Genomic DNA, 220,000 nt, shown 5'->3' on the forward strand with positions numbered 1-220,000 from the left:
CTTCATGGGATTTCATCCGCCATTCATTTTTCCATAAACCTTGCTTAAAATGCTTATAAAAATTGTTTTACTTGCTCAAACCAAGCGATTTGACTATACTTAGAATCAGGGGAGACAATGCAACATTTCACTATTTTTTTTTTTTTTTTTTTTTTTTTTTTTTTTTTCGAATTTTGAATTTCAATAATAAAAGTCGACCTTGATAATAACAACGATTATTCGAAAATTCGAAATTCGATGCCCATCCCTAATATATATACAGTATATATATACAGTATATATATACTGTATATGCGCACATTTTCCCCACCTCATTTCAGAGAACATCAAGTCTCTCCTGTAGTGGAATTAACACATCATTATACCTGCTGTTATCACGATGCCCCACTGGCAAATGCAGACATGAATACAATGTTCTTCAAAATGTACACATTCACTAAATAAGAAAACTACTTCAACTTAGGTAACTGAGGTAGGGATGTCGAAGGTTAACCGTTAACCGGTTAACCGCCGACAACGTCATTGGTCGGTTAAGCATGTCGGTCAAACGGTTAATTTGCATATTAAATTGGCATACAACGTGTTGCCAATATGGTGTTTTTTTCCCCTCCTTCGCGATATTAGCAACAATGTTAACGTAGCCTAAGTAGTTACTGTAGCAGCATTATATAGGAATTAAAAGCTCCTGCCACTGCCAGAACAACATTCATTTAGAGAAAGGCTTTTCCAAATGGAAAAGCAGTGTGCACTGTCCGCCTCTCCCCCCGCGTGCGAGATGTGCTCTGTGATAAACTCAGCTCCACACACATGCTCCACACCCCCGCCTCCCCTCTGCTTTGACCAGACGGGAGAAGACGCCCTGCCCTGTGCAGACTACAGCGAGCCAGTCAGTCATGCTCCTTCTGTGTTCCAGCTGCTGTCATGAGACCATGAGGTTACTTTCAATGACGCGTTTCAAAACAAGCTACGTCTTCCACATCGATTCACTGAGGAATCCACACTTTTACCGTAAATTGAGTTCTCTCCGGGTCTGTCTGTCTCTCAGGTGTAATAATCCCACAACGATTACAGCAAGAGTGAGAATGCTCTTCTAAACACATCGGCTATTAATATATAATTATTTCTCTGCATCTCATATTAGATCGGTAAAAAGTTTGGACAGTCTGCCTCATTTGTTCATCCTCCCGAGTCCCGCAATGCTGACAGCTGTCAGCGTGCGGACTTGCTGCACTCGTCATGTCGTGCAGCCGGACACAGAGCGCATAATAGCCACCTACAGCCCTCGTCGCAGATAAAGAGAGAGAGGGAGAAGCGTGGAGAGGGAAGCAAACTATTTTTTTGCAGATCTCAAAAGCAGGTAAACCACTGTTGAATTAGTGAGAATGTCAGAAGGAGGAGAGAGCAATAAGCGCTTTGTCAGTGCGCCCTGCAGCGTGAAGGCTTGGGGCGGTGTCGTGATGTGCTATTCAAAGTGGAAATTCGTTCAATTAGCGACACGTTTCGTTCTGAGCTTTTAAAATTAGTTTCTGCTGGTTTTATTAGACTATTTACGACACATGCAGTAAGATAATTCATTTCAGAATTGTGAGCGTGAGTATGGGTTTTTTCCCTCCGTATTTCCCCCTTCTGCAAATGCGTGCAGCTCCTATCATAGCCTATCTGACGAATGTTTTTGTTTAGATGGCTGGAGGATTCAACTTGTTTTCTCGTTTTGTTAATGTGTTTTTTTCTGCTTGTAGATGTAAAAATAAACGCTTTCTACTGAAAAAAAATCAAGCATTTGGTAGGCCTAATGGTTTAATGGGGCACAGACAGTAAAATAGCGCATTTTAATCTTCTCGGTAGAGTTGTCGGCTAATGAGTGTCGGTTGTCGGTCAAGGAAAATTATGATTTTCGACATCCCTAAACTGAGGTTCTGTAAAACATGAGTTTTTTTTATTTCTGTAACATGTAGTCAAGCATCGAGCATTTAGGCATAAATACAGCATACTTTTATCAGCAGGAGCCAATATTTAATTTTACTTTATCCTCATTACTGATGACATGCCGATATTTTGCATGTCAAAAGGTCCTTACACATCGGGAGCGTTTTTTCCGTGCGATTAACTCGCAAGTCAATAATATTTTCCGAACCTATATCAGTCAATGCAACCGTGCATACCAATGGCGAAGTTTCGCCGAGCGTTATTGCGGTGTTTATTTTTTCGAACGACGGTCGATTTGTCAGAAATTTGCTTCCAACGTGTACACATCTGTGGCTGTGATTGACAGGTGGGTCAAAACTCGCATCGCAATTTCGTGCCGTATATTCGCATCGCTCTTGATGTGTAAGGACCCTAACACACGCGCACACACACACACACACACACACACACACGCACACACACACACACACAGTGTCCAGTTTGTAATGGGGTTGCCTGTCTTTGGCAGGAGCAGGCCTGAAGGGAAGGTGTTGGAGACGGTGGGAGTGTTTGAGGCTGTGAAACAGCATGGTAAATATGAAACCGGACAGGTAAGACGGACATGAACACACACTAACACAGTAACACACATTAACACAACACACACTGTTCCTCCACAGGAGGGCGCTAGCGGCTACGGCTCTTTCTCCTCATGAGGAAGTTGTTTAGATCAGTTTGATCCTCATTGATTCTGAATGGGGCTACAACACACTTTTGTTTTTCATACGACTGTATGAATGTTTGCTGCTTGAAGCTGGAAACATGCTCCAACATCAGCCTCCACCTGCAGCTAGACTCATATGATGAGCGCTCGCAGGGGAGTCCCAAGCAAAATTAGTCAATAGTGTGATTTCACTATGATTTCAATGACAAGTAGTTCGCCAAAGGAGAGAATGTAGTGCAGCTAATAGCTTTCACTCTCTCCTGTTATCCCCCCATCTACATCAAGTTTCCCTTAGACAATTGTTCAGGCCTGGAGGGATTTCGAAATGTACCCCGACCGCAACGGTGGGGCCCTCGCTTGCCACGCTAAACTTTTAGCTAACCTGTTCGCATCTATGTTCGCAATGGCATCCCAAGTATCATCATACTATTATGGGATGCGATGCGAACAGTTGTATTATGGGATGTGCGTTTCCCAGGCAACGACACACGTTGACACATTTTGGAACGGCGCCGTACGCTGGCACGATGCTCCTAAAAGCAAAATGCTTATTGTTTTGAATGATTGTTGTTGTTGTTGTATTGTAATAATATGCCATAAAGGTTTATTGAAATTTGGGGGGGAGCAGGGAAAAAAAAAAAGTTTGTTGCAATTGTTTTTCTGGCTTGGCGGGGGCACCTTTGGCCTGGCGGGCTGCCAGGCCTCTAGAATGGTAGGGGAAACACTAGGGGTGGGGGAAAAAATCGATACACCACAGTATCGCGATATTTTGCCTGACGATATCGTATCGATATTTGGACGCCAAATATCGATATTGCAAAAAAAAAAAAAAAAAAAAAAAAAAAATTTTTTTTTTTTTGCAGGCCATGCCAGGCCACCGGGCTACTATAAACTTTAGTTCCAAGGCCAGCAGTAAACAAACGGTAGCATATTTTCATTTTGTTTTAACAGTAACAGTTTTGTCATAACAGTCATTTACAAATTCCCCAGTTACTGAATGGGCTGCACAAAATGTTTTGTGTAAGTGAAGTGAAGTTGCAAAAACTACATAAGTACAGTAGTCCACACACACATCCAGTTAAGGTGGACTGTAAGTAGACTGTAACAAACAGTTCAGTTTGTCAGGTGCATGCAACTATGACATGACTTTATGAAAGTTGTTGGTCTGTCTACTTGACAATGTTGCTGCAATAAAATGGTTGAAGTCAGATGTACAGACTGAAAAATTGTTCTTATATAAACCACATGTTGACAAAGTTTTCCTTAGGGGACATCATTTGCAGTTGAAAAAGTAAGAAATCGCAATATATCGAAATATCGCAATATTCAATATATCGCAATATCGATATATCGCAATATCGAAAATATCGCAGTATCGCAATACTATCGTATCGTGACTCAAGTATCGTTTCAGTATCGTATCGTGGGCATCTGGTGATTCCCACCCCTAGGAAACACTGTACATTATATTATACTTGCACTGTTCAGTTCACGTCAGCTGCGCCAAGTCACATTTTCAGAGAGCTGCACACCACCTGCGCCGGCGCAGGACAGGCTCACCTGCGCAGGACAGGCTCACCTGCAGCTGCGCCGGCAGGCTCACCTGCACCGGCGCAGGACAGGCTCACCTGCAGCTGCGCCGGCAGACTCACCTGCACCTGCAGGCTCACCTGCTCCGGCGCAGGACAGGCTCACCTGAGGCTCACCTGCGCCGGCAGGCACGCTAGCTGCGGAGTAGCCCTCGGTGCATACAGCACAGGCTTTCACATTGTAGCATGTTTTCCACCTTAGTCTGTTTCACCCTGTTTATTGTTATTCTAGAACACTTCAAACATTAAAGCACTTTTGATCCTATGTTAAGTTATTATAATCCTATACATATAGACTAGAGCCTATTAGGGCTGTCACTTTTCATTCAAAATTCGAATGCAACTTCGAATGTGGGGGAGGGGTTCGTGTTCGATATGTAAATTGACTGTTCGATTTTTTTTTATTTTTTTTAATTATTATTATTATTATTATTATTATTATTATTATTAGGGGTCCAAGCACGAAGTGCGTGGATCCCTATTGTATCTGTTCCGTTTATTATTATTATTATTATTATTATTCCGCCCTAAAACAGCATGCACGTCAAAAACTGTAAGGGCTTCAGTAGCCAGACCTTGCACATAGGTTGGAAATGTGCCCCACTACTCAGAGACAAAAAATTAGCCATATTGGCCAGATGGTGGCGCTATAACAGACGCTTTTGTGTATTGACCCATAACTGCTGAACCGTGAGGCGTAGAATCAAAATTCCACATCTGCTGGATTCCCTGGATCAATACGCATCTATCCATATAGACCACGCCCATTTAAGTCTGCTAGATGTTCCGCCATATTGGACTTTCTCAAAAAAAAAAAAAACGAACTCGTCCTAGGCCATTTGCCCGAATAAGCCCAAACTTTTTGTGTGTCATCTCTGGACTTCCCTGATCTAAAATTGTATAAAGAATTTGGATACGTGCAACCGTCTTGAAATGATAAATGTTTAAACTTTTGATAAACAAACTCGTCCTAGGCCATTTGCCCGAATGAGCCCAAACTTTTTCTGTGTCATCTCTGGACTTCCCTGATCTAAAGATTTACAAAGAATTTGGATACGTGAAACCGTCTTGAAATGATAAATGTTTAAACTTTGACACTATGTCATCACCGATGACAGTCTTGTGACATCACTGATGATGTCATCTATGATGTCATCTATGATGTCATCTATGATGTCATCCTTCCTCTACATAACATTGCGCACACACACACACACACACACACACACACACACATGCACACACACACACACACACACACACACACACACACACACACACACATGCACACACATATACACCTATACACACACACACACACGCCACACACACACACACACACACATACACACACACACACACACACACACACATATACACATACACACACACACACACACACACACACATATACTCACACATATACACACACATATATACACACTTACACACATATACACTAACACTACTATTACTACTGCTACTACTGCTTGAACCCGGTCAGGTCACCAAATCTCAACCAAACTTTGTGCACTTGTGCACATACCAACTCTGACTAAATGTGCAATTCAGTGTCTATATTATCTGACATACACCCCCCAAGTCACCGGAAGCTTGGACCCCGCATCGCCGCTTGCGGCTATATTTATTATTATTATTATTATTATTATTATTATTATTATTTTTTATGAACCAAAATTAACCAACTGCTGCTTGCTGGTAATGTTAATCCCATGTCAGGAACGCTGATCCCAGCGCACAATATACAAGGAAGCAGTCTGCAAGTAACGTTAGTTCAGCTTGATAGCTGACAGCTAGCAAGCTAACAACACAGGTAGGCTACGCTATTAAAAGCAGTAAGCACAACTAGGGATGTCGACGGTTAACCGTTAACCGGTTAACCGCCGACAACGTCATTGGTCGGTTAAGCGTGTCGGTCAAACGGTTAATTTGCATATTAAATTGGCATACAACGTGTTGCCAATATGGTGTTTTTTTTCCCTCCTTCGCGGTAAGCAACAATGTTAACTAGCCTAAGTAGTTGCTGTAGCAGCATTATATAGGAATTAAAATCTCCTGCCACTGCCAGAACAACATTCATTTAGAGAAAGGCTTTTCCAATGCAAAAGCAGTGTGCACTGTCCGCCTCTCCCCCCGCGTGCGAGATGTGCTCTGTGATAAACTCAGCTCCACACATGCGCCACACCCCCGCCCCCCCTCTGCTTTGACCAGACGGGAGAAGACGCCCTGCCCTGTGCAGACTACAGCGAGCCAGTCAGTCATGCTCCTTCTGTGTTCCAGCCGCTGTCATGAGACCATGAGGTTACTTTCAATGACGCGTTTCAAAACAAGTTGCGTCTTCCACATCGATTCACTGAGGAATCCACACTTTTACCGTAAATTGAGTTCTCTCCGGGTCTGTCTGTCTCTCAGGTGTAATAATCCCACAACGATTACAGCAAGAGTGAGAATGCTCTTCTAAACACATCGGCTATTAATATATAATTATTTCTCTGCATCTCATATTAGATTGGTAAAAAGTTTGGACAGCCTGCCTCATTTGTTCATCCTCCCGAGTCCCGCAATGCTGACAGCTGTCAGCGTGCGGACTTGCTGCACTCGTCATGTCGTGCAGCCGGACACAGAGCGCATAATAGCCACCTACAGCCCTCGTCGCAGATAAAGAGAGAGAGGGAGAAGCGTGGAGAGAGAAGCAAACTATTTTTTTGCAGATCTCAAAAGCAGGTAAACCACTGTTGAATTAGTGAGAATGTCAGAAGGAGAGAGCAATAAGCGCTTCGTCAGTGCGCCCTGCAGCGTGAAGGCTTGGGGCGGTGTCTTGATGTGCTATTCAAAGTGGAAATTCGTTCAATTAGCGACACGTTTCGTTCTGAGCTTTTAAAATTAGTTTCTGCTGGTTTTATTAGACTATTTACGACACATGCAGTAAGATAATTCATTTAAGAATTGTGAGCGTGAGTATGGGTTTTTTCCCTCCGTATTTCCCCCTTCTGCAAATGCGTGCAGCTCCTATCATAGCATATCCGAGGAATGTTTTTGTTTAGATGGCTGGAGGATTTAACTTGTCTTCTCGTTTTGTTAATGTGTTTTTTTCTGCTTGTAGATGTAAAAATAAACGCTTTCTACTGAAAAAAAATCAAGCATTTGGTAGGCCTAAGGTTTAATGGGGCACAGACAGTAAAATAGTGCATTTTAATCTTCTCGGTTAACCGACAGTTGTCGGCTAATGAGTGTCGGTTGTCGGTCAAGAAAAATTATGAATTTCGACATCCCTAAGCACAACACTCACCAGAAATATTAAGTGTCTAGCCGATCTGCTCCCACAATTGAGCCGTTCTGTCTCTGTTGCGATAGTTTTTCCATATGATTAGTTACCAGAAAAGGAGCAGCCGACACCAGCGTCTTTCTGAAAAGTTAAAATATTTTCAGCTGGGAGCGCTGGGAGCCGGGCGCACAAAAACGCCGAAAATATACGCTGGACGCAGCGCACTTTCTCTAGACGTCCGTGTGCGCTCGCATACGCTCTCCCCCCATTGGAAACAATTGAAAATAGACGCTGGAGCTGATGAAAAGACGCTAGGTGGACACAGGCCCTTAGTCTCTTCTGAGAAAGATTGTCTCCAGGGTCTGAAAAGTTGTCTCGAGTTGGATGCAGCCAAGTTTGTGAGGCAGTGTTGTGAGCGTCCAAGCTAACACGTCGGGCTGATGCCCGGTGGCCTGGACTGAAAAAAAAAAAAAAAAAAATTATTAACCAAAAAACTTCGAATATATTCGAACAAATTTTCGGGCAATTAAAGTTCGTTCGAACTTTATTTTGGGAAAAAGTGACAGCCCTAGAGCCTATGTTGTGTCTTATCTGACAGGAAAAATCCTTGTAGGATTATATATGTTTCTCTTTGTTTTGCTGTCCTCAGCTGTTCCTCCACAGTGTGTTTGGCTACAGAGGCATCGTCTTGTTCCCCTGGCATGCCCGACTCTACGACAGAGATATCACCCCTCCCATCTCCGACAGGTAAACCCCCCTCTCTTACAGACTGCACCAAGCAGGGCCTGCTCAGCTTGGTTCCTGGGTTAGATTTGTATAACAGATCCTGGCGTCTCTCTTGCTTCCTTCTCCCAGCAAACCAGAGCCCCCAGGAGCCCACGGCTCCAAGGAGGTGAAGGGGAAGACCCACACCTACTACCAGGTCCTGATCGACACCAGGGACTGCCCTCACATAGTGAGTCACCATGCTCTCAGCTAGATCCTGTAATACTCATGATCAAAACACAGAGAGATTTGTGGAAAGGAGTCATTAGAGGTAAATATGGTTTGACCAATGTTTTTTTAATGGCAATACCCCAAATATTTTTTGAAATTTGACCGTTTTCATGGCAAAAAACCCCAGTGACTATTCAGTTTTCCCCCCAGTATAATAGACCATATGAAGGGCAGTTTAGAGTCCAGCGATTTATCATTGCCCGACGGGCATCGCTGAACATGACGACCTTTCCAGAATCGCTTGACGCTGATTTTGGATGCTGACGCTCGTAAAAAGTATAAACACCCAGGCGATAGGAGAACGCATCGCAGATGCGCAGAGCAGGATGCGTTATATTTTCACATGGATTAATGCTGGACGGACAGACAGAGAAGCTAGCCAGTCAAGGTATAACGTTACCGTTTTGATTGCAACATTACAAAACTGTTTATCTGCTTGTTAACATGCTGTATGATTATCCATGCTAACGATGTGTTAGCTGTTACTTACTCTCTGTGTTGAGAATGTCCTCTTTCCAGGCATTTGCCTTTTTAACAGCATCTTTATAATCTGCCCGGTGTCATTGTGTTTATTAAGTTTTCCACAAATATGTGATCTTTGTTTATTTAATTTTATTGTTTGTATGTTTTTATGTTGTTTTGTTTATTGTTTATTTAATTTTGTTTATATTATTATTATCATTGTTAATTCAACTAGCTAGCTAACTAGTGGCTTCAGAAATTGCGTTAGGAGAGAAAAAAAGTGTGGTTGTCATGACAACGGAGCCAACGAGGGGGTCAAAGTTGAATCCAGATGAGGTCTTGACGATGGTCGCAACTTCATCACAACGATGGCATATCGCCCGTCGCTGGAAGTATAAACACTTGTCGTTATCACCGACGATGGAATGTGATCATGGTCGGTCGCAACGACCATAAATGGCTGGACTCTAAACTGCCCTTAACACGTTCAGTGCCAGCGACGCCATATGGCGTCATTAGAAATTTACCGTACAGTGCCAGCGACGCCAAATGGCGTCATAACTCCAAATTGTTTTTTTTGACGGGGGGGTGTCGATCTAAGCTTCTTACGTCGCCTCTAACAATATTGTAGCTATTGGAGGTCGATAACCTATTTTACAAACCCATTAGGTGGCGACAGCACTCTCCTGATCAGAGAAAAAGGAGCCAAACACACAGAAATAGTCACTGGGGAAAATGAGGAAATCGCATCGCATCCGTCCGTATGCATCGACGTGCCTCCATAAACGGGCACAACGCCAGCTGTGCCCCCAGCAGCAGCATCCGCTGTCACAACTGAGCACCTCCATGTACGCTGCAACAGCACATTCACATAATCAGCCTTATTATTCCGAACTGGAAGCATGCCAGCCCGTGACAAACACACGCGGAACCAAAAAGCTGAATGTCGCGCACCATTCACTGTGTGTGCGCAGCAAACTCAGCAGAGACTGAGAGCCACCAGACACATAAGACACACCCAGGAGGCGTGTGCAGTTGAGGGGGGGGGGGGGGGGGAGCACGCAGAGCAGCCTACATCCATGAGAGCAGCATACACTTCACCCAGACAGACCCAGACATCAGAAAATTAGCTTCAGAGTCAGTGATGTGCTTGAAATGTTTAATTTCACAAAAGGCTCATTATCTCAGCTCGTAGAAAAAAAGGGATGTTTTTGCTTCAATCAAGCTATCTTCTCCGGCTCATAACTAAAGAACGGAAAATGGGATCAATAAACTTTTTTTTGCAGGTGATAGAAGAGAGTCTCATCGTTATTTGTGCGTGTTCAGTGTTTACATAGTAATTATTAAAAAAATTATATGACTGTTTTAAAATGCATTGCGGCCTATGTGGCACAGCAAGCAACCTTTTGCCCAAGGGCCTTGGCACTGAAAGTGTTAATAGATATGAATGTAGCTACCGTGACATCACCCATTGGTTTTTGGACTCCCATTTTGAAGCCTTGGGGTTAGCATTTTCACCGGCGCCATCTTGGTTATTTGGAGCCAGAAGAGATGTAAATTTGAGAAGAGCTGCAGCGCGGGTTAGTATTGGTCTGTGATCGGCGAGCTGAGTGATCAGTGGACAGGCGACCTGTCAATCACACCCCAAAACATCGTCTGCCGTATCATCTATTTGACACCAAATGGGATCCTAATTTAGGAAATGAACTTCATGCTGTATTGAAGAAGACTTTGACACCATTAACTCATTAGGAAAGTGTTTACTGAGGCCATAAATCAAGTGAGAAGTAGGGTCATTTTCCCATTGACTTCCATTAGGGCTGGGCAATATAGCAAAAAAGTATATCGATATAAAATATTTCATATCAGTCGATATCGATAATTATTGATAATTTGTAATAACCCGTTTTTATTAATAAAAAAACATCAGAAGAGTGGTTTGCATTTAACCACTTTATTTTGAACCATCTTATTTTCAAGGCACACAGCTGGCTGAACCCAAGGCCAAGACCAACAGGCTGAGAAACTCAACTCTGCATACTGCAGTTCCACTATATAATGAGACTCTTTAGTTGGCCGCACAGATAACACAGCATGGCTACCATGACTGCTACCTGTCCTTGCTGCCCTGAAATATTCTTAACCCTGTAATTGTTTTGTATGTAGCCTATCTTTTTATATTTAGTAATTGTCTTGTTGTTTGAATTGTAGTTCTGCAGCTTTTCAGTGGGGCCCTGGCTTCACTGCAAGCATGAATTAATAAAATAAAATCAGTAACAGGTAATAATTAGGGGTGTCACGATACACTCACGATACGATACACGATATTGGGTTCACGATAACGATACGATACGATATTTTTTTGCGATCGATTTGTAAGTTGAGGGGGCATCCTCCACGCTAATTTCAGTAATTTTCATCCTCTGTGTCTGTAACGTCCCTCGTCTGTTCAAACAAAGCAATCAAAAGGAGAGGGAGCATGCAATCAGATGCAGATCAGTGCCACCATGTTCAGCTTCTTTTTCTCACAATATGAGATTTCATCTCAACGATACATATTGTCACGTTTTGATATTGCGATATATTGTGGGACGATATATTGTGACATCCCTAGTAATAATTGTAATGCTAACACTGTCATATATACCGACTGAGTGCAAGCAGTAATTTACAGACATGGTGACGTTTTATTTTGATGACATAGCCTAGCGTTGCCAGCATTCTCAAACAAAAAACGTTTGGTAATGTTTCAGGGTTGTTTAACGTTAGACGATTCAGTGAATGATCTCCCCCGCATTCCACAAAGTAATGTTGGAGATGTCCGCATTTGTGAAATTGGTGTAACAGTAACGTTAGTCTACACAGTAACGTTAATGTCCTGGTTGCACAAGACTGCGGGCTTAACACGGTTAGGGCTGGCAGCCTGGCACGGATCAGAAAACCCACGGTTCGGATCGTGTGATGGATTTTGAGCCACGGATCACGGATTTTTCGGATGAGCAAAAAATAAATAAAAAATCTCATCATTTTTCTCTCAAAATTAGATTTTCGATTTCGATTCGATTTTTTAATACTATTGTACTTCTCTAACCATTTTTTTGCCCTGCACAGCTCAAAAAATATTTTTTTCTTATGTGACACAATTTATGCTTTACTCTGAAGGCAGAGCAACCCAACTTCCTGTTTTAGCGTGGCGCTGCTATGCCTAACTTCCTGGCTGTTGCTTGCTAACCTGCAGTCACTTGACACGGGTATGTGGGTAACTGCATACTAGGGATGGGCATTTCTAGCAAAAACACTATTCAAAATTCGCTGGCCAAAGTTGACTTTTAATCGAAATTCGAAAAAAAAAAAAAAATGTTGAAAAAAAATAAATAAAATTATGTGAGTGAAATGTTGCATTCTCTCCCCTGATTCTAAGTATAGTCGAATTGCTTGGTTTGAGCAAGTAAAACAATTTTTATAAGCATTTTAAGCAAGGTTTATGGAAAAATGAATGGCGGATGAAATCCCATGAAGAGGGAGAGGTTGCTTATAAAAATTGTTTTACTTGCTCAAACCAAGCGATTCGACTATTCTTAGAATCAGGGGAGACAATGCAACATTTCACTCACAATTCTTTTTTTTTTTTCTTTTTTTTTTTTTTCAAAAAACGAATTTCGAATTTCAATAATAAAAGTCGACCTTGATAATAACAACGATTATTCGAAAATTCAAAATTCGATGCCCATCCCTACTGCATACTAGGAGCCAATATCGGTGAGTCTGGAAACATAACGTTGCAGCTACTTAACGTTAAGCTACTCGGTGGCCCCACGTGTTATGTGTCCTAAAGGCAACATTTCACCGTCCGGTGATAATGTGTTTGTGAAAAGTGTGCGCGTGTGTGTGTGTGTGTCTTTAGTAGCCAGGAGCCACAGCCTTCAGAGAGACTTTACAGAAGGCAGAAGGGACGAGGAGAAGGGAGAGAGATAGCCGCCGTACCATACTTACCATAGTTAAAGTGAAAATCAATTTGACGATTTTCATGTTTTTAACATCGTCCTAACTAATTAACTCGAATTACGATTCAAAATCGATTTATTTATTTATGGCGTTCTCATGCCACAATGCCGACATACCGTAGCGGTTCTGTCCACCACTCTTGTTTTCCGTCGTCATATTTGACAGGGAAGCCAAAATGTTCCCATACAGCTGATGTAAATGATGCGGGAGGCTTTTCCAATTCAGCTGCTTGTCGGCTCGTACTTGGGCTCACCATGATGATGCCTGTCTGTGTCTGGCTGCGCTGCAGGCGTTCTCATACACTTAGCGTTAAACGTTAAATGCAACGTTTAAATGCAACGGTTCGGAACCGCGTTCCGTGCCAGCCCTACACGCTGTCAATTTACGTTAACATGAATTGAAACTCACTCACATTGAATTCTTTGTAACATTTATGGCCCAATCCCACCGCAGCTAGTAGCGCGGTCCCGCTCCGCTCGACTCGACTTTTGGTCTCATCCCACCGGTATAAACCGGCCCAGCTCGGTTTGATTTGGGGCTGAGCTGGGCTACTTTTAGTACCTGCCTCGTCGGGGTTCTATTCTGCCAACCCGGGTCCATACCGTGACGTGTAGGCGACTGATTGGTCAGGCAGAATCGTGTTTACTCTCTATATCCTACTGTCAATGCAGCGCTGCATACCAGTTTACCTTCTTTTCTCTTCTATTATGCTTTTCTATCAGTCTTTTGTTTTGCTGCCTTCGCCTCTGGTGAAATAAAATCGGCGCGGTGGTTTCAATTGTCCAAAAGTCCGCTGCTCTGAAGCGCTTGTGTAGTTAGTGCTGCGTCGGCGCCTGGTGAAGCCGCGGTTTTGCCTGGTGAGAGGCCGCGGGGGTAGAGGCTTCACTCTAGCGCAACCCCCGTCCCTCGCGCCCGTCCCTCGTGCAGCGCTTGTGAGTTTTGACTAACAACAAAGTGATATCCATTCTCCTGGTCGATTGTCACTTTTGCCCATGTACACTGTAACACCCGCCCAACATGCTGTGATGCTATGAGCTGGCTGCTCAGGCCAGGATCAAGGACTGTGATCATGCCAGCACTGCTCTCTCTCTCTCTCTCTCTCTCACACACACACACACACACACACACACACACACACACACACACTGTAGGTAATTTAGAGGCACCAGTATTTCATAAACAGTTTAAAAGTTCTGTGTATGGATTTAATTGTAACGTTATGTTATAGCCTATTTCAGAACATGGGTGGAGGGCAGATATGCGGTCGCTGTGACGACCAGGTGTGGGCGGGGGCAGATGAAGGGCGGTCGAAGCAGAACGTCCATCGGGTTGAAGCAAGTAGAGCCGAGTGGTGACGGGCTGTGCAGGGCTGTAAAATGTGGTGGAATTGAGCCATTAGAGACAACGGGGTTCTGCTTTCTGTGTCCCTTTTATTGACAATTTCCTCAACATCTTCTCCCCTGTTTATGAGCTGGGGCGGGTGCACGCTCGGGGTTTGTCTGTATATGATTGGCTGTTTCCGTGTCACTTGTAGCACACTGTATTAACAAAGGACATGATAGGCTGTTTATGAGCCACAGAGGAGAAGCGTTTTTTTTTCATGCAGTCTATCGAACAGCTCTATCGAGCCATTTTTTGATTGTATTGATCACGTGTCTATCGCGATGGATATTGCTATCGTTTTATCGCCCAGCCCTAACTTCCATACAATCGGACTTCTTTCTGCAGCCAGTGGAGTCGCCCCTGCAGGCCATTCGAAAGAATGCAGGTATAATATAATATAAGGCACCTCCGCATTGGCTTCACCAACAGAGCTCTGAGCTGAGCTACCCCCTTGGGTTTCCCCCCCAAATGTTTTTGTCAGGTAGTCACTGATGCCTACACCTATATGTTACTTACATGGGGTGTCTACAGATCCTGAAAATGTCATAAATCATCAACCAATCTAAACTCAAGTCCCTAAAGTTTACAGTAAAATTCAGAAATCTTAAAAATGGCTGCGTTTCTTTGTGTTTTTCAGCTGAGAAATCAGCCCAGTCACACAGACCTATATTCTGATTGAAGGATTTCAATTGCAAAATAGTTCATATTTAATTCTCTCTGCTATTAAAAGCTCTTAAAAAGCCTTAAATTGGAGTTTCAGAGTTAAAAAGCCTTAAATTGGGAGTTTCAGAGTTTTTGAGTTGACTTTCCTCATATCGTATTTGGTTGCTATCTTGATTATTCACTACAGTGGGTGGCATAGGCGAGGTCAAATTTGGCTCCTGATACAAAGCCACCAGCTGTGGTTAGGGTTATAGGGCTAACCCTAACCCTAAGCCACCAGCTGTGGTTGGTCAGTGGAGTAGAGTTTGAGTCAGCAGCTGTGTGACTGTTGGTTTGTGTTGTGCTTGACAGTCCCAGAGGTCCCAGACAGAGGCAGTGACGTTTCTGGCCAACCATGATGACAGCAGAGCCTTGTATGCCATCCCAGGTATGCATCCATCCATATACATAGTGCATGTGTGTTATAGAGCACTGCAGGGATGACGTGTTTTTGTAGGCTTAACCAGAAATTGCCGCCATGTTGGTTCGTCGGGGGAAAAGTCTATGGGGTTTTAGAATGCCCTTTTGAAGCATTTTCTAAAAATCACGTAAAACCCCCCCACACATTTACGTTCCAAAAGTCATAAAAGTGATTCACGTTTGTGAAGATTATCCTGCTGAACCCAAATTCACACTCCCATAAACTTTTGTTAACCACAGACCTTATTTGATGCATTTAAGTGAAATCTCCATTCTAAAACCCCATTCACTTTTCCCCTGACAAACCCAAGCACTACTCCCGGACTCATTCCTGTGGTGCTCGATTACTAGATTTGTCCACATGATTATGTTTGAGTTGCTAAAACATGGGTTAAATGCATGGGTAAAACATGGGTTAAATGCATGTAACCCTAAAACATGGGTTAAATGCATGGGTAAAACATGGGTTAAATGCTAAAACATGGGTCAAATGCATGGTAAGTGTGAAAAAGGAGATCAGGAGCAGCCAAAGGCTTTAACCGGCAGTTAAAATGTCTAAACTGTGTCGGAAAGTCAGCCAGCTTAAGTCAGATCCTGTAAAGTTGACATTATTGTTGTGGATCACTTTCACTTCATTTCAATAGCACAGAGTTGAGTGGCATCTCCATCAGCTGTGCACCAGCCTGAGATACAGGGTTCCCACGGGTCATTGAAATCCTTGAAAGTTTGTGAATTTGAAAAATAAAAATCAAGGCATTAAAAGTTTTTGAAAATAGACATGGGCCATTGAAAGTGCTTGAATTTAGGCTTTTTCCTGCATAGAGAACTACGAGGAGGCCACCTCTGTTAAATTTCACTCCTGCCTTCAGCTCTTGGCAAGTGAAAATATTTTAGATTTGAGTTAGAGTGCAGTCAGTGGGTTTCTGTCATTTGCAATTTGAAGTAAAACGGCACATTTGAGAAGTGTTCACACATTCATGCCTCTCCTTAATTGTATGTGAACTTCTGTTAGTTTTAATTTGAAAGATTATGCGTTGTAAAGTCAGTAATTAACCTTGGTCCATATCTCAAGCTATGCCGTGTTGGGTCCTTGAATTTGGGGAATTGGGCCTTGAAAGTCCTTGAAAATTCCTTGAATTTGATGTTGAAGGTGGTGTGGGAACCCTGTAGATACTGTGATACTGTGCGCTTGTTCCACTTGTCAACCCCACATGAAAGGATCTCTCTCTGCTCTGGTTTAGGTCTGGACTATGTGACAGGATCTCTCTCTGTTTGCTCTGGTTTAGGTCTGGACTATGTGACAGGATCTCTCTCTCTGTTTGCTCTGGTTTAGGTCTGGACTATGTGACAGGATCTCTCTCTCTGTTTGCTCTGGTTTAGGTCTGGACTATGTGACAGGATCTCTCTCTGTTTGCTCTGGTTTAGGTCTGGACTATGTGACAGGATCTATCTCTCTGTTTGCTCTGGTTTAGGTCTGGACTATGTGACAGGATCTCTCTCTCTATCTGTTTGCTCTGGTTTAGGTCTGGACTATGACAGGATCTCTCTCTATCTGTTTGCTCTGGTTTAGGTCTGGACTATGTGACAGGATCTCTCTCTCTATCTGTTTGCTCTGGTTTAGGTCTGGACTATGTGACAGGATCTCTCTCTCTATATCTGTTTGCTCTGGTTTAGGTCTGCACTATGTGACAGGATCTCTCTTTCTGTTTGCTCTGGTTTAGGTCTGGACTATGTGACAGGATCTCTCTCTCTGTTTGCTCTGGTTTAGGTCTGGACTATGTGACAGGATCTATCTCTGTTTGCTCTGGTTTAGGTCTGGACTATGTGACAGGATCTCTCTCTGTTTGCTCTGGTTTAGGTCTGGACTATGTGAGCCATGAAGACATCCTGCCCTATAACTCCACAGAGCAGGTCCCCATCCAGCACGAGCTGTTTGAGCGCTTCCTCATGTTCAACCCTGCCAAAAGTAAATCCCTGCTTCACCTTCCAAAACTGTCCTCCACACCATAGATAGATAGATAGTAGGGCTGTGCCGAATGCCGATTCACTTATCTCCCAATTCGATACTTGGGTGCCGATTCGATATATATTGCGATTCTTAAGTATTGCGATTCTACGATTATTGCGATTCGATATTACGATTTATTTACACTAGATTAGAACATGGGAAAAGTTGAATCATACACTTCTAGGGACTGTATATTATATCATGATTAGGGCTGGGCGATATAGTTAAAAAGTATATTGATATAACATCTTTCATATCAGTCTATATCGATAATTATTGATAATTTTAATGACCTGTTTTTATCTATTTATGTTGATGGTTTTTATGAATAAAAAACATTAGAAGAAAAAGGTTGCATTTAGCCACTTTATTTTGAACTAGGGATGGGCATCGAATTTCGAATTTTCGAATAATCGTTGTTATTATCAAGGTCGACTTTTATTATTGAAAGTCGAAATTCGGGAAAAAAAAATGTTTTTTTTTTTTTGTGAGTGAAATGTTGCATTGTCTCCCCTGATTCTAAGTATAGTCAAATCGCTTGGTTTGAGCAAATAAAACAATTTTTATAAGCATTTTAAGCAAGGTTTATGGAAAAATGAATGGCGGATGAAATCCCATGAAGAGGGACCCCTTTGGCACTCAGACCTGAGCCTACTAATATTTAATGAACCACTCATGATTGTCAAAACTGTTTTTTATTTTCGAAAATGTCAATGTCATGTAACATGTTCTTTACTTCAGTGGTGGAATGCTTGTTTGAGCTAAAAATCCACAGCAGAAGCGTTTTCTATTAATTAATAAAGCCTTAGACTTAGAATCAGGGGAGACAATGCAACATTTCACTCACACTTTTTTTTTTTGACTTTTTTTTTTGTTTTCGAATTTCGTTTAAAAGTCGACTGGCCAGCGAATTTCGAATAGTGTTTTTGCTAGAAATGCCCATCCCTATTTTGAACCACCTTATTTTCAAGGCACACAGGTAGGTCTAATTTGTCACACACACACATGCATGCTCTGAGTGCAACTGCAAGCATTATTTACAGACATGGTGACGTTTTACTTTGATGACAGCCTAGCGTTGCCAGCCTTCTAAAAAAACTTTTGGTAACGTGTATTTCAGGGTTGTAGGCTTAACGTTAGGTGAATCAGAGGTGTGGAAAAGCCTGGGTTTTGCTTTGACTTGCAAATATGCCATAGGCTGTAGGGCTGGAGGGCGACCGCGCTGGGGACCGCGCGCCGTTTGTTGGGCGATAAAAAGCCTTGCCTCGCTGAAAATGCGGTAGGCTACATTTCGCCATATCAGTTTTATAAACCCATCAAGACCCAGCCCAAGCAGAAGACATAAAGTCATAAGCTGTGTGCTCAATAGATGACACAATGAGTTATTCCTGTCCCAAAGTACAAGTCAAACCTTTCTAACAGTTCAACTTTGTCTCTGCTCACAGAAGTGAATTGAGCTGCGGGTGCCCCCCGCATTCCATAAAGTACGTTGCAGACGTCCAAATTTGTGAAATTGGTCTCTTAACTTTAACGTTAATTTCCCGGGCGCTTATTAATACAACACATGTTAACACATTACGTTAACACGAATCGAAACTCGCCCACATCGAGTTCTTTGTAACGCCAGGTGAGATCAAACGAGTGGCGTCAGCGGAGGACCAAAATGCGAGACTTGATCATTTGCCAGAAATGGGTCTCGCGCTACTTTTGTTTGCTAAAATAAAGCTGATAATGTACAATTTGATTAAAGGGGGGGGAAACCCTTTCAGAGTACAACACAAACTGTCTATTTTCCTGCAACTACTCGACAGTGCTGCTTATCCAGGAGATGTCGGGGCTCTCTGCTCTGGATCAAGGGATATGATTAGCTGTGTGTGAGTGGGGGCGGGTCATGGGGCGGGTGCACTCTGAGTTTGTCTGTTAAATGATTGGCTGTTTCCGTGTCACTTGTACTAACAAGGTACATGATTGGCTGTATGAGCCACGGAGCAGAGGGAAACGCTGGATGAAAGTGGTAACATTTCATACATAAACAGAAAAAAATGTGATTATCGATTCTGGAATAAAAGATTGATTCAAAAAATCGTGACATTAAAAATCGCGATACTTAACACCTTAAGTGCCATAGCCGAAATAATTCGTCTTACATAATCCAACGCTTAAGTGCCAGAGCCGAAATAACTCGTCTTACATGTTTTTTTGACGGTGGGACATCAATCAACCCCTTTTACATCTTCGAGATAACTATTGGAGCAAGACAATGTGTGTAATCTATTTTACCGACCACTAAGTGGCGACAGAGACAGATAGAAGCCACAGCCACGGACCCGTGGACCAAAAGCAGCCTCCTCCCGCGGAAATGGCTTGGCGATTTTACAGTCAGAAGCCCGGAGACACACACAAAGAACGGACAGAGATCCCCTCCGCCCCGGAGCCGCGGAGCAACGCGCGAACACACACACACACACACACACACACACACACACACACACACACACACACACACACACCGCGGGAGCAAGCCATTCAAGGAAATGGCGAGGCGATTTGACAGTAATCCATTTCAGACTCGTCTTGCCCGAGAGCGGCCGCACGCAGACAGGCAGGCAGGCAGCAGCAGCAACGCGCTTCTGACACGCCCGCTGTTAGAGCCAGGAGGAAGGAGGAGAAGACACACGGAGGGAGGAGTTTGAATGAGAGGGGTGTTTCCTGTTGTTATGGAGGAAATTACTGTTCAAAACTATTGTTTAGAATGTCTGACGGTCTTACTGATGCCAAAAATGAATGGTTAAAGTGACTGTTTCACAAAAAGCCATTTATCTCTGAATAAATTTCCAGACGCTGAAACCATGCTGTACTCAACGGCTAATATCTACATAACTACTAACTCTGCAAACTAACTCTTTTAGACAGAGAAAGCACACATTCTATTAGTTATTTTTAGATGATTGGTGTTCATGAATTCTTAACAGAAAAGAATCCTCGGCTGTTCTAAAATGAGCCAGAATCGTCAAAAACACCCCTGGCACAACTTACCTACAGGAATGAAAACATGGCTGGCATTCAATGTGTTAAGTGAATTAATTTTTTCTCCCACCCCTAATAGATAGATAGATACTGTAGATAGATACATAGATTCTGTAGATAGATAGATACTGTAGATAGATGGATAGATCGATAGATAGATGGATAGATACTGTAGATAGATAGATATATACTGTAGGTAGATAGAGGATAGATACTGTAGATAGATACATAGATACGTGTAGATAGATAGATAGATACTGTAGATAGATACATAGATACGTGTAGATAGATAGATAGATACTGTAGATAGATGGATAGATACAGTAGATACTGTAGATAGATGGATAGATAGATACTGTAGATAGATACTGTAGATAGATGGATAGATACTGTAGATAACTAGATACTGTAGATGGATAGATAGATAGATAGATACCATAGATAGATAGATAGATACCATAGATAGATAGATACTGTAGATAGATAGATAGATACTGTAGATAGATGGATAGATCGATAGATGGATAGATACTGTAGATAGATGGATAGATACTGTAGATAGATGGATAGATAGATAGATACTGTAGATAGATGGATAGATACTGTAGATAGATAGATACTGTAGATAGATGGATAGATAGATGGATAGATACGATAGATAGATACTGTAGATAGATACTGTAGATCAGGGATGTCAGAGATCCGGCCCGCGGGCCGGATCCGGCCCGCGGGCAGGTTTCATCCGGCCCGCGAGATGTTTTGGAATAATTTTTTTTTTTTTTTTTTTTTTTTTTTTTTTATTATTATTATTATTAAATTCGCACCCCATTATCATGAACTACGTGTGGCTAATAAGCAAGCTAAGAGTTCATTCATAAGTTAATTAACCTGCACTACAAGGAAGTATGTCAGTAGGTCATCAGGTGTAAACAAAGCCGCCATGATGCCACGCTGGAATTGAATCGCGCATTCAGCTACCTACCAAAAAACAAAAGAATCAACAAGATCAGGCGCGGACTGCATAATCCGGCACGTCGGGCAAATGCCCGGTGGCCTGGCCTGGCCTGGCCTGCAAAAAAAAAAAATTGTGCCCGCAGTCAGGCTTTAAACGACCCAAATTGGGCTTCAAACGGCCCAAATCTGGCTTCAAACGGCCCAAATTGAGCTTTAAACGGCCCAAATTTCGGCCCAAGTATCGGCCTGGCCTGCTTGGTATCTAATGCCCGGCCTCAATTATGATCCCAGTCCGCCCCTGAACAAGATGCTGTCGAAAAAGAGAAAGGTTGACACGGAATGCAGGCAGTTTCAAGAGAAATGGAAAGAGCAGTATTTCTTTTGTGAAGTAAATGGGTAAATGAGTCGAATTGATTTTAGTAAAAAAAAAATCCGGCCCCCATGAGGTCTCAGTTGAACAAATCCGGCCCTCTACCTAATATGAGTCTGACACCCCTGCTGTAGATAGATGGATAGATAGATGGATAGATACTGTAGATAGATAGATAGATAGATAGGTACCGTACTTTATTAATCCTGAAGGAAATTCAGGCATCCAGTAGCTAACACACAGTTAAGCAACACAGTAAAACAAATTAAAATACACATAGTAAAATTGTATAAATAGATAGTTCCATGACGCAGGGAAATTATTTTGCAATACCAGTAAATAAAAGTTACTTCAATGCATAGAGAGGTCATGATTCTTGTTGTGTGTGTCTAAGTGATTGAATATTGATATTCTTGGAAATTTGATATTAAACTTCCAAAATATGTATGATTTCATGTCACTTGTCTTTCGGCAGCTAACAAATGTTGCTGAAAGACAGTGAACTGCATAGTCCGGATTTGGCCACGGGTGTCAAGAAATCTCCATAGTGACGCTAAATGATGATGAAGTTTTGTCCTACTGTGGCCACCGTAGCTCCTCCGTTCACGGCCAGAGACACCCTGAAGGCATGGCAGGAGAAGAACCACCCCTGGCTGGAGCTGTCAGACGTCCACAGGGAGACCACCGAGAACATCAGAGTCACAGTCATCCCCTTCTACATGGGCATGAGGGTAAAGGAACAGCTCCACCATGAGATGCAGAAGATTATGTCGGAAATAGATACAGCCACTGTTGCTTCTCTAGTCTATTCAAATACTAATGACAAATTCTCTTCCTTGATCTCAGGAGGCCCAGAACTCTCATGTTTACTGGGTGAGTAGTTGGTTGTTAATACAGTATGTAGGACCATAAAACCAAACCGTAAACTGTCCATAAATACAATCATAACTTTGTCTACTCGGCCAGACCCTTTGACCCTGTTTAGACCTGATATTAACATGTGTCTTGGGTGATCCGATCTCAAGTGGACACACCTTCAAGTACCGTAAATTCCGGACTATAAGCCGCTGCTTTTTCCCCGTTTTTTGGCCCCTGCGGCTTATATAACGGTGCGGCTTATCTATGGATTTTTTCAGCAAAAAATAAAATAAAAAACGGAATTCTCTCTTCTTTAGCACTCTTTCTAACTATAAATCCACTTCTGTTTTAATTTCCTCTCTTGCCCTTTTTTCACCACACCGCGGACACTGTGTGCACTGTAAAAAAAAACACAGGTGGTGTTGTGTTATGTTGTTTTGTTGAAATGTTAATAAATGGGAGCTTCCTCAAACAGCCATCTCTTTCCCGACAATCCCCTCTGTGCACGAACCCTTACATATGGTAATTAAACATTAAAACACAATAAAAAAAAAACATTAAAACACCTGCGGCTTATAGTCCGGTGCGGCTTATATATGTAACAAACAGGCAATTTTGCTGCTGCGGCTTATACTCCGGTGCGGCTTATAGTCCGGAATTTACGGTACGTCAGTTTACACCTGGCATTAGAATGTCTCCACATGCGTCTCAGTGACCACTTGTGGTCAGATCTCACTCCTCACTCTATATGTAAAGCCACCGTAAATGTGCCACTTCCCATGTTTAAAATACGTTCTATAGTGTTTCCTATACTATTTACTGTACTTAGTAGCGCCGAAAATGCACAGATGCACAGCAAGTGGTTTGAGTGATGGGATCACAATGCGTCTTGGTGGTCGTTTACACTGTCCTCTTGTGATCACCCAAGACACATTTTAAAACCAAGTGTAAACAGCCTCTTTGACAGGTGAACAGCCTGTTTACATCTGGTGGTGTGTGTCCTCTGCCTGTCTTACATCTGGTGGTGTGTCTTCTCTGTCTTACATCTGGTGGTGTGTGTCCTCTGCCTGTCTTACATCTGGTGGTGTGTGTCCTCTGCCTGTCTTACATCTGGTGGTGTGTCTTCTCTGTCTTACATCTGGTGGTGTGTGTCCTCTGCCTGTCTTACATCTGGTGGTGTGTGTCCTCTGCCTGTCTTACATCTGGTGGTGTGTCTTCTCTGTCTTACATCTGGTGGTGTGTGTCCTCTGCCTGTCTTACATCTGGTGGTGTGTGTCCTCTGCCTGTCTTACATCTGGTGGTGTGTGTCCTCTGCCTGTCTTACATCTGGTGGTGTGTGTCCTCTGCCTGTCTTACATCTGGTGGTGTGTGTCCTCTGCCTGTCTTATATCTGGTGGTGTGTCTTCTCTGTCTTACATCTGGTGGTGTGTGTCCTCTGCCTGCAGTGGCGCTACTGTATCCGTCTGGAGAACATGGGCAGCGAGGTGGTTCAGCTGAGAGAGAGGCACTGGAGGATCTTCAGCCTTTCAGGAACCCTGGAGACGGTCCGAGGACGAGGTGTCGTCGGCAGGGTCAGTACAACACACTTTTAATTCTTTATTATGCCTCCGCCGGCGATAGCTAGGCCGGAGACATTATGGATTCGGGTACATACGTCCGATGTTTGTTAACGCAATATCTGAGGAATGCCTTGATGGAATTTCATCCAATTTTCCTCAACGTCCACTTGGACTCAAGCATCAACTAATTAGATTTTGGTGGACAAAGGTTAAGGTCACTGTGACCTCACGAACGCCATTTTCAAGCTTGTTAAAGCGATATCTTAAGAACGCCTTCACGGAATTTCTTCCAGTTTGCCTCAAACGTCCACTTGGACTGATGAACTGATTAGATTCTGGTGGTCAAAGTTCAAGGTTACTGTGACATCACGACCGCTCGTTTCATGCTCGTTAACGTGAGATCTCAGGAATGCCTTGACGGAATTTCATCTTATTTGCCTCAAACATCCACTTGGACTCAAGGATGAACTGATTACATTTTTGTGGTGAAAGATCAAGGTCACTGTGACCTCACGAACGCCATTTTCAAAACAACCGTCTGTCCCCAAAAAGCAGAGAAAAAGCACTTTTGTAAATGAAAAGTCATGTTCACGGATCCTGAACCAAATCACGTCAATGGCGAGGAAAGTGTTAAGCCCCAGACTAGGGCATTCACGACTAGTGAATTTTACTAGTCGACTAGTCGTCCCTAAAGGTAGTCGACTAGTCATTTAATTTTTTTTAATTTTTTTTTGTATCTTTAAGAAAGAACATGAGGTATTTACACGACATACATGGACTATCATATCCCATATCCCCCACAAAGAACATCAAAACACAACAAAACAAAACAAGAAAACTGCATAAGATACACAATAATCCAAGAACAAACAAGACTATTGGACAAACAACCAAACAAAAACAATGCATTCAGCTCCTATCCTGATAAGCCTAATGACACTGGGGTAAAAAGTTCTTAAAGTCAAACTCTGTATGTGGTTGCCATATTTTGGGGATATCTAAGAATCTGCCTTTGCTCTTGTAGTAAATGTTATCCAACGTATGGTAGCTTGAGAGTTCATTCCACCAGTGAACTACAGCTGGGGGATTGGATGCTTTCCAATTTAAAGCTATGCATTTCCTAGCTGCCAACAGGGCAAGATCTATGTAATTACTTTGAATGCATTGTTTTTGTTTGGTTGTTTGTCCAATAGTCTTGTTTGTTCTTGGATTATTGTGTATCTTATGCAGTTTTCTTGTTTTGTTTTGTTGTGTTTTGATGTTCTTTGTGGGGGATATGGGATATGATAGTCCATGTATGTCGTGTACATACCTCATGTTCTTTCTTAAAGATAAAAAAATAAAACGACTACGGTAGTCGACTACTAAGCACAGTGTCGACTAGTGGTTTTACTAGTCGACTAGTCTGTGAATGCCCTACCCCAGACACACCAACCCGACGTCAAAGAACTAGCGGCAACAAAGGCCGGCTGTTGCATCACCTCACGTCGCCTGTGTCGGGGGCGGGGCCAACAGGTTGCACTTGAACACACCGCAAAGACTACAACCGACGGTCAACTAGCACGTAGTAGAAAACGCACAAAATGAGTGAAATCATACAGCGACAGACTCAAGGGGCTTTGTGTCGTTTTGAAAATATCTGTGTATTGGAATGATCAGATGAGATGAAGTTGAAAAATGAGAATGTTTTGTGTGTGCCCTCACTTCTCGTGCACTGATTCGCTTTGCTGACCACCAGCCAATCAGAGTGATTTCTCTCACCAGCCAATCAGAGTGATTTCTCTCACCAGCCAATCAGAGTGACTTCTCTCACCGACGGTGATACAAGACCGACTAGACTAGAGCCAATGGTGCGGGACACTGCAAAGGCGAGGGCCACAGACCCTCACCGGTGGCCCGACACTGACCGTGTGTCTGTGGCGTTAAATGAAGAGATTGAGTTGGCCAGTCTAACGTCTATAGGGAGTCATGCCTCCTGCAGATCGGCTAAACGTCTATAGGGAGTCATGCCTCCTGCAGATCGGCTAAACGTGAGTCAAGTGCAAAACATGCTACAACGTCAAAGCCCTCAGAGGGCTACGCCGCGACTAGTCTCTTAGAACAGACGAGTTGGCTTCCGCAATTTTCAAATGCTTCCGCCATACCGTCTGTACTTCGTGGGGGAGAATCATGCACCAACCGGAATGGGAAGTAGAAAGGCGGGTTTTCCGCTCATTAGTCCAATCAGAATCGCAGAAAGGCGGGTCTTCCGCTCATTACTCCAATCAAAATCCAATATGCCGCATTTTTCGTGGACACACGTGTCGTGATTGGTCGGATTCCGTCAAACTTCTTCCCTGTCTGAAGGTTTTTTTCCCAACTTCCTTGTGCATGTTCTGGGGGTGTAACGTACAGACTGTGTATAGCTGCATTCGCCGGATGTAGATGAGACAGTCTGTTTTAAGAGACTACGCCGTGGCTGGCGAGCCTCCATATCTGACGGGAACTGTGCAAATATAATGTACTGTAGATGATGGAGATAACAGGAGAGAATGAAAGCTATGACCAAGTACAGTATATGCACTAGATTCTCTCCTTGGGCTAACTTCTAGTCATCCTAGTGAAATCACACAATTGACTCATTTTGCTGGGGAGTCCCCTGCGACCCCTTCGTCAAGCTGACGTTCAAGAATACAGGTGTAGCTGCCGTCAGCAACGCTCCAAAGTGGAGGCTGAGGTTGGAGCATGTTTCCAGCTTGAGTGAATGAATGACAGTAATGTGTGACTGAGTGACTTTCTGCATCATAACTCAAAGCTGTACACACTGTTTTTCCCTCTGTTGTGTGTTATCACAGGAGCCTGTGTTGTCTAAAGAACAGCCAGCCTTTCAGTACAGTAGCCATGTGTCCCTACAAGCCCCAAGTGGTCATATGTGGTAAGTTTGTTCATTCTTAAATGTGCTACACATTCCACTGCTGCTACATGTTTGACTGCTGTTATTTTGCACACCCGCATAATGCTCTCAGCCGTTAAAGTTCTCCGTCGCTACGATGGATTTCCGTCTATTGGAGCCAGATATGAAATGTGAAAAATACCAAAATTAAAGCCCCTTTGTATATTTTCAAGGTGTGAAAGCTTTTATTTTGAAAAATTCTGACCGGATGTCCAAATGATTCTCCTGGGCTGTGTTCAAGCCATTTTACTATGGTTTCCAGGTTGAACGTCATGTTTCCTTGCCCGTTTCAATGCACCACCATGTCCGCTGATAAATGTTTTGCTACGTTCTGCTATGTTGTCGGCCCGCTGAACACGTCAACGCGACCCTGCAAAGCCACTCCTAATATGTAAACAAAACACTGTTGCAGATCTGTCTCTCAGACAGCATTAATTTCTAACGTTAAATTATCGCTAATGACAGCATTGGACTGAAGAAGTTTATTATTGTGAGAATTTGAGTTAATTTATTACTGCAAAGGTGGAGGAACTTCGAAAACATGGTGATGCAGAGTTTGTCTTTTATCGGACAGGTAAAACTTGCTAACACACACACGCTCAAACGTTAGCTGCAGTAACGTTAATGTTATTATTTTCTGTGTATTTTCTCCCCTGACAGCACTTTTGACGCTTTTTCCACGACCACATGTCACTAATTGTCATTTCCACCATAAAGATGCATCTCAGCAGAATAACGTTATTTGATGGAGAGAAAAAGTCTAGTGGAGTTTCACTAGCGGCGACGCTAACGTTACTGAATGACTCAATGTTACTAGGCTGTAGGCACAGGTCTGTAACACAACCGTTGTCTGTAATGCAAGGAAGCTTAATATCATCTAGTTACCTAACTAGATGATTGTTTAATTAGGTATCTCATTTTAATATAGGTGATTAAAAAATAACTTGTTTCAGACGTCCTCATTCTTGAAGGTAGCATCGCACGCGACAGGTCGCACTGGTGCTGTTTCCATTGAATAGACAGACCTTTTCTGACCAAGCTTGATGAAGTTGTTTCCCAAAGCATTGGCAATAAATTAGTATAAAACTGCATGGCTGATGGCTGTTTTCTCTAACTATAATCCAAACAGGTCGAGGCTTCACAGGCAAATGTTTTATTGTTTTTACACTTTTAATTTGAAGGCGAAAAAGGGAAATGGTACATGTGAAATGATAAAATTGACAGACCAGTGTCAATTCAATCTACTCAAACCATTTCCAGTTTCGGCCTTCAAATTAAAAGCGTGAAACCAAGCTAACTTGGAACTTTGCATTTCAAGTTCAAGTTCAAGTTCAAGTTCTTTATTAGTGTCCCGGAAGGGCAAATTGGTTTACAGCAGGCAGTAGTGCAGTCAAACAAAACAACAACACAACAACAGACATGTGACTGACAACATAGCATGGGACAACCTAACTTGAGCAAGTCTGGTGCAAACGATAAAAGAAAAAAGTTGAATAGAAAAAAATTGAACAAAATTATCAGTAAAGTCAGTGGGACAAACACTGACATTAAAGTGCAACCAACTCTGGTGGATGGATAATAAGACATCATCACAGAGACAAGAAGTAAACAATAAAAGTGCCATCTTAAATTAAAATCATAAAATCATAGAATAATAAAATCATAAAAGTGCCATCATAAAAGTGCCAGTGCAAGTGTCAGTATCAGGAACTGAAACATCACGTAACGATTTCTACCTACCTCTGGCAACATTGACTGCTCGGATCGAGGCAGGGACGAAGGAATGTTTGTACCTATTTTTTGTAGTCCTAAGGGCACGAAAACGAAGGCCAGAAGGCAGTAGTATACTCTGTACTGAGTGGGTGGGCACTGTCGGAACAGATGGTCAGGGCTTTCTTGAGGAGCTGTCGATTATAAAAGAGATCGAGGCTTTCCAGTTGGATGCCAATAATTTTGGAAGCAGTTTTCACAATTCTCCAAAGAGCGTTCTTATCTTTGATAGCGAGGTTACCGTACCAACAGATAGAGGAGAAGGAAATGACAGATGAATGTAGGCACTATAATACAGTTTCATCAGGTTTTTGTCGACATTGAACCTGGCTAGTTTCCTAAGACAGTAAAGGCGTTGCTGGCCCTTCCTGCACAGCATGTCAGTGTTTACATCAAATTTAAATTTATTGTCAATAATCGTGCCCAGATACTTGTAACTGGATACGATCTCCACTGGTTGGCCATGGACGACACTGTTCTGGGTAGAACAGGGGCTACGTCTTTGACAAACAAATTGGTAACGTTAGTTAAGCAATGACAGTTTGTCATTTAATAAAGCACAGTTAAAACAAACTCCACTTACACTTGAAGGTCTGCCATGCTGCTATCCTCCTGGCTGTACAGTGTAAGTCCTGCTTTTGGGCACGCGGAGCGGGTTTTCTAAACTAACATTAACGTTAACTAGCAACCTAACTAGCCGGCTGCTATCTACAACAGAGTCAGGTAAGATGCTTCCTACTAATGTTCAAAAGTGACTTTCCTGACACTGTACAAACATCTGACTGGTGGAAGAGAACCTCCTTGGGACACATTTGCCAATGTGTTGTAGTTCCTGTGGCTAGTAGTACTGTTAGCTATTTTTGGGGCCGGTTGTGCATGCACAGCCAGGACCCCTACATTCGACTCTGTCGCCGATTTGCATATTTAATTGAGCACCGATTCAGGTTCTAAATGTCTTTCCACACTCCCAGCATGCATTTCGGCATAAGCAGAGGCACAGAAGCAGAGAAGACGCCATAAGCTCCGGAAAGTTTTTTACAATTTAAAGTTTTATTTCATCACTAAATTAATTTCTGATGACTTTTGATGCCTACAAGCAGGGTAGTAGGTTTCAATAAGTGCCACTTTACGAACATTTATGGCGAAAAATGGCAAAAAGTTCCAGAGCACAATTGGCTGCATCTACATCAGCTGTGTTGCTGCGCGCATAGCGTACTGACGGTCATCTGTCTATCTGTCTGCACGCGCGCACACACACACACACAGCGCCGCAGCAGGCAGAGGAGAGGTTTCTACACACCGCCGACGAGACTAATCTCTGCTCTGCCACTTCGAGTGCACAGCGCTTCTGTCTCCCTCCCACCGTGTGCTGTGTTCGCTCTCTCTCTCTCTCTCTCTCTCTCTCTCTCTCTCTCTCTCTCTCGTCCAGAGAGAGAGAGAGAGCTCTGTGTCACTTCCTGAAAGTCTTCGCTCTTAAATGTTTATATACTTGGCCAATACCTATCTATCATACAAACAAAGCAAGCTGCCAAACGGTAATGTCTTCATTTAATTAATGTAGAACGCAAAACATCGTTGTTTTCATGTGTGTAAGCTATGGATGCATGTTGTGTGATTGGAAACTGTGTGCACTGTGTACAGTTTGCATAGACTGAAGGTGCGTACTTGTGCGTACATAATGTATGTTTTCTAAAGGTGTACTAACTCACTGTAAAACATGGAATGTACAATTTGTCAGAAATAGATTAAAAAAGAATTAGGCCTAATTATTAAAATCTAAAGTAACCGTAGTTATTGTAGAACCTAAATGGTTTCATAATTGGGAAAATAGGTCCAGATAAATAATTCTGTTTTGGATTGCGGTGCGTGGGACCCTTACATCATGTCACAGCTTGCTTTTCAGTTTGAGTGTGGAAGAGGCTGTCTGACAGAAAGAAAAAGCAAAAATAATAATTGGGGAAAAAATAAAATGGAATTTAGAAATAAATCTAAAGGATCTCATTGCTGTGTTTTGTCTGTGTATAAATAGTTGGTGGTACAGGACATCGCCATGCAGTGCAGAAATGGAAATTTTACCATGCACCGGCCCTATGCCAGGTTTCGACCTGGCCTTGTTGTTATACTGATCCCTTAACCTATACTTGTTTGACTTGATAAGAAAACATCTACCGTAAATTCCGGACTATAAGCCGCACCGGTGTATAAGCCGCACCTGCAAAGTTGACTGTTTTTTACATATATAAGCCGCACCGGACTATAAGCCGCGGGTGTTTTAATGTTTTTTTTTTTGTTTTTTTTGTTTTTTTTGTTTTAATGTTTAATTACCATATGTAAGGGTTCATGCACAGAGGGGATTGTCGGGAAAGAGATGGCTGTTTGAGGAAGCTCCCATTTATTAACATTTCAACAAAACAACATAACACAACACCACCTGTGTTTCTTTTTTACAGTGCACACAGTGTCATACAGTGTCATACAGTGTGGTGAAAAGAGGGCGAGAGGAAATTAAAACAGAAGTGGATTTATAGTTAGAAAGAGTGCTAAAAAAGAGAGATTTTTTTTTTTTTTTTTTTTGGGGGGGGGGGGGGAAATCCATAGATAAGCCGCACCGTTATATAAGCCGCAGGGGCCAAAAAAGGCCAAAAAACGGGGAAAAAAGGTGCGGCTTATAGTCCAGAATTTACGGTATATTAATTGTGATTTATTATACCCAGTAATTGTCATATGTCTCTGTTGGCATACCTACCGTGGAAACTTATAACATACTGATTCAGCCCAGAACACCACTCATGCATCATTATTGGATGTTTGGGAACTTGAGAGTGAAATGTATGTAGGGCAATGGGTGGCTGTAGCTCAGGAGGTAGAGCGGGTCGTCCACTAATCGCTTTGGATAAAAGAGGTCGGTGGTTCGATTCCCGGCTCCTCCAGTCTGCATGTCGAAGTGTCCTTGGGCAAGATACTTGTGGGGCGGCTTTAGCTCAGGAGGTAGAGCGGGTCGGCCAATGACGCAAGGGTTGGCGGTTCGATCCCCGCTCCCTCCCAGCTGCTGTCGTTGTGTCCTTGGGCAAGACACGTAACCCTCCTTGCTCCCGATGGTGTGTAGGCACCCTGCGTGGCAGCCTGCCGCCATCGGTGTATGAATGGGTGAATGTAGACTATCTACTGATTGTAAAGCGCTTTGGATAAAAGCGCTATATAAATGCAGGCCATTTACCATACTGAACCCCAAATTGATCCCATTGGTGTGCCAGCACCCTGCGTGGTAACCTGCCGCCATCGGTGTATGAATGGGTGAATGTACCTACTGACTGTAAAGCGCTTTGGATAAAAGCGCTATATAAATGCAGGCCATTTACCAAATGAGTGCGATATGTACACAATGTACACACTGTCCACCGTTTTTTACATGAAAACCTATGTGAAACGACGGCACGGCAGAAACAAAGCGGACACTCTAAAAAGCCCGAAATAGCTAAAATAGGCCTAGAAAAAATGTTAGTCAAAATATTTTTTTTTGCTTTAAGCCTGTGCTCTGTCATATATCTTCATATTTTTGATTTGAACATTTGGAATTGTCGGTTGCATTATGTTCAAATATATTATATAATATACACTATGTTGTTACATACATAGTGTATATTTAAGCAATATAGCATGAGAGCCAGTGTGTTGTGGCAAATATATCCCGCTGATCAGCTGTTATCCCACGAGGCCGCAGCAGCAGGATATATGCCACAACACACGCTGCTCGAGTGCTATATTGCTTTTATAAAACGGTTTCCAAGTATGATAATATAATAATAATAGTAATACTATAAGTCTGACTGCCATGGCATTCTGGTAGAGTCAGTTGAAACACTACTGTAAGGCGGGACCGCAAGAACGTGCGGGTGATTTGATTGGATCGTTCTGGAGACTGAAGTTGACATTGGCCAATCCTGGCGCTTGCTGAGAAGCTGAGAGCTTTCTGGAAAGCCCGACACGCAGCTCGAGCGCAGCGCTGCATTCTCAGCGCTTGCTGAGAAGCTGAGAGCTTTCTGCAAAGCCCGACACCAACTAACGTTACGGGGTTAAATGCGGGGTTAACAGACTTTTTTTTTGCAAAGAAGACATTAGCCCGCGTCTATTCTTGTACAAAACATAATTTTCTGCGAAGTATTAGTAAAGTTATAAGCGAAGATCGATTCACAAGGATCTGACAGCTGTCTCCGCCATTTGTTTTTTCTACATTGTCATTTGAGGTAACCAAAGCCTTTTAGTAAGAGAGTTGCCATGGCAACTCAATAACCCATGGCCATGGGTTATTGGAGTGGTTTACTGGATTTATACAGTACAATGGCTGTGAACCAATCAGATTGCTTGATTTGAGAGAGCCGTTTTATAAGATATAATATACACTATGTTGTTACATACATAGTACATTTTTAATTGACCTGTTATCTGTGTTCAGGGGGACGTTTCGCATCGAGAGGACGGATGGCTCCCACTTCGACGTTCGCATTCCTCCCTTCTCCCTGGAGAGCAACAAAGATGACAAAGCTCCCCCTGCAGGCTACACCTTCTAACTGCGAGTCGTCGCCTCCCCCCCGTGAAGCACTGGACATGCTGTCACTCTTGGCCGTGCATGGGTTGTCTAGAACTGTCCTTCCCCAAGACAAGAATAGCATTGGACATGTGCCTGGCTTGTCTAAGAATTGTCCCCCCCCCCCCCCCCCCCCCATTACAGATGGATTTAGTATATAGCGTACAAAACCGCTCTGCAGCACTATGCGTCTTTATTCCAGAACAGGAAGCAGTGGTGGGATTTCATGTTGCCAGGCTGAATTTGCCTCAAGCAGGTTGAGTCGAACTGGCAACAAGGTCCGTTTGTATTGGGAGAATTTCCTGCTGGTCTGATCCACACCGAGCTCTGGGCATCCAGCCGTTCACACACACCACAGCAAGTGCTCAGCTTGGCACTGTGGCCTCAGTAGGTTACTTCAGCTTGGCTCTGTGGCCTCAGTAGGTTACTTCAGCTTGGCTCTGTGGCCTCAGTAGGTTACTTCAGCTTGACTCTGTGGCCTCAGTAGGTTACTTCAGCTTGACTCTGTGGCCTCAGTAGGTTACTTCAGCTTGACTCTGTGGCCTCAGTAGGTTACTTCAGCTTGACTCTGTGGCCTCAGTAGGTTACTTCAGCTTGGCTCTGTGGCCTCAGTAGGTTACTTCAGCTTGGCTCTGTGGCCTCAGTAGGTTACTTCAGCTTGACTCTGTGGCCTCAGTAGGTTACTTCAGCTTGGCACTGTGGCCTCAGTAGGTTACTTCAGCTTGGCTCTGTGGCCTCAGTAGGTTACTTTAGCTTGGCACTGTGGCCTCAGTAGGTTACTTTAGCTTGGCACTGAGGCCTCAGTAGGTTACTTCAGCTTGGCACTGTGGCCTCAGTAGGTTACTTTAGCTTGACTCTGTGGCCTCAGTAGGTTACTTCAGCTTGACTCTGTGGCCTCAGTAGGTTACTTCAGCTTGACTCTGTGGCCTCAGTAGGTTACTTCAGCTTGACTCTGTGGCCTCAGTAGGTTACTTCAGCTTGGCACTGTGGCCTCAGTAGGTTACTTCAGCTTGAAGTCAATGAGCCAAGCATCCTTTAACCTATGGTGAAAAAAGTTTTACCTGGGCACTTCACGCAGACTACCCAAAGCAAGACACTGGAAAGTTATATATATGAGGAAAATCATGATGACAACCATCAAAGGTAATATGAGGATATGAATATATAATACATATAGCAGTGTTTCCCCAAAAGGCAAGCGGCCTTGGCGAATTAATTATCAAAGGGGGAACACTACACAATTCAACACATTCACATAATTATTTACAAATATTTACATGTTCTAGATATTAGCTTCCACAAAAACCAGAAAGAGAAAAGGGACGAGAGATAAATCAGTGGAAGCAAGAAAGGCTTGCTTGGTCATTCACTCCCCCAGAAGATGCTGCATTGAGGGTGAAGATCCAAAAGGCTTCCCTGCGCAGCTGTCGCCACCCCTAGGGGGCGTGGCTTCACCTTTTCAATTCCAATAAATTTGAGGGAGGAAAGCGAACAGTTCCACAGGTTTGTTCTATGTACACTGTCCCTCACTGTTCAGCTCCCTTTTGAATCCTTGTTCATCTCATTGAGATTTCTGAAAGCATAACTGGTCATTTTCATCTTGGACCCTGGACCATGATCTTCATACCATTCAAGTCAGACCAAAATCTAGCTACTCATGTTTTGCTTGCCAGGTCGCTGCTTTCCAGTCCAGTTTTAATGTGTCAACAAACACACCAAAAACCAACTCTAAAGCCACCAAACCATAAAGGGCCCAAAGCAAGTGTTTTTTGTCTGTTTATTGTCTTCCTGGGGTCCAACACATAATACATTGTAGAGACTTTTCAGTAAAAAGATGTACATGAAAATGATCTAGTCATCATACCTACTGTATGTATCTCCTGCAGGTTTGATGCTACCTTGGCCAGTGATTTAGCACTTTCTCATTTCCTCTTCGTTGGCCAGTCGTGTCTGCACGTCTGCAGCACCGCTGTGTAAAGTCACATAGTGAAGGCTCTATATTTATTGTTATAAGACATGGATCAACTGAAAATGAAATGTAGATGCATGTTTCTTTACAGAGTATCAACATGTTGAAGTCATGAAAAAGAATGGGGGGGGGGGGGGGGGGTGTCCTTTGAATGTTTGGTTTTGATTTTTGGACTGTTAGGACTGTATTGGAGAGCCACACCCTGGCAAGCAAGATGTCTGTATCTCTGTAGTGAAGCAATTGGGTAAATTCTGGCAGGATCGAAGATTGGTTTGGGTTAAGGTAAGATGTGGGACAAGAGAGTCCTGAGCAAAATGGAGTTATGTTTTAGCTCAGTGTCTTGAAAGAAAAGGTTGAAGTCAACATAAGCACTGCCCTGTCAACACAGATTAGTTGTCAAACCTTTATGGGAAGCCTGTGAGAGGGAAAAGCACATTGCATTGTGGGAGGGGTGTGCGGACAGCTGATGGCATTGGCGGAGCAAAAGAGATGCTTTGTTGTGTCTGTTGGATAATTTGTCCAATGCACACCAAGTCAATAAATAAAATGATACCTTCATCTCCAGTGTTACCAGTGAAAACCAGAATGAAGTCTTCTATGGTCTTGGGAAAGGCTGACTGTTCAGTTTCTCAACGGCTCAGAGACATTTAAATTTGTTGTCTTGAGCATAATTTCTCTTGTGAAGTGAGGAAAGAAGCAATTTTTTTTGTTTTGATAAATAAAGCAACTGCGATGGTTGATATTCTACTGTAAATAGTGATGTAACTAAAGGCAAAACAAATATACCTTTTGAAAAATAATTCTTTGCATTTCACCTTTAATTGTCTATTTTATGCATGTACTGCCGTGGAGTGTCAGTACAAAGTATATCAGGGATGTTTGGTTAACCGGAATGAGGAGAACACATGATCACATGACACACGATCCTAACCCTAATCCTGATCACATGACACATGATCCTAACCCTAGAACACATGTACAAATCTGCCTCAGGTATTTATGCCTCACAATCAAGCAATCCTATAATCAAATTGGCGGGCGTTGTCTGTGAGTCATGATTTGACTTTGTTATGGCCGAGACCAGTGCTCATACTGACATCTTCACGCACACAAAACAGAGGTCCTTGAAGGGAGTCGTGGAGGGGGGTCCAGAGGTCCTTCGGGGTTCTCGGCATCCAGGAAATGGCCGGTCCGGAGGCCCAGCAAACTAACCTAATAATCTAGTATTATGAAAAGCCCTGGTAGCATTTAATGCATTTATGTCATAATGCACTCTTCAGACTTTTCCCAGTTACTGTTGGTGGGGAGGGTTAGGGCTAGGGTGGGGATGCTGCCTCATTGGCACGCCAGTTCTCGCCAACAGTTTGCTCCCAAAGTTCAGCACATAACACTCCAGTAAAGAAACATACAGATGTCTGACTGCACAGGTGAGAGTTGGGAAATGTTGTGAGATGAAATCTCTGTTGAATGTAACTTCTATCTCATTCTCATCCTGTTACAGCCCTTGTTAGAAACATGAGCTAACTTCTTCTATCTCATTCTCATCCTGTTACAGCCCTTGTTAGAAACATGAGCTCTAGTGCTCCTCTCAGGTCAAGTTAATGGGACTGATGTTTTGTCAGTTATTATCCCAACATATTTACTACTCGGTCGGATTAGCAGCTCACCATATAGTATGATACCACAGCCTCCTATATGATCACATAATGTCCTTTAATGTTTGTATCTGTTCATGATTGATAGAGCATCTGTTGTTTCAGTGGGTGAAGACAGTGGAACCTATAATCGCGGTGCCGCGTCTATGTGCCGACAGGCCGCAATGCCGATAGCCCACAAGCAGAACCAGCTGAGCGAGGCGGCGTGCAGCGTGTCGGTGGACCGGCTGGAGCTAAGCTCTCCCAGCCCCCATGCCTAAACCTAACCTCTCCCAGACCCAACACCTAAACCTAACCTCCCCCAGACCCTAAACCTAACCTCTCCCAGACCCAACGCCTAAACCTAACCTCCCCCAGACCCTAACCCTAAACCTAACCTCTCCCACCCCCAATGCCTAAACCTAAGGTCGGCATTGCGGGTGGACACCATGATCCATGGGAATGTTCCTCAAAGACCCCTGCAGGTCACTCGACCCCACTTTGAGAACCACTTCTTATTTTTAGGAATTTGTTGTCATTTGTCACATGTCCTCATGATGATATTTTGAGTGATCTCCACATAGTCACCACCAGATGTCAGTACAATGCCACCTCTGTTCATTTTCAGGCCACATAGGCCTTATGGGATCATATAGGCCTACTGCGTTGCCTACTGGAAACTTTGTTAGGCTATAGACGGTTTTCACCAGCTGCAACCCCACAGCACTTCCTTTTTCTCAGCTTCTTCTTCTGTGTTTTATGGCGGTTGGCATCCTTAAATGTTGCATTACCACCACCTGAATTGTATCAGCTTCACAGTGCAAACTATTGACAGTGTCCACTTTCTCAGCTATTCAGAGGAAAACACTGACATAGCCTACTTCTATTTTTTCTATGTAAACGTTTAAATGTAAAGATGGGCCTATGTGTGCAATAACGTACTGATAGTCAGCTTACTCTGTAACATGTAGCTTTTATTAGCCTCTCAGGCTAGCTCCGCTTTTTTTTTGCCTTGCGATTTTGGCATCCTGACTTTTGTTTTGCTCCTGGCATTTTGCTATCACCGGTCTTGTTTTGTATCACCTGTCTGTGTTGTGTGTTACACGACCTAGGTCCCTCTAGCAGCTGGTCCCTCTAGCTGCTGCTGCCCCAAGCAAAATGGCGCACCCCAAGCATGCCTTGTTGTTCTTCTTCTTTTGGCTTTCCGGCAGACTAGATGCCTTGCAGCACATTGCTGCCTCTCACTGCACTGGTCGGATGGGGGATTACATCAGAATGGCACTATTTTCCACAGGAGCACTCCTGCCCAAGCATGCCTTGTTACTGCTGCTGTGTTTTGTGTATTTGTTCGACTCCTTGCAAAAAATAAATTAGTTGCTGCATTTTCAGGATGGGAGATATATTTTAGTGTTAACATTTTTTTTTTTTTGCCTGGCTCCAGCACCCCCCCTAGTGGCCCCTTGAAGCTTACCCCTTTACCCCCCCTTATGGGCAGACCTGTCCACTACACCAGTGGTTCCCAACCTTTTTTGTCTTATGTAGCCTACCCCTTGAGCTGTTTTTCCATGACAATAGTACCCCTCACTCATGCGTGTTGATGATTACATACAAGTAAATCTATACAAAATATATGTTTCACTGAACTGCTGGTGTTTGGGCTTTTTAGTTGTTTTTTTGCCATTATCAGTAGCAGAACAGTGTAGCAGTTGACACTTAAAAGCAGAACTAGTTGCGGCACAGTTGCGGCACTAGTTGCGGCACATTTTAACAATGGGCTTATGAAATGACTTGGAATATATATATATTTATGTATCATTTTGTAGGTAAATTGTATTCCCCAATCATTCCAAGTACCCCCTGCAAGCTGCTCAACCAGGGGTACACGTACCCCTGGTTGGGAATCACTGCACTACACAACACTGTATTTACGTAGGCTACGTTACATATTTGCGGGAATGAGAGGGATCTCACACTTGTACTGATGTCCAGCATGACTGGTGACGAGGGAAACATGAGTTTGTTTACTGCGTCGCGCCATGCACCGGGTCCGCCTGGTGCGCGGGGTTCTGGAGGGGGGTCTCAGCCGGGGGTGTGGGACCCGGGCAGGGTGAGGGGCAGGGCGGGTGGTGGCAGCCTGGTGGTGGGAGTGGCTGCCCTGGGTGTCTGCCCAGCAGAGGGGCACTTGGCCTGGGTGGTGACAGCCTGGAGGTTGGGGTGGCTGGCCTGGGTGTCTGTGCCCAGCGGGGTGGTGCCGCTGGCAGCGCTCTCCTCCTCTCCTCTCCCCCTCTCTTCCTCTCCTCTCCTCCTCTCCCCCTCCCCCTTCTCCTCTCCTCTCCCCTCCCCCTCTCCTCTCCCCCTCTCCTCTCCTCTCTCCTCTCCTCTCCCCTTCTCCTCTCCCCCTCTCTCCTCTCCCCTCCCCTCCTCTCCTCCCCTCTCCCCTTCTCCTCCCCTCCCCTCTCCCCTTCTCCCCTCCCCCTCTCCTCCCCCTCTCCCCTCTTCTCCTCTCCTCTTCTCTCCCCCTCTCTCCCCCTCTCGCCTTTTATACACGTCCCAAACAGCACAGGACAACGTGATTGGCTGGCTCAGATTTGAACAGATCTGAGCCAGCCAATCGCGTTATCCTGTGATGACTAATGTCCTGTGCCCCATGACTGGATGGACCATATATGGACTTCCTCCCCCCGACTTCCTCCCCCGGACTAGCTGCTGACTGTTACTGCACTATCCGTCAGATCCCTTTGCAATACCAACCCAGTGTACATAAAGGTACATGGACGTTACTCTGCAGAAAGTACAGTAACAAAATCACGAATTGCTCTGTTTTTGGAGCTCTGCATGTCTGTGTTTGTCTAGTTAACGCGTTAACGTTAGCTAATGGCTAACATTCGCTAGTTAGCCAACCAACCAGCAGCTAACATTAGCTAGCTAGCTAGCTTACCGGAAGCAATATTTTTTCCGGATGATGGCGAAGGCATAACCCACCCCTGGCCCTCTCTGCCTCTGATTAGTGGCAGCGTTATAAACCATAGATATGACTATATTAAAAACATAAACACACTGGCGTCTTTCATGCAGGCTAGCAAGCGTAACTGCTGTCTGAATGAGTCTGACCCACTGAGTCTGACGGTCTGACCACAGACTGTAGAAAGAGATGTAATGCAGGATAGCCAAGCGAATGTGTTTGGATGGAAGTTTGACGCTAGGCCAATCAGAGGCAGAGAGGGGCGGGTTATGCCTTCGAATAGCCTTCGCCATCATCCGAAAAAAAAATATTGCCTCCGGCGTAACAACGCTTCCTACCCAGCGTGTGCACGTCTTTCTGACAGGGGTGGTTGTTATGGCAACTATCAACAACAACAACAACAACAACAACAACTACTACTAACTACTACAAGACATAAAGACCGAAATAGGCTACCTTGTTAATGTGTCTGTCGGAGACACGGCCTAACGTGAACATTTAATATGAGCCGAATATCAGCCTGCGCTCAGTTATGTATACAGGAAGTAAACCGGATATTCAGGTGGGTTGTGACGGTTGTTTTTGTTGTCAAGTTAAAACCATCTATATATAGGGGGGGGGGGGATAAATGGCCTAAAAATAAAAAAGATGGAAAATGATTACGCCCACTTCAGGGATGGTGCATTGGGTCATTTGGGAGATATTTTGTATTGGGAGTTGGTACCCATCATGAAATAAACCCCCCACCCCACCCAAAAAACTAAATCGTACATGTTTTTTTCCCCCTTTTCCCCCCTTTTATCATTAAAAATAAAATAAAATCTTAAGAGAACACTTTGGTTCACCTGTCAGATGTTGCAAAGTTCTAATGTCACTAAGTATATTTACATAATGCATTGTGGCTCCTGGTTGACTGCAAGCAAACCGTTGAAATCCCCAAGCAGCAGTCATATTCAACACACCATCTGACAAGCAGTCAAACAGAGTTGTCGCAGGTATGTTTTTTCCTTTTTAACAAAATTATTATATTATATCATATTATAATTATATTATTATATGATATTATATTACATGATAATTTAGCTTGGTTTGTGCCAGCAGGGCAGATCTTTTGTGGCACCCACACTACACTGGGCTTCAGCAGTGCCATGAATAAAGTGATGCGGTTGGTGGAGGCTGATATGAAGATGGAGCAAGTGCTACAGAGTTTCATGGTGGATCTGCATGTAGACAGCAAGAATGCTAGTGTGGCTGGACAGGCACTGGACATGTGCCTCAAGTTGGTGGCTCCTGAGTATGCCCACAAACCCTGGAACCGCTAGAATTCCTCCTCTTCCTTGAGCAAAGGCAGGTATCCAGTGTGCTGTTTTCCTACAAAGACAGCAGGTTTGGGTGTCTCTCCAGGGCAGCAGCAGTCCTAATACACCACTTTGGCCATCTGACAGAGTTCCTGAGCCAGAACCCTCACATAAACAACCGCCTGGCCTGCCTCGTCAGAGAAGTGATGGAGCTTCCCTACCTCAAGGTGGTCCTCGTGGTGTTTTCCTGCCTGGGTGTGCACTTGGTGGAGCCCTTCTATGCCAGAACCATAGAGAAAGATGCTACCCATACTCAGCTCAGGGAGTTCTACAGGGGACTGCATACAGGCTTGGGCGAGCCAATCAGCGACAACTACACTACATTCACAACACCTGAGTATCCTGTAGTGTCTGACAAGCTTTTCCATAGCGTAAAGAAGACCTACACGGAGGAAGTCCTGAACTCAGTGTCAGACGTGGCTGCCGAACACTTGGATGAAGTGAAGTGTTAGATCTCATGCAGCCCCACCTGCAGACTGTCCTGGCCAGGCAGAGGAGGGGGGATTGATGAGGAGACCTTCCCAATGGACTACCCTGTCAGTGAACAGGCTAGTAACATTGATGACACCCCTGTGCACAACATTGGGATGGAGAGACAATGTGGCAAGGTGGACTACAGACTGAAGAAGCTAGGCACACTGAACGCAGTCAGTAGGTCAATCATTTTACAGAAGACCCAGGAGCTTAGGGATGGACAGATTCCGTCCTTCAGAGGTTTCAAGGCAGCAGCCCAAGCAAAAAGAGAGGTTGAACTCAACTGGAGTAAACTTATGAAGGCGAAATTCGAGAGTGGGGCAGACCAGAAACAGGAGATGGCTCAAAGACAGGAGAGGAAGAGACTAGACATGCTGGACACACTGAAATCTAGAGGTGGCCCCTTCACTGACAGTGGGGAAGTTGAGAAGTTCCTTGTGGATGAAAATCTGAACAGTAACGCAAAGCTGCAGAGGATGAAGCTTGAGGTTCAGTTTGCCAGAGAAAGTACCACGCTTCTGCCTAAAGTCGATCCTATCTTCAGAATCCAGGTGACACTGCCCAGTGGGAAGAGGAGGATGAAAACGGCACAGGAGTTTGGAGATGCTCTCATGGCGTACCTAGGCAAAAGGAGTGACCGAACCACACTGGAATATGCAAAATTCCAAGAAAGTCTTGAAAGGCTAAGAAAAATGTGAGGTGCTACTTAAGACTGACAAGTTCAAGTTCTTTCCATGTCAATGTGACTGAATAAAAATGATTTAACTGTTTTGTATTTGGAATAAAAATAAAATCAAGTTTTCCAAATGAGTTTAGTCTTTTAGTATTAGCAGACTGTAAGAATGGTGAATGCATACAGAGGGCGGAACAGCCCAAAAAACGCTCTTTTTGTGTTCTTTTTTAATTTTAAAGAGGGATGGGGGATTATTTTCAAGATACAGAGTTACTTTGAGGTGTAGCAGTTCTTCTATTAATAGTGTTTATTAATTCTCAAATGGGTTTGAAAGCATTCATTCAACAGTACATAGTCAAACAGTAAGAATAGCTTATGCATACCAGGCGGAATGTGCAGAAAATGCCACTTTTTGGGTTATTTTTTTCATTTTCAAGGGGTGGGGGGTTATTTTCAAGATACAGAGTTACTTTTGGTGTCAAAGTTCTTGTATTGATAGTGTTAATCAAGTCCCAAATGGGTGTGTTGAAATTTTGAACTTGATGATTATCCCCCCCCCCTATCCCACAAATTCCAATATAATTTTGATTATAAGAAATATAGGCTATTTTTGGAGTGAGTCTTGCATTGCACCTCCATTCTAATTTTATAATAATAATACATAAGTTTTATAGGCCTATTTTCTGGGGAACTCAAAGACGCTTTACAATAGGCTACATAGAAACAGTAGCCTAGCCTACATAATACAGTAAACAAACTAAATAGCAAGAACAAATACAGATACATAACAAATACAAATAGATTGCAGAGATGGAATGGTGGTTAGAGGTAAAAGTCAGATATTGTAGGCTGTTTTGAAGAGGTGGGAATGTTCTACTTATCCAGCCGTTATCCAGTGTAATTCAACCCAATTAAAGGGAAATATCAAGCCCCCCATGTGCAGAATTCCATTAAAGAAAATGGTCAGTGTACTGTTTTGTAGCTTGTCGGCAGAGGTCGCTACTGTACCTGGCCAGCCCAGCAGACAGCAGCTACTAACATGACATACCAACTTGAATGACTTCTTACGATATTCTCCAACCCGGCCTGCATCCAATCCACAAAACGGCACTTCTTATTTCAATAGCCTACAGTTTCAACTGTTAGAATTGCTTTAAAATCGTCTTATAATACTTCCGCCAAAATATACTGTGGAGGCCCTCCACTGGAGGGCGGTAACGAGCAGCGTGAAGCTGACTTTTTTATTGGAATAAAGTGCTGCTTCGTGAATTATCTATACGCCGAATTTCCTGGAAGACTCCGTGGATTTGTAACAGGTCTCGCCTTCCGGCAGGTCTCGCCAATAAGCAAGGAAACATTAAATGGCGAGAATTGTGAATGGAGTTCGGCGTGACGTTCTCTCCGTACAAGCCGAGCGTCACGTATCGGGGCTGGGCATCGACAACAACAACAAACAAGTTCATTGTGTGTGTGTGTGTGTGTGTGTGTGTGTGTGTGTGTGTGTGTGTGTGTGTGTGTGTGTGTGTGTGTGTGTGTGTGTGTGTGTGTGCGTGTGCGTGTGCGTGTGCGTGTGCGTGCGTGCGTGCGTGCGTGCGTGCGTGCGCGTGCGTGCGTGCGTGTGTGTGTGTCCTACTGCTTCCCCAGAAATCTCTCCCCCCACCCCCAGTGTGACGACGAGGGAGGGAAGACTCGCATGCACCCGCTGCGCGCCGCCGATCAGTTAATCAGAGACTAGTGTGCAATACGACATCACTTCGAATGGTCCCAACAGGCAGGGGAGAGGGGTACGTCCTCTCTGAAAACACCTAAAGACTATTATTGTACTTGGATGCGGCTATTTCCTCCTCCAGCACGGCTCCCACTGGATGGAGGACCAACCTTGCGGAAGGAAGGACGCATGCAGGCCAGGTAACGCGTGACTTACAGCGGCCGAGGAAGGACAGTAGCTACAGGGCAGACCCACACACAGACACAGACAGTCAGCGGTGATAGACGTAAACATTGCCATGCCCTGCTGCCTAGTCATATATCAGCACCACCCCGCTCTGCAGCACCGGGATTAACGCTGCAGAGGGCTTGGTTTGAGGAGGGGACTGTTTGGAAGTTGTATCCGGGATGAGAGGCTGCTGACGGGCACAGCCTGGAGCATCCCCGCCTCCCTCCGTGCTGTGCGGCCATGCTGCAGGCAGCATCCTCCGACCTGTTCCCGACCTGAGCTGCACCTGGAGGAGGGGGGGGGGGGGGGGTTGCGGGGGTTCAACTGAGCAAGTTCCTTTACCACCAGAGAACAACAAAAAGTATTGTGGTGGTGGGAGACCCTCTTGCTCGTGAGTGTTTGTATTATTGTACTCTGTTGGAGCATTCACTCTGTGTAATAATGACATTAGAATGAACAGTGAGTCAACCACTTTATTGCTCAGCATGTGCTCCACACCTGGGCCCGAACCTGACCAGGCTTCAGAAAGATGTGATCAACTGCAGCCTTTTTTAAATTAACTAGGCCAGTGATTCTCCAACCTTTTCACATCAATGACTGCTTTTTTAGTCCACATTAGGGCGATGGACTGGCCCCCAATTGAAGAGATTTTGTCTCTCAAACCCAAATATGAGAATATTTTTATTGTTTGATATTATTTTCTCTAGAATTCAATTCTAGAATAGAGAGATAACAGTGAAACTATGATCAAAATAGGAGCTAATGCTTCTGCATTGTCTAATTCTGTGAACGTCTTGTAAACAAAATAGGCCTGAAGTTTGACAATTGATCAATTTGGTGGGCACCCCCTGGAACACCCTCAAGCACCCCTGGTGGTCCCCCGGACCCCACTTTGAAAACCACCGAACTAGCCCTCCTTAACGCTGAACCATGGGTGCCAAGCAGACCAAAGGGCAGGACCCCGGGGGGGGCAGCCCTCAGCACAGCTGGAAGCGGACACCCACGCGGGAGCGGGGCGGGGACATCTTGGCCTCACTCATGCTGAAGTCGGGGGAGCGGCCGGGCCGCGGCGGGGCGCCCCCTCCGCCCTACCAGCGCCGCATCGCCATGATCCAGGACATGATGCTGATGGCCAAGCAGGGCAAGCAGGACGAGGCCACCGACATGCTCAGGACCCTCCGACAGGTAGCTGCTGTGTGTGTGTGTGTGTGTGTGTGTGTGTTAGGGTTGTGCAATGTCACCCAAATAGCCATCGTGATGGTTCCACAGTGAAACATCACGATGGACGATGGACTACTACAGCACAGAGCCAGGCGACTCAAACAGTAGGCTGTAAATACTGCGACGCCGTTCTCAAAATTCAACTCCAGGGGCAATTTACAATTCCCAGACGAGCATCGCTGAACGTCACGTTACGTTCCATTATCGCTGGATGGATGCTGATTGTGGACGCTGTCACTCATAAAAGTTATAGCTAAATATTAATACTAGGCGATTGGAGCAGGCATCGTGCGTGCAGAGACAATAACACAGAAGCCTTGCTTTATGGTGGAAAAGAAGCGTGGTGGACAGAGAGGGATTTCATCAAGTTCATTGAACCAGGCGATCACGTCCCCCTTTGTTGAAATGACTGTATAGACCAAATCACCGTGACGTCACCATGTAAACAAATTTACTTCCGGGTACCACTTGGGGAAGGCGGCAGGTTTAAATGTGCGTGTTGTCAAATAAATGCTGTCAAACCCTCTCGTTGTTTTCGGCGGACTACTTTCAATTTAAATGGTTAAACGGTTGGTAAACATGCTTGTCCGACGTATCTAGCCTTTCTTCTGTGTTTGTTTTATGTAGTGTTAGCTAGCTAATAACGTTTGTTTGTCTGTCAAACTCGCTGTTTTTTTGCAGACTCGTTAACGTTACAGACAGAGCTACTGACGCCACGTTAATTTAATTTAGCTTCAAGTATACTCTGGTCTGGTCCAACAGGTAAATTAGCTAGTCTGGTCTCCACTAACGTTAGTCAAAGTGTTGTTATGAATGATATTAAACAACAACACAACACGGACGAACCATTTTTGTATTCTTTGTCTGTTTTTGTCTTCAACACGTCAGTTTGTACCGTCCACCGCCATTATAATGTGTGGACCCAGGGGTAACCGGAAGTAAATGTAAACATCCCCACTGATTTGGTCTATTAACGGCAGGCGGCTGTTCAAAGGAGGTGAGCCTTATTGTTTTTAGGCTAATTATAGTTTTATTATTATTTTCATTTGTGATTCATGCCATGAATGTCACATAAATAATATGCAGCTATTGTATGACTGTGAGGTTAAATAGAACTTGAACTGAGAGAAAGACGAGACGTGATGATTTTGGTAAAAAATGGTAAATGGACTGCATTTATATAGCGCTTTTATCCAAAGTGCCTACATTCACCCACTCACACACCGAGGGCGGCCAGCTGCCACGCAGGGTGCTCATCGGGAGCAATTTGGGGTTCAGTGTCTTGCCCAAGGACACTTCGACATGCAGACTGGAGGAGCCAGGGATCGAACCACCAACCTTCCGATTAGTGGACGACCTGCTCTACCTCCTGAGCCACAGCTGCCCCACAGGGGGGTGGGGGGTGGGGCGTTGGGGGAGAGAAACAATGTTAACAATTAACCGATTAACTGATTGTTAAGGTGCGCAACTACGCAACGGTTAAGGAAAATGCATGAAATCCCCATCCCTAACCAGCAATATTGAAATGCACCAAACAAATAACGTTAACGTTACAGATCCTGACCAACAACATGTGTGTGTGTTGAATTTAACTAGCTGGCAGAAAACGGGCAGAATTACTGGTGGCTAACGTTAGTATTCGGGCAGAATTACTGGTGGCTAATGTTAGTATTGGTGTGGGCTCAGTTTTGAACCTAACATTACGTTGAGGAGAGATAGAAACACAGCAGCAGCAGTAGTATGTAGTATACTGTACCTAGTTAGTTAGTTTAGTTTATTTCGATCAGAAAGAAAATATTCACAGAATAAAAAACAGAAAACAAAAGAGGATACATAAGGCTGACCGAAAGGGTTTAGGGCTGAAGCTAACTAGCTTGTTAAATGCCCTTACCCTTATACCTTTACGTCATATGTAAACAGTACATATGCATACACATACACATGGATACATACATGCATTAATTTACACACACATATAGCACATGCTCCTACTTATACATACATGCCCATACACACATAGGCTACCTACCACCTATACATATAATTACACATACACAGCTAATACCAAACATACTACAAGAAATACAAGTGTCCCATAAGTCCTAATTATGTATCATCACGTCTATACTTCTCCAGAATAATGTTTCTATACTTTTTTTGAATTGCGCAAGATTTTTACTTTCTTTGATCTCGTCAGATAATTTATTCCACAGCTTCACACCACAGACAGATACGTCTGTCTGTATGTATCTACTAGTATGTAGTACAGTATGTAATGGAGCAACTTCATGGAAACAGGTGGGTTGAATTCACAGTTGAAGACTTATAACAGGTCTTTACACCTTCAGGCAAAACTGAAGCAATTTCATTTGGTTCCAAATTCAAAATGAGAAGCTCCCCCGTTCTTAACGTCACAGCTCAGGGGTCAGTTATAATGTCCAAACCTACTGTTAAATACCTGGGCTGTAAACTAGATAGTGTCTAAACCTACTGTTAAATACCCAGGGCTGTAAACTAGATAGTGTCGCTGAGGCCATGGCAGGCAGTCCATGTCTTAGAAAATGTTCACAAAAAATGAAGTTCTTAGCCAGGAAAACAAGGTTTCTGGATGTCCCCACATTGAGTAGTCTGGCTGTGGCTCTGCTCCAAAGTAACGTTGACTATGCCTGTACAAGCTGACACAGCAGTATTTCCAAACACCTAAGCAACAGACTTCAAACTGCTCAGAACAAACTCATCAGAGTTGTGTTGAAACTTGCTCCACACACTCACCTTGATGTTCAACATTTTAAATCTATTGGCTGGCTCACGGTGGAGAACAGAGTGGCCATGCTGAAGCTTAGTCTGCTACATGGCATCTACTGGGACACAGCACCCAACTACTTCAGAGGCTACTTCACGTGAGTCTGTGACTCTCATAACCACAGGACCAGGGCCAGCGACCACAATGTCAACACGCTTAGATTTAGGACATTAATGGTGAAAAGCATGTTGTTGTGCTATGGAACAGCATAACTAACCCTAACCCTAACCCTATGGAACAGCCTACCAGCATCAATCAAAACAATCAGCTCAAAAATGCAATTTAAGGGCACAGCCAGAAAATGGCTGATGGCCAACCAGAGTAGGCCAGAGTAAAGTAAGGGCCTTTTGACATTGTAGTTTCTTGTGTCATCGCCGGTGTACATATTCTGTATTTGTAGTGTTTTATAATTTTATACCTTATTATGCTGCATTTGATGTTTTGTGTTGCTGTATTGTCTTGTCTAGAGTTGCGCGATCTTGACCTCAGTCAGATCGTCCAATCGCCACCCTTTCACATCGCCAATGCACGATGTCATCGCAACCATGGTCGGACAGTGTGCGTGTCAGGCGACGCTGATGGCAACTTGCAGAGAGATGTGTGGTGCAGCAGTGAGTGTGTGTTGTTAGGACTATTTGTCAGTGAATGGAGGCTGCTGCTGTATATTTGGACATGTTTCTTGTGTGTGTGTGTGTGTGTGTGTGTGTGTGTGTGTGTGTGTGTGTGAGCCAGCTGAGCCTCGTTAGTAAGTCTGATTGCAACACTGTTTACATCTCAGTCCGTCTCTTTTCTTTTTTCACTCTCGTTCTCCACTGCCACAGGAGTAACGTTGGCAGGTTGAAATTGAATGAGTGACAGGTCGTAGCACCGATGAGACAGCAGTTCGAAAAATGGGCTGCGCCTCCCATGTCGTCTGCAGGGTCATCTGATCACAAAGTCGTTACTGATTGGAGAGGACTGAAGCCATCACTGGCATATGACTGGCCACGTGAACGGTTCCCTCCCATAACCAGCCCTCTGAGCGAAAGTGTCCCAGGCCCAGAGAGGGGCCGCATGCAGCATGCAGTAACGTAGTGTATCAGCGTAAGAACTCTCATGGCTCTGCTGTTGAGACTACATATATATCAACGTTATAGAGTCTGCTGTTGAAGTAGCACAGTGGCCAGTGTAGGCTGTCGAGGTGGATGGAGGGCGTAAACCAGTGATACTCAACTTGCGGCCCGGGGGCCAGATGCAGCCCACGACAGGGTGCAGAGTGGCCCCCCGAGCATTCTCTAATTCACAATGAAAACTAATGTGAAATAAAGTTTGACTGAGCTCCAGCTACATTGTCAAATACCGCCGTCTGCTCGCTACCCAGCCACTTAACCAACTATCCTGAGTGCACAAAATTGTCAGACTAAACTCCGGCTGACACCCCCAAAATCCTACAATCCCCAACAGAAAAATATATATGAATCTGTGTTTATTAAGTGGCCCCTGACCTCCTGTCATTTTACAAAAGTGGCCCTCGGGCAAAGCAAGTTGAGTATCCCTGGAGGGCCGTGCTCAATCCCCAGGGTTTCCAAGTGGGAGGAGCTCCAAACAGTTTCAGGGGAGGTTCAGTGAATGGAAGTGGGAGGAGCTCCAAACAGTTTCGGAGGGCTCCAAACAGTTTCAGGGGAGGTTCAGTGAATGGAAGTGGGAGGAGCTCCAAACAGTTTCGGAGGGCTCCAAACAGTTTCAGGGGAGGTTCAGTGAATGGAAGTGGGGGGGGGGGGGGGGGGACACAATAGGCTCTTTCACACACAGATCGCGGCAAAAAAGCAGTTTAGGAGTCCCGCAAAGCCCGCAGCCTCGCCACAGAAATTGCTTTCACACAGAGCCAAGCACCACGGCCACATTCCCGTGCTGCTTTTTTACTTTCACTCTGCACTTTCTTGCTACATGAGGTGATTTCCCCTGTAATTTTTTTATGAATGAGCTGACCATTCGCACCTTTTCCGGCTTGCTGCGACGACGCTTTCAAATGGAGGCGGGTTGCCAGGTAACCCGGCGCTGTTACTACCTACCGTGGTGGGACAAAAGGCGTAAAACAATTATCCACCAACGCGCGTTCACGACTTTCACATCGGAGGCGCGAATCCTACTTTCCATGCATTTTTCGGCTTTCAAGGCCGGTGTGAAGCCTATTAGTTATCAAAAGGAGATCACATAGAATAGCCTAAATGTGTGAGTTGGTTAAAGAGAGAGTTCAGTAGTTTGGGGGGATTTTACTATTTTCCCCACTTTCCCCAGTCAGAAATAGTGCCTTCAGACACACCTTTTCATGTATTTGGTGTATTCTGAACTCTGCCAAATAATCATATCAGGCTATACTCATATCATATCAGGCTAAACTATAAACTGATAATCATATCAGGCTATCTTGCCTCAATTGTTGATTGTTTATGGGATCAAATAACTAATCATGATCCCATAGGCTTCCAGGAATTGACTCAGGGGGGCGCCTTTTTCCAGCCTTTGTCTAGGGGGAGGCCCACAGTCTCAGACTTTAAAACCCCCTGTCCTAACCAAAACCATAACCCTACCCTTCATTAAGTTGTTTTACTTGCCTAAACATAACCAAAGTTGTTAAAGTTGTTTTATTTGCGTTTAATGTTGGAAAAGCAGTGTGGTTTTCAAATTAACAGTGGCTTTGTTTCTTCTTCTTATTTTTTCAAATATACGTTGAGATTGTAGCTTTGCAGAATCGTAAAATGTCTCGTTTTAGAAACGTAAAAGACGTTTGGTTTAAAATGGAAGTTGAGATTGTAGAAACATACAATGCTGATATTTTATTGTGCCGTTAGGGTTGTCTTGTTTTCCTCCTTGGTCACACTGGCTCTCCATCTGTCCTACAGGCCTTTCCTCCTTGGTCACACTGGCTCTCCCTCTGTCCTACAGGCCTTTCCTCCTTGGTCACACTGGCTCTCCCTCTGTCCTACAGGCCTTTCCTCCTTGGTCACCTTGCCACTGGCTCTCCCTCTGTCCTACAGGCCTTTCCTCCTTGGTCACACTGGCTCTCCCTCTGTCCTACAGGCCTTTCCTCCTTGGTCACCTTGCCACTGGCTCTCCCACTGTCCTTACAGGCCTTTCCTCCTTGGTCAAGATTCAAGATTCAAGATTTTTATTGTCACTCCATGGTACAAGTATCACGTGTGAAATTCTTGTGCTGTGAACTCCGTTTACAACATAGTACAAATATAACAGGGCATTTGAGTGCAAAAACAACAAGAGACACAACAAGCAATAAGGCCAGTATAGTGATAAGACAAGTCAGAGACAGTGGCATATTCACTGCACATAGGTGCACATGTCGTGTGCATACTTTAAACGTGCTTAAGGGAAAAGTCTGGAGCAGCTCGGATCAATTGATGCCTTTTATTTAAGGTGCATAATATCAGACAACGTTTTGACGTACATACGTCTTCATCAGGTCTAACAGAGTAACAGGCAAGGCGAGCATTTAACAGGTAAGAAAAAGGGGCAGAGCTTGCAATTAGCCAATGGCTTTGTCCTGCCTATTATTCAAATAGCCTCAAACAGAGCCTTTGCAATCAGCAATTATACAGTGAGCATAGTGAGGAGGCAAAAATAAAAGCCTGGAGTAAAATTAAAATGTACAGTGCATTATAGGAGGGGAGAAGGGGTTAAGAGGAGGGGGGGGGGGGGCTATAAAAACAGAATACAACAATATCAAAACTATATTGTTGTATTCTGTTTTTATAGCCTCCCCCCCCCTCCTCTTAACCCCTTCCCCCCACCTATAATGCACTGTACATTTTTATCTTATATTAGGCCTGTTTGGGCTCTTTACTAATAAACTGCTGTACCTTGTTTTTATAGCCTATTTCCCCTCCCCTCCTATAATGCACTGTACATTTTAATTTTACTCCAGGCTTTTATTTTTGCCTCCTCACTATGCTCACTGTATAATTGCTGATTGCAAAGGCTCTGTTTGAGGCTATTTGAATAATAGGCAGGACCAGTCCAAGCCATTGGCTAATTGCAAGCTCTGCCCTTTTTTCTTACCTGTTAAATGCTCTCCTTGCCTGTTACTCTGTTAGACCTGATGAAGACGTATGTACGTCGAAACGTTGTCTGATATTATGCACCTTAAATAAAAGGCATCAATTGATCCGAGCTGCTCCAGACTTTTCCCTTAAGTATTTATGCGTCCCTCCTGTGATGCACCGGACCTGCCAGTTCCTACAGCTGAAGCGCAGTTGGATCCTTCATTTTTAACACATTGACTGCCAGACGTTTTTTTTTGCTGTAGGTAGCTTCTGCCAAGCCGTTTTTTGAGGATTATGGCTCATTTTATAAGAGCCGAGGATTCGTTTCAGCTTGGAGTTTGTGAACATACAATATCTCAAAAGTACTAATAGAATGTGTACTTTCTCTGTCTAAAAGAGTTAGTTTGTAGAGTTAGTAGTTATGTAAGCATTAGCAGTTGAATACAGCATGGTTTTAGCGTGAAAAAGAATATTCAGAGATAAACGGCTTTTTGTGAAATTGGATGGAACTGTCACTTTAACCATTCATTTTTGGCTCTCTCTCTCTCTCCCTCCCCCTCTCGCTCTCTCTCTCTCTCTCCCTCCCTCTCGCTCTCCCTCCCTCTCTCTCTCTCTCTCTCTCTCTCTCTCTCTCTCTCTCCCTCCCTCTCGAGTTGCTTCAACTCCGCCCTCCGTGGGCGGACAAGCTTGTCACCAGTCAGTGCTTTGCTGCTCTCCTGTGCCTGCATGTCTGGGCCGCTGTTTGAGGAAGTCGGGATGGACTCGCTCGTTTGGAGTTTTGGTTGAGAGAAGCTTTTGCGATTCTGGTCATATTTATGCTGCGTGTTTCAAAGTGTGTTCCTCCACCTGTAATCTATCACCCGATCATAGTAGATCGGCTGAATCTATTATGTAAATTTGCAATCCCGCATCGCCAGCAATCAGCGCGAAAAGGAGAATGGCTGGGCTGAGAATGGCTTGACAAGTTAAAAAAATGCTTTCCTTTCTCTAGCCAGGAGAGCACTGTTGCCACTTAGTGGGTCGGTGGAATGGGTTGTAAACGTTCGGTGGCTCCAATAATTATATAAGAGATGTAAAAGGCTTAGATGCACAACCCACCGTCAAAAAAAAAAAATCGATGCCAAAAACGTGTAAACACGTTGTTGGCAGGGAACAGCTGGATTCTGAAAACGTGTTCATACGTTGTTGGCAGTGAATGTGTTAAACGTGCTTAAACATTTTAAATTCGGCGTATTTGACATACAGGTGCCAATAGCATATTCCTTATTAAACATACAATTAAACTCGTCGTTTTAAATTCGGCGTATTTGACATACAGGTGCAAATAGCATATTCCTTATTAACACATTCACTGCCAGCCGTTTTTCAATACTGTAGTTAGCTTCTGCCAGAGGTTTTTTTTGAGGATTCTGGCTCATTTTACAAGAGCAGAGGATTCTTTTCTGCTTGGACTTTGTGAACACAAAGTTCACAAAAGTACTAATAGAATGTGTGCTTTCTCTGTCTAAAAGAGTTAGTTTGTAGAGTTAGTAGTTATGTAGATATTAGCCGTTGAGTACAGCATGGTTTCAGAGATTTTCAGAGAGTTTTGAGATAAATGGATTTTTAGAACCACCTCACGTGCCTGTGATTATGGGTGCCCTTGGGCAAGTCTGTATACTGTATTTTGTGTGTGTGTGTGTGTGTGTGTGTCTCCAAACTCCTCCCTCCGTAGGTGTGTCTCTGGTGGCTTTGCAGTGTTTTGTCACAGGCGAGTTTCTGTTGCCTCACAGATCCCCAAAAAAGAGAGGGGAATCGCAGGAGCGGGGAAGAGGAGAGGAGAGGCGAGGGGGGGGGGGGGGGGTTAGACATGGGAGAGAAATTCCTTTGCGATCCCCTTCTTCCAATCTTGAGGCGTACTCCGCTCTCGGTGTGCTGCTGCTGCTGCTGCTGCTCGTCTGTGCTGCTGCTGCTGGCGGCGCGGCCGCTCTTGGGCGAGTCTGGATTACTGTAAAACGGGCTCGTTCGTTTCTTGGGGTGTCGGTTGAGAGCTTTGATGAAGCTTTTGCGATTCTGGTCTTATTTATGCTCAAAGGTACTCGAGTGTGTGTGTGTGCGCGCGCGCGCGCGTGTGTGTGTGTGTGTGTGTGTGTGTGTGTGTGTGTGTGAAATCGAAAGCGTTTTCGCCAAGCCATTTCCTTGAGAATGGCTTCCTCCCGCGGCTGTTTTTGCTCGGCTTTCTCTCTGTCTGGAGAGCACTGTCGCCACTTAGTTGGTCGGTAAAATAGATTATACACATTCAATACCTCCAATATTGGTATAGGAGACGTAAAAGGGTTTGATCGATGTCCCACCGTCAAAAAAAAAAAAAAAAATTTTAAGCCGAGATATCTCGTCATTGGCAGTGAACCGTTGGATTCTGTAAGCCGAGATATCTCGTCAATGGCAGTGAACGTGTTAAACATACAATTAAACATTAGACATACGTAATGGTAGCAGCTACAGTACGGTACAGTACGGCTACTTCACTATTTGTGTATGTTAAGGAGTCTCGTGGCCTGCGGGAAGAAACTGTTCCTCAAGCGATTTGTGTGTGCTTTTGGAACCCTGTATCTTCTCCCTGAGGGTAGCAGGGAGAACAGGCTGTTGTGGGGATGGTTTGTGTCTTTGATGATCTTCAGGGACCTCCTGAGGCACCGCTGTTTATACAGTTCATGCAGTTCTGGCAACTCACATCCTGTTACGCACTGGGCCGCGCGTCTCACTCTCCGTAGCGCCCTGCGGTCCATGGTGGTACAGTTCCCGTACCAGGTGGTGAAGCAGCCAGTCAGCAGGCTTTCAATGGTGCCTCTGTAGAAGTCCGTAAGGATTTCTGGCCTTAGCCCAAATTTCTTCAGGCGCCTGAGTCCGTGTAGTCGCTGTTGGGCCTTTTTGACAACAGTGGCGATGTGGCCGGCCCAAGTCAGGTCCTGGTGGATGTTGACTCCCAGGTACTTGAAGCTGTCCACCCTTTCCACCACTGTGCCGTTGATGGTGATTGGGGGGTGTGTGCCCCCCCCCCCCCCCCCCCCCTCCTGTAGTCTACAATGATCTCCTTGGTCTTGGAGACGTTCAGAGAGAGGTGGTTGTCCTGGCACCATTGTTCCAGGGCCCCCACCTCCTCTCTGTAGGCCGTCTCGTCGCCCCCCGAGATCAGCCCCACGACTGCTGTGTCGTCTGCAAACTTCACGATGGTGTTCGAAGTTTGAGTCGCCACGCAGTCGTGGGTGTAGAGGTCGTACCAGAAGGGACTGGAGACGCACCCCTGGGGTCACCTTGCCACTGGCTCTCCCTCTGTCCTACAGGCCTTTCCTCCTTGGTCACCTTGCCACTGGCTCTCCCTCTGTCCTTAACAGGCCTTTCTGTAGGCTCTTTCACACCGGCCTTGAAAGCCGAAAAATGCACGGAAAATAGGATTAGCGCCTCCGATGTGAAAGTCGTGAACGCGCTTTGGTGGACAATTGTTTTACGCCTTTTGTCCCGCGACGGGAGGTAGTAACAGCGCCGGGTTACCTGGCAACCCGCCTCCACTTGAAAGGTTGTCGCAGCGAGCCGGAAAAGGTGGGAATGGTCAGCTCATTCATAAAAAAATTACAGGGGAAATCACCTCATGTAGCACGAAAGTGCAGGAGTGAAAGTAAAAAAAGTAGCCTATACAATCATGACTGCAGGGACGCCAGGAGGAATGCTCCGTGCGGTTAGGCTTTATGCTCAAACGATGTTGACATTAGTAGGTAGGCTACAATTAACGGATATAATAATAAGCTTCAGAGGGCTATAGCTGTCTGTGGCGAGTTGGTCTGAGGTTATTCCCTCTCGAAATCAGCTCTGTGCATTCCCTTACAAAAACTACTACGTAACGTTAAGTAGTCATGTGCATTTATAGCCTATACTATTCCCCCGACGAACGTTATGCAGACTGCAGCTGTTTGATATGCGGGCGGTCGTGTATCATTCCAATTTTAGTAGGACACCATATCGATCTGCCCGCCCACCATGCGAGTGCACTATCCTCCCTGCTCAGCGGACTAGGAGGGAAGTCTTGTTGAATGAATTCGTTCATCATACAGTAGCCTAGGCTACACTAACCTATGAAAATATACATTTGGGCTAGGAGGAGCAGGAAATCCCTCCGCTCGCCTTTCAATCCGTGAGCAGGGGATTTCACCTGAAAGTACACAGCAGCACGGTAATGTGGCCGTGCTGCTTGGCTCTGTGTGAAAGCAATTTCTGTGGCGAGGCGGCTGGCTTTACGGGACTCCTAAACGGCAATTTTTGCGCGATCTGTGTGTGAAAGAGCCTTGTGTGACGGCAATATTTATCCACCAGTTGATGTCAGCAGTTATGCTGGAATAGAAGACAAACCTGACTGGCTGACTGACTGGCTGACTGACTGACTGACTGACTGACTGGCTGACTGACTGACTGACTGGCTGACTGGCTGACTGACTGGCTGACTGACTGGCTGACTGACTGGCTGACTGGACCTGTTGGCTCTGCTTGGTTCTGCTGTACTGGTACAGTCTCAGAATCAGAATCAGAATCAGAAAGACTTTAAAGTCCCTGGAAACCAAAATCCACAAAAACCTTCTAACTATTAAATTTAGGGTCTTATGTGAGTAATTATGTGCCTCAGAAAGTAGGTGACATTAGTTTCAACAAAAAAAAAAAAAAAAAACTTTTCTACAAGGTCTGGATTTCCATTGAAGAGAGCGGTGCGCGCGGTGCTAAAATGAATGATCTTATGACGTCATAAGATTTTTTGTCCGTTCTTATAAAAACCTTCTTGCCCCCACAGCGCTCGCTCAGTGTCTGTCTGTCTCCCTCCCGCTCTGTAGAAATACGTGTGTGCGTGCACGTGCGTGTGTGCGTGTGTGCATGCGTGTGTGTGCGTGCGTGTGTGCGTGCGTGTGTGTGTGCACGTGCGTGTGTGCGTGTGTGTGTGCGTGCACGTGCGTGTGTGCGTGCACGTGCGTGTGTGCGTGTGCGTGTAAGCCCTGGGCGCCCTTCACTGTGGTGGAGTGAGTCATGGGGGGCTGTAGAAAAGAATATTTTGGTGCTGCTGTTTCACAGTTGCCTTCACGGCACCAGTGTTGAGCCAATTGGCAATTTGCTGTGGTTCTTCTATTGCTGGGCACTTCTTTGGTACCATGCTGTAGGACAGTGGTTCTTAAAGTGGGGTCTGGGGATCCCCAGGGGTCCTTGAGGGGGTTCCAGGGTGTCCCTAGCAAAAAAGGGGAATAATTTATTTTCACTATAATTCCTTCCATAAGTAACATAATGACAAAAGTTTCATATATTTTTTCTAATAAAATATGTAAAAGCACACAAACAAACAAAAATCAGATATCAAATAGGAGTCTGTGGTCTAATTTGTGTCAGTTTAGGTGTCCTTGATCCAGAAAAATTTGAGAACCACTGCTGTAGGAGGACTGGATTCTGTGTTTATAAGACTTATTGTAGTCAGTTCCAGCATTATTCACATACTGAATATTTTGAAATCTCATAGGATGCCATAATAATAATAATAATAATAATAATAATAATAATAATAATAATAATAGGTATTTAAGATAATTACTAAGATTAATAATTAAAAAAATATAAAATAAATAAAATATAAGATTAATAAGATATTTTATTTGAATAGCATTTTTTTTCATTTATTTCTTTTACAAATATTGACTGTTTTTACAGTATGCGAAATAGCAAAAAGTGCAAAGTGGCACTCAATGGTAAGAGGTCATTCATGACTAGGGCTGCAAAAATATATTGCGATTGTACTGACAGATATTGCGATTGTGATATTCGATACGATTCTAGTGGGAATGGTCATTTTTCTATTTAATTTTCACACAAAAAAAGTCATGTGATTTTTACTGGGGTCTAAACCAAACAAGCATGTTCTCTTACGTCTGGAGAATAGGATTTGTGGGTCGGGGCATCTCTGTAGCACCACAATGCTTCATTTAATAATATTATAATAATAATATTAATGTGTTCTGACACATTGTACCTTTATCAAATCATTTCAGGCTCCTGCAATTTGGATATTGCACTTTGCCATTTTGCGATTTCACTTGCGATTCGATTAATTGTGCAGATACTCATGACACAAAATCTGCAGCTCACTCATTATACATCATCTATTTATGTATTTGGTTTACTTTGAGACTTTTATTGGGGAAAAAATAAATCACAAACAAGCTCTCTCTCTCTCTCATTATTCCCCCTCTCCTTGTCTCTCTCTCTCTCTTCTGTGCCCTCCCTCCTGATCTCTCTCCATTTTCCAAGTCCTATCTTCTCCATCTGTAATCAGTCTCGCTGCTGACAGACGCACCATGCCTCCATGCATGCCAGCCCTCTGTAACACTTCAGATAGTGGGAAGAGTATTTTCTCATCAGCGGCGACTTGGAAGCAGAGAGGTCACTAGAGGCTGGAGGATGAGTTGAAGAGGGTGAGGCGCTAACAGGTTGTCACGGTCAAAAGGGCTCATGGAGACAGAATGAGAGGACATATCCATCAGTCACATTTGAGTTGACGTCATATCTCTGAAGGCTTTGTGCTCGGGTAGAGCAGCGCATGATGAACAGATCGCACAATGATGTGGAGCAAGAGAACTGATTATTTATAATTATGGTGATAAAGAGAAGGGAGAGAAAGACGAGAAGAGAGGGCGAGGAGCACTGACAGAGACGTACTGTAGTCAGAATGAAAACGAGGAAAGAGGTGGAGAAAAGTCAGCAGAGAGTGATTACAGGAAGACTGAACATTTCATAGCTAGACTGGATATACCTATATCGGCAATGTGAATTGCCGATATAGGCAACTGAATTATGACTTAATTAGTTGACCGCTATGCTGCATACTTACACCAAGTCAAATTCCTTGTATGTAATCTGATTACTTGCTGTGGCAATAGAAGTTAATCTGAATCTGAATATCTGAAATGACAATTGTGGATAGGAAGAATGTCATTTTTGAATATCTCAAATGTTCTTTTTGACTCAGAAGAATGATGTTATAGATATCCTGAATTAAAATTCTGACTAGTCACAACATTATCACGACTAGTCAAAATGACGTTGTTGAAATCTGTAATATGTCAATTCCGGATAGTCAAACTTAGCTAATAAATGATAAAACAGCTGTTAGACCATAGACATGAGACGATAGGACTTGGAAAAAGGAGAGCGATTCAGGAGAGAGCTAGAGAGTCATGATAGAGAGAGAGAGAGAGAGCTTGTTTTTGAAAAGTAGGAGAGATGTTGTCTGCTGAGAGGGTTCTCCCGCCCGTTGCCCAGAAACCATGGCGATGGCCGGAGATGTGGGACTAAATAGACATTGATGAATCAAGCCAGAGCTCTGTTAGGAGCTAATGTGGAGGCCAGCCTCTTTGTCATCGCCCTTCAATTAACTTCAAACCAACAGCTAGTTTCTCTTCACTCTCTCTGTGTTGTCTAGACCAGTGGTTTTCAACCTTTTTACATCAAGTACCACCTGAGAAATTAGTTGGCTCTCCAAGTACCACCATATGACGACGTTAAAATACAGGCTATTCAGCTGCACAGTTTACGCAGGAGGCACATTTATTCCTAATAACATTATTTATTGTTATACAACAGGTAGTTCCGGCCGAGCAATTTGATTGGACAAGAGGGATCCTACGAGTGCCTATATTTCACGATAATGCACTGGCGCTTCACTGTGTGTAGATCACTCCGCTTCACAGCTGCCCTAATCAACAAAACGCTTCACAGCTGTAGAGTAGACAGTAGTAAAGTAGACAGCCTGCAGTTAATTAGGCTGATTAGGCTACATTTTCAGCAAAGCAGAAAGCTGAGGGGACTATTTTTGTTGGCGGAGGAATAAATACAGAAATCATCTATTTTTTCAGCTTTTTGTCATTTTTTTAATCAGCTTTGTTTAATAGAACTGTTGTATAAAAGCAATATCACACTCGAGGTCGTGCATTGTTGTCTAATATTGGCACTGCTGTGATTATCTACGGCACTCGGCCTGCGGCCTCGTGCCTGCGACCGAATCACAGCAGTGCCAATATTAGCCAACAATGCACTCCCTCTCATGTGATATTGCTTAATTAACTTTTGTCAGCCACAGCCACAATGTACAAAGGGGTAGCACTAGAACTAGCAAACTCTTCCACACAATTCTCATAGTAAATGAGAACATAACCGTATCATTCTCACACAGTAAGTGAGAAAATTGAGAACTTTATTTCAGCAAATGTACTTCAAACACTCTCTCACTCACACACACACACACACACACACACACACACACACACACACACACACACACACACACACACACACACACACACACACACACACAGCAAACAATTGTACTTCAAACATTCAAACACACACATACAGAGCATGTTGATGTCCATTGACAACTCACATAAGCCTAATGTGAAGGTTGTCCTGTCTCTGTGAATTTTGATTGATTGATTGATTCCAGCCTGCTTCTGTATTTGGTTTTGATGGCAGCAAGTGAACAGAAGCCTTTCTTGCACAGATATGTGTTCGCAAAAGGAAGGAGAAAGTGCGCAGCTTTGTCAGACAGGGCAGGGTATTCTCTGTGTTGTTTTATCCAAAAGTCCAACAACTTTCTGAAATCAGGCTTCAGTGTTTCGTCACAAGACAACCAACTCTATTAAACTCTCCTGCTCAGCCCGCACTGTTGCCTGGGCTTTTCTTCCGTCCCACCGCAGCTGAATCCAAACCTAATGTAACTGGAGTTGTATTTGCGCACTGTTTTGCGTCGTTTGTTTGTGGATTCCCCACTTGCGCTGCTGACGGAGCCACTAGCAGCACATGTGACACTCGGTTCAGCGCTGCTAACGCTATTAGCGTTATCACTGGAAGGCATGTGGCTGCAAACCGCTCTTGCGCTTCTGGCTTGTGCTTGTTTCACTGACCTGTCCTCCTCGTTCACTTGTTGAACGTCATTGCTGCGGGACTCCTCCACACGTCTCTTTCCAGTTCGTTTTCAGCCAATTTTGCAACATGCCTGCTTTCTTGTAATCAATAGCTTCATGCTTGTAACGTTAGTGTACAGGTAGTAGTGTCCGTCAGAAACGTCAGATTTTTTATTTATTTTGTTGCTATTAGGGATGTTTTGGGATCAATTGTCGAAAATCGATAATTGATCGTTAACACATTGAGTGCCACAGCGCTTCAGTAAAATTGTCTGCAGCCTGTGCCAGATTCACTTCCATTCAGTTGAAAACAGCTATAGAATTTTTTCTATTATGGCTATATTGACGGGGCTGGACTTTAATGAAACATTGAACACTCCTGCTTCTTCCAAAGAAGAAATTTTGTTTCTAGACAGTTCCATTATGAAATGACAGCCTCAAGGGTTTTCTGTCGTTTTTTTTTACTTTCCAAGATATAGTCACTTTTATGAATACCTTTTGCACTCTAATTTCGAGCACATTCACTGACTCTGGCTGATAATTGATCGTTAATTTTCACCGATTATCGATTATGGAAATTTTTCAAAATGAACATCCCTAGTTGCTATATCTAAAAACAACAATGTGGAAGTTATTCTAAACCCCATTTAAATTCTCAAGCTTATTTTCATTAATAGTAGCCTTTTGATTATTATTATTTAATTATATTTTGATAGTATTACTGTAGGCTACATGTTTTAAAGTTGGGTTTATTTCACATAAAAAAACATTGAGATTCCAGGGATCCCTCCAAGTACCGCCAGCAGGGGGCGCAAGTACCCTCAGTGGTACGCGTACCACAGGTTGAGAATGACTGGTCTAGACAGCATCAAACCTACAGCTAGCCTCTCTTCACTCCCTCTGTGTTGTCTATAGATAGCATCAAACCTACAGCTAGCTTCTCTTCACTCCCTCTGTGTGTAGTAGTGAGGGCGCCAGGAGAGAGAGGCGACCAGCTGTAGAGCTCTGTGAACTTCGTAAAGAGTAATTTCGTTTTGTTTATCATTTCGTTGCTTCTATTCGCTTTGTAAATATCTAGTGTATATATCAGTGTCTTTTATACAGTGTACATAGTAGCGTATGTGCACTTTTTGGCAAAAGAAAGAGCGCAGCAGCGTGGAATACTGTTGGATTACCGCTGGACCACTGTTCTCACTGCGCCCCCCCCCCCCCCCAAATGGACAAGGCCAGCAACATGGAGGACAACGCCAGAGCCAGCAATATCACGGTGCGCAGATACAACAGGGACGCGCTAATAAACATCAGAAATGCGCGAAATCACCCCAACCAAGACTGGTCGGCTCCTGACCTCTCTGAATTTCCTGAACTTAAACGGCAACAGAGAGGAAGGCGAGGGGTCTGCTTGCCCGCCTGAGGAGACGAGTGAATAAACCACCACTGCCCAGCATTCTTCTGGCTAATGTACAGTCACTGGAGAATAAAATGTGTGAACTAAGAGCACGGGCACAATTCCAAACGGACATAGCGAGCTGTAACGTCCTGTGTTTGACTGAAACCTGGCTTTCACCCGAAACAGCGGATCATGCTATCACAATACCTGGGTTCACCATCCACAGAGGAGACCGGGACGCGGAGCGAGGGGCGGCGGCGTTTGTCTGATGGTAAATAAGAACTTGTGTGCGAATATCACTAACATCGGGACGCACTGCACAGCGGACTTGGAATACGTAATGCTTCAATGTGTACCTTATTACAGCCCGAGGGAATTCACATCAGTCACCCTCGCTGCAGTGTACATCCCCCCTCAGGCTAACGCCACAAACGCACTCAGAGAGCTGCACCGCGCGATCAGCGCACAGGAGGTTAAACAGCCAGAAACAGCCCTAATAGTAGCAGGCGACTTCAACAGGGTAAACCTAAGGAAGAGAATGCCCACACTCTACCAGCACATCAATTTTTACACACGGGGAAAATACAAACTGGATCAATGTTACTCAAACATCCGCCATTGTTACAAGGCTACACCCCACCCCCCCTTCGGCAAATCGGACCATGCCTCCATCCTGCTTGTTCCCAGGTATCATCAAAAACTCAAGCAACACCCCCCGGCCTTCCGAACCGCCCACTGCTGATCAGACCAATCAGAGGACATCCTGAGGGACTGCTTTGATCAAGTGGCATGGGAGGAGTTCAAGGCTGCAGGGGACCTGGATGAATATGCAGAAACGGTAGCAGGCTTCATAAAAAAATGCACCGAGGACATAGTCCCAACAAAAATAATCAAAATAATGCCAAATCAGAAACCCTGGATCAACAGTGATGTTCGGGCTGCCCTTCACGCCAGGACCACCGCCTTCAACTCTGGAACACCAGAAGAACACAAGCAGACAAGATATGCCCTCCAAGCCACTATAAAAAAAAGCACGGAGAGAATATGGTAAGCAGCTGGAGTCCAAACTGGACTAACCCCAGACATCTGTGGAGAGGACTCCATGCTGCCACCGACTTCAAGGGGGAGAAACAGCAATCCCCCAACACATCACCCTCCCTGCCGGACGAACTCAACGCGTTCTACACTAGGTTTGACCCCTCTGCCAGGGCGCCCACCCCCCAACCCACCACCCCTCCTCCTCTCCTCCCCCTCACCCCCCATCACCCCACAACCCCTCCTCCTCTCCTCCCCCTCCCCACCAACTCTCCCCCCCACCTCCCCTCCTCCTCTCCTCCCCATCACCCTACAACACCATAGTACCCTCCAGGCTGGTAAGCAAGCTCAAGGATCTGGGACTATACACAGCAATGTGTGACTGGATCCTGGAATTTCAGACAGACCGCCACCAGGTGGTGAGAGTGGGCAACCTCACCTCCTCCCCACTGACCATCAGCATAGGAGCGCCCCAGGGGTGCGTCTCCAGCCCCTCCTGGTACGACCTCTACACCCAAGACTGCTTTCAGATGGTCACTGTTGCTGTTACATTATATTCTTACACACAGTTTATCTGAAGACTATTTGTTATGGGTTCTGTTCCGTCTGTTTTGTTTTTTTCTTTGCTTGTGCACACCCAATTGCTAACGGTACTGAACCGATGTCTGAAAAAGAAACAATTAAAACAAATATATATAGTAAGGTGTGGACTAGGCTTGCCGCGGTATTCGGGGTTACCGGTGTTACCCGGTGGTGAGACATACACCGATTACATAACGTGCCCACCGGTAACACCTTTTGTTTTTATGGAGGAAGAATTGAAAGGAAAACTCCGCAGTTTCAGCGTGCGCCGGTGTAAATTACAAGCGCTCCCTCTGGGCTGCAGTGTGGCTCCGCTGTTCTGGTTAGACCACCAACTAACGTTAGTTAACGCTATGCATCTGCACACAAATGATGCCCTCCTCATACACATGTAGATAAGACCCTTAGCTAAGCCTGCATGTCTGTGACAAACTATAGCTGGCTAAACAGAGCTGTGCTGCAGTGTTGAGATTTTGTTTGGTTTGTAAAGGCAGAAGAAGAGCTGGAGTTATGCTGTAGCTAGTCTCATCATGGAGCAAGCACCTGCGCTCCCCCTGTACTTTGCTAACTTAGCATCAATGCTAGCGGGACTTACCCAGCTATCGTCATTGCCGCGTGATTTCTAACCCCACATAGGATAAGCAATAACCACGCCCTGTGGCGCCGGGATTGGCCAGGAGCATTGAAGCTTGGGACTAAAGCACCTGGGGTTTTTCATCTTTTAAAATAAAGATGTTTAAAAAACTATTGCTTGTTTCATTTTCAGTGCTGTACCTTTTCTCTGGGTAAGAATTGAGCTTGAAATTAACGATATGATACATTATATTATATGAGCTATGAACGTGAACACAACATGTTATATTATTCCATGTTTTTGTAGATTGTGTACATTGTGTAGATTACAATTATTATACTTATTATTATTATTACTATGCTAAGGAAGGTAGGTGACCATAATTCATTTCAATGTCCGCTCTCAATGTGCGCACTCGAAATCACTGTCCGTTCTCAAGAGCTATTCAGTTGGTTCATGAAATCGCTGGGCTGCGTGCCCTCCAGTGCTGCTCCTGGCCAGGGCGTGGTTATTGCTTATCCTATGTGGGGTTAGAAATCACGCGTCATTGCCTGCTTACTGCTGCTTGCTGGTAGTGTTAATCCCATGTCAGAAAAAGTCTCCAGATTTGTCGCTAACGTTAGCCTCTTCTGAAAAGTTGTCTCGAGTTGGATGCAGCCAAGTATTGTGAGGCAGCCAGTGTTGTGACTGTGAGCGTCCAAGCTAACACAGCTGCGGAGAGGAGCTGACTGACTGGACCATGAGAATTATTATTAACTCATTGAGTGCCAGCCACTTTTGGAGAACGGACGCTCCCAGTGCCAGAGTTTCAGAGCGTTTTCAGTGATTTCTCGAGGCCCACAGAATATTGTGTGATATTACTATGTAAACACCGAACACGCAGAAAGAACGATGAGACTCTCTTCTATCATCTGCAAAAAAGTTTATTGATACCATTTTCCGTTCTTTAGTTATGAGCCGGAGAAGATAGGTTGTTTTGAGCAAAAAGACACGTTTCAATTTAGAATCTGAGATATTCAGCCTTTTGAGAAAGGAAGCATTTCAAGCACATCATTGACTCTGAAGCTAATATTTTCTAATGTGACACCTCAAAAATAATTTCCTTCAATAAAAGAGTGAAAACAAAGGAATTTTGTTTGGCCAAATAATATTTTTTAGCTGCAACCAGCAGCGCTGGCCCCTGCGTGCGCAGACCCTACACCTTCTTGCTGGTCTTGATTTACTGCTGGTGGGCATCAGATAGCCTATTCTAGCTCTAGTCTCTGTGCATCAGCCTGCTGCTGCCTGGGTCTGTGTCAATGGTTGTATGCTGTAGTGCCCTGCGTGCCCCACCCCCCTCCTCCTCCTCCTCCGAGTGGAGTCCGAGTGGGAGTGTCTCTCTGGGGCTCTGCTGCGAGTGCGTTTGCTCTGCACTGAAAAGTCCGCTGCACCCCAGTTTTTCACAGCCTGACGCCCGCTCCCAGCTGAGAATAATGTAACTTTTCAGAAAGAGGCTGGTGTCGGCAACTAAATCATATGGAGGGGCTATCGCAGCGGACACGGATGGGGCTCAATTGTGGCAGCAGATGACTGCTGTTCACAGGCACAGCTAACGTTATGCTTCACGCATATCGATGCGATTTCCGTTTCCCCATTACTTCTTCTCTCTTTTTTCCTCGCCTTTCTCTAATCTGGAGAGCACTGTCGCAACCTAATGGGTCCCTAAAATAGCTTTTACACATTCAACAGCCACCATACTTTCACAGGAGATGGATCTGGCTTTGATGCACGTCCCACCGTCAAAAAACGCAATTGACGAACATACTCGTCCTTGGCACTCTACGTTACTAAACCAATTGACGAACATACTCGTCCATGGCACTCAATGAGTTAATTGTTTAATATTCTTTTAATATTTTATATTATATTATATATATTTATACAATGTAACCGGTAACACCGGTGTTGTCACATGTTTATTACCCGGTGTGAAAATTACCACACCGTGGCAACCCTAGTGTGGACCAGTGATGTAATTTGTGCATGAATGACATCACTCACTGGTCCACAGTGGTCCACACCTTTAACTCAAGTCAACTCTCAATAACTGTCAAACTAAATGAATGCCTGCAAAACTGTTGACAGTTTTCGGATATGTGTGTGAGATTATATGCAAAATAAATAGGTATTGTTTTTTCGCCGGAGTGTCCCTTTAAGCAGACAGGTACAATACACCCATGTGTCTGTGTGAGAGGATCACCAGAAGGCCACGGACCGCAGGACGCATCTGTTGATACACAAATCATGACTGCTCTCTTCTCTGATCTGCCGATACAGCGAAGAATACATCTGCTTAATGCAGCCCAGTGTTTCTGTGACTGTCACTGTCATTCAGTTCAAGATGGCGTCATTACCTCCCCGCCTACACACAACAATGCAGTGAGTCATACCTTCTCTCTCTCTCTCTCTCTCTCACTCTCTTCTCAGAATCCGGCTTCCCCTGTTGCCAGTTAACAGGCCATCCACTGTCTGCACAGACAAACACAAACACAAACAAACATCCATCCTCTTACATACAGATTATAATGTGTGTATATTATGTACTCACGACACTCACAACACATGCCCATTACATACAGATACATACAGATTATAATGTGTGTATATTATGTACTCACGACACTCACAACACATGCACGCACACGCACCTTGCCCCTCCCAACATGCTTTCCCCTAATCCTGGGCAAGGCTATGCCGATGATGTACAGTTAGCATCTCGGGAGGAGAGTGTTATTAACACATTGAGTGCCAGCCATTTTTTCAATCCTGTAGGTAAGTTGTGCCAGTTTTTTTTTTGAGGATTCTGGCTCATTTTACAAGAGCCGAGGATTATTTTCTGTTAAGAATTCGTGAACACCAATCATCTAAAAATAACTAATAGAATGTGTGCTTTCTCTGTCTAAAAGAGTTAGTTTGCAGAGTTAGTAGTTATGTAGATATTAGCCGTTGAGTACAGCATGGTTTCAGAGATTTTCAGAGAGTTTGGAGATAAATGGATTTTTAGAACCACCTCACGTGCCTGTGATTATGGGTGCCCTTGTCTCCCACTCTGTGTGCTCTCTCTCTCTCTCTCTCTCTCTCTCTCTCTCCTCTCTCTCTCTCTCTCTCCTCTCTCTCTCTCTCTCTCTCTCTCTCTCTCTAGAGAGAGAGTGTGTGTGTGTCTCCAAACTCCTCCCTCCGTCTGTGCTGCGGAGTGCTCTGCTACTGGGAGTTTGAGCAGCGAGTTTGAGCAGCCTCTCTCCCTGGCAGCGAGTGTGGATAGGTCTCACTGTCTCTTGGGTTTGAGAGCCCCGATGAAGCCCCGTGCGACTCTAGGCTTTATGCTGCTCACCCAGTCCATTTCTGGAACCCCCCACCGCAGCAGCGCGAAAGCGTCCCCGCCTACAGTATGAGAATGAGGCTCGTTCGTTTCTGACTGTAAAATCGCCAAGCCATTTCCGCGGGAGGCGGCTGCTTTTGGTTGACTTTATCTCTGTCGGGAGAGGACCGTCGCCACCTAGCTGGTCGGTAAAATAGATTATACACATTCAATACTTCCAATATAAAATAGATTATACACATTCAATACTTCCAATATCTCCATAGGAGACGCGGGGGGCATTGATCCACGTAGCACCGTCAAAAAAACGCCCAGCTATTTCCTTGAAAATTAGAATGCTTTCTCCAGCACGGAAAGCCACAGCCACGGGTCCCGTGGCTGTGGCTTTCTCTCTGTCTCTGTCTGGAGAGAACTGTCGCCACTTAGTGGTCGGTAAAATAGATTATACACATTCTCTTCCTCCAATAGTGATATAGAAGACGTAAAAGGGGTTGATTGATGTCCCACCGTCAAAAAAAAAAAATGTTTATGTAAGACGAGATAGCTTGTCTATGGCACTTAACCGTTGGATTATGTAAGACGAGATATCTCGGCTATGGCACTCAACGTGTTAAAAACATGCTCTCTAGAACAGACTCATTTCTAGACTGGTCCGGTCTAAAGGTTAAAAACTCTAAATGCGCTGTTCTCTACCAGAGACGAAGTGGGGGAAATCGCTGGTACAAATCTAAATCTGACAAAAGCCCAGAGTTTACCATCAACTCTAATCCTATCCGTGTGTACGATCTGCACCAAACATACACCTACCTGGGTCACAAGTTCAACATAACCGGTGAATGGAAAGAACAAGTTGATATTTTAACCACCGAGTTTATTGATAGGCTGGACCTGATTGATGCTTCACCACTTCCACTGTTGATGAAGCTGGAGGCTATTAGACAGGTTGCTCTGTCTAGAATTCAACATCTCTTCTCCAATGTCCATCTCATGTGCAAAACAATGAGTGAACTGAATGATAAAATAGTTTGCTTGGTGAGGAAGTGGTTTGGATTAAACACTCATACCACCCGTGACATTATTTTCCAGTCTAAACAGGAGGGTGGGTCTGGTGTCCCAAATATGTAAGGGTTAATGCACGACGAGGTGTCCATTATCACTTTTTAAGGGACGACGTGGAGGCGTGAACCGTCCGAGGCGAAGCCGAGGATGGTTGCATCCGCGAAGTCCTTTAAAAAGTGATAATGGACACCTCGAAGTGCATTAACCCGCTTATACCATGGTCACTTGCCAAAGAAACAAAACAAGACCATTCATTTATATTTCCATGCATACATTTCATAACCTTGAATATGAGTTGAGAACCAGCGAGACAAAATAGTCCCCTCGAGATTAGGCTATCATTGGATAAAATGGCTGCTTAGTTTCTACACCTGGCACAGTTCTAGAATCAAGCTAACTAATAATTTGGCCAATTGTAGCCTATGTAACAACATACAAAATAAAACGGCAATGTCTAAGAATGCAACGCCATGTAACTGGGTCGTTTAAACTCGCATTCCAGGGAATTGCGTTTACGTCTGCGGGTCTTATAAGACGTAAATGGCGCCGAACAGGAGTGAAAACTATCTGCTTACAGTATGTTGGAGTCCAGGTATGTTTTGTACAAGGACGTCTCTCAGTGTGTTGCTGTTAACTCCCCATTTCGTTGTTTTGTTTTTGTTGATCTCGTCTTTTTCCTCTGACTTGATTTGTATCAGTGATAGAGGCAGCGCACGCTCTCCCAGAGCGCCTGGCTGCTGGTTGCTGTAAGTTGTAAACAGAGGGTTTGACAGTTGACAGCTGAGAGCCCGGCTTCTGTCAGCTGACCAGAACAAAGGGCGCAGCTCGCCCCCGCTTACGCGCGCGTCACAGAGCCGGCTTCTGTCAGGAGAGGGAATCTCCGAAACGAAAATCAAAATTGTAAATAAGAGTTATTTTTGATAAACTGAGCACACAGGGGTGATTTAAATACTTACTTTGACCGACTCAATTTTTTTCTCAACTTCCAAAAGTGTCATATTAACCCTTAACGGGGGTATAGAGCTCAAACTGCTCTCTTGATAACACTGTTGAAACTATGGCGCATTGATATGAATGGTGAACAGACCATTTGGCTGAACAACTTTATCAACTGTACATTATCACTTTTTAATGGACACCCTGCAGCCAATCAAAATCGAGTATTCACCCAGAGCATGGTATAAGGAGTGGATATACAACGCTACAAGGCTGTCCCACTTGATCAACATGCTAAACAGTGATGATAAAACTGTCAGGGAACTTGCAAGATCTTCCTTGTTTCTAGACATGAAACTGTGTAAGCTCCCCCTAGTGTGTGTGTGTGTGTGTGTGTGTGTGTGTGTGTGTGCGTGTGTGCACGAGAGGGCGAGCCCAGATTCCTGGGTTTCAGAAGGAAGCCCAATTCCAAGATGGACACGCTGGTTTTGGGCTCTGGTCGGACTGGCCTGACCTCAACGACCTCTGTGTAAGAACCCTGAACTGGGTAAAACCTGACTTGGATACTGTATTAGTATCTGAGGATATTATAGCTGACTGACCTCAGTAAGGGCTACTGTTATTGACACTCAACAACATCTAGCACCAGCTAGTACACGAAGGTCCCTCGTAAGTTTACAACAACAGAGACAACAACAACATTGGACTGCTTTAAAATTACAGGGAAAGCTCGCTTGCCTCCCTGGTGCAGATCATAATGTTTCACACTCAATATTTAAGAATCATGCAGTTGATGAGGACAGTAATTTTCACAGTTAAAGCTAGATTACAAGTCTTTCCGACCAGGCTCAATCTCTCTCTCTGGTATCCTAACACTTTTTCTCCTCATTGTCTACACCATGATCATAATCCAGTCATTGAATCCATGTCTCATATTCTGAATGGTTGCTTTGTATATAAGAGAATGTATATTGCAAGACATGACAGAATTGTTGACCTGTTAGTTAAAGACATAAGGTCATATGTTCCATCCTCTGTTGAAATCCATAAACACTCCCGTGTTTCAACTGCCATGTTCAAACTGTGTAATACTGAATATGACATATTTTCAAATGTGACAGCTAATACACCTGATGTTGTTATTGTCAATGAGGACAGTAGAGAGGCCACCATTTTGGAAGTGGGGTGTGCTTTTGATTCCAGTCTGGAAGAAGCTTTTATCACCAAGGTTTTGAAATACCAACTGCTCAAGGATGCCATTTTACAGCTTGGGTATAATTGTAAATTGCTTGTTTTCATTTTTGGAAGCCTTGGTAATGTCCATAGACTGGTTGTAAGTGGCCTGCAGAGGGCAGGACTGCTAGTCTAGTAGGAACGGGGGGTCCCCGCGCACCCGAAAGATATATTTTTCTAACATAGATTTTTGTACTCCTCAAGGTGTCTAATAAACAAATTTTGTTGTTACCCCGTTGAAATAGTGTCCCATGGGTCCGTTTGGTGGCCATCTTTGCGGGCATATTGCGATGTCTGATGAAAATGGATAAGGGTCATAACTTTTGAACTCATAACCTCATAACCTCGTCATACAGAGACAAATGACACCACTTTTCTGTATGATTTCTGCATGAGGAATTGATTGAGAGGGTTGTTTTAATGATTTTAACAGGTTTGGTATAGTAAAACTCAAAAACATTTGAAAAAAGTGTCTAATTTACTCTCAAAATCTTGCAAAAGAAATCTATCTACATATTAGTCCATGGGCCAGAAGGGTTGGGAATAATGCTCATATTGATTTTTGGCAAGGTATACATCTCTAGAGTTAGAAAATATGTGAGAGCATTGCACCAATGGTAGCTAAATGTGTGTTATCACTCGATTTATAACACCATGCAAAACATAATAGTTGTGGGACTTTTAGGGACATTTGAGGCTAAGTTCATGCAAATCAAGTCTAAAAGCACCAGATTTTGCCCAGAATTAGCCCAGGGCATGTTCTAACAATTGAGCCAGAGTGCCGGAGCCGGTGACCCCCGGGGTCACCATGGCGGCCAAATCCAATATGACCACTGCAGTCCGAAATAGATTTTGGCTATAACTTTTGAAAGAGATGAGCTAGAAATACAGACTTGGTGTCTATCTTATATTTTTTGACCATTAGAAAGGTGTTGGAATGCTTATCTTTACTAATGAAGATGTGTGTGGACCCCTAATCTGCATATTTCCAAGATGGCGGCTACCTGAATATGAGTTTTACCATAACTGGTGATGCTTTTAGTAAACTCGGTGTCCATTTTATGGTTTTTGAGTTTTAGAAACACATTGTAATACTCAGATTTATGATGGAATCTATCTATAGAATCTATCTATATAAAAATTTTGGCTTTTTTTTTTCATGTGTGTGCGCGCGCGCGCATGTGTGTGTGTGTATTTGCCATGTTTCCCATGCTGTCAAGCCTCTTAGCTTTCCACCCAGTGAGGAGCATTGCATTAGCACCCAGTGAGAGGACTACAGGACGGAACAGCACCTGGCACCTGAGGCGGTCCCAGGGAAAATATGACGTGTGCTCTGCTGCTGATACTCTCACCCACAAGCAGTTTTTGCCCAAAACGCCCAAATCTCATTTTAAATTAGCATTAGGATTAGACTGTTGTGATGTCATTATTCAGTTTTAACCATCAATAATTGTTCCTTTTCTCATTATTTCATTTCTTAGAGTAAATACTGTATATGTATTTCGAGATTTTTGTCAATTATTTGTGCTGTTATGGTTATAATTAGCCTAGTTACTCACTTCTACACTATCTTAGATTGTGTTACTTATGGATGGCATGGAATTATAGTGAAAATAGATTATCCCCCCTTTTTGCTGGGGACCCCACTTTGAAAACCACTGGCTTAGGCTAGAACTGTTGCGAGAAGGTTTCAGGATTTATCTCTATGCATTAGGCTGTGATTACTATTTCTATTACTATTTACACCTCTCTGCCCACTTCCGTCTCTGTCTCGATAAGTGCTCCTCAAACAAATCTCACGGCAGTTTAAATACAGCAGGCATTAATACGCTACACTAGCAAGACTACAACGTGAGAATAATGTTCTAAACACATCGGCTAGCAAAACATAGCCTATCCCTGGATGTCATGATGAAATTAGAATAAGTTTGGACAGAATTGCACAAATTTCCCCTGCAGCGCTGCCTTTTTTCTCACCCCCTCTGCACGGCAGACTGACAGACAGGTAGGATGATCCAACACAACAGCCTCTATCCCAAGCTTGCCCAGAATGACGTGCCGAACAAAATAGGCTATATTTCCTGCTGCAAAGTCGATCTCTGAGAAGAATACTAGAGGAATAAATGCATTCAAAACATATCATTTTATCCAGAGGAGAGAATTGTAGCCTATTCTGTAGCCTACCTTTCCTCTGCAGTAGCCAGGGAGCAGCACTGTGCTCCAAACCTCGCCGGAGCTTCTCCCCATGTTTAGAAAGTGATTAAGCGGTTTATTGAGTCATGTCTAGCAGGGTAACTGCGGCGGACTGATTCTATGTTATAATCCACAGTTCATGTTTAGAAGAGGCTTATGACGGGCTCAAAACTACGGTATAACAACTTTTTTTAATCGGTCAATTGTGCCCGATTACATATAAATTAGTGGCCTTTTCCCCCAAATAGTGATGGTTGAATCAAATGACGAGCGTCAAGTTTCGCTCCCTGTGCGTTTCAGGCTTTATTGAAATGATTTCAGTGAGTGTATCAGTACATTTTCAACAATTTCAGCACATTTTAACAACGTAATAATACTGATAACTGTGATGGTCACTATAATCGTGATGTGAAATTTTCATACCGTTTTGTCTCCAATCACAATATAGTTTGTGTATGCAAAATCACATTAAATAATCTGATTAATTCATAGTTCATCTCATTGAACTGAATGTTACAGAAATATTTCAAATAATATTCCTACCACCATACATCGTTTTATGAGAGTTTTAAAGTAAAATTTGCTTGTCATCATCAATTTAGAGTTAGACAACAGAAATCTATGTCACGATATTGAAGTATCTATTATCATCATGATATGATTCCACTGAAAGACGATAAATGATAACAATGATTTATCGCCCAGCCCTAATTTAGTACCTATAGTACAGTAAAAGTACATACTGTAGAATAATTGTGTAATCAATAAAGTGAGTACGAGGGCTCTATTTGATCGTGTGTGTGTGTGTGTGTAGGATCTTGGCATGGAGTCGACCTCTCTGGATGATGTGCTGTACCGCTACGCCAGCTTCAGGAACCTGGTGGACCCCATCACACACGACCTGATTATCAGCCTGGCTCGATACGTCCACTGCCCCAAGACGGTAGGACACACACACACACACACACACACACACACACACACATCTCTCTCTCTCTCTCCTCCCTCTCTCTCTCTCTCTCTCTCACACACACATCACACCCATATCATATGTACATCACACCCAGGTGGTGAAATAAGCTGTGCAGGTTTAGTACACTAGGCTACGGACGTAAGCAAATCCGGACTCAATACACCACAAGTACAAGTCACGCTGATTCCAGTGGTGCAAACCACGTTGAAATCTGTTGCTCGGTTGCAGAGGTGGAGACGTCAGCAACTTTAGCAAGCTAATCGGCTAATCTGTGTATGTGTTGTCGAGCTGCCCCCCTCTCCGTGTGTGTGTGTGTGTGTGTGTGTGTGTGTGTGTGTGTGTGTGTGCGTGCATGCGTGACTGACTACATGTGTGCATGTTTCACTGGTTTTGCGCCACTCTCTCTGTCCATTCACTGTCAACCTCACTTGGCCACCGAACCGTGCTCTCTCTCTCTCGCTCGCTCATGGAGCGAGGGGGAGGGGCCTAGGCTACATCCTCTCATGCTACACACAGACGCACACACGTCACAAACAGACAGTTTTCACAGAATTGTGTTGCTAGGGAACCGTTTGAAACCTACCTTATTTCCTGTTAGCTATTGCAGTGTTTCCCCTACCATTCTACAGGCCTGGCGGGCCCGCCAGGCCAACGAGGAGCCCGCCACGCTAGAAGAAATGTGGGGGAAATTACTTGCTGTGCTTGTTTGCTGTTGCTGTTTGCGACTTGCATGCAGCTGGCCAGTGGCCACTTCATGTGTCGCGGACTGACTACATCACGTGTTGTCTCCAAGGAGACGAGACGGGAGACCCATGCCTGGCGCAAAGATGGCGGAGGCACCAGAAACTTTCCAACTAAACTCTTATCTAAAGTATGGGAGCACTTCACATTCTGTAAAAGTAGAACGTGTGTTAGCTGCAAACTATGAAAATCGACCTTCAAGCATGACACGGACGCACCGCGTTAATGAGGACAAACGGTAACGTAACATTAATATGGACAAACGGGGCTCAACGAGAAGGGTAAGCTAAGCTAAGCTGGTTAACGTTACTAGAGAACTGTAAACACGATTAGACACGTGCTTTGAGTTTTGAAGTGAGGAAAAGTTAACGTTATCTAATAACCGTGTCTGCTGCTAGTGATCCGTGTTGACATGTGTGCGTGTGTATGAGAGTGAAGGAGAAAGTTACTGCAGACTAACAAACTGGTTAGCAGCACTTCAAGAAGACAAAACAGTGTTTTACAACAAGCAGGCTTACTGGATATTTCCACATAACGTTATAATCCATACTGCCTTTATGATCAATGTTGCGGTAACGTCACATTACAACATCCAATGTATCCTATCCACCCGATGTGTTATTGCTAGGCAACAGTGTGTCATTAAGAGTACACCATAACAGATACAGAACAGTCTGTTACACCATCATGGTCCATGATGCCATGGTCACATTTTACTCCAAGCCAAGGAAGATATATGGCAGCAGTGATTTGTGACAGTCACCACTTAAGTGAATGTCTGCCTGGTATCTGTCACTCAACATCATTCTGTCTGCCTGGTATCTGTCACTCAACATCATTCTGTCTACCTGGTATCTGTCACTCAACATCATTCTGTCTGCCTGGTATCTGTCACTCAACATCATTCTGTCTACCTGGTATCTGTCACTCAACATCATTCTGTCTGCCTGGTATCTGTCACTCAACATCATTCTGTCTGCCTGGTATCTGTCACTCAACATCATTCTGTCTACCTGGTATCTGTCACTCAACATCATTCTGTCTGCCTGGTATCTGTCACTCAACATCATTCACCATGAGTTTAAATCACTGTAATGTTTTGCAATAAGTTACACAGCTTATTTATTCAATAATAAATGCACTTTATTATTAAGTCATCCTCCTTGTGATCACTTTGTTTTAAAGGAACAGCTCACCCTAAAATCCAAAATGGATATTTTCCCTCTCACCTGTAGTGCTATATCCATCTACATCGTTTTGTGTTAGTTGCCTGAGTTTGGGAGATATCGGCCGCAGAGTTTCTGCCTTCTCTCCAATACAATGGAACTGGATGGCACTCGGCTTGTGGTGCTCAAAGTGCCAAAGAAATACATTTGATGAACTCAACAGCAATGTCTCTTTCCAGAAATCATGACCCGGTTACTCAAGCTAATCCACAGACCTTGTTATGAGCAGTTTCATGTAGGAACTATTTTATTTTGACCAAACTACAGCCGCTAGCTGCTAGCTAGTTCCTATGAGACTGCAAAAGAAAATAGCTCCTACGTGAAACTGCTCACAACAGTCTGTGCATTATTTTGAGTAACGGGGGTCATGATTTCTGGAAAGAGACAATGCTGTTGAGTTTTTCAAATGTGTGTTTTTTTTTTGGTGCAGATGGATAAATAGCACTACAGGTGAGAGGAAAAATATGTATTTTGGATTTTAGGGTGAGCTGTCCCTTTACATGTATGTCTTGAATATACCACAGAGTGAGCAAAAATGTGAATGCACATATACATTTATTGCAGACCGCCCGCCTGCTGCGCCATCTGACCGAAGCCATCCTGCGTGCCGTGCCGCGCCGCATTGGTTTAGGTTTTGTTTCTTTGGGTCCCTCCAGGCCTGAAAAAGATTCTAGAGGAAACACTGCAACAGGAAATAAGCTAGGGACAATTTAGAATGTTTGTTGTCAAGTTAAAGCCATCTATAGAAGTGGCTGCACTGCTTAAAAATATGGACGTAGGCATAGCCACCGTGCGATCACCCACTGGTTTGTGGACTCTCGTTTTGAAGCCTGGGGTTTGGCATTTTGACTGTCACCATCTTGTTTTCAGGGGGCAGACAGAGCTGCAGCATCTGTGTCAGTCTGCGCCTGCTATTGGTCTGTAATCCATGAGCAGTGCAGTCACTGGACAGGCAATCTGTCAATCAGGCCCCAGAGCAGACTCTGCTTTATCTTCTACTTTACTCTAAATGGGACCATAATTTAGGAAATGAACATCTGTATGGTAACCCTAACCCCTAAATGAACATCTGTATGGTAACCCTAACCCCTAATGAACATCTGTATGGTAACCCTAACCCATAAATGAACATCTTTATTGAAGATGCAATTGAGACCATAAACTCATTGGAAAAGTGTTTCCTGAGGTCATAAATCAGGTGAGAATTATGGTGATTTTCCCATTGACTTCTGTACAATCAGACATCTCTTTGATAGAGTGTATAAACATAGAGTGTATAAACATAGAGTGTATAAACAGGTGAGTTATATAAAAATGCATCGCGCACACACACACACACGCCTATCAGATGATCTCCCTCTGACTCATTTTGTCTGAAACGATTAGGTTACGGAAGTGCTCTAAGTGTGTGTGTGCGTGTGTGTGTGCGTGTGTGTGTGTGCGTGTGCGTGTGCGAGTGTGTGCGTGCATGTGTGTTCTCGAGTGGCCGTATGCATTCTGTATGTGGATGTGTCCTTGAGGAATGTGTGTCCTTATGCAGAGTGCAGCTCCTTGTGTCTGGCCACTCATGTACGTCAGAGAGATGGAGAGAGAGTGAGAGTGAGAGAGAGAGAGAGAGAGAGAGTGAGAGAGAGAGAGAGAGAGAGAGAGAGAGTGTGAGAGAGAGACAGAGAGAGTGAGTGAGAGAGAGAGAGAGAGTGTGATAGCATCCATACTGGATGAATAATGAAGGGCGGGGGGATGGAGGGAGAGATAATAATTAAAGGGCCAGTGATCTGTTATTGCAGCATGGAGCGCTCTGAGACTTCACTGTAGAAAAAGATGGACGTTGGCCATCTTACTGAGATCAATCAATTGAGAAGTGAGCTCATTTCCCCATTGACTTCTGTACAATCAGACTTCTCTTTGCAGCCATAGAGTGTATAAACATAGTGTATAAACAGAGTGTATAAACATAGTGTATAAACATAGTGTATAACATAGTGTATAAACATAGTGTATATACAGAGTGTATACACATAGTGTATAAACATAGTGTATAAACATAGTGTATAAACATAGTGTATAAACATAGTATAAGCATAGTGTATACACATAGACTGTATAAACAGAGTGTATAAACAGTGTATAAACACAGTGTATATAAACATAGAGTGTATATAAACATAGAGTGTATTTAAACATAGAGTGTATAAACATAGAGTGTATATATAAACATAGAGTGTATATAAACAGAGTGTATATAAACATAGTGTATAAACATAGAGTGTATACACATAGGGCCCTATTCACAGGCCTTCGGCGCTAAAACGGGCCTTAAACGCCAAAAAACGTGCCTTGCGCCTGCCTCGGGAAGATATCAACATGGCTTTACGCTGCCAAATGCGCTTTAGGCTGAATGGGCGTGGCGCAGTCCCAGAATGGGCGAGAATAGGCGTGTCGGCCTTAAATACCGGCCTAATGATATCTTCCGACCTGGCGTAAATTTAGCGCTTTGCGCTTTTGAAAACCAGGCCTATTCAGTGCGCCGGGGACAGGATAGTGAATGGAGAATAGAATATATAGAAAAAAATAGTTTAGAATACAATAGAATATAAGATTGGAAGATTACAGCATGCAGTGGCAACCCTTCTCAGGCTTTGGGTGAAGCTGCAATGCACAGTTTCATTTATTTAGTTTAGGCTATCATAATCATCCCCATTTATGTGCAGCATCCAGACAGCAGCAGAGTTATATCTGTCTGATCTTTTTCAAATGGGATAGCTGTCTAACTACACATATTTGATGTATAAAAAAATCGTTTTGGAACATTTTGATTAGCAATATTAACGTTGTATTAATATAGCTCAACATTTTATTACCCCCCCGCCCCCCCCCCGAAATTAGCTAGGCTACTAATATGACTAATATTCCGAATTAATATGTATTATTATTTCATTCAGATAATTGACATTATAGGCATGTATATCGTTTAATGTGAGAGAAAGGGAGAGAGAAAGAAAGAGAGAAAGAAACTGGAGAAACTTTTGTGTAGCGCTTCTTCAAACCCCACTCTTCATTACAGCTATTCATTACAGAATTGTCTGTTGTATTTATATTTTCTGTGTGCAAAGCATAGTAGTTAGAATTATTTCCAAATGTTTCCCCCGTCTGTGGCAGCGGAGCTGTCCGAGGTGCTGAACAAGCCGCAGCGCATAGACGGCCACCTGGGGCGGCTCACTCAGGCGGTCCAGGACTGGGCGCGGGGCGTCGGCGGGGTAATTCCCCTCCCCAAACAGTGCGCGATGGTACATTTGAACCTGAATGGATAGATGAATAAACAACTTAAGTAAAGAGTTGTTTTGTAGCTATTCAAAATGGATGGTGGACAGATATATCACCTGATTCGCCAGCACTCATCTGTTTTGGTCTGCCATGATCACACTGCGCCAGCTGCTGCCAATCTGGCTTTTAAAGCCACTCTGATTGATTACTGAAGATTTTATTGAGAATGAACATATTTGTCAGAGCCTGTGGGCAGGGGGTGGGGGGGGGGGGGGGGGGGGCTGGAGCATATATAGGCCAAATAAAATACAAATACTCAATAATAAAATCCAGTAAATAAAATAGAATAAAGTAATCAGATCCAGTAAAAGTGATAGGTGTCATTCAGAGGATGTTGCATCGTGCAGTGGGGGAGAAGAGAGAAAACGATATCATTCTGGCCAAACTTTCATCTAATCTCATGACATCCAGCCGGCTATATTTTTTTCTATCCGATGCGTTTAGAACATTATTTTCACTTTGATCTTGCTATAGTAGCGTATTTACATGCTTGCAGTATTTAAACTGCAGTTAGATTGGTTTGAGAAGCATAATAATATGGAATAATAGCCTATATATGGAGACAGACAGACAGGATGAAGGGAGGGGGGGGGGGGAGCAGAGCGCTTGGCTTGGTCTGGTTTTACTGGACCACTGGAATTGGAGCTTAAAAGGCAAGCTTGTGATTCGTTTATGGCACTTATCCAATGAACTGACGGTGCATAATTTTATGCTTAAAAAGGCGTGGTTGTAATGCTTTAGGCTGCGTGTAGCGCCAACACGAAGATATCAAGTGCGCTGGTCCACGCCCACTGATTTGCGCAGCGCCAGGCGCTCGGCCTAGAAACAACGCCGATGCAACGATAGGGGCCATAGAGTGTATAAACATAGTGTATAAACATACTGTATACTAGGGGTGTCACGATATTTCGTCGCACGATATATCGCGATATCGAAACGTCATGATATGCGTATCGTCAAATATCGTTAATTTTTTTTTTTTTTTTTTTTTTTTTTGCTCCTGAATAATAATAGAACAAATTTAGCAGAATCAACACGCATGAGTGAGGGGGTAGACTACTACTGGCATGGCAAAACAGCTCAAGGGGTACATAACATTACATAAGTTTAGGGACCATTGAGCATGAGTTATTTAAGAAATAGATTGTATACTTTATTTTTCTTTCACCATGCAACAAATATTTAGTTTGTGACAATGTGACACATTCTATTGCAAGAGAAGCATTATCTTCCATGTTGTTTTCTAGTTATTATAATAACTCAGTCAGGCTGCTTTTGTATATAAGAAATTGTTCTTACTTGCTTGCCTGGTTAAATAAAAAAATAAAATAAAATAACAATTTCCAAAAACAGCATTTGTTTTGTATTTTGTGTATTTCAAATGAAAGACTATTTTTCCAGTATTTTCCCAGGGCTCCCTTGAAAAGAGGTTTCGATTTCAACGGGACTCACATAGTTAAATAAATGATAAATAAATACATAAAAATTATTTACTTTTGTTAAAAAAGATATTGTTAAAATATCGTATCATATCGTTATCGTGAACCCAATATCGTGTATCGTATCGTGAAATTAGTGTATTGTGACACCCCTAGTGTATACACATAGAGTGTATACACATAGAGTGTATACACATAGTGTATAAACATAGTGTATAAACAGTGTATAAACATAGTGTATAAACATAGTGTATATAAACATAGTGTATATAAACATAGAGTGTATATAAACATAGTGTATAAACATAGTGTATAGACATAGTGTATATAAACATATAGTGTATAAACAGTGTATAAACATAGAGTGTATAAACAGTGTATAAACATAGAGTGTATATAAACAGAGTGTATAAACATAGACTGTATAAACATAGTGTGTAAACATAGTGTATAAACATAGTGTATAAACATAGAATGTATAAACATAGTGTATAAACATAATGTATAAACATAGTGTATAAACATAGTGTATAAACATAGTGTATAAACAGAGTGTATAAACAGAGTGTATAAACATAGTGTATAAACATAGAGTGTATAAACATAGTGTATAAACAGTGTATTCATCTTATGTAACCATGCCCATTTGACCCGGTTGTGTGGCCGTATCAAAACTTCCGGCTAAAAATAATAATAAAATAAAATAAAAAATGGCTGCGCTGCTCCAATAGCTTATGCTTATTATTGTTGTTGTTGTCATTATTATTCTTTATTTATGTATTTACGTATTGCTTTTTTGCTTTTTTATTCACCTTATGTAGCCACGCCCATTTGACCCGGTTGTGTGGCCGTATCAAAACTTCCCGGCTAAAAAATTAAATAAAATAAAATGGCTGGCTGCTCCAATATCATCTAACTCTGAATTAACTAATAATTTAGCCAATTGTATGTAACATACCAAATAAAAGCAAACGGCAATGTCTAAGAATGCAACGCCATGTAACTGGCTCGTTAAGTCTCGCATTCCAGGGAATTACGTTAACGTCTGCGGGTCTTATTGACGTTAGTGGCTCGCGCTGCCTCGGAGGAGAGACAACTATCTGAAGCTTTCTTTGTTGGAGTCCAGGTATGTTTTACAAGAAAGTGCTCGTCATTGTCGACGATAACGTTATCTGACCTGGCTAACAGTGGATACTCGCTTGCTTGCTGTGTACCGGCTCAAAGTAGTAGGCTACATTCTTTATTTTACCCCTTTACTGTCCGCTCCAAAAACAACTCTCTTATTTTGCGCAGTGACCGCCGGAAGTGTTAAAAGGACCCGGAAGAATTTGGCCCACATAGAGTGTATAAACATAGTGTATAAACATAGAGTGTATAAACATAGTGTATATAAACATAGTGTATATACACATAGAGTGTATATAAACATAGAGTGTATATACACATAGAGTGTATATAAACATAGAGTGTATAAACATAGAGTGTATAAACATAGTGTATCAACATAGACTGTATCAACATAGACTGTATAGACATAGTGTATCAACATAGACCGTATCAACATAGACTGTATAAACATAGACTGTATAAACATAGACTGTATAAACAGACTGTATATAGATAGACTGTATAAACATAGTGTATAAACATAGAGTGTATAAACATAGTGTATAAACATAGACTGTATAAACATAGACTGTATAAACATAGTGTATAAACATAGTGTATAAACATAGTGTATAAACATAGTGTATAAACATACCGGGCCCTATCATCCACCTGGCCTTAAAATAGCATTTAACGCCAGGCACAGCGCTATTAGTTTGTCGTGGTCAGGCGCAGTCCCTATTTTCCCCTCGGCGCTAAACCCGGCCTTAACCATTTAACCACACCTTTCAGGCGTAGAATTATTCACAACTGTGGTCATTGGTGAACTGCAATAAAGCAATGACATTCTTCCTTTCGAAGCTCCGATCCACTCGATCCAGTCCGGGTTGCGGCTGCATGGGGTCATCTCTTCATGCCAATTTGGATATCTCAGCACATCACAGATCATAGCCTGAATAAAACAATTCAGCCTACAGCCAGGCAAATACAGATCTGTTCAGCAGGGCTGATGTGGTCTCCCTGTAGCCTACAATATAGAACGTTAACTATCGGTGACATTCATGATACCATCCAATTCCATGATCTTTATGTTGTCAACACATAACTTTCACAATAGTGAACAAGCACCCCCACTCGGCTCATTCAGGGCAGGTAGTTTTACAACTTGTAGGCTACCTGCTGCTCCTGCACATCACAGCACAGGCTAAATGATGCACATAAATATAGCCTACATTATGTAAAGTCATGGCATAAATGTGTTTTTATTGAAAAAGCACGTGTCAAGTAAGCTAAATCTTGTTGGAGCGGACATCACAGTACAACCGTGTTACGGTTGTCACTCGTCTATACCACGTTGTATTTATGGCATTTTAACATTGGGGTGAATGGCTCCCTTTTGCAGCCAGCCTCAAGTGGCCATTCGAGGAGCTGCAGTATTTGGCACGGCCGCGTCGGCGCCATTTTTCCAAGACGGAGGTTGCCACTTGGTTGTAACACTGTTGCCTCGCTATTGGCTGTTTAAAGGGTCATTCCGCCCCTCACTGTCTGCTACACATCCCTGTATATTGTTATATACTATCAGAGAGGAACACACATATCATGTGACTTCCTTCCAGACATCTAGACAGCAATCGCATCCATTCAACTCTGAACCATATCCAATTTCTGGGATGCAAACCAAAGTAACGTAATTCATGCACGAGATGTGAATGAATATGTGATAGTTCCTATTGGACGAACAGGGTAAAGGCCGTTTCACGCCCGTGCGGATCTTCGTGCGAATAATCGGCACGGACATTTGCAATTTTCTTTTTTAATGAGTTGTAATTGAAGCTTGAACTGGCCGAACATTCGTGCGGCATTTTATTTTTCCGGATGGACATTGACGTCCGTGGATTCCAGCCTGCGTTTGACCAATAAAATCCTTTGTTTACAGCTGATGTCATCCCTCCACTACTCTTGCCAAACCATCAATTTGGTTTCTGAACATCCAATTTTATATGACAAACACCATGACGATCAACACCGAAATCAATGACAATAGATCTTCAGATCGCCCAGCAGCTGGGATCCACTGAAGATGGTAATGTAGCTGTTATGTAACACATTCCTTCTTGCGAACGTTGTAAACCACTGTTGTAAATGGATGGAGCAACGTTAGCCATTTGTATCCAAGTGCCATTTAGCAGTTTAGCATCACATTTTGGGTCCGCTGACCGCTGCTACTGCCTCCATTTTCTCTTCTCATTGTTTTTTCCGCTGATAGAAATTTCACTGCCTCCAGTTGTTTTTCATGGCTCGTCTCGCTGCTGTGTCTGTTGGTCAGACATTAGCCGACTAGTACAGCTGGCTTGCGGTGCTGTCCTACTAGACGGGAGCCCGGGAGTGACACCAATTACTGGTTACACTGAACACTGTTTTTCCGCTGATGGAAAATGAACATGGGACTGTGAATGATTCACACCGGACCTGTGTGTATAGGTTGCAATGCGAAAAATCCGCACGGAATTTCGTGCCGCATTCCGCCTCCGCATTTGCACCGCATCTGTGTGAAACGGCCTTAAGAGTGTGCGTGCACTGCGTGGCGTGTCTGTGGCGTGAAGCAGAATTGGAAACATTTGAACAAGGAAGTTGGCAGGAGATAAGAGTGCCCCCCTGAGGTCAGCTGGCCCAGCACGCACTCTCTCTCTCTGTACTTCTACCTTCTGTGTTGTTGTTTTCATCTCTTGCCTCTTTGCCGCTGGGGAATAAAAGGACAACTTTCACAAATGAACAGACCCCCCCTCTCTACCCAAAGGACTGCAAATCGGTTTAGTTGAATAGTTGAAGAGAGAGGATTATTAGATTTAGGTAATTGTGGCGATGCATGAATAGAAAATATAATCTTTGATTACTGCAACCTTAATCCTTCTCTCTCTCTCTCTCTCTCTCTCTCTCTGTCTCTCTCAGGTGTGCGTGGATTACTTAGGGAGATGAAAAGAGAGGGGGAGACAGTGATTGACAGAGCGAGAGAGAGCAGAATCATCCATGTATTCCCTGTCTTTCGTGGGGGAGCTGGAGTGTAACCCACATCTTTGTTTGATCTGTTCAAAGTGGAAAAACATCAAGTATTCATGGGAAGTCGTCTGTGTTTCTCCCAGAATATTATTCTTGTCAGAGCGGCTGAAAGCTGAACAACGCTTTGCACATCTATTCTTTAAGACAGGTGCATAATAGACAGGTGCATAATAGACAGGTGCATAATAGACAGGTGCATAATAGAGGGACCGATCAAGTGGCAAAAACAAAAATTTCGGTTTCGGTATTGTCAGGGTGGAAGAACCTCTGAAACTGCATTTTAGGGCGGGTTCACACCAGCCTTGTTTAGTCCAGTCTATCGGACCTTTCCCCTTTAGTACGGTCCGTAGGGTCGGTGTGAACGCTCCTACTCGAACTCTGGTGCGGACTAAAAACCGCTCTCTGGTTCGCCTGTGAGAGGTGGTCTCAGTCCGCTCTCAAGCGAACTCTGGAGCGGCCCATTTCTGGTTTGAACCCCACCCGGACTAGTCAGAGGAAGCACGTGGTTTTTTGTGTTGATTTTTTTGGTTATTTCCTGTTTTGGAAGCTACCGCGGAAGAAGAAGCTGCTTGCTAGCTGTAGCAGTTAGCTAGTTTATCTCGTCTCGTTACCAGCGACATCACAAACAGACAAAAAGGACTAGTGGCAGGGTTTGTTTACTTTTGCCCCGACCAATTGTATGGCCAATCCACCTTATTTTTGGCGGCCATGATGCAGCATGGGTGCTGCTTCCTTCTGCTGTCCTCTTCCCCGTTACGTCTAGCTTGACACAACACAGCCCGTCTAATGTACCAGTCTGTAAACGTTGCAGCTGAGCTGATAAATGCCGACTTGTTCAACGAGCAACAGGTTAGCGGATGTGATAGAAAACATTATTAGGCTACATTCCCAAAACTAGTGTTATTTTGTAACGAGCAAACTTTTAACGTCGGAGTTCACAAGGAAATGCGATGCGAGGAGGCATGCGCTGCAGTCATGGGCTGCAGTGCAGCATACCCTGCTAGCCGGGCGTGATTTCCATACTTAATCGCGATTAATTGCAAATTAATCGCACAATTTTTTATCTGTTCTAAATCTACCTTAAACCGATATTGTTCAAGTTTTTAATACTCTTATCAACATGGGAGTAGACGAATATGCTTGCTTTATGCGGATATGTTCATTATTATTGGAACAATGACAAATACTGTCCAGAATATTCTTCAGAATAACCTCAAGGGTGTGCATGCTGAACCATACTGTATAGTGAAGTAGAAGCATATAGGCTACTGTAGTAAGCTGCATAATTATCCTACTGTCATCTGAAGAAAAAAGCACAGGAGCAGCTGTGTGCCAGCTCTCTCCCCCTCTCTCTTTCTCTCTCGGTCTCTCTCTGACTCTGGTCTGATCGCCCTCGCTGTCTGTCTGTCTGTCTCACTCGCTTTCTCTGCCTCTCTCCCCCCTGCGCTCCGTCTGTCTGTCTGTCTCTCTCTCTCTCTCTCTCTCTCTCTCTGCAACGGTCTGATCGCGCTGATGCGCCCTCTCTTTCTCTCACCCAAAATGTGGGACATTTTCTCAATTTTAAGCTGAACTTGCCAACATTATAACATTTTCTTCCTCCTTTTCTGCTCACGGGGGTTTCTTTCTGCTTGCTATCAACGTTACTGCTCAGTGCTTCCTGCTTTCCCAAACTACGGGTTGGACCAAGGCTCAAACTTCAAAGAACGTGCATGCGTTAATTGCGCGTCAAAATTTTTTGTGGCGTTAATAGGAATTTGAGTTAACGTGCAATTAACGCGTTAACGCTGAATGCCCTAATATATATATATATAGGGTTAGGGTATATTATATATATATATATTATATATAATAATAATAATAATAATAATAATAATAATATATATATATATATATATATATATATATTATATATATATTATATATATATATATATATATATATATTATATATATATATGGGAAAGTGCGTCACAGGGTTAGGATTAGGGTTATGTGATTTTTCTGTATGGATATTGATATTGCCTAGTGATGTGTTGGTTTCATAAGGTCATGTCGGAGAGAGTGGAGATGGAGAGATGAGTGGAAAAGACAGACTGACAGATGGACACATGGGAAGACACACACACTCACAGGGTGGAGACCTGGCAGACTTCCTAGTCTCATTGCCGCTAGCCACTATATGCACACATGCAAATGCACACACACACACACACACACACACACACACACACACACACACAGAGCCTCTCCCTCTGTCTCACACATATAGACTCACTCTCTCTCACACACACACACACACACACAGTGACACAGTGGCGTCCATACAAAGCCAGTGTGAAAGGTCTATTCATTGCTGCATGACTCTTTGGTGGCGTGTTAATCTATAAACACCAGCTGAAAGCTTCACTGCTCGGTCACTCCAGCTGCTCTCTCTCTCTCTCTCTCTCTCTCTCTCTCTCTCTCTCTCTCTCTCTCTCTCAATTCAATTCAAATAGCTTTATTGGCATGAATGTAACAGGTACAATATTGCCAAAGCATCAAGTGCAGTAATAAAGATAAAAGGGAAAACATCCAATTCAACAAAAGAAGTGTGTCAAGATATTTATTTCAATCAGGAGAGACTATAGACCAAAGAATGAACAAAATAATATTTAATACAATAAAGTGAATGATGCATTAACAGTAAGTATGATGTGAATAAGGTATTGCTATTAGTCTTTGGCAGTTAGACACCGCAGGGAGATCTTGAGAGAGCTGCATCAGCCCAGAGCAGCATCCAGATATATCCCCCTGTGGAGTCTAGATACTGGGGGTGCTGGTGATCTCCTTCTGAAACTCATCATGATGAGACTCTTTTCCGACTGAAGACTCTGATAGGTCTGCGATGACCGGGAGGAGAGGGGGAGGAGGAGGGTGCGAGACTGACAGCAGCGGTGTTTGAGAGGCTGAATGAGACAGAAAAAAAACATATTTAAGGAGACCGCCTCCAAGCGATTGGCTTACGACAGGGTGAGAAGCAATGTGATAGGCTTACACTAAAGGTGTGTGGCGTGAGAGGTGATGTGAGCAGTGATGTGACACCATGCTATTGGTTAAAAGAGACTAGGCGGCAAACAGCTGATTATTCAATTGAAGCCCGGAAATTGACAGCCTATTTTGAGCGTGTAAGTAGATTGAAGGGTGAAGATATAAGTTGTGGAACTACTAGGGCTGGCACGGATCAGAAAACCCACGGATCGGATCGCGTGACGGATTTTGAGCCACGGATGGATTTTTCGGATCAGCAAAAAAAAAAAATCACAGATTTCTTCTCACAAAATTCGATTTTCGATTCGATTTTTTAATACTATTATACTTCTCTAACCATTTGTTGCCCTGCACAGCTCAAAAATATTTTTTTCTCATAAGTGACACAATTTATGCTTTTACTCTGAATGCAGAACACCCCAACTTCCTGTTTCAGTGTGGCGCTGCCATGCCTAACTTCCTGGCTGTTACTTGCTAACCTGCAGTCACTTGACACGGGTACAGACCGGGTGAGTCTGGAAACATAACGTTGATGCTACGTTAAGCTACTCGGTGGCCCCACGTGTTGTTTTGTTGTTATGTGTCCTAAAGGCAACATTTTACCGTCCGGTGATAATGTGTTGGTGAAAAGTGTGCGTGTGTGTGTGTGTGTGTGTGTGTGTGTTGTGGCTCTCGTTATCTTGTGCAGCCCGCAACACGCTGCTCGCATTCCTGTGCTTTTTCAGAGGTGTTGAAATAAGTTTGTTGTGATGCTGCCACTAGCCACAGCCTTCAGAGAGACTACAGCGGGGAGAAGGGATGAGGAAGCTCACTTGTGCTTGCCATGATGACGCCTGTCTGTGTCTGGCTGCGCTGCAGGCGTTCTCATACACTAACGTTAAACGTTAAATGAAACGAAAGGGGGGGGGGGGGGCGTCCGCGGACCATGGATGTGCCGAACCGCGTTCCGAACCGCGGGGGCTGATCCGTACAGGTCACGGATTATCCGTGATCCGTGCCAGCCCTAGGAACTACTAAGGAACTACTAAGGAAGTGTAAAATGCATATTATAGTCTTCCTGACTGAACTTATCGCTGCTGTCGTTCCAGGACCTCGAATCTCCAAAACAGAAACTTTTCAGGAAGTAAAAAAAACCTGTTTGCTCTTAAACTACTGAACCAAATGTCGTCAAAGTTGGCACATGTCTTAATTATAGTTAGTTTCCCGCTGAATGTGTCATTACTTTATAAATATCTGACCTGGATAAGCTCAAATGATGTTGTTTATATTATCAGTCCGACTTGGAAGCGCTTTCTCATGGCCAGTCAAGCGGGAGGCAGCCGCATCCTCATGCACGAGCCCCCAAGCTCCAGGCCGCGGGCGCGCGCGCAGGAGCAGCAGGATTGCCCCTCGCCTCTCATGGCCGATTTGGGGCTTTCGCATGGGGTGAGAAATAGTCTGACATAACGTAACGTTAACGTTACTTTATTCTCGTCAGAAAGCACTCCGATTTGCATGTTAAAACAAGTTTGCAGCCTAGGAATAACTGGAAAACATTTGATTGATATATTAACGTCAGAGGAAGCCAGGATGAGTCAAAACGATATGAGAAATACACAGCGCGTCTGCCGTGTGTCTTTTCCGGGTTTAGTGTCCTGCGTGGGGGGGTACACACGGAGGTAGGGGGGGGATTTCGAGGTTTGACTGACAGATTGAGGGCGAATGGCGTTACGAGATTTACTCACAAGCTCGTTTTAATGCTTTTCCATTGGTTGCATTTGTTAAAAACCACACAGAGACGTGAAGGGTGACCAATGGCATTGATTCATGACAAAAAGTAAGAAAGTGAAAAAAGTGACATTCGAGGTCCTGGCCCGACACCGACGTTATGTTAGAACTACATTTGTCACATTGAGTGATGTTCAATTAGGGGACATTCACACCAAAAGCGTTTTTTTTCAGTCAGAACGCTATGAAAATCATGTTGAGAGCGCTTCCATTGTGCACAAAACACAGCACACGGAGCGTTTTTTTTCTGCTCCGTTTTGTTTTCTGCTCCGTTTTGTTTTGGCCTGCAGTCGCGTGCAGTACAGATCAGAACACGAGGACGCTAGCCAGCTGCTTTTGTCTGTTTGATGTTGTTCACTGTCAACATGAAAGCCAGATTATTGCCAATGCTGGCAGCAGCAGAGGTTGACCACTGGAGAGACAGTTGACAGCCGGAATGTAGACGGCACCCGGGAGCAGTATGGGTTAGCGCCCCAGCCTGTGTCTTCCGTGAGGAAGAAGCCCAACAAATCCACGGGAGGCCTTTTAGGAGGGCCATTCAAGCCGCAAGTGGAGCCTGCAGTACCACCACGGGCCAAGAAACATCATACCGGAATGAAATGTTGGGAGCGGGGGAGTCTGGTGCAATGCACAGGTCCTGGACCTGGTGAGACGTAGGAGGAGCCCGGACAGGGGGCAACCCACAGAGCCCAGTCCCTCCACATGCCAGAGCCTCCCGGTCCCGGCAGAGTAGTTCCGGAGCAGCGGATTGAGTGGCCCTGTCTTTCCCTAAAGCTGTGTTCACACCGAGATATTTATTTTTCTCTCTGTCGCTCGATTCAACCCTTTGGAATCGCTCTGTCGCTCTGTTTAAATCGCTCGTCAACAGGCACAATAATTGACGGACATCTGGGGGCTATAACGTTACGCAATGTCATGATATTTGTCCACTACTTCACTTCGGGAGGAGAAAAGGTAGGATGAGTGAAAAAGACAAGCAGGGCGCTTTTCCTCAATGTTCAACTTTTTTCAGCTTTAAAACGCCCACAGCGCTCCTCCAAAAACAACAGATGCCACCAGCGCTAAACGCCAGGTGCGTTCATTAAAAGAGGAGCACGTTTAGTGCGTCCTTACAGAGAGAATGAATTGCAGAAAGACGCTGGCAGCTCCAAAAACGCTTTTGGTCTGAATGTCCCCTTATGTGTCCCTCAGTTTGTGATAATACAGAGCAATACACAAATACATGAATATGATTGATAATAACAATATTAAATAATACAATATGAAGACACAGTCAAAATGATCCAATGATCTGATCCCTCTCTCTTTCTGCCCCCTCTCTCTCCGTCTCTCTATCTTTCTGTCCCTCTCTCTTTCTGTATCCCATGGCAACTAACATTACTTCAACAACAACAAAAAGGGGGGGCGACTTATGATTGTACACAGCGTCTGTGCTATCGTTCTTATTCTCCATTTGTTTTGTTGACGGAAGTAACGTTGGTTGCCCTAGTGCAGTGTTTCTCAAACTTTTTCAGACCAAGGACCACTTAAACCAATGAAAAAAACTCAGGGACCACCTAACTCCCAAAACATCCCCAAAAACAATAGGCCTACTACTTCAACTGTAAATTACAAATTACAGGCTAATTAAATGACAAATAGCAGTACAATTAATCACATTTTTGGCTTCCCACAATTATGAAAACAAGATAACCGATATAAAAAATATATATGTAATTTATTTTAGTTAGTCCATTTACTTTTTTTTTTTTTACATTTATTTCTCCTGTTGAGTTCAAATATATCCAAAGTTCAAAGAAAGTTTTTTCAAGTTCAATAAATGCACAATGTTGCCAAAGTCAAATAGGCTATCACAAAAGGAAAAAGTCTGGAGCAACTCGGGCCATAGCTTAAGGTGCAGAGTAAAAAGACAACGTTTCGACGTCAGCGCGTCTTCATCATGTTCCTGGTGAAGACGCACTGACGTCGAAACGTTGTCTTTTTACTCTGCACCTTAAATAAAAGGCATTATATGGCCGAGTTGCTCCAGACTTTTTCCTTTTGTGATTTTGCGTCCCTCCTGTGATGCACCGGAACTGCCTGTCTCTACAGCTGAAGCACGGTGGGATTCTCTCTTTTCAAATAGGCTATCTTTTGCCATCTTCAAGTTGCATTCAGTGATGTTTTTGTGTTCAAATAAGTATCAAATGGCTCTATATTCTGACAGCAATTACTGAAATAGAGTGTTTGGTCAGTAACTTGGAACTCCCAACCACCCGCTGTACTCTGTCTCTCTCCTGTAGCCCTGCAGGCAGAGTGGACGTATCTCCACAAGTCGTAGAGAGTCAGTGGTGATGGCATTGGATTCGCGGTGAAAAAGTACATATAGTCCTTTAGAGGCAACGTGATCTGACCTTGAGTTTCCCAGAAAATGTAAACATTTCTCTGATTGGATAGTGGGAGGTAAAAAAAAAAGCAAAAAAATATAAATCTACTCGCGGACCACTAGGGGGCGCCCGCGGACCACCAGTGGTCAATCCAGTCATCAGTTCTTATCGATTTAAGTTATTTGGTGCAGAATTGTCGAAGTTGTGATTTATAACTGAATCCTGGACATGCAGATTTGGTGTTTGGGCTGTCTTGGGCTACACTCTGAGCATACTGGGGGCAGCAGCTCAGCTTGAGGGAGGCTTTGGAGGGAATTGTAGCCTACATGAAAGCTGGAACATCCCCACCCCCCATTAAGTACTTAAGACAACTCAAAAATATATTGTGAATATATGCCATTGTTCTCTTGTTTTAATAATAATTAAAAAAAGACTCTTAACTCATTGAGTGCCAATGACGACTATCGTCGTCAATTCAAATAGTAACGTAGAGTGCCAATGACGACTAAAGTCGTCAATTGCGTTTTTTGAGGGTAGGACGTGGATCAAAGCCAGATGCATCTCCTGTAAAAATATGGGCGATGTCGAATGTGTATAAGCTATTTTACGGACCCATTAGGTGGCGACAGTGCTCTCCAGATTAGAGAAAGGTGAGGAAAAAACAGAGAAGAAGTCATGGGGAAACGGAAACCGCATCGGTATGCATCGATATGCATGAAGCATAACGTTAGCTGTGCCTGTGAACAGCAGCCAATCTGCTGCCACAATTGAGCCCCTCCGTCTCCGCTGCGATAGCCCCTCCACATGATTAGTGGCCGACACCAGCGTCTTTCTGAAAAGTTACATTATTCTCAGCTGGAAGCGCTGGGAGCCGGCGACAAAAACGGCGGAACGCTGTGAAAAAGCTGGGACTCGCCTGACACTAGGCATGGGTCGATTTCCGGTTTTACCGGTTCGGTTCGGTATACGAGCCCAAACCGGTTTGATCACGTGCAAACCGAAAAAACCTTAATTTTTTTTTTTTTTTTTTGCCAGTCCATTCTGATTGCACTATTGTTCGTATTAGCCTCTTCTCAAGTTGCACTAGTAGGCAAAAGTCTTATTTTGTTTATTATGTTGATGTTTGAAGAAAAGTTAAGCTGAATAGTTATGAGAAATAAAAACAGTGTGTTGTTCAGTTAAAAGGTTCTGCTTATTTGTATTCAGTGTTTGTGCTGGTTGGCAGCATACCAGCTTAGAGGTGCATTATCGCCACCAACTGCAGCCGCTTTTATACGTTTTTTTGGGGAATATCGAACCGGTTTCAAAATGTTCAAACCGACCCATGCCTAGGCCCTATATTGTGTGAATTTGTGAGTTTTGAAGTTTATAAGGCAGCTCAGCTGTAAGCCAATCCATTCTGATTGCACTGCTTGTGTTTTTATTAGCATTTTCTCAAGTTGCACTATAGGCAGAAGTCTTATTTCATTTATTATTTTGATGTTTAGAAGAAAAGTTGAGCTGAATAGTTATGAGAAATAAATACAGGGTGTGTTTGTTAGGTGTCCTGCTTCTTTTTATTCAGTATCATTGCTGGTTGACAATACCAGCTTAGAGGTGTATTATCGCTATCAGGTGGACTGAAGTTGCACTACAGACAGTTATGGGCCACACTCGGGAGCCCTGCTTAAATTTTTTTTTTTTTTTTTTTTTTTTTTAAATTACAAAAAAAATCGGTATACCGGTTCGATCCGGTTTAGATGGCAATATCGAACCGGTTTAAAAATTTTCAAACCGACCCAGCCCTACCTGACACACGCAGCAGAGCCACCAGAGACACTCCCACGGAGGAGGAGTTTGCAGTTGAGGGGGCTGGGGGTGCTGTTTTATTGAAGGAAATTACTGTTCAGATGTTTCAGGTCAGAAAATATTAGCTTCAGAGTCAGTGATTTGCTTGAAATGCTTCATTTCACAAAAGGCTCATTATCTCAGCTTCTAGATGGAAACGTCTGTTTTTGGTGAAATCAACCTATCTTCTCCGGCTGATAACTAAAGAACGGAAAATCATATCAATAAACTTTTTTTTGCTGATGATACAATAGAGTCTCATCGTTCTTTGGGCGTGTACGGTGTTTACATAGTAATATCACACAATATTCTGTGGGCCTCGAGAAATCACTGAAAACGCTCTGAAAGGGCTGGCACTGGGAGCATCCGTTTTCCAAAAGTGGCTGGCACTCAATGAGTTAATGTGTAACTTTTCCTCTGTGGTATCGAAAATGGTATGAGTGACATGAACTCTGAGTGAGTTCATGTCAATTCTGCTAATAAATACATAATACCTGCTTCTTGCCTTTTACAGGTATTTTTTTCTCTTCAGTTACACAGATATCGTAGGTTAAATTTCTTCCAATATATCGATTATCGCAGAATCGCTGTATCGTGATAATATCGTTATCGAGGGCCAAGTATCGTGACCGTATCGTATCGTGACTTACTCCACGATTCCCACCCCTAATCACACACAACTCATGGCTGCATCTGACTCGAGACAACTTTTCAGACGCCCGTGGAGACAATCTTTCTCAAAAGAAACTAACGTTAGCAACACATCTGGAGACTTTTTCTGACATGGGATTAACAATAGCAGCAAGCAGCAGTAAGCAGGCAATGACTGAATGCTGGTAAGTCCTCCCTCCCGCTACATGTAGCATTGATGCTAAGTTAGCATCGACTTTTCATTGTGGAAAAAAAGGCACATTTCCAGAGATGGCCCGCAGTCAGGCCCATAGCCACCATTGAGGATACCGAGGTCATGACCTCGGTATTTTTTCTGACCAAAAAATAACTCGATATTTGTGCGGCAAAGATATTACAACGCCAAAATTACGATGGAGTGACTCCTCTTCTCAATAGATGATCTTTGGTCGACGCGGTGCATAATTTGTGGGACGGCCAGTACTAATGCTTGCTTCGGGTGATTGATGGAGTGAGTGGTCAAGTCCAGGGCCCGAAATTAACTTTTTGACCCACCGGCCAGTGGTGGGTAGATGGAAAGAATCTACCCGCCAAGCATATTTCTTACCGGCCAAAAAAAAAGTAGATAAGGTATTACGTTGAAGAAAACACACTTAAATAAGAGGCCAGAGTAAAATTTGAAGCAAATTATTTTAATATATTGATTGATGATTGATTAATCAATACATGTCAAGTCAATCTTATCAATAGGCCTACATGTGAAGTCAATCTTGAGCTTAAATTGTTGCAAAAAAAAACAACGCAGCTAAAAGTAATAACTGCGACAGTCTGAGTGCAGACAGCGCACAACTTGGGCTACGCACCTTTCTCTCCCACTCCACACCTGGCACCTGCGCTAGCTCTCCTGCACTCGTTCTTGACTCCGCTTCGGCTTTATTGGTGGTAAGCATTTTGATTAATCTCCTCATCATATGAGCTCGGCAACAAGCGTGAGCGATTGATTCATTGATTGATTCGCCCGATGTAGGCTGTCAATTTAGCAGAGGTTAACTCATTCACCGCCAGTTTAGGACTGCCAATATTTAGCACAGGCCAAAGATTTTCATAATTGTTGGTCATCTTTCAAGACCCACAGTAAATTATCTATTAGCACCAGAGTGATTTGCAATACCTCAAAATGAAGATGTACGTCTCTGGGTTCACCAGGAAAAAAAAAGTGAGCTTTTAGCATGTTCTGTACTCTACTTATAGCCATTTATATACACCCTGTTTTCACCCAAAAGGTCTCTCTGAGAAAAGAAATTGCAGAAAATGGCATTTATGTACAGCACACAATATGGCAGAACTCGCTCTCAATTCTTTTATTTTGAACTGTATTGACATCAGACATGTAAATATTATTCATTATGACACAAATGACAAAAAAAAAATTATATATATATATATATGAAGTGCTTTTTTTACATTCAACAATACAGTTTGCTCAGTGTGAGTGAGTGTACAGACAGACACACAGACAGACAGACAGACAGACAGACAGACAGACACACACACACACACACACACACACACACACACACACACACACACACACACACACACACAGAGAGAGAGAGAGAGTTCTGTCCACAGCTGCTGCTAGATCGCACCTCCTTCCCCCTCCTTCCCCATCAGCGTTTTGCCTCCTCTGCTGCTCGTTTTCCTCCTCTCGTTCTGGCTGGGACGAATGCTGCGACACGACACAGGAACGGGTCCGCGGCTTGGCTTTGGGACCAGGCGCTGCTGGAACCGGATCGATCATGTTCGTCACGGGTTTGACTAGGCAATCCAGGTTCGCCCTGCAGCAAGGCAGCAGTGCAGCGCGCCGAGAGGCGTTTCAATGGTGTTTTTTCCTCTGTACAAGGAAGCGCGTTTCTCTGTTTTTCCTCCTTTCCTCCTTCTTTCTCGTTTCAAACAACAGCTGCGGTATGTGTTTGATAACGTGCTGTCGGCTTGACTTTGAGGTTAGGGACCTGTGTCTGTGTCACAGGCTGGGTAAGTGTTTGAACTAAGCGCTGCAGTAATAAAACCAAAAACACGTCAAACACGTCATTGGCGGGGAGGGCTATTTCTGATAACACGTCAAAGACGTCTTTGGCGGTGAATGAGTTAAAAGACGCTTCTTACCTCCGCTAAATAAACGACTGCGTTCCATTCCACTCCAGTCATGTTTGGTAGCCTATACGGCACAGCCAGAATGAAACAGTCTCACAAAGCACTCGTGCCAGCTGCGCACCAAAACACACATAACTATGATATCCTCATATATAGCTACTGTATCATACGAGTGCCGGCAACAAGTGCGAGCGATTGATTGATTCATTTATTGATTCGCCCGACGTTAGGCTGTCAATTTACCTCCGCTAAATTGATGACTGCATTTCATTTCAGAGTCACGTTTGGTAGCCTATACGGGAGAGCTAGAATGAAACAGCCTCAGGAAGCACTCATGTTATACTACCGCACTGAACGCACTAACGTTAGTTCAGTGACTGAACTAACCTTAGTTTCAGACTGCGTCCTTGTATATTGTGCGCTGGGATCAGCGCTTCCCAGCGTTTAACAGTCGGAAAAATACGCTAGGTGGACACAGGCGGCTACACACTGTTTTAATATTACATGACGACTATTTTGCGACCCGCCACGTGGCGGACAGATGCCAAATCCAACTCGCCAAAGCTAAAATATGCCCGCCATTGGCGGGTGGCGGGCTCTAATTTCGTGCCCTGGTCAAGTCATAGATGATCTTCGCTCGGCGTGCTGTGGTATTTTGTGGCGCAGTGCAGCCAGCGTGTGAGGTTTGTAAACAAAGTAGGGAGTAGCTTGCTGCTTAGGGATGCTAGCTGCAGTCCAGCTGATGCCCTCGTTAATGCTACCCCGCAGCACGAGCAGAACAACCCGGCCAATGTCTCGTTGGCCCCACAGTCTGTGGATGATGGGTTTACAGTTGTCTCACGCTGCCGTGGCGTTAACTGTTCACAGCCCGCCGCTGTGCAGCCCGTTTCTCAACAAACCACTCCGGTTGAGATTCGGAATAGATTCACGCTGCTTGCTAACTCTCCTGTTCAGCATGCTGCGTCGTCCGCTCCGCCCGACAATATTAAACCCTCTATTCTATTGATTGGAGACTCTATAATCCGCAATATCAAGCTTAACACACCAGTTGAGATAGTTTGTCTGCCCGGGGCCAGAGTACCCGACATTGAAGCTACTCTTAGGGTGCTAACAAACAGCCATAGACAGACAATTACCCAGGCTACCCATGATAACATCATACTACATGTTGGCACCAACAATGCTAGGTTTAAACAATCGGAGATCACAAAGCACAGCATAACTAGGACCTGTGCTTTTGCTAGCAAGATGAGTCGGCATCCATTAATTGTCTCTGGTCCCCTCCCTGTCACACTTAACTCTGACATTTTTAGCAGGCTGTATTGGCTCAATAACTGGCTGGCCAAACACTGTGCTGATAAGGGCTACCTATTCTTAGATAACTGGCCCTCCTTTAGAGGCATGACTGGCATGCTTAAGGTGGATGGCATCCACCCTACCCCATTGGGCGCCAGCACTCTATCAAAAACCTGGATAGTTGCCTACGGCAAACCCAGACTACTATCCAGGACTGACAGTTTCACCCACAACATGCAGGGCCACAGGCTGCTAGACAGCCTGTTAGTTCTCCTTGTGCGGTTATGGAGTCTGCTAGTTCAATTAACGTAGTTTATCCAATACAGACTGTGCTCCGTTCGCGCCACACTATTACTAGTAACCGACCCATAAACCCTCTGCAAAATCCTAACCCAAACCTTATTGTTATTAATCCGACTGTTACCACCGCCGCTCCGTCTCCGTATTGTACCACGATCTCTCAAATTAACACAGTTTCTCTTCGTCGCTCCGTCCCCTCACGCCGCTCTCATCCACCCCTCAAAACATTAAACACCAACCTAATTGAGATTAAATCTACTCTTGGTGTTGAATGCTCTAAATTAACTAACACTGATGATAAACCTATTCGATTTGGATTCATTAATATCAGATCAATCACCAATAAAGCCCTCCTGGTCAATGACTTAATCATTGAACATAGCATTGACGTTATGGGATTATGCGAAACCTGGCTAAAACCGGACGTTGTTCTTCCACTCATTGAAGCCTCCCCCCCTAACTTTGCCAATTCGCATGTTGCCAGAATGTCAAGAAATGGTGGGGGCGTCGGCCTAATTTATAACTAAAATCTAAGTCTTTTGCAGGATCAAAAGTATAAGCTCTTATCCTGTGAGATACTTAGCATGAGACACTCTAATATAGCTGGCCTCGGAGCCTTCTACCTAGTTATGCTCTACCTGGGCCCTATTCATCTTTTCTTGATGAATTTTCCAATTTTCTCTCTGACCTCGTAACCGCACGGATAATATCCTTATCATTGTCGACTTCAATATTCATGTTAACTGTAAAGCTGACCCACTCTGCAAAGCCTTTCTATCTTTAGTCAACACCTTTGGCTTTGCTCAGCTGGTTCATGAACAAACGCATTCTAACGGCAACACGCTTGATCTCGTCCTCGCTCGTGGGATTAACGTCTCAGATCTGTCAGTCCTGACATACCCTCCAGCACTGTCAGATCATTATCTCATTCAATTTAAAATAGACCTGCCCATCTGGCAGTCAAACCTAGCCAATACCTATACCGCCTGGCGTATCGATAGTTCCACTCCCACTGAACTCGCTGATTTGTTATCGGGGGGCCGCTTTCCTCTCTCCCAGAGCGGATCGACTCCATTAACGAATTCACAAATCAATTTAACTCAATCCTACTCGCCTCGCTTGATTCTATCGCACCTCTACGTACTTAAATCCGTCACCCTAAAAAACCCTCGCTTTCGTATACTGACGATACACGCGCACAAAAACTAACATGCAGAAAACTAGAACGTAAATGGCACTCATCCAAGCTTGAAGTCTATCGACTAGCTTGGAGTGATAGCCTATTAAAATATAAATGTATGCTCGCCGCTGCTAGAGCCTCCTACCTATCAGATCTTATTAACACTAATAAAAATAATCCTAAATTTCTATTTGACACGGTTGCAAATTTTACTCGCAAACCCTCCCCCAATACAAACTCTCCATTTATAGCTAATGACTTCCTTGACTTCTTTAATCGCAAAATTATCTGTATTAGAGATGAAATTAGCAACTCTCTAGTACTCACAAAGGGTGTTAACCCCTCTCCTAGCCCTGTCCTTAGAACCTTAGATGAGAGTACTATACTCTCGCATTTTGAGACTATCTCTCTCTAGATGAACTCTCAAAAATAGTACTTTCTTCTAAATCTACAACCTGTTTATTCGACCCTCTCCCTGCAAAGTTGATTAAGGAACTTCTTCCAATACTAGGCCCCCCCTTACTTAACATTATCAATAACTCTCTCTCCTCTGGCATTGTCCCTGCCTCCTTCAAATCTGCTGTAATCAAACCTCTACTTAAAAAGCCAAATCTTGATTCTGAGGTTCTTAACAACTTCAGACCAATCTCAAATCTCCCCTTCCTCTCTAAAGTTCTTGAAAAAGTAGTTTCGACCCAATTAACTCATTCACCGCCAAAGACGTCTTTGACGTCTTATCAGAAATAGCCATCCACGCCAAAGACGTGTTTGACGTGTTTTTGTTTTTATGAGTGCAGCGCGTAGTTGAAACACTTACCCAGCCTCTGACATGTCATCTGGTCCCTATCCTTAAAGGGTAGCCGACAGCACGTTATCAAACACATACCGCAGCTGTTGTTTGAAACGAGGAAGAAGGAGGAAAAGAGGAAAAACAGAGAAACGCGCTTCCTTGTACAGAGGAAAAAACACCATTGAAACGCCTCTCGGCGCGCTGCACTGCTGCCTTGCTGCAGGGCGAACCTGGATTGCCTAGTCAAACCCATGACGAACATGATCAATCCGGTTCCAGCAGCGCCTGGTCCCAAAGCCAAGCCGCGGACCCGTTCCTGTGTCGTGTGACTCGTGTCGCAGCATTCGTCCCACTCCCAGCCCGAACGAGAGGAGGAAAACGAGCAGCAGAGGAGGCAAAACGCTGATGGGGAAGGAGGGGGAAGGAGGTGCGATCTAGCTGCAGGCAGCTGTGGACAGAACTCTCTCTCTCTGTGTGTGTGTGTGTGTGTGTGTGTGTGTGTGTGTGTGTGTCTGTGTCTGTGTGTCTGTCTGTCTGTCTGTGTGTCTGTCTGTACACTCACTCACACTGAGCAAACTGTATTGTTGAATGTAAAAAAAGCACTTCATATATATATATATATATATTTTTTTTTTTTTGTCATTTGTGTCATAATGAATAATATTTACATGTCTGATGTCAATACAGTTCAAAATAAAAGAATTGAGAGCGAGTTCTGCATGATATTGTGTGCTGTACATAAATGCCATTTTCTGCAATTTCTTTTCTCAGAGAGACATTTTGGGTGAAAACAGGGTGTATATAAATGGCTATAAGTAGAGTACAGAACATGCTAAAAGCTCACTTTTTTTTCCTGGTGAACCCAGAGACGTACATCTTCATTTTGAGGTATTGCAAATCACTCTGGTGCTAATAGATAATTTACTGTGGGTCTTGAAAGATGACCAACAATTATGAAAATCTTTGGCCTGTGCTAAATATTGGCAGTCCTAAACTGGCGGTGAATGAGTTAACTGACTACCTTTTGCGTAATAAACTTCTCGATCCCTTTCAATCTGGTTTTAGATCACTCCATAGTACTGAAACTGCTCTTACAAAAGTAACCAATGACTTTCTCCTCGCGTCAGACTCATTCTATTAGACTTAAGCGCAGCCTTCGATACAATCGATCATAAGATCCTCCTAAACCGCTTATCTAACTACGTAGGTATCCGGGGCTATCCTGTCTAAAGTCATATTTGTCTGATAGGACACATTGTGTCTCATATAAAAAGATTATGTCCACATTCTCCTCAGTGGAGTTTGGTGTACCGCAGGGATCAGTCCTGGGTCCCTTACTCTTTGGTGTTTACTTACTGCCTCTTGGCGAAATTTTCCGTAGATATGGCATTAACTTCCACTGTTATGCCGATGATACCCAAATTTATATACCAATTAGACCAGACGACCGCTCTAAACTCGCTAATCTTGAATCCTGCTTAATCGCTTTTACATATTGGATGTCTAATAATTTCTTGCGACTAATCGCCAACAAAACTGAATTACTAGTTGTTGGCCCAAAAACCCAACTTCCATTTCTCATTGATCTTAGTCTGAACATTGAGAACTGCATAATTACTCCAAACTCAAAGGTGAAAAACCTAGGTGTTACCTTTGATCCTACTCTTTCATTCGATGCTCACATTAAGGAAATCACTAAAATAGCTTTCTTTCATCTTCGCAATATCTCAAAGATCCATCCCTTGCTAAATGCAACGGATGCCGAAACCTTAATACACGCCTTTGTTTCATCTAGACTCGACTACTGTAATGTCTTATTCTCTGGCCTTCCACTTTGTAGCACAAATAAATTACAACTCGTGCAAAACGCCGCTGCTAGAATTCTAACTAGAACTAAGAAGTTTGATCATATAACTCCGGTCTTAATCTCCCTCCACTGGTTCCCAATTCAGGCCAGATCAGACTTTAAGGTGCTTCTGTTAACCTATAAATCTTTGCACGGGCTCGCACCCCCGTACTTATCTGAGCTAATCATTCCTTATGTTCCCACGCGTACTCTCCGCTCACAGGACGGTAATCATCTTACCGTCCCTAAAATTAAGAAAAAAATCAGCAGGTAGCAGAGCATTTTCTTACCGTGCTCCACATCTCTGGAACCAGCTTCCTCTGTCAGTTAGGGAAGCTGGCTCCATTGAAATCTTCAAAACTAGACTCAAAACCCATTTATTCTCCCAATCATTTGGTTGTGCTTGATGGTTGTGTTTGATGATGTCATTCTCTAGAAATATTTATTAGCTCTTGAGTACATACAATCCTGAATTGCTGAGCGGGCTGTCTCAAGCCAGCAATATCAGTATAAACTTAGACTTTACCTAATTTATTATGGCATCAGTCGACCCAGTAGCTTAGATAGAAAATCTAATAGCTGGTGAATAAACTTAGTCCTGAACTGCTGAGCGGGCTATCACAAGCCAGCAGTATCAGTATAAACTTAGACTTGACCTAATTTAATAATATAGCATCAGTCGACCCAGTAGCTTAGATAGAAAATCTAATAGCTGGTGAATAAACTTATTCCTGAACTGCTGAGCGGGCTATCACAAGCCAGCAGTATCAGTCTAAACTTAGACCTAGACTACCTAGACCTGGATTGGCAGTATAGTATTAGTCATCCTAGTATGGACATAATGGATAGAATATCTATAATATCCGCTGAATAAACCTAGTCCTGAACTGCTGAGCGGGCTGTCTCAAGCCAGCAGTATCAGTATAAATCTCGACTTGACTTTGTAATATAGTATCAATTGTCCCAGCAGTATCGACAGGAAATTATTAGCTGCTAAACTTAGTTCCACCCCTGCGCAGATTCCTCTGTACCGGCTCCCCCCCCTCGTATTCCTTTTGTTGGACTCCTTTTTACATTTTCAATTTTCTATTCTTTTGTCAATTTTATTTCCATAATCTGAAACTGTGTAAATGGTTTAGCCCGGCATCTCTCGGCCTGTCTCGGATGGGGGTCCCCAGATGGGATCCATAGCTGGACCCCTACAGTACATTGGCCTCACAAGGTTCCTCCTCAGCCAAGTCACTGAGGCAATCCATGTGGTGGATTGCCACCATATGGTGGAAAGGTTTTCTTGCGTTCACTGGGGGTGAGGGGGTACAGCTGTGTCCCGGCCTGGCCTTCTCTCCCACACTTTATGTGTGTGGGGGCGGGGGCCGGGGTGGGGGCATCGGTGCTCTCCATCACTGGTCGAGGGCTGCCGGTAGGTTAGAATAGCTTAGGTAGGCGATAGATTAGCTACAGCCTAACTATAGGCTGTAGACCTGTTATAGTGTTAAGGCTAAAATCAGACTAGAGCAGAATAGGACAGGCAAGACTAGGCTGTAGATTAGCTAGATCCCCTATGTCCTAGTTAGTTCTGGTTAATGTCTAGAGTAGTCAGTTTGTCTGGTCCCCCCCCCCCCTCTTTCTCTTTCCCCCTTCCCCTGCTCCTTCCCCACCTCCCCTTCCTGTTCTCTCCTCTCCCACATTTCCCATTCCCCCCCCCCAACTGCCTCGCTTTCCATGCTCTCTCCTCCCCCACATCCCACCGCTCTCCCCCTCTCTTCTCCTGCTCTCTCCTCTTTCTCCCCTCCTCTGCTCCTTCCCCTCCTCCTCTCCTCCCCAATTTTCCCCATTCCCTGCTCTCCCTCCCCTGCACCCTCCCACCTCTCCTTCTCCGTTCTCTCCACCCCCACATTTCCCATTCTCTCCCCACCTCCTCCCTCTCCCTGCCCTCCCCTCCCCCACATCCCCCCGCTCTCCCTCCCTCCTCCCCTCTCCTGCTCTCTCCTCTTTCCCCCTTCCCCCACTATTCTAAAGCATAGTACCCATTCTACTCCAAAGCATGGCACCCATTCTATCCCCTCCCACTATTCCGCCACTATTTAAAGCATGGCACCCATTCTACCCTAAAGCGAGGCACCCATAAGCTCTATATGTGAACATGTGTTTATTTGGCAAAGGGATTCACTACTAAAGGCTTGCAGCCAATTAAATTAAGCATAGTTTGGTTGCTAAGAAATTGACATATGTCCGTTTGCAAAATGTGTGTCTATATTTCTCTATCATATAATTGTTCGATGTGTTATTATTACTACTGTAATTTGTTACTGTTGTGTCAGCTAGCCCTCCTTTGCCTGTTCTCTCCATATAGTCTCCCATACTCTCTCTATACTCCCATACTCTCCCATACGCTCTCTCCTCCCCCACATTTCCCATTCTCTCCCCACCTCCTCCCTCACCCTGCTCTCTTCTCCCCCGCTCCCCCTCCCCCTCTCCCGCTCTCTCCTCTTGCTCCTTCACCACCTCCTATACTCTCCAACATTTCCCATTCCCTCCCCACCCCATCACACTCTCACATTCCCCCTGCTCTCCCCCCTTCTCCTGCTCTCTCCTCTGCGCTATCCTATATTTCTATATTTTCTATATTTCTCTATCAATTGTTCAATGTCTTATCTTTATTCTGTAATTTGCTACTGTTGTGTCAGCTAGAATTAGCTAGACATATTCTCTGTGAAGCCCTCTGAGACATGCTTGTGAATTAGGGCTATATAAATAAACTTGACTTGACTTGACTTGACAGCTCACCCAAATATGCCGACATTGGAGAAACTGGTAATCATTTAAAGTGTTCTCCAAGACAAGGTAGGCTACAGAAAGATCTTCATGTTCCACCTGCATTATTATGAGAGGGCGTGCTGTGTGCGGATGCATGAATATATTCTGGGGAGTTGAAGACTTTTTTTCTGTCTCGCCCCCAAATGGTGGAACGAGCTCCCCCCCTTGGTCAGGACATCCGAATCTCTCCCCATCTTCCGGCTAAAAACTCATCTCTTTTCTCTCCATTTCACCGCCCCCTAACCTTCCCTCTCCATCTCCCTTACATGCTGCCCACGGACCTTCAACTGTCTGTTTTTTGGTTCTTTTATTGTATTATCTTTTTCATTATCTCTGCTTTCCACTATGTATGTTACATGATCTATGCTTGTTATTTTCTGTATGTACGTCGCTTTGGAGCAAGGCGTCTGCCAAATGAAATAAAGTAAAGTAAAGTAAGATAATTTTGCACCTGTGCATAAAGCAGCTGCAGATGGATTTCTGTGCGCACCTATTGCCAGAGAGATTATTATTATAACCGAGGAGTCTATTAACGCACAACAGGCGAGACAGACTGCAGATATGCTTTGGTTATCTTACTTCTGTGTCGCGGCTCCTACCTTTCAGGTGGAGGTGGAGTGGAGGGTGATACGGCGCTATGACTACCTCCACTGGCGGAATGAAAGGTGTAACACAATTATTTACCACCCCGCTTTCATCACTTTCACAATGGAGGCACGGATCACATATTCCCTAACATTTACCGCTTTCAAGGCCAGTGTGAAAGCGGCTACTGAGTAACTGGAACAGATTGTGCACAGGGGTGCAGTACAACATTATTGTTTTTAAACTGAAGGTGTGTTTATTGAGTATATTTTGATTCAAATAGAAAATGCTTGGAAATGGTCCATCTGTAATGTAATGTAATGTATCTCCTGATACCTTCTGAGATCTTCTGAGACTCATACTGTATACATGTGCTTCTTGCAGCAGTCAATAGTGTGATTCCTGATAATTATGAAATACACCTCTCTCTCTCTGTAAAAATTGTGTGTGTGTAGGTGTGTGTGTGCACGTGTGTGTGCGCGTGTGTGTGCGTGTGTGTGTGGGAGTGGTCCTGGAGACACCTATTGTAGCAGGAACTACCACAGAAGTAGGGGTTGGTGTGGGAATTGATACAGGCCAGAAGTAGGCCCCCCTCTTCACGTCCCTGGCCCATTTGTTTTAAGTCGCGGGCGTCGTGTGATCCCATCGCACGATGGCCTCTACAATAGTCCAATTAAAATCCAATTAAAGTCCAAATGTCAACAAGAGCTCTGAGCTCAGCGAGTCCTGTAATGAAACACTATGAAGCAACAGGTGGCATTATCTACCCACTCGTCCATATGTTCCCCTCCACACCACTCCCTAGCCGCTCACACTGCCACATATCATCTCTGTGCCTCCATCTCCACCTCTTCAGCTAACTCCATCCCACTGCCAAGCAAAGTTTCATCTACATTTTTCAAATATTGTGACGATTAAATGAGAATTTTATGTGCGTTTCCGTCAGATGGGCTGAAGTGTGTCAGTAGGCTTCCTGAGCAGACTAGGGCTGTACCATTTAAAAAAATATCTTATTGAGATTATTTCTACTGATATTGCAATTGCGATATGATTTGCGATATCAGAGAGAATGATAATTTTTCCATCATTATTCTAATTTTCATTGAAAAACATAAAAATTATATGGTGTGATTTTTGCAGGCATCTGTACCAAACATACCAAATCTGTATGTGTAGGCCAGCTAGGACATTTCTGCAGCATGACAATATTTAATTTAAATGGTATTTTAACACATTTTGCGCTTAACAAATATCGCGCCTCCTGTAATTTGAGAATTGCAGTAGGCCATATTGCGATTTTAATTAAATTTCAATTAATTGTGCAGCTCTAGCGTAGAGCAGAGTTGCATGCTGGGAAAACACGTGCAGTCATGGGGTGAGACTCAGAAAAGAGCAACATTTCCATTTAGTTTTCTAATTCCACAACATGGATGGAAACTCAGCTACTGAAACTAGAGGTGCTCCGATCGATCTGCACGCAATCTGTATTGGCCGATTTTGACCTCAAATATGCGATCAGCTGATTGCAGATATTACTTTATTGTCGCCGATTGCATAGCCGATCATGCTGCACATGAGAAGCATGAGGCAGCCCATTTCTCCGCAGAGTTAATGGTGTAAAAAAACATGTCTTCAATGTCTATCGTTTAACTTTCATATTGTGTTCTAACGTTTATATCATTGTGTTGCAAATCACACGCTTTGCTTTCGTCAGCATTTTTTTGTTACTCACCTCCACACCAGACTGTCAACAAGCCCCTTGCGTCTTTGAAACACACAAATGGTAAATGGCCTGCATTTATATAGCGCTTTTATCCAAAGCGCTTTACAATCAGTAGATAGTCTACATTCACCCATTCATACACCGATGGCGGCAGGCTGCCACTCAGGGTGCCTACACACCATCGGGAGCAAGGAGGGTTAAGTGTCTTGCCCAAGGACACAACGACAGCAGCTGGGAGGGAGCGGGGATCGAACCGCCAACCCTTGCGTCATTGGCCGACCCGCTCTACCTCCTGAGCTAAAGCCGCCACAAATCAGCTGGTGAGTAGAGCAGAGAGAAGTTACAGTACCTCCACGTTTGATCTGCGTTTGATCCATATTTGCGTGTATCCTTGTAACGTTAATAGCTCTGGTTAGCTTTAGCTGCTTTAGCTTATAACTATAAAATAGTTTCCTTGAGTCGAAGTTATTTTTCTTGTGTAACAGGGAATGAGTATTTTGTTGAGTGAACTGAACTGCATTGAACTGGTAACATGGAAATCCCGAAGTGGAATATTTTTGTTCCTTTATAAACTGAACTGAGGGAACTGGATTGAACTATAAAGAACATTATTCTAGCCATTTAGTTCAACACAGTCTTGTGCTCAAATTATCTCACACACAAAAAATCATGTTGGCATCCTTTAGCCTACACAATATAAAATATTTATGTAGAAAAAAAGAAAATGTGCTACACTTTCAATTTGATGCATGAAATGTAGGCCTATATGTAAAATGGAAACTGTTCTATAATAGACTGCTATAGTTGCTTAAAAATAAAATAATCGGTGATCGGTGATCGGTCGGTGATCGTTTGGGCAGATATTTCTCATAGGCAATCGACGATCAGTGATCGGTGGCAAAAAAGGTGATCGGAGCACCCCTAACTGAAACCTTTTTGTGATAAATTTGTAAATCTAAGTCTATTTGATAACTGCGTCTTTATAATATTATGTATTTATTGTATTTTTTATATATATTGTGCTCTTCAGAAGTGACCCAATATCCCAGTGTGGATCAACAGATTTAATCTTAATTAATCTTAAATGCTGATCCAATTACCTCATATCTCTCTCTCTCTCTCTCTCTCGGGTTAAATCAACACTCCAGGTCAATAGTCACAATCGATTCCAAGTGAGAGACGCCATTTATCAGAGATGATTTGAAGACCTTTACCAGGACTCCCTGGAAGAAGAGATCTTCTATCTGTATCCAGGACCTTCCATAAATAAATGATCAATACAAAGTAAAGGGTGTTTGGTGAATAGATGTTACAGTGCAATTTAAATTGAGAATTGAACTGAACCACAGTGCGTGTGTGTGTGTGTATGTGTGGCCCTTCTCTGAGTGCCCCTCCCTCACAGCTTCAGTTCTCTCCTCTCTCAGACAGACCGGGCTATCGGAGTCTATCTTGTCTTGTGATTGTCATAGTGCTACATAAAGCACTCCATCATGTATGAAATGCAGTCTGGAAGGCAGCGCACAGCGCCTGCAGTGTGAATACTAAGCCAGTGAATAAACCTGCTTCTGGTAATCATTATCATTAGGCTTTAGGTTATCATTAGGTTATCATTAGGCTTTAGGTCAGGGGCCGCGGAAGGCTGTTCAAGTAGGTCGGGCTCAACCGCAAAAATTAGACTAGACTACATCAGACAACAATATGAAATGTTTTTGAAGTTTACTCCATTAGTTAAATGAAGCTTATTATCGGAGACAGGTGAGTTTAGGCTATTTGCATAGGGCCGTGCGGCGCTGTCCCTGGTACTGAAATGGAGCGGAGTTGTGGTTATAGCCTATATCAATCCGATTCCGATATCAATCAATGAATTAATCAAGCATCACTTCGATTCAGCCTTGTGGTTTAAATAGTGCTACTACTACTTTGCGAACAGGAGGTATAGAATAATACACATCAAAGTAGTGAAACACAAAAAAGCACCAGCTGATGCTGCACCTCGTCAACACACACACTTTCTCCCCTCCCTCCTCCTCCACACACACGCCAAATGCAAACTTTAAGAGATTGTTAATGTCAGACTCACCATATCTTTCTCTCTCTATCTCTTTACATTCTGCCAAAGAACTGCGTCCTCTTGTCGTTGCTCTGGACGAACTCCCTTGCAATCACCGAAACAGGTGATTAGGTTATCATTAGGCTTTAGGTTATCATTAGGCTTTAGGTTATCATTAGGCTTTAGGTTATCATTAGGTTATCATTAGGCTTTAGGTTATCATTAGGCTTTAGGTTATCATTAGGATTTAGGTTATCATTAGGTTATCATTAGGCTTTAGGTTATTAGGCTTTAGGTTATCATTAGGCTTTAGGTTATAACTGTCTAATTGTCTAAATGTATCAATGTCCTGTTTCCATGTTATGTCAGAGCTACAACATCACGTACTGAAACTATTTTATTTATTTTATTTTATTCGTTTATTTGACAGGGACAATGCATATCAGAAAAACATGCCAGAATTAACCAAAAAGGCTAGTTTTCATCTGTAGTCCCTGGATCACAGCTACAAGAAATACAAAGGTACACATGTCACATACACAGAATAAATACAATCATCTGAAATATTGCATACATGTCACACACACACACACACACACACACACACACACACACAAACACAGGCAGTCATCGGAATTAGTGGCTACATAATTGATTGCTAATGAGCCAAGTTTTCAAATGGGTGGAGAATGACCTGTAGGAGGAGCAGTTACGGATGTATTGTGGTAATGAATTCCAGTCATGGGATGCCTTAACTCATTCAGGGCCAGTTTAGGACTGCCAATATTTAGCACAGGCCAAAGATTTTCATAATTGTTGGTCATCTTTCAAGAGCCACAGTAAATTATCTATTAGCACCAGAGTGATTTGCAATACCTCAAAATGAAGATGTACGTCTCTGGGTTCACCAGGAAAAAAAAAGTGAGCTTTTAGCATGTTCTGTACTCTACTTATAGCCATTTATATACACCCTGTTTTCCCCCAATAGGTCTATTTGAGAAGAGAAACAGGAGAAAAAGGCATTTTTGTAAAAGGGCACATTCTCAAGCAGAACTCGCTCTCAATTCTTTTATTTTGAACTGTATTGACATCAGACATGTAAATACTATTCGTTATGACACAAATGGAAAAAAAAATAATATATATATATATATATATACACATGAAGTGCTTTTTTTTTACATTCAACAATACAGCAGTGTGAGTGAGTGTGCAGACAGACACACAGACAGACAGACAGACAGACAGACACACCGACAGACAGACAGACAGACAGACACACACACACACACACACACACACACACACACACACACACGATCCCCCTTCGTTGCGTGATTTCTAACCCCACATAGGATAAGCAATAACCACGCCCTGTGGCGCCGGGATTGGCCAGGAGCAACACTGGAGGGCACGCAGCCCAGCGATTTCATGAAGCTCTTGAGAACGGACAGCGGGCTGCTGTGAATGCCGCTTCTGCCTGCCTAGCTGTTCGTGTGCTGCTCGTCCATGTCTCCCTGTCATATCCTCCCTGCTATCGTTCCCGTTTTCCCCTCGGCTATTCAACACGTCCTCACCGCCCTCTGATCACTGCTGTCGATCATTTCCTCATTCCTCCGATGATCAAACGCATCTGTGGATTACTTTCTCCGGTTTTCTCCGGCTGACACACAGGAAAGCGACCAGCTCCTGCAGCGCGCGAGGGGCGTTTCAATGGCGTTTCTCCTGTCTGCACAAGGCAAGCTCCTTATCCGTTTTCTGATATTCCTCCTGCTCAATTTCAAAACAACAGCTGCGGTATGTGTTTGTTCACGTGTTGTCTTAGATGATAGGGACCTGATACCATGTGACAGGCTGGGGAAGTGTTTAAACTACGCCCTGCAGTAATAAAAACAAAAACACGTCAAAGACGTCATTGGCCCTGAATGAGTTAACTGAGAAAGTTGACTGGCTGAAAGTGCTACGTCTGAAAGGGATTGTGCAGTCTCCTCGTTTGGTGGCTCTGGTGGTTCGACTTGACTGTGGCAGTGGTGTGATGAAGGTGCTAAGTGGAGGAGGTGCTAGGTTGTGTAAGATTTTGAAGACTAGACAGAGATTTGCGAAGGTGATGATGTTATCCCAGCTCAAGAGGTTATGTTTCCTTAAGATATTGCAGTGGTGGTATCTAACCGGCTTCCTGTCTAATGTCTTTATTGTTTGTTTGTAGAGTGATGCTATAGGTTGTAATGTGGATGGGCTTTACATTTTATGTAACTTGTTTGATGATTGTTTGTTTTGGGTTTTGTCCCGTCTGCAGATGGTGTGGCTCAACAGCCTCTGAATGACAGGGGCTCAAAACTACATATAACAACTTTTTTTTCATCGGTCATTGTGCCTGTCTGATGCGCGAGAGAGAGGGAGTGAGAGAGAGAGAGAGGGGAAGAGAGAGTGAGATGGCAGAGGAGAGCTCCGCGCAATTACGCACAGTAATATAACCGGCGCACTGAATAAGGCCTGGTTTTGAATAGCGCTAAGCGATAAATTAACGCCAGGGGGGAAGATAGCGTTAGGCCGGTATTTAAGGCAGAAACGCCCATTCTGGCCTATTCTGGCACTGCGCCATGCCTCTTCACCGTAAAGTGCATTTCAGGGCCTAAAACCATGATGCTATCTTCCCGAGGCAGGCGCAAGGTATGTTTTTTTGCGTTTAACGCCAGTTTTTGCGCCTAAGGCCAATGGGAAGATGGAGCCCAGGATGTCTGTATTGGTCCTATTTGTACATACAGACTAACAATATCAGCAGGCTAGCCTGGAGGAAAGGGATAGAGAGAGGGAGCAGACAGGAACATAAGAGGGAGGAATGGAGAGAGAAAGGAGGGAGGCAGAGAGGAGATCAAGGGCATCAGTCCTCTGGAGACCTCCACAGATTCATATGTGTGTTCTTTATCAATAATGTAGAGAGAGAGAGAGAGAGAGAGAGAGAGAGAGAGGAAAAAGAGCGGAAGAGAGAAAGTGAGACCGACAGTGAAAGAGAGAGAGGAGGACAGCAAGATGGAAAGAAATTGATCAAATGAGAGAGGGAGAGAGAGAGAGATCAGTACAATGAAATGTTCAAAATGCCACACACTTTACTTTACTTTATTGGTTTATTGTGACGGGACAATGCACATTAATGGACATGTTCAGAAATACAGAAGCCTCTATATACGAAAACATGTAAATATGCCGGAGTTAGCTAATGCTAATTTACATCCGTAGTCCCCAATAAATATCAAAACAATCACTCATTACATTCATTCAACGCACAAACTGATATACATGTAACGGGTCATCACAAGAGATACCACAACATTACAGACATCAAAATTACAGCAAAACACAGACAGGATGTACATGCAGCATGTCAGTGCTAAAAGAAGAATACTACACCTTACATTCGACAGGTTACATGATAACAATACATAAATACAATATGGAAGGCTACTCTACTCTCTCTTAAGTGCTACACTTAAGTGGTGAAGTGCCTAGTGCAGGAAGAGAAGAAAATTTGGAAGGCAGCTATTAAGCTAGTGTTCACAAAATTGGTTTGTTTTAAGCCAGTTTTTGAGCTGGCTTTTGAATGCTGCAAAAGTGGGGCTTTCCCTAATAGCCATAGGCAGTGTGTTCCAGCTAGTGCTGCCATTGATCGACCAGGTGTTTTTTGAGAACGTGGTTTTTCTAGCTTGGACTTCACAGTCCCCCCTAGCTGCTGCCCTTGTGCTCAAATTTCTATTCTTCCTTCTAATGAACTCCCCTAGAGGAGGAGGAGCCACGCCGTGTAAACATTTATAGATTAGACACGTGCTTTTAAATGTTCTAAAATTGTTAAAGCTAAGGAGCTGATGGCTTGATGGCACAGTAAACCTCTCTCTCTCATCGACCGTGCAGAGCTCTCTTTCATTTCAATTAATTTCAGTCGGTGAAGCTATATTGGCATGATAAGTCCCACTCCGACAGTCCTACAGTATACTACCAGAGAATCATCACAGCACACACAACACACAACACAACACCTCCTAAACAAGCACACAGTTCAACAGACAGAGCATCATCACAGCACACAACACCTCCTAAACAAGCACACAGTTCAACAGACCGGGGTTCAAAAGTACCGGCAGAAATGATCGTCCTAATTATTTTTGCTAGATAATGTGATCCAGATCACATTGTCAATGTATTTCCAACATGTCAGCTTTTCAGCAACTAAGAAAAGCAACCAGATTTGTCTGGACATCCATGCAGGGCTCGACATTAACGGCTGCCCGGTTGCCCCGGGCAACCAAAAAAAACATGGGGCAACCATTTCTTGGTCTTTGGTTGCCCCAGGGGCAACCACGATTTAACATGCAACAAAATATGTACAGCAGCAAACAGCAAAATATACACCAAATAAATGTTTTAATACTTGTTGTGAGTGACATATATGTGACATTTTATTGCTGTTACAATCGAAACGATGTTACTAATTACCAGTCGGAAGCTACGTGATGCATGCTGCACGTGCGGTATGTTTAACGAGTACTGACTCGGACAGGTGGGGCTGCTCGCACACAATCACAGCGGCTGCAAGACGCAAGAAGAACCGCGTCCGCCCGCAGCCCCGCACAGAAACAAAGGACGAGGAAATTGTCATTGAGGTGAAATACCCGTGCGTCTTTGAACGGGACGGAAAACGAATGCTATACTGCAAAGCATGTAGCCTTCAACAAGCGCGCTTTCCCCCGCATCGGCGAGTGTCCGCACGGAAAAGTGAGTCAAATCAGCAGACGCGCCCCTCCACAAGGCTGCTGTGCAGATGGCTTTCGCCTGGCCGTGCACACCCCGAATTGTGTAACTACGTGGACGCGGCTGGGCGGACAAAGTGGAGTTTTCAAGACTCCAGCTCACTTCCGCGAGCAGAAACCCACACAGTGTATAAACGCTCCACACGTTTCCTCGTCAAGATTCAGTCTCTCATTTCCGTGCGACAGTCCAAACTTCAAGCATAATTCCAGCATAACGCTATACTGCAAAGCATGTAGCCTACAACAAGCCTACAACATACACCTCGACCAGGACATCCTTCAAAAACGTTTTACCACCGCGTATATGTGCTGAGGAATGATTTGCATCCCTGGCCTGTCAGCCTCTCATACGGGGTGAGAGAGAGAGGGATTGCAGGGCCGCTTCTGGGCCTTTTGGGGCCCTATGCAACATCAGAGTGGGGGCCCCAAACCACTGTCATCATAGTATCCCTGAATGAACATGAGGAGGGCAGGCCCGGCGTTAGGGGCGGGCCTGACCGGGCCGGGCCCCCCCATTCAACAAACTGGCCCCCCCATTAAAAAAAAAAAATTTTTTTTTTTTTTTTTTTTTTTTTTTTGCTAAAAACGTTTTTCTGTTTTTCTGTTTTAAAGTTTAACATGGAATCTGGCTGTCATTAGGCATTGATTAACTCAATGCTATTGCTAACTGTTACTTTGAACATCCATTTGCAATGATTCTGGCTGGATATTAACTATTGTAAATTTGTCACAATGAATGCAATTTGTGCACAATGTGTAAAATTATACACTTAATATTAATTGTTTAGGCCTAATTATTTGTAAAGTCACAACACATTAGAGATGTGTGTAGTTCTTCACAGATTTAGCCTCTTAATTTTGCTCTCAAATGCACCAGGTTGACAAATTTTACTTTAAAATGTACAAAATCTTCTTCCGGGGGAGAATCCCCCCGGACCCCCCTTGGGTAGCTTGGCCCCCCCAAGCTAGGGGCAGGCCCCCTCTGTAACTTGGGTCTGGAGCTGGGCCTGGAGGAGGGTAGGCTACTTAATTATCAATAACGCTTTTAATTAATAAATTAAGCACAATATGAACAATAACTGTTAAAAAATATATGAAAATGAAAGTTCACAAATATTAGTTAAATCCTTTCAGTGCAAATGCATTATAAAAACAAAAAATAAGATTTGTTTAGAAAACGAAATGACACAAATTTATTATTATTATTATTATCATTATTACTACTACTACACCCGGTGCGCACACTGAATAGGCCTATTATACTATACTATAGACTATTATACTTACTTTTCTGTCACATCGTCATTATTAAGCCGGCTTATGACTGCATAGTATCTTAATTACTCAAAATATAAGGCGACTAAAATTGGGCAACCATATTTTTATTCGGGCAACCAAAAGCTCTTGCCAGGTTGCCCCTCCGGCAACCACTTTTAAAAGTTAACGTCGAGCCCTGCATCCATGCATCCAGAGCTTCTGAAAGGGTTTCAGAAGCTCAAGGGTTGTAGGATTTTCTCAATCCATAAAGGAACTAGCCTTGAGCAATATCGAAAATTTTATATAACAATGCTGTTATATGGGGGCAAACTAAATCAATAAAATATTGTGATATACGTTATCACACATCACAATTTAAAGCAGCTACGAGCAACTTTTTCGATTGTTATTAAACAGTATAAATTTAATATCAATGCATCACATCTTACCTCTAATAGTAGACGAGACCAACGCAGAGTAGTCTCGCTTGAACCCCGAGTGAATCGGCCAGTGTTAGTCTGTCTGTGGCCAGGGAAGATCAGGAAGTGAAATGAAACGGTTTGCAGCAGCCACTTCGGCCATAACCACAAAATAACTTCCAAAAAACCTGTTAGAATATAACGAGAGATGTTCGCGAGAGTATGCGTGGCGTTCACATTGTTTATGCTATGTTGCTAGGCAGCACGAACGGGGTAGGCAGGCAGCTGCGTTTCACTTCCGGGTTTCACTTCCGCGTTTCACTTCCGGGTTTAGCCGGTCCGGCGGTAAGGAGAGAGAGAGAGAGAGAGCCCCCTGTTGACGCGAGTTTAGACAGACACAGACTTAATAATCATCTAAGGGCGCAATCTCCGATTCACACGGCTTTGGTCTCAGCTACTATTATAGGTAAGATGTGATGCATCAATATTGTAATTATACTGTTTAATAACAATCGAAAAAGTTGCTCGTAGCTGCTTTAAGGGTGTATTCACACCTATCTCGTTTGGCGCAGTTGTTCCGAAACACAGAGCGTTTTCCCCCTTGGTGCGGTTCGTTTGGGGGGTGTGAACACAGCAATCGCACTCGGATGCGGGACAAAACAAGCGGACCGAGATCGCCAAGAAAGGGTGGTCTCGGTCCGCTTTAAACAAACTCTGGTGCGGTTCGTTTGTGGTGAGAACGTGATCCGACACAACTGCAGGAGGCATTTTTGGATAAACCAGCTGCCGTAGCAGCTGCGCTGTGCGTAATGACCTGAATAACGAGCATTTTTATCGTTTAAAAACAACATCTTCATTCAGATCCTGTTTTGGCGACTTGTGACTTGCATGGATAAACTTTGGGGGATTTTTGGATCATCACATCAGCAGTTTGAACTCAATCAACTTACCTCTGGTCTCCATTCAATAAATGAAAACAAGTCGTGGTAATCAGAGCCAGCCTTCTTTGTGATAAGATTGTCTGGTTCAATCAGACAATCAGACTGATTCCATGTCTTCCTCGAAATGTCCGTAGGCTATTATTAAATTATCTATTAATATTATATTCCTGACAGGACAGGTGTTCATATAGCCTATGTGTAGACTAATGCTCTGAAGTCTCCGTGATAGTAATAGCAGATCGAAGATGCGAGGGTCTTTGATCTTCTATCTCCAAATTCCAAAGAGCCTAAATAGGCTAAATAAATACATAGGCTTACATAGCCTACATAAATAAATAAATAAATAAATAACTTTCTCCCTCTCTCTCTCTCTCCCGATCCTTCCCTCTTTCTTTCTCTCTCTGTCTCTCTCTCCTCGCACGGGGCATGCCCGACGTAGCCTACAATGTAGGTCTAACAAAGCACATTCTTATAATCATATAGGAAAATCTCTGGGAATTTATTTTTTCCATCCCGAGAGGCTATTAGCCTACCGGAGTGTCTCCTTGCCAATCCAGCAGGCTTGGCAATATTATTTGGACCGTTTGATTTGTGGCTGTGTGAACACAAACAAACCAAGGCACAATTGCAACAATTGTATCAATTAAAGGCCGGCTTTACTGATTTTCAACCAGATTTGTATCATTACAATGTCAGTAGTATGATTAAATGGGCAGCCTTTACCTCCCCTCATCTCTTTTGTATGCACTCTGTATCATTCACATTTTTAGTACACCGCTCTGACACGTTTTACGTCACGACCGCGTCAGAGCGGTGTACCACACACTCTGAAGAGCTATACCTTAAAACTACAACTATTTTGTGTGTGTGCACTGTGCCGCCTCTAGGGGGCCTCCACACACCTCCAGGTCTGAAATCAACATTCAGTCAGCCATCTTTTCTGCGCCCGCATAGCCTGCAAGCTAACTTAGCTCACTTTAGCTCACATGCCTGAAGGAAATATCTCAGATGAAATTTAAGAGTTTGATATGGATGAAGACGATTTTGAAAGTGTGCTAATAAACTCTGACATTCAGGGCTACTTAACGCCATATGAGCCAGACTACAGTGCAGAGGAATTGCGCCGTATGGAAGGAGAGGCAGTTGAGCAGGCCACCGGAGACGAACCACAGCCCGGCGCCAAGGCTGCCCGTCCCGGGGACAAATCCTGCTTTGTGCCACTGCCGCAAATGTGCTCCGATGGATCGCTCTGCTACAGCGAGAGGCAAATTTCTTCTTGAAGAAGTCGCTGAATATGCCGAGGAACGAAAGGGATGTGTAATGTTTTGGACCATGGATCGTTGGGGTTTAGAAACTTTTGTGAGGAGACGGAAAATAAACTAGAAGAGCCAGCAGCATCGAGTGAGTACTGTAATAGCAGAATGTGTAATACATTACTATACTGTTTTGGTCTTATAGTGGCATCTGGGAATAAATTAAATAATTATGTGATTATGTTTTTCATAGCGATACAACGATACGTGTAACAATACGTTACTATACTGTTTTGGTGTCTGTGTAAAGTTAGTCCTGATAGCTAGTAGAGTATGATGATAACCAATCGTTTTTTGCATAATAATATTTAGCAGAACATTTGTATGTAAGTCAAACGTTACACTGAAAATTGTCTTGCCGTTCTAATACTGTTTTTTCTTTGTTTGTTTTTGTTTGTTTGCTGACAGTGTCTTGATGTCCTGATAGCCTATCGACATTTCCTCCAGTGGGGACTACAGTGCGAGAGAGGGAGGCATCGTCGTATTGTTTTGCCAGCGTGTTGTGCAGGCAATCCATGTACCCTTTGATTGATTGATTGATAACTTTATTGAAACAATAATAGCAGGTATGTACAAGACAAACACAACATCAACATATTGCTCAAAAGGAATAAAACACAATAAAGCCCGAGGGCTTGTTTCCATTGTGGTCCTTGTGTGTGGGACAAGACGAGTGAATCTGTATGCAGGTATGAGCGCGTGTGTGCACGGACAAGAACATACACAAACAGATGATAACATTTAACACTCAAATCAAAAATTCTAAAACCTTACGTGAATGGTAAAATTAGATACCTAATAAAAATGCATTAATCAATAAATAATAAGATAGAGACCAGCTCATATACTAAAAACAGGAACCTACCTAGGGATTTAAAAACCCCGCCTATTCAGGGGACATAAGAAAAGGAAAATAAAAGGTTTAGGACCATATTTGGGAGCCAACCATACATTTTTTCAATGCAAGCTTAAAAGAGAACCTGGAGTTAAGTGTCTTAATACTCTCAGGGAGTTTGTTCCATAAAATAGCTGCTGAGTAGGAAAAGGTGCATTTACCCTTTAGGGTTTTAAATTTGGGGGGAACAATGTTGGAGGTGCTTCCTCTTGTGGAGTAGCCATGTGCCTCACTGACTTTACAAAAGTAGTCAGCGAGGTAACGAGGAGCCTCCCGTTTAAAAATCCTAAAAACCATGCACAATTTGATTTGGGAAACCCTCTCCTCCACTCTGAGCCACCTGAGGCTATGGAAGTGGGAGGGGAGGAGATGGACTCTGGGATGAAGCTTCAGAATAACCCAAATTAATTTATTCTGGGAAGTCTGAAGCCTGTTTTTGAGTTTGATGGTGATTCCCGTGAACCAGGAGGAGCAAGCATAGTCAAAGTGACATTGAATCAGAGCATTTGCCAAGATTTCAAGGGCACTCTTGTCAATGAAAGAAGAAATTCTGGCTAGGAATTTGGTTCTTTGACTAACTTTGGAAATCACTTTTGAGGCCATGCTTTCTCCTGAAAGTTTGTTATCTAAAATGCAGCCAAGGTATGTAATCTCCTCCTTGGTGTTAACAACTACGTCACCAACCATGATTTTAAACTCGGGGGACTTTTTTAAATTAAAATTTGACCCAAATAAATTTTAATCCCTTCACCTGATAAACAATACCGTGGCTTCCAGCAAACAATCCATGGCATAGAGAACATTTTCGAAATCTTAGAATTAGCTAGACATACATTTTTAATTTTCTGTAGGCTACATCTCATTATTATATTTTGCATAGTGTTTATATATTGTCATGTATATTTGGTTATTTGCCACTATAATCAGTCATGCTGGTATGGGGTTGTACAAGCTCTAGCGAATAGGTTGATATTTACATTAGATGCAGTAGATTCTTTGAGGTCTTTGAGCAGTTATTGCTGGCATCTATTATTTCTGCACCTGCCTCAATACTACTGTGTTAACCAAAGAAACGTGAACTTTTTACTGTTGTAAAAACAAAGTATAAACACATGGGATGCAGAGCTGTTGATTTTCACACCAACCTATAACATGTCTTCATTTATGCCAGTAGAAATCACACATCAGTTTGTCATAGAAATCCTACTGCATTTTCTAAAACAGTATATGGTTCTCAAACTTTTCATGTCAAGGACCCCTAAACTGTGCCAATTTAGACCACTGACCCTCATTTGATAATATTATGTTCCAGAGCACCACATCTGATAAGATTTTTGCTTTAGATGTTTTATTACAGAAAGTGTATGAAACCCATGACCAAAATAGCCACATTCTGTCATTGTGTTTTATTGCAACCAGCCAACTCAGTCTTTTCCGACTCTGAGCTGTCTCCGTGGCTAGAAAAGAACGTTGATAGTCCTCTTTGAAATGACTAGGTTATTGCAAACTCGCAGGTCCAAGCTAATGGAGGCCTATGCTAATGCTAGCTTCCTAGCGTTAAGCTAGCCGTAGCGCTCATTCTTTTGGAAAAAAATGCGAAATAAGCGCTTTCCCCGTTTCCTCTGCTTCTCTCCTCTTCTTCGCCATGCACGCGCTAACTACCGTAAATTCCGGACTATAAGCCGCGGCTTTTTTCCCGTTTTTTGGCCCCTGCGGCTTATATAACGGTGCGTCTTATCTATGGATTTTTTCAGAAAAAAAAAAAAAAATACAAATAAAATCTCTCTTTTTTAGCACTCTTTCTAACTATAAATCCACTTCTGTTTTAATTTCCTCTCTTGCCCTCTTTTCACCACACCGCGGACACTGTGTGCACTGTAAAAATAAACAACGGTGGTGTTGTGTTATGTTGTTTTGTTGAAATGTTACGGTAATACGGTAAATGGGAGCTTCCTCAAACAGCCATTCTCTTTCCCGACAATCCCCTCTGTGCCTGACCACTTACATATGGTAATTACGGTAAGCAAACGGCCACTCGGCCATCAACTCCCTCCCCCGACTACCAGGAGAAAATCACAAACTTCGGCGAATTCACACAAAGGAAGATCAAGGAATATTCCATCGAACCGGAGCAGATCATAAATATGGATGAAGTGCCTTTGACGTTCGACCTGCCACTCACTCGGACTGTTAACAAGAAGCGCCCTGGAGGATTCTTTCACCAAAAAAAAGCTTTGCTCGTTCTCGACAGCATGAGAACGAGCAGTAGAAGCAACACTCTCACTTACCATGGGGAAGGTACGACGCAGCTTTCAAGTTGAAAGCAGTCAATCTCGCATTAAAAGAGGGAAACAGCAGCCGCGCGTAACCTGGGCATCGATGAGTCAATGGTGAGGCGTTGGACGGTGCAGCAGGAGGAACTGTCTCAGCACGGAATATTATAGGAGTGTGAAAACATCCACAATCACCAACGGGTTCCAAAACGCTGGACTGCTGCGGGATGAAGAGGATGACGACGCCACAGCTGGCGCTGAGGGCCGTCAGAGGCTTCAGAGGCTGTTCGATGCCGACAGTGACGAAGAGGAGTTCGTTGGTTTTGAGTGACAATGAAGGAGAGAGGAGAGTGGTTGACGAAGCCACCCTGAACCTGTTCGTTTCCGACACTGAAGATGAGGACTTTGGTGGTTTCAGTACGCAGGAAGAAGAGGAAGACGAGGATTAGTGACTTGACTTCTCTGGTTACAGGTTTGCTGCACATATAGCCTATTGTTGTGTGATTTTGTCTGGGGATTAGTGACCTGACTTTTGTTTTGTTTTGTTGAAATGTTAATAAATGGGAGCTTCCCCAAACAGCGATCTCTTTCCCGACATTCCTCTCTGTGCACGAACCCTTTCATATGGTAATTAAACATCAAAACACCCGCGGCTTATAGACCGGTGCGGCTTATAGAAGAAAAAAAATAGTCAATTTTGGTCCCGCGGCTTATAGACCGGTGCGTCTTATAGTCCGGAATTTACGGTACACATTTAACCCTTGCCATTATCGTTTGATGAACAAACAAAGTAAAGTTGAGGAATAGCAAGATTGCGTGAATAATGTTTTAGCCTGCAGGGCCTGCTTGCTTCTTCTTCTATTGTTTTATGGCGGTAGGCAAACAACTTTTTGTGCATTACCGCCACCTACTGGAGTTAGATGTCTTCATAGTGGAAGGGCCTGCCTGCGGGCTGGGCGCTAGAAGGCCACGAGCCCAGTGCATTGTGGGAAGTGGAGTGTTTCTGCCCCTTCGCACCCGCCCCTCCCCTCCCACCCCCACCCCACCCCACCCCACAGAGTGCATTTTCTTTTATTTCTCTGGCTAGCAACCATCAATTCAAAAAAATTCAATGGATTCCAACTCCATCGGTGCGTTACATTTAATAGATCTTCATATTCACCACGGAAAAGCCATCCTTTAAGTACCTGAATCGGAAACAAAGCAAATTACCTACAGGTGTGAATACACCCTAAATTTCTTCTACATTTTCCAGGCTTTTAATAGCCCAGAAAGTTGATCTTATACTACTCAATCGAAAGCAATTTGGTGTGATTTGCCCGTTCTTGCCATTTTCAGGGAAATGTGCTGATTGTGGAAAAGGAACCCCACTTGAAATAAAAAGACAGATTTGTTTCTACCACTGTCAAATGTTATAGCAGATTATAGGTTTATGGGTGTGAAAGTTTTATCATTAGATGATAGCATGGGAAATATCGCAATATTCAGTATTATCAGACCAAGCCTGAAAGCAAGCCTGTAACCCTTCAATTCAAGTTAAAACATGAAACTGAAAATGAAAGTTTCCACATGATCCACAAGAGTGATAGTCATCTTCAGCAGGTAGCTAGACATTTTGCAACCAAGAGAGATAATTCACCAGTTATATTAAGCTTTGATGATCCCTGTGGAGAAATTGTTATCGCAGCAGCAAATAAGAGGATACAGCAAAGAAAAATGTAAGGAGGAATAGAGTAAATGTGTAAGCAGCCTAATGAAAATGTCAATACTACAATAAGTGCTAAATATATATGAAACATAATTATATGAATTTACAACATATACTCTTCCTGTGTGCAAAATTACATCAGAACACAGTACTGAGACAGGAAAATATGAAAAATGGACAATATGAAAAGTGTTATTGAGCATTAGAATTCATGAGAAAATGTCAAATACATAATACATGAATTACAGCATATATGATGATGCATGTTTTTAGTGGTCTGCAATGTCAGATCACACAAGTACCATCTGCCCTTGGTCATCTGCAGGCAATTCAGAATGCTTCTGCAAGAGTGCTACTAGATCAAACAGACAGTCTCACATCACCTGATGACTCGTATCTCTTCACTGGCTACAGTTTAAAATGCTCACTCTTACTTATAGAACATTGCGCCATCAGGCAATCTACTTCACCCTCACTCTTCAGCTCCATCTCAATCTTCTGTCCGTCCCACGCACACGCCTAACGAGCCGTCCCACGCGTATACAAAAATGGGAGCTGGGACTCTGGGGCTCTGTCTATATATATATATATATATATATATATATATATATATATATATATATATATATATGCAACTTTGTTACTGAAATTGAAATAGGAAACAACAAAACCAAACATCTCCACTGTATGCTGCTGCTATCATGGCAGTCTGTTGGAGAATTGGCTGTGTGGCTGAATATTAGGAAAAGGAGCGATACAAACAGATGAGAAGGCTGACATGCTAGTCTTCTTTTCTGGCTCTGGCATGCTAGTCTTCTTGTCAGGCTCTGGCATGCTAGTCTTCTTTTCTGGCTCTGGCATGCTAGTCTTCTTGTCAGGCTCTGGCATGCTAGTCTTCTTGTCAGGCTCTGACATGCTAGTCTTCTTGTCGGGCTCTGACATGCTAGTCTTCTTGTCAGGCTCTGACATGCTAGTCTTCTTGTCAGGCTCTGGCATGCTAGTCTTCTTTTCTGGCTCTGGCATGCTAGTCTTCTTGTCAGGCTCTGGCATGCTAGTCTTCTTGTCAGCCTCTGACATGCTAGTCTTCTTGTCGGGCTCTGACATGCTAGTCTTCTTGTCAGGCTCTGACATGCTAGTCTTCTTGTCAGGCTCTGACATGCTAGTCTTCTTGTCAGGCTCTGACATGCTAGTCTTCTAGTCAGGCTCTGGCATGCTAGTCTTCTTGTCAGGCTCTGGCATGCTAGTCTTCTTGTTGGGCTCTGGCATGCTAGTCTTCTTGTCGGGCTCAATTATTTTCTCGCCTACTTTGACAACTATTACGACAAGTTCCTCTTGACCTCAGCTTGAAGTGTGCAGAAACACAGAGCATAACCATAGCAACTCACTCACTCTCTGCCTGCCTCATGAGAGAGAAGAGGGAGAGCCGCAGCAGCAAGTGTAGCCCCGCCCACTTTTGATTGATTGATATCTTTATTGATTCAATAAATACAAGATTGTGCATGGCAACACAATAAACAATACAAGAAAACTTGACCCAGTTGTGTTATCACTTCCTGTTCAAAACACCGTCTGTTTTACCTGGTCACTAGTACTGTACTGTCACAGGAAGTGTAAACACAATAATTAATTGATTGGATTTATATAGCGCCTTTCTAGACACTCAAAGCGCTTCAAATATCAGGGGAGGGAGAGGGAGGGAACTCAACTCATCCACCACCGATGTGTAGCACCCACCTGGGTGCTACACATCGGTAGTATATAGGAAGCAACCAAACATCAATAGGAAGTAACTGGCTGACCCCTCTGTTGGAACATAAAGTGAATAGGCTATTTCTTGCTTTCTGCTGTGGCGCTGTGCTGTCTGTCTTGCCTGCCCGTGCGCTGTCAGTCATGTTTTCTCATGTTATCGGTGATTGAGTTTTTCACGGTGTGAGAAAATGGTCTTGTGGCGTGTCGTTCCCCATAGAGACACTGCGGAGGGCTTCATCATTCAGAAACCACGCCCAAAACGGGGGAAAACAAACCCCCCACCCAATCCTGTCGTTCTCCTACATGGTCGTGTGTTGCACACAAAGATCGTATATACGGAACATGAACACTCCAACTTACTTCACTGACAGCTAGATCCACATTTTTCTTCTCGCCAATTCTCAATGGCTTCCTTGTTTTGCTCGGGAGTACAACACATTTTGAATTGCCGATTTTTTACATTTGTTGTCTGCGCAGCCCACCACACAACAGCTTTTAGCTATGTTTAATTCGAGGATGGTGTGTGGAAGTGAACGGAGAGCTTTCCCCCGTGATGGGCGTGGCCTATTTCATGCAGTGTCTGTATGTTCTGCGTCAGAGGGGCAGTCGGGATCAGACTTGTAGTGTTGTTGCCAAGACACGTCAGATCAGGAGAAAATTAACTTTCTTCAAGACCTGTCTCTGTCTCAGCAACACACCCTCGTGTCTCTGTCTCAGCAACACACCCTCATGTCTCTGTCTCAGCAACACACCCTCATGCCTCTGTCTCAGCAACACACCCTCATGTCTCTGTCTCAGCAACACACCCTCATGCCTCTGTCTCAGCAACACACCCTCATGCCTCTGTCTCAGCAACACACCCTCATGTCTCTGTCTCAGCAACACACCCTCATGTCTCTGTCTCAGCAACACACCCTCATGTCTCTGTCTCAGCAACACACCCTCATGCCTCTGTCTCAGCAACACACCCTCATGCCTCTGTCTTAGCAACACACCCTCATGTCTCTGTCTCAGCAACACACCCTCATGCCTCTGTCTCAGCAACACACCCTCATGTCTCTGTCTCAGCAACACACCCTCATGTCTCTGTCTCAGCAACACACCCTCGTGTCTCTGTCTCAGCAACACACCCTCATGTCTCTGTCTCAGCAACACACCCTCATGTCTCTGTCTCAGCAACACACCCTCATGCCTCTGTCTCAGCAACACACCCTCGTGTCTCTGTCTCAACAACACACCCTCATGTCTCTGTCTCAGCAACACACCCTCGTGTCTCTTTACTTTACTTTACTTTACTTTATTTCATTTAGCAGACGCTTTTATCCAAAGCGACTTACAAGTTACACAATTACAATTTATAAACATATCAGATAAGAACAAATTAAAGAGAGAAACATAGGTAAGAGTCAAATGTAAACATTAAGATAAGTTAAAAACAACAAATGAAGCAATGAAATGTGAAATGTGAAATGTAACAGTAGCATTAACCCTTAAGGAGGACCCAGGTGTCGTCCAAAGAGGTGGGTTTTCAGCCTCCGGCGGAAAATAGGAAGTGTTTCGGCCAGCACGACCGAAGGGGGAAGCTCATTCCACCATTGTGGAGCCAGAGAGGAGAACAGGCGGGAACGGGACAGACGACTACCAGGCGTCAGAAGTGGTGGAGGGGCGAGGCGAGCGGTGGAGGTGAAGGAGCGGAGGGAGCGGTGAGGTGTTTGGAAGGTGACGAGGGATTGTAAATAAAGGGGGGCTGATCGGTGGACTGCCCTGAAGGCCAAAACCAAGGTCTTGAACTTGATGCGTGCAAGGACAGGGAGCCAATGAAGTTGACGGAAAAGAGGGGTGACATGGGAGAATTTAGGGAGGTTGAAGACCAGACGGGCAGCAGAGTTTTGGATGAGTTGGAGGGGCTGGATGGCAGATGCGGGTAACCCCGCCAGGAGGACATTACAATAGTCCAGGCGGGGGAGGACAAGAGCCTGGACCAAGAGTTGTGTTGCCTCGGTGGTGAGGAACTTACGGATTTTTCTGATGTTATATAAAGAGAATCTACAGGAGCGGGCGATGGCTGTAATTGAGGGTGAGTTAGATAGCTGGTTGTCGATAAGTACACCAAGGTTTTTAACGAATTGAGAGGGAAGAACTGTGGTATTGTCGATGGTGATGGAGAGGTCAGTGAGGGGGCAGTTTTTTCCGGGGATGAAAAGTAATTCAGTTTTGCTGAGGTTCAGTTTGAGATGATGGTCTGTCATCCAGGAGAGGATGTCTTTGAGGCAAGCGGCAAGACGTGTTTCGATCTGTGTGTCGGAAGGGGGAAAAGAGAGAAAAAGCTGAGTGTCGTCAGCGTAGCAGTGATAAGAGAACCCGTGAGAAGAGATTACGTGACCCAGGGACCTAATATAGAGCAGAAAAAGAAGGGGACCGAGGACTGAACCCTGGGGGACACCCGTGTTCATAGTGCAAGATTTAGAAAGGGAACCCCGCCAAAGAACTTGAAATGTGCGATTGGAGAGATAAGAGGTGAACCAGGAGAGTGCAGCACCAGAAATACCCAGATCAGAAAGAGTGGAGAGAAGGATGTGGTGGTTTACAGTATCAAAGGCAGCAGATAGATCAAGGAGGACAAGAACAGAGGAGAGGGAAGCAGCTTGAGCAGAGTGAAGGGCATGTGTGACGGAGAGGAGGGCGGTCTCAGTGGAGTGGGCTGGTTTAAAGCCAGATTGAAGGGGATCCAGGAGGTTATTTTGAGAGAGATGGAGGGAGAGTTGTTCAGAAACTGTACGTTCAAGGGTTTTGGAAATAAATGAAAGGAGAGATACTGGACGGTAGTTTTGGACGGAGGAGTGGTCAAGGGAGGGTTTTTTGAGGAGAGGTTTGACTATGGCAGTTTTAAGAGGAGGAGGGACGGTGCCGGAGGACAGTGAGGAATTGATAAATGAAGTGAGGAAGGGGGATAGATCAGGGGAAATGGTTTGAAGAAGAGAAGAGGAGATGGGATCCAGGGGACAGGAGGTTGCACGATTAGATGAGAGAAGTTTAAGGATAGCATCGGAGGAAAGGGGTGAGAAAGAGGAAAGAGTTGTAGTGGGGGACGGGGAACCAGGGTAGAGATTGGAAGTGCTGTTGTTGGTTGCTGGGGGAGGGAATGAAGAACTGATGTCATGGATTTTTTTGATGAAGAAGGACATGAAGTCATCAGCAGAAAGGGAGGAGGGAGGAGGAGGGGCGGGAGGATTAAGGAGAGAGGAAAAAGTAGAGAAGAGTTTACTGGGGTTGGAGGCAGAGGACTGAATTTGGGAAATGAAAAAGGCAGACTTAGCGGAGGAGACAGTAGTGGTGAAGTTGGATAGAATGAGGTGATAGGCGGAGAGGTCAGAGGGGTTGTGAGACTTGATCCATTTTCTTTCGGCTGCCCGAACCTCTGTCCGGCGAGCTCGCAGAGCCTCGGACAGCCAAGGTGCAGGGGGACAGGGTCGAGCAGGTTTGGAGGTGAGTGGACAGAGGGAATCAAGAGCAGAGGAGAGAGATGAGAGGAGACTGGTGGCAGCATCGTCAGTGGAAAGAGAAGAGAAATGTTCAGCAGAAGGGAGGAGAGAGGACAGCAGAGGAGAGGGCAGAGGGTGAGAGGGTTTTTATATTGCGACGAGTGGTGATGATGTGAGTGGGGGGAGGGGGGAGTATAGGGAGGGGAATGGGAAGGGAGAAGGTTATGAAGTGGTGATCGGAGACAGGGAGGGGAGTGACTGTGAGGTTGGAAGAGGTGCAAGCACGGGTGAAAACGAGGTCGAGGAGGTTCCCCGCTTTGTGAGTGGGCGGAGAAGGAGAGAGGGAGAGGTCAAAAGAAGAGAGGAAGTTTAGAAAGAGAGGGGAGTGAACAGAGGCAGACGGGAGATTGAAGTCTCCCAGCAGGACGAGGGACGTGCCATCCGGAGGGAAGAGGGAGAGGAGTGAATCCAGCTCATCATAGAGAGCTCCAAGTGGACCGGGGGGACGATAAATGATGATAATGTTGAGTTTAACTGGGAAAGAAACAGAGACAGAGTGAAATTCAAAAGAGGATAGAGGAAGGTGAGGAAGAGGAGAAACCGTGAAAGACCATTTGGGTGAAATTAGGATACCAGTGCCACCACCACGGCCAGAGGCTCTGGGAGTGTGAGAGAAGGAAAAGGCATCAGAGAGGGCTGCGGGGGTTGAAGTGTTTTCAGGGATGATCCATGTTTCTGTAAGGGCGAGGAAGAGGAGTGACTGTGAAGTGGCGAGGGCTGTGATGAAGTCAGTTTTCTTAATAGCAGATTTGCAGTTCCAGAGACCAGCAGTGACAGAGAGAGGTGAAATGGAAGGTTGGGGGAATGAGTAATTGACTGGGTTTCTACTGAGAGAGTTGATGATTTTAGCATTGTGATTTATACGTGAAGAAGAGGGGTGATGAGGTCTATGATTAATGAGGATAGGGATATTGGAAATGCGGTTAACAGATTTGCAGAAAATTGTATTGCTAGAGGCTGTGTGAATAGTGGTAGATAAATGATCTGAAATAGAAGCTTCGGGAAGGATGGAGAGAAGTTCCACTCCCGGTCGATAGGGGGAGCTCAAGGGATGGGGAGATGTAATTGAAGGTGTACTAGTGGGCAAGAGAGGGAGCGAAGAAGAGCGGGGGGAGGGCAGGGACAGTAGTGGTCATCTGAGAGAAGCCGACAGGACAGAGTGGCGAATGTTAGCCGCAAGCATGTAAGAGCCTATAGAGTTTGGATGCAGACCATCATCAGAGAACAGGGAGGGGCGTTCCCAAAATAAGTTGAAGTTATGGATGAAGTTGATGTGAAGGCTATTGCACTTAGATTGAAGCCAGGTGTGCAGACTGAGAATGCGACTGAACCTCGCAGCAGAGCGGCCAAGCGTGGGGATCGGACCGGATATAAAGATGGACTTTCCACAACTGCTCAGTAGGGCAAAAAGACGGATAAAGTCAGACTGCGTGATGATGGATTTTTGGAGTGAAGTGTCGTTTGTACCGACATGAACAATGATTTTCTGAATGGACGACGGGAGTGAGGCCAGGAGAGCAGGAAGTTTATCGAGGAGAGTGGGGACGGTGGCTCCGGGGAAACAGTGGGTTATGGCATTTACAAAGCGGAATCGTTTAATAATAGAATCACCGACTATCAGAGTGGTGGGGGGGAAGAGGGGGGGCGGCGAGACTGACTGAGGGGGTTGTTGTGGAGGAGGGGTATTCGAGGGGGGGGCAGGAGGGTGCTCAGCGGCGGACTTTAGCGTTTGACTTTGGGATGAAGATTGGACTGCAGACCGAACCAGAGGAGGATTCGGACATGGGGTGAAATGAATGCGACCAGTGCGTTGTGGAGGGGTGTATAGTTTTGAATGGCTGATCGCAGAGGAGACAGAGGGAGGTGTAGGCAGGGGGGCGAGATGGCCGGGGAGAGGGGGGAATTGACGCATGTCGAGGACAGAGAATTTATTATTAGTGGGCATATGAAGGACACCAGAAGGAGGGGGGCGGGGGAGGAGTTTCCCACCGTGTCTGCCCCTACCTGCCGTAGTCCAGAGGTCCAATTGGACGGGGACGGGGGTCGAGGAAGCCTGGGCTCTCGGCTTAGCTCCTTGTAGATTCCAGGGGTCAGTGAAGCGGGCAGCAGCAGTGGGAGAGAGCGGGACAGTCTCATTCAGAGCTTCAGCGTATGATGTTTGAGCAGCAGCGGCGCCCATGAAGATCTCCGAGTCCGAGGAGTCCAGCAGGCCATCGGCAGGACGACAGCTGGAGACCAGAGAGTCCATGATTTTTTCCTCGTCTCTAAGTTGGTAAAGGACGGAGACCCTCTCTTGCAGCTCGGAGATTTTCAGGCACAGCTGAGGACAGCGATCGCAGGCGGATGAAGAGGCGGACGAAGAGGTAGGTGAAGGCATGATTTTATCTTCGTATGATGAGATGGATTTGTCGGGGGTGGAGATCTGGGAGGGAAGAAAAACAACTGTGGCCAGTACGGGAGTCGAGGTGGTGTAAATATTGTTGATGGCAGATCAGAATAGCGTAGCATCACAGGGCGAGACTTACACGCGAGGGCTACACAAACGTGTCTCTGTCTCAGCAACACACCCTCATGTCTCTGTCTCAGCAACACACCCTCATGTCTCTGTCTCAGCAACACACCCTCATGCCTCTGTCTCAGCAACACACCCTAGTGTCTCTGTCTCAGCAACACACCCTCATGTCTCTGTCTCAGCAACACACCCTCATGTCTCTGTCTCAGCAACACACCCTCATGTCTCTGTCTCAGCAACACACCCTCATGCCTCTGTCTCAGCAACACACCCTCATGTCTCTGTCTCAGCAACACACCCTCGTGTCTCTGTCTCAGCAACACAGATCTGCTGTCTGATCTTTTGGCAAAATAAGGCACACACATTAAAAATCCATCATAGGCTGTAATAACAGGAACAAGTTGTGTGTATTTTCCATCCATCCACATGATGTCCACACCACTTCCAAACGAGGTGGGGGGACGGGGGGAAAGGCGACGGCGCCCTCTTAGGAGACAGGAAGTGTATACCATTTCATACCATTGGCACAGTGTGTGGGCCATCTTGTTGGTGTATTGAGTATCTTTGGTTACGTCATCTGAACGTTCTCTGTAGTTTTGACTGTTTATTCACTCTCTCACTCTCTCTCTCTCCTCTGGTTCCATTAGGAGGGGGACTCTCTGGGGGCGATGGAGAAGGTCTGTCGCCAACTGACCTACCATCTCAGCCCCCACTCCCGCTGGAGGAGGCAGGGCCTGCTCAAGAGGAAGCCTCAAGCCTGGTGGGTGTGTGTGTGCACACGCGCGCGCGTGTTACTGCCATAGGCTAAATGTTTTTCAGCCTTTCTCTCTCCTGTGTGATTAGTGCAGCCGCGGGTGATGCCTCTGATGTCCTTCAAATGCAATATCATTCCCCCCACCACAAATATTCGTTATCAGCTTTGTAGATTTGTTTCTAAGAATGTATCTCCATTAAACCTGAAGTGGTTCATTCTGAAATTCATTAGAGAATTGTCAGTATCGATTTCCCCCCCGCAAAGCATTCTCATTTCCACCTTTCAATGCCCGCAGGCAGCTGCAACAATTTAGCCTATACTGAAAAGCAGACCAATTGATAGTAGGTGTGTGTGTGTGTGTGCAGGCGCAGACTGTATAATCGGGCACGTCGGGCAAATGCCCGGTGGCCTGGCCAGGCCTGGCCTGCAAAAAAAAAAAAAAAAAATTGTGTGCCCACACAGTCAGGCCACTCACTGAACAGCAGGCCAGGCGCCGCCTACTGGTTTACTAGTGGTTTTATTACTTTATTCAGGGTTAAAGTTGGTGCATCTCATTGTAAAATTGGACTCGGCCCAAATTGGGCTTCAAACGGCCCAAATCTGGCTTCAAACGACCCAAATCTGGCCGCCCTCCAGATGCCGGCACACGCGTCGCCCCATATCAGCCTGGCCTGCTTGGTATCTAATGCCCGGCCTGAATTATGATCCCAGTCCGCCCCTGTGTGTGTGTGTGTGTGTGTGTGTGAGCAAACTCTTTGATGCATGATTTTGAATCATAGGTCAAATTAGATTAACCAAAGTATTTAGTCAAAATGGAAGAATAGAATAGATTAGTTTACAGCAGCAGTCCGAGCTCTGGGAGCGGACCACCCCGCTTTCAGACAGACACAGTTCTAGCTCTGGCTCCGGCTCCGTGCTGGAGTCTCAGAACCTTGGAGCTTTCTGGCGAACCAGCCCGTGTTCACACCAGTTTAAGCGGAACCAAAGTGGGAGGACATTATTCGGTAGTCCTTCTTCAGTTTTTTAAGTTTATTAATTATTTAGTCTGGCGTTCGAGTGAACCCAGCCTTGGCCATCTCTTCCGCAAGTTCGGCATATGACTTGCACTTTCTTGTACTGCTTTCTAGCTTTTCTTGAGATTCGGTAGATGCCCAAATCGCCACTAAACATTTGGTTTCCTCAGCAGACCACTGCAAATTATTTTTCTTCATGTTGTCACTGCCTTCTTCTCCTTCCTGCTCGTTTTCACAGCCTAGAATGAGACACGCCCACTGATGATGTCACGGTTCCCAAGGGAAAAAACAACTATTTTTTGGTTCCGCTGAGAACCAACTTTTCAGGTTCCAAACCAATTATTTTTTCCGTCTGAACGCGCCGACCGGTTTAAATTTGGGTTCGGGAACCGGAACCGGCACGGAGCCCTGCCGGTGTGAAAGCCCTATGTGTGGCAACGGAGCTGTCAGAGGTGCTGAACAAGAAAGGGCGCGCACGGGCCGTCCCGTCGCTGTTTAAAATGCTATATGCGTTTTTCCCGCTACAGTAGGCCTAAGCAGCGGGAGAAAACAACCTAGAGAGCGGTGATAATCTATGTAATTTACAGTGTGATTTCCTGCACCTGTTTGGCGGCCTATATAAAATGTATGCTTTCAAACCTCGCTGCTAATTTTGATTTAACCACACTCCATCCAAGCAAGCGGCCCACCTGAGAGGAGAGAACCCGCTATTTGCTTTTAGCGCTTGTCTTAATGCTGGGTGTGCTCTATGCCAAACCAGGCATTTCCTTGCTAAATGCTTGCCTTCAGCCATCGTCAGCAGCGAGCAATTATTTGCGCTAAGAGCTTTGAAAAGCACCTCCTACACACTAAAACACCCCGCTGCGCTTGAGCGCACCATTATTCTCCTCACTGCCAGTGCAGTACCAGGTAATTCCTTTTCGCCACCCCCAAATTACGCATGCATGGCGCAAACTGTGTTAAAGGGAATGCGAGATGGGAATCTGATTGGTTTGATAGATGTTATGCCGAGGCATTGCCAGGCCACATCTGTGAATAATTCTGGTGGTTAAAGCCACCAAAATCCCGTTTGCGCTGACATTTTACGGCACGGAGGATAGCAGATGACAGCACAGCTCCAATTTGCGCCTGTGCCCAGCATTACCCCCGTGTAGTCTACGTTAAGGGAAAGAAAGACTGGACACAAAACGATCTAAAAAGGAGGGGAATGTTTAATGAACAAAAAAAGTGAAATTAATGAATGTCAAAAATTAAAAAAAATTAAACTAATTGGGTCTTGTCCCTCTCCCTCATCCATCCTGGATGGATGGATGAATTAATGAATGTGTGAGTGAAAGGGTCGTTTTACAATAGCTATTCATAATTGATTGTGGAAGGATATAGCACCTCGTGCATGAGAATGTCCATCTCCTGGTCAGTGAATCGTTGTGCTCTCATTCTGCTGGCCATGTCTTTCTCTCTCGTCTCTCTCTCTCTGCCCTGCTCCAGCGGTTAATGCTGGCTTTTAAAGGGGACGGGATAGGCGACTTTGATTGGTTTATTGATATGAGCCCAGCTGGCACATGGCCACACCTGTGAATAATTGTTGCTTTAAGCATGACCATTTACTGCTTTACCGCACAGGCATTTTGCGGTGCACAGAGAATAGCAGAGCACTTGCAGTGTTTTCCATAAGCGCCGGCTGCCAGCTAATTAGACGTTCATTAAACAATTACTTTTTGACCGTCAATTTTTGAGCGTCAATATCTGACCGTCACCCTTTTTCACTGTCACTTTAAATCTCTGGAGCCTGGAGACTAGCTGCATTGACAGCAGCAGAGCGGAGCAGAGCCCCCTCCTTTCTGTTTGTGTAACGTGTAATGACACCATGCAGTTACCTCTGATATGATGATACCATGCAGTTACCTCTGATATGATGACACCATGCAGTTACCTCTGATATGATGACACCATGCAGTTACCTCTGATATGATGATACCATGCAGTTACAGTACCTCTGATATGATGACACCATGCAGTTACCTCTGATATGATGACACCATGCAGTTACCTCTGATATGATGACACCATGCAGTTACCTCTGATATGATGACACCATGCAGTTACCTCTGATATGACACCATGCAGTTACCTCTGATATGATGATACCATGCAGTTACAGTACCTCTGATATGATGACACCATGCAGTTACCTCTGATATGATGATACCATGCAGTTACCTCTGATATGATGATACCATGCAGTTACCTCTGATATGATGATACATGCAGTTACCTCTGATATGATGATACCATGCAGTTACCTCTGATATGATGACACCATGCAGTTACCTCTGATATGATGATACCATGCAGTTACAGTACCTCTGATATGATGATACCATGCAGTTACATGTGATATGATGACACCATGCAGTTACCTCTGATATGATGACACCATGCAGTTACCTCTGATATGATGACACCATGCAGTTACCTCTGATATGATGATACCATGCAGTTACCTCTGATATGATGACACCATGCAGTTACAGTACCTCTGATATGATGATACCATGCAGTTACAGTACCTCTGATATGATGATACCATGCAGTTACCTCCGATATGATGATACCATGCAGTTACCTCTGATATGATGATACCATGCAGTTACCTCTGATATGATGACACCATGCAGTTACCTCTGATATGATGACACCATGCAGTTACCTCTGATATGATGATACCATGCAGTTACCTCTGATATGATGACACCATGCAGTTACCTCTGATATGATGACACCATGCAGTTACCTCTGATATAATCTCTCGAGACAGACTTTCGACTTGCAAATCTGCCGGCAGGCTCCGTCAAAAGGTGTGTAACATCGTTTGCACGCATGTTGCTCTTTAAATGAAGTGAACGTGACCGGTGTGTTGTCAACACTTACCATTTTCAGCATATAGCAAGTTGCTACTTGCTACTAGCAACAAGCTAGAGTTGTTATTGTTGTTTCATAGCGACGGACGGATTTGAGAGCGACACGCAGCGAGCGGAAAATAAATGCATTAATGTGCAGAGCCGGTCGGTTGGAGCCAATGGCAGAGCTTGCAGGGAGCGGAAAGGGATTTTCTTCCGCTGCCGACCGCGCCTCTTGAGTTTCTGTTGCACCACATTGAAACGGGGCTGCTCCCAGAGGTTAGAGATAAATATATATTTTTTTGTTTATCCGATGGGATATGATGATACCATGCAGTTACCTCTGATATGATGATACCATGCAGTTACCTCTGATATGATGACACCATGCAGTTACCTCTGATATGATGACACCATGCAGTTACCTCTGATATGATGACACCATGCAGTTACCTCTGATATGACACCATGCAGTTACCTCTGATATGATGACACCATGCAGTTACCTCTGATATGATGACACCATGCAGTTACCTCTGATATGATGACACCATGCAGTTACCTCTGATATGATGATACCATGCAGTTACCTCTGATATGATGACACCTCTGATATGATGATACCATGCAGTTACCTCTGATATGATGACACCATGCAGTTACCTCTGATATGATGACACCATGCAGTTACCTCTGATATGATGACACCATGCAGTTACCTCTGATATGATGATACCATGCAGTTACCTCTGATATGATGACACCATGCAGTTACCTCTGATATGACACCATGCAGTTACCTCTGATATGATGACACCATGCAGTTACCTCTGATATGATGACACCATGCAGTTACCTCTGATATGATGATACCATGCAGTTACCTCTGATATGATGATACCATGCAGTTACCTCTGATATGATGACACCATGCAGTTACCTCTGATATGACACCATGCAGTTACCTCTGATATGATGACACCATGCAGTTACCTCTGATATGATGACACCATGCAGTTACCTCTGATATGATGACACCATGCAGTTACCTCTGATATGACACCATGCAGTTACCTCTGATATGATGACACCATGCAGTTACCTCTGATATGACACCATGCAGTTACCTCTGATATGACACCATGCAGTTACCTCTGATATGATGACACCATGCAGTTACCTCTGATATGATGACACCATGCAGTTACCTCTGATATGATGATACCATGCAGTTACCTCTGATATGATGTACCATGCAGTTACCTCTGATATGATGACACTATGCAGTTACCTCTGATATGATGATACCATGCAGTTACCTCTGATATGATGACACCATGCAGTTACCTCTGATATGATGATACCATGCAGTTACCTCTGATATGATGACACCATGCAGTTACCTCTGATATGATGACACCATGCAGTTACCTCTGATATGATGATACCATGCAGTTACCTGTGATATGATGTACCATGCAGTTACCTCTGATATGATGACACCATGCAGTTACCTCTGATATGATGATACCATGCAGTTACCTCTGATATGATGACACCATGCAGTTACCTCTGATATGATGACACCATGCAGTTACCTCTGATATGATGATACCATGCAGGTATCCTCTGATATGATGATACCATGCAGTTACCTCTGATATGATGACACCATGCAGTTACCTCTGATATGATGACACCATGCAGTTACCTCTGATATGATGACACCATGCAGTTACCTCTGATATGATGATACCATGCAGTTACCTCTGATATGATGACACCATGCAGTTACCTCTGATATGATGACACCATGCAGTTACCTCTGATATGATGACACCATGCAGTTACCTCTGATATGACACCATGCAGTTACCTCTGATATGATGACACCATGCAGTTACCTCTGATATGATGATACCATGCAGTTACCTCTGATATGATGACACCATGCAGTTACCTCTGATATGATGATACTATGCTGTTACCTTTGTTACCTAGTTTTATTTATTTATTTATTTTTTAGAATTGATCAATGCTACACTGGTCGTCTATGGGAAGACTTTACCCTGCACTGATTCTAATGTACCATTTTGATTGGATTCCACACAAGTATGCATGATATAATTATCGTTGTAGCTTTTTTGTCATGACACTGAATACTGATGCAAAATATCAGCAGTTTTGGTCCAGACATTTCAGAATTGGTGAGGTGCTCAGTCTGTACTGAAAATATGAAGAAATAGCCAGGACTGCCAGGAAGCCAGGATGCTGATGAAGCCAGGAGCCATAGCCAAAACATGTTGGGCATAGATGTGGTACATCACTGCCCACAACGCCACAGAGCAGCCAGACACAAACATACCACAGTATGAGGTCAGACAAATTCCTGAGTGTCTCTATAGTACATTTGGTGAATAAAGTGTTTCTGATTTCTGATCGTATCTGCTGTTTTAGATTCATAGGAGGTACAAAAGGTACAAAATGTAAATCTAATCACTATTTTTCTTTTCATCAAGAGTGGATGTGGAAAAAACAAGATTAACAAGAAAGTGAAAGGCTCACTGTTGGTTCTCTGGCTGCTGAACAACAATTCCTTTCAATGCAGTCAACAAGTCCACAGTGCTTTTAAATGAGGCAGCTGCAGCCGAGCTGCATGCCAGTCATGTTGGCCGGAGCAGCGATCAGGCCCGGTTACTCCCCGGTTTTTGATCCCCTCTATCCCATCCAGGCTTGTCCTTCCTCCTGGGGGCAACCAAGAGCAGTGGGCAGCTTTCTTAGTGTACAGCGCCCGGGGGGGACCATCTTGAAACATTGACGTCACTGGTCAGATGATGATCTTCTGCATGTTTTTATTTGGGGTCTATACCGATGTTGTATGGAGGAACCCCAGGGGAGCACAGAAAGGCCTTTTTGATGAGATAGCCCACCTGGGCATGGGCACTGAGGACATGGGGGGGACACACCCTCAGCGTCCACAACAGCATCCCAGGCGGGAATTGAACCCAGGACCTTCTAGCTGTGAGGTGACAGCACTACCACTGCACCACCATGCCCCCACAGAGTGGAGGCAATGTCAGACTGAAGAAGGAAATAGAGTGTAATCAGTTGACAATTCAGTCTGATATCAGGCTAATGTAAACGGGAATATGAATGGAATAGTTTGATAAGCAACAGCTGTAAACAACTTAAATGGAATATTTGCCTTATTTAGAATAATCATTGATTAGTTCCTACTTTCTGGTGTGCTGATCAGTCAAATCAGCTGCTGTAGTGTTTGATTGAGTGTTTGATTGCAGACATGTGACTCTCGATGTCACATGATCAGACACTACTGAGCTAGACTTCTGCACCCATCCATCATGTCTTTTGGAAATGGGAGTTTCACAATTGCCCATTCAAGCGGGGGCAGTTGAGAATAGTGTTTCCTGGGCGTAGCCTAGGTAAGATGTCTGTTGTGCTCACAGAGCTGCAACGCTGTCATGCAGAAAGACACTTCACCTCTCACTCTCTCTCACCCTCTGAGCTACCCACGCTAAGCTCTTCACCGCTCACTCTCTCTCACCCTCTGAGCTACCCATGCTAAGCTCTTCACCTCTCACTCTCTCTCACCCTCTGAGCTACCCACGCTAAGCTCTTCACCTCTCACTCTCTCTCACCCTCTGAGCTACCCACGCTAAGCTCTTCACCTCTCACTCTCTCACCCTCTGAGCTACCCATGCTAAGCTCTTCACCTCTCACTCTCTCTCACCCTCTGAGCTACCCATGCTAAGCTCTTCACCTCTCACTCTCTTTCACCCTCTGAGCTACCCATGCTAAGCTCTTCACCTCTCACTCTCACCCTCTGAGCTACCCACGCTAAGCTCTTCACCTCTCACTCTCTCTCACCCTCTGAGCTACCCATGCTAAGCTCTTCACCTCTCACTCTCTCTCACCCTCTGAGCTCTCACTCTCTCTCACCCTCTGAGCTACCCATGCTAAGCTCTTCACCTCTCACTCTCTCTCACCCTCTGAGCTACTCATGCTAAGCTCTTCACCTCTCACTCTCTCTCACCCTCTGAGCTACCCACGCTAAGCTCTTCACCTCTCACTCTCTCACCCTCTGAGCTACCCATGCTAAGCTCTTCACCTCTCACTCTCTCACCCTCTGAGCTACCCATGCTAAGCTCTTCACCTCTCACTCTCTCTCACCCTCTGAGCTACCCATGCTAAGCTCTTCACCTCTCACTCACCCTCTGAGCTACCCATGCTAAGCTCTTCACCTCTCACTCTCACCCTCTGAGCTACCCATGCTAAGCTCTTCGCACAGGAGCACGGGGGGGGGGGGGGGGTGTTTTCTCACCTCCTCCGTCACAAAGGGGACGAGAGGAAAGAGGAGGTGAAAGGCAACCTGCCACCTCTTCCGTGCACACACGCATCCCCACTGACTGGGTGTTAACACACACGCATCCCGACTGACTGGGTGATCATTGATCTGCGAGCGAGGCAGGTATAGATGAGAGAGTCGGTGTTTATTTACCATTTGCAGTGGAAACCACATTTATTGGAATTGGGGTGCAAGAGCTCAAAAACACAACATATCACACAGATGACAGATAGACAGTATATATGTATCCCTTTCTCCCATTGCGCTTCCAATTTAGCCAAGAAAATCTCCCTCTTCACAGCCTCATGTTGGCAGGTGTGCCCATGTGCACAAATTTAAAGTGCATAATTTGAAAGTGAAAATGCATACATGGCAGAGTATGAGACAGCACATACAGGGACTATGCAAATTAAGTAGGTTATCTATGTATAATGAAGCAGACGGGAGACCATGGAGTTACAGTGTCAACACTTTACTCAGCCAACTCGGAAGCCCCGTTCATAGTACAGTGCATTGTGGGTATTGTAGTACAGTGCATTGTGGGTATTGTAGTCCCTACTGTTACACCTCTTCCTTTTAGCTCAGCAACAAACTGCTAAAACATTAGCCATTCTTTTAACAATATTTTGTAGGCTCTTTTTCTTTAACACTTAGAAACAGTATTATATCACTTGAACAGTCCTTTTGCTTTTCTCTTATCTTATATTCTTATATTCCTTTTTTTTTTTTTTTTTTTTTTTTTCTTCACTCAGGTTAATATCACTTTTCATTCATAAATCAAGTCTCTCCGGAGCCTTTGAAACTCTGCCTGATCTAGTGGCTACTGGTTGTTCAGGAGGGTTCCCTGTGGCTCTCAGGTGGATTCTGTTTCTTCTTAGAGTGCCCCTATCAGTCTCTACCAAGTAAGACCTTGGCATGTTTGCAGTTGTTATTACAGTTCCTGGAGCTTCCTCTGTGGTGATCCACACTTTCTGTCCAGAGGGGAGTTCTGGTAGTGTTCGGGAACGGTGGTGGAGGTTGTAGTATGCAGCTTGCTTACGCCTCCCTTCCTCATCCTTCTTGCGAAAAGCCTGCAGGTCTGGCCAGTTAGGATCCAGCTTGTGTGCAGTCTGTGGCAGTGATGTGCGTAGGTTTCTCCCCATCAGCAACTGCGCTGGAGAGTATCCCTGCTCCATGGGTGTGGCTCTGTAAGCCAGCAGCGCTCTAGTTTGGTCAGTGTCTTTTTTCCATAGGCCCTTGACGGTCTGAACAGCCCGTTCTGCCTCGCCATTTGCTTGTGGGTAACGAGGACTGCTCGTGATGTGTTTGAACCCGGTCTCTTGTGCGAATGTTCTGAATGCATCTGACGAGAACTGTGGCCCATTGTCAGATACCACAGTCTCTGGATATCCATGGTGAGCAAAAGCCTCTTTCACAGCTCGAATGGTAGCATCAGCTGATGTGACCCTGAGCTCTGCCACCTCAATGAACCTCGAAAAATAATCCACAATAAGCAGGTATGACTTTTTTGACCATTCGAACAGGTCCATTCCCACCTTTTGCCATGGCCGGTCCGGGACTGGGGTCTGGATCAGTGGCTCTCTGTATTGTGTTCTGTGTTTTTGGCATATTTCACACTTGTCCACTTTCTCTCTGATCTGTGCAGAGATGCCCGGCCACCATACTGATTCCTGCGCTCTGGCCCGACATTTGGTTATTCCTTGATGACCTTCATGGAGTTTATTCATTATATCCTCTCTGAGTGACTGAGGTATAACGATTCTGTTCACTTTCATGAGAAGGTCCCCAGCAAGATACAGCTCTGCTCTGACTTGCCAGTAGGGTGCCATATCCATGGTCTCCCATAAAGGCAGAAAACAGCGACGAACAGGCATACTCACGGGGACGGGGAAAAGCCCGCCAGCCTACGGAGGTGCAGACAGTCGCGAGAGAGGAGACGAGAGGGGAGACAGACAACGGAGCGGAATAAAAGTTTTCCTGAACGTAAAAATACGAGGGAAAAGACAAAATGGGCGACCCGCCGGCAGTGGTACAAATATCACAGGTACAAATATCACACCCAGAGCCATTTGACTTTGCAAATCCGTCAGAATGGCCGAGATGGGTCAGACGATTTGAACGATTTTTTGTTGCATCAGGATTAAAGGATAAAGACGAAGAATATCAGGTGAATTCACTCCTATATGCTATGGGAGATGCAGCTGATGATATTTTAGGGGTCTTGCCTATGACTGATGAAGATAAAAAGAAATATGATGAAGTTAAAGCTGCTTTTGAGAGACACTGTGTAGGAAAACACAATGTAATTTTTGAAAGAGCACAGTTTAACATGAGATCTCAGCAAGAAGGAGAGACAACAGAAGCATTCATCACAGCAGTGCACAAGTTAGCAGAACATTGCAGCTTTGGTGTACTTAAAGATGAACTCATAAGAGACAGAATTGTGGTTGGAATAAAAGACAGGAGGTTGTCTGAACAGCTACAAATGGACTCAGAATTAACCCTTGCAAAGGCAATACAAAAAGTCAGACAAAGTGAGACTGTTAAGAAACAGCAGAAAATAATGCATAGCAATGCAGCGGGAGTAGACTCCAAAATAAATGTGGATGCCATTAAGACATACATGAAAAAAGGGAAAAAATTCCAGCAAACAGGACAAAAAACAAACAAAGGCCAATGGTCAGACACACAAAAAGAAAAGGAGTGTGGCCGATGTGGAAAAGGACGCAAACATGCATGGAAAGACTGTCCAGCCAAAGATGTAGAATGTCGAAAGTGTAATAAAAAAGGACATTATGCAGTAGCTTGTTACAGTGGTCAAGCAATACACACTGTCACACAAGGCCTGTCTGATAATGACACACAGGAGGACTATGCATTCCTAGGTGAGATAGATGCACAAGCGGCAAAGCCATGGATGGAAACAGTTCATCTGAATGGAGAAGCCATTAACTTTAAGCTCGACACAGGAGCAGATGTCACATCCATACCAGAACATGTTTTCAAACCAGAGCGAGATGGCAGGCTGGAAAGGCCACTTAAAAGGCTGTTCGGACCAGGCCGCCATCCCCTGAACGTTAAAGGCTGCTTCCGGAGCAAAATGATGTCAAAAGGCTGCTCTACAGATCAACATGTGTATGTTGTGGCAGGACTGACACAACCACTACTGGGCCTACCAGCAATAGAGGCCATGAGACTGGTACACAGAGTTGAGGAGGTCACGGTAACACAGACGGAGGCAGACTTCAAGACAGTTTATCCAGCAGTGTTTCAAGGGCTTGGCAAGCTAAAACAGCCATACCATATACAACTGGAAGATGGGGCTATACCATACGCCCTCTCAACACCAAGACGAGTTCCTCTACCTCTGAGAGATAAAGTACGTGAGGAACTGGATAGGATGGAAAAAATGGGAGTCATATCAAAGGTGACTGAACCAACAGCCTGGTGTTCTGGAATGGTTGTCGTTCCAAAACGAATGAAAGACAAAATCAGGATCTGCGTGGATCTCACGCCACTGAATGAGGCAGTGAAGAGAGAACGCTACATTCTACCGGATGTTGACCAAACACTCGCCATGATGTCAGATGCAAAAGTTTTCACAAAACTTGATGCTCGATCTGGATTTTGGCAAATTCCGTTAACACCAGCATCACGACCCCTCACTACCTTCATCACTCCCTTCGGGAGATACTCCTTCAACCGCCTGCCCTTTGGTATTGCGTCGGCTCCCGAGCACTTCCAAAGGAGGATGTCGCAAATGTTTGAGAGTTTTGAGGGAGTGTTGTGTCATGCAGATGATGTGTTAGTGTATGGGCGGAATGGTCAGGAACATGACCAAAGACTACATCGTGTGCTACAAAAGATGCAGGACGAGGGTCTCACTCTGAATGAGAAGTGCGAATTCCGTAAGGAGCACTTAATGTTCGTAGGTCACAAAGTTTCTGAAAAAGGTATCGAGCCAGACCCTAACAAGGTTAAAGCAATACAGCAGATGCCAGAGCCAACATGCGTGGAAGATGTGCAGCGCCTCATGGGCATGGCAAACTATCTGACCAAGTTTGTGCCACAGCTGGCTACTGTCACCGTGCCAATAAAATACCTACAGAAAGAGAAAAACGAGTGGGTCTGGGGAGAACCTCAACAGACTGCTTTTCAAAAGCTGAAAGAGTTGCTGAGCGCACCAAGCGCACTCGCTCAGTATTCAAACACAGCAGAGACAAAAGTAGCAGCAGATGCCTCAGCATACGGAATCGGTGCTGTTCTCACACAAAAGCAAAACGATGGATCATGGCAACCGCTGACGTACATATCAAGAGGACTGACAGACACAGAGAAGCGCTACGCGCAGATTGAAAAAGAGGCGCTAGCAGGAACATGGGCATGCGAACGGCTAAACTCGTATCTGCAGGGTCGGCACTTCACACTACTAACAGACCATAAACCCCTCGTCCCTCTGTTGAGCACCAGAGGTTTGGATGATTTGCCACCCAGAATTCTGAGGTTCCGTCTGAGACTCTTAAGATATGACTATGACATTGTCCATGTCCCAGGAAAAAGCCTCATCACCGCAGACACTTTGTCAAGAGCTCCAGGAAGTGATGCTCCATCCTCTGACGACCTGGAACTGAAAAAGAAGTCCAGGTGTTCGTGGATACTGTTGTGTCTTCACTCCCTGCTACAGATGCACGGCTGGATGAAATCAAACGGGCACAACAGACAGATGAAATCTGCAGAGCAGTGGCACACTACTGTGAAACAAAATGGCCAGAAAAACACAGACTGAGACCTGATATGGCACCCTACTGGCAAGTCAGAGCAGAGCTGTATCTTGCTGGGGACCTTCTCATGAAAGTGAACAGAATCGTTATACCTCAGTCACTCAGAGAGGATATAATGAATAAACTCCATGAAGGTCATCAAGGAATAACCAAATGTCGGGCCAGAGCGCAGGAATCAGTATGGTGGCCGGGCATCTCTGCACAGATCAGAGAGAAAGTGGACAAGTGTGAAATATGCCAAAAACACAGAACACAATACAGAGAGCCACTGATCCAGACCCCAGTCCCGGACCGGCCATGGCAAAAGGTGGGAATGGACCTGTTCGAATGGTCAAAAAAGTCATACCTGCTTATTGTGGATTATTTTTCGAGGTTCATTGAGGTGGCAGAGCTCAGGGTCACATCAGCTGATGCTACCATTCGAGCTGTGAAAGAGGCTTTTGCTCACCATGGATATCCAGAGACTGTGGTATCTGACAATGGGCCACAGTTCTCGTCAGATGCATTCAGAACATTCGCACAAGAGACCGGGTTCAAACACATCACGAGCAGTCCTCGTTACCCACAAGCAAATGGCGAGGCAGAACGGGCTGTTCAGACCGTCAAGGGCCTATGGAAAAAAGACACTGACCAAACTAGAGCGCTGCTGGCTTACAGAGCCACACCCATGGAGCAGGGATACTCTCCAGCGCAGTTGCTGATGGGGAGAAACCTACGCACATCACTGCCAGAGACTGCACACAAGCTGGATCCTAACTGGCCAGACCTGCAGGCTTTTCGCAAGAAGGATGAGGAAGGGAGGCGTAAGCAAGCTGCATACTACAACCTCCACCACCGTTCCCGAACACTACCAGAACTCCCCTCTGGACAGAAAGTGTGGATCACCACAGAGGAAGCTCCAGGAACTGTAATAACAACTGCAAACATGCCAAGGTCTTACTTGGTAGAGACTGATAGGGGCACTCTAAGAAGAAACAGAATCCACCTGAGAGCCACAGGGAACCCTCCTGAACAACCAGTAGCCACTAGATCAGGCAGAGTTTCAAAGGCTCCGGAGAGACTTGATTTATGAATGAAAAGTGATATTAACCTGAGTGAAGAAAAAAAAAAAAAAAAAAAAAAAAAGGAATATAAGAATATAAGATAAGAGAAAAGCAAAAGGACTGTTCAAGTGATATAATACTGTTTCTAAGTGTTAAAGAAAAAGAGCCTACAAAATATTGTTAAAAGAATGGCTAATGTTTTAGCAGTTTGTTGCTGAGCTAAAAGGAAGAGGTGTAACAGTAGGGACTACAATACCCACAATGCACTGTACTACAATACCCACAATGCACTGTACTATGAACGGGGCTTCCGAGTTGGCTGAGTAAAGTGTTGACACTGTAACTCCATGGTCTCCCGTCTGCTTCATTATACATAGTACAGTGCATTGTGGGTATTGTAGTACAGTGCATTGTGGGTATTGTAGTCCCTACTGTTACAATCTAGACAAGTGCATAGATCTAACATTTGGAGTTGGAGTTGTTGAAGCTACGCACTGCACTAGGGAAGCATTTAATAGAGCGATAGCAGCTGCCCGAGGGAAAGGGTTAAGGTTAAGTTAAAAAGACGTGCAGCAGAATGACCTGAGGGGGCTCGTTGACCGTAGATATCTTCTAGAGCCGCTAGATTGAAAGCGGTCGTCTTACCCGCGAGGCGCACAACTCTATTTCAAGAGTTTCGCTCCTGGACAGTAAGATTTCCAAAAACACTGTAAAAGAGATGAGAATGCTCTCATTACGTTACGCATCAATAAATGTGGCCGTTGCTGAAACTTTTATAAAATGATGTTGGTATCAGACGGCCAGCTGAGATCATCAGATATTGGGACACCAAGAAATGTAAAACTCCTGACCATCTCAACCTTGGTGCCATTGATAGAGATGGGGAGATGGGATGCCTTTGCACGGCTAAAATCAATAACTACCTCCTTTGTTTTAGAAGCATTCAGAGTGAGAGTGATGAGAGGAGGTATGCATTTGAGATTTGAATGTCTCCACCTTCAATTACACCCCTTTCAGGACTGAGGTGAGGTGTTGAAATCAATCGCGCTTCACCTCGTGAGTCTATTTCAAGAAACAAGTGGGTGGTTCCAAATATTTTGGAGGGAGAGAGCCAGGACACGGGGGGGGGGGGAGAGAGAGAGAGAGAGAGAGAGAGAGAGAGAGAGAGAGAGAGAGAGAGAGAGAGAGAGAGAGAGAGAGAGAGAGAGAGAGAGAGAGAGAGAGAGAGAGAGAGAGAGAGAGAGAGAGAGAGAGAGAGAGAGAGAGAAAAAAAAAAAAAGAGCGGAAGAGAGATGAGCAAATATACAAGGGAAAGGCAGGGGGACAAGAACAGACAGGGAAGGTGATAGTTACAACGCACATGGTTGGAGGTGAAATGTAATTAAGCCGGGTGGTGATGAGCTGAGGGAGAGCTGAGGCAGATGTTGCATTTTCAGAGCTGCAATTTGAATCAGAAACATGGTGTTTTTTGCTGGACGGCACGGCAGCCAGCTCTAGAAACCCGAATGTCGTGTGTGAGTGAAGTGAGTGATGAATAGGGCTGCCCTCAACCAAAGATTATCCTGGTCGACCAAAAGTCGACCCCAGCTCCGACCAATCGATTAGTCGAAACGGGGCCTAAAAAAAAGAAAAAGAAATTTGCAGTGTACTTTTTTGTATTAATTTTTTGCAGTGTATTTTATTTCTTATTTTGTACAGTGTACTGACTACTGAGCGCACTATACCCGATAGTTGATCATTATAAATAAAAGCTATTTGCAGCGTTGTAACATTACCGGAATGGACAGACTGATCAGCCTGCCATGCAACACCTGGCCATAATCAGTTAATGGGAAACAGCTTTGAGTTGCGTGTGCGATGGTTATGGTTATGGTTATGTAACGTTAGCGAAAAAAGGGCTCGCAACACAAGTTTTTGATAGCTCCCGTGGCGGACATTTATTGGGACAAACAGTTTCGGCCCAATTCGGGCCTTCGTCAGTGTCAAGTGAAAAATACATTTGCAAAGGAAGTGCTTAAATATCATTTTCATGGGTCTTTGTCTCCGCCTAGTGGTGTGGAGGCAGACCCAGGTACAATCTTCAAAACAGTTTCACAAAGCATAAATCACATTCTAAGGGAAAGGAAAAATGGTAGCAGAACCTATCTGAATGAACATACAATAGCTCTACACAGCAATCACTGCACGCTAATATGCACAACATATTTTAGAATATATTTTTTGAACATATTCAACATATTTTTTAGACATATTTTTAGACATATTTTTTATATAGAAATGGACGCTGTCAATCAGCTCGCCCCTCTAAGTATCTCACAGAGACGAGGCTGAAGTTGGCTCCCGATTCGCAGCTCCCGATTGGAATTTTCCAGTCCACCTTAAAAAGTGGAATAACACCTCTAGATGGCGTGGTTCGACCATTTTCAAGCGAGTTCATGAACTGGAAAACATAGGTATATAGGGGGGATATGTAATGAGAATACATTATAGAATGAATCCTGCATTTTGTTCGTTTTTAATGTTGCATGCAATTCTTATTGACCTCAAAAAGGTTCTCCTATTGGTGTAAACAGCTGGAAAAAAGAGTTGATTTCACAGCTTTTGCCCATCTAGACTGCATAAAACCACCTCCAACTCACAGACCATTACACATATTCTTTTCAAACCTGGCCTAGATTATAAAGGGGACATTAGACTCTCATTATAGCACAGTGTCTGATTTGTGAAACATATTTCTGATTTGTGAAAGTGCTATAATTGCAGTTTTCTGCTGATTTTGGCCATCTAGACCGCATCAAACCAGGTCCAGCTCAAAGACCGTCACTCTAATTCTTTTCAAACCTGGCCTAGATTATAAAGGGGACATTAGACTCTCATTATAGCACAGTGTCTGATTTGTGAAACATATTTCTGATTTGTGAAAATGCTATGATTGCAGTTTTCAGCTGATTTGGAGCATCTAGACCGCATCAAACCAGGTCCAGCTCACAGACCATTACACATATTCTTTTCAAACCTGGCCTAGATTATAAAGGGGACATTAGACTCTCATTATAGCACAGTGTCTGATTTGTGAAACATATTTCTGATTTGTGAAAGTGCTATAATTGCAGTTTTCTGCTGATTTTGGCCATCTATAGAATTAGAGTGATGGTCTGTGAGTTGGACGTGGTTTTGTGTGGTCTAGATGCTCCAAATCAGCTGAAAACTGCAATCATAGCATTTTCACAAATCAGAAATATGTTTCACAAATCAGACACTGTGCTATAATGAGAGTATAATGTCCCCTTTATAATCTAGGCCAGGTTTGAAAAGAATATGTGTAATGGTCTGTGAGCTGGACCTGTATATAACCCTATACTGCTTTGCTGCTGCTGTCCTGTGCCTGTCTGCGCGGCCGCTCTTTGAGGAAGTAGGGATGGACTCGCTCGCTTCTTGGAGTTTTGGTTGAGAGTAGGGATGCACCGATATGAAGATTTTGGCCGATGCCAATAACCGATATTAACATTGCTGTTATGGCCGATAACCGATATTTACCGATGTCGATATGATCTGTATAAAACTACATTTTTATGATCATCACATTTTGTACATACTGAAAAACACATGTTGACACTGAATTTGAAAAAGTTATGCATTTCTTTATTTGCAAAGCCTTTGGAAAAGCCCATAAATCATAGATTTACTGCATTATTTCATATCAATGTGAAGAATTTGGCTGATAATGATAACCGATATTAACATTGCAACATCTGACCGATACCGATATGACCGATATGTTAAAAAATGACCAACATCGGCCGATACCGATATGATTGCCGATATATCGTGCATCCCTAGTTGAGAGCTTTGATGAAGCTTTTGCGATTCTGGTCATATTTATGCTGCGTGTTTCAAAGTGTGCATCCAATCTATTCTTGGAACCCCCCACCGTTGCCACCGCTGTGCATCAGCGCGAAAGTGAAAGCGTTTTCGCCATCAATTTTACAGTATGAGAACGGCTTCCTCTCGCTTTTCCCTCCAGTTTTGGGTCGCCTCTTTCTACTGTGGAGAGACATGTCGCCACTCAGTGGGTCGGTAAAATAGATTATACACATTCAATACCTCCAATTCTGGTATAGGAGACGTAAAAGGGGTTGATCGATGTCCCACCGTCAATTTTTTTTTTTTTTTTTCTAAGCCGAGATATCTCGTCTTTGGCACTCAACGGTTGGATTCTGTAAGCCGAGATATCTCGTCATTGGCACTGTTTACGTGTTAATACGTCAAAAAAATGAATTGACCGTGGGATGTGCATCTAACCCTTTTACATCTCTTATATAAATATTGGAGCCACCGAACGTGTACAACCCATTCCACCGACCCACTAAGTGGCGACAGTGCTCTCCCAGACTAGAAAAAGCAGAGCCAAAACTGCAGGGGAACGCGCGATGAAACCATTCTCATACTGTAGAATGGATTTGCGAAAACGCTTTCGCTTTCGCGCTGATTGCTGGCGGTGAGGGATTGCAAATTTGCATAATAGATTACGGGTGGAACACACTTTGAAACACGCAGCATAAATAAGACCAGAATCGCAAAAGCTTCATCAAAGCTCTCAACCGAAACTCCAAGAAACGAGCGAGCCCATCCAGACTTGCCCAGCGGCCGCCGGCAGACAGGCACAGCAGCAGCAGCAGCAGCAGCAGAAACGAGCTTGTGACACGCCCGCTGCAGCCAAGAAGAACACACACGGAGGGAGGAGTTTGAAGGAGAGGGGTGTTTCCTGCTGTTATGGAGGAAATTACTGTTCAAAACTATTGTTTAGATGTCTGACATCTTACTGATGCCAAAAATGAATGGTTAAAGTGACTGTTCTATCGAATTTCACAAAAAGCTATTTATCTCAGCTTAAATTTTCAGACGCTGAAACCATGCTGTATTCAAGTGCTAATGCCTACATAACTACTAACTCTACAAACTAACTCTTTTAGACAGAGAAAGCACACATTCTATTAGTTCTTTTTAGATATTTTGTGTTCACAAAATCTTAGCAGAAAAGAATCCTCAGGTCTTGAAAGATGAGCCAGAATCCTCAAAAAAACCCTCTGGCAGAAGCTACCTACAGTAAAAAAAAAAAACAGCTGGCAGTGAATGTGTTAAAAACAAAAGAAGAGTACCTCAATTTGCCATGTATTGTTGTACTTTAAGATATTTTGATGAGAAGTATGTTTTATGGGGTATATTGCATCGGGTGAAATACACCCAACGTTAGTGATGGTGTAGTCTCGCTAGCCAGCCTCTCTTCCCTTCCGTCAGAGAAGATCTTCCTACTTCTTATCTCTGTATATTGATGTGACCGCTACGCTGCATACAGACACTAAGACAAATTCCTCGTATGTAACTTGCATACTGTGACAATAAAAGTGATTCTGATTCTGATTCTGATGCCAGTAGGCTGAAAACATTAAGATGTGACAATGTCTACATAAAACATAGCTATATATTATACATCATTTATACTTGTAATGATGTACTTACAATTCAATCTATGATTGCCATTTGTACATCTGTTTTTTCAGTCCTCAATAATAATAAAAACCGTTTACTACACTATACATATAGATCCACATGTGAGAGGATAAAAATATATAGGCTATGATCTGAGACATATAAGTCCCCAGTCAGTTGAGTAAATAAGGGGGACACAAAAATCTGGAGTTGGGAGTAAATGGACAAGAGTCCATGAAAAGACCCATGTTACATATAATGATGAAAAAGAAAATATGTATATTATTTATATATTACATACGAGTATATTACATACGACGTCTAGATGAGAGTCTAGAATTAAATTCATTTTTGTAATGTGGGTGGTGTATACAGCTATTTTTGTATTTTTGTGTTACTGTATCTCCTGCTTCATCCCTGTTGGTCTTAATATGCATTTCTTTTCATTTTTATAGCGTATGGGTACATTACCGCCATCTCCTGGGCAGTTTTCTCCCCAAACTGCTGGTCTGTCTTTCTGTCTATCACCATTGTTGAATCTTCTTGCTAAATCTGAGACATTTGTTGTTGGGGTTACATTAATGTAGGGCGTTGCCTGATTATTCCTTTAAAACTAATAATATACATATTTTCTTTTTCATCATTATATGTAACATGGGTATTTTCATGGACTCTTGTCCATTTACTCCCAACTCCAGATTTTTGTGTCCCCCTTATTTACTCAGCTAACTGGGGACTTATGTCTCAGATCATAGCCCTTTATATTTGTATCCTCTCACATGTGGATATATACGTATAAAATATAGCTATCTTTTATGTAGACGTGAATTGTCACATCTTAATGTTTTCAGCCTACTGGCATATGCGTTCTTGTTCTTTTTCTTTCTTTATAATGTTAATTGATTGATTGAGCTGTTCATTGAGGGGCGGGCGTTCTGTCACACGGCCTGCTACAAAGGTGGTTGTGATCTCCACTTTGTGAATTAACCTGATGAAGCACATCTGCGAAACGCGTTGTTCTTTTTGATAAATTTTGGTCATCATCTTTGGAGTGTGCGGTCTACATTATGGACTTGTTCCTGATTTATTTAGTTCCTTGGATTTATCTTGCTGTGACCTGCACCTCCCTTTGGCTGTGCACTAGTAACTTTCTTATTGATATATATATATGTTTTTGCATATTTGTTGCATATTTGAGATCCGGGGCTTTTCATAAAAGATCCAGGTCTATAAAATTCTAGGTACTTTCAGTTTGTTTGGGACATTAATAGCCTGAACACGAGGGCTAGTGTAGCATAGTGAACTATATTTTATATACACCACATATTGACCAGTCAGTTTCTTCGCTAACATATTTACTGTATAATAATTGACTTCTTCTTCTTCTTCTTCTTCTTCTTCCTGGTTTTATATTACATTTCAGAGGCAATTCTATTTTATTATTGTACAAAATTGCAGCTTCAATCCAAAACTATCAGCATTGGCCTTAAAGCAACCTATTGTTCAAACACTAATCTCTTTTTGTATCTGTCTTCTTTCTTCCTTCCTCTGTCATGTCCTCCCACGTCTGTCTCCAGTCTGAAGGCGGTGCTGTCGGCCCCTCCGCCCAGTGGGGCATTGGACCTGTCAGGCATCCCTCTGATGGTGCGCGACATGGAGCGTCTGTGTGCTCACCTGCAGCACTTCTCGTCCAGCGTGGTCAGCCTGGAGATGGGCTTCACCGAGTTGACGGACGACGCCTTCCTGCTACTGCTGCCCACCCTGGCTGCTCTGCCCCACCTGGAGACCCTGGCCCTCAACGGCAACAGGCTGACCAGGGCTGTCCTCAAGGAGCTGACTGACGCCCTCAAGGTACTAAACTCAAGATTCAAGATTCAAGATTTGTATTGTCACTCCGTAGTACAAGTATCACGTGTGAAATTCTTGTGCTGTGAACTCCGTTTACAACATAGTACAAATATAACAGGGCATATGAGTGCAAAAACAACAAGAGACATAACAAGCAATAGAGTAGAGTGATACGACAAGTCAGAGACAGTGGCATATTCACTGCACATAGGTGCACATGTCATGTGCATACTTGGACGTACTTAAACATTTTGAATTTGACGTATTTGACGTACAGGTGCAAATAGCATATACCTAATTAAACATACAAGTAAACATTACACATACATAATGGTAGCATCTACAGTGCAGTACAGTACAGCTACTACACTATTTGTGTATGTTAAGGAGTCTCGTGGCCTGCGGGAAGAAACTGTCCCTCAAGGGATTTGTGCGTGCTTTTGGGACCCTGTATCTTCTCCCTGAGGGTAACAGGGAGAACATGCTGTTGTGGGGATGGTTTGTGTCTTTGATGATCTTCAGGGACCTCCTGAGGCACTGCTGGTTATATAGTTCCTGCAGTTCTGGCAGCTCACATCTTGTTACGTGCTGGGCCGTGCGTCTCACTCTCCGTAGCGCCCTGCGGTCCATGGTGGTACAGTTCCCATACCAGGTGGTGAAGCAGCCAGTCAGCAGGCTTCCAATGGTGCCTCTGTAGAAGTCCCTAAGGATTTCTGGCCTTAGCCCAAATTTCTTTAGGCGCCTGAGTCCGTGTAGTCGCTGTTGGGCCTTTTTGACAACAGTGGCGGTGTGACCGGCCCATGTCAGGTCCTGGTGGATGTTGACTCCCAGGTACTTGAAGCTGTCCACCCTTTCCACCACTGTGCCGTTGATGGTGATTGGGGGGTGTGTGCCCCCCCCCCCTCCTGTAGTCTACAATGATCTCCTTGGTCTTGGAGACGTTCAGAGAGAGGTGGTTGTCCTGGCACCACTGTTCTAGGGCCTTCACCTCCTCTCTGTAGGCTGTCTCGTCGCCCCTGGAGATCAGCCCCACGACTGCTGTGTCATCTGCAAACTTCACGATGGTGTTAGAGATTTGAGTCGCCACGCAGTCGTGGGTGTAGAGGTCGTACCAGAAGGGGCTGGAGACGCATCCCTGGGGCGCTCCTATGCTGATGGTCAGTGGGGAGGAGGTGAGGTTGCCCACTCTCACCACCTGGGGCGGGGGGGGGTTGGAGGTTAGGTGGGAGTGGGGGGGGGGGGGGGTGATGGGGGAGGAGAGGAGGAGGGGTGGTGAAGGGGGGAGGTGGCGGAGGGTGAGAGGATGGGGTGGTGGGGAGGTGGTGGAGAGGAGGGGGGGAGGACTCATTGGTAAAGGTGGAGCATTTAACATATGACATATGCAATTAATCGTGACACCTTGGTCTATTTACTTTAAACCAATGAGACCATGGTGGAGATGGGTGCCTGGTGCTCAGGTGGGCTATCTCATGAAAAAAGGGCCTTTCTGTTTGGAGTTTGCATGTTCTCCCCGTGCTCACATGGGGTTCCTCCATATAACACTAAAACATGCAAGAAGAATGTTGCCTGACCAGAGATGGCCAGGAGGAAGTTGGTCCACGGACACTACATGCAAGCTGCCTACCACTCCTGGCCTGCGCATGGTGGAGGATGAGCCAGGATGGGATAAAAACGGAGGATACATTTCACAGTGCCATTTGATATAGAGGCATGTGTGTGTGCGTGTGCATGCAAGCCGCCGTGCTTGTGTGCGCATGTCTCTGTAAAAGATGGTCGTTTGTGACCACAATAAAGGGTTTGTCTGTTCCTGTTGCGGTAGTGCTCGTGTTTCTCAAAACACTACATTACCCATAAACCCCATTGCTGCTGTCTTTACTGAAGAGGCTAAACATGTTGGAAGTGTTTTTTTCCATCAGCCTTTCATGCAAGAAACTCTGAAAGCTTGAGCTTTGTTTGGTCTGAAAGAACAGAGCCCTCTTCCTGTTTTGTGTAGTAAAGCAAGCTCTCTTTGTGCCATAAAGCAATCCAGCAGATTTCCCGCCAAATCCGACCCGATGACACACAATGTAAAATGCAGTCTAGAGGCTCATAGTGGCTTACAGTTGTCTTGAAGGTGCTCTTTTTTGTTTACGGTAATTATACTAAAATATGAAGTGATGATGATGATGGTTCTTCCACCCTAGGACCCAGGGAGCTTTCCCAGCGTGACGTGGATCGACCTGGGCAACAATGTGGACATCTTCTCCCTGCCACAGCCCTTCCTGCTGGGCTTGAGGAAGCGCTGCCCCAAGCAGGGCAACCTGCCCACCATCCTGGAGTTTGGCGAGAGCCAGGCCAGCGACCCCCCAGAGAGGCCACGGAGGGGGCATGGTGAGGGGGAGGAGGAGGAGGAGACTGATGACACCAACCGGACCGAGAGCCTGGACGAGCTCCGGTCAGAGGTGACTGAATTTATTAACACAATGGGGCAGCAAAGCCTTTATTTTCTTAACAAAAAAAAGTTAAAATCCCTATTCTTAATTATTGATCAGACCTATTTATTTACTTTTGTAGCTCTGCCCAGCGGGTCTAGTCAGAGTACCATTACTTATTTTTAGATTTCTATAATGCACTGTGGTTAAACTAGCGTATAACTTAAGGATTTGTGACGTTGTCCCTTCTTTCTCCCTCTCCTCTATCTGCTCTCTCTTCTCTTTCCTCTCTTCTCATGCTATGCTTGTTTTTATGCTTGTTCAATTCTGTTTATTGATTGTGATTAGTTAAAGCTAGCTAGACACATTCGCTGTAATGTCCTCTGAGACATGCTTGTGAATTAGGGCTATGCCTTGCAGCTTGATGTCACGTAAATGTCAGCCATCTTGGGTCCCGAATTCAAAACACAAGTTTTTAGTACCTGTTTAAGTCTATGGGAGGGCTGTTCAAACCATGCCCTCTTTGAACAACAAACTCCATTCAAACTTTAAACGGGTCACCACTTATAGTACTGCATCATTTTTATTCAGCTTTTTTATGTCGTTTGTACATTTTGATAAATCGTAGTTTAAGTTTTACACTTTTTTTCAACCTTTATAATGGGAGTCTATGGATCTGGCATAGAGTGTGCGATGTTGTGTTTTTCGAATTCGGGACCCAAGATGACAAGATGGAACCCATGTGACATTATGCTACAAGACATCTATACAAATGAACTTGACTTGACTTGAAAGTACCTTACCTTACCTCAGGTGGAAGAAGAGCTGGACGGCGAGATGGAGATCGAGGAGATGATGGAGGAGCTCCTGGACTTTGACAGGGAGGTGAGGGGGGAGGGGGGCGAGGAGCTGGAGGAGGAGAGCCTGTGGACCATGGAGGAGCAGCGGAAGGGGAGGCGGAGGAGAGGGGAGGAGGAGGCGCAGAGGAGAGGCCGGCCGGGCAAGAGAGCTCTGAGGGCAGAGGAGGACGACGACACGCAGTCCTGCTCCAGCCAATCGCAGCACTCCTCGGGAGCCGTCGAGCCAATGAGAGTGGAGGAGGACGACTTGGACGAGGCGACCGACCAATCGGACCGGTTGACCTGACTGTCGCCCCGGCGCTCCACTCTGCTCCGCTTGTGTTTCCACCCTCCTGTGTTGAGTCTTGTCTAGAAGGAAGCGAGAGAAGACTTTGTGGCTGTGTGGGGGCACAGGACTTGAAAAGCTCAAAAAGTTGAGTGTTAGAAAGACATAACGCACACAGACATGCACATGTAATACTGAAAAGATTTGTGACCAGCCGCCACAGCATTCGGGCACTGGCAGAATGTCAGCTGGACCACGGGGACTCTGTGTTTTCAGCTGTTGACTGTAAAATGAGATGACAATCCTGAAGATGACATTCAGTCATAAACATCTGTTGTTGTTTTAAGTAAGAATAGCCAATGGATGCTAATGCATAGACTGATCAATTATAGATAATATCATATGAAGCTTTTATGTAGAAGCAAGGATGTAACACGTGTAAAATGTGTCTATTCAGGTCCTTCCTCCTGGTAATCCTAATCCTATCCTGGTATTGGATGAATACCTACACGTGCCTGTAACATAATATGTTATTATCCCATGATTGGTGGATAGAGTGTGTGACTGGATAGACAGAGGGACAAAGAGACATTAAAATACAAAAATACAGAAAGAGAGATTAGCCAGTGCCCTACCCGTATGTGGCCTATATGAAACCCAGAAATATCGTTTCCTATTAATTATTATGATTCAAATGTCATCTATTCGATTAAGCTTTGTAAGAGGAATTGTTGGGCAATGTGAGTAATTAGCATAATGAGTTAATAGCCAAAAACTGGAAATGGCTATAATTTTACTTCTAGTTTACTTAGAAAGGTGATCTAAAGCCACTTTCAGACATGAACTCCGGGTCAGGTCAGGGTTGCTTCCCCTGAGCCTGACCCGGGCGATACGTGAAGTGTACCCTTGTACCCATGAGGCATGTTGCTTTCATACATGTGTTGCACCTCCGGGTGTAAAGTAGAGAGGGGGCGGGGGTGGGGGGAATTTGGGCATGACCACACAATGGGGAGTTGTGAAAACGGGTTAGGGTTAGCTGCACAGCTGCACTTAATTATCTGAGCATAGCCTTAAGCATTGACATTCAACAAACTATCATGACATGCAGAGTCTGAAAACAAGTTGCTAAAAATACATAATGGGCGATAACTGCCTAACGTTCACGGCATATAATCATTTGCGCATAACGTTAGTAATTAATTAAACAACCCTACAACTCACGCCCAGATGCATCAATTTCCTCGAGTCTCAAGTGCTACAAAGTAAACAGGTCTTTGCTAGTGTTCAGTCCTAAAATGTATCAATCGTATACAGAATACAGGAAGCTAGATGTTTTTACCTTCAAAATAAAATCAATATATTACAGTAGTAACAAAAAATCAGAACGGTCAACTCACTACGGGTTAAAATTGACTTTTCGAAGGGAGCAGATATTCTTCGTTTATCTCTGTTCTGTATCTTTCGGATCACACACACAAAAAAACATTACACGTGCATTTACTTTATTGCGAAGGTTGTACCCGGAAGTTTCCGTTTTATACTGCCTGACTTGACGCTACTTGGAATTTGCAGTTCTGCACGTGAATCTGTACAAACGCTGTGTAAAAGGCATGAACACAACCAGATCCAGATACCCTACATAGCGATGTCCAATACTGGGAAGCAGGATGACCCTCGCGTCCAAAAATGCTCTATTTTTAAATGTGTGTGCTGTGCGAAGCTATGCAGAAATGAAATGAGATCAAAGCCATGAGCATTTCAATCCAGCAACACGTAGCCTGTTGGTTGACACACGGAGCAGGTTTGAGCTTCATTTGGAAAAACTGAAACTGCATGATGTTTTTTTTCGCTTGCTCATTCACATCGACTATTTATATAATAATAATCTGGCTTTCTGTCTCTCTCCCCCGCCTCATCCCACTCACTGAGCTGGCTACTTCACTGAGCTCTGGAGGGGAGGGGGACCAACCCGCCCATGTGACTAGGTAGGAGCCCTGTCTCAGACCCGGTCGTAGGAGGGTCGCGGGAGCGCGCATATAGCTGACCAAAATGTGTTCATACATACACCGCCACCCGGGTCCCCTCTAGATAACTCCCGAGTTCCAAGGCATGTCTGAAAGCGGCTTAAGAGTCTATGTCCATGTTTGTGATGTCTAGAATTTCATCTATTACCATGGTGCAGTCATGCAACCTTTCTTCATTAGCATAATTTGCATAAATTATCTAAAAAGTAGGTACAAATCAGGAAATAGCTATATTTTGCTGTTAGTCAATTTAGAAAGGTGAGCTTAGTGTCTAAGTCTGTGTTGATGTCCAGAAACTAATCTCTTCCCATAACTAAGTCATGCAACCTTTCCTCATTAGCATAATCCTAATAATGAGCTAATTATGCAAATTGCCCAACATGCAACTCTTAGCAACCAAGTTTCATCACACATTTTTACCCGCTAGGCCTATAGATGATATTTCAATCATAAAGGTTCACAGGAAACACCATTAGGCTACTGGGTCCAAGAAATTTCCAGTCGACCAATACAAACAATTATTTGCAGACAGACAAAAATGGAACGGAGTGCACTGCCAGTAATTTAAGTGCCAATGATGGAATCAGTCAGCGGAAACCAAAAGTGACTAGCAGATGTTGGTGTACGACTGAATGTGAAGGACAAATTCACACCCTGATGACTGCAGGTGTCTGGGTGCAAAGCAGGGGAAGAATCCTGGCTGAAAGGAGAAGGGCTTGGCATGTTGTCCATGTACAGTGGATAGATGTGCTAACAGTGCTATGTTCTTCAAAGCCAAACGCTGGCTATCAAGTTGAAATATTTAGTAGCCTTTTCTCATAATCCAGGTCATGTTTCACTCTACTGTACACTCGTGCTTACAGTGCTAACTTAGTGCTTACAGTGCTGTATTCATCACTTAGCTGCAGCCTTGCAACCTATCACATCCACCCAAATATATTGCAGTATGTAGCTCTCTTGCCCCCCATGTGTATCATAGCCTAGTCATGAAATGCAAAGCTTTAAGAATGAAATTGTATTTTTGATGTACAGCACATATCGTTTTTATCTGTCCGGGGAGGGGCAATGGTTGTATATTAACTATTTAAGGGGAATACCACCCCATTCAAAAATTCATATAGGTTATTTCTATAGTCTGGGATAAGTCCAAGAAATATTTGCAAACCCAAATAACCCTCCAAAAGCTGGCAAAACAAGGAACAAATACTCCCCCTGGGCGCTGTGTGTTTGACCCTGTCAAATTACATGACATCAAACATTCAGGGCCTAGCTTTCTTTGGGGACAGAGGCGTTACAGTTGTTTCTTTGGGGACAGAGGTGTTACAGTTGTTTCTGTGGGGACAGAGGTGTTACAGTTGTTTCTGTGAGGACAGATGCGTTACAGTTGTTTCTGTGAGGACGGGGGTGTTACAGTTGTTTCTGTGAGGACAGAGGTGTTACAGTTGTTTCTGTGGGGACAGAGGTGTTACAGTTGTTTCTGTGGGGACAGAGGCGTTACAGTTGTTTCTGTGAGGACAGAGGTGTTACAGTTGTTTCTGTGAGGACAGAGGTGTTACAGTTGTTTCTGTGAGGACAGAGGTGTTACAGTTGTTTCTGTGAGGACAGAGGTGTTACAGTTGTTTCTGTGAGGACAGAGGTGTTACAGTTGTTTCTGTGGGGACAGAGGTGTTACAGTTGTTTCTGTGAGGACAGAGGTGTTACAGTTGTTTCTGTGAGGACAGAGGTGTTACAGTTGTTTCTTTGGGGACAGAGGTGTTACAGTTGTTTCTGTGAGGACAGAGGTGTTACAGTTGTTTCTGTGAGGACAGAGGTGTTACAGTTGTTTCTTTGGGGACAGAGGTGTTACAGTTGTTTGTTTCTGTGAGGACAGAGGTGTTACAGTTGTTTCTGTGAGGACAGAGGTGTTACAGTTGTTTCTGTGAGGACAGAGGTGTTACAGTTGTTTATGTGAGGACAGAGGTGTTACAGTTGTTTCTGTGAGGACAGAGGTGTTACAGTTGTTTCTTTGGGGACAGAGGTGTTACAGTTGTTTCTGTGAGGACAGAGGTGTTACAGTTGTTTCTGTGGGGACAGAGGTGTTACAGTTGTTTCTGTGAGGACAGAGGTGTTACAGTTGTTTCTGTGGGGACAGAGGCATTACAGTTGTTTCTTTGGGGACAGAGGTGTTACAGTTGTTTATGTGAGGACAGAGGTGTTACAGTTGTGTCACAAATGTATCAACCAGAGCTGGTGACATCATGGACGTCCATTGAGCAGTTGGCCATAAGGAGGTTAAGCCTCACATTAAATAACAACCACGATAGGAAGAGGTAGCCTACCTCAAAATATTGTGGCAGGTCCATTCAGTTAGATGTTGTGACCATGACCATGGAGGTTCAGTGGGAAATTGTTAACAAACAATGTTTAGATATGAAATAATGTGGCAAGTAAAAGAGAACCCACCTATCTCCTCTTATAAAGCCACCTATTTCTGAAGAAAATGGTGAAAACGACATACCCAAACTAAAATGCTTACTGTGGCTGAACCGCTAGGGTTACAGACAACTGCCTGGCCTTTTCTGAAAGGTAAGACTTTGCAGTTTCTGGTCCAAGTGTCAAAATGACTCTTATGTGTTACTGACCCTGAGTAACACCAGCTCAAACACAGTGGTTGATTCTCGCCTAGAATAAAAAAACACTGTGGTTGTTGTATTTATGGCTAGAAACCCAATGGAGACATAGCCACAGGCCTTCACATCCCAACTCAAAGAAGATGAAAAAATACCAAAACATGAGTATTTGGCAGTGGTTTTTGTAGGGAGATACCTAGGCGGATTTCCAAAAAGCCATTATAAAAAGCCATTTGAAAAAGCCAAATAATCTGAAATGTTGTCTTTGTCTTTGTACAAAGACAGCTATAACTTCTGCTGTGTTGATCTGATCTGAAAAAGGAAGACATGGTTTGATGCGCAAGATTCAGCCGGTTAATTTGGTATGTAGCATGAACAGCATTGTTCAGAATTAACTACCTAACTAATCACATAAATGACAGATGAACAGCAAAACATCAGAAACGTAACGCCTTGCCATGCAAGAGGTTAGAACCAATGGCAGCATTCAGTTCAGTAGTATTATAAGTAAAACCGACTAGTCTGATAAGGTATATTATCTTTATCTTATCTTTAGTCACACTGTTTCGTTTCCGGGTCAGACTACTGCTGGCGTCTGTTGCTGCGACTGCCGCTTCTGCCCGCGTCTTTACTCTTCGTTATTGTTAGCTGTTTGTGTGTTTATTTTGTTTTGTTTTTGGTCCACCCATCCTCGTCCGTGTCTCTATCCTCCCTGCTAAACTGTTTGATGACTCCCGTTTTCCCCTGGCTGATCAACACATCCTCACCACCCTCTGGATTACCCGTCAAACCGATCGATCACTTCCTCGTTCCTGTCTCCCCTCCGCCGATCAACACATCTCTGGATTACTTTCTCCCGTTGGATTTATCATTTCCCTCTCACTGCCTGGACTCCATCTGCTTTGCCCCTCCACGACCGACCCGTTGCGTGCCGTCTCCTATCGCTGCCCAGCCATGCTGCGCTGCGTGACCCACGTCTTGGGAGGCAGCCTCCACTACCTCGCCATTTCGTGGGCTCCCGCCACCTCCGCTAGCCATCTCTGCAGGTGAGTGATTGCCACCCCGCTTTCCCTCACTGCTGCTGGAGCTGGTCTGTCACCATGGCACGGCTGGGCTGCCCCGCCGCACGGGCTCGGTCTTGGGCCAGCACCATCAATCCTCACACCAACAACAATAACAACTGCTACAATAACAACCCACCCTACCACTATTAACCGTCAACAACACTCTCCCTGGATTACTGTCACCTCTCCTCATATCATACCTCCATCTTGGACTCTCACTTCTGCTCCTCCTATCTTTTCCCCCTGGACCATTTTTATTTTTTCCACCTGGACCATTATTTTTTCCACCTACCCCCCAACTTCCACAATCTCTCCCCCGCCTCACCTACTCTGCTGCCAACCTTCACTCACTTAACAATAACCACCGTCTCTCTGCTCCTGCTTTCACCGCCGCCAGCAAATCTAACATTCTCCGCCGCCGCCGCTTCATCCACCGTAGACCCCGCCATAACCGCAACCGGACCCTACACTACTCTGCTGACACTAACATTCCCTCACTCTGGACTAACTCCCGCCCCCCTGTCAATACCACCTGCTGCTCTGCTAACCCCAACAACCTCCGCTCTCTCCCCCCTGCTCCCCCTCCTCCCCCTGCTCCCAAATCCATCTCCCTTGCCCTGCTGAACACTCGCTCTCTCTCCAATAAATCACCTGTCATATCCGAACTCATCCTGGACAATAACATTGATCTTCTCCTCCTCACTGAAACATGGCAACAGCCCCTGGACTTCTACTCACTCAATCAGGCCACCCCCCCCCCCCCCAACTATAGTTACATCGCCAAGCCCCGCCTCCCTGGGCGTGGGGGGGGTCTCGCCGTTCTCCATAAACATTCCCTAGTCATCAATGAACTCAACCTCAACCTCCCATCCATGTCCTCCTTTGAACACCTTGCCTTCTCACTTCCCAACTCCATCACTGTCCTTCTTCTCTACCGTCCCCCCAAGCCCCACCCCTCTTTTCTCTCTTTTCTCTCTGAACTCCTCACCATCGCTTCTTCTCTTTCCTCCCGCCTCCTTCTCACCGGTGACCTGAACATCCACGTAGACCAACCTGACTCCCCTCTGACATCTGACTTCCTCTCTCTCCTCGACTGTTTTCACCTCACCCAGCACATCAACTTCCCCACCCACACCAAAGGCCACATTCTCGATCTAGTCTGCTCTTCCTCTCTACCCATCTCCAACCCTCACCCTCTCTTTTTCCCTCTCTCTGACCACCACTGCATGCTCTTCTCTGCTCCCCTGCCCTTACCCCGCCGCCCCAACAAACGCACCATCTCCTTCCGTAACATCAAATCCATTGACCCACTCTCTCCCAGACTATATCCTCTGCCCCCCCCCCTGACTCCGCCCCCTCCTCCCCTGACGACTATGCCGCCCTCCTCAATTCTGCACTCACCGACTCCCTTGACTCCCTGGCCCCCCTGAAAACATCCACAGTCTCATTCACCTCCTCCTCCCCCTGGTTCACTCCCCAACTCCGCACGATGAAACAGACCGGCCGGCAACTGGAAAGACTTCACAAGAAAACCCACCTCACTGTCCACGCCGAACTCTTCAAACCTCTCCTCCTACCGTGACGCACTCCTAGCCGCCAAAGCTGCCTACTTCTCCACCCTCATCAACAGCACCAACAGGAACCCCCGCACTCTCTTCTCCACTGTCAAAAAGCTCCTCCAACCCCCGGACAATAACACTCTCCTCCGCTGAACTCTGCAACTCATTTCTCCACGCCTTCAACAGCAAAATCTCCAAAATCCACTCCTCCCTGACTGCCTCCATCACCAACCCCTCCGCCCCTCCCCCCCCCACTATCATCTTCCCTCCCCCTGACCTCACCCCTCCCTCACGGCCTTCTCCCCTGTTGACTCCTCCCTCATCACCGACATTATCACCGCCTCCAAGTCTTGCACCTGCTCCCTCGACCTCGCCACCCAACTTCACTCCCACCTTCACTCCCACAACCTCTATGAAACCCTACAGTCTGGCTTCCGTCCCTACCACAGCACCGAAACCGCCCTCTCCAAAGTCATCAACGACCTCCTCACCTCCGCTGACTCTGGTGCCCTCAACATCCTAGTTCTACTCGATCTGAGCGCAGCCTTTGACACTGTGAACCACTCCATCCTCCTCCAAAGGCTGCGCCAACTGGGTGTTGAGGGCACCGCACTGGACTGGCTCACCTCATACCTCACCGACAGACAACAGTTCATCTCCCTCTCCGGTCACTCCTCCACCCTCTCCTCTGTTTTGCAGGGGGTCCCCCAGGGCTCAGTCCTTGGCCCCCTGCTCTTCATCTGTTATATACTCCCCCTTGGTCACATCATCCGTCAATTCAACCTGGACTTCCACTGCTACGCTGACGACACTCAGCTCTACATCACCACCAAATCCCTCCAGAACCCACCCCTCACCCACATCGAAAACTGCATATCTGCAATAAAAACCTGGCTAACCCACAACTTCCTCCAACTCAACAGTGACAAAATGGAACTCCTCCTCATTGCCACCAAATCCACCCTCAATAAAACTGGACCCATCACCCTCACCATTGACGACTCCACCATCACCCCCTCCCCCATGGCTCGCAACCTTGGTTTCATCCTGGACCCCACCCTCTCCTTCCATCCCCACGTCAGCTCTGTTGTTAAAACCTCATATTTCCATCTCCGCAATATCGCTAAAGTCAGACACTGCCTCTCCCCCCCTGCTGCTCAATCCCTCATCCATGCCTTCATCTCCTCCCGCCTTGACTACTGCAACTCCCTCCTCACCGGCATCACCTCCCGTTCCCTCCACAGACTCCAGATGGTCCAAAACTCAGCCGCCCGCCTGCTCACTCACACCCGGTCCCGTGATCACATCACCCCTGTCCTCCTCTCTCTCCACTGGCTCCCCGTCAAGCAACGTATCGACTTCAAACTACTCCTCCTCACCTTCAAAGCCCTCCACAGCCTAGCCCCCCCCTACCTGACTGACCTCCTCATCCCCCATCGCCCCTCACGTACACTCCGATCCTCTTCTACTGCCACCCTCACCGTCCCCCCATCCAGACTCAAAACCTTTGGTGACTGACCGTGCTTTCTCCCGTGCTGCACCCCGACTTTGGAACTCCCTCCCCCAGACCGTCCGAGACTCTCCCTTACTCCCCACTTTAAAAACCTGACTTAAAAATCTGTTCTCCCAAGCTTACAACCTCCCCTACCCCTGACCACCTCCTCCAAACCATCACCCTCCGCCCCCCCCACCTGCCCCTCCCTCCTGTTCTCTTCCTCTCCTCTGCTTCTCCATACAACCTTGCCCTGAACCGCCACTGTTATCTGTACCTGTCCCCTGTATCTGTTGCCTGTATCTGTTGCCTGTATTTGTTGCCTGTGTCTGCTGCCTGTTGCTTGTTTCTTGTTTTACTGTTAAGCGTCTTTGAGTCTTGAAAAGCGCTATATAAAATAAATGCATTATTATTATTTAGCTGTAGTCTCTATCTACTCCACTCCAAAGCACCACCTTGAGAAGAGTCAGTTCATTTATCTTGAACAACCTATTAGCTAGCTAATTAGCCAGCAGGCTAATTTAGCAAAGCCACCAATGTTAATGTTAACATGCTAATACTACTATTAGCTTCTTCAAGATACCATAGCTAGCTAAGGTTCAAGGCAGAGGCATGTGATTTGAACATGTCATTAATGTGATGGTTAACTGATAGACAGCAAAGCTGACATTATCAACACAGTGATCAGTTCCCAGTCAAAAACAGCACATAAATGAGCCATCTAAATTGTTTGGATGGTCAAAATGTGCACAACACAATCGGCTCTTCTCAGACATTAGCCCCTTTTACACAGCCTGTTGTTGCCTAAAAGATACACGTGGGCCCTATCTTCACAAAAGCGGTAATTTAGCGTTTGCGCTCATTTAACACTGCGTGCAATGCAAATTGGGGGCGGGCACAAGCGCATGCCTGCATGTTATAATTGTAGAGGGCATAGGCATGCCACATGCCAAAGCAGGCGTTTCAGCACTAAAATGTGGGGATAAATGGCATTATCCTATCGTCAGCACAATTACTTTGCGCTAAGAGCTTTGAAAAGCACCTCTTAGCTGCGCTCCAGGTGCTAAAACACTCGCTGCGCTTGATCGCACCATAATCTCCACACTGCGCAGCGCAGAAACGTCATTACGCACGGACGTGCCACCCCAGGACATCAAATTAAAATTGGGTAACCAGCAGCTTATTCGGTGAGGCAATCAACTATAATTCACTGAGAAACTTTGCAAGACACACAGACAGCGTGGAGCTTCAGTTCTGTTAAACCTAGATATTTCTGATGATCTACTGCCAGGTAAGTAATTAATGCTTATCTTACACATATTAAAGGGACAGCTCACCCTAAAATCCAAAATACATATTTTCCCTCTCACCTGTAGTGCTATTTATCCATCTATATCGTTTTGGGATAGTTGCCTGAGTTTTGGAGATATTGGCTGGAGAGATGTCTGCCTTCTCTCCAATACAATGGAACTGGATGACACTCGGCTTGTGGTGCTCAAAGTGCCAAAGAAATACATTTGAAAAACTCAACAGCATTGTCTCTTTCCAGAAATCATGACCCCGTTACTTAAGATAATCCACAGACCTTGTTGTGAGCAGTTTAATCTAGGAACTACTTTCAACCAAACTACACTCACTAGCTGCTAGCAGCAGAAACTAGCAGCAGCTAGCTAAGCGGGTGTAGTTCGATCGAAAATAGTTCCTACATAAAACTGCTCACAACAAGTCTGTGGATTATCTTGAGTAACCGGGTACAACACTTTATCTCTTTACATACATTTGGAATTATGTGTATGGATGCTATTTTAATCTTGAATCACATCAGAATATCTTTATGCTTGGGGAAATATGCCTGTATTTTATTGAACGTTTCATTACTTTTTATATGATTCTGTTGATTATGTTCTTGTTTGTTTAGTAATTCATTTATGCTCTACTACTGCTGATTATGCTTGTGTTTGTGCTGATTGATTTGAGGACACTTGGATACTTTCAGGGATGCAACCTTTAGGTGACAGTCACCTTTTCCATCTCAAAATAGGATTTCTGAGTGGTTTTATTGTCTGTCCTGGTATCAGTCACTTTTTTCCACTCTCCATGACTTTGCATCCCTGTACTTTACACATCATCTTTACCACACACTGGAGACTTAGAATACACAAAGTGTTGGCAGCAACTGCAAGTAGTGAAAAATATGGAGTTACAAAAAACATTAATCTTGTTCTAATGAGGGAACCGATTGGTGAAACGAAGATACTTACCACACTCGAGCCAGAGAATCAATAACTTTGTCCAGTATGATCTCCAGGATTCCTGGGAGGATGGACACAGTAATCTACTTGCTTGTATCATTGTTCTAATCTAGCATACTTGTATATGTACCTACAGCTGATCAATTCACAGAGGAAAACGTGTGCAAGGGGCTTGCATTGAGCCATATCCATGTGAACATTTATTCAATAAAGATAGTCAAATTTGAGTTATGTTTCAAAAATTAAATGCATAGAAGGAAATGCTACCTTGGTGAGTACACTCAGACATGATCATTGTAAGATATATCTATCTCCCTAGTTGGACCAACCATTGAAATTGAATTAATCTTATTACATTTATAAAGTGGTCCTGGGGGGGGGGGGGGGGGGTCTGAATTGAAAAGCTGTGACCACTGACCAAAATATATTTTTCCGTGAACCTCCACAAGTGATTAGAAAAACATGATTGACACAAAATGTTATATATGACTGAAGCTCATGGAAATTGGAAACCCTCATTAGTGTTTTGCTTAATCTGAACAGAATAACCTCTAAAAGAAAAGAAAAAATCAGATTTGGGTCCAAGAGACAAAATCTCATCAGTGGGGGTCTGTGACCTTAATGTGGGCTAAATGAGGGTCTTTGATATGAAAACGGTTGAGAATCACGATCCTAGACCACTATGTGTTTATTCTGGCATCAGTAAATGTGTGTATCGTGTGTAGGCTACTAAAATCCAGCAGGTCGAATTTTAACTGGCAGAGAAAATCACATCTCCTGAATGCTGGCCTCGTTTCACTGGTTAGGCTACCTGTTGGGTTTAGAATTGCATTGAAAAATGCCACTGCTCATTTCTAAAACAGAGGTAGGTCAGATCCCAAGCCAAATCACGTGACCTTTAACCCCATATTGCCAATGTGTAGTCTCCGATCCTCCACCCTTGCAAAGGCCAAGTGTGTTGCACAAATTATGTAGGCTATTACAGGTGTGACCTCACGGGGTCATCCCTATGTTCCCCGGGTCCTATGTTCCCCGTTTTTCCCAAATGGTGTCCACCCGCTATGCCGACCACCCGCAATGCTGACCTTAGGTTTAGGCGTGGGAGTGGGAGAGGTTAGGTTTTGGGTTAGGGTCTGGGGGAGGTTAGGTTTAGGCATGGGGGGAGGTTAGGTTTGGCGTGGGGGCTGGGAGAGGTTAGTGAAAAACGGGGAATATAGAACCCGGGGAACATAGACATGATCCCACACAAACATCTAGAGATTATCTGGATATACAGTTTTGAGAAGTTTAGACTTGAGAAATTGTTGTCAAATATAACAAAATCACACATTTAAAACCACCAATTTACAATATTTGTTGTCAGCATTAGGCTACTATCATGTTTAAATGTTTCACTCGTCCACTGGAGGGCAGTGTAGAGGATAGAAACCAGGGCTGTCTTTTGTGTTGGTAACAGTAACGATGACCCGGTTACTGCTAGCCAGCTACAAACACCAAAACAACAGGCATCCCCAAGATGGACCGTAGAAATGATCTCGATAACGCTAACTAGGTGCATTTAACTGGCTGCATTTCATTGTGCATTGCCATAGCTTATTTAACACATGATTCCATCATTATACTATGGAGAATTAGCACTATTCGCAAGAATGACTGATGATGGTTTTTGTTGCCGATTGACGGCTGCGCATCTGGATTTGGCAAAGCTGGCTACTAGCTACTAGCTACTAGCTAGACCTGTGCTAGGCTAGCTAGCTAGCAAACAAGCTAGTGGAGTAGTGTGTGGTAGCGCTACTGTCACTAGTGACTAGCTAACGGCAGGTTAGCTTCTGTACTAAGCTGCTCACTGAAAATGTAAATGACAATGGGGCCGAAGAGATGGGAACTGGTGAGTATGGTGATACAAGCTTGCTAAATATCCAGCTAACGGCCATTGGCTTTGAACGTTATTAGCTGGATAACGTTTCGCACTCACGTTAGCCTTGTTTTGATAGCCTGCGGAGACCGTACCTGGTTGCTGGTTGTTATTAGCTAGATTAGCTGAGCAGTTACGCTAGCTAGCTAACGTTAGATAACGCTATAATGAATGCAGTAAATACACAAGGCTATATCATTTGGGTAAATGCGTCGCAGTGTTAACTAGGCACCTACCAGCTACCTATGCAACCTAATTGAGCTGTCACCAGTCATTGGTGGTGGACAACGTTAATCGGGCTAAATAGGCATTGCAGTTCGTACAAGACGGGTGCAGCTTTAACGCTACATACCACACAAGTTCACAGTGGTAAATCAATGCGCCACAACACTAATAAGTTAAGTGCTTCTGAATCTAGCTGCATATTTGATCTTGCTCTAGTCTTGATCCTCATGAGATTCAGAAACGTTTGCTGTCTTGTCAAAAATGTAAAAGAAAATATGTCATTCACGTGAGCTGAAACTTCAGTCAAATTCAGCCAGGCCTCTATTAAGCTGATTCTTGGATTGCCATGCAACAGTTCTGTCACTGATCCACAAACACAAGAAAGAAGCACCTATACGCTGTTGCATGCTGACACAATTAATCTGCCATGTTTGGTCAATTTGTGACCAGTCAGTAGTTCCTGTCTGTCACAGATTTCCACAGATCCTTGACAGATTGAAATTGTGTGTGTTGTTTCTCAGTTCGCCAATATCTATGTTGCAGGGCATAGCTGCAATGCCCTTGTTGATAATATCTTCCACTTGTGTCTCCCCTCTTCCAGGTGGTGGGAAGGATGATCTCCCTCCTCCCTGTCTCCCTGGTGCTTATGGTTCTCCTGCTGGCAGAGGCCCCTAGGTGCCAGGCAGGGGACTGTAAGGGCCACAGGCAGGTGTTGAGGGGACCACCAGGCTACGTCACAGATGGACCAGGGAACTACTCAGGCAATGGGAACTGCGAGTGGCTCATCAAAGGTATATAATGAGTGAATATATTATTGTGTGTACAATATAATTGCTTGTTAAATCAGATACCTTTCAACCCACACACTATTTGCCATTTTACCTGTAGAGTGAATGCTAAACTGATGTGGCTCAAGCCTAATCACATTGCTATTTCCCTCTCATTCTTTATCTCCCAGCTCCCAGCAACAATCATCGCATTGTCCTGAATTTCACCTTTATGGACACCGAGTGTACCTATGATTACCTGTTTGTGTATGATGGAGACTCCTACCATAGCCCCCTCCTGGCCAGTCTGAGTGGCAACACTCTGCCGCAACCCATGGAAGCCAAATCGGGAAAGGTAACAACTGACACATGATTCATAATGGATCCTGTATGCATTCAAGTCTATTCACAAGCTCGCCCCTCCTTATCTGTCCGATCTCCTCCATACTGTCTCCTCCACTCGCTCCCTCAGATCTTCCTCCTCCATTCACCTTACTGTGCCCTCTGCCCGTCTCAGCCTCAGCACCATGGGCAGCATAGCTTTCAGCTGCTCTGCTCCTCAACTTTGGAACTCACTCCCACCTGACATCCATCACATCGACTTTATCTGTTATTGTATTTGTGTTGTTGTCTCTATTGTTGATTATTGCACTTGTTTTTACTTTGTAAAGTTCTTCTTCTTCCTCGTGTCCGGCCATCCTCTATATCATGTCTTTCCAGTGGTTGGCGCAGGCGAGTGCAGCGGCATTCGGCTCGGCCAGATCATCTCCAGTGCATTTTGGAGCATAGCTACATCTCATGATGTGTGTAAGGTCACTTTGTAAAGTAACCTTGGGTGTCCAGAAAGGCGCTTATAAATTAAATGTATTATTATTATTATTATATCTCAAACTCACAATCAAAAAGGCAAATAAAAAATCTGAGCCCTCTCACCCTGCTCACCACTGTCCCCTTGCTGCCCATGTCCACTAGAGCCCTGCATTCTAGCCTGAGCCTGAGGCCCGGCCCAACCCTTTGTTTGTTTAAAAAAAAAAACTCTCGTAACGGACAAGCCCGTCTTTTATTGTCATACGAACACCACAATACATGCATGCGGCCACAACACACTGATGCTGACGGTGGCCGGTGAAAAGTGTCCTCTGCATTTAACCCATCCAGGCATGTCCTTTCCTCCGAGGGGCAGGCCAGGAGCAGTGGTCGCTTTCTCGTACAGCGCCCGGGGACCAACTTTGGATGTTGTCGTCACTGGTCGGATGACGATGACGATCTGATCTTCTGCATGTTTTTAATGGGGGGGGGTTATATACGGAGGAACCCCCTGGGGGAGCACGGGGAGAACATGCAAACTCCACACAGAGAGAAAGGCCCTTACGACGAGATAACCCACCTGGGCAGTGGGCACTGAAGATATGGGGGGGAACACAACCACAGTGCCCACAGTGTCCCAGGCGAGAATCAAACTCAGGACCTTCTGACTGTGAGGCGACAGCTCTACCACTGAGCCACCGTGCCCCGGCTCAATCACATTGATCTGGTCTTGATAAGGTTCCAGACGGGTGATCTTTTCTGCATGCCGGATGAGGCGCCTTCCTCGTTAACCAGGCTCGGATCTACGCTGTTCAAGTGGTGAATCATTGGCGTCTAGCCGTGTTGTACTTATAAACGCCATCACAGTTCTTGCAATGAACAATGTCGTCTTTTAACTCGAAATGGTCCCAAACAAAACTTCGCTTCGCTCGTCTGGCTGAGAGCTGACAATGTGCTGGTGATGTTCTCACCAGCAAGCCCAGTGAGACCACGCCCATAGCCCCACCCAGAGGTGCTCTGTTAAGTTGTCTCATAGTCCCATTGCGCCCTCACCTGGTTGCGACCACGTAGTGAAATCTTATACTGTCGTTTGAGCACATTTAGGCCTATTTGATTTGATTAAAAAAAACATTTAAAATCGATAAAAATTCCACATGATCGAATCAATTCCTTAACGATCAATTATCGATTTTCGATTATTGATGAACATCCCTACTTGTCAGGTTCACTCAGGAGTTCACTTGACATGACGTCCGCTAATGTAACTGGATGTAACACACGACACGCCCCTCTTTCAGAGTTCCCCTGACAGCCGGCAGTAGGCGGATAGGGGGAGGCATTTGGTTGAAAGGCAGATATCACCAATGGATGAGGGTTCTGGTTCCGACAGCGTCTCTGACAGCACCATGCCATTTGTGTGCTCACTGTTCGCCTCATCTTCATATGTAGTCTGGAGACAGACCGGTGGAGGAAGCAAAACGCGTCTCTGGGTCTTTTTGGGTGTCTGTCTCATCCTATCTCATCTGTCTGCCTGCCTGTCTGTGTGTGTGTCTGTCCACCTATTTATTTTATTTTATTTGAGGTTTATTTCGAAAGGACAGATCCAGAATACATAGACTGATGAGCAAATAACAGCGAACAAATGTCCAAAGGCAAAAGAACAGTTATCCGATGCTTGTATAATGCTTATAGAGACAGTCCGCATGTCTGGGAACGCCCATACAGGCTCTAGGAACGCCCACAATAGACGCTGGGTTAGCCTGGGGGCGGGGTCAGGGTGGGGTAAATTCCCCCGTTCTATCCATTCAGCAAAGTTAGAATTTAGCTGATAGCCCAGCCCAGGCAGACACAATCAGGGATTTAACCACCGCAGTAAACGCACATCTGAGCAGACGTCTTGTGTTCTGCTCTAGAACCCCCAAACCTGTAGTTTAGAGCCGCAGCACCGTCTTTTGGTGAGTCAGCCCATGAGATATATGGGCGGTTTTACCCCACTCGTGCGCCAGCCGTTTAACATTTTGTGGGCGTTCCCAGACATGCGGACTGTCTCTTATAGCAGCTGCTAGTTTGCAGCACCTGTCCCCTCGGTCATCTAGCGTGAAAATAAAATGTGAAAACGGCAAGGTACAATAACACAAGGGAGGTTAAAAGGCAAACTTGAGAAAATAAAACCTGGGTATCAGAAAATACCATAAGATAAGAATATATATGCGTAGACACCCATACGCACATGCACACAAACACATGCAGGTACGCACACACACACACACAGACCCATACATAGAGGTAAACGACGTGAGTGAGTACACGTTTGTTGCTGAATTCGCCAGGATTTGGTGAGCCTGTAACAGATTTCAGGTGATCAAGTAGCAAGTTATTTCACAGAGAAGGCTATTTGCCTTTTATCTACCTGTCGAAACGTGGTCCGTCTGTCGCAGCTGGCTCTGTCTTTTCAGTTGTCTGTCTGCATCACCTGTGTGTTTAGCTGTGTGTGTGTGTGTGTGTGTGTGTGTGTGTGTGTGTGTGTGTGTGTTCCAGGGAGTGTCAAGGAGAAGCCCATGAGCCCTGTGACTGTGACACCTGGAAGATGTGGCTCCAGAAAGTCACTGAGATGAGACCTGAGGAATGTGAGTAATGGATGTGGCTTGTCTAGCTGTTGATCAGAAACTCAGCCCCATCAGAAACTCCGCCCCCCGCCAGCTGGTATGGCTCCTTAAAGGGATAGTTTGGTTTGTTTGAAGTGGGGTCCTATCAGCTAGTGAGATACACTAACTTAATTAGGTACAGTGGTCTTGAAGCGAGGCGCAGCGTCTAACGAGATCCGGCAACCAGAGCAGCAGCCTCACCAGCTTTTTCTCTCTCAGTACTGGGGGTCAACAACTAAAACGTAATTTAGCCACCTCAAACAACGCCCAGTCGCCCACCTAAACAAATCGATATCTGTGTACATGTACGCTCTATTTTGAGAATTTTCCGCGCTTTACTTTTCCGCCAATCAGTCATTTCATTCGGCACTGCTTTTTCTCCCAAACGTATCACTACCGTATTCCTCCGCTAAAAGCCTGCACAGAGCCACAGCACTGGATTACTCCGCAGTTATTTGGGGGTATTTTATTTCTCTCCGTTTGTTAGTGAAGACACAACAAATAGAATACACGAACGAAAATATGAGTGATTTTGATAGCGAGAATGATATGCCATTCACCTTGGTGACAAGAGGATACAATTATGAACCAGAGAGAATATGAAGAGGAACTTTTGCAGAGAGTGAACAGGCAGAAAGAGAGAACATGCGCCTGCTGCCTAAATGCCTGGGTGCCCTGGCTGCAGACCTTTTTCACCATTCCCAGGATAAATTGTGGAAAACGTCCCAGACCAGAGAGGGCAAGTGACTTGTTGTCTCTAAAGTAAGTCAGTGTTTTATCTCTCTTCTAAGCCTTCCTGTTTTGTAAACCGCGGCTCTGTGCTCTGTGCTGGCTTTTAGCGGAGGAATACGGTAGTTGTACGGTTGGGAGAAAAAGCAGTGCCGAATGAAACTGCTGTTTTGCGGAAAAGTAAAGCGCTGAAAATTGTCAAAATAGAGCGTGCATGTACACAGATATCGATTTGTTTAGGTGGGCGTTGTTTTAGGTGTTTTAGGTGGCTAAATTACGTTTTAGTTGTTGACCCCCCGTACTTACAGAGAAAAGGCTGGTTTGGCAGTGGTTTGGCTGCTGCGCTGAGTGCGCGGTCTCGTTCCACAATGCACCCAGCCTCCAGAACACTGTACCTAATTAAGTTAGTGTATCGAACTAGCTGATAGGACCCCACTTCAAACAAACCAAACTCTTCCTTTAAGGCGCTTGATGCGACTGTTCGTGTGGATGCAGGCATACAAACATTTGTAAACATTGTTGTTTTTCACACTATATCCTGATTTTGGATAGATAGATAGCAGGTTCAAAAGCGGCAAGTGGTTCCATTAAAGTAACTCATTGCCTTTGCCAGTCATATCATTAAGACAGTCATGCAGTCATATTAAGCTATCTGGAGGCAACTTGTTCATGATTTTTTGGGCTGCGTATAAAGTGATTGATTTGAGGCTAAATTGCCTGGCACTCTTAACAGTCAGTCCGTAATTACAGACAGTTTAGCGGCTGAGCCAATTAAAATCCAGCACGTTGATAATAAATGATTAATTTAAATTAACACACACATGTTGATATTATGCAATGTTTAGAAGCAGTAATTGGACTGCGGGCAATCTAATGTATGATTGGAGATGGCCCCCAATTCGGTCCAAAGTGCCACGTTGATATGACAGAGATAAAAGCAATTATTTTGTTTTGGAACCATCCTCCCCTTCGATTTCCCCAGATTCTGTTTTATCTTGGCATTTCAAAGGGCACATCAGAGGTGCTTTGATAATAGCCAAGCAGGGGCGCGGTCAGGGATTTTGGGCCCCATGAAAGGATACCATACCGGGCCCACCGATGGCGGAAACCTTTTGGCATTTGAAGCCCGATTTGGAGGAATATCTCATTTTAAATTAATATTCAGATTAGACTATTGTAATGTCATTATTTGCCCTTTCTCACTCACCTCCATATCATCTCTGCCAACTCTCCTTGCCCTGTTGAATAATCTCTGTCTCTCTCTCCCTCTTTGCTCTGAATACCCCAGAGTGAACAAAGAAATACTATCAATAAACTAATGACTTAGAAAGAATATTGATACACATATGGAGTCCAACAGGAGTCTGTTATTATAGACTGTTGTAGGCCAGGGACAACTGATTTAGTATGAATGGCTTGCAAAAAAAAAAAAAAATCCCTCCATTGATTAAATATTGGTTAGAAGAGGAGCAAAATGTAAACACTCAGAAATGTCTGTTAAGTAACAGCCTATTTCACTATGGACTAACAGCTTAATTTCCAGTAGGATATACAAAAGTTGAATAACATTCACTAGGACAGTTCTATGGTTAGGACAAGACAAGAGTATCACTATAAACTCTCAGACCCTGTAAGTCCACTGAGTAGGAAATGATTATGTAGGACTAGTATAGTATAGCCATCACAGGAAAAAATTACTTGAGATTTGGACAATATCACAGCATCATATTCGATTTAACATACATTATCTTTAATATCACAATCAAATTCATTCATATCCATAATGTTGATTACTCTTATGGAGCACAGGACATTTTTGGAGAGTAGATGGAGAACAGAGATGTCATGTCAGATCCAAAGAGATTGCAAACTGGTTTGTAACTAATTGAATTACTACTTATTTTTCGTTTTCAGGCTTTCATATATTTCTGCTTACTTGTAAAGTGGAAAGCCCTCCTTCTTATAAACAGAATAAGGTATAGCACTCCATGGTTTTGTAGAAATGTGATTATGTAAACAGCTGTTCTAATCATTCTGATTGTGACAACTTTGACCATTTCATTTGTTTAATTGGCTCTCTTGCCTTATTTAGACATGATGATGCTGCCATGATCTCACTCACTACGCATTTCTGATAGAAGCCGGCAGTTCTGCGTGGTTTGGGGGTGGACTTGAGGCAGGACTGAACCATTTCATGAAAATCGAAGGGGGAGGAGGGTGGATGATTTTTTTTTTTTGCCAAAATACAATAAAAATAAAAATAAACCATTCGTTTTATTAGTAGGAATAAAATATTATATTAATGACGATAGGTTAATAATTTAATACTGCAAAAAATTCTTCAGTTTTTCCACGGTTTCAATACTGCGCCACTGCAGCCAAGTACTGTGTGTACAGTGTGTTTGCATCTGTTGGCTGTTGGTGCATGAGCATCTTGGGAGGTGTTAGCAAAAGATAGACGCAATCCACATTAGTCCCACTCAATGCAATGGTCTGTTTAACACATTCACTGCCAAGAACGTATGAACACGTTTTCAGAATCCAGCTGTTCCCTGCCAACAACGTGTTTACACGTTTTTGGCATCGATTTTTTTTTTTTGACGGTGGGTTGTGCATCTAAGCCTTTTACATCTCTTATATAATTATTGGAGCCACCGAACGTTTACAACCCATTCCACCGACCCACTAAGTGGCAACAGTGCTCTCCTGGCTAGAGAAAGGAAAGCATTTTTTTAACTTGTCAAGCCATTCTCAGCCCAGCCATTCTCCTTTTCGCGCTGATTGCTGGCGACGCGGGATTGCAAATTTACATAATAGATTCAGCCGATCTACTATGATCGGGTGATAGGTTACAGGTGGAGGAACACACTTTGAAACACGCAGCATAAATATGACCAGAATCGCAAAAGCTTCTCTCAACCAAAACTCCAAACGAGCGAGTCCATCCCGACTTCCTCAAACAGCGGCCCAGACATGCAGGCACAGGAGAGCAGCAAAGCACTGACTGGTGACAAGCTTGTCCGCCCACGGAGGGCGGAGTTGAAGCAACTCGAGAGGGAGGGAGAGAGAGAGAGAGAGAGAGAGAGAGAGAGAGAGAGAGAGAGAGAGAGAGAGAGGGAGGGAGAGCGAGAGGGAGGGAGAGAGAGAGAGAGAGCGAGAGGGGGAGGGAGAGAGAGAGAGAGAGAGCCAAAAATGAATGGTTAAAGTGACCGTTCCATCCAATTTCACAAAAAGCCGTTTATCTCTGAATATTCTTTTTCACGCTAAAACCATGCTGTATTCAACTGCTAATGCTTACATAACTACTAACTCTACAAACTAACTCTTTTAGACAGAGAAAGTACACATTCTATTAGTACTTTTGAGATATTGTATGTTCACAAACTCCAAGCTGAAACGAATCCTCGGCTCTTATAAAATGAGCCATAATCCTCAAAAAACGGCTTGGCAGAAGCTACCTACAGCAAAAAAAAACGTCTGGCAGTCAATGTGTTAAGAGCTGTGGTTATTCCACCTCATTATGCCTTTATTGATTGTGTTTGCCTGCCCTCCTCCCTGTGAAGTGGCTGGTGTGAGCGAGGCCTACGAGGACGCGGCTAACTGCTTGTGGATGCTCACCAACTCCAAGGCCTGTGCCAACTGCAAGTCCCCCATACAGAAGAACGAGGGCTGCAACCATATGCAGTGTGCTAAGGTAAGGCAGACCAGAGGTTTCACACACTTTCTGTTGCTAATGCAATCTGAAGACTGTCTCGTCCTCGGGAGGTCATTGTCTTACCTATATAAAATTTCAAAACATCTGCACAGTGCTGTAAAGGTGCGTTCACACCGACCTATTAAAGTTTTTCGCTGGCGTCGAGTTTACATACAAAGTCAATGCAAACGAGCGATTGAGCGTATATTCGCCTGGGAGAAAAATCGCTGGGCGTCCGAGCGGCAGAGACAGAGCGATAGGGAGAAAATTCGCTCGTCGCTCGAGATGAAATATCCCAACTCGAGCGAAAATACGCTGGCATCAGTTGCTCGCTGTTCAACGCTGATTGGCTGCCGTGTGAGAGCGAGTCAAGGATCACACTGGCTTGGAACAAACCGCTGGTTTATTGTGTGGCAACAAACCACATTGACAGCCTGACAGCTGACATGAAGTGAAGTCTGTCCTACCGGTATGGAGCTCGCATTAGGAGCACGCTGATAGGCTTTAGCTTGTAAACAATGACGGTGGCTCGTAGTGGACAAATATCATGACATTGCGTAACGTTATAGCCCCCACATGTCCGTCATTTCGTGTGCCTGTTGATGAGCGATTTAAACAGAGCGACAGAGCGATTCCAAAGGGTTGACTTGAGCGACAGAGCGAAAAATAAATATCTCGGTGTGAACGCACCTTAAGTGTAATTTTGCTATGTGTAAACCATACCATTCTTTTTCTGCTCTCCCCAACATTTCAATAAACCTTTATGGCATATTATTACAATACAACAATACTGGTGTTAATGACCACATTTAAACATGTCTTTCTTTTAACTATTCCATAAATAAATAAGTATGATCTAATATGATCTAATGGCCAATTATGAACCAAACTAGGCACCACAATTACAACAAGTACAGATCCTGTACAGTTACACGGCACATGTTTAAACCATTTGAATGAAAGGTAATTCAATGTTTGTTAGTGTGTCCCCATTCACTGCTGGTTCAAATGGTAGCAAGTCCAGACCTGCTCTGTTGCCCCTGGTGGTTGAAATCTGAAGTGTTCCTGAATGGCTGGGGAGGAAAAGAGGGACAGACCGACAGACCGACCGACCGACCGACAGACAAAGCCTCCTGTAGGCCGACCCCCTGGGTCTGGCAAAGAAATTGGGTGGGGGGGGGGGTAGGTCGACCCCCCCTCCCAACCCGGGAGGGGGCCACCGAGGCCGGGACCAACCTCTCTGCATGATAGAGCGGAAAAAAAAAGTAAAAAAAAATTTTTTTTGGGGGGGGGGGGGGGGGGTACCCCCCTCCCAACCCGGGAGGGGGCCACCGAGGCCGGGCATACCTCTGCGCCATGACGGGAGCACCACACGAAAAATGGAAAAAAGCTCCATAAAAGGAGGCTCTCATCCCGCTCAATCTATCCGCCAATAGTGCATCCCAGCCTGGATGACTCTTGCACGGTCCCCCTGTGTACCTCCAGGGAGGAAAAGAGGGACCGACCGACCGACCGACAGACAGACCGACAAAGCCTTCTGTAGGCCGACCCCATGGGTCTGGCAATGAAGTGCTGTCACACAGAATATCTGTCTGTGTCAGACTTGAATAGAGCCTGCAGCACATTAAGAGTTGAGAGCACGGACAGCCTCGGGGTAGGTGCTGTTACAAAACCTAGCTGTTCTGCTTTTGATACTTCTCAACCTTTTAAAAGAAGGAAGAAAATTAAAAAGATAATTGGCAGGGTGAGAAGGGTCCCTGAGAATATTTTGTCCCTTTTTCTTGAGTCTGTTGGAGTAGATCTCAGTAAGGGACGGGAGCTCCTGTCCTATGATTTGATGATACCTGTGTGGGAAGAAAAGTGTATAAGCTTTCATTTTGATTAGGGCTGGGTATCGCCACTGACTTCCCGATACGATTCCGATACACAAGGTCCCAAGTCGATACGATTCCCGATACGATACGATTCGATATCGATATTTTAGTTACAATACCAGTTTTGCTTTGATAATGGAAGAGATTCTCAAAGAACTAATGCTGTAAATTGTACAAGGAACCCTCTAACCTGGTGCATTATTACAAAATATTAATATTTACATTAAGAATTGACCATAAAGCAAGCAGTTACATCATGTAATCCTTTTTTATTTAAACATGTCTTCTGTCTCTTTACAGTCTTCTGTGAGAAGCCAAACAAATTTAGATTTCCACTATACAACAGAATCATTGAACAGCAGCATGTTGTAAACAGTGTTTCATAAAGTATAAATGCTTTGTAAATAAAATAAAATAAAATACAGCTCATGAACATTTCCAGTTCACAAACATTATAGTGCAAACAGATTTGAGGTCTGTACATCTGGCTCATGGTGCATGCACAATGCACATGTAGCCTACAGTATTTATGTTTTTGTTTCAACTACAAAAATAAATAAACGTCAACTTGAAACTATGTTTTAACTACCACACACAGCCTTCTTTTTTTTTGTAAAATATCGATACTGGGATTTATGTATCGATACTTGTTCCTTCACATGAATATCGATTCAATATCGATATATCGATTTTTTTTTAACCCAGCCCTAATTTTGATGTAAAAAAGCTAAATGAGAGTGTGTGATACATTGAGTCGTGTTGCCTGACTGCGTCTCTGTCACTGGAGGGCAGGCCAGGCTCGTAACACAGCGTTGTGTGTAGGCTACTTTTGTCTCCATGACAGCCGCACTGCCGTCCTGGTTAAGGAGGCCAGATAACAGATGAGTTTGTGAGGACCAGAGGAGCGTTCACAAACTGAAATGCCGTGCAGGGGCGCAGCCTCTTGACCCGTTATTACCTGCCAAGAAAATGACTCTACCCCTGTTGCTTGGAAACACAGGACTCACTGTTGCCAAGGGACATGTCTTTGTCTTTTCGGTAGGGCTGTGAATCTTCACTGGCCTCACGATTCGATTCCATTACGATTCAGAGGGCTACGATTCGATTCGATTACGATTATCGATGCATCGGTGTTGTGTTGACGGCACGGGGAGACAAATCACTTCATGTGGATTGAGAGTGCTTAGTGTTCTGTTGTTCTACAATGCGGCCATGAGAGGGCGCCGATCCAACAACGCCATCTTGAGTGCCCTTCTAAGTGTCAGCAGGCTATGAAGAAGACACAGCCGAGTTCAGACAGCCGGCCATGTCCCCTGTTAAACCTTGTCGGTTATAATGGATGCGAAGAGGTTTGACACCGAGATAAGTAGGTTTCGAGTTCTGGGTCCCGGTTGAAGGGACTCTTAAAGATATCCTTCTCTCTCTCTATCATTTTTATCACCCTTGTTCGCTTCCCTTCCCGAGTACAACGTCACAAGTATTCAGAGCCTCTCTTCATATATAGTAGAAAAAAGTAAAAAAGGGCTAAATGCAACAATTTCTCAACAGTAGGACTTGCTAATAATCTTTTTGCTGCTTGAGTGAAATTACAGTTCCATTTCACATCTCCTTGCAAACCGTGTTAACGTGCACCTTCCCATATAAAGCTGTCCAGCTGCCAACCACTGCGAGTCTTTTCAATATGACGGAGGTTGAAGAAAATGTCCTCAATAGATTCCTTTATTTTTATGTTTGCACATACAAGGAAATTGACTCGGTGTGGTTGGTGCACAAGTTACATAGGACACGATAAATTAGAAGAAATATAGATATAAACAGTATGAAAAGCCAAGTGAGGTAATCTAAAAATTAGCAATTTAACAAAATATGTACAAGGTGCATTAGAAGTAGGGGTGGGACAAAATATCGATACTCACGGTATCGCGATATTTCCACTTGCGATACGTTATCGATACACTGGCACCAAGTATCGATATGTTTATTTAATTTTTTTTTAATTTTTTTTTAGGGCCATGTATAAAATTGGCATGGCTCCCACAGGCTTTGAAAACACTTCAAAGTTGGTGAATTTGAGAATGTTTTTGAAAACGGGTTTACGGCCGGATTGAAAATGGTTGAATTTACAGCAGAGTGTTTCCATATAGCACCCTTTCCTCATTAAAAGCAACGGGAAGCGGCCGCAAGATGAACTTTTTCCAGTCAACCAATTGCAATGACAGAGACGCTGGCCATTTCCCATATCGTCCATAGCAACAACAATAATGGAGAAAGTCAAAGTGCTGGTGGTGGAGAAATAGGACATTCTAATCATTGAATTTACGTTACTGTAACAGCGATCTTAAAGGCAGTATGGTACCGGACATGTATTGTAAATATCTGGTAAGCCTTTGCTTGGTTCCATAACAGTGTATTGTCTGCTAGAAGAGCTAACCAGCTGGGTAGTAAGCTAGCAGCAGGGGAAGTTATCATCCACTTTTATTTCTCCTCACACAAAGCGCTCCAGGCAGCACACAAAAATGCTGACAAACACCATGTGGACACTTGCCTAAGGAAAGTCAATTAAATGTCCTTGAACTTGCCATTGGTGTAAATGTTGGGATTATTCTCAGGAATGTATAACATATTTTTATCCATTTAAAAACCACTCCTTCACTTCACGGGTTTATCAATAAGTCTGTCGGCCAGCCAACCGATCAGTGCCCTCTGCCCTCAGACGGACCTGGAGATGGTGACGGAGGACCTGGCACAGAAAGTCAACCGGCCGTACCTGCGGACCCCGCGCCATAAGATCATCCGCGCGGCGTGCCTGGTGCAGCAGAAGAGACAGGAGTTTCTGGCCTCGGTAGCCCGGGGAGTGGCCCCCAACGACTCCCCCGATGCCCCCAGGCGCAGGTAACAAAACACTCAGTTCACTGAATGCCTAAAGCAGGGGTGCCCAACCTTTTTTGACCCAAGATCTACTTTTAAAGTAGCCAGCCTCCCGAGATCTACCAGTCCAGTTTCAACATCGCCGCAAACGCACACACATCGTTTCCAGCCTGCAGTAACTAACCTCACAACACTTTCTCGTTGTCCCACAACCACTTGACGCTAGGGCTGTGAATCTTCACTGGCCTCACGATTCAATTCCATTACGATTCAATTCGATTACGATTATCGATGCATCTCGATGCATCTTAAATCGATGCATCACTTTTTTCCCCAATACATGATTTATTTTTTCTCACTTTATTTTTTCTCACTGTGTGGCTACTTTTTAAATAAAAGTGCATTTGGAATTGCATTGTATTATGATCCATAATTAAAATAAACAACTGCATGTACTTCCATTATATTTTATTTGATTATAAAAAATATATTTATTTTTTATTTATTTTTATAATCGTTTTTTGACGCGATCGACCTGGGGTCAGTCCGCGGTCGACCAGTAGACCGCGATTGACTGGTCCGGCACCACTGGCCTAAAGTGTAAAACACATCAGCGGTGGCAGGCATTATGACGCGCATCATGTGACGCCCCTAGCACACATAGGAAGCATTGCGCTGCAGCTCGTACGAGCGACCACACAGCGCGGGACAACGAGATGACGCGAGGCAGCCACATTTGAAATGGCACAGTGGCGTGAAGTGTTGCAGGGGAGGTGCTGCTGTGTTTTGGACTTAAACCTAACCCTTAAGATCCTTACACATCAAGAGCGATGCGAATATACGGCACGAAATTGCGATGCGAGTTTTGACCCACCTGTCAATCACAGCCACAGATGTGTACACGTCGGAAGCGAATTTCTGAAAAATCGACGTGGTTCGAAAAAATAAACACCGCAATAACGCTCAGCGAAACTTCGCCGTTGGTATGCACGGTTGCATTGACTGATATAGGTTGGGAAAATATTATTGACATGCAAATGAAAAAAACGCTCCCGATGTGTAAGGACCTTTACTCTAAAGCTTAATTTATACTTATTATAAAGTGTCGCTCAGCACATGGTCGCAGATGAAAAAGAAAGTGTCGCTCATGGTGTTGTATTTATACTTCAGTGAATGTTCGCCTCGGTTCAACGGTCACGTGACACCCGAACGCTATAAGCAGACAGCCAAGCGAAGAGGAACGCACAGTGAAACCACCTCGGAGGCAAGATGTAACGTACTTGACTGCAGCCGCATATAAACGACACACAACTCACCTCCTCTCTCTCTGGGAAATGCACGATGTTCTTTGTGATTTTCACAAAGTCATACATCAAGGACAGGCTGATAAAAATAGCGGAGACACGTTCATTCATTTCAATCGAGTGAAAACCAAAACAAGGAAGTCAAACGCGTGCCGTCTATATAGCCAATCAGACTTGCGCGATACTATGACGTAGTCAGCAACACTAGACATTTCACCAGGTAGCAGACACTGCTCGCCGACACTTAAAAGTGTCGACTCAAGTCCTTATTTCTGTAAGCTTAACACACTGTAAAAAAGTACCAACTGAATGAGAAACAGTACTATGATAGTTTGTCCACAGCTGGTCTCCGTAGTTACAGTATTATGGTCCATATGACTGGAGATATGCTGTCTTTTGATAAGTCCACTGTTTTTTTTATTATTATCATTATGTCCACTGTTTGCTGCTACCATGCAAGGGTGGATGATACTGATGATTATTATCATTATTGATACTGAGGATTATTATCATTATTTAAAGGAACACTCCGCCCATTTTCAACCAGCTTTGTATCATTAGAACATCAGTAGTATATCAGAAAACTGTAAACGGTTTTGAAGTCATTCATCTAGTTTGACAGTTATTGAGTTGATTTGAGTTAATGAGTTATTAATTTGAGTTAGTGTGGACCAGTGATGTCACTGGTCCACACTTTAACACTCAATAACTGTCAAATTAAATGACAGACTTCAAAACAGAAATGGGTACAAATCTAAATGGGATTTGGATTTTCCTTTGTATTTCACTTCCAATGTCAAGGTGATTTATTTTTAATAACTGTCAAATTAAATGACAGACTTCAAAACAGAAATGGGTACAAATCTAAATGGGATTTGGATTTTCCTTTGTATTTCACTTCCAATGTCAAGGTGATTTATTTTTAAATGGCAAACATATTTTGTAATGCATTGAGATTTTCTATTGTAAAACAACTAATCCTTGAAATGCTATTTGCACTTTCATAGTCTATACTTGATACATTCCCTCTTTATATGAAAGAAAAAAAGTTTGATGTGTGATGCCAATAAACTATGTGTTGAGTTTTACTTTCTCTTCAAGTTTGTATTTATTGGTTAGTGTTGCAGGGTGATATATGATTGATTCTCTGGAGCCCCTGTTCCCTAGTAGTTTTCCCTCCGTTCTCACGGGTGGGTGTTAGTGTGTGTGTGTGACTTTTGTTTTAAGAAGCGTCTTATGAGCTGAGGCTGTTTGTATCTGGCCTCCAGACCACCGACTGAGCTGTCCATGAAAGAGACCGTCTATAGCTGTCAACGCCCCGGCCTGATAGCAGGTGAGCTGCTCCCATTCAGTTTGGGACTTCTTGTTTGATGTTTCTGTGCAGACGTTCTGTGTTGTTGTGGCAGGGTTGGATGGACTAGACACGAGCTTGATCGTATTTTGAGAGTCACAGTTACAAATTATGACATTTCAGTAGGGAATATTGGGCATAAAAATACACACGATCACAGCGGCTGTTTCCAGAGAAGCTGTCGAGCTGCCAGCTGTGTCTGCAGTAATCAAGGTGGTGAAGCGCCCGTGTGTGCGCCTCCCTCTGGCCACCATCACCACCGCGGTCATCGTCATCCTGGCTGTTTTCATCCTGGTAAGACGACTCCGCTTCCACCACTTTGAGCCGCTGGTAGAATGCCATCACATGCTCTGCTATTAATAGATGTACTGCAATTCATAGCTGAAATAGCAAACTTCAAAGCCTGCTGTCCAGTGGCTGTATGTCAATCAAATCCTTTGATCCTTTTACTCCCCCAGATTTGACATGTTCCAGTGATAGTCCTGACCGCCATGCAAATAGCTCCCACCAGCACATGGAAGATCTCTTCTACCTACCTGTGAGTGATCGCTCTGTTAAACCATTGGTTCTCAAATGGAGGTCCGGGGACCCCCAGCGGTCCGTGGCCCCCTGGCCTCCACGAAAATATTGTATGCTTTAAATCTAAAATGGTTCATGGATTACATTCTAATCTAACAAACCTATCAATTTAAAAGTCAAGCACGTTACCGTGGAAACAATTAAGCTTAGCCCAAAATCACAAATCAGAATGAGGTATATTTTCTATCTTGTAAGGGCTCCTTGGCTGAAAAACATTTGAGAACCTCTGTGTTAAACGTACACAATGATAAAACGTCAAAATTGTCATCTTCAAGAGTAGCATTCATACATTATCATCAACTATCAACTCATTATCATCAACTATTTAAATAACACAGAGACATTTTATTAGCTAATGACTTTATTGGGAAACATTGTGCAAAACGTGTGTTTTCTCACCTCTTCTCAGTTCTCAGTGTCCTGGTCTGGACTAAGGAGGCGAAACGGAGGCAGATGGGTCCAACCCATGGTCCAACCTCACTTGTAGACGGGGAGCAGTGGAACATGCCAAGTGTGGTTGAGTAGGGGGGGGGGGTTAATTGATTACAGTTTTTCACAATAGCTTAATAAACACATTTCCTGATAGACTACCTCACTACCCATCTCAAAACTCACACACAAAATGCTAAATCCTACACTTCTCTTGCAAAAGCACACTTTGCCCTCAAAACGGTGTTAACTGTTCACTAAATGGTATTTTCTTTTCAAATGACAAACACATACATCATATGAGTAGACATTTCTAAGCACCCATTGAACACTGGTGTGCAGAATGGAAAACACTATATGAATGCTTTATCAGTAGAATTATGCCTTTGCATGTTCAGTTTCAGGTTGTGCACATTGTGTCTAATGTGTTTAAACAATTTTTGAGGGGTTAAACTACTTGGAGTCATTATAAATGATTAGGTTTGATGTATGGGAAAGTCAATGTAATAATAGTTGTGTTGAAGGGGACTCTTGTTGTATTGTGTGGTTAATTGAAAACTAATTATGTTTGTCTCTGCATAGGAGGGGCTGCATCCTTCAATGGGGGATTCATGTCCCTGCTTCTGACAGGGGAAGGCACCAGGACTGCTGCCTACATACTGTAACTGGACCCATGTGCAGGGGCTTAGCCTACTGTATGTGTTTGGTTTAGTTCAGTTTTGTCTTGTCAAGTTTTGAATAGTGATCTGTTGAATTTATAAAGTACAATAAAACCTTTGTGGGGAAAGCCATAACAAAACTGCCTAGAGATCCATTGTAAGTTACCCAGGCTGTAGGGGTTAAGGCGGAGGACCTCTCCTCTGCAGGCGCAATCCCTGCAGATGGTAGAGTGAACAGGGTGAGAGGAAGGAGGCGGGGAGATAGATGGCAGAGGAGGGAGAGGAGGTAGGGAGGCTAGAGAGAGGACAGAGGCAGGAGGGAGGCTAGAGAGAGGAGGCAGGAGAGAGGACAGACAGGAGGTAGGGAGGCTAGAGAGAGGAGGCAGGAGAGGACAGGAGGAGAGAGAGGACAGACAGGAGGTAGGGAGGCTAGAGAGAGGAGGCAGGAGAGGACAGGAGGAGAGAGAGAGGACGGACAGGAGGTAGGGAGGCTAGAGAGAGGAGGCAGGGAGGAGAGGACAGGAGAGGACAGACAGGAGGTAGGGAGGCTAGAGAGAGGAGGCAGGAGAGAGGCAGGAGGTAGGGATAGGATAGACAGGAGAGGACAAAGACAATGCAGGAGGTTGCACCTGCGTAGAGAATAGCAAGAGAGGCACCTCCTCCCTTCACTCCCACCTGTCTCACTCCCCTTCACTCCCTCCAACCTGTCCACCACCATTTTTCCCCCCCCATCTCCTCCTCCCGTCTCCAACAAAATCCCCTCCTCTGCCATCTATCTATGTATCTCCCGGCTTCCTTCCTCTCACCCTGTTCGCACTCAACCACTCTACCATCTCCGCAGGGACTGAGCCTGCAGAGGAGAGAGGGGAGCAGGCACAGTCCCTGCAGAGATGGTGAGAGTGGTTGAGTGAGAACACGGTGAAGGAAGGAGGCCGGGAGATGGCAGAGGAGGGAGGGGGGGATGGGGAGGAGGAGGAGGGGGGGGGGGAGGAGATGGGGGGGAGGAGGAGGGGGGGGGAGGAGGGGTGGGAGATGGGGGGGGAGGATGGGGAGGAGAAGGGAGGGGTGGGGAGGGGAGGAGGAGGGGGGGGGGATGGGGAGGGGGGGGAGGAGGGAGGGGTGGGGAGGAGGGAGGGGTGGGGAGACGACTTCAAATCCCCTGCAGGAATCAAACCTGCACTTCTCCGCATACAATGCGGCTGTTAAGGTGATCGCCTTAACCCCTAGACCATCAGCTAGGTAACTTACAATGGATCTCTAGGCAGTTTTGTTATGGCTTTCCCAATGAAAGACTTGAAAAGGTTTTAGTGTCCGTACCGGGATTCAAACCACAAACCTTTGGGTTGGAAGGCATGGTCTTTCACCACTGGACTACAGCCCAGCTCAAACACACAGCACATGCAGCAAGTCAAATAGATGTGGTTAAGATCAGGGTTTTCTTAACCACGACCATACCCTAACCCAATTGATATGATGGTCGTGGTTAAGTGGTTTGAATCCCGGTACGGACACTAAAACCTTTCAAGTCTTTTTTGAATATTTTGTTTTCAATTATTAATATTATTTTCACATTTACTAATCATTAACCACTCTATTCAGGAATTGACCGACTAATCAGCAACTATCTAATGATTAACTAATATATTCACGAACTGACATGTATTAAAACAGTTAACTACTCTGAGTCTGCACTGAGTGCTCATAAGTGTCAAAATAGAAAACCAGATTCAAACATAGGCAGAATGGTTCCAGGTCCATGTTTATCATACCAGAATGTTAGCACAACAATACAAAACTCACAGCAACAAGTAGACCAGTGGTTTATTGATAGTATTCTGTGACATCACCACACAGACATGTTGGTCTGCTTGTAATCAATTAACAGGTGATTAACCACACAGCCAATGAGCTGTGTGTAGTGTAAAGTGCCATATTGGTCGGAAATGCATGTGACATCATGGGAATACTATGAATAGACAAGTCCAAGTGAATCAGTTGTTATTAAGCTTTATGAAGGCTACTTAAACAAGATAATTTAGGATAGATATAAATGTACCAAATGTTATAGCTATGTTATAGCAGACGTTTTGTCATTTCTAAAAAAATAGATTTTTCAGGTTCGCACAACATAGTATTGCATAAGGAGTTGCTCATAATAACTCTTTTTAAATCTTTAAAGTATTTTAGTTGCTGTTCTGGGTATGGCATTGCATCCCTGAGAAGGTTACATCGGTACAGCTGGGTTTCATTCAGGTTCATGTGTAAGGATACTCATTCTACAGTGGGTGTTTATATGATATACTGTGCAAATCTATATTTTTTAATCTCTTAAATTACATAATATTCCTTTGGTTTCTTCAGTGCGGTTTGCTGATATGTCAAAGAGATAGTTACACAAATAAATGACAAAACTCATAAGCAAACAGAAATGGTGAAGTGCTGCTCATTTCAGAGAGATACCGTATTGCACAGACAGATGAGATCATCTTCACGGTGGAAGAGGTTTCTCCTGCTGGAGCAGGAGTGAGCTCATCTGCCAGGGTTAAACAAGGTTGTGAGCCAGGGGTGAGTGAGGTCGTCTGCCAGGGGTGAGCGAGGTCGTCTGCCAGGGGTGAGTGAGGTCGTCTGCCAGGGGTGAGTGAGGTCGTCTGCCAGGGGTGAGCGAGGTCGTCTGCCAGGGGTGAGCGAGGTCATGAGCCAGGGGTGAGCGAGGTCATCTGCCAGGGGTGAGTGAGGTCATCTGCCAGGGGTGAGCGAGGTCATCTGCCAGGGGTGAGTGAGGTCATCTGCCAGGGGTGAGTGAGGTCATGAGCCAGGGGTGAGCGAGGTCGTCTGCCAGGGGTGAGTGGGGGTGAGCGAGGTCGTCTGCCAGGGGTGAGTGGGGGTGAGCGAGGTCATGAGCCAGGGGTGAGCGAGGTCATCTGCCAGGGGTGAGTGAGGTCGTCTGCCAGGGGTGAGCGAGGTCATCTGCCAGGGGTGAGTGAGGTCATCTGCCAGGGGTGAGTGAGGTCATGAGCCAGGGGTGAGCGAGGTCGTCTGCCAGGGGTGAGTGGGGGTGAGCGAGGTCATCTGCCAGGGGTGAGTGAGGTCATCTGCCAGGGGTGAGTGAGGTCATGAGCCAGGGGTGAGCGAGGTCGTCTGCCAGGGGTGAGTGGGGGTGAGCGAGGTCATCTGCCAGGGGTGAGTGAGGTCATCTGCCAGGGGTGAGCGAGGTCATGAGCCAGGGGTGAGTGAGGTCATGAGCCAGGGGTGAGCGAGGTCATGAGCCAGGGGTGAGCGAGGTCATCTGCCAGGGGTGAGTGAGGTCATCTGCCAGGGGTGAGTGAGGTCATCTGCCAGGGGTGAGTGAGGTCATCTGCCAGGGGTGAGCGAGGTCGTCTGCCAGGGGTGAGTGAGGTCATCTGCCAGGGGTGAGCGAGGTCGTCTGCCAGGGGTGAGCGAGGTCGTCTGCCAGGGGTGAGCGAGGTCGTCTGCCAGGGGTGAGCGAGGTCGTCTGCCAGGGGTGAGCGAGGTCATGAGCCAGGGGTGAGCGAGGTCATCTGCCAGGGGTGAGCGAGGTCATCTGCCAGGGGTGAGTGAGGTCATGAGCCAGGGGTGAGCGAGGTCATCTGCCAGGGGTGAGTGAGGTCATGAGCCAGGGTGGATGGGGGCAGATCAGGGCATGGTGGGGCAGGGCAGCAGCATCAGCATGAGACACAGAGGACTGGGGCTCAGTGCCAGCCCCGATGAGTCTCTCCCTACACACACACACACACACACACACACACACACACACACACACACACACAGACACAGGGGTCAAACCAATAGAACTGGAAAATAGAATGCCCATTGGTCACACTGTATTTGGGCGTGTCACAAACAAAAGGCAAAGTAAACAGAGTTCCAGTTTAGATGATGCCGTCACACTTAGTTTCTGTTGCTCCATTAAGACTGAATGGGAGGAGCTGCTTTGTAAGTGTGGCAACACCTGATTCCAGCAATTCTGGGTACATGTTGTGTTTCAGAGCTGTTAGCTACATGTTGTGTTTCAGAGCTGTTAGCTACATGTTGTGTTTCAGAGCTGTTAGCTACATGTTGTGTTTCAGAGCTGTTAGCTACATGTTTGTTAGCTACATGTTGTGTTTCAGAGCTGTTAGCTACACGTTGTGTTTCAGAGCTGTTAGCTACATGTTGTGTTTCAGAGCTGTTAGCTACATGTTGTATTTCAGAGCTGTTAGCTACATGTTTGTTAGCTACATGTTGTGTTTCAGAGCTGTTAGCTACATGTGTTCAGAGCTGTTAGCTACATGTTGTGTTTCAGGCCTCTTTTGGTATGGTATGGTGTTTATTCTTAATCCCCGAGGGGAAACATGGTTTGCCACCAGAGCGAGAACAGATACAAACAAGAAACAGTAACATACAGCACAATAACAATAATACAGTGGAGAGAGAGAGAGCCTCACAAAGCAAGGCTAGCAGTGTTCATTAAAGAATTTTACAGAAGCAGGAACAAAAGATCTTCTAAATCGCTCAGTAGAGCACCGAGGCATCAAAAGCCTATTACTAAACGAACTGCGCAGGGCATTAAATACATTAAACAAAGGATGGCCTTCATAAGAAAGAATAGAATTCAATTTTCTCCTTGTTCTCTTGGCTATAATCATCTCCAAAGAATCAGGGGGAAGGCCAATCACTGAGCCTGCCTTTTTAATCATTTTGTTTATCCTATTTTTGTCCATGACAGTGAGGCTGCCCCCCCAGCAGAGCACAGCATAGAAAAGGACACTAGCTAGGATACCTTGGTAGAACACATGAAGAAGTGACCTGCTGATGTCAAATGATCTAAGCTTCCTCAAGTGGAAAAGTCCAGACTGGGCCTTCTTGAACACAGAATCTGTGTTCTTCTTCCAGTCCAGCTTACTGTCCAGGTGGACACCAAGATACTTATAAGACTGGACTATTTCTACCTCCAGCCCTTTAATAATGACAGGGGAGACTTCTGCCTTCTTCCTCCCAAAATCAATAACTAGCTCTTTGGTCTTTTCAACATTGAGCAGTAAAAAATTGTCATCGCACCAGGAAACAAATAAATCAATCTCCTTTTTATAGGCCCGATCGTCACCTTTGTTGATGAGACCAATAAGAGCAGTGTCATCAGAGAATTTCTGCATATGACACATGGCCTCACTATGTCTGCAGTCCGCAGTATAAAGAATAAAGAAAAAAGGAGCTAAAACTGTTCCTTGAGGGGCTCCAGTTTTTGTCCAGATTATATCTGATACAGTGTCGTCCAGCCTAACAAACTGAGGTCGAGGCACAAGATATCTCATGCACCAGGCGATGGTTGAATTATGCAATTTATATTGAATCAGTTTATTTGCTAGAATGTGTGGCTGGATAGTGTTGTTCAGGCTCCATCTGGGCCCTTCTTGATCTAACTTCGTTCTCTCTCTTTCTTAAAAAAAAAAAAAACTAACCAACCTTGTACCACTAACCTAAACTTGTACCACTGTTCCTTCAGAAGTTGTAGTTGTCATAGACTGTGCTCCATAGTTGATTGCTCTATTGCTGACAAAAAATTTGTTATTGTAAGTCGCTTTGGATAAAAGCGTCTGCCAAATGACGTAATGTAATGTAATGTAATGTAATGAAGGCGCTCGAAAAATCAAAGAACATTTCCCTAACAGAGTTTAAATAAACGTCTTACAAATAAAGAAAAGCCACTGTCAAATCATGCGATTTAAGTGAATGTTTTGAGCTTTGAGAGAGGTTTGTTCATGTTTACCCATTTTGGTGGATTGTCCCAAGATCATACAAATGATGTGATTTTTGTGAACTTAAAGGCCCAATCCGTCAAAACTCACTATTACTGACGCCGGTGGCCGTTAGTGTAACTGCAGGCAGCGTGTGAACGAGCTGACGCGCGGGCACCATACTCGCACGCGCACAAGCAGTTGCCTGGCAACAGCAGAGCTGTTCGTTGCTTTGTAACGTTAACTCATAAAAGTCACTTGAAAACGGCAACCTGGACAATTTATCGGTCAGATCAGCCTCGAGATGCCCAGGAAGGATTCTGGATGAATTAGGGGACGTTATTGTGGCATGTTTGGTCGTGTTTTGGCTTGCGTTGACTGCGGGCAAGTCGATACTCATGTTAGCAAAAGCCAGGAAATAGCCTGCTCCCCCTGTATGTATGGTAATGCCTGGAGTTGACCAAACTGAACAATCAAACAATGTTTCATAAGCATAACAGTAACGTTAGGCATATTTAGGACTGTTAAATTCATTATCCACACAAGACGGTAACGTTATTAGTGGGGCTGGTGGTAATTTCTATAAATGTAAATGAATATTAGTTAGCCGCGATTAGCATCAAGCTAATGCTACTAGTATGTGCAGTCCCACTGCAGTCAGAGCCTGCTGGCTGCGGGAAGTGGATACTCATGTTTGCACAAGCCAGGAAATAGCCTGCTCCCCCTGTGTGTACGGTACCGTCAAACAATGTACCGTAAGCATAACAGACAGTAGGCTAACGTTAGGCATATTTCCGACTGTTAGATTCATTCATTATCAACACAAGACAGTAACGTTATTAGTGGGGCTGGTGGTAATTTCTATAAATATAGCTAAATCTATTAGTTAGCATCAAGGGGAGCGTGCCTATGTTCCCACAGCCCTATGTTCCCACAGCCCTTTCTTGACTATTTTATAGAGCAGCAACGCGTTGAAAATAGAACAGTGGCGTAAAATAGAGCAGCGCGTGTGCTGCGCGTTGCATGCTGACAAGCCACGGCCGGTGTGAGACTTTACATTAAATATAATTGAATCTAAAAGGCGCGGCGCGTTTTTTTGCGCGACATACATGTTCGGTGTATTTTGGCCTTAAGGAGCTAAGTTTAGCAAAGGACGTGTCAAAATTATGCCAGAGAACAGCACATGTCCACAAGCCAGGGCTACTAGCAAACAATCAAAATAAGATTAATTTTTTATTTATTTAAATAAATAAAAATATTGCACTATTTATGCAGTTAACTCAACCTTTATTGCACTATTTATGCAGTTCACTCAACATTTTTGTGCCAGGAACAGGCAATCTGCAAGTGCTGTCCTTTGAAGACTATTTCAAGATTTATATTTCTGGCGCCAGCAACGCCAATGGATTTTTTCTCCTCTCGTTTCATGACGGTGGAAACAGAAATTCTGAACAACTAAAACCTTTCCTCCACGGTTTCCAGGGATCAAGCTTCCATGAATAGCAGCCATCTGAGCAAACACTGTGGACCACTCAGCACCAATGGGGCATGGCCGCGAATTACGATCAAAATATAAGGGGGTCGTCGGAACTACACCTCTCCACCAAATATCGTGAAAATCCGTGCTGTAGTATTTACGAAATTGTGCATTTGGTTTTTCAAACTGTCGCAATAGAAACAACTATGGACGGATCGTGATCAACAAAAAAGTGTTCCACGCAACACGCCTTCACCAAATTTGGTGCAAATTGGAACATTCTGCATCGAAACGTTTAGATCACATTGTGTTTTGTTATTTTTTGTGGTTTTTTGTCTCTTTGACCTTACTCAGTCATTCGTAGTGATGCATTGTGTAAGTTGGATTGTGAATGCCTTTTTGATTCTTCATTAATACAATAAAATTAAATTAAAAATTAAAATGCACACAGACAAAGAGTAAGTAAATCTTGGGAACATTATGAGAACTAGTGCAAACCACTTCTTGTAGTTTAGGGGGCTGGGGCCAAATCTGATATGGATGAATTGCTAACTAGTGCTAGTCATATTGTGTATTTTTTCATGATCATGTGTATTCTTGCATGATCAAAGGCACACAAAACTTTGAGACTGGTGTGGTTGTGCAACAAGACTATTGTTGGGAAATGTGGGAACACAGGGCCTTATTTTGGAAGAAAAAAAAATCTAAGAAATGTGGGAACATAGGGCTGTGGGAACATAGGGCTGAAATCTTAGAAATGTGGGAACATAGGGCTGTGGGAACATTGGGCTGTGGGAACATAGGGGTGACCCCCGCATGAAGCTAACGACTCACCACCGCAGCTAAATGCAGTCAAACAATAATGTTCCATGACCATAAGCATAACGGTACTAACGTTAGGGTTGCATTACTTCACACAAGACGGTAATGTTAGCAGAGTTTCTGACCAGGTGGTCAGATACTTGTACTACGGAGTGACAGTAAAAATCTTGAAAATCCATTAGCAAGCAGCTAACGTTATCTGGTCAAAACCAGTAGCTACAAGCAGCAAGTTCCCTTCATGAACCGAAAACACAGTCCTGACTCTAGTTTCCCCCCCGATGTCGGTCACATTGCTGCTGTCTGGCCAGACGGGCTTCATTAGATAAATATTTATTTATTTAGTCTGGACTTTTTCTGGAGTCTGTGTTTGTTGTTTCCTTTAGCTAGCAGCTAGCGACGAGCGTAACGTTAAAAGCTACTTCAGCCATTTCCTGTTAGCGTCTAGACAAGAGACAAGCTCGACGTGAACGCGCGAGACGTCACATCCTCTAGCTGTGGCGGGAGATGCTATCCACTTCGAAACTGCGGTTTTCCATGTATCTTCTGAACGGCTGGTCGGAGAGAAACGCCCCTGGTCGCCATTTTTAAGTGACGTCAAGGCGCATTCACTCAGTGCCAATAATAAACACTTTGTGCACATTTATTTCTCGCCAGAACCAACGGAATGGGCCTTTAAGTACATGTTTCTAATTTATCAACGGGCTTTTTAATTTATTTTTTTAATGATCCAAGTTGCAGTGGTTTACCTCTGAAGTCGGCAGGCCTGTCCTCCCAGGGTGACAGCACAATACCCAGGGCTTTCCACTGGTTACCTGACAGGGCTGCTTCCTGTTCAGCTGTTACTGCCACAGCCTGCTCATAGGAGAACATGCTGATCTGGTTCGGGTTAAACACCACCTGCAGAAGGTGACATGAGCCAAATGAGGGGAGGCACGAATTGTCAAGATGAACACACCAACATAGATAACAAGACATTTCGGGTCCCAGAACAAAAGCTGAATAGAACTCCATAGACTTGTTTTGTGGAAGTCAGGTCAGTGTACAGTAAACTAGTAATAATAGTCATTTAAGACTTACACTAAACTGCTCAGGTGGTATCATTGAGATAGCCAGAGGTGTGATTCCTTCAATTTGGTCCCTCACCAAAGCTGACATGGACATATCTGGAAGACCAGCTGCACAACGAGAAAGTGAAGTAGCATCAATGCTCCCAGAGCTAAACAGCCACCAACATAACTGAGTGAAAAATCACATTTAGCAGATGATCACAGAGAGGATTGTTCATATCAGGGTGCTCAACATGAGGAGAGTGGATGTGTCTTACCTGCCAGAACTCCAATCTCAATGAAGACATCAGTCTTCCAGTTACCTGTGGGTCCAAATGCAAGACTGTGTTGCAGAAGGTCGACGAGAGCCAGCAACTGGTCTGGTGAGCAGGACAGCCTCAGCTGACCCAGCCACAGCACAGCCTTACTGCAGCCACCAGGGGGAGACAGCAGGTCACACAGTAAGTAAAGGGGACAGAAGTACCACAGGAATGAGTCCGGACCTGGATGTTAACACTTCCGCCTCTTATGTGTAAAAGTCAATGGGATTTATGTGTGAGGATTTTGGTTGAATGCTTGAAATAAGGTCTGTGGTTAACAAAAGTTTATGACTTTAATGATTTTCAGTACAGAAGCGTAGGCTACAGTGTAAATGAAGCTACAGTGTAAATGAAGCATACAGTGTAAATGCGTTTTTTTATGAGATTTTCAGAAAATGCTTCAACAGTCATAAAAGCGGTCCTCATATATCTACACACACACACACATACAGTACATATAGTGTGTGTGTGTATATATATATATATACACACACACATATATACATATATACACACTATATATAGATCTTTTTGTGAATGTACAGCCCATTTTTAAACCAGCAGTATTTATATATAATACTAGTATAATAATATTATACTAGTAAATAGATAATAATATTATAGTATAATAATATACAATATAATAGTATAATAATAATAGATATATATACACATACACTAGGGTATTCACGACTACTGAATTTTAGTAGTCATCGACTACTTCCAAATAATAGTTGACTAGTCGATTAATACCGCTGAAGATATATTTTTTTCACACAATAGAAATGATCAATTCTCATCAAAAGGGTCTCAAAAACAGCCAGTAAAGGGTTAACTTAATGTAGGCGGGACCAATGTGGAGATATGTGAAATAGCAGAGTCCTGATTGGCTCTGAGAGGCTGTTTACAAATGAGCCATTACACCCCAGCAGCTTGTCTGAGTTGGAGATAGCGACTGTTTGACTTCAGTAACAACATAGACGAGTCTTTCTGTCTATTCACCTTATTCACCACACCCACTTTTTCTCTCTTCCGCGTTCAACGCAAACGTATTTGTTCTTCCGGTTCAGCGCTAGTTGCCTACTGTGGCTAATATTAGCCGCTAGTTAGTTATGTTATATGGCAGTAAAATGCCACTGAATGACCAAATTGATATAACTTTTAACCATTTCGAGTAACACTGTTTCCATACGGATCACCAGCGTTAGTTTGTTTTTTATAAACGTGGCTATATTCATAACGTTTCTATCTCGGATGCGTTATTTTGAATCCCACATAGGTTACGCCTGGCGCAACCTATGTGGGTTTCAGGACAAAACAGTCTCGACTCCACTAACGTCATCTTTAGAGCACAATATTCCTGGAATGCAAGTTTAACTAAACAGTTACATGTCCTCTGCATTCTACATAAAATTAAGATATTACGGGTTGTTTTATTTTGTATGTTACATACTTATTGGCCAAGATATGTTAGTTTATGGGGGAGTAATTCTGCCAGTTTAGGAGGAGTGTGTGGGCGGCCATCTTGCCTGCAAGGTTTTTGGCAAGTCTAAAACGGAAATACTATTACGAAATGACGTAATGCGGAAGCGTCCATGTGTGGGCAAAGAATAAGGTGAATAAGTACCTTCAATTCTGTTGATTTAACATGGCGTCATGTGGAAAATGAGTGTTCAAACAAATCTATGTTCAATTTATGTATTTATTCTTCACCACAGATGAACGATTAGTTGATTATGATGCATAGTGTCGACTAGTGTTTTTTTGTTGACTGTGAAAGCCCTAATATACACGTATAAACACTAGGGCTGTGAATCTTCACTAGCCTCACGATTCGATTACGATTCAGAGGGCTACGATTCGATTCGATTATCGATGCATCTCGATACATCTTAAATCAATGCATCACTTTTTTCCCCCAATATTCCCCAATGATTTATTTTTTCTCACTTTCTTTTTTCTCACTGCGTGACTACTTTTAAAATAAAAGTGCATTTGGAATTGCATTGTATTATGATCCATAATTAAAATATACTGTTGCATGTAATGTATACATCTTATCCTGGTTTCTTACCGCTGCTGAATGCCTGCGCAGCTGCTGAATGCCTGCGCAGCTGCTGAATGCCTGCGCAGGCGCAGCTTCAGCCAAACGATGCAACAGAAAATGTCAAACACTTGTGGAGCGATGAGGAAACAGTTTTGTCTTTCAGTGAGGTGAGTAAAGCATTGAAATGCTGTGCAGAGGTGCTGCCTACAATGAAGGAAGAAAGCAGCGCGTGAACGGAGACCAGGCACCCGTGAAGAAGAGGGAATCCCAGGGAATCCCGCAGTGTCTTGGCCCAAAAAGGTGAATGACATCACGCACCCGATACGAGCGAGCATGCAGGTGATGTTTGTGTTGTGAATCTTCACTGGCCTCACGATTCGATTATGATTCAGAGGGCTACGATTCAATTCGATTACGATTATCGATGCATCTTAAATCGATGCATCACTTTTTTTCCCCCCAACACATGATTTATTTTTTCTCACTGTGTGGCTACTTTTAAAATAAAGTGCATTTGGAATTGCATTGTATTATGATCCATAATTAAAATAAACAAATGCATGTACTTCCATTATATTTTCTTTGATTATAAAAAATAATAATAATAATCGATTTTTGGCATTTGTGAATCGATGCAGAATCGTGCACGTCCGCATCGCGATGCATCTTATAATCTATTTTTTTACACCCCTAATATTAACCCCAACCCAGCCTCCTGTGTAACCAACTACAACTGATATTAACCGCAAACCAGCCTCCTGTGTAATGAACTACAACTGATATTAACCCCAAACCAGCCGATATCTATATCGCGATATAGCCGAAAAATATCGAGATATTCTTTAGAGGCGATATCGCCCAGCCCTACTCGCTACCACTCGGGACTCACGAGGACTCACATTCATTCGGTTACACTCATTTCCAGCCCTGTTAGTGAGGAGAGTGAACTCCACTGTGTTACAGAGTGGGGCTTCAGGCTGCGTTCACAGGCAGCCATGATGTTCTGTGTTACAGAGTGGGGCTTCAGGCTGCGTTCACAGGCAGCCATGATGTTCTGAGTCTCAGGCCTGTAACAACAGACCTGCGGTGTGGTTTGTTGACCCAACCAACTACAGCAAACAAAGCGAAGTCTGCACTGATGCTCATATTCACTTCACTATGAACACCCTAGGCCCAAAGTGACCCTACTACTGGACTCATTTATATATTATATATATATATATATATTGGCATAATCTCGCGATTGATCATTCACAGATGATTTTGTGTCAACCAAATGCAAACGTTGGGCCCCATGTTGTGCAATATTAAGACATTTTGGATTCAGGTGTGCCCACTGCCCAGTGGTGTAAATGTGCTCTATAAATAAAGTTGACTTGACTTTACAAATCCTGTAACACAGGATGTGACATAAGGGAGCGATATTGACCAACTTTTTAATTTTGCACTTCAATAGCCTATGTAACTTTACAGTCAATGTATGTAACTGCATCTCTTAGTCAAAGACGCCCTCTAGAGGCCATCTGACAAAGCTTTTGATTGTTTTATTATTGTGCTTGCTGACAAGCAAGGCACAATCTTAAAGTCCGACATACTTATTATTACATTTATACATTCAATATTTGTACACGTTACTGTGCAGTAGTTAGTGCAGGCTAGTTAATTGTTGGAAGTAAGGTTTTTGAATTCTAAAAGGCTCACAGCACATGTTTCTGACTTGGATTGATTAATCAAAATTTTCAAAATCTTTACTACTGTACTGTCCATTAATAGTGACATCAGGTGACTAGCTGAAATGTCAATTCTTATAGCAAATCTAGGTAAATTTCAGACTTTAACGTAGTGTCCTGTCTTGTCTGAAGTGAATACAAGTGACCTATATTTTTCAATCCTGTCTTTGAATAAAAGTTGTACATTGTGTTATACTTGAAAACCATGTCCGCTCCCTTATTTGTGTTCACAATTACAACAAATCTGTATGGTTTATCTGTTGGCATTAAACCGTGGTATTTCCTTGGATGATATTCCATATTTGTCATTAAACCTAGCTGTTCTGTGTTCACATACTAGTGTCGGAACGCTATTCTGGAATATCCTCAAATGAGTGGATATTGTTTCCAATTCCAATGTTCTGCTTGTATTTGAATCTTTTCATTTCCAGAAAATGGTTATAATGTAGATTAGATACTGACATAACATACATTTATTTACATGAAAATCTTTGAGATAAAAAAAACAAAAGAAATGCAATTTCTATAGCCTACTTGCACAAAATATATAAATTCAAGCACTTTCAATGACCCATGTCTATTTCCTTTTCTATTTTCAAGGCCTTATCCCCCCTCCCAAATTCACAAACTTTTCAAAGCTTTCGAGGTCAGCGGCAGAGGCCAATGAGCCTCAGCAGCAGGAGGAACAGCATGACGATGTAGCGGTTGAGGGCGGCGAACACGTACTCCTCGGGAGAGATGGCCCAGGATGAGCTGACTGTGCTGCTTTGCGGGGCTATAATTGAGAACTGAATAGCCACTGTAGATGGGCCGAGTTAACATGCCTCCCCCTCGCCCCCAAAAGACGGTGCAACCTGGCAGAATCCAGCTTCAAAAGGCTGACAGGTGGTATGTGAAGACATATTTTAAATAGGGTCTTAATTCTACTGTGTGGCTGATACAATTAAATGCAGGTACTTTCAATCCATTCCCCAAAATCAGCTATGAAACATACATCTAATATCTCTATTGTCTGTCTGGTATATCTATTTATCTTTATTATCTCAAATTTGAGACATTTAATTTTTTTTTACAATTTTTCTATAGCAAAGTATACAGCGTTGTGCCGAGTCGGGCGGCCATGGCATATAAATACAGTCAAACCTGAACTACATTCAATAATACAATCAGTTACCAGGTAAGCGTACACAGATAAGGAAAAAGTGTATTGTTGAGATTCACAAATGTGAATGTGCATGAAGTAACACAGGGGCAAGCAAAACCTTTATGGAGCATCGTGTTCTTGCCTCACCTTATTGGCTCATTCTCTTTCAACAGAAACATGTTCTAGCTCCATCTCAGAATAGGCCCTTTTCACAGCAACCATTTTGAGGCTCTTGATTCCTGCTCTACCACCTCAGAGATCCAACACCCACCACCTGACCCAATCTCATGCACTCACACAGCTAATCGTCAACCAGCTGGTGAAATTAACAGATAGAGAGAGGGAGTGGCCTACCTTTCCTGGCCACCACATCAGCATCAATGATGGGGCATCCGAGCTCCCGCAGCATTGAAGACACTGTGCTCTTCCCTGAGGCGATACCGCCGGTCAGTCCCACCAAAAACATCTGGAGGCAAAGGTCAAAGGTCAGGATGTTACCAGAATCACTATCAATATTTACGGTCAGTGGTTCAAAGCCAAAGCCACACAAAAAACTGGAAAAATATTGTCTATTTTGTTGTATTATTAAAAACATAATAGCCTCAAACTGAGAGAGAAAAAAGTCAGAGCATGGTTAAAAATACCTGCATACAAGAAAAATACACATCTGCAGATTAACAGGTTGTGCATTTGATGTATATATAAAAAAATAGATCCACACATAATAGTGTCTATTAAAAGCAAATGAAAGGGGATACATTTACAAAAACAGAGTATGGGAAATAAGTAGAAATCTGTGCAAAAGGGTCTGTTGTACTGCTGTGGTAAGGCTTTAATAATAAGAAGATATAAAACAAGAGCGGCTCAAAGCCATCTATAACTTAATTGGGGGCTAGTGGACTGGACTGGTACATTAATTTCTAGAACATCTAGTTAGGGGCCATAGTGCAGCATGCTGTGTAACGTTACATTGAACAATATAATTCTATTCTGGAGTGGAAGAGGATTTAGGAATGCATTATAACCATCTAAAATGAGGAAAAAACAACACCAAAGCCTAACTGGGAAACATATTGAGGAAATCTTTTAAAACTGTAAATAAAAGATTGTCAGTGGGTAAAGCTATGCTGAACAACAACCCTGTTGAGTTGATCGGAAAAACTGTATGTAAATAATGTATGTGACTAGTTACTGAATTGTTACTTTCTCATGCTACCAGGAGGCAACACGCCCTCTGCTGTAAAAGTAACGTTACTACACAGCTGATGTTGGGCTCAGCAGCCAATTTATGGTGTCAGACTTGTTTGAGAGATTTGGAAAGTTATCGTTAGGTGGAAGGTTGTTCTTGGTTCAATCGGTATCTAAAACCCCGAGGCTTAACGTTAACAGAGCCTTACTTAATTTGTAATTAAATTCAAAAGCATTGTGACACTTTACTGTTTAGAGACTAGGGTTATTTGACCCTGCTTTCCAAATAGATAATAATTAGCCTTTTCGCCTTACCTTATACGTGCGGCACTCCCTAACGTTAGTTGAACTGAAATTACAATGGAAATCCGTGCAGAGGAGCCAGAGTGGGGAAGGCACTTAGTAAACAAGTAAACAAACAAGCTTGCTAAACAAGCTAGCGTTAGCACAAGTGTATAGGTCAATACGACCACATGTGAGCAAATTATGCCGCAGCCATTTCCACCTCGAAATAAAACAATATGCAGCCAGGTGAACAGGTTTAAATGACGCGTATTTCTTAAAACGGCTATCTAGAACGTTGAACTATAACGCATAGTCGAGTCGACTGCAGTGCTAACAACCTAGCGCTAGACAGAAGCTCGCATCACAAACAATCTTTCCACAGTGGTCGATATTGAGCTATTACGGACACCGTAGCAAAGAGCGTGGAAGGAAAGAGAGTCACTCCGGCTATTTTTGGAAACCGAATGCGCCTCGCAGTGGTCAGTTGCGGCAGCGCTGGCCCCAATAATCAGCCTCTCTAAACAATAACTCAATGGGAGAACACTCTAAACTTCGGGGATTCACATCTTTTCCGGGCGTACTGCAAATATTGATTGAAGTGGTGTAGTGCAGGGATGTAAAACAACAACCATATTGTTGAAATTAAGCAAAATGGAAGAATTTTTGTCGATGTAAATCGTTCATTTAGAATGTTAAGTTGCAGAACGTCTTGTTTTCCAGGTTTGATGGTCATGTCTCGAACATTCCCAGCAGCACTTGAACGCAACTTAGCTGGAGCAAAGAGTGTTGAAGGCAAGAGTAGATATACTACTTTTTTTGGAAACAGCTCTGCCGCCATTTTGGTCTGAAAAAACACCCGCTTGGCCAATGGGACAACAGCAGAGAAACATGACAGCCAATCAGAAGTGTCTCCTCCAGGACAAAATGGCGGATTTCTGTGTTGATGTTGCAATGGAACAACAATATTTATCCAATCCCTCGTATGTAGCGTTAAGTTCTTTGGCTGTAGGAACATGTTCTCCTCGCTGTAGTCGGGTTGCGCGGTCTGGTTCCTCAGGAAATTAAAGCGAAAGTTGTCCAGGCTGTCATGGAAGCTGTTCTGTATGGCCGTTAAGCAGCAGGAACGGGTTTCTACCAATGAATAAGCATGTGTTGTTGTTTAATCTTAAAGACCCTTGTCTACTCGTGCTAGCTAGCACTGCTAGCTGTGTCTGTCTCAGACGTCCTGGCTGCCCTGTGTTCTTTGATGAGCGGGTGTTTTTGAACCAGGAAGGCCACATGGAGACCCAGTTCATCCACAGAGACGCTGTGCTGCAGTTTGGCCACAGAGGAGACCCTCCTGTTAACCCCTGCATCACCACCTTCCTGCTCATGGGTATGGCTTTGAGCTAGACACTGACAACTATCTATTCCAGGGCTTTTCAAAGTCTGTGACTGTGTGATCCCCCCCAGACAAAGCTTGGGAAAAAGGCGCCCTCTCGCTCCATTCCTGGATGCCTATGGGATGTTCATGATGATGTAATTTTATCCCATATACAGCCTGATATTGCTGTTAGTGTTATACGTCAGACTCATCAGACTACACCAAATACATAACAAGATTTAATTTGTTTCCGACTCTGGAAATGTAGGGAAAAACAGTAAAATTCCCCCCAAAATGACGGTATCTCTGAACTATCTTTAACCAAATCACATACATTTAAGCTATTCTATGTGATCTCCGTTTGATAATTAATGTAATAACTAATTTAATATCTTTTCACTTCCAATCGCTGAGCCTCCCCTGAAACTGCTTGGGGATGCCCGCATCCTACTTTGAAAACTCTGATCTATTCTATTCTATTCTATTATGTGTTGGGCAAGTTACTTTCAAAATGTAATGGTAACTTTCATTTGAAATTAATGTTTCTTTACACTGTGTATTAGAGTAAACTTATTACATTACTTTTGCATTACTTTCACCAAAAGAAATGCAAAAGTACAACAGCGCTGGTTAAAAGCTTGGGTAACACAATGTGAGAGCCTTATTCAAGGTTCCAGACTCACTTTTTTCACCACTGTCCCGGAAACCGTATGAAAAAAGAATTTCACCCATCCTCAAGTCAGTGTAAACTGTACAAAATTCAAAATGTTATCCTTTTACTTTGTTATTGTCATCTATTGGTTATTTGCATAAAAACCACACAATTCAAATCATTAGGAAATAAAATGTTGTATTTTTATTTAAATACTTGCTTTGGATTATCTACTGCATTTTTAGTTTACATTGATACATCTCTCCTTCAAACAACTGTATTTACTCAACTTTCTCTATTCTATTCTATTCTACTCTCCTGCAGTGTCTAAGGTGGACCTGCAGGGGTATGTGGAGGGGGTGGATGAAGAGCAGCTGGAGTGTGAGCTGCGGTGGTTCAGCACAAGGGGCATCCAGGTGTGCTGGCCGGGCCATGGGGCCCAGGACTACGACCTGTGGTTCACCTGCATGCTCAGACACAGCCAGGGCCTGTTCACCCTCACAAGCTTCCTCAGGCACACCCTCGTGCAGGAGGACTACCTCAGCCAGCCCGTCATCGGGGACAGAGACGGTCGGTCTGGGTGCCTGTTTGGGGGGGAGGGGAACTGGGTGGAATAAGGTGATCCTCCGACGCGCTATGTCCTGCTGGTGAAACTCCTCGCTGTCAGGTGAAAACCAGCGGCTGACGACTGCACATGTGTCGGAGGAAGCATGTGCTAGCATGTGCTGCTGCAACTCTCCCCACTAGAGACCAACATATCTGCCTGAATATAATCCAGTTGGGAGAACAAAACAAACATTTCCCCTTTGAATAAATGTCTTCAAAGCAGACTGCTGTTTGTAATTGGTACTTTTAATCGATTTAGATCAGCCTTGATAGCAGCGTCTATCGCAGTCACCATTGTTGTTTGGTCCGACAGCTTGACAACAGCGTTAGTCCCACCCTTTGCGCTGTTTATTGATGCTGATTGGCTAATCTGTTTATTGATGCTGATTGGCTAATCATTAGTCCCCCTCGGCGATCATTGGACAAGTCACTTTTTCAACTTTGGAAATCACTGTTGCATCTCCCAATGCATGTATTGGCAAACCGTTATAACCCTTGTTTAAAAGTGTATCTGTGTGCTTCTGTGTCATCATGTGCTTTTCCAGCCACCATGGTTCTACAAACCATTTCTCCATGGGTGCGAGCAAGCCTACAGTCCCAACAGAAGCTCCAGTGCCAGTTTGCCATCGACCACCGGGGGCCGAACGTCAACGTGGAGTGGTACCGGCAGCATCGCGGGGAGAGGACCAAGCTGTTCAGCTACAGCAGCCGGTCGGGGCAGACGCAGGGCACCGGGGTCAGGCTGAAGGGCCTGGCCGGGGGGGGGACGCCTCCTTCACCCTGCCCCTCGTCAAGATCTCAAATGAGGGGACGTACGCCTGCTCTGTGTCGGTGCCTGCGCTGCTCGGCAGTCTGGACATCACTCTGAATATCCAAGGTGAGAGAGGGTCACAGAGAGCTCGGGGGTTATGGTCAATGGTAGTAATGTTGCATTTAGGGATGTCGAAAATCATAATTTTTCTTGACCGACAACCGACCCTCATTAGCCGACAATTGTCGGTTAACCGAGAAGATTAAAATGCGCTATTTGACTGTCTGTGCCACATTAAACTATTACCACAACAAATGCTTGATTTCCCCCCCATTATAAAGTGTTTATTTTTTACATCTACAAGCAGAAAAAAACACATTAACAAAACGAGAAGACAAGTTGAATCCTCCAGCACACTAAACAAAAACATTCCTCCGATAGGCTATGAGATAGGCTATGATAGGAGCTGCACGCATTGCAGAAGGGGGAAATAAGGAGGAAAAACCCCATACTCACGCTCACAATTCTCAAATGAATTATCTTACTGCAGGTGTCAGAAATAGTCTAATAAAACCAGCAGAAACTAATTTTAAAAGCTCAGAACGAAACGTGTCGCTAATTGAACGAATTTCCACTTTGAAGAGCACATCGACACTGCCCCAAGCCTCCGCGCTGCAGGGCGCACTGACGAAGCGCTTATTGCTCTCTCCTCCTTCTGACATTCTCACTAATTCAACAGTGGTTTACCTGCTTTTGAGATCTGCAAAAAATAGTTTGCTTCTCTCTCCACCCTTCTCCCTCTCTCTCTTTATCTGCGACGAGGGCTGTAGGTGGCTATTATGCTCTCTGTGTGTCCAGCTGCACGTCATGACGAGTGCAGCAAGTCCGCACACTGACAGCTGTCAGCATTGCGGGACTCGGGAGGATGAACAAATGAAATAAAGCAGTCTGTCCAAACTTTTTACCGATCTAATATGAGATGCAGAGAAATAATTATATATTAATAGCCGATGTGTTTAGAAGAGCATTCTCACTCTTGCTGTAATCGTTGTGGGATTATTACACCTGAGAGACAGACAGACCCGGAGAGAACTCAATTTACGGTAAAAGTGTGGATTCCTCAGTGAATCGATGTGGAAGACGCAGCTTGTTTTGAAACACGTCATTGAAAGTAACCTCATGGTTTCATGACAGCGGCTGGAACACAGAAGGAGCATGACTGACAGGCTCGCTGTAGGCTGCACAGGGCAGGGCGTCTTCTCCCGTCTGGTCAAAGCAGAGGGGAGGCAGGGGTGTGGCGCATGTGTGGAGCTGAGTTTATCACAGAGCACATCTCGCACGCGGGGGGAGAGGCGGACAGTGAGAGGGGCAGTTTTTGCATTTGGAAAAGCCTTTCTCTAAATGAATGTTGTTCTGGCAGTGGCAGGAGCTTTTAATTCCTATATAATGCGGCTACAGTAACTACTAAGGCTACGTTAACATTGTTGCTTACCGCGAAGGAGGAAAAAAACACCATATTGGCAACACGTTGTATGCCAATTTAATATGCAAATTAACCGTTTGACCGACATGCTTAACCGACCAATGACGTTGTCGGCGGTTAAACGGTTAACGGTTAACCATCGACATCCCTAGTTGCATTCAGGTGCTCCTCGGATGGTCCTATTTTCCGAGAAACCCAAATGCATGTGTACAACATTGCAGATTGTAGCTTGCTATCTAACCATTGTCTAACCTAGAGAGCCACCTGTCATCTCAGAAACATGGGGATGAATGCATGCTTATAGCTATGCTGTGCGGTGATGAATGTTGCTGCTGCTTATCCAACATTAGATGAGCATGAATTCATCTTCTGCTCCCTTCGACCTCAGATCCCTGCTCCAGATACTCTCTGACCTCTCTGCTGGAGGGGGTACCACTGCCCGGCAGGACGAGCACATCTCCTGAAACCTGGGTGACACAGTGCCTCCATTCGGATGAGCTTTCCCCTCTGGTAACTATACATCAAACTATACATACATCAAACTATTCATCAGATCAATCAATCAAGTGTAAGTTCTAATAAATACGGTGGTGCACAGCCAGCCTTATATGTTAAAAGAAGAACCTTAACATCAGCTCTAGCATATACTGGTAACCAGTGAAGCGAGGCCAGAATGGGAGTGATATGATTACATTTTCTAGTCTTAGTCAATATTCTAGCTGCAGCATTCTGTACCAGCTGAAGACTTCTCGTAGCACAACTAGGGAGGCCAGAGAGAAGACATTACAGTAATCAAGTCTAGAGGAAACTAATGCATGAATTACAGTTTCGGCGTCGCGCAGAGATAAAATAAGAGTGGATTTTGGCAACATTACGAAGATGAAAAAATGATGTCTTGGTAATAGCTGCTATATGAGACTGGAACGATAAATTAGAATCAAAAATCACTCCGAGGTTTTTAACAGTAGGACTTTCAGGGACAATACAGCCATCAATATTTACACAAAAATTCTGGAACAATTTCTCATGTTTAGTAGATCTAATAACTAATAACTCTGTTTTAGAAGCATTTAACTCATTGAGTGCCAAGGACGAGTATGTTCGTCATTTCGTTTAGTAACGTAGAGTGCCAAGGACGAGTATGTTCGTCAATTGCGTTTTTTGACGGTGGGACGTGGATCAAAGCCAGATCCATCTCCTGTAAAATTTTGGGGCATGTTGAATGTGTATAACCTATTTTACCGACCCATTAGGTGGCGACAGTGCTCTCCAGATTAGAGAAAGTTGAGTAAAAACAGCAGAAAAAGCCGTGATGAAACCATTCTCATGCTTTTCGCTGTCGCGCTGGGAGCCCGGCGCACAACGGTGGGGGGCTCCGAAAATAGACTCTGGGTGCAGCACACTTTGAAACGCGCAGCAGAAAGCCCAGAAAGCCCAGAATCGGACGCAGCTTCATCCCAGCTCACAACCGAAACCCCAGAAACGAGCGAGGCGAGCCCGATCCAGACTCCCCCGACGAGCGGCGGCCATCCGAACGTGGATCCGCAAGCAGCAGAGACTCGCCTGACAAGCAGCAGAGCGAGCAAAGCCACCAGAGACACACCCACGGAGGAGGAGTTTGCAGTAGAGGGGGGTAGGGGTGCTGTTATATTGAAGGAAATTACTGTTCAGATGTTTCAGGTCAGAAAATATTAGTTTCAGAGTCAGTGATTTGCTTGAAATGCTTAATTTCACAAAAGGTTCAATATCTCAGCTTCTAGATGGAAACGCGTGTTTTTGCTGTTTTTGACCTATCTTCTCCGGCTGATAACTAAAGAACGGAAAAAGATATCAATAAACTTTTTTTTTGCTGCTGATACAATAGAGTCTCGTCGTTCTTTGTGCGTGTTCGGTGTTTACATAGTAATATCACACAATATTCTGTGGGCCTCGAGAAATCACTGAAAACGCTCTGAAACTCTGGCACTGGGAGCGTCCGTTCTCCAAAAGTGGCTGGCACTCAATGAGTTAATAACAAAAAATTTGAACCCATCCAGTTTTTTATATCTAACAGACATGCTTCTAAATGTCTGAGTTGGGAGAGATCATTTGGCTTTATGGCATATATGGCATATATAGCTGATCATGAGCAGATTATCATATAGTATCAGGCCAGGGGGTTGTTCTGTCTGACTGACTGACTCCCTCTCCTCTGTCTGTAGCAAAGGGCCTTCAGAATGTCCTTTCAGTGGCCAATGAAGAGGGCGTGGCACGACTCTACAAAACACACAGAAGCGTGGAAACCCTGTTCTTAAAGGTGAGATGTGCGTTTACTGCTTAAAGGAGGACTTACCCCCTAGATATGTATTAGAACAGTGATTTGAAAATACCTATGGAAAAAACCAAGAAATGACATATGCTCTTGTCTATACTGGACTCTTTGGCTGTGTTGAAGTCAAGATTCTTTTTCGGAAATCGACGCCATTACAGTTTGCCTACTGCCTCAAAAATAATTTATTTGAGAGGGGCCATATCTTTATAAATATCAACAACTAGCCAACGCTGGTGGCCTGTTTGGAAAGAGCTTTGCTCAAAATGGTTGATAGTTATATCAATTTGGTAATTCAGTGGCGAACTAGAAATTTAATTATTTTTCTGCATGTATCTCTATGGCAGTGTGTTAAACTACGTTACGAGAGCAAAGTGACGTGGGCTCGTTACAGCAGCACACCGCACAATACAACAAACCCCCCGTTCTGGGGTAACACAATGCGAGATTTCTCTACGTCATTCCCTCGTCCAAGTTGCCATATAGTCCCTTTTTCATTTTAGTTTGGGGGCTTTTCGTGATTCTTGTTAAAAGTTGTGCAAAAGTTTTCCTCTCAGCGCAGTGCAGGCTGCCTGCGCCTCCTCCCTCCTGCCAGACCCCGGCTGGCGAAACAGCCTGCTGCATGCATGGGGCGCTCTAACCTCACGGAGCAACAAACAAACACAGACAAAAATAGCTGGTGTGCGATTTAGAGAATACAGTCTGAGATTGGGTACAGGATTGAGGGAATCCCGCATCTGTTTGCGAAGGTGCGACTGGACAGGACGCTTTTCACAGACAGGCACAGTAATAATAATAATAATAATGATTGGATTTATATAGCGCTTTTCTAGACACCCAAAGCGCTTCACAGAAATCATTATTCATTCACACCATTAGTACCAGTGGTGGTAAGCTACGGGTGATGTAGCCACAGCTGCCCTGGGGAAGACTGACGGAAGCGTGGCAGCCATTTCGCGCCTACGGCCCCTCCGACCACCACCAACATTCATAGACATTCATACCCATTCATACGAGGCAATGAGGGTTAAGTGTCTTGCCCAAGGACACAACGACAACAGCTGGGAGGGAGCGGGATTCGAACCGCCAACCCTTGAGTCATTGGCCGACCTGCTCTACCTCCCGAGCTAAAGCCGCCCCCACAGTAGTCGGAGCGAGGCGAGTGTCTCTCAGGGCTACTCAGGGCACAGCTGCAGATCTCTCCTCCTCCTCCTCCGCGCATTCAGTCTGTCCAAAATCATTACCGATATAATCTCAGTAGGAGGGATGCAGGGAAATATGATAGTAGCCGATGTGTTTAGAGAAGCTTTGTCACGTTGTCACGTCGTAGTATAGCGTTATATTTTACATGTGCGCTAAACTGCGACCATATTTGTTTGCGGAAATATCAGACTGCTCTCTCTGCTCTCAGAGCACAGAGAGCTCTGCTCTGCTGCGCGCGCCCGCGGAGCTTGGAGCTAGTGCATGAGGTTTACAGTACGACTCTCTCCCGCATGCCTGGGCTGGAGACAGCTGCTTCCAACTCGGACTGATAATATATACATCATCATTCGAGCTTATCCAGGTAAGATATTAATAAAGTAGTGACACATTCAGCGGGAAACTAACTATAATTAAGACATGTGCCAACTTTGACGACGTTTGGTTCAGTATTTTAAGAGCAAACTTCAATAAGAATAGGCTCGGAGTTCTGAGGAGCCGAAAGGGTACAGGGGGGGTAGGGGAGTAATTATCTTGAAATCCCATAGTCTTTGGGGGCACTGTGACGTCAGTGTGCCCCTAATCTCCCATTCATTTGAGAGAAAAAAAAAGCAGTGTTTGACCCTTAGAGGGCGCTTATGCCAGTTATGCTGCTGAAAAATGATACAAATGGTAAAATGGCAACAGTTTGGTGTCAAATGTGGAAATTCTGACCAGAATTTATGAATCACCTCATTCAATGGAAAGGAATTGCTTCAAAATGTCCCCATTCGATGGGGTGGAGTTGTACAATCTCTACAACCCAGTTTCTCTGGGTTGTAGAGATTACTTGCAAAACCCCATTCAATGGACAGCTCTACAACCCAGTTTCTCTGGGTTGTAGAGATTACTTGCAAAACCCCATTCAATGGATAAACCTGGGGTCTCCGAGGCCTGGGTGGGCCGCAGGACCCTGTGGAGGTCCTGGGGTCGCTTCGGGGGTCTGCGGGCCGAACGGAAGGTCTGGGGGCCGAACGGAGGGTTCGAGACCCTCGGGGGTCGTCTCTGGAGACCCCTCCAAGCCTCTCCCATGCCCCATGCCTAATCCTAACCCAGACCCTAACCTCTCCCACCCCCATGCCTAAACCTAACCTCTCCCACCCCCATGCCTAAACCTAACCTCTCCCACCCCTAACCCTGAACCTAACCTCTCCCACCCCCCATGCCTAACCCTAACCCACCCCCCATGCCTAAACCTAACCTCTCCCACCCCCATGCCTAAACCTAACCTCTCCCACCCCTAACCCTAACCCACCCCCCATGCCTAACCCTAACCTCTACCACCCCTAACCCTAAACCTAACCTCTCCCACCCCCCATGCCTAAACCTAACCTCTCCCACCCCCATGCCTAAACCTAACCTCTCCCACCCCTAACCCTAACCTCTCCCATCCCCCATGCCTAAACCTAAGGACACAGGGGTCCAAGCAGACCCTCCCCATGCCTGCAGAGGTGGGCAGGGTGGTTGAGAGAAGAGCCAATGGAGAATCCTATCCATTAAATGAGGTTTTGCAAGTAATCTGTACAACCCCTGAATCCTACCCATTAAATGGGGTTTTGCAAGTAATCTCTACAACCCCAGGGAAACTGGGTTGTAGAGATTGTACAACTCCTCTCCATTCGATGGGGGCATTTGAATGCAATTCCTTTCCATTGAATGAGGTGATTCATAGTAGATCGGGTGCCCAAAGTCATATATATTGGTTAAAAGCTGAAAAAAAGTGTTTTGGAGGTAAGTTCTCCTTTAATCTAAGACCTATTTTAGATTTTATTTATTTTATTTTATTTATTTATTTATTTCAGGGACAGTGCAACATTAATGAACATTTGCATGTAAATGTGCCGGATTATAGCCTTAGCTAATTTCCATCCATAGTCCCTCGACAGGTGAGGTACAAAAAGGTTTAAAAGGAAGAAATAGAAAAATTAGTGCATACATAGGGCATACATAACTGACAGGGGTGCAATGTAAGTGACACATACATACACATAAGGTTTTGAATGTAAAGTGTCATAAAATCATATAATTTAATCTAATTTCACATCAACATTTATTTTAGCCCCATGGCCATCCATCCAGATTAATGTTGGATGTGGTTCACCCTGCATCGCTCGGTCCCAGGATGCTGAGGTAGGTGTGTGTGTGTGTGTGTGTGTGTGTGTCTGTGTGTGTGTCTGTGTGTCTGTGTGTGTGTGTGTGTGTGTGTGTGTGTGTGTGCGCGCGCGCGCATGAAATAATAAAGAAGCTGCCTATGAGGGGGGATAGCGGCGGGCTGAGTATTACTGTGATGCGGTTCAGACTGTTAAGTTTACGGGCTGAATGTCACTGAAGGCAGACGGGCCTATAAAATACTCAGTAGGAGATAGAGAGCCAGCACACAAAAATGTCCTTTCGTTGAGTTTATTCCAGCACACCAGGTCTTCAGCGTGAAGAAGGCCGTTAGGCTGAAACGTCCATGTGCTGTACCTGGTGTGCTGGAATAAACTCAACGAAAGGACATTTTTGTGTGCTGGCTCTTTCTCCTACTAAGTACCTCCTGTGCCGTGCACCGAAACTTTGAAAACACCGGTGAGTGTGCTCGCTGCTGGCTTATGCCAGTTTGTTTGAACACTATAAAATACTCTGCCACTCGCCAGACCCCAGGCTGAGCCCCTTTAACATGGTGGTGCCCCCTGATGCTGCCAGGATAAACACACGTGCACGCGTGCACGCGCGCACGCACACGCGCACACACACAGAGGCATCAGGGGATGAGGTGTGAAACAGTGTGCAAGACCACAGCTCTGCTGGATTCCTATTAGTCAGAAGTGGAGTGGCACAGACACCACCGGCACACTGCGCGCTGTAGCAACATTTACCCAATAATATGAATGCAATCATCAGACTACTCCAATTTGTCGATACTGCCAAAGGTCAAATAGACGACCGCTAAAGATCTGATCGAACCTGTGTGGCTGCTGGCTGCCTGTGAGCCCTGCTGACCTGGCAGTGTGTACACTACTTCAGACAGGATGCTGCCGGGCTGTATGGCCAGCTCTCCCTCCCTCCTCTCCTCTCCTCCATCATCCCTCGCACCTCCGGTCCAGTTTGGCCGACCTGACCGGGCTTTGCTGGAGAGCCGCCTCCGCTCCAGGTGTCTAGAGAGAGAGAATGAGAGGAAGGGAAGTGGAGAGAGAGAGAAAGAAAGAAAGTTAGTTCATGGGTTTTCTGCCAAGCGTTTTCCTTCTTACTGCTCACAAGGTCTTTAATCATGTTTTGACTTGTTGCACATGTGGTCTTTCTTTCGTTCTTCCTTCCTCTCATTCTACCTCCTACACTTAAATCAGACATTTTAATGACCGTCTTCATATCTCCCTGGCTCCCTTTGAGATTGTGCTTATTAGCCAGCCAGCACAGCTCCTCCTGCCCTGTGATGTGACATCGTTAGTCTGCTTCATTCACCCATAAACAACCAGATCAGAGCTTCTCCATCCTCATATTGTCCACAATGAGCATATAAAGTCAAAACGCTCCTTTACATCAACCCAATCCATGTTGCCGGGAACATGCGGTCCTCATTCAGACTCCACTAACTCTGTGACCATATTAAATGGGGGTCTTGAATCCATTTTGTGTTATCGTCTGTGGCTTCATAGTCTTGGATGGGTAAAGTCAGTGTTGATATTGTGACATTTGATCTCAATCTCCCTTAACATTAATTATTTTATGCAACTGTACTGGTCTTTCTGTGTAGTCATGTCCAATGTATCTGTAGCACTTATGCTGGAATAAGTGTAAATAGGAGACATATATAATCAAGTATACAGTAGAGTATGGACTAGTTCCAGGTTTGACTATGGAGCTGGTGGAAGAGTAATGAGCACACCGACACAGAACTGCAAGAACCGGTTTGTATTAGATCAACAAAATGAAAATGCATAACAAAAAACACTTGAAATAAATCAAGAAAAATAACAAATAAAGTAAATATAAAGAGGCCTTTTAGATAACAAAAAGAGTGGGTTTACACCTTCTGTAAAGTAGCACTACTAGTGGTGATTTCCGTTCAGTCCATCAATGTTCAAATCAATTCATAGAGTCAAATAATCACATTTCTATTCATTTCATTCCCATCTTCTTCCCCGTCATAAATACTATGCAATTGCACAATCCCATAAAGCCTTCAATTCAGTTCACACTGTAAAGTGACTATTGTGACTAAAGTGCTTTAAGTTTGACAATTGTTATGACAATAATTGCACAACCCATATGACCTGTAGAGTGCAATGCGGGAGAAGGGGAGAGAAAAAATGATTAAAGACTAGTGTGTAAAGTTCTACCACCCAAGGGGAATGGGGCCTATGGTAGGAGTGAGTTAGGCTTGAGGCCTGCCCAGAGTTCAAGGTTCTTCTGGTTTAGCTCGCCATCCATTAGCTCCAGCTATGAAGCCCATCCAGTATTCGCATCCACGGTTTCCTCCACAACAGCAGCAGGACATCAGTTCCTCAGATCAGACACCATGTGGTGTAAAAAGCAGTGTTGCATCCAGTTTCCAATATTCAGGTTCCAAATGTCCGATGTCAGTCAAGGTGAACATGAGTCAAGGTTTGTGGCCTGCTTGCATCAAGGTGTGGGGTCTGCTCTCAGCAGGTGTGAGTGGTGCCATGGAGTGAGAGAGTGAGGCAGTGATTTCCTCCTCCCAGACCAAGAAAAGGGGGCGGGTGCAGGGCTGAAAAGCCTGCAGCCGATTGGCTCAGGTGTTTGAGTTGACAGTTTTGCTTGTCCAATCATTATACAGGACTGTGGATAGGTGAGTGTGTATATGGCAGAATGTTCAATTCACCTGTGTTACATATCACTCTTTCTCTCTTCTCTCCATCCGTCCCGTCCTCCAGCATGGCTGCTGAGGGATCCCCCAGCCTCTGGTGCAGCGATACTCTCAGGACCTGGTGCAGCCCTTCAAGGACGTGGCCTCCACCATGGACCAGCTCCACGTCAAGGAGCTCCGCAAACAACACCGCATGGCTGTAAATGAACACAGCTACTTCTTCTGTATGAACGGTGATAATTATAAAATCATAGAGCCAGACTTTTATGAGCTTAATGAGGCTTTCCCATAAAACATCAATGCAGGCTGGGAAAGAGAGGCTTTGCGGTTGTGTCACAAATCTCCTAGCAACCACCGCTGGCGCCAACATGGAGGTCCAGTGGAGAATGCAGAGTTATATATAGGCGTAACAATGACGGGGATGGCAACGCGTGTTTTTGTTCATATTAAAATTAGCATTATTCATGGTAAATAGACCTACTCGACCTCTCTGTGGCCTTTTTGATCCCAAAATAAGGCACTTTAGCAAATGATTTCTGAGTGGTTTTGTTTCTGCCCTGATCTGCCACCTTCTTCACTCTTCAGGAGTTAGCATCCTTGATGTGTGTTTGTTTGGTAGCATTTTAGATATACTCCAGATATTACACATTTGTCTGCAAACTTCGAAAAAGAAAGATCTATGCTCCTCACCAAGTCACTCCCATCATCCGGCACTCCCCAATTTAGTCTCTCAGGTCTATCCAAATAGATCTGAATAAATTATCATCTTATAGACCCAGAACCAGAGAAAATGATGGTTGAAAATGTATACAATAAAATATGAACAAGCATTGGCGTCCTGCTATGTTTTAAAATTAGGGATAAAACTTGGAAGCTGGCATTTCTACACCACCTAATCTCTTGGATTAAGTCAGGAAATAAACGTTCAAGCCTGTAGGCTATACGGGCCGGGGTTCCCAAACCTTTTGATCCAGGGACCCAAAAGAGAACTTTGGAGTGAGAAATAGGAGGTGTGGTGTGAGAGTGAGAAGAGGCTCATTTGAGTGAGAGTTTGCAGCTCTGAGTTGTGTTGTATGAGTACCTCCACTATGGCCGCCATCCATATCATCATGACATCATCAGCAAGGGGACTTAATATGGTCTTTCCTCCGTCCTGTTCCTCAGATCCCGTCTGGAGGGTTGACGGAGATGTGCCGGAAGCCTCTGTCCTCGGGTAACATCAGCACCGTGTCCGACTGGCTCGTCTCCATTGGCCTGCCCATGTACGCCGTGGCCCTGGCAAAGGCGGGCGTGGACTCGCTGGGCCGCGCTGCCTTGTTGACAGAGAGCAGCGTGTTGAAAGCGGGCGTTCAGGACCAGAGACACGCCCGCCGGCTGGTCAGCAAGGCACAACTGGTCTATGCACACAGAGAGGGCCAGTCATAACCATGCAGGTGGAATCAGATTGGGTGAATGGAGACAGGTTTCAGCTCAGTGGTCAGTACATTGGACGCTAGACAAACCGACATCACACTTGAGACTTGTAATGGGCTACCCCTCTCTCTCTCTCCATTTTCTCAAATGTTTACGGCATGGGGGAGTTTGTCCCTGCAAGCCAAGACCAGATATCAGATGCCTTTTAACCCAGACTCTAGACTCAGTCTGTGGGATGGCTTCCATTCTAAGAACATCCCGAAGGTCTTAAAAAACAAGACTTGGATCTGCCTTTAAGGAAGATAGTGCACTCTTTTCTAGGATGGAAGTTTTTCTTTTTTTTAATAAAGGAAGACTGTTTATGAGTGTTTCCCCGCGTTTCAAAAAGTGCTTCATCTTCATTTCTTGCTGAGACGAAACTACCCGAGGATCTCTTAAGGATGTAGCTTGGCCAAAGCAATTTCTTTATCATTCACAGGTTTCATTACCTAATACATTCAAAGTTGTTACAGTTAAATAACTCAGTCAATGTTTGGACTTTTAATCAACTAAACAATTAAAGAAAACGATTAATAACTGGTTGTTTTGAGATTTGAAATGGCTTATTTTGTATCATGTTTCTGTATTATACCGTACCACATATCCTAATTTCAAACTGGTTTTTATATGTTACGTGTACTGTATGGGTTTTTGCCTTTTGAATGTTACAGCCTTATTTTGAGGCCAATTCTCAGTCCTTTCTAGAGACAGCTGTCCACACAATTTTATATTTCAGATTATATGTCCAATTTCATAACGTATTTTGGATGCATGCCCTTTATCATTTTGTAGAGTCCTTAAAAAAACGCTCTACAGTATATCGCTCCAATAATCACTATGGGAGATGGGCTTTTCACAGCAGACAATATCCTCCATGTGTATCAAAGCACATTTTTAGTTGCCTTACCAGTATAAATGAATAGCTACATCAAATCGAGCATTATAGTATTCATATACCCACTATTTAGCATCAGACCACCAAGCCAGTATGTTCTGAAAGTGTGAGAGCTAATTGAGATGCTGATTTTAAGATTATATACACACAAACGCACATCCCATAATACAACTGTTCGCATCGCATCCCATAATAGTATGATGATACTTGGGATGCCATTGTGAACATAGATGCGAACAGGTTAGCTAAAAGTTTAGCGTCGCCAGCGACGGCCCTCACCGTTGCGGTCAGGGTGCGTTTCGAAATCCCTCCAGGCCTGAACATATTTCTAGGGGGAAACACTGGTTTGTATCAAGTTTGTACAAGTGGCGTTGCTGTACCTGCTGTGCCAGAGGGCGGAGCCGCTCGCACATGTGCAGAACAGATGGGGCAGCCTGTACGGATTACAAAATCGTAAAAAATACAATAAGCACTAAAGTTGACACATATTAGAGCTACCTTATGTCAACAGCT

At 44.3% G+C, this 220,000-nt stretch overlaps 3 protein-coding genes across 5 annotated transcripts in view; all 3 read left to right on the forward strand.

Moving 5' to 3' along the window:
• Positions 1–36,293, forward strand: part of poldip2 (polymerase (DNA-directed), delta interacting protein 2) — a gene marked incomplete at its 5' end in the record, with an annotated part of 43,424 nt that extends 7,131 nt beyond the window's left edge. Inside the window, 10 exons of one of the 2 annotated variants that reach the window (XM_083637188.1) lie at positions 2,441–2,516; positions 8,154–8,251; positions 8,360–8,459; positions 15,365–15,440; positions 17,331–17,438; positions 22,426–22,562; positions 22,678–22,704; positions 24,135–24,260; positions 27,083–27,162; positions 33,404–36,293. In XM_083637188.1, coding sequence (XP_083493314.1) covers positions 2,441–2,516; positions 8,154–8,251; positions 8,360–8,459; positions 15,365–15,440; positions 17,331–17,438; positions 22,426–22,562; positions 22,678–22,704; positions 24,135–24,260; positions 27,083–27,162; positions 33,404–33,518 — 943 coding nt within the window. In that variant the 3' untranslated portion in view covers positions 33,519–36,293. The remainder of the gene's footprint in view (positions 1–2,440; positions 2,517–8,153; positions 8,252–8,359; positions 8,460–15,364; positions 15,441–17,330; positions 17,439–22,425; positions 22,563–22,677; positions 22,705–24,134; positions 24,261–27,082; positions 27,163–33,403) is intronic. The other variant, XM_083637189.1, reaches the window with a different exon arrangement.
• A 9,178-nt stretch (positions 36,294–45,471) lies between these two features.
• lrrc75a (leucine rich repeat containing 75A) lies at positions 45,472–157,402 on the forward strand (the record flags this gene model as incomplete). The annotated part of the gene is made up of 6 exons (XM_083637090.1): positions 45,472–45,726; positions 74,740–74,868; positions 132,208–132,320; positions 153,485–153,758; positions 155,939–156,196; positions 156,980–157,402. 6 exons carry the CDS (start codon positions 45,472–45,474, stop codon positions 157,310–157,312), a joined length of 1,362 nt encoding a protein of 453 aa, XP_083493216.1. The 3' UTR covers positions 157,313–157,402.
• Positions 157,403–207,352: 49,950 nt separating this feature from the next.
• Positions 207,353–219,068, forward strand: LOC310777502 (SAM and SH3 domain-containing protein 1-like). Of its 2 annotated transcripts, none has more exons than XM_083637847.1 (4): positions 207,353–207,429; positions 210,988–211,082; positions 217,208–217,364; positions 218,305–219,068. In XM_083637847.1, exons 3-4 carry the CDS (start codon positions 217,344–217,346, stop codon positions 218,563–218,565), a joined length of 282 nt encoding a protein of 93 aa, XP_083493973.1. In that variant the 5' UTR covers positions 207,353–207,429; positions 210,988–211,082; positions 217,208–217,343; the 3' UTR covers positions 218,566–219,068. The 2 variants fall into 2 exon arrangements, with proteins under 2 accessions (XP_083493973.1, XP_083493972.1); XM_083637846.1 differs by having other exon boundaries at positions 217,208–217,339.
• Positions 219,069–220,000: the final 932 nt, after the last annotated feature.

Source organism: Poromitra crassiceps (assembly GCF_964638095.1).
Source record: "Poromitra crassiceps genome assembly, chromosome: 5".
Classification (NCBI taxonomy): domain Eukaryota; kingdom Metazoa; phylum Chordata; class Actinopteri; order Beryciformes; family Melamphaidae; genus Poromitra; species Poromitra crassiceps.

Coding starts and splice junctions, on each gene's coding strand:
- LOC310777502 (XM_083637846.1), top strand. CDS start 217,292: ATGGACCAGCTCCACGTCAAGGAGCTCCGCAAACAACACCGCATGGCT. Junction 217,340..218,304: donor GCAAACAACACCGCATGGCT/GTAAATGAACAC, acceptor CCTGTTCCTCAG/ATCCCGTCTGGAGGGTTGAC.